The sequence below is a fragment of the Ahaetulla prasina genome, chromosome 5, assembly GCF_028640845.1.
Source record: "Ahaetulla prasina isolate Xishuangbanna chromosome 5, ASM2864084v1, whole genome shotgun sequence".
In the NCBI taxonomy this organism is placed as follows: domain Eukaryota; kingdom Metazoa; phylum Chordata; class Lepidosauria; order Squamata; family Colubridae; genus Ahaetulla; species Ahaetulla prasina.
In genome coordinates this window covers 95,613,198-95,871,180 of record NC_080543.1, presented here as the reverse complement: position 1 = coordinate 95,871,180, position 257,983 = coordinate 95,613,198, and the positions used below count along the sequence as shown (strand labels likewise).

The 257,983-nt window shown below is 38.5% G+C and overlaps 4 protein-coding genes across 16 annotated transcripts; 3 read left to right on the top strand and 1 right to left on the bottom strand.

Moving 5' to 3' along the window:
- Positions 1–23,813: 23,813 nt before the first annotated feature.
- MGAT4A (alpha-1,3-mannosyl-glycoprotein 4-beta-N-acetylglucosaminyltransferase A) lies at positions 23,814–98,244 on the top strand. The gene is made up of 16 exons (XM_058186429.1): positions 23,814–24,304; positions 32,493–32,798; positions 56,468–56,635; positions 60,989–61,129; positions 64,448–64,581; positions 68,275–68,321; positions 70,774–70,887; positions 73,445–73,520; positions 81,682–81,796; positions 83,259–83,389; positions 85,997–86,104; positions 86,929–87,122; positions 88,892–88,970; positions 90,862–90,928; positions 91,597–91,709; positions 92,885–98,244. Exons 2-16 carry the CDS (start codon positions 32,705–32,707, stop codon positions 92,909–92,911), a joined length of 1,608 nt encoding a protein of 535 aa, XP_058042412.1. The 5' UTR covers positions 23,814–24,304; positions 32,493–32,704; the 3' UTR covers positions 92,912–98,244.
- On the bottom strand, positions 94,369–106,102 carry UNC50 (unc-50 inner nuclear membrane RNA binding protein). 8 transcript variants are annotated; one of them, XM_058186437.1, is made up of 8 exons: positions 105,802–106,102; positions 104,888–104,947; positions 103,697–103,769; positions 102,109–102,392; positions 101,147–101,267; positions 100,335–100,474; positions 100,150–100,251; positions 94,369–94,511 (listed from the first exon to the last, which is right to left on the bottom strand). In XM_058186437.1, exons 4-8 carry the CDS (start codon positions 102,386–102,388, stop codon positions 94,408–94,410), a joined length of 747 nt encoding a protein of 248 aa, XP_058042420.1. In that variant the 5' UTR covers positions 102,389–102,392; positions 103,697–103,769; positions 104,888–104,947; positions 105,802–106,102; the 3' UTR covers positions 94,369–94,407. The 8 variants fall into 8 exon arrangements, with proteins under 8 accessions (XP_058042420.1, XP_058042413.1, XP_058042415.1 ...); XM_058186430.1 differs by lacking the exon at positions 94,369–94,511 and adding an exon at positions 99,182–99,545 and having other exon boundaries at positions 105,802–106,093; XM_058186432.1 differs by lacking the exon at positions 94,369–94,511 and adding an exon at positions 99,182–99,545 and having other exon boundaries at positions 103,697–103,771; positions 104,910–104,947; positions 105,802–106,093.
- Positions 106,103–107,477: 1,375 nt separating this feature from the next.
- Positions 107,478–115,374, top strand: LOC131200074 (cytochrome c oxidase assembly factor 5). The gene is made up of 3 exons (XM_058186439.1): positions 107,478–107,670; positions 112,829–112,912; positions 115,142–115,374. Exons 1-3 carry the CDS (start codon positions 107,569–107,571, stop codon positions 115,181–115,183), a joined length of 228 nt encoding a protein of 75 aa, XP_058042422.1. The 5' UTR covers positions 107,478–107,568; the 3' UTR covers positions 115,184–115,374.
- A 6,600-nt stretch (positions 115,375–121,974) lies between these two features.
- Positions 121,975–256,741, top strand: INPP4A (inositol polyphosphate-4-phosphatase type I A). 6 transcript variants are annotated; one of them, XM_058186425.1, is made up of 28 exons: positions 121,975–122,343; positions 133,243–133,464; positions 174,817–174,990; positions 187,425–187,493; positions 188,230–188,427; positions 190,128–190,172; positions 190,880–190,998; positions 191,108–191,224; positions 193,434–193,513; positions 195,980–196,091; positions 196,601–196,691; positions 198,151–198,298; positions 203,242–203,372; positions 208,639–208,743; positions 211,439–211,547; positions 216,272–216,289; positions 218,843–219,026; positions 219,447–219,665; positions 220,850–221,114; positions 228,961–228,993; positions 230,332–230,504; positions 232,067–232,190; positions 233,214–233,340; positions 239,641–239,781; positions 240,858–240,955; positions 243,508–243,620; positions 246,103–246,257; positions 252,109–256,741. In XM_058186425.1, the coding sequence occupies exons 5-28, from the start codon at positions 188,322–188,324 to the stop codon at positions 252,239–252,241; spliced, it is 2,946 nt and encodes a 981-aa protein (XP_058042408.1). In that variant the 5' UTR covers positions 121,975–122,343; positions 133,243–133,464; positions 174,817–174,990; positions 187,425–187,493; positions 188,230–188,321; the 3' UTR covers positions 252,242–256,741. The 6 variants fall into 6 exon arrangements, with proteins under 6 accessions (XP_058042408.1, XP_058042407.1, XP_058042406.1 ...); XM_058186424.1 differs by lacking the exon at positions 133,243–133,464 and having other exon boundaries at positions 121,975–122,231; XM_058186423.1 differs by lacking the exon at positions 133,243–133,464.
- The last annotated feature ends 1,242 nt before the right edge of the window (positions 256,742–257,983 follow it).

Genomic DNA, 257,983 nt, shown 5'->3' with positions numbered 1-257,983 from the left:
ACTGAGTTATTAAAAATGTGAGAGAAGGAATTTCTGAATGACTTTTCAGAACAGTTAGCCCTTATATAAGAAGATTGGAATGTTCTTCCGCCATTGCTCTCTCTTCTGTTTTCAAATTAAAAGATACAAAGCAAATGCCAAACATGAGAGAGGGAAGTGCTTTGATGTTAAATAGTACTTTGATGTTAAATTTAAAAACATACATCATTCCAGTGACCATAGCTACCATCCAGTGTTCAGAACATGAGACTACCACTCCATTTCACTGTACACGAAGTGCACAAGAGAGATTATAGAGACTGCTGGTAAATTTCATCTCTCTCAATTGACCCACTTTAATAGGAACTTAACTTGGATAAGACACCTGTGAGAGAAGTCAGTAGCATGAACTTATTTCTATAGTTATCTTTAAACCAGTCAAATGCCCTTCATTGGTATATTCCTCTGCTTTTATATAGGCACACAAGGACTATAGTAGGAAACGTACATAAATGCTGGAAAGAGGGTTTTTTTGCATGAGAGAAAACAAAAATATATTTTACTGCATTTGCCATTGGATCCTGCTTCCCATTTGCAAATGTCATGTTCTAGGTAGCCATTCTGTCAAACATGGAACATCTGACTTGTAATGATGAAGGTCAGATCAGCTCAAGATGAGAATTACATGGAAGGGAGGAATTTGTGATATATTTCACAACATTGTTCACTGTTTGAATCTGAGTATGTTGTTTCTACATAACTCCCTCTTATTTGTAAAATGTCACTGCACCAAGAAGAATGCTATTTCAGATACATCTTCTGCATATTGACTTAAAGCAGCTCACTCATACTTGCTTCTAAGTAAATATGTGTAGAATTGTAAATAAATCTGGGGCTTGAATTTATATCCATGAAATAACTTTAAGCCTTAGCATGTCTACTGAGAAACAACAGCGTTGTATTCAGTGAGCCACCATCAATACAAATGTTCATAAGAATGCAGGCTTATCACTGAAATATAAGCTCATGTGTGCAAATTTATGTGATTACTATAGTATGAACTTCAAATATTTTAAGTAAACAGTTTAAAGCCTCATATATTTACCCCTGTAAAAACTATTCATGTATGCATGTATTCTAAAGCATCTTTACTCTACAGTCTTATTTGCCTACTATGAAATAGTTTATTTGGATTTTCCATTCCGTTGCATACATTGGCAATCTTCCCAGAACACCTATGAATGAATCGCTCTAAAACAGCTTAAAGGGAGGTCAACCAGGAAAACGCTAGTCTATTTTGTCTTCTTAAAAGCAGTGATATAAATAAGCATTGCTTCAGTAAGTTAGTGTTGTGTCTTGCCCGCCCTCAGAGCAGCCGGGGCCTTCTTACCTGCTCCCGCACACTGAGGAATGTATGCCTCCCGGTCCCAGTCCTGGCTCCATGCCCACACAAACTGCAGAAGGAGAATCTCCCTGCCCCAGCCCTGACTCCATGCCCAGGCAAACGGAGCAGCTAGACCCCTCCCCCTCCTCCACAGCAGGTGAGCCTGAGGAGGGTTTACTCCCAAGAACAGCTGATTGGTGTGACCCTCGCATCAGAAGATTGGAGAGGCGGAGGCTACAGAGGGAAGGGAGGGGCAGGCCTTAATGAGTGCTGAGTCATGGTGCCACACCCCATGGCCTATATAAAGGAGCTACTTTCTGGCAGTCTCTGAGTCAGGCAAAAAGTCAAACTTATCTTGCTGAAGTCACTTACTGGTCTCCTGCCTGCTCTGAGGACTTTGCTAGGACTTTGGACAGAGCTGCAGAGGCACGCCTGATTCGGATTTCCCGGACCCAGCCGTCAGCGGAGGAGTGGGACACGACAGTTAGGTGGATACTTTGGGGGGATATACTGTATATCACCGACACTAGTGTTTGCAGTTACTTGATTTTTCCTTTTGTTTCACAGATCTAGCATGGTGTGGTGGTTAAAATATTGTAGTTGGATTGGGAAATTCAAGTTCAGGTTCCTTAAACATAAGTGTTGTCTGGGGGATAAAATTAAACCATGTAAGCCACTTCGAGCTCCTGGAAAAGAGTCTGAATATCAATCAATAAAGAAATAATATTCTATATCCACTTGCTACCAAATAACACACAAACATTTTAGAGCAAAAATATTCTATCCTGTTCACTTGGGAATTCCTGAGATCAAGAAAAAAAATCCATGGGCCTATCCTTAAACAGACCTATTTCCTTCTAAATGTTCTGCCATCAAACCACCGGTAGCTTTTATAAATGCTGACTGGCATCTTTACATCCACTGGTGCAGCATATTGTCACAGCTTCCAAGGTTTTGAACCTGATTCCATCTCAGCCTGCTCAACTTGTTCTTGTTATTCCTTGGTTACTGACAAACAATACACAGCAAGGAAGTCAACTGTCTAAACATTTTCCTCTTTAAAACTAAAATCTAGAATAATTTTAAAGACTCAGTCTAGTGACATCATGTATTCCCATGCTCTCTGAAATCATTAAATAAGTTTTTCAAGTGGATCAGAGAATCTAGAATTCCCCTGTATTTACTGACATACAGCTTTTTATCTCTCCTATTAATTCCACTAACAATTTTTTCCACCTCAACTTTCGATTCTTGCTCTTTTCCCTCTTTCTTTTTCAGCTCACTAGTACCACAGACTCCTAAATCAATGTTTCTGCCAACCTCCTTACTGACCTTCTGAAATAACGATGATCAAGCAATCATTGAACAGGGACTTCATTTGTCAATCATGCCTTCCAACTAGCATCTAAATTAATGTTTTTTCACTACAAAAAGTTGTTAAAAGATGACAATTGAAAGCTTCAAGCTGTTAGGTAAAGGTAAAGATTCCCCTCGCACATATATGCTAGTCGTTCCCGACTCAAGGGGGTGGTGTTCATCTCCGTTTCTAAACCAAAGAGTCAGCACTGTCCGAGACGTCTCCGTGGTCATGTGGTCATGACTAACTGCCGAAGGCGCATGGAACGCTGTTACCTTCCCACCAAGTCGGTCCCTAGTTTTCTATTTACATTTTTACATGTTTTTGAACTGCTAGGTTGGCAGTTCAAAAAGTAATGGGAGCTCACTTCATTATGTGGCACTAGGGATTCGAACCACTGAACTGATTGACAAGCTCAGTCTTAGCCACTGAGCCATTTTATATATATTGAAATAAAAAATATAGCTAGGAAAGAATTCAGATTCTACAAAAACAGAAGAGAGTTAAAACAGGATCACATCATGATAAAATGGGTTTTGATTCCATATTCTGGAAATTGTAATCAGCTGATTAATATGTATTGCATATTAAAATGTCTGTCTACACATATATACATACATCCCATTTATTTGCTGCTGGTGACCTCTCTGGTTTCTAATGTTTTGCTGATAGGAAAAAGGGAAACAACTTTAATCAATCCTCAGTTCTGGGACTGAGCATATTTTAGCACAGAGGTCCTCAAACTTTTTGACTAGGGGGCTGATTCATGGTCCCTCAGACTCTTTGGGGTCTGGATCAGCTGGATGGGCATGGCTAGGTGGTCATGTGACTGGGTGGGCATGGCCAATTTAGCAGTCCATTTTGCCTTCGTGTTTGCTGTATTTGTTCAACCCAAGGAATCTATTTACATAAGACTGCACCCCTCCCCTCAAAGGGAAAAAGAGTGCAAACTTTCTTGCCACTTGCCTAACTTCCTTACAACCGCAGCTTCAGGCTCCTTAAAATAGGCCATTAAAAAAAGAATAAAATGAACAGGATTTCCTTCAAAATAACTCCTGATCATATGTTTCAGATGACCTGTGAGAGCCTGCCAGCAGGGGAGGCCGCCAGGGAAGGGATAGGAGACCAGACTTCTTTTTTGAATTATTTGGGATTACAGGGCTAAAGGTCTCTTAAGCCTGGAGGAGAATTCACAAACTGATTTGCTTTTTGCCACACTTGTGCATGTTTATACACACACGAATATCTACCAAAATTGTTCAGCAATCTATTTGGTGGATGTACTTTATATATGGCAAGAATCAAAGCAGTGGGTGAATTCTCCTTCAAGTATTATACTGCTGTTGCATTTGAATTAGTGTTAGCCAACTTCAGCTGATTTTGAAAAAGCTAGGAGACATGGAGACATGTCCCCCACCCACCCACTTTTAAAGCGCTACTTTAAAAGCAGCCCCTCCCCTACTCACCCACCAGCCCTGGATCACATGGTTGTGAAAAACACCTTGAAAGGCTGTTTTAAAAGCGTTTTTAAAGCACTACTTTACAAGCTGGCAGCTGCTTTTCAAGCCAGCAGCAACTCCTCCCCTACTCATCCACCCTGCCATTTTGGTCCTTTACCATGTCCATCTTTGCATGAAATATCGCCAATTTTCTTGAAGAGATCTCTGGTCCTCCCTATTCTATTGTTTTCTTCTATTTCTTTGTACTGTTCATTTAAGAAGGCATTTTTATCTCTTCTAGCTATTCTCTGAAATTCTGCATTCAATTGGGTGTATCTTTCTCTTTCTTCCTTGCCTTTCACTTCCCTTCTTTCCTCAGCTATTTGTAAAGCTTCCTCAGACAGCCATTTTGCTTTCTTGCATTTCTTTCTCTTTGGGATGGTTTTAGTTGCTACTCTTGTACAATGTTGTGAACCACCATCCATAGTTCTTCAGGCATTCTGTATATCAGATCTAATTCCTTAAATCTATTTGTCACCTCTGCTGTATATTCATCAGGGATATGATTTAGTTCATACCTGAGTGGCCTAGTGCTTTTTTCTTCAATTTAAGCCTAAATTTTGCAACAAAAAGCTCATGATCTGAGCCACAGTCAAGATTTTGGGGGATGTTGATGTCAATGTTCAGTCTTGTCATCTCTTGTTTGACCACATCCAGCTTGCCTTGATTCATGGATCTTACATTCCAGGTTCCTACAGAGTATAGATCTTTACAGCATCGGACTTTCCTTTCACCACCAGATACATCCACAGCTGAGTGTCTTTTTGGGTTTGACCAGTCACTTCACTCTTCTGGCGCTACTAGTACTAGCCCTCTGCTCTTCCCCAGTAGCATCTTGGACACCTTCTGACCTGAGGGGCTCATCTTCCAGTGTCATATCTTTCTTCCTTTTGGTACTGTCGATGGGGTTCTCATGGCAAAGATACTGGAGTGGGTTGCCATTTCCTTCTCCAGTGGATCACATTTTGTCAAAGTTCTCTGCTATGACCTGTCCATCTTCAGAGGCCCTGCAAGCTCCTTCGCCATGACAAGGCAGTAATCCATGAAGGGGATCTATTATATAATGCTTCCTTGTTGCTGATATTTATTATTTTTGATGTTGACATTTTGATGTTGACATTTCCTGTAAATGCCAAGGAAATTGGGTGATTTTATGCAATCTCTTCCTGCAGAGTTCCTCTGAGTTCAGTACAGCATATTATTTTGTGTCTACTCAGACTTTTATCTTATGTGGTCCTTTACTGCTTTTTGGTGGGAAGATTCTCTTAAACTGCTGTCTGTAATTTAAGCAGCTCTATATTTCTGTTTCCTCCACATTGTAAATTTTGCATGTTACTATTTAAAGATAAAAGAGAATGTTTACTTTCCCCATTTAACGGTTTGAATATATAAAGCACATACTGAAAATTAAGAGTGACAGATGGTACAAAGTATAAAGCATAAGCTGTTCTTATAAATGTCACTAATCTTAGTTTCCATTTGTTTATTGATTAATTCAATCTATCATATGCATATCACTATTTGCTTCTGGAAAATAGTCCAAGGTGAATGTGTAGCAGGATGGGAAGAACTGCCACACAACTTGTATATGGAGTCCCGTCACCCTCTCTATTTGAAGAAAGAAGGCATCCAGTTCTCTGATTGGTTGCCTCCTAAATCTTCCTGACAGAATCTTCCTTTGCATGGAATAAGTATCTACTTATTTATTAGATTTTTATCTTGCCCTTTTATTTTGATAGATAACTCAAAGCAGCAAACATATCAAATACTCCCTCATCCTATTTTCCCCACAACAAACTTGTGAGGTGAGGTGGGCAAAGACAGAGTGACTGGCCCAACGTCACCCCAACCAGCTTTCAAACCTAAACTGGGACTTGAACTCATAATCTCCTGGTTTCTAGTCTGATTCCTTAATCACTAGACCAAACTGGTCTCTGTATAGCATCCATTTATGTCTAAATGTGCCTTCTGTCCATTCATAAGCTGATCAGCATATTTTCTGTAACTTAGTTTGAGTCTTTATAGAAGATCCTGCATGACTTCCTTGCATAACTTGATCATTTTGACTTTACTCTGTTTTTGTGGGAAACTTTATTATTTCTATGAGTTTCTTATTTTTGTTTCAACACACTTTCTCATATTACCTTGAGGCAATATTGTGTTGACATTCCTTTAATCACTCTCCAGTTTATTGACATCCTTTGACCTTAGTGAACATCTTGTCCAGTCTGCTTATCTGCGGACTAATCTTTGTTATTTGATTCTACTGTTTCTGTATCTTTCTAAATATCTCCCAGTCTGACTTAAGCATCTTTAAAAATTTCCATTCTTTTTTACTCATTCACTAAAATGTTTGAGAGACAGTTTGGTATAGTGGCACTAGGCTAGAAACTGGGAAACCGGGAGTTCTAGTTCTTAGGCACTAAGCCAGCTGGGTGACCCTTGGCTAGTTCTTCTCTCTCAGACCTATGAAAGAGGCAATAGAAAACTGCTCCTAAATTCTGCCTTGTCCGAGCAATCTCCAGAACCAAGAGTAACTTAAAAGCACAATAAATAAAAATTAAAATGGTTGCATACAAAGCAGTGCATTTTATGATAATCACAATATACATAACTGTATATTATGTAAGTGTATATAATTGTATATTGTACATCATTGTGAATAATTATATGGCTTGTTGTGGCACAACCCAAATAGGCACCAGCTAATTAAACTTTGTACTATGTACACATACCTTCATGTATACTTTTTAATTCATCGGATAGAAATATTTATACTCTATTCAGAATAAAAGTTTCCCATGTACTCTCTAATTATCTCCTACAGTATTTCCCAAACGTATAAGGAAATATAAAAATGCAATAAAAATATACTCTTGTGTTGGAGACAATTATAAAACAATTTTGTGAGTCATTTTTGAAACTTAAAACATACACCCAGAATCAGGAAATGGGCAATTTCTAAATATAATAAACAAATAAACACACATAAAAAATGTCTGCCACAAGAAAAACAGAGCTAGTGACATGCTCTATGTGCAGTATTTTTGGAGATATAAAATGCGTTTATAGGTCAAAATATGCACATGCATTGTGAGGCAAAAGTGGTTGCCAAAAATGCACACATTAAGAAATAAATATTTTTTTAAAAAACAAGTACCGTATATACTCGAGTATAAGCCGAGTTTTTCAGCACGTTTTTTGTGCTGAAAAACGTCCCCTCGGCTTATACTCGGGTCTATACGGCTTATACTCGAGTTTTTGTTTTTTTTTAAGCCCCTCGGCTTATACTCGAGTATATACGGCTTATACTCGAGTTTTTTTTTTTTTTCTTTTTTTCACATTTTACCGGACGGAAGCCCTGCCGGTGCAGTGAGAGGGCGGGGCGGGGGAGCCGCCAGCCTTCTCAGCTGAGGGAGGGAGGCTTTCCCCAACCGGTAGGTGCCTCATTTCCCACCCTCGGCTTATACTCGAGTCCCCAGTTTACCCCAGTTTTTGGGGTAAAATTGGGGACCTCGGCTTATACTCGGATCGGCTTATATTCGAGTATATACGGTAATAGATTTTGTAAACTAAAATGTGAAAAAATAATGCATAAGGATTCACACTGAACCCTTCTATTGTTGAATTTATATTGTTGGTGTGAAAGCATAAATTTAAAACAAAGTTATATTTGTTAACAAAGTTATGTTTATTAAAAATAATTCATGTGAAAAAATTGTTAGTTTCATTCTATGAAAATGAGGAAATCTAGTAAGATCTAGCAAAATCACAAAAGACAAAATAGCTGCTACTGAATAGCTGCTACTGATGTATATGATTCTTTGCCTAAGAATGCTGAGGGGAAAAAAAGTATTAGATCCCGTGAACTTCGTTCAGAGCTCAAACGACGACTAGAAGAAGGAGAAACCAACCTTTATATTGACTACCATGCAGACTGCATAAAAAGAAAATCCTTCAATCAAAACCCCATCACCCAACCCATCACCCAAACTATCACCCAATCTTACTCCAATCAAAACATTCAACCATCCACCAAACAAAGCATCCATCCATCTATAAATCAAAACACCCATTCACCCGTTGATCAACCTACAAATCCTCAACCATCCATTCAAAAACTCCAATCATCCAACGATCAACCACTCATTACTCAACCAACCTATCATCTACCACCTGTTACAAAAAACCCTCAATCAACTACCAATCAAAACTAGGTATGCACGCCCCTTACCTCTCCTACACTTAATTCTACAGGTCTCAAATGTAAATTATTAAATGCAAGAAGTATTGTAAACAAATTACCTGAATTTATCCTCTTATTAAACAATGGTTCATTTGACATCATATTTGTTTGTGAAACATGGCTAAACTCATCCTTCACTGACTCCATTATTTCAAACAAAGAATACCAAGTCCTTCGATCAGATCGTGATCACCGCAGAGGTGGTGGAGTAGCTATTTTTTACAAAAAATTACTGAACTTAAAAAATATTCAAGTTGCACATAAACTCTCTCTACCTGAAACTATTGTATGTGACCTGACCACCAATACCACACTAAGATTCATACTATGCTACAGAGCCCCTGACTATGACATCGCTCATGCAAATATGTTAACCTCACTACTAACATGGGCTACCTCTTGCCCATATCCTCTCATCTTTCTGGGAAACCTAAATCTACCTTCTATAAACTGGATAACAAATGAATGTACAACCGAACCAATCCATACTACACTATACAATGCAGTTACAAACCTAGGCCTTGAACAACTAGTAACTAACAATACTAGACTCATGAACTGCCTCGACCTCATCTTTTGTAATAACGCAAACTCAATTTATGGACTACAAGTAAAAGAACCCTTTTCCAACAGTGACCACTGCATGATAGACTTTTATCTAAACATACGCCCTCGCATAAATCGTCTGAACAATAGTACTCCAAACTACAATTTTAAAAAAGCCAACTATGACCTTATAAACAATGATCTCTCATTTCTTGACTGGCAAAATCTGTTCTCAACCTGTATCACTACAGAAGACTACTATAAAGTATTCCTACTTGAAATCAATAAAATCATCAAAATATATGTACCACAAATCATCACCAAAATCAAAAGGAAAAGCAAATTTCCCATATCAATAAAAAAGCTGCAATCCAAAAAAAAATCCCTCTGGAAAAAAAACAAAAAGGGTTATGTAGCAAACTTCAAAACCGCTACAAAAATATTTGCAACCAAATAAAAACAGAAAGTAACACTTACCACACTAAACAAGAAGACCTTCTACGCACCAATTCCAGTCGTGCTTTTTATAATTTTGTGAATAATAAACTTAAAGAAACAAGATCCATTCCACCACTAAAAGAACCTAACGGCAAAGAATGTACTGATGAAACAGTTAAAGCAAACCATGGCTTAGGGCCTGGGTACTTACGGGACCGCCTGCTGTTACCACATGCCTCCCACCGACCCGTACGCTCTCACAGAGAGGGACTTCTCAGGGTGCCGTCTGCCAAGCAATGTCGGCTGGCGGCCCCCAGGGGAAGGTCCTTCTCTGTGGGGGCTCCCACACTCTGGAACGAACTTCCCCCGGGTTTATGCCAAATACCTGACCTTCGGACCTTTCGCCGCGAACTGAAGACACATCTTTTCATTCGCGCGGGGCTGGCTTAAATTTTATGGATTTTATAGTTTTTATCATTAATTTTAAATGGGGTTTTAGTTTCTATATATTCTAAATTTTTAGGCAAATTATAATAAGTTTTTTAATCTTGTATTTTATATAATATTGTCTTGTCTGTTTTTATTTGCCTGTACACCGCCCTGAGTCCTTCGGGAGAAGGGCGGTATAAAAATCAAATAAATAAATAAATAAATAAATAAATAAATAAATAAATAAACCTCTTTAACACATTCTTCAGCTCCGTCTTGTAAACAGTGATGGCTCATATCCAACATTCCTCAATCGTACCAAAAATGTTAACAACGACTTAACACATATAGATTCCACAGAAGATAACAACGACCTAACACATATAGACTTCACAGAAGATAATGTTGAAAAAGCCCTTCGCAACCTGAAACCATCATTACCTATTGGACCAGATGGACTATGTGCATACTTTTTAAAAAAACTTTCAATTAATATAGCTGAACCCCTAAGCATAATCTTTAATAAAGCCTTCAAAACTTGTTCCCTTCCAAAACTCTGGTCTCTAGCCACAGTCATCCCTATCTTCAAAAAAAGAGATCCAAGCCTTGTTGAAAATTACAGACCTATCTCTCTATGTTGTGTCTCATGCAAAGTAATGGAATCCATCATAAACCAATCCATTACACTCCATCTCGAAACAAACAACAAGTGGTCAAAATTGGCAACGCTATATCAAATCCTGTTCCTGTCAAAAGTGGCATTCCCCAAGGTAGTGTTCTTGGACCAACACTCTTCATACTGTACATAAATGATCTCTGTGACCTCATCTCAAATTATTGTGTTCTCTTTGCTGACGATGTCAAACTATTTAATACCACTAATAATACTTCTACCCTTCAAGAGGATCTCGACTTAATTTCCAATTGGTCTAAAACTTGGCAACTCCAAATCTCAACCAGCAAATGCTCAGTCTTACATATTGGAAAAAAGAACCCTAACATCAAGTACAAACTTGATGGATATTACCTAACTGACGATCCCCACCCTGTCAAAGATCTTGGAGTTCTCATATCAAATGACCTTAATGCCAAAGCCCACTGCAACTACATAGCAAAAAAGGCCCCAAGAGTTGTAAACCTAATTTTACGCAGCTTCTTTTCTAAATCTCTACACTACTAACTAAGCATACAAATCATTTGCCAGACCTATTCTTGAATACAGCTCATCCATCTGGAACCCATACCACATCTCTGACATAAATACAATAGAACGAATCCAGAAATATTTTACTAGAAGAGTTCTTCACTCCTCCGAAAACAACAAAATACCTTATACCAACAGACTTGAAATCCTGGGATTAGAAAACTTACAACTCCGTCGACTTTGACATGACCTGTGTTTAACACACAAAATCATCTATTGCAATATCCTTCCTATAAAAGACTACTTCAGCTTCAATCGCAATATTACAAGAGCAAAAAATAGATTCAAGCTAAATGTCAACCGCTTCAAACTTGATTGCAGAAAATATGACTTCTGTAACAGAGTTGTTAATGCTTGGAACTCATTACCTGACTCCATAGTCTCTACTCAAAATCCCAAAATCTTCAACCAAAAACTGTCTACTATTGACCTCACCCCATTCCTAAGAGGGCTATAAGGGACGTGCATAAGAGCACAAAAGTGCCTACCGTTCCTGTCCTATTGTTCCCTTCATCATATCAAATTGATATAGTTGATGCATATTTTTTTACTTATATATATATTTTTTTTCTTCTTCAAGATATGTTGTTTTATCTATGACAATTGTTTGTGTATACTGTTGTGACAAAAAGAAATAAAAAAAAATTCAACAAGTAGCCACTCTTATTATCTACTGTAGTTCTCGAGTCTAAGAGCTTGAAGGAAATGGAGGGAAAAACTTCTACTGGCAGAGAGATGAGGAAATTAGGGATGTTTTGTGAAAGTTTAGATTAATCAAAATAGAAGGAACTTATGTATGAAACAAACCCCATGTACTATTTCATTTTAGTATTTTAAGTAATAGTTCGCTAATTATAACAGATAACAGATTAATCTTTGTTAGTCCAGCACATGTGGATTTATGCCAGATCTTCTTGTGGAAGATAAGGTCTCTATTCTACAACTATCTACCTAGTACTCCAGATGGCTTTTGCAATATGTCTCTTCATCCATAGAGTCAATGATCACAGTTGTAGGAAAATGGAAGTTCTAATCCAATCTCTGCAGAATATCTCCATTTGGAAAGACTATTCTAGTTTGACTGCTGTGAGACTAAATGCTTATTTATATATCATTGAACTGTAGCTTAACCCACTTACCTTTTTAAAAAAAAAAAAATATTTATCAAATTTCCAAACATTAAAATACACAGTACAAAAAGAAACATAATACATAAAAAATATAAACAAACCAAGACAGACGCCTCAAAATTACAATACTAGTAGCAACTTTTCTATGTCGGTATCTCTATCCTATTTAACCTCTTTACACAAATTCTACTTCTAAATATCTCCATCTTAAACTTACATCCTTGTTTAAATTATCTTAACTTCTATTCACAATTCGATCTCATAACAAAAATATCCCTTAAGTTTTATATTTACTCTCCAGCCAGGAATACCATCTATTCCATATTAAATATATCCGGTGTCTTCCCTCTCCTTCATTTTCATAGATAATCTGTCCATTTCTGCACATTCATATATATTTTTTATTATAATTTGGTCCGGGGGGATATCTGGTTGTTTCCAATTCTGTGCTATCATGATTCTACTCACCGTTAGTATATGTAATATGATATATTGTATATTTTTTTCCATTTTCCCTTCCAGAATACCCAGGAGAAATAATTCCGGTTTTCTTTCTATCTTCTGCCCTGTTATTTCATCCAGCCATTTTTTTATCTTACCCCAAAATTTCCTAATCTTAGGGCAGATCCACCCCACGTGGTAGAATGTCCCTTGTTTGTGACCACACCTCCAACAATTCGTGGACCTGTTCAAGAATATCCTGAACAATCTTGCTGGTGGCAGGTGCCATCGGTAAAACATTTTGTAAAGGTTTTCTTTATAAGCAGCTGACATCGTTAGCTTGTAGTTTCTCTCCCGCAATCTATCCCATTGATCCAAATAAATATTATGTCCAAAATTTCTTGTTCAACTAATCGTTGTTTCTTTGATGGCTTCTTCTTCCATTTTAAATTTTAACAAAAATTATACATTTTTAAATCATTTTTCCCCAGATTCTAGTAATATCTTATCAAGTTCCAATTGTTCTCTATATATGTCAAATTGTTCCTTGTCTTTTTTATATTTTGTTCTGATCTGTAAGTATGGCCACCAGTCAATTTTTATTCCTTGTTTTATTAGATCCTGTTCTGACTTTAAATTTCCAAGTTCATCTAATAGGTCCGAATATCTTACTATTTTATTTAAGTCTAATACATTGGGATAGATTATGGCCTCCATTGTTGATATCCAACCTGGAACTTTCATATAGTAATTTTTCTTTATAATATCCCAAATATTGATCAAAATATTTTGCACTAGATGTCCCTGGAACTATGTAAGCATCTTAATTTTCCCCTCCCAAAGGAACGCATGCCATCCCAATTGGAGGTCATGGCCTTCCAGTATTAATATTCTCTTGTTTCTTAATTGAACCCAATCTTTTAACCAAGTTATTGTGGCCGCCTGATAATATAGTTCCCAATCGGGTAGGCCGAAGCCTCCTTTGGTTCTGGAGTCCTGCAGAAGTTTGCATTTTATTCAGGCTTTTTTCCCCAGCCAAATAAATTTACCTATTTAGATGTTCAAAAAATGGTTTCCCTAGTCTAATTGGTATTGACTGAAATAAATATAACAATTTAGGTAATACATTCATCTTTATTATAGCTATTCTACCTATTAAAGATAGCTGTAATTTAGCCCAGATAACTAAATCTTTTTGTATTTGTTAGTTTATCATAATTGTCTTCTTTTATTGTAGAACATTTTGCCGTAAGCCAAATTCCTAAATTTTTATCAGTTTGAATTTTTTTGTTTGTTTCTGAATAGCCGCCTTCATTTCTGACATAGTAATTCTATTATTTAACATTGCTTTCATTTCCTCTGATACTATCGGAAGGTTTCTAACTTTCAAATATTTCTTTATATCCTCCTCCTCTACCTTCTCTTGGCTATAGAATATTTCAAAATAATTGTGGGCTATTCTCTTTTTTTCATCTAACCCAGTGGTAGTCAACCTGGTCCCTACCGCCCACTAGTGGGCGTTCTAGCTTTCATGGTGGGCGGTAGGGGTTTTGTCCGATACTGAAGCACTTTCCTTTTTTTAAATTTGACTTTTTAAACAAATTTCATAGTATTATTTAAAAACATTTTCATTAGGTTTTCATAAAATTCCCTGTGACAATTTAAATTTCTGAAAATATATTATTTGTATCGCCCGTGTGTAAGTTTAGTTCACGTTATGTAAGTGAAACTAAATGGCACTATAGTGCGACCGCAAACAAAAGAGCCTCATCCCAGAATAGCTCATGCACACCACCCAGCTGTAACAGACAAGCAGAGCTGGTAGCCAGCACCCCCCCCCCCTCACAAACCCAATCCACGATGCACAAGAGGCATGCGCAGATGACAATACACGGCTCATTACTGTGGAACTGGTGGGCGGTTAGAAAATCTTACTATTAACAGAGATATAAAAGTGGGCGGTAGGTATAAAAAGGTTGACTACCCCTGATCTAACCGATGGTGAATGTTCCCCTCCTCGTCCTGTAATTCTAATCGTTTTTCCTTATCCTTTTTTAATTTGTAGGCCAGCCAACTCCTCGGCTTATTAGCATGTTCAAAATGTATCTGCTTTGTTGTTTTAAGCTTTTGGGCCATTTCCTCCTGGGAAAGCAAATTTATTTTATATTTAGTCAGATCTTTTTCCTCTCTAGTTTTCCTATCTGGGGAGGTCTGCATTTTACATTCTAATTCTTCCAATTTCTCTTGCAGTTCCAATTGTTGTTTCCTATTTTCTCTATTTCTCCTTGGACCGTATGTGATCATTAGGCTTCTGACATAAGCCTTGGTTGTATCCCAAAGGTTCTGTAAAGTTGTGTCCTTGTTTGAATTTTCCCACTTACCTTTTAAAAAGATGATATTTGCACATCACTTAGTTACTATGGTTTCCTTAAAGCTCTATTATTATTTGTCTTTTCCTATGAATTCTGGGCCAAGAACATACCTGAAGTACTAACATCAGTGAATGGGAGAAAGTATTGTTCTGTTCCTTCTAGGGTTTCAGGAACAGAAAAACATTCATCATGAAATAAACAATGTTGGCAACACAGCTTTTGTTCTTATCAGATTTGTTGTTGCTGGAACTTTACAAATCTCAGACATGGTTTGTTAATTGTTTTGTAACTCTACCTGTCAATTATATTTAACTTGTCTGGTCTAGGTCCTCTTTCAGCAATATGAATGGGGTGGCCTTATAGGTGCTAAGATCCTTGCATTCTTGAATAGGTACTTAAAACACACCCAACCGTCTGTTTCTAATATTAGTCCTAGTATCCCTCCCCCAGACCAAAAATTGTCAGCACAGAGTATCTGGGTCTAGCTATTATCTTTCTTTCCCAGAACATGCTGCTGATAACAGCATCCCTTCCTTGTAGGACATTAAAATACAGAAGTCGAAATCACCCAATGTAACAATGTTCATAGCATTGTTATCAGTTCAGCCTGAGAGGTTCAGCCAAAAGTGTTTCAAAGACATCCATGGAGATATGTGACATCCTAACAATGAAATACTATTGAAATGGCAGTTTCATTACTAAATTGTCTGGAATGGAACCAAAGTTTTTCTAACCAGTGGTGAAATACAGTATTTCATAAGGAAATACAATGTTGCAAATCCACGGAGAAAATGCTGTGTAGATATTACATATTTAACAATGGTTAGCTTTTCAGATTATATGGTAAATTGCACAACCTTTTTAATACAATTAGTAATCAGTTTTTCCCTGCTGTACATTAGATTTGGAGAGTGGAGTCCTTCCAGTTTAAATGTTTGAAGGTTTTGAATGCCCAAATTTAATATGCCCATAGTCAGTAAAATTGAAGCAAAAAACCAAGCCTATCAACCACAGTCACAGAATAAGGTGCCACTTAATTTCTAAATTAACTTATCTTTGGAAAACCTGAAGGACCATGTTAGAGCTGATCATTAAGGAGGAAATCTATGTGGTTGCTAACAATCCACACTGACTTCATGGCACATAATCAGTTACTACTAAATCCACTTACAGTATTGATGTAGAAGAGTTTCTCCAACTGGCTTTCCTACATATTTTTGCAAAGATCTCACTCTGCAAGGCAAACCACTCCAAGGGTCAAGATGCAATACATTTGCCATTGAGCTTGGAGATGATGACACCATAATTCTCCTGGCGTTCTCCTGGATGCACGGCTGTCTTTAGAAGACCACTTGACAGCCATCGCCAGGGGAGCTTTTCATCAGGTTCGCCTGATTCGCCAATTGCGCCCTTTCTTGGACTGGGACGCGTTATGCACGGTCACTCATGCCCTCGTCACTTCCCGTCTGGATTACTGCAATACTCTCTACATGGGGCTCCCCTTGAGGAGCACCCGGAGGCTCCAACTGGTGCAGAATGCGGCCGCGCGGGGGATTGAGGGAGCTCCTCGTAGCTCCCATGTAACACCTCTCCTGCGCAGGCTGCATTGGTTGCCGGTGGTCTTCCGGGTGCGCTTCAAGGTGTTGGTTATCACCTTTAAAGCGCTCCATGGCTCCATGGACCGGGATATTTACAGGACCACCTGTTGCCGACATTTACCTCCCATTGTCCGATACGTCCAGTGCGCACCCACAGGGAGAGTCTTCTTAGGGTGCCGTCGGCTAGTTAATGTCGGCTGGCGGCCCCCAGGGTAAGGGCGTTCTCTGTGGGGGCCCCGGCTTTATGGAATGAGCTGCCGGTGGGACTCCGTCTCCTCCCTGATTTCCGGACCTTTAAGCGCGAGCTCAAGACTTTCTTTTTTCACCAAGTGGGGCTGGCCTGACTGATTTTAGTATGGGGGTTTTAGTGGGTTTTAATAGGGTTTTTACCAAGGTTTTAGTTTTGATAAATTTTAGCTAATATTTTAAGTTACAGCAATTGAATCAGTTTTTTAAATTTGATAGTGTATTTTAAATTTGTTGGGATTTTTTGTCGTTTTATTGGCTGTACACCGCCCTGAGTCTTCGGAGAAGGGCGGTATAAAAATACGAATAAATAAATAAATAAATAAATAAATAATAATTCACTGGTGGGTTTCTACTGGTTCGCACTGATTCGGGCGAACCAGTAGTGGTAATTTGGCCTGGGTCACCGAACCGGTAGCGACCGCTGGCTGGCCATGCCCCCGAACTGGTTGCCCGGTCGCCTGCACAATTGCTGGGAAGCAGCTGGCAAAGAGGAGGAGGCTGGGAGGCATTCCATTGCCTGCTGCGTCAGTCTGAGTGCGATGCAGCAGGCAACGGGATGCACAAGCATGGCTGGCACAAAGAACAGGGCAGTGATGGCAGCGGCTTTTTCGGCAACCTCTGGTAGTTTTCATCAGTCTGCAGCCAGCCGCCACAGCCACAGAAGGAGGCTTTTTCTTTTTTGATGCGACTGTGAGAAGCCTCTCAGCCGCTGCCTCTTTGCCAGCCACTTCCCAGCAGCAGCAGCTGGCTGGAGCCTGTTGAAAACTACTGGAGGTCAGCTTGCCTCCCAGACTCCAGACCAGCCACCGTGGGAGGAAGGTAAGCAGCCTGAAAAAAGAGGTGGTGGTGGGGGAGGAAGCAGGGCTAGGGCCGCTTAAGGAGGGGAAATTGAATGACACATGTGACTGATGAAGGGAGGGCGGGGCGGCATGCAGGAGAAGGCGTTTGATAGATTAGGCCAAGCCTGGGCAGAAAATAAGGTAGAAATTCAAAAAGATTTCCTACCCTTTTCTGTGGGCTGGCTAGGTGGGATGGTCATGTGACTGAGTGGCCAGGGCCGTGAGGGATGTCAAGTTGGCGATGCCCACTCAGTCACAGGACCAACCCACCATTGAAACCCACCATTTCATAAAGGATCTAGGAATGGTACCTTTATTTAAAATTCTATAACTTGTATAGAGGTAGTCCTTGACTTATGACCACAATTGAGCTCAGTTTTTTTATTGCAGTTGTTAAGTGAGTTTTGCCCCATTTTATGATCCTTTTTTGCTACAGTTGTTAAGTGAATCATGCAGTCGTTAAGTGAATCTGGCTTCCTCCATTAACTTGGCTTGTCAGAAGCCTGTTCGGAAGGTTACAAATAGTGAGCACATGACCCTGGGACAATCCAACTGTCATAAATACATGTCAGTTGCCAAGTGCCTAAATTTTAATCATGTGACCATGAGGATGCTGCAATGGTTGTAAGTGTGAAAACCGGTCATATGTTACTTTTTTCCGTACCATTGTAATTTTGAAAAGTCACTAAACAAATTACTGTAAGTCTAGGACTTCCTGTAGCACACCTCTAGAAAGCCAGGGGGAAACAGGCAAGTATGTGGTAATTTTATCTTGATTTCTATGGCTATTAGAGCCATGGTGGTACAGTGGTGAGAATGCAGTACTGCAGGGCTAACTCACTCCAGGAGTTCGATTCTGAGCTCAACCTTCCATCCTTCCAAAGTGGGTAAAATGAGGACAGATTGTTGGGGGCAATATGCTGACTCTGTAAATTGCTTAGAAAAGGCTGTAAAAGCGCTGTGAAGTGGTATATAAGTTTGGAACTAAAAGCCTTTCACCTTTATTTACAATTGTTCATATTACAAAGCTGTTATTGTGTTGTTTAGGAGTTTAGATTTAGGAAACAAAGCCTCTTCATTTAATGGCATCTAGATCTGGCATGAAGCAGGAGGAGGAAAGAAAATCACAAGCATAACAATGTAGAAATTACAGAAGATTATGTTATTTCAGTCTATCATCCCCCTTCATTGAGATTTCTGAATTATTTTCTTTTGGTAGGCTTCTCAATTCTCCGAGAACTGAACTTTAATAAAACTTGTTTTCTTTTCTTTCTTTTTCCTTTCTCTTCTATAGGATAATTCTGTTTTGCACTCCTACAAAAATTGATGCTTTCTTTAATATGTCACTGCTCTCATGTAGCTGCTTAATCTAATTACATTTATAATAATTTCAATATTTTTCTTCTCTTTCTCTTTAGGCTAAGAGTTGGTTGTCTTTTGTTGTTTATTTTGTTTACTGCCTCATTCTTTTCCTTTTCTTTCTTCTAGACCTCTCCCACTTTCCAATTTTTTTTCTTTCTTGACTTGAATGGTTCAGAAATCCTTATTCACTTTCAGTTAAACGATGAGTCTGAATCTACTTTGTTGGCATTCAAAGAGACTGGCAGTTGCAGTGGGCAGAAAAGCTTGGGTGGCTGCAATGGTCTCCTGCAACCCTCTGCTAGCGAAAATGGAGCTCGCATACAGCTCTTCGGCAGGAAGCCGTCGCAGCCACCCAAGCTCCGTTTTTGCTGGCAGAGCACTCGGGCCACCAGTGACACGAGTGAAGTCAAGATGGCCATGCCCCCTGCGGCCACACCCACCCATCCCCCAAGGTTAAACACAACCTTGATGCGGCCCTCAATGAAATCGACTTTGACACCCCTGATATATATCATTAGGCCACAGCCATCCAGCCATTTTATTTTTATTTATTCGATTTGTTTGTCCCATGTTTATTAATTTTATAAATAACTCAAACAGACCTAATACTCTTTTCTCCTCCTATTTTCCCCACAATAGTAACTTGGTGGGGTGAGATGGGCTGAAAGAGACTGACTGGTCCAAAGTCACATAGCCGGTTTTTCATTGCTAAGGTGGGACTTGAATGGTTTCCTAGTTTCTAGGCCTCTGTAAGATTGTAAATCTAATTACAGCCCACTTCAAAATAACTCCTACTGAAATCAAGTATACTTGTATCTAAAAAATATATTTTAGGAAAAAAGCCAGAGCTGGTCATACAAACAGTTCTGAATCTTGAGACAGGATGCTTATCAGTAAAGTACAAATAATTGTCCTCTTTCACAATATTTCACAAAGAAGTCTAGAAAAGGAAGTGCAAGACTTATTTCACAGACAAAAGCCAGGAAAAGCTCCAGGCTCAGACAAGATAACTCCTTCTTGCTTAAAAGTATTTGCTGACCAATTGCCCCCCATCTTTACTGGAATCTTCAATAAATCGCTAGAGATGTGCTATGTTCCTTCTTGCTTCAAATGCTCTACTATCATCCCAGTGCCGAAGAGAACTCAAACACCATCAAAGAACTGAATGATTACAGACCAGTTGCTCTAACATCTGTAGTCATGAAAACTTTGAAAGGCTAATGCTGTCTCACCTGAAAACCATCACGGATCAGCTGTTAGACCCCTTGCAATTTGCATACCAAGCAAACAGATCAACAGATGATGCTGTTAATATGGCTCTGCACTACATCCTACAACAACTTGAATCTCCAAAGACCTACGCAAGGGTCCTCTTAGTAGACTTTTGTTCAACATTCAATACCATCATTCCAGACACTCTTCTAACTAAGCTAAATCAGCTAGAGGTCCTGAACACACTTGTAAGTGGATCATAAGCTTTCTAACAAACAGGAAGCAGCAGGTGAAGCTAAGCAGAATCACATCAGATATCTGTACAATTAGCACAGCCACCCGCCCCCCCCCCCAAGGCTGTGTGCTTTCCCCACTTCTCTTTCCTCAATATACCAATGACTGCATCTCTAACGATCCATCTTCAGTTACCTGCTGAAATTTGCAGATGACACAATAGTGATCGATCTCATTCGAGACAATGATGAATCCGGATACAGATGGGAAGTTGAATAACTAGCTTCGTGGTGTGACCGGAACAATCTGGAACTGAACACACTGAAAATGTAGAAATGGTGGTAGACTTTAGGAGAAACCCTTCCGTACTTCCACCCCTTACAATAGTAGACAACACAGTATCAACAGTAGAGACTTCAAATTTCTAGGTTCTACCATATTGCAAGATCTAAAATGGACACCTAACATCAAAAACTTCATCAAAAAAGCACAAAAAAGAATGTTCTTTCTGCACCAACTCAGAAAGCTCAAAGTGCCGAAGGCGCTGCTGATACAGTTCTACAGAGGAATTACTGAGTCTGTTATCTGCTCCTCTATAATTGTCTGGTTTGGTTCTGCAACCCAACAAGACAGACACAAACTTAAGAGGGTAATTATTTCTTTTTTATTTATTTTTGTCACACAGTATATATAAGCATAAGCATGAAATAACTATAGAATATATAAGCATATATATTGTTGTGGCTCCCGCCCCCAAACCTGGCCCCATACCCGAAAGTGCCTTGGAGCTGGGCCTGCTGCCAGAAAGTGACTCGGAGCCGGGCCTGCTGCCAGAAAGTGACTTGGATAGTGAGGGGGAAGGGCCATCAGGACTTACCTCGGAAGCACCGGCCTCCCTGGATCAGCTCCAGGAGCCAGAAGCAGGCCAAGTGAAAGAGATAATGAGGCCTCCTTCCCCTGACTCTTCCCCCCACCCAGGCCACGCCTGCAGACCCAGCGGACAGCAATCAGGCTTGGCTCAATCCCAGGTTTCATAGGCAGGAGAGAAGGGAACAACAGAAGCAGGGGAGGGGCAGGCCTAGGAAGTGCTGAGTCATGGAGCCACACCCCACAGGATATAAAAGGCAGCAAGAGCTGGTGTCTCTCTTTGTATCAGGCAAATCCACGCATTGACTAGAGCTGAAGGTTGTGACTCACCAGCGTCTTAAGTGTTATACCTTGATGAAGGTATCTTTTCTTTTATCTACACTGAGAGCATATGCACCAAGACAAATTCCTTGTGTGTCTAGTCACACTTGGCCAATAAAATCCTATTCTGTTCTAAAGTGCTGCCCATTTCTCCCTTAGTTACCATAAAACAATGTTGACATAAAAGTTGTTCCCATTGCTACTCCCTGTCCTACCTCTGTTGCATTCATTCCAAGCCATTGCCAAGTGGTATCATCTTGACAGGCTTGTCTGCTTCTCTCTTTCTCCTTTGATCTTATCTCTTGCACATCACTGTTAGCAGCAAGAACATGGAACAGAACAGTACAAATGGTGTAAGACTGATTTCAGGACACTCTAGATCAATATATCTGTTCCTCGCAAATAGCCATTGACTGTCTTTCCAAATTAAAATAGTGTAAAAGAAACACAGGAGGATATCAAAACAGAAATAGCTTCAGAGTAGGGAAGGGGAGCGGGCAATGACTCAGCAATCAGGTAATATCTATAGGGTAGGATTTCTGGAACTGACTAGATCCTGGGCCGCTATACACCTGAATTTTAAAGGATTGGCAAATTCCTCATTAATGTCTAGCGACTGCAATAAGGAAAGGTAGAACAACTGCAACTAAAGATAGACAGTTTGGGATCCCTGCCCTAGGGGATGAGTCTAGACAATATCCTGTAACTAAGGGGCAAGATGGAGGCTGTTTGGCCATGATGCTGCTGCTGTATGGTAGAAATAGGGACAGGGAGAATAGAATAGAATAGAATAGAATAGAATAGAATAGAATAGAATAGAATAGAATAGAATAGAATAGAATAGAATTTTTTATTGGCCAAGTGTGATTGGACACACAAGGAATTTATGTTGGTGCATATGCTTTCAGTGTACATACTGTAAGCTGCCCTGAGTCTTCGGAGAAGGGCGGGATATAAATGTAAATGTAAATAATAAAAATAATAAAAGAAAAGATACATTCATCAAGAATCATAAGGTACAATGTGTAATGATAGTCATAGGCTACAAATAAGCAATCAGGAAACAGTATCAGTATAAATAGTAAGGGCACAAGCAACAAAGTTCCAGTCATAAGTGGAAGGAGATGGGTGATAGGAACAATGAGAAGATTAAAGTAGTGCAGATTTAATAAATAGTTTGACAGTGTTGAGGGAATTATTTGTTTAGAAGAGTGATGGCGTTCGGGAAAAAACTGTTCTTGTGTCTAGTTGTTCTGGTGTGCAGTGCTCTATAGCGTCATTTTGAGGGTAGGAGTTGAAACAGTTTATGTCCAGGATATGAGGGATCTGTAAATATTTTCAGAGCCCTCTTTTTGATTCATGCAGTATACAGATCCTCAATGGAAGGTAGGTTGGTAGCAATTGTTTTTTCTGCAGTTCTAATTATCCTCTGAAGTTTAATAGGGAAAGGTTCAGTAGTGTCTTCTGCTCCTAATCTTTCCACTTTTCCTTTGGCTTCTGTACAGACAGAACTTTTTTAAAAAATTAAGAAATGCTTATAAGAATAGCTATGTGTGCCTTTAGGCAATATAGAAGCTATAAATTGGCTAAAGAAAAGTTTTAAACAGTATGTCATCAAGTTGTTTTCGACTTCTAGCAACCACATAGATTTTCTTCACAATGAGCTAATGCTAATCTGATATTCCAGGTCTTCCAATGTTGCACTCATCCCCACCATCACTGAATCCATCCAAGTGGCTGCTGGTCGTCCCCTTTTCTGTCCTTCCACCTGTCCAGTATTAGAGCCTTTTCCAAGGAGCTTAGTTTTTTTTATTGTTGTTGTAAGATAAAATCTTTATTATACGATTTTCTTACATTCTATTTCTATTCATTATTTTAGATTCAAACAGGTTTTTCAAACAACCCGTTTACCAGAACTAATCGCCCGCTACCGGTATTTGGCCCAGAGAACTTGAAAGCAGAAGTGTCGGGTTTTTTCCCGTCTTTCTTGGGTAAGATTACAATTTTTTTCAACACAGAGGTCAAAGTATTGGGTAAGGACGGATGAAAAAGAGAAAGCAACCCGCAGTTCAGATAAGATCAAGGATGTTCAGCCGTCCTTACTAGCAGCTATCCGATTGCTATCGCTGTGATCTGCTGGAAACAGTACCGTCTTAGGCACCTTTACGTGAGAGCAACAGCAAGCGAACGCAGCACTCATCACTCGCACAGCCACTTATTTTCTACAACCCCGCACCTCCACCGAAAGGAAAACAAAGCTCGCGAGACTTGTATATAAGGCCCGAGTAGGGGACTGACACCTTCGCAGACCATCGGTTGCAAAGGACCATTCAAGCAAAGATTGTTAATTGGTGACTTATGCGGCTCGTCTTGGCCAATGGCAGTGCGAGTAAGTGAAGGGAGGCGGGTACTCCCAGCCTAGCCGGGGAGGCTCGTGGTGCCCGAAGTCAACTATTGCCCTGGGAGGGGTTTTTTTATCTTCTGCACGGCATCCAGAAGGCAACCTCACTCGGGTGACGGCGGCGTTAACGGCGAGCTGGGGTTCCGTCGCAACTGCGTGCAAGAGCGGTGCAGGAGCGGCGATTCTGCAGTCCAAGGTGAGCGTCGTGAAGGAGAGGACGGAGTAGCGTCCCGATGTAGCTGTTTCTACTCCGGGCTCTGATCTGGGGTGGGGGGGGAGGAAGAGACGCATTCACCTGAGGGAGGGAGGGGGGGAAGAGATGCTGTCTACCGAGGCCTTGGAATGATTTTGGCGGAGGTCGGAGAGAAGCTTGCCGGGCATCTGCCCCGAATGACAGCCTCGAGTGATGGTTGCAATCGGGGCGGGTGGCAGATAGGAGGGACCGAGAGAAAGAGGGGCGGGGGTGGGGGCTACAGGCCGGGTGGTACTCCCGGCCGCCGCAGCGTCTTCGGGCACGCCGTGAGAACGTCCGCGGGTCGGTTTTGGGAGTAAATGGACCGCTCACTGCGGCAGCTCGGATTTTTTTTTTTATTATTATTATTTCTTTCACGCGTTCGGATAGATACAGGTAGGAAAGAGAAGAAGACGGGAAGAAAGTGGTGGGAGGACGGTCGGAGGTTATAAGTGGGAGCTGCGTGCCTGTGCTGGCCGGTGAGGGCGCGCGGGAAACTTGCGTGTCGTGGGACTGTTGTCCTCCCCATAGCTGTGCCTCGGAGAAAAGGCGGACGGGCGCCGAGCCTGCCGCGTTTCCGACGCTGTGACATTTGGGACTTCACCCTCCACCCCCCAAAGGTGGGTGGTTGTGGGGAGATATTTTTGTGGCATCGCATGGGTGGAGGGTGTGTAGGCTGGGAAACGGCAGTCGGTCTGTGGGCTGTCACTCCCTTCCCCTTTACACACAAGCAGAGGATGTTGCTGTGGAACTGTATAAAATTTGTGGAAAGTGTGGAAAATCGAAATGGATTTACACGCAAAAAAGCGGCTATATTAAGTTCTTGGGTACGGAAAGACGTGAAGAAATAGGTGTGGTTAAGAGAGTCACTTTCTGTAAGTTGTAAGAGAGAAAAACTTCAAATCAGTGTAAAGAGAGTAAAGCCATTTAATGGAAAAATATTTGAGTATTATGTGCCCAGGATTTATTTTGGATTATTTTTGCTCTGCATTTTCATCTAAAACAAAGTAGCTAAAAGGATTTATTTAAAACAAGACTTAAGCTATTCATTGCTTTTCTTGATTACACTGTCTGAAAATGTTAGTTGTCCATCTCACTGTGCTAAAGCTCTCTATTTCTTGCATTTAATTATATATCCTGGATAATTAGCTCAGTTACCCTGTAAATTTTGTAAGTCCCCAATCCTAATAGACCACACTGGCAATTTTTTATAGGTATGTCTGTATAATTTTTCTAGTGCTTATGTTGTATTCATTTTATTTAATTTAACTTATTAAATTAACCACAACTTTATTCTACTATTATTACTTTAATAATAGTAACAGAAAGAGGTAGATAGTGGCATAAACAATTTGAATAGCAATATGGTCTCTTTGTCAAAGGCCAGTATTCCTAGGCATGTAGTGATGTCACAAAAATTTCAAAACTAGGTCATTTGTGTGATATTGTGAAGTGCGCAATGTCACTTGCTCCTCTATTCCCCTTTAGATACCATATCTTTTTATTTATATACACAGAGTGACACTTTTACATACAGTGCATTCAGAAAGTATTCAGACCCCCTTCACTTTTGTCAATTTTGTTGTGCTGCAGCCCGATTCTACAGATGTTGAAATTCATTTTTTCTCATTAATCTACACTCACTACCCCCATAATGACAAAGTGAAAACTGAATTTTAGAAATGTCTGTAAATTTATTAAAAAGAAAACAACTGAAATATCACATTGGCATAAGTATTCAGGCCCTTCATTCAGTACCTTGTTGAAGCACCTTTGGCAGCAATTACAGCTTCAAATCTTTTGGGGTATGACGCAACAAGCTTTGCACACCTGGATTGGGGGAATTTTCTGCCATTCTTCTTTGTAAATCCAATCAAGCTCAGTCAGGTTGGATGGCGACCATCGGTGGACAACCATTTTCAGGTCCCTCCAGAGATGTTCAACAGGATTCAAGTCAGGGCTCTGGCTGGGCCATTTTAGGACATTCACAGAGTTATACCTAAGCCACCCATGTGTTGTCTTGGCTGTGTGCTTAGGATTGTTGTCGTGTTGGAAAGTGAACTTTCGGCTCAGTCTGAGGTTCTGAGCGCTGTGGAATAAGTTTTCACTGAGGGTAACCCTGTACTTTGCTCCATTCAGTTTTCCCTCAATCCTGATCAGTCTCCCAGTCCCTGCTGTTGAAACCCCCCGCCCCCCAGCATGATGCTGCCACCACCATGCTTCACTATTGGGAGGATATTGGGCAGGTTATAAAGTGTCTGGTTTCCTCCAGACATAATGTTTAGAATTGAGGCAAAACTGTTCAATCTTGGTTTCATCAAACCAGAGAATCTTGTTCCTCACAGTCTGAGAGTCCTTTGGGTGCTTTTTTTTGCAAACTCCAAGTGGGCTTTTGTGTATTTTGCACTGAGGAGAGGTTTCTGTCTAGCTACTGTGCCATAAAGCCCAGATCAGTGGAGAGCTGCAGTGATGGTTATCCTTCTGGATCTCTGTCCCATCTCCACATAGGATCTCTGGAGCTCAGCCAGAGTGAGCATTGGGTTCTTGGTCACCTCTCTTACTAAGGCCCTTCTCCCACAGTTGCTCATTTTGACTGGGTGACCAGCTCTTGGAAGAGTCCTGGTTGTGTCAAACTTCTTCCATTTGAGAATTATGGAGGCCACTGTGCTCTTAGAAACCTTCAGTGCAGTAGAAATTTTATTGTAACCTTCCCCAGATCTGTGCTTTGCAATAATTATGTCTTTGAGCTCTGCAGGCAGTTCCTTTAACCTCATGGATTTTGCTCTGCTACAGTATGCATTTTCAGCTGTGAGACCTTCTATAGAAAGGTGCGTACCTTTCCAAATCATGTCCAATCAGTTTAATTTACGACATGTCAATTCCAATCAAGATGTTGAAACATTCAACAACGATCAAGAGAACTGGGAGGCACCTGAGCTAAATTTCATGTGTTGTTGCAAAGCGTCTGAATACTTATGCCAGTGTAATATTTCAGTTTTTTCTTTTTAATAAATTTACAGACATTTCTAAAATTCTGTTTTCACTTTGTTATTATGGGTTACTGAATGTAGATTAATGAAAAAAATGATTTTCAACAACTATAGAATGGTAGAACAGGCGGCAGCATAACAAAATTGACAAAAGTGAATGGGGTCTGAATGCACTATATATAAAATAGTTACTGATGTCTATATTGTATTAACGTTCTTTTTTTAAAAAAAAGATTTTTATTTTATAAACAAACAAACATTTAATAGATCAGTCATTTCTTCTGTGTGACATCTCGGTGTTTTCTTCATGGCTCCATCTTTTTGTTGTTTTTTCTTTCTTCGTTTCAATTTAATCTACTACCATTTTTTCACAAGTACAGTTTTCTAATTATATCATTTTCTTACATAATTGTCAATTATCTATATCATTTTTCTAACCAATGGTAAAATTGATCCCATATCTTAAAATATTCTGAATCCTCTCTTTGATCATCAAGGTTTTGTATTAACTTTCTTGTAGGAGTATGCAGTTTATTAAAGTATAAATTTATTCTGACATTATATATAACAGACACACACATACCTATGAATAAAGATATGAGCAGTATCAGGTTTTTTAAAGACACTTTAAAGACTGGCTATATATTGATATGTAAAAAGAGGAAAGCCACCAGAATTGGGGCTGTTTGCATTTGAGAATCCAACACATTCCTTCCTGGTAGCTCTAGTGGAGATGTAACCACAAAACGCTCAGTCAGAATGGCTTGTCTTGCAGTAAGGATATTAAACGCAAGTCTCTGTTACATTGTTCTCGTGCTACACTTTCCATTCCACTCAAATGCTACTTTAGACGGCAGTTCTAAACTTTATTTGGACCCTATTGAATTCAGTAGTCTTACTAAATTATCCTGAATAATTGGATCTTGTTTACATAAAAACTCTTGTGCATTATATGTATTTGGAATACTTTTAGTCTTTATAATAGGATAAGATAACCTTTATTGTCATTTTTTTTCTATGAACACACTGGCACACATTAAAAAAATGAAATTCTGATGCCGACTCTGAAAAAAAAATCTGGTATATTATTTTCAGGGTGGTGATGGTGGAGAGGGTTTGTAGGAAGAGGGAGAAAAGCTTAAATACATGAAAGACAAACTTCAGCACTACTGACCTTCTAAGAAGACAGCGATAGTGGTAAAAAAAAAATCAGGATTCTGGTAGCACTTTTTTTGACTAAGTTTTGTTAAAAGGCATACATTATTGAACAGATGGAGTTGCAGTTCTTGAAAGCATATGTCTTTCGATAAAATTTGGTAATCAGAAAAATTGCTATCAGACTCCTTTGAATTTTTTCCAATACTATTAACACCATTGAGTTAAAATATTATGCATCTCTTGCTATGTGGCTAGATATGTATTTATGGAAAAATATATTCCTTGCCCTGTAAATATTACAGTCAGAATTTTAAAAAAGATATATTAAAACTAGTGTTTGCTTAATAACTCCCTGCATGTTTGCTGTATATACCCATTTAATTATATTTAAGGGACAAATAAAATAACTAGAGAAGTTTAAAAACAAAGCAAAAATACAATTACTATAAATCGCCTAATTGAACTGTAAGAGTAAAATCTAGTTGGAGGAAAAAAAACAGTTCATCCTTTATTTTGCCAACCATAAGTGTAATAGTTATGCCCCAACCAGGACTAGATTTGCAGCCTCTATTGGTCATAGACATTTATTTAATGGTTTAATAATCTTGATAGTTTATTTTCCCTGGAGCTGGTTTGTATTTTATTCAATTTTATTGTCAGTTTTTGACATACTCAAGCTCACATTCTTTGCAGATTATTTATTATGTTCTATTTAAGGATTTTGAAGTACAAAAAAAATGGACAGAGCAACTTAAGTATGAATCATTCTGGCATAAATGATGTTACCAGCATTAGAGCTACATTAACTTCCTCCCGCACTCATTTTGTTTCCTTCTTTGCTTATTAAAAAAGACAGCTTTTCAAACCTGTAAATGAAATTAGAACTGAAATAGGTTGCAGGCACAGCCTAGAGAATGTTGAAGGAATTGATGGTAGGGGGAGGCAGTTTAGAAAAATGGCTGCTCAAGTGCTGAAAATGACTTGGACCATGGTCTTCTCCATCTGCAACTACAAAGAGGAACTGCTCCATGGAAGAACTGGGATTTCCAGAAGAAGACCATCTTGATTTGCTGGTGGGATGGGTGATGGCTCTCAAAATTCTGCAAGGTCCTTGGTGCTCTCTGAGCTTGGTTGTTTTCTTGCAGGTGTTTCATTACCCAAATAGGTAACATCATCAATGCTGCACTGCAAGGAGGCAAGGAGAGCAGAAAGGACCCCTTTTTTCAACCCTGAGCTACAAATATTTTGCTTTATTGGTTTCCAAATTCTAGCTCCTAGTGAGAGTTAAGCTATCAATTCCATTTTTGCCATTTAAATGATTTTTAAACCTTCTGTATTAATGCAGAAATAGTTTTACGAGGCAACAAAAATACAGTTCTGGGAAAACCACTATAAAATCAAACGTTTTCTGGGAGAAGCTCCCAGTAGTGAAAAGCTCCTAGTAGAACCTAATTGTGCTAAGCCTTATTAGGGTTATACTTTTCATTAATGTCATAGTATTTACTGATGCACCTTCATGGTGGAGAGGTGTAACACTGCAAAGGATCATCCCTAGTTTGTGAGAAATAGCATGTTTTCAAAACTGGTGATGTTATTTTTTACTGTAGTGTCATAAATAGTGATGTTATTAATATATGCTCCTTGGAACCATCTGGCATTTCTTTTTTGTTACTGTTACTGACAAATTCTGTTTTTGTTTGGCAAAAATGATGTTTTACTATACCTCTGTACAGTCACATAGCAGAATCAACTAGACCACATCTTTTGATAATTACAATAATAAACACCTTCTTCAAATAAAGTAATGCCAGTATGGATGAATCGCAGTTGGCTTAGAATTGCTGAGGAGATTCATAACAGAAAACAGATATTTGAATAAGCTAACTGCTCATTACATAGACACAGATTTTATTCCTGGAATATATCAATATATCTGGAGTTTTTGTATATCTTTTTCTTCAAGCTTTTAAAATTAGGCTGCAAGTTAATCTTAGACCTTTCCTAATCTTTTTTGCATTTGGCTAGGTCCTTATGTTTATTTTTATTTTTTGTAGGCTACACTCGGTAGGGAACTGGCCTAGACGATTTGCAGATTGGATCCTGATTAATTATGGATGATATGGGAGCAAATGCAGTGTGAATTAAATATTATTCTATTAACTTCAATAGGAGCTAACTTTAATTATTTTTGCATTGAGTCAGTCTAATATTATTTTCTGAAAATCTTCTTTTCTTTAAGAACGTTTCCAAATATTCCCTGGCCCTTTTCTATATTAGCACAAAAAGGAAATACGTTATGGATATCTTCCTGTAACATTACTGATTTCCTTTCATGTGTGTGAGCTTGCGTGTATACCAATGGGCAGACGCCACTGTGATTTTTCCAAAACTGGCCTACCTGTAAAACTCTGTGTCCTCCCTTTGTACTCTTGCTATTTGGAAGACTTTAAAAAGACTTAAGAAGATAGCAAGGGCAGTTTCTACTCGCACAACCAATTTCTCATCCACGGAAATAAAATGAAAGCTAAGGGTTTCTGTCCTTTCCCTCTCAGTCCTCTATAAGCACAACATAAACCATTTGTAACCAGAGCAGCCTGGCTGAATGCTGGGAAATGATAATTCATGGCCCTTCTCAGTCTAAAAGAAATGAGTGGGTAGGAGAAATTTGGCTGGCTGCAGGATATGGCAATTTGACTTCATGAAAAGTAGAAATGAAACAGTGAAAAAGTTAACGGAAAGCTTGAACTGATTGGATCTCATCTATAGAAGGATTGTCCTCTAGGAGAGAATAGAAGCCACCTGAGTTTTTCAAGGGTTCTTCAAATGAAACATTTCCTTGGGATGGGGGTAAGGAATGTCCCCCCACAAAGTGCAAAATAGTGTAACATAGGAGTATTAAGCAATAGGTTGGGAACTGTGTCATGAGGAAGGCATGTATATTTGTGTTTACTGAAGCCCTTCATTACCACATTAATGCACTTGGACAGAAAATATGTTAGTTACTTTACCTGTACTGGACTCTCATGTTCATTTTATTTTTCATGACTGTTTCCCCATAGCCCTATTTAAAATTGAAATTAATAACTTATTAGGAGGTCTCAATATTGTGTTTACATAACAAATTTTGCTCTGAATAGCTGGCAAAATGCTAAAGCATCATAGTCATACTTAAATGAACATTTAAACAACAATTTAGACTGCAGAAGTGTGAATGTTTACAAAATAATGAAATTCACAATTTAGATACTATCCCTTTCTGAGTAAAATGCAAGTGTTCAAAGTGGTTTATTTACTTTGCCATATTAAAATCTAAAACTTACCATTAAGAAATAATTCAGACCCTTAGGAAAAGGGGGAAAAATGCAGTCTTCAGGATAAGAGAAAATATTATGTTTGAGGATATCCAAGTGATGTTAAGATTAGATCATGGGGCATAAGTTCTGGGGCGATTCCCCCCAAACGTATTTCTGCAGCTGTTCTGTTGATGATCTGGCTATTCATTGCATATTCAAAAAAACCAAACCAACCTTTAAAAAACCCTTGTCAGTAAGCTGGTCCAATCAGATGTTGCCTCAAGTGATCATGGAGACTTGCCTCCTAAAATGCAGCTGTGCATCATGCAGTTAACAAAAAAACCCTCTTTTGTTATGCTAGTAGCAAGCTGGCCCAATCAGATGCTGCCTCTGAACATAAAGCCAATGTAAGTACTAGTGTGGTAAAAGGGACTGAGACTCAGTGCCCTCCAGTCTCCATGATCACTTGAGGCAACATCTGAGGCATTGTGTGAGGAGAATAGTGAGGATTATAACTTTAATGGATACTACTGGCATTTACTACTGCCAACATATACTGATATGAGCAATTGAGTAAATTTTTGGCAGGACCAAGAATCCAAATAGGTGATTATTCAGAGTTTGGTCTCTTAAAAGTAATATACTGCATTTGATTTACTATTGATATCTCACGTATGGCCTCACTCTGAAATTACTGTTGTTTGTTCACAGAACATAACAGATTGAACAGATTAAAGAACTCCATTCTACAACAACAAAATCTTCAGTAATACAATGTCGTTGCCAGCTTTACAATGATTAGGAGTGACTGGGCAACTATCTACTACTGGCTAAGCAACATTCATTGGAATATCTGGTCTTTAAGCCACAACATTTGAATGTGGAACCTTGGTCAAATCTAAACAGTGTGATGTTGAAATGAGATGAGGCTCCGAAATGGAACTGTGGCCACTGCATTGATTTTCATCACATCTTTCCTCAGTTTATCATGGTATACAGCATGGCAGAATGGAAAAGGTAAGTCATATCTTTTATGAAAAGAGAAGGAAAAAAGGGAAACCAATATAAATACATTTGAAAAGTTCTTCTCAGATGTTTAGACTAAAAGAAGCACCACAATCACATTTTTTCAGAGAACAGGGTTACTTAAAGTTCAACGCTCAGCAGAAAATACAGTACAGGTACAGTGCTTGCTTGCATCTAACAAAAATAAAATCTAAAATTTAAATTTAGAAGGATCCTTGCAGATCCATAGCTTAGAGTTTTCTTCAGACATATGGCAATAGCAATAGTGCTTGGACTTATATACCATTCCACAGTGCTTTACAGCACTCGCTGAGCAGTTTACAATGTCATCATCGTGCCCCAATCTGGGTCCTCATTTTATTGACCTCAGAAGGATAGAAGGCTGAGTCAACCATGACTCAGTCAGGATTGAACTCCTGGTTGTGGGCAGAGTTAGCCTGCAATACTGCATTCTAACCATTGTTCCACATGGCTCCTATCAATGTTTGGCAAAAAAAAGGGCAAAAGACTACAAAAAATTGTAAGAAAGTATTACTATATGAATTATGCTCAAGAAGTTCTGATAAGTATTAATGGAAATATATCAATTTCTGTTTTAGCTCTTATTCTACACCAGGGATGTCAAACTCACGTTGTCACGTGACATATCGTGACTTCCCCCCCTTCACTAAACTGGGGGTGGGCATGGCCAACGTGTGTTGCATCTGGCTCACAGTCTGCGAGTTTGACACTTCTGTTCTACACCATAGCGTTGCACAATTTTTTTAAAAATTCACATAGGATTGTAATACTGAATTCCAGCCTGAACTACAATGAGTGTTCAAAGAATGTAGGAGAATATTGTTATGATCTATTTTCTTCTTTCTTTAATATGAGTTAATAGCTACAAAGATGATAGACAGTATTCTTTTTTTAAAAAATTGGTTGGTTTTTTTAATTATCAATATTGACCAATTCATAAAGAAAAGTTTAATATTTTTATGACAATTATACATGCTGTTGACTGAATCAATTATTCCAGAATCTTATTTATAGAAGAGTTTATAAGAATGACCATTACAATAATCTAACATGTTCAAAGTAGTGTTGTAAATGCGGCTCTAATGCATTGTATTATTAACTTGCCATGCAAATCTTCAGAGATAAATAAGATTTGTGTAATTCATCTATGGGAATTTTGCATTTTGGGATATCAGTACAACATTTGCAAATAAATATAAAACATCACAAGAAATTATGGCAACAATGTCTTTGAGGAACTTCTTTAGTACAAATAAGGAATCTATGCAATTCATTTTTGGTTGATGGCTTAAGTGGTAATAAAAATAGGAACAGAAAAAATTGTGTGGGTTTTGTTAGAAAACAGTAGTGCAATTACTTGTTGTCTTTTTCACTGTAACTATTTTTTGAAAATGATTTTGTTTCCTCCAAGTTTTTGCAATTCCAGAATTTAGCCAGATGGCATATTTGACATGTTAATTATATATGTTAAATATCTAACCTGGATTGATGGATACAAAAACAGAAAAATTGGGAGATTGTAAACTCTGCCTTTTTATTAATGGTTATCACTCTTATTTTATTTCTTTTTAATGTTACAATTTCCAGAAAGTAGGAAATCTATTTTGACCAATTTTAGAGATGTCAGATATCTTCACTTTCCCTACACTATAAGTATAAAGCAAGAAAAAATAATAATCTCTCTGACTATTTTTCAGTTAGCTGAAAATTCATAGGAGGCATATCAAGGGAAGGCTGGTTGCCATTGGTGACATGGTTTCAGGAGTCTTGTTTCAAAATTTTTCATTATGACTTATCGCCTAACCTTGTGTAACAAGCAAGCCTCACTGAGTTCAAGGTTATTTATAAACAAATGTATATAGGGCTGCAGCTTTCATTCATCTTCTTTGTGTTTCCTACTGTAGAATGCTATTTCTTCTGAAAGTACTATGTTGAATGGTTGAAAGTGAAATAGTTTTTTTCTTAAACTTTGTTAGATGTGACTAGAACTGTGAAAGAAGTAGGGCTCACTGATTTTTTTATTGTACAGTAAATTTTAGTTTAAGCCAGGCTTCCCACATTGTGTATCTGAATTATAGAGAGAGAGGGAGTGAAGAAATTTATCACAGTGCTTCAAGCAGAGCATTTAAATTAGGAACATATTGTATCACTCTCTCAGGAGTAGCTGGGAGAGATGCTTTCCTTTTCACAAAACTGGGTCCCTTAAAAAATGGATTAAACTGCAAAGACCAATATAACAAATATTACCTACCCTCCTATAAACCCACCTTGCTTCAGAATGTATCGTACTTCCCCTGTTTACAGATAGTCCTCAGGTTATGACCATTTCTTCAGTGACCAAAGTTACAATAGAACTGCACAAGTGGTACTTACGACCAGTCCTTGAAGTTTTGACCATCGCTGCATGTTCTGAATTGCTGATGTAATCCAAAAGTTACCTGTATCTTTATTCTTTTTTTGTCTTATAAGGACACTTAGAAGGCAACGAGTTCAGCATCTGTAATAAAATGGAAGGACCCTACTTGATTTCCATAGAGAATCTTGGCAGTAAAATATTGGAGACTAGAGTTTATCAATATGGCAGCCTCCTCTTTATTTCCTTTTAAATTAACAGATGTTTTAAATATGCTAAAAGCATGGTGAAGATGAAGATTTGCAGTTACTATTAATTGCATGCATCTTCCCCTTTTGTTAGAGATCTCAGTGGATTATACAGGTTGTTCTCTATTTGCAACCACAATTGAGTCCAAAATTTCTATTGCTAAACACAGGACAGTTGTTAATGTGAGTTTTGCTCCATTTTATAACCTATTCTTCCACAGTTGCTAAGGGAATCACTGCAGTTGTTAAGTTAGTAATATGGTGATGAATTTGGTTAAGTGAATCTGTTTCCCCCACTGATTTTGATGATCACATGATTTTAAATACTACAACCATCATGTGATCATGGGGGATTCTGCAATAGTTGTAAGTATGAAAAACAGTCATAAATCACTTTTTCTGTGATGTTGTATCTTCACTAAATGAATGGTTGCAAGTCGAGGACTACCTGTATAAAGTTCTCTTCAACTTCCACCCAAGTCTTTTGATCCAAATCTTGCTCTTCAGCCATGATAACACTCTATATTACAACAGGTCTGTGTGAGCAGTTTGTCTTGAAAAGCATCATAATTAACTAGAACCAATGTCAGGTATGGAAATGAATTAAAGAGAGCTCAGTTAAAATATATTTTTTAACTTTTTAAAACCTTTATGTATTTACAGTGATAGAAGTTTGGGTTCTACGTTTTATTTTGCATATATCTATTAGACTAAAGGCAAAGCAGACAAAACAAATCACACAGATAAAAAAAGGAATTGTTTAAAAATAGATGTCCTTGATGTCTAGCAGAACTTTCCTAAGCTTTAGCAAGCAGAAAGAAGAGAGAATTTGTTTTATCCTGGATTTTTTTTGACAGAATAACTACATAATATATTAGACATAGTATGTCTTTATATTTCAAAATACATGGCTCATTTTAATCATGCAAGTAAGGAAATATAATATACATTTTACACATCAGTGCTGTACTACAAAATTCCCCAACCTTTCTGGCTTTGTGGATTGGGGGAGGGGAAAAGAGGCAATAGTTTCATGTGAGCGGTGGGTATGCATGCCTGCCACTCACACAAATGGAATGTGCACATGCACTTTGCCCATTGTGCTCAGGTGCACACTCAACTGCCACTTCTACAGCCCAGTTCTGAACAGCTCAAGGCCTGGGAGTGGACCACAGCCCAGGGATTAGGAACTTCTGCTCTACTTCTACTGATCAACTGTGGGATGAGATATAACACCAAATAAAGACCAACCAGCCAATTTATAGTGAAGCACACATGCTTTTTAGGCAATGTGTGTGTGTGTGTGTGTGTGTGTGTGTGTGTGTGTGTGTGTGTTGAGGTTTTCGCGGGTGTTTGTATGTAGGTCTTTGGTTATTCGGGTTTTCTCCCGCGTCAAATTGGAAGTGTCTTGGTGACGTTTCAACGAAGTCTCATTCGTCATCTTCAAGCTAGTGTTATCAGCTTCGTGCTTTTAGGAGCAATGTGTGATTGCAGCTGTTTCTTCCTTTTAACTGCTAGTGGGGTTTGAACTGATTGGTTGGGGGTTTGGCTGTGCTCTGATTGGATGGTGGGGTTGGCTGTGCTCTGATTGGATGGGGGTGTGTTCTGTTTGGGGGGCTTGGTTGTGTTCAGGTTAGTCTGAGTTGCAGGGGGATTTGAGTTGGTGAGCTGCATTGCTGTTGTTTGGCTTTGCGTTCGTGGTTGTGCTACATCTTCATGGTGGGTGTCAGTCTGCTGCATGTATAGATTGGAGGGGTTTGAAATGACTAATGATGCAGCTGTGGTCTGGCTTCTGGTCCATGGTCGTGCTTCATCATCGGTGTGGGTTTGAGTCTGCTTTCTGCATGGATGTGTGGTGGTGACATGCTGTGTGGCACTCGTGAGTGTGGGTCTTACGTCATTCTTCATGTTAGGGACTCATTTGTCGATAAGGGCAGGTTTCTGAATGGCTGGTAAGCGGGAGGTATCATCTCGTTTATTCATGTTGTGTGGGCGTTTTTCTATCTCGATGGCTTCTCTGATTATTCTGTTGTTAAAGTGTTCAGTTTTGGCGATAGTTCTGGTATTTTTAAAGTCAATTTTATGTCCTGTGGCTTTAAGGTGTTGGACCAGGGAAGAAGTTGGTTCCTCTTTTCTGACTGAGTTCTTATGTTCTTCAATGCGTGCACTTATTCTTCTGTTGGTTTATCCGATGTATGTGGTGCTGCAGGCGGTGCATGGGATTTCATATACTCCTTGGTTTTCTAACTCAATTTTGTTTTTGGGGTTTCTTAGGATGGTGGATATTTTTCGGTTTGTGCAGAATGCTGTCTTGATGTTGTGTTTGTGGAGGATCTTGCTGATTCTGTCTGTGGTGCCTTTTATATATGGGAGGAAAGCTTTGCTGTTTTCTTGTTCTCTGTCTTGGATTTTAGTGAGGGTTTCTTTATGGTTTAGTTTGGTAATCTTATTTCTTTGGAATCCATTGGATGTTAGTATGTTAGTGAGAGTGTGTAGTTCGGTTTTTAGGTGTTGTTTGTCAGCTAAGCATTTTGTTCTGGAGATGAGTGTCTTAGCTATGGAGTTGATCTGTGCTGGATGGTGGTGTGAGAGTGCATGCAGATAGAGGTTTGTGTGTGTTTTCTTCTGGTAGATGATGTGTCCTAGGGAGCCATTGGATTTCCTGTAGACTAAGACATCCAGGAAGGGAAGTTATACTTGACTTAATATGTTGAATATGTCTAATAATCTAAGAGCTATATTCTTCTGTTCTCTATGCCAGTGATGGCTAACCTTTTTGCCATCATGTGCCAAAAGCGGGGGGAGCACGGGTGTGTGTGTGTTTGTCGTGTGTGTGCCCACACCCATAATTATATGCTTCCTGCTCCCCTTGCATGCGTGTGCAACCCACCCACCCTCCGCACTTCACCCACTTTTGGCACGTGGTGACATGGTGGTCCCGGTAGGCCCATTTTTTGCTCTCCCCAGGCTACAGAGCCTCTCTAGGAGCCTGGGGAGGGTAAAAACGGCCTTCCCCACCCCCCTGGAGGCCGGAAACAGCCCGTTTGCTGACTTCTGGTCCCCCTGGAGCTGAACTTGCGTGCCCACCAATATGGCTCTGCGTGCCACCTGTGGCACGCGTCCCATAGGTTTGCCATCTTGGTTCTATGCAATTTAATATGATGTGCTTTTTGGAATGATTATCTTTCTGAAACCTGCTGAAGGTCTTATCCAACTTTTCTGAAACCTCCTGAAGTTCTTCTACAACTTGGTGACTACACACTAATTATGCTGGGTAAAATTATAGTGCGTCACTATAGAATGGTCTTCTGACCATTTGAGTAGGATAGCATTGTGAAATGTACTCTCTTTTTAAAACCTTTCCTAGATGGATGAGAGGGTGTAGTTTGAAAAGATTAATTATCTCATTTGAAATCTTCGATTTTCCTTGAGAAACTCATTGAAAACTTCATATTCTTTTGTGAGCATAGACTGGATGGATATATAAGGAGCAAAAGAGGATAAACTGTTTGACGTAGAAAAACAACCTGTGTGTTATTTTTAGTTAATGGCCTTCCCACATGACATTTTTAGTGCTACGAATCAGTATTTGTTATATATATTCCACAGATCCTTATTTTAAGGTATATTTGAGTACAAGTAAACAAATATTAGCTGTCCAAGAAAAATAGCTCATTCATTAGGTTTGATTGTTTCTTTTATGCAACTGGTAGCAAACAACACAACTATCCCATAAAATAGCTGTGACAACAGCTTTCTGCCATAGTACAGGTAGTCCTCAACTTACAATCATTCATTTAGTGACTGTTTGAAGTTACAATTGGCACTTAAAAAAGTAACTTATGACTGTTTTTCACATTTACGACCATTGCTGCATCCCCTAATCATGTGGTTAAAATTCAGACACCTGCCAACTGGCTCATATTTATGACAGTCCCAGAGTCATATGATATTCTTTTGCGACCTTCTTATAAGCAAAATCGGTGGGGAAACCAGATTCACTTAACAACCTTGTTACTAACTTAACAACTGCAGTGATTCACTTAACAACTGTGGCAACAAAGATCATAAATTGAGACAAAACTCACTTATTTATTATTTATTTATTTATTTCTTCATATGTTTATACCGCCCTATCTCCCTAGGGACTCAGGGCGGTTCACAGCCAGATAAAAATATACATATAAATACAAAATAAAACCTCAATTAAAAAACTTATTACAAATGGCCGAATAATTAAAATAGCAATATACATAATAAAACCCATTAAAACCAATTAAAATTTTAAAATCTAGTCCAGTCCTGCGCAAATAAATAGATGTGTTTTAAGCTCATGGCGAAAGGTTCGGAGGTCAGGAAGCTGACGAAGTCCTGGGGGGAGTTCGTTCCAGAGGGTGGAGGCCCCCACAGAGAAGGCCCTTCCCCGGGTATCGCCAGCCGGCACTTCCTAGCCGACGGCACCCTGAGGAGTCCCTCTCTGTGAGAGCGCACGGGTCGGTGAGAGGTATTCGGTAGCAGCAGGCGGTCCTGTAAATAACCCGGCCCTATGCCATGGAGCGCTTTGAAGATACCTGGCTTAACAAATACCTGGCTTAGCAACAGAAATATTGGGCTCAATTGTGGTCATAAGTTGAGGATTATCTGTACAAGCTTCAGTTTTGCAGCCATTGCTCTCTTGAGACATGGGAAGCACCTATTATGTTCTACCAGTATTAAGACTGTCTCATTCACAGAACACACAATATGTGCTGTAACCTCCTCCTGGTGACATTATACTTCAAAAAGTATATAACGATAAGCCTTCTATAACAACAGCTTCCATACATTATAGACTACCAAGTGTTTCATTGTGTAGTGTTATTTGATTTACGTGTAGGATGTGGCAAGGAAAGTTTATACTACTTATATAAACAGGGGAAATCACACTTGCCAATTTTCTACAGGCATTGTGAAACTGAGGTTATGAAATTGACTAGATTGGATTCTCTGGTTAGATCAGATTGCAAGTTATACTAAGGGAACATTGGAATGGAAGAAGATGTATCTGATTCCTGAAAGTAGAAAGGATTGTTTCATGATACACGCACACAAAATCCCTATAGCAGATGATGCATGAAGAAAAAATTATTCACACCTGTGCACCTTCATAGACAAGAAATTGAACTCCAACAAATCAACACAGCAGCAACTTGAGCCTAGAGTTTTTATTGATTTTGTTGGATTCCTATTTGTGAAGCTATGGTGTTTGTGCTTCATACTTGCTTTCTAAGCAGTGATATCTGCAGGAAGGAGGGTAAGACGATTGTGTCTGCAGCATTGACTCAGTTGTTGTCTGTTTTCATGTAGATTGTGATGTCATATAGATGCCCAGAAGGAGTAATTTATGTGCTGTAATATTGCAGTGCTCTCTATTTCATTGGGCAAAAGGGGTGGACTCCTGGAGATATCACTATTTCTAAGTGTAGGAGTTGTTGGACATACTTGCTATGTGTCTAGTGAGCAGCAGTTGTATTTTGGAAAATTATTATTACCATAGTAGCTTAAAAAGGGCTTTGGGATAGATTCTGCCATCTCTGGGGGAGACAGGCAGTTTAGAAATAGGAAATATAAACAAATAATAAACAAACAAACTTTCCATGTCTTTTTTTTGTTGCTGCATTGGACTGCCCCAGTCCTATTGACTAATTCCGAAGTAATTTGGAGCCACGGAGATTACTTTACAGAAACTATGAAGAAATGGTTATATAACAAAAGGATGAAAAGCATGAGAAAGCAGTTCATGCTGTCTCAACCCTCATTGATAGATAGGATAAGAGGGAGAAAATGAAAAACATGGACTCTATTTTAGTCATAGATCAAATTGATTGAGTCATCTTTTAAGATTGTGTTATTATAATCTAGATCAGTAAATAATGGTTCCAGTCAAATGTATGGAGTCTAGTTCCTGACCTGATCTGGAATGTGGTAAGTTCGCCCCTGGAGTTTCCTCAAATGAAGTTCTTGGGTTTTTCTCCTACCATCCCTACTACTGAACATCCCACATTCTGGGGAGTACATGCCTGAAAAGCTATCCCACATGCTCTTTTACAGGAAAAAAAAATCCTCTCTGTACCTATTGGCCTTCTGGACAGACCAGATAGGAAACATGACCAGAGGAGCTAATTCTACTTTATTGTAAAGCTGCATTTATAGAATCATGCAGATCTGAAATATATTTCTTCCACTTACCTATCTCCTTACAGCCCCAAAAACTAAGGAAGGGTCTCTTTTAAACCTTGACTGGTTGTTTAAATCAAGGACTAACTGTATTTCTGTAGCTATTCACATTTGTTGTTGTTAATTGCAAAATCATGTCTGACCCATTGCGATCCCATGGACAACGTTCCTCCAGACCTTCCTGTCCTCTACCATCCCCCGAAGACCATTTAAACTCACGTGACTGCTTCAGTGACTCCATCCAACCACCTCATTCTCTGTCGTCCTATTCTTCTTTTGCCCTTAATCTTTCCCAGCATTAGGCTCTTCTCCATTGAGTCTTTCCTTCTCATTAGGTGGCCAAAGTATTTGAGTTTCATCTTCAGGATCTGGCCTTCTAGAGAGCAGTCAGGGTTGATCTCCTCTAGGACTGACCGGTTTGATCGCCTTGCAGTTCAAGGGACTTGCAGGAGTCTTCTCCAGCACCATAGTTCAAAGGCCTCAATTCTTTGGTGCTCAGCCTTCCTTATGGTCCAACTTTCACAGCCATACATTGCAACTGGGAAAACCATAGCCTTGACTATACACACTTTTGTTTGCAGGTTGATGTCTCTGCTTTTTAGTATGCTGTCTAGATTTGCCATAGCTTTCCTCCCCAGGAGCAAGTGCCTTTTAATTTCTTGGCTGCAGTCCCCATCTGCAGTGATCTTGGAGCTCAGGAAAATAAAATCTGTCACTATCTCCATTTCTTCCCCATCTATTTGCCAAAGCTATTCACATACACTAATTTATTTATCTAGTTGTTTTTTGAAAAAGCAACAAGGGAGAAATTTAACATTATCAGTTAAGAGACTTCTTTTTTTCTCTATCACCATCTTTTTCCCAATTGTTAAAAGTTATACTATTTTTTTTAAGTTGGGTCTTCCTATAAAATCAATTTAGTATGGAAAATAGGTCAAATCTTCTTTTATTAAACCTTTCATTTCAATATTTTTTAACTAATGTAATTGTTTCCAGAGATACTAGAGTTCCAGTGCATTTTGATCCTAATACTATTCATCCAACAAAGGTTCCATATATTCCAAGGTTGCTGAAATCAAATTAATACTAACTGCTGGTTTCCAACTGCCACCTCTCTTTCTTGCAGACCCCCCTGCTTAGGAAGCAACTACGAAGCACAAACATTATACAGCTGAGGTGGCACAGTGGTTAGAGTGCAGTACTGCAGGCTACTTCAGCTGACTGCTAGCTGCAGTTCAGCAATTCAAATCTCACTGACTCAGCCTTCCATCCTTCCAAGGTCGGTAAAATGAGGACCCAGATTGTTGGGGGCAAAATGCTGACTCTGTAAACCGCTTAGAGAGAGCTGTAAAAGCACTATGAAACGGTATATAAGTGCTATTGCCATTGCTATTATAGGAACCCAGCAAAATCAGTAAAAGCCCTAGGTTCCAGTTGCTGCTGTGTTGATTTGAACTGTGTTGATTGGAATCCAGTTTCTTATCTATAAAGATACACAGGTGTGCTGGTCCACTATTTAATACTTGACAATAGGTAAGCATAATGCTCCAGATTCAGAAAACTGAATCCACCCTTATTAATTGCTAGTTGCATTTTAAACATATTCTCAGAATTGAAAAAAATCATAGTTCAACTTAAAGTTGAACTTTAAGATCACATCTGCTGTTAAGATACAGTATACAATCATCCAGTATCCATTAGGCATGATGTGACTTTTTCTGAGCACATGAGAAAGTTTAGTGACGAAAGCTCTGTGGAGTAAGGATCGGTATGTACAGGAAGAAATGATGATCTTTTGTGGGAAATGAGTCACATTTTTCTCCAAAATCAGAGTCTTCAAAGAACTTTCTTCAGTTCCTGAGTTTAATTGAATACATTTGATTATTATTTCTTGTAAAAGAGCATAGTTCCAGTTTGCATTTCATTAAATGTTCTAATATAGCTTTTTGTTTGAAATTACCAAAATCTACATTAAATGCATATCTTTAGGAGAAAATGAAAATACTTTTCTGAAAACATGCTTTTATTCAACTTCTTTAGCATAGTAGTGGCAATGTTTATAGAAAGTTTTGTTACCTTTTGGAATTCCATTAATGTGATGTACGTACTATAAGTGCCAAATTAGGGCTTGAGATTTTCCAGTGCTAAATTATTTACCACCAAAACTTGTGGTTGAAATTATTTTTTACACTATGCCAAATTAAAACTGTGCCAATTACATTGATAATTTAAACATCTGTTGTCCTCTTGAATTGTGCTCCCTTAAATAAGTATGCTAGTGTAATTAAATCCTTTCATCCAAAATATACTGTTGATGATTTATTTGGTAAAGTAACAAAGTGATGGTTGATAAAAAATTTAAATAATTTAAGTAATTGCTTTTCAGAAATAAATTCTTAGAAGTAAGAAAAACTTTGTTGCATCAGATTAAAGGCAACACCCAGTAATTTGTTCTTGTGAAACTCTTAAGCAGCACATAAGAGTCTTTCCCACTTTTGTTAATAGAGTAATAGAATAACAGAGTTGGAAGGGATCTTGGAGGTCTTCTAGTCCAACCCCCCTATACCATTTCAGGCAAATGGTTGTCCAATTTCTTCTTAAAAACTTCCAGCATTGTAACACCCACAAGTTCTGGAGGCACATTGTTCCACTGATTAATTGTTCTAATTGTCAGGAAATTTCTCCTTAGTTCTAGCTTGCTTCTTCCCTTGATTAGTTTCCAACCATTGCTTCTTGTCCTGCCTTCAGGTTTTTTGGAGAATAGGCTAACTCACTCTTCTCTGTGACAACCCCTTAGATTTTGGAATGCTGCTATCATGTCACCCAGTCCTTCTTTTCATTAAACTCCCAATTTCTGCATGCCCAGTTCCTGCAACCGTTCTTCGTATGTTTCAGCCTCCAGTCCCCTAATCATCTTTGTTGACCTTCTCTGTACTCTAGAGTCTCAACATCTTTTTAATATTGTGTCAATCAAAACTGGATACAGTATTCCAAGTGTGGTCTTACCAAGGCATTATAAAGCAGTATTAACACTTACGTGATCTTGATTCTATGGCTCTATTAATGCAGCCTAGGACAGTGTTGGTTTTTTTGGCAACTGCAGCACACTGCTGGCTCATATTTAAAGTGATTGTCCACTAGGTCTCCAGGATCTCTCTCACAGTTTCTATTGTTGAGCCAAGTACCACCTATTGTATACTTGTGAATTTGGTTTTTCTTGTCTAAATGTAGAACCTTACTTTTTTCACAATTGAATTTCATTTTATTAAATAGGGCCCAATGTTCAAGTCTGTCAAGATCCTTCTGTACCTTAAGCCTATCTTATAGAGTATTGGCTATTCCTGCCAGTTTGGTGTCATCTACAAATTTGATGAGTTCCCTATCTATTCCCTCATCTAAATCATTGATGAAGATATTGAAGAGTACTGGGCCTAAGACAATACTCCATGTAGATGCAGTTCTAATAAGGACTTCATGTTGAATACAGTTGGTCAGCCAGTTATGAATCCATTTGGTAGTGATGGTGTCTAACTAACATTTTTCTATCTTATCAAATATAGGTTGTGTAAGTAAGTATACTTTATCAAATACCTTACTGAAATCCAAGTAAATTATATCGACAGCATTCCTCTGGTCCACTAATTTACTTTGTCAAAGAATGCAATAAGATTTGTCTGGCATGATCTGTTTTCAACAAATCCATGTTGGCTTCTGGTTATAACTTTATTTGCCTCCAGGTGTTTTCAGATTCATTGTTTGAATATCTTTTCCAGAATATTCCCAGGTATTGATGTCAGACTGATTGGTCTGTATTTCCTAGTTCCATTTTTTTTCTTTTTTGAAGATGCTTTCCAGCTTTATGTTACTTATGGTCCAAGGTATTGTATGGTCATTAGAGTTACAAGACATCAGCTTAAAAAATTTTTTTTGCCCCGATATATTTTATTGCAATTCTTCTTTTATAGCACAAAGAACATACTTATCTCAGAAATACCAAGATAATTTATTTTTGCAGTTTCATAGTAGAAAAGATAGATCTGCAATAGCCTAGTAGTGATTTATTTTATTTGTGATGGTGATCAAATATTTAAGAAAAACATTTCCTGAGATATATGTGTTTTTATCATTATTTTTCTAACCAGATCCAACTCTCCTTACTGACTTTAATCTGAATATTTTCCACTGCAGAAGCAGCAAAGTATGTAGCTAGAAATTAATTGTAGTCCACACTCAATTATTATTATTATTTTTATTATTATCTTTGTATGTTGTTGCTACAGCTGGCCTAGTCCTTCCAAAAATCATTGGTCATAGCACCAAGTTATACATAGCTACTGTACATTCTAAACATGAAAGCCTGGGGGATAAATTAGTTGGATGAACTTTAAAAATGTAAACTCACATTTTACTCACTAGGGAGTAATTCCTTAATACTGAGCCTTTGTGAACAACAAATCTTTCAGTCATGAATATGGACTTAATTTTTCTTATTGTTAAAAAACAATGTCTAGAGAAACTTAGGGTCTGGTCTGCATCAATTTTTATCACAAGCAAAACAATTGATATTAGCTGCAGTTTGATATTAGATGAGTAACTAAAACATAATAATTACATTTTTTCCTGTTTTTTAACTAACAGGTTTTTAAAAAGGCAGAAAGACATAACTTAGATAGCTACTGGGGAAAGATGCATTTTTAATTTGTGGCATATTATTGTAAGTCATACTTAATACATTACTTTGATACAGTGCTATTTATACACGATTGACTAGAGATTATTATATGAAAACTAATGTTTAGATAATAAGACTGTAAAGGTCTTATCAACTATGATTTGGAATGTTAATAGTAAATTTGAATTACACTTAATTAAATATTAAAACCATGCAGCTCTGAAGCTGCATGCTGTGCTGTAGTTCAGAGTTCTCTTTGCGCACCATGGTTGTGTGGCTGCCTGAAGCTCCTGACCCACAGCTATCCAGAGAAGCCTCGCTGGCCCAGCCTGGTCTAGCACTGCAGTGCGAAGTTGAAGTCATTCAGGAAGGCTCATCCAACCCAGTTTGGCCCAGTATTATAATGTGAAGATGCAGTTTGCCCATTTCATCATATAGTCTCTCACTTGTTTTCTTCCTTTTCCAATTTCAACAAGTATTTATACATTTTTAGTAAGTACATGTTCATCATTTGTGCTTAGTCCAAATTCTGTCTTCTGCCACTCAATTCTAAATATATGATAATCTACTTTAAATCTTTCTCTTAATTGTGCATACAAAATCATTGAAAACTAAATCCTTCTGCACTCAATTGCTGTTTTGATTTCATCATATGTTCTCCAGGTTCTTTTTCTAACTACTCTTAGTAAGTTAACAATTTTTCTTTACCTACTGTTTTTCTTTCCTGTATAATTTCCAAAGTTGCTTGTTGAGGTCACTGGTTATAGAAATCAAATCACTAAATAAAGTGCTTCTTGTGCTGAGACCAATAGCGCATGTACACTGATTGATTTATGTACCATCAGGTTGTGTCAACTCCACATAATTTTTCTCCACGAACTACATGATAAAATGTATATGTGTACATGACATGTATGTAAAAATTATTGATGTTTGCTTTTAAAAATAAACCTTTCACCATCTGAATTGATTAGTGCCATTGATTATTGACTTGATCACCATGGAACTGAGATATGTGAGCAAGCAGTTTCTTGTTGAATGGTTTGTAACAGAAGTTAACATAGTTCAGAAGGGGAAGTCAATTTTTCAGCCTCATCAGGTCATCTCCATCAGTCAAAATTATTATATTATTAAAGTTTTATTAAAAGGGTTTGCCTGTAGAACTTTGCAATGTTTGGATTCTTTTTTTGAAATTTTAATTTAATTTGGGGTGATTGTGGGTATTGTTTTAGCAGTAAATTGGCACTATGTACTAATCTCACATTAAAACTCACCCATAATTTTACAGGCATTTTAAATGTCTGTAATCCAGAGCAGTGTGTCTCAGTTATAATATGAGATACGCTCTTGATATAAACTACTTTCCTGCTTGTTAAGATAAGATCTATTTTCTTGATAAGCGGGAAAGTAGTTTAGTTGATAGATTAATTCACTGAACAACCATATTGATAGACAACTGGCTAAACAGGCACGGCTTTTTAAAATAAATCCATATTGTATTTCTTTGAGAGAAAGAAGATATGGAAGTCTATTTTCAACATGCTAAAAGATTAAGAGTCTTTAGGTGACTTTTTAATCTTCACTGTTTGAACAACCTACTTCTAATTTAGTCTTGTAAAATAAGATGAACCTTGATCGGTACTTTGTTTCCTTATTTATATTGTCTTTGGCTTGTGTATGTATTTATATCCCACCTCCTAATTTTGCTGCACCACTCCAGGGAGTTAATGCAGTATGAGTTAGAATCAATAAAAAACCTGAATAATTAATAGAATCTATAATAATAGAACAAAAATAAATTTGAAGTCCATCTACCTTGAAGTGGCCAAGGTTGAGAAACACTGATTTAGATGATAGTGACTTTGATGCAGGGGTTAAGGGTTAGAAACCAAGAGAAACACAAAACCAGCTTGGTGATTTTATTTATTTATTTATTTATTTATTTATTTATTTATTTATTTATTTATTTATTTATTTATTTATTTATTTATTTATTTATTTATTTAGTTTGTCGAACATGTAAAAGATAACAGATACCGTGTTTCCACGAAAATAGGACATGTCCCAAAAATAAGGCCAAGATTGCTGTTACGGTACCATTGGGGCGCGTGGAGCTGTCTTACCTCCCTTGTAGTGCCGTCGTGTGTCTCACCGTTGTCTGCAGGCAAACACATTGTAGGGTAAAAAAAGCCTCGCGAGTTCAATCAAGCTTCTTGAACTTGTGAGAAGTTTGGTTTTACCCTACAACGTGTTTGCCTGCAGGCAACGGCGAGACATGTGACAGAGCTGCAAGGCAACTAAGATGTGTGTCTCCCCAGCCCCTGGTGAGGGAGGAGTAGAAGAGATGGCAAGAGGAGCGAGCCCCTTCTCACTCCACACGTCTTGCTTCTCCCCGCCCCACATGCCACCCCCCTCAGGTGCTGTGGAAAAGGGAGCCGGGCGGGCGCAGGCTTTGGGCATCTGGGGCTGCTGGGGGTCGCCCAGTGGAGAGGCAGGAGTGGGATGGGAATTTGGAGGCGAGGGGGATGGATGGATGGGAGGCGGGCAAGTGCCAAGAATGCCGGGAAGATTCCCATCTTTGGTTGCCCCAGTGAACAGATGACAAGTGGCTGTGTTGCGCTGCTATAGCAGCGCAACCCAGCAGCAGCCATGAGGTGGCCACGCTTGCCGCCTCCTGCACCCGCAAAATAATAAGTCCCCCCCCCCCCGATAATAAGGCCAAGCCCTTATTTTGGGTTAAAAAAAATAAGACGGGGTTTTATTTTCGGGGAAACATAGTATAAGTATAAACATAAATATGAACAAGGAAGAAGGCAATGGCATTTTACTTCCAAAAACAGGAAAACTACCAAGTAAACTGCCAGGACTTGTCAGGAGTTGACTCAAAAGAGATTTATGTGTGTGCATACATACACACAGATAAATGGGGATGGGGGGATATTACTGATGTTTAAAGTTGCCTTTTCACCATCTAAAACTCCAACTTCCCCCAAAATACACCCTGGCTGAACAGGGCAAGTCTCTCTCTAAGTGAAAGGGCGGATATTTTTTTAGAAGCTTGGGATTTATTTAATTTTTAGAGGCCAAGGTTGGTGAGGTGGTGATGGTAGAAGAATGGAATCTTTCTTTTTTTAATTGTTGTTTGTAATTTTTCTTTGAACCTTTTTAGTCATATCTTTTAGGATTTATGCTCTATGATTTTTGTGGCTTTTGCCCCACGATGTTTTGAAAAAGTATTGTAATGCTTGGCAATTATGACACTATTATTTGGTGAATCAGGTGGTTGGAGTGTTACTGCGACTACACAAAGGCGGATCCGAGAGTTGTAGGTTGCCCAACCCTGAATTATGGGTTGAAAAGAGACTGGCAAAATGGAGGCCAAGTGAGATAAGGTTTTAATACAGAAAGAAAATGGTCATATAAGACTAACAACAGAAATTAATATAATTTTGCATCCAAGAAGTGTCTAAGCCATATAGAGTTCCCCTAACAAAAGCTGACTGTGGAGAGGGATCTTAGTGACTGACAGCTTTAGTAACATTTTAAACATAATATAGAGCAACATACCAGTATGTAGTCACAGGTTTATCAGTGTCATAAAAAAGATAGGAATAGGAACAATACTTCTTCACTAATTTTGATGCAATATTAACAGCTGCCTGGAGTTGCCTCTAGATAAGACGGGTGGCACAAAATACAGCACACAAATCAAATGAAATCAATCGATTAATAAAAATAAAACTTAATATTATTTCCATAAAATAGTACCAAATCATAGAATAGTCTGTAATATCATTGCCAGGGTCACATGGAGAGAACGGCTTATCCACACAAGTAATTTATAGCATAATGCAGCCATCACTATAGTGAAACATCACCGATGTTTGATAGCTTTTATATCCCTACAGCGATGACTGGATGATAGTATAAATCACAAGTGTAAATGGGCTCTATGTCAGTGTGATCTGATGCATTTACAAGAAATGAATGATTGATTGATTGATATATACACACGGATAGCATTCCACATTCATACTAGTAGCAGTGAGATGGCTGAGGTGTCCTGTGAAGCCACTTGCTGCCCCAAATACCGTTGAAATAACTTTATCATATATAACTGAAATGTTCCATTGGAACAGGAATATTGCTACTGTGAATACATTTCTCTCTGTCAGTTCTGGATATATGCCAGAATGGACCTTAAGCCTCAGGAAATCTTGGTACATTTTCCATTGTCAGGCATGAGTGAACAGGAAATCAAGCTCTCAGTTTGGTACAACATCCCTTCTTTAGTACAAACTGGCGCTTACAAGAGAACCTAGGATTATGTTGACATTTCAAAGGAATATAAACCAAAGAATGGCTTGGCTAGTCAATGCATGTGTTTAAGTGTCGCTTGTAGAAAGTATTGTGAAACAAAACTAAAAGGAAGTACAGGCAGAATTAAATAATTTTATATGAAATAAACCAGTTAAAATACATTTAATTCCTAACGTGCTCTGGATTAGACACTGATTTTACCATCTCCTGAAAAATTCCTTGAGACAAAGGTAGCTTTGGATATCTATGCTGTACCTCTCTTCAGTCCATGAATCCATATGTGCTTTTCTTTAAATGTTAAATGTTCTTAATATCTGTGGGGAAAATCTGATATAGATATAAAATATTATGAACTTTAAAATTTTAATAGTATACAAAATGGATTGTAATAGAAGCAGGATATTGCTATTAAACTAGTTATAACTAGTCTTTACATTTTTTAAAAAAAAATACACATGGAGCCTTTATTCATTTTTATGAACTACTCAGTGATGGCAAAGAAAACATGCACAGATCACTATCGTAACTATAGATAGTCACTAAGCAAGGACTATCTGCATGTTGTTCTAAAGGTCTTGAAATATTTCTGAAGTATAACTTCTTAGTGTTTGGAGAGAAATTAGGAGGGGAAAAAATCTATGAAGCAAATGTTCAGAATGCCTATGAGGTAACAGTAGAATCATATATTGAGTGATCTTCAACGTACTTTCTGAATGCTAAAATGTGAAAAATTTACATGACCTCTTAGAAGGATTATCTAGGACGGAAGACATTAGTTTTTGACTATTGAAATCTTTTGGCAGTTAAAATGGAAATGAATTGTTTTTGTAATAAACTATTTGACCCTTAAAAATATGACACCAAACAGGAAACTCCACTGCTTGTGAGTCACTTCAGTAACTTTTTTTAGAAGTAACAAAATGGATATGAAACAATTTAACTATCACATGATCAATCTATGCTTCCTGATATTCTCTCCTTTAATTAAAATCTAGTGCTTGTGTAATAACTGTATCCCTACTTCATTCAAGTTCATAATCTTTGCTGGGCTTCAATTTTGATTAATTTTAGAATTGAAGAATCTAAAAGGAGATTTTTTGCATTAGTGAAATGAAATTACAGCAACATGACTAAGCCTGTGGGGTGAAGTGTTGGTCGTTTCAAGTATCTTCTCTTCCAAAAGCTCTACAAACCCTTGATGTTTAAACACTCTGCATCCTACCTTAATGTAATGGGTTGGTAAGTCTCCTGCTACTACCTGTCTTCTAGGAGGATGCCTTACAGTAGCTGCTGCCATACTTACTATGTTCTTTGAGACAAATAAGGCCTCTACATCCTATCTTTCTTACTGACATGGGAGCAGAAAGAGGAAATAATTTATTTAGATTTATAGCATTGAAACCCAAGGTTAGGGAAATCTCTGTGGAGCTCAAAAGAGAGAAATAGAATCAAAATTTACATTTTAAAGAGAAAAAAAAGAATATAGAAATTCCTTTTTAACTGTAAGTAGTTACAAACAAAACTCTCAGTAGTGGACACATAAAATTACAGAGCTCCTCGAACCTCATCCTAAGAGAAACTCTAGTAAAATATACATAGTCAAAGATAACACTCTAAGTGAACCACAAGATAAGATGGCATGCTCCTATTAAGAGACAGTCAGGTGCAAAAAGGATGCAAGTTGCATAAAAAGACTGATTTTACATACAGTCAATGGATTCCAGAGACAATAACATTTAAATCAGTGGTGGGATTCAAATTTTTTTACTACTGGTTCTGTGGGTGTGGCTTGGTGGGCGTGGCATTGCTTGGTGGGCGTGGCTTGGTGGGTGTGGCAGGGGAAGGATACTGTAAAATCTCCATTCCCTCCCCACTCCAGGGGAAGGTTACTGCAAAATCCCCATTTCCTCTTGATCAGCTGGGACTCGGGAGGCAGAGAATAAATGGTGGTGGGGCCAGTCAGAAGTGGTATTTACTGGTTCTCTGAACTACTCAAAATTTCCACTACTGGTTCTCCAGAACTGGTCAGAACCTGCTAAATACTACCTCTGATTTAAATGGTATATACATTTCAAAATAAAAAGCAATCTGTTACAATATTGCTAAGTAAACCATCACTGCCACCAATGTTTCTTGTCTACTTCCCTGGATTTTCCAGATTTTTGCATATTATAATCTTAAATCAGAGGTTTAAGAAAGCAGTTGTTACTCAGTACCTGAAGGTAACCTCAGCTAACTTATTTTAAAAGGACCAAAATCTTTTCTCTCTAAAGAAAGGGGAGGAGCTGGAGGGAGCCTATCTTTTGCTGCATACTCAATTTTCATGTTGATTGCAAACGTCTGCTGTCTGCCTGGCATGCAGCTGACAGTCTGTGAAAGCAGACTGGAGTGGTTTCACAATGAAAACCTACTCTATTTAGACAGTATAATATTTTGCATGTATAATAAAAATACGCAAGTGAGCAGTTAATTTGGTAGTTAATGGTTGAGGCCGTCAGAAGAGCAAGAAGCTGTAAAAGCAATTCCTGTACAGACGATGCACAAGTACAGTAACCGTTCTTATAGTTCCTAAAGTCCTAAATCAGTTCAAAGGTTTTGACCAGGTCAACCTCTTCACTGTTATCTACTGCTTTTCTCAAAGATCCTATTTGTTTTAATGTTCCTCCAGAAATACATACAGTATGTGTAAAAGAAGCAAAATACAGAATGTTCATATGTAAAAAAATCCTAAGGTATATGGTCTATCTGTATTCTCTATTAAGTAAGTAATAGTCCTCATTTAACAATAACAAATTTTGGACATAGGTTATTGCAGTCGTCATGACCTGACTCAATTTTATGATTATTTTTGTGCCTGACTAGTCATGTGACTATGGGGTGGGGGGTAGGGCAGCAGTCATAAGTTTAAGGATAGATTTTAAGTAACTAATTTGAGGTCCACTGTAAAGTGACTGGTTAAGCAACTGGTTATTAACCAAGGATTACCTGTATTGTTTATAGTTTGAATCAAAAAGTTGTTCCATGGGTGGCTTTTATTTTCATAACTATGCTTCGAGGAAAGAAGATATATACTTCCTCATAATTTCTAGAATTTCAGTTAGCAGTAGATCATTTTGATACAGAATTATAAACTATATATATAGAATTCCTAGTGTTTCTAATGACAAAAGCAGGACAATTTGAAAAACAAAAATGATTGTAACGTTGTACATAGTAGACAGCAACACAACATTGTTGCTGTTATGTTATCTTCACAAAGGAGTCTTCCAATTCCCAGAATAGCAATGTCTGCTATTATTTTTGTGTTGATTTAATATATGAACAGAGAAGTGTGTAATATGAGCAGAGAAGTATGAAAACTTACTGATACAACAGTAGATGAAAAACCTCTTATGCAGTTCTAATTTATGTCATACAAACTAGGGATTCTGCAAAAAATGTTTGAGATTTATTGAATACAATTAGCTTTATTCCATATAATTTTTTCATTTGAACTGTCTCACATTTATGTATTTTGTTGCATGCTCTTGATTGAAACAATAATTAGACATGCGTTATCTATCATGCTTTTCTGCCAAGCAAGCATATGTGATCCTCCTCTTCAACTTTCATGATATTGGAGTGAAAGTGTGATAGCTCTTAGCCCCGAGAAATAGGAACTCAGTTATATGAATAGACTTCAGTGTTCAAAAAGAGTTGAATGAAATCCAGTTTGGTTCAGCTCTAGGAAAATAAGAAGGTGCTTTGGATCAGGGGTCTCCAACCTTAGCAACTTTAAGACTTTTGGACTCCAACTCCCAGAATTCCTCAGCCAGCTTTGCTGGTTAAAAAATTCTGGGAGTTGAAGTCCACAAGTCTTAAAATTGACAAGATTGGAGACCCCTTCTTTGGATCATTCTGTTTAAAACCCTATATGTGACAAACTTTGTGCCAGTCTTAAAAACAAGTAAATTAAAACTTGCTCTATTAAAAGCAGTGTATGGTGAAACCGAGTTTGCAGCGAAAAAAGAAGTAATAAATGTGCAGAATTCAAAGTAAAATACTCTAACTGAACTATATAATTGTACTAATTATGTTTTTGAAAAAGTCATGGGATTCAGGAGATATTCATACTGAGGATGACTGAAGATGAAGCAATTGTTTTTTTCTGCCTGGCTGTTCTTAAGCAAGCTGTCCTTCCTTTTTGTCTTTTTTTTTAAAAAAAGATCAAAGTCAATTGTTTAAGAGCTTGATGTTATCTATTTACAAATCACTATCCTGTTCCTTTCCATTAAAGTATTATATTTTAATTGCCTATGGGTTGTTTTTAGTAGGTATGAGTCTTCTTTCTGTCCATTAAAATGATTTGTGTTGAAAAGGAAGTATTATTTATGTTATTTAGAGCCTCCGAAATTGGTTCTTCACCCTTTGTGTTCTCATTATTTCAGAGCCTTCCAGGACCTCTTCTGTTAAGTCACTTAACTTCCAATTTGTTTGAGGGGGAAGAGAAAATAATGGCTGTTAATAATAGAACTATAAAGTTTCTGACCAGCAGTAATTATTGCTTTGACCTGTTCCATGGATGTTTAACTCTTGTGTCTCCTTACTGAGCAATTCAACACTATTAAACAAAGTGTTTACAGTTCACAACACTTCTTTTAGTGACCGTTCAAAATTACAATGGCACTGAAAAAAGTGACTTATGACCATTTTTCACAGTTATGACCTTTGAATCCCATGATGGAGCAACCAGAATTCAAATGCTTGACAGCTAGTTCATATTTATGACCTTTGCTGTGTCCCAAACATGTGGCCAGCTTTTGTGACTTTTTCACAAGCAAAGTCAATGGGGAAGCCAGATTCACTTAGTAATCAGGTTACCAATTTACCATCTGCATTGATTCACTTAACAACTGTTAACAACAGAAAAGTTGAAAAATGGGACAAAACTCACTTAACAAATGTCTCACATTTGTTTTGGAAATTTTGGATTCTATTGTAGTCATAAGTCGATTACTACCTGTAACAACACCTAGATTGGAGAGTGACAATTTTTATATTGCTCCCCTCCATTGTTCGTTTGGAGGAACTCTGGAAAGCTTATCCAGTATTGGACATTCCAAAAATGGTAATCATGGCCACACTTAAAAGACACTGAAAAATGTTTAGGAGATTTTGAATTCTAAATTGTCTTTGCATAGGAAAAACAACAACAGCTAAACTGATGAAATTAAAATAGGTTGTATAACAAATGCTTGAGTAAATATTAATATCAGCATAATCACTAAGCTGTCTATGCTTTTAAAGCGCATTTTATTGTCTTAATTGTAATTCCCCAAAATATATTACACAAAAAATTATTCTATCTATTAAATAAAAAGGTGGATGACTTTTCAATTACACACACACACACACACACACACACACACACACACACACACACATATTTTCTATCTATTAAATAAAAAGGTGGATGACTTTTCAATTACACACACACACACACACACACACACACACACACACACATATTTTCAATATTTTAAGCAAAGTAATAATTGATAACATTTCTTTTGGTAAAATATAATTGTATGTCTTTTATAGATAAGTTTTAGACTCAAGCATCAAAATTGTTTCAAAATTTTATATTAAGTTTTAGAACCTTGTGACATTTCTTTTGGTTATTGGAATTCAATTAAAAAAAAACCTGTGTAGAATAAGCATTGTAACAGTTCATTCTGTAACAATGAATGGCAATCAATTGTGCAGAAACAGCTAAAGTTGGACTTTGATTTTTGTTAGGAAATGTTATTTTATTTTTGACAGAAAGTAACTTGAACTTTTTAATTCCTAGAAAAGCTCATTGCTTATCAAAGAGAGTTTCATGCTTTGAAGGAACGCCTTCGCATAGCTGAGCACAGAACCCTGCAACGTTCTTCTGAATTAAATACCATCTTGGAGCAGTTCAGACAGGCAGTAGCAGAAACAAATGGAAGTAAGGATGCATTGAGCAGCGTTTCAGGTACAGATTGATGAATTTGAAGATTATGTATATATACTTTATTAAACTTTTTTACATTAAAAGCATTAAAAAAAGGGAAAAAAAGGCTTATATCATTTAACAGCTTATTTGTGGTGTTTTTCATCTAAGAATAATCCATGCAATAATGACAAACATTAAATTATACATATTTGTGTTCTTATTTTATCTATTGATTATGCTTAGTAACTAAATATTCCTATCTCCTTTCCATCCATCCATACCACCGTTCCCATATACCATAAAATACTGATGTCTCCTTATCCTTCAGACTCAAAGTTAGTTTGTCCATTTCTGCGCAATTCATAATCTTTTGTACAATAAGTCTCTCTGTGGGCACACATGGCTGTTTCCAACATTGAGCAAAGGCCATCCTAGCAGCAGTTAATATATGTAGTATTAAATATTTTATACTCTTCACATATTTTTTTTTAAAGATCCCCAATAAAAAAAGTTCGGGTTCTAGATCCAATTGTTCATTCGTGATTTCTTGTAGCCACTTTTTAATTTTTAACCAATATTTACGTGCTTCGGGGCAAGACCACCACATATGGTAATATGTTCCCTCTTTATTTTTACATTTCCAGCATATGGGAGACATTTTAGGATGTCTTCGCTAAAGGATACATATGGGGATACAATGTATGTATGTAGGATACATTTTCGCTAATCTCGAAGGGGGCAGGTGCCACCTATAGAACATTTTATATGCATTTTCTTTGTATGCTGCTGATTTGGTTAGTTTATAATTTCTGTTCCATATTTTCTCCCAATCTGATAAATTTATATTATGTCCAATATTTTGACCCCATGCGATCATACATCCTTTCACTACTTCTTCTTCCAATTCTACTTCTAGCAAATATTTATAAATTTGGGTAATATTTTTTTTGTCTGGCCCTAGTAAAATTTTATCTAATTGCTGTGGTTTAAGATATATTCCATATTCTTTTATATCTTGTTTGTATCGATTTTGTAACTGAAGATAGGCCCACCAGTCAACCCGTAGTCCTTGTTCTTGGAGGTCCTGTAGTGTTTTTAATTTTCCATGAATATCTAATAGATCTTTATATTTTAGCATTTTATTCAAATCTAAATTATTTGGGTGAATCATTGCTTCCATTGTGGATAGCCAGATTGGGATTTTTATATAGTGTTTCTTTTTAACTTTAATCCAATTGTTTATTAGGGAATCTCTAATCAAATGTCTGTGGAAATACTTTTGTTTCATATGGCCTGTTTCCCACAGAAAGGCATGCCACCTCTCTGTAGGTCGTGGCCTTCTATAGTTAGTATTCTTTTATTCTTTAAATTGATCCAGTCTTTTAACCAAACTAGTGTTGCTGCACTATAATATAATTCCCAATTTGGTAATCCAATCCTCCTCTGCTCTTCATATCTTGTAAATATTTCATTTTATTCTAGGTTTTTTCCCCTGCCAAATAAATTTTCCAATTGTTTTATTAAGGTCATTAAAAAAGGTCTTTTCTAATTTGACTGGAACAGTCTGAAACAAATATAGGAATTTTGGTAGTATAGACATCTTTACGGCTGCTATTCTTCCTAATAGTGACAGCTGCATCTTCTTCCACAATTCTAAATCTTTTTGTTTCTTGTAATAATTTGTTGTAATTATTCTCCTTTATTGCTTTGCAATGTGCTGACAACCATATCCCTAAGTATTTGATTTTTCTTGTTGTTTGAAGTCCAAGTGATCTTTCCAGTTCTATTGTTTGTGGTTCTGTTAAATTTTTTGGTAGAAGTTTTGTTTTCTGTCTATTAATTTTCAGCCCTGCTACAGTTCCATATCTTTCTAATTCCTTAATTAGTGCTTGTCCTCTCTCTAGTGGTTCTTCAATGATAAAAGCCAAATCATCTGCAAATGCTTGCAGTTTATATTCTTCACTTCTGATTTTCAATCCTTTTATTTCTGGATTTTGTCTAATTCGTTCTAGTAATACTTCTAATGAAAGTATGAAGAGCAGAGGGGATAGGGGGCAGCCTTGTCGAACTCCTTTTTCTATATTTAAAGTTTGTAGCCCTTGTTTTCTTGGACGCCCAAAAAGCATTTGGCAATCTCAATTGGCAATTTATGATTCAACAAATATATGATATGAATTTTGGCACCAAATTTGAGAATATTATAACAGCAATATATTCGATACAAAAAGCAAAAATTATAATCAATGGAGAATTTGAAGATTATTAGGCTTGCTATTCTCATTAGGTCTCTCCTGCTTTCCATAAATCATAGAATACAAAACCTCTCTTCAGGGGTGAAATGTAAAATTTGTTACTACCGGTTCTGTGGGCATAGCTTGCTGGTGGTGGGTAATGTGACTGGTTGGGTGTGGCCAACTTTTTTTTTTTAACTTTTAAAAACATTTTTTCTTTTAAAAAGGCTTTTAAAAGTTTTTAAAAGCCTGAGATGAGCAGGCAGCTCAGCTGGGATCACCAGAGGAAAAAAAGCTTTTAAAGGGTTCTGACGATCCCAGCTGAAGTGCCCGATTGCCAGAACCTTTTAAAAGAATTTTTTTACAACTTCTTCTGCCGAAGAGGTTGTAGAAAAAAATGCTGTTAAAGGGTTCTGACATCCCGGCTGAGCCGTGCGATCATCAGAGGCTTTTTTTTTTAACTTTTAAAAGCATTTTTTCAGCCGAAGAAAAAATGCTTTTAAAAGTTAAAAAAAACAACCTCTGATGATCACGCAGCTCATCTGGGGAGGGGGGGGGGCAGGGATTTTTGCTACCGGTTCTCTGAACCACCTGCCGCCATCGCTACTGGATCAGGCGATCTGGTCAAAACTGGGAGCATTTCACCCCTGCCTCTCTTACATTATTATTTCTTGCTTTCATATGCAATTGAACAGAAAATACTAGTTTTATTTATGACTTCTCTTTATTACTGTTGCCTTTCTTTTGAGATTGTTGGTTCTGTCATGAGATTTAGTAAATATTAATGTTAGGCATGTATTCACTAAACTTATTCAGACTCTTCTCCAAGTCATACACACATACATACCTGCTTTTTACTGTGCTCTCTGCTTCCTTCTCCGTCTATACATAAACAAGGGAGATCTGTGACTTATTTACTTGACGATCAGAGCAACAGAAATGCATTTAAAGAAGATAGTATTGCTCATAGGCTTAACTCAGGTCTCAGCCATTTGTTTTTCCTTTTCCAACCAGAAAATCTTGAGAGATATAACCTCCAGAAACCCAGAGACCACTCTATAATAGCAAAGTGATATAAAAAACTCTAACCCTTGCAACTATCCAGTGGTTGGCTTATTTGGTTGATATGGTTTTGTAGTCCAGGCTCCAGGAGAGGGGATAGAAGCAGAGAAGAAAGACAATAGAATCCCCCAAAGGATGGAGGAGGATCAAGGGCAAACTTTCAAAAACCTGGCTGCTTTGATAGATTTGACAGATAAATTCCAAACATCTGGCCACCTTAAATGGAAATGTTGCTTCTGTTCGTAAACAGAAGTGGTTGAATAATATGAAGTATGAGAGGTTGCTTCCATTTTTTTTGCACCATTGGACTATCTAATTAGAAAGTTTTTATTATTTGGTGCTCTAGTCTGTATGTTATATTTGGTCCATTGCATTAAGCCGTAGTGTAAATTTTATTAATAGACTCTGCAATTTATGACTTGTTGGGTCTTCGTTTGTCAGTGTTTACTTACCTAAGGACATAAATAGAATGATTGGGGGGGGGCCCCAGAAAAAAGCAGTGTGAGAGTAACTTCCAACTTCCTGCCAGCTTCCCTATTGACTTTGCTTGTGGGAATCTGGCAGGGAGTGTTAGAAATAAAAATCCAGTGACAGTGGCTGACCACAGTCACACTCTAATAGCATAATTTGGCAAATAAAACTCATGTGTGAAGATCTTTGAAATTTCAATTACATGGGGGTAAGAGATCCTGGATTTTCTATGCATTCTTTGAGTTAGAGGATTTGAAGTTCTTTGATTAAAAATTGTTGCCTTACGATGCACTGTTTTGGTTAACTGGATGTTAAAAGGAAACCATGCTCTGAAAAGGATGTGGTGTGCTTACTGCCACCTATCAGCTGCCCCTTTAAACAGATGTCCCTTTTCCTGGGCTTGCCTGGATGCATAGTCCCAGAAAGATATTCACTTGAATATTCATTGACATTAAAGAGGCTTGAAGAGTATATAAAGATCTTTTTGCAACGTCCCTAACTCAAGTGCATGTTTTCCTGGGACTTGTTGGAATTACCTGAATTTAGGAAAAGATGCAACTTTTTCAGAGTGCCAGAAGTGAATACATCCATTACTCTTATGCAAATGTTACCCTTGTGTTGCTTTCAGATGAAACATTGAAGTTGTTAAATGAACTGACAAGCAGAAGGTCTCTTCAAGTGCCAAATATATATTACCACTTGCCTCATTTGTTGAAAAATGAAGGAAGCCTTCGACCTTCTGTACATGTTGGCCTTGGACGAACAGGAGGTAAACTAGCAAAATCTATACGATTGATAGTGTGATACGCTTAAAGATGTACTTAAAACTCTGTTTTAGCTAGAGTCAGTATGACTCCTGAGAAGAAGAAAATGAAATTTTCTTTTCTTTGTTGTGTTATCTCTTAGATCTCAAGTTGAATTAATTTTTTTAAAAGTTTGTTTTCAACCTTTTTGCTTATTGTTTTATACAGATCCTACTATTTTGATGCTAAGGTATAAGAAAAATAATGGATTTGAAACAGCATGTATTTGCCTTAATTAAAAAAAATGCATGAAATTTTGAGATCATAATTTAGCAAATATGGATGCTGTGCAGCTTTTATAAAACTTTAAAAGTAAAATAAATAATTGGATTAGTTTATCTTTTTGAGTTTTCACAACTATTTCAATAGAGTCGGTAGCTTTAATAATATGTCATATTTACCCTGTTCATCATCTTATTCATATTGATTTGTCTTTGTTTAAATAATGTGTACAAATGACTCCAGACTAATTAGAATGGGCATTGAACATATTGTAGGAAAAGATGCACATTATATCAGACTTCAGATTATCATAGTAAATGTATATTTTCTGTACAGAATTTATAGTCCTAAACAAATAATGTGCCTGAGAAAAATTACGGCTCTTGATTAGCATTTTAGAAGTTTGCAAGGCAGTATTTCCCCATGTATAATGTTTATATATTTACATGTAATCCTTGTTTAGTGACCTGCTGAAATAAGATCATAAACATAGTTGCAATTTTGTTTAACCACGCAGTTGCTGGTTCCAATGGTAGTCACTAATTAAGGACTACCAGTATTTAAAAGATTTATAAGGCCATCCCTCCTAACAACTCACGATTCTGGGTGTTGTAAAAACATCAACAGTAAAAATAAATATAAAAATCAACCAAACACCCCCCCCCAAAAAAACCTCAAAGGTATGATCAACACACAATTGAGATGGCTATGAAAACATATCCAAGCAACACAGATAAGCTTATCCACCACCTACATAGATAAAAACCAGGTGTTCACAGCTTGTGGCAATTTGAACATCAGGGGGAACTCATTCCAAAGAGCAGGGGCAGGAATAGAATGTGCCCATTTCCTAGGTCCTATTAGGTGACATTGTTTCAGAGAGGGAAACTGTAGTTGTGCCCATTCTGCACAACCTTGTTTTGTCAATATGATATTGGGTTGTTGTGCTTATACTACCAATTTTGTACACTGGGTGTGATGTTTTCCTTATCTAATTTTGGATGGCTTATTTTTTATAGAGCAATCAGCTTTAGTGGGAAATTGCATTTTGCAGGCTTTACATGCTTTTGAGGCAACAAGTTTTCTTTGTTCTAATGCATGTCAGGCATGAAAGACACAAGGTCACTCATTAAGATTTATAGCAATCTTTGTGTATGCATGCAGACTGTATTAAAGATAGGCTAAGTTATCTATGTTTCTCATGTGCTTGCTGGATAACAAGTTAATTTTAAAATCTTGCTCTAGTAGACTGGGCGTTACAAAAATCATTGTCACATCCAGTGAAATTTGGATCTAAATGTTTTATATTAAAATATGTTTTTATTTTATGGAATCTTATATTTTATAGGTTTTAGATTTAGTCTTGCATTAAGCATTTAAATGCACTTTCTAGGAAGAAAAGTATAGAAAGAAAAATCAACGAATCCTGGGTAATTTCAGGCCGCCAACTTATTCTAATCTCTTACACATTCTGTATAATTTTCTACATTTGCCATGCAAAGAATTTCACATGGAACATGGGTACTAAGCTGGCCAATCATTACAAATTTCAGCATGCACTGATAAGTGTGAAAGCTTGATTATGTGCCATCAAGTCATTATTGACTGCTAGTGACCAAATAGATATTCTTCCTGACAATCTGTCCCTAACTGTTGTTTAAAAGCATGCTGCTCTCCCTGAATTATGAATTGTGGGAGGAAGGATAACTTAATTAGATCATGTGAAGAATAAATGGGATTGTGATACTAATGATTTTCAATTGTTTAACTGACAATGGATTGTGTAAAACGGGAGCAGCCAACCTTTTCTTGTGTGAGAATTGCACTTGGTCTTGAAGGACATACAGAAAATGAATGTTGGGACAAAATCAAGGGTGAAATGCTCCCGGTTCGGACCGGATTGCCCGATCTGGTAGCAATGGCAGTGGGTGGCTTGGAGAACCAGTAGCAAAAATCCCTGCCCCCACAGCTGAGCTGCGCGATCATTAGAGGTTTGTTTTTTTACTTTTAAAAGCATTTTTTCTTCAGCCGAAAAAATGCTTTTAAAAGTTTAAAAAAAAGCCTCTGATGATTGCGCAGCTCAGCTGGGATCATCAGAACCCTTTAAAAGCTTTTTTTCCTCTGGTGATCCCAGCTGAATTGCCTGATCATCACAGGCTTTTAAAAGCATTTTTTTTACAACCTCTTCGGCTGAAGAGGTTGTAGAAAAAATGCTTTTAAAAGTAAAAAAAAAAAAAGTTGGCCGTGCCCACCCAGTCACATTCCCCCCCCACCAAGCCATGCCCATAGAACCAGTAGTAACAAATTTTACATTTCACCCCTGGACAAAACTGATCTTGGTTTAAGTTAATTTTTCTCTCCTTTTAACACATTAAAATTGACAAAACAGTGAGAATTTTTGGTTGAGTTCTGGGGCCACATATGGCTAAAGGTTCATAACTCAAAACACGCATCTTCACCTCTGTCTCTACCTTTGCAAGCCATTGCACATATTTGGAATATTATGAGAACTCTAAGTACTCTTACAAAATGGTTGTCATGGAGGACTGTAAATTTATAAGGATGCTTCATGCTGTCACATAAACATGAAGGATAGTCCTCACTGTAACCTCATGTTCTTCTGACTATTTTTTGCCATGCCACCTATTTTAATTGTTTTTTCTAATTTAAATTTCTGAGGAAATCAAATGGGGCATTGTAGAAGTAGCAAAGGAGATGTCTGCAGAGACTGTAAATCTCATAAATGCTTTTTTTGGATGCTCAAATTTAAAATTTGAGGACCTAGCAGTAAAACTCCAGCTTCAAGTTCCTAAAGAATATTATTTTCTCTGGCCAAGCAGAGACTAAAGCATTGAGGTGTTAACTGCTACTTCTTCCTCAAAGTATCATTTTAAGTGCTCTTTTTATGCAACCTGTTTTCAGGATACCTAGTAGAAATGCATATTAAGAGTCCAGAAAACAAAGCAGAATAACCTAAAAGGCAATCAATAGTATATTTAAAAACTGCAAAATAAGCAATTTCTTTTGTATTCAGAGAAACTGATTTATCTATTTGTTTTTAGTTTCTATAGTAATGGGTATTCCAACTGTCAAGAGAAAAGTAAAATCTTACCTTACTGAAACTCTTCACTCGCTGATTGATAAGCTGTCACCTGAAGAAAAATTGGATTGTGTTTTGATTGTATTCATAGGAGAGGTAATTCAAATATTGTTTGTTTAATTTATATAACTGTCTGTTTCTCATACATTACTCTGGGAGGCTTACAATGAAATAGTTAAAAAATAAAACACATATTTAAAATTAAACACATACTGTAGCAGATGGGCATCATAAAATAACTGTCAACAAAACCAGGAGATGGGCTCTACCACACTTCAGAAGTCTCACTTCCCAGCACAAGACCCAAGTTTTAGAAGGCCAGCAAGGTCAAGGTATAACCTAATCTCAGGTGGAATAGTGTCCACAGGATGATTGCCACAACACAAATGGATTGGAGCTCTTCCTAGGCTCTATCAGCTGACAACTCCTTAGCATGCCCCTCCTGCCAGACTTGGAGGGATAGGTAGAAACAATTGGTGAGGGATGGTCCCATAAGTACTCCAGACTCAAGCCATGAAAAACTTCAAAAATAACTACCAGTGTCTACTTAACATAGATACCTCACTTCTTTGAGCAGAAGCTGTGAATCCAGGAGGACCTTCAGATTGTGCATGAGGTCTGTCTGCACTGTGCCATCCACCCAGAACCAAAGATGGAAGGTCCCCCAAACCAGAAGGTCCAAAAACACAAAGCCACTTGGCCTTGCCAAGTTGAACCCCATCCGGATTCCCATTACTTCCAGGCACTGAGAGAAAATCTCCATAGCATCACACAACCAAGTGGAGATGTAAAGCTGCGTATCATCAGCATACTGGTGATACCTTACTTTAAAGCTTCACGCTATGGCTTCCTGTAAATATTAAACATTTTTTAAAAATTCAAAATTAGAAGATATTTTTTTCAGTCTGTTCTAAGGTTTATCTCTTAGATATAATGTGGGGTTGGGTGGGGGGCTTGGTAGAAGGCAGATTAAGATTTTACCTGTAGATCTTGGATTATCTGAACCAGATAGAAAAACTTCTTGTTTCCATTTTATATACAATGGATACAACAGAATCATCAGTAGCATGATACTAAACACTCATCAGTTAAGACTAGAGAAAGTAAAGTGATCCAGTTAGTTCAAGAGGCCTTGTTTCACATATAAGAATACACAGATCATATCCTAAGCATCTCTTTTTGCATGGTATCCAAACAAAACTAATGTTTTCTTTTCATCTGCATATTACAGAGGAGATGTGCTTGAAACAATTGAGATAATGGGCCATTAGTATCAAACCTTCATTAGGTGAGGCATAAGATTTGTGGGAATTCATTCAAAAACTGAAAACAACCTCAGATCTGTTTCTATTGTTGAAGTATATAGTAAGGCTTTTTAATGGCCACCAGGTAAATTCTAGACAAACTGCACAAATTCATTGCTTTTTGGTGTGGAATGAATTGGCACGGTAGAGAGTCATAACTGTCATAAGGGAAATTGCTGAAGCAAATTTCATTAAAATATACACGTGCTTCTTTGTGAAAGGACTTGAATTGCACAAAATGAGCACTGTTGAGTGTTTTACTGTTAAGAGAAAATTCTGTTTGCTAAAGGCAGTCAGTTCAGCAAAAACAAGTCTGGGCTGTTATAATAATTTATGTTTGTTTAATATTGGAAGCTATTATGGCATTGAGCCTGGAGCAGCATTGAACTTAATTCAGGAATTATGTAGCTTGTGCAGTCTGCTTCTGCACTACATATAAAAAAGGTTAGAGTTCTACATGCATAAGATTAAGAGCCCAGCAATCCTGTGTCTACTTCTAAAGTGTTTTTTCCCTTTGTCCTTTGTGTTTCTGAAACAACATTTTGATGAGGTTTTTGTTTTGGCAGGGAGAGAAGGGGCAGGAAAATTCATTTCTGTCTGTTTTTTTCTGGATCTAGTTCATGCTTTTTATGGAAACTTATGGAGTTGTTGCTGGAGGTTTCAAACTTTTCTGGCTGGACCAAGAAACCAAAATAATATCAAATGAGTTGTGGACTATAAAATATTTGCTGTTTATGAATTCTTTAGAACAGTGTTTCTCAACACAGGCTGAGAATTGGAGTCCATACTTTAAGAAGTCACTTTAAGAAGTCACTAAGGTTAAGAAACACTGCCTTAGACCAAATACGTTGGATTATTGGTTTTTAAAATCTCTTTTAATTAAGCCAGTTTCCATAAATGGGGAGTTATATTTCAGTTGGAGTAGATAAAAGTTTTATAGGATACATATAACTAAGATCATATCCACCTGGCATAATTTTCATTATTTTTATGTCCCTGATCTCTTACAAATCAATCCAAAGTTGATTTTTCTAGCATTTTTTACTATTTGCTGCCCTTGAAACATTGAGAACAAGCAAGATATACAATCACTGAATAGTTCTCCCTGAAATTATCCCAAGTTCAAAAGATGGTTTTGAGAAGGTATCCTATTTCATCCACTGCTGGCATCATAGACTACAAAACTCCATTGCTCCACTCCATGCAATAGAAAAAGAAACAAACAACCATCAGTTCCCCTATTTATATTTGCAGTATATGTTCCATGTATGTTAATCAATCTTGTGTGAAGGGAGAGCTATCTTCTGTTTCTTTTTAAAAATCTAAGCTGCCTGAGATGCTGAAAAGATCACTTAATGCCATTATTACAGTCTGGTGCTATAGTTTTTCTTAACCTTATCTACTTAAAGATGCATGGACTTCAATTTTTAGAATTCCACTTTGCTGGCTGTGGCATTCTGGGAGTTGAAGTTCATGCATCATAAAGTTGCCAAGTTTGAGAAATGCTATTTTTCACAGAAGTTCCAGCCATGATTCCTGATTGCAGCATAGAACTTCTGGGTGTACATGATGGTGGAGAAAGGAATGGCTATCCTGAACCCAGACACTGGAATTGGATGAGGCAATGATATGCTACTTACGTATGGCAAAGAAATCACGCTGTGCTGATTTTTTTTAGAAAGGTTACAAGGCTAATTAGAAGGATTTTAATTGGGCCACCTCAATTCTTAACATAATTAAAATGCAGTGGATGCTTTGCTTGTGCGTAGAAGTTGGAAGGCACAATTGGGCAATAACAACACAGATCACTAATAAGTTCTACCATTGCAATTCCCGTCTCCAGTTTGCTCTAGTTGCAGAATAGAGCCAGAGATAAGCCATCTCATAATCAAAGTAAGCAGATATCATGGGGAAGGACAATTCAGAACTTGAAGTAGCAGAGATTGTACATGTGGAATGGTCTTTTTTCAATGCTTTTCTGGGTTCAGATTCAGGTACAGTGCCCAAAATATACATGCCTATTGTGTATATGTGAATAAGGAACCTATATTTAAACTGCTGCTTTTCTCAATCAAACATATGTATCAGAGGAAAAAATCATTTTCCAACTATCCTGCTTTTGATTTTGCCAACAAAAACTGCTTTAAATAGCTGTGTCATTTACAATAGAGACAAAGCAGAGGTATTATATTACCATTCAGATGCTGTTTGACCTCAGGCCTCTAACACTGGAATTGCTTAATTAAAAGTAAACATGCTTAAATTTAGCATGCTAAAGTTGAATTGAACTGAATGTTCTGCTGGCCATTATCTGTGACAAGAAAACAATCTTTTTGCATGGCATTTGTTGATGAATGAATACATTTGGGAGGTTAATGTCATGTTAGCCTACTTGAAGAGCAAAAAAGGGTATACAAACTATGAAGTTGTCAAACCAATTATCCATACTATGTATAAATATGTTGTTTTTCTTTTTTTTTTCTAGACAGAACTTGACTATGTAAATGGTGTTGTGGCAAACCTTGAAAAAGAGTAAGTTTAATTTATACACGTTACCACTGAAATATTTTGGATTATCCACTTTTTAGTCCACAGTTTAGAATCCAAAAGTGACATTTCTAAATAGGTTTGTGTAATACACTATAGTTAAATACAGTGATGTGATTCAAGTAATTTAACAACCGGTTCTCCCTAATGACTGCCTGGATAGGCATGGCTGTGGGGGGGATTGTCATGTGACTGTGATAACTTTCCTTCTAAAACAGCAAATAGTATCACAGTATAATATCCAGGCAATAGGGCTCAGTGGCTAAAGAAGCTGATCTTGTCGATCGAAAGGTTGGCAGTTCAGCGGTTCAAATCCCTAGTGCTGCCGCGTAACAGGGTAAGCTCCCGTTACTTGTCCCAGCTTCTGCCAACCTAGCAGTTCGAAAGCACATAAAAAATGCAAGTAGAAAAAATAAGGACCACCTTTGGTGGGAAGGTAACAGTATTCTGTTCGCCATCATGGATCTAGGGCTTAAGAAGTTAATATTGGTTGCTTCTGTAAAATACATACATATTTACAGAAGGTTGCGAAGGTTGTAGAGAGTGCTGTGGCGCGGCAGCTACCCCAATACCTGGATGAAGCTGTCTATCTAGACCCGTTCCAGTCCGGCTTCCGACCCGGATACAGCACGGAGACAGCTTTGGTCGCGTTGGTGATGATCTCTGAAGGGCCAGAGACAGGGGTCATTCCTCTGCCCTGGTTCTGTTAGATCTCTCAGCGGCTTTTGATACCATCGACCATGGTATCTTGCTGCGCCGGTTGGGGGGATTGGGAGTGAGAGGCACCGTTTATTGGTGGTTCTCCTCCTATCTCTCTGACCGGTCGCAGACGGTGTTGACGGGGCAAAGGTCAGCCGTGAGGCGCCTTACTTGTGGGGTGCCGCAGGGGTCGATTCTCTCTTGTTCAACATCTATATGAAGCCGCTGGGTGAGATCATCAGTGGCTTCGGGGTGAGATACCAGCTGTACGCTGATGATACTCAGCTGTACTTTTCTACCCCGGGCCACCCCAACGAAGCTGTTGAAGTGCTGTCCCGGTGTTTGGAAGCCGTACAGGTCTGGATGGGGAGGAACAGGCTCAAGCTCAATCCCTCCAAGACAGAGTGGCTGTGGATGCCGGCACCCCGATACAGTCAGCTGCAGCCACAGCTGACTGTTGGGGGCGAGTTATTGGCCCCTAGGGAAAGGGTGCGCAACTTGGGTGTTCTCCTGGATGAATGCCTGTCGTTTGAAGATCATTTGACGGCCGTCTCCAGGAGGGCTTTTTACCAGGTTCGCCTGGTTTACCAGTTGCGCCCCTTCCTTGATCGGGATGCCTTATGCACAGTCACTCATGCTCTTGTTACCTCTCGCTTGGATTATTGCAATGCTCTCTACATGGGGCTCCCCTTGAAGTGCACTCGGAGGCTTCAGTTAGTCCAGAATGCAGCTGCGCGGGTGATAGAGGGAGCTCCACGTAGCTCCCATGTAACACCACTCCTGCGCAGACTGCACTGGCTGCCTGTGGTCTTTCGGGTGCACTTTAAGGTTTTGGTTACTACCTTTAAAGCGCTCCATGGCTTAGGGCCTGGGTACTTACGGGACCGCCTACTGTTACCTCATGCCTCCCACCGACCCGTACGCTCACACAGAGAGGAACTTCTCAGGGTGCCGTCCGCTAAACAATGTCGGCTGGTGGCCCCCAGGGGAAGATCCTTCTCTGTGGGGGCTCCTACCCTCTGGAACGAACTTCCCCCTGGTTTACGCCAAATACCTGACCTTCGGACCTTTCGCCGCGAATTGAAAACGTATTTATTTACTCACGCGGGGCTGGCCTAAGTTTTTGTCATATTTTAAATTCTAAATTTTATATTTCTAAATTTTATATGAATTTTAACGGGTTTTTAGATTTTAAATGTTTTAAAGTTTCGGCCAACTGTATAATAAGTTTTTTAATTTTGTTCTTAATTGTATATTGTTTGTGTTTTTTATTCTGGCTGTACACCGCCCTGAGTCCTTCGGGAGAAGGGCGGTATAGAAATCTAATAAATAATAATAATAATAATAATAATAATAATAATAATAATAATAATAATAATAATAATAATAATAATAATAATAATAATAATTTACCTGTATAAACTATTCCATTGATAATTGCAAGTAGTTTGAGTCAATATGCTGCATTGATTTTATAAATGTAGAAATTTCAACCTCAGAAACTACCAAAGGCTTGGTGAACCCAGAAGCCTTTTCAGTCTAGCGTGGCCCCAGGTGACAAAACTATAGTTTTACATGTAGGTTAAAATCAGCAGTTGGCTTCCAATTTATTAACTTGCTCAGTGCCCTACATTTTGTTTCATAGCTGAATTAAAAAAATCAAACCAAATTGATCACAGATGTCTGAAATACAGCTTCCTTGAATATAAAATAACAAAGCTGACTTTTCTGACCCCAGATTTTCTACAGAAATTCGTTCTGGTTTAGTGGAAATAATAGCTCCTCCTGCATTTTACTATCCAGACATGAAAAATCTAAAAGAAACATTTGGAGATTCAAAAGAAAGAGTCAGGTAAGGACTTTTTTTCTTACAGGTCTTGGTCATCACAGTAGATCTTAACAGGGATAGTCTAGGATACTGTTAACTTACATATTGCTTTTGAGAATACAGGGTAAACTAGGCCCAGAATTAGGCTGCAAAATCTATTGCATGTTTTGTATCGAGGAATCTTTCCTAATTTGGTGCCCTTTAGATATGCAGGAACTATAGTTTTCACAGTCCTCAGCCATTAGCCATGTTGGTTATAGAATGTGAAACTACCAATATACAGCAGTTGAGGAAGGATAGCTTCCATTATTCTTACTATTCTTCAGGAATATTCATTTTTAAACATGACCAGACGTGAGTCTTGGGGAAAGGGTTTTTCCAATCTAAATCTTATCCTTTAGCTTTCTCATCATAATGTCAGTTTTCCTGTTGCAGACTTCTTTTGATCCGCAAATGCTTAGCTTGGCACTTTGTTTATGTCATCGGCTTTGGAACTTTTTTGAGCTGCTACTATGGTATTTGGTGACAAAGCAGATAAAGCGGAAATATAGTTTGGTTTAAATAATGGCTAGAAAAACATTCTATAATGTTTTTATTCTAATTCTATAATGGCTATTGTTTCTGCAATCCTAGCACCAGAAGTACAATAGAATAGAATAGAATAGAATAGAATAGAATAGAATAGAATAGAATAGAACAGAATTTTTTTTATTGGCCAAGTGTGATTGGACACACAAGGAATTTGTCTTGGTGCATATGCTCTCAGTGTGCATAAAAGAAAAGATACTTTCATCAAGAATCATAAGGTACAACTCTTAATGATAGTCATAGGCTGCAAAATCTATTGCATGTTTTGTATCGAGGAATCTTTCCTAATTTGGTGCCCTTTAGATATGCAGGAACTATAGTTTTCACAGTCCTCAGCCATTAGCCATGTTGGTTATAGAATGTGAACTGCCAATATACAGCAGTTGAGGAAGGATAGCTTCCATTATTCTTACTATTCTTCAGGAATATTCATTTTTAAACATGACCAGACATGAGTCTTGGGGAAAGGGTTTTTCCAATCTAAATCTTATCCTTTAGCTTTCTCATCATAATGTCAGTTTTCCTGTTGCAGACTTCTTTTGATCTGCAAATGCTTAGCTTGGCATTTTGATTATGTCATCGGCTTTGGAACTTTTTTGAGCTGCTACTATGGTATTTGGTGACAAAGCAGATAAAGCGGAAATATAGTTTGGTTTAAATAATGGCTAGAAAAACATTCTATAATGTTTTTATTCTAATTCTATAATGCCTATTGTTTCTGCAATCCTAGCACCAGAAGTACAATAGAATAGAATAGAATAGAATAGAATAGAATAGAATAGAATAGAATTTAATTTTTTTTTATTGGCCAAGTGTGATTGGACACACTAGGAATTTGTCTTGGTGCATATGCTCTCAGTGTGCATAAAAGAAAAGATACTTTCATCAAGAATCATAAGGTACAACTCTTAATGATAGTCATAGGCTGCAAATAAGCAATCAGGAAATAATCAATATCAATATAAATCGTAAGGATTCAAGCAACAAAGTTACAGTCATACAGTCATAAGTAGAAGGAGATGGGTGATGGGAACTATGAGAAGATTAATAGTAGTGCAGATTTAGTCAATAGTTTGACAGTGTTGAGGGAATTTTTTGTTTAGCAGAGTGATGGCCTTCGGTAAAAAACTGTTCTTGTGTCTAGTTGTTCTGGTGTGCAGTGCTCTATAGCGTTGTTTTGAGGATAGGCGTTGAAAATTTTATGTCCAGGATGTGAGGGGTCTGTAAATATTTTCACAGCCCTCTTTTTGACTCGTGCAGTATACAGGTCCTCAATGGAAGGCGTGTTGGTACAATTGTTTTTTCTGCAGTTCTAATTATCCTCTGAAGTCTGTGTCTGTCTTGTTGGATTGCAGAACCAAACCAGACAGTTATAGAGGTGCGGATGACAGACAGACAACAAACAGTACATGTTTCTTTGGTAATGTCTGCTAGGACTTGGGGCAGAACCAAGGTGCTCCCAATTAGAACATGGGAGTATTTTTTTGTGATATTAGATACACATCAAACAAAAGTAAATATGACACAGGAAAACCATGAACAGGATCTACAAGACTTTTGAAGGACATCATTCAAACTTCCTTTCCAGTGGCAAAGGAAACTGAAGACCAACAAAGACTCGTATGCTAGAGGAAGGAGGGTAGGGAACAACTTGTCACAGAAGAAATTGGGTGGAGAGTCCCCCAATGCAGCAGAGCAGATTTTCAAGAGCAAAAGATTGTAGGAACCTGCATAAGGAAAGGACATTCAATTTCTTTTGTCCACTGATAGACTTCCTGTGATGGGCCTCTTCAGAGTTTCCAGTGAAATGGTGGATGGTGATATTTGGGAATCAGTGGGGGTGTGGGAGGGAGACAGAGAGATTACTTGTGTTCATTCATTATTAAAATAATAACTAAAAGCCATGTTTATGTTTCAAGCATAAGGTTTTCAAGCCTATGTTTTGTCTACCTGCTCACATGCAAAGTCAATAACATTAAATATTTAATTTTAGATGGAGGACAAAGCAAAATCTGGATTACTGTTTTCTTATGATGTATGCACAGAAAAAAGGTGTATACTACATTCAGGTAAATTGTTTTTATATTTTGAATGTAAAAATGAATATTCAAAATATTTTTAAAATGTGTAATAGTGAACATGGCATAGTGAATATTCCAAAACACAGATATTTATCAAATGGCCCTTTAGACCTGATAAAGTTTATTTATCATAATACCAATTATGTATAATATATTATTTTACAAAAATTATATACATACATATATATGTGCGTGTGTGTGTGTATGCATGTATATAGAGAGAGGGAGAGAGATATTAGTGAAACATTTCAATAAAATAGTGGAGAATTTAAATTACAATGAATTTAAAATTTCAATTTAAAATTAAAACTGCCTTTTCATGATTATTTGAAATTTTAAAAGGCTTGTAGGATTCTTAAACATGAAAACTTAATTAGCATCTGTTATTGTCAAAGTTGCATTTTGTAAATTTGGTTCAGCTTACCAGGCATCAGTGTGCAATAAAGCCATAGGCAAAGAGAGTTACACGTTTAGATTTTTAGCCTCAAAGCATCTAATTAATTAGTAATTAAGCAAAACTAATTTTGCCCTGGAAAAGGACACAGATTGATATAGTTAAAGTGCAAAGAGCACCTCTTTTTGTATGCTCTGATTTGTCTTTGAATCCGAAGTGTTGCATAACTGTAAAGCTGGCTCAGACATGTAAACACCCTATGTTTAGTGACTACCTTGCTTAGCAACCATTTGCAAATACAACAGTAATAAAAATATTCATTTCCTGACCAATGTGCTCATTTTTATTCAAAATTTTGTACATATGACATTAGTGGCACACTTGAGTAAGAGTGACACTGGTGTAGCTGTACAAGAACCTTTTCTGAATGACATGGTATTAATCAGTGATCTTCATAACTTCTCTCTTTCTCTCTCATTTGCTTAATGATCTGATAGTTGGAATGGAACATGGTTGTTAAATGAGGAGTGGGCGTAGTCTGTATGTAAAGCACAGAATTGTATGGAGTATGTATATGTGTGTGTATATATATATATATATATATATATATGTATGTATGTATGTATGTATGTATGTATGTGTATGTATGTATGTATGTATGTATGTATGTATATATATATATATATATATATATATATATATATATATATATATATATATATATATATATATATATATATATATATATATATAAAATTAATGATCTGGTCCCACAAGATTGCATTATATTGGTGCCTTTGGTCTAACTCTGCAGATGCTCCTGGGCACATAAATGCGAAAGCAAGATTCTCCATAGGTTTTTTTCCTTTTCTTTGTCCAGAATACCTTTGCGTTTACCCAGGCTTAAAAACATCTGAGAAGAGGAGTGGAACAGAACCACATTCTGGGAATCAGCACTTTCCTTTCCTATGTTCTGACTCAATTTAAAAAGAAGGAAGGAAATTTTAAAAAAGTTTCTCTTAAAATAATGATTGGCTTCTGAATAGGATTCTACATCATGTTTACGGTTGGATGGAGAAGTTTGTTCATGTTGCTAAGCATTTGGATGTGGAATTTCTGTGGGTCATTTCCAGCTTAGTTTTCATACATCAGACTCCCAGTCAATCTCTCTATTGAGATGAGAGCAAGTACACACATCACTCGGTTCAGCTAACAAGAGTAACCTTTTTTAAACATCAGCAAATATTAAAAAAATTGGCAGAAAGGGACAAAAAGTTGGCAAAGAATAGAGGACACAAATGACTGGTAACTATTTAGATTTATAAAGGTAAAGGTAAAGGTTCCCCTCACACATACGTGCTAGTCGTTCCCGACTCTAGGGGGCGGTGCTCATCTCTACTTCAAAGCCGAAGAGCCAACGCTGTTCGAAGATGTCTCCGTGGTCATGTGGCCGGCGTGACTCAACGCCAAAGGCGCAGAGCGCTGTTACCTTCCCACCAAAGGTGGTCCCTATTTTTTCTACTTGCATTTTTTATGTGCTTTCGAACTGCTAGGTTGGCAGAAGCTGGGACAAGTAACAGGAGCTCACCCCATTACATGATAGCACTAGGGATTTGAACCGCTGAACTGCCGACCTTTCGATCGACAAGCTCAGCATCCTAGCCCCTGAGCCACCGCATCCCTTTTTTAGATTTTAGATTTAGATTTATATATCTGCCTAAATATCAAAAGGCACAAGCCTTCCAGAGCCACTGTAAACCATACTAATGATCATGGAGAGTCCCGAAGGACGTGGCCTTTGGTTCTTCCATCTTTAAACCTTTTGTTTATATAGGATATGAAGTGATCCAGCCCTTATTCTGCAACATGAAAGAAACAGTTTTGTAGAGTGGAATGGTGCATCCAACAGTAGGTGCATTTTTGGAGAGAATTGTATGTGTGTGTTTGGCACTACTTGAGTATCTTCTGTGAAGTGAGAATTGTTGCCAGGGATGATTTAGGGTGTTGTCTTTACCATTAGTGGCTTGTTGTTTTGGCTTTTAGAAAATTGGAGGATGACATGCACATGGTTATCAGAGTTATCTGAGAGTTTGATGTATATATTTACCTGAGCAGCACTGGAAAATATTTTGTTGTGGGAAATGGATGTTTTGGGGTTTAAGAAGTCTATAGAAGTCTATCTTGGTCATAGTTTCTTTGGTAAGTTAATTACAATGGCTGATGTTGATTCATTTGCAGTTCCACTTGTTAAAAAACTGTGGTAGATGCCTTCCCAACCCTATATAAATGATGGCCCCACGCACATGGGGGGGAGGCACACTGGACCTGATTTATATCTCTGGTCAGTGGTTAAATGATCTGGAATTAGATGATTTAGTAACAGAACCGATGTCATGGTCCGATCATTTTCTCCTTCGACTAGACTTCCGAACCGCCATCCACCATCGCAGGGAGACGGAACCTATACGGTGGTTCCGTCCCAGGCGCCTGATGGACCCTGAGAGGTTCCGGACGGAGCTTGGGCCATTCCCTGAGGATCTGGCCCACGGCACGACTGAGGAACTAGTTGCGGCCTGGAAGCGGGCCGCGGCTGGGGCCTTGGACCGTGTCGTGCCTTTGCGACCTCTGACCCGGCGTAGATCTCGTTTGGCCCCTTGGTTCTCCGAGGGGCTGAGGGAGATGAAACGCCGGAGAAGATGTCTAGAGAGCACCTGGAGGTCCAGCCGTTCCGAAGCTGATCGGACACTAGTTAGGTCCTATTCTAGGACCTACCTAGTGGCAATGAGGGAGGCGAGGCGCTCATATGCCTCCACCCTCATTGCGTCGGCAGATAACCGCCCGGCCGCCCTGTTTCGGGTGACCCGCTCCCTCCTTCATCAGGAGGTGCGGGATGACCCGTTGCAGGGACGTGCTGAGGAGTTTAGTGGTTATCTATACGATAAAATCGCTCAGCTCCGGGATGGTCTGGACCGAAATTGGGATGATCCAAGCGAGGGAGAGGAGACACGTCTTGTTGAGTCCATTTGGGATGAGTTTGACCCTGTGGCTCCGAGGACGTGGACAGGTTGTTGGGGAGACTTCACGCCACTACATGTTTACTGGACCCGTGTCCTTCCTGGCTGGTACTGGCCACTCAGGAGGTGACACGAGGCTGGCTCCAGGAGATTATCAACGCTTCTTTGTTGGAAGGGGTTTTCCCTGCCGCCTTGAAAGAGGCGGTGGTGAGACCCCTCCTCAAGAAGCCCTCCCTGGACCCAGCTATTTTGGGTAATTATCGCCCAGTCTCCAACCTTCGCTTTGTTGCGAAGGTTGTAGAGAGTGCTGTGGCGCGACAGCTACCCCAATACCTGGATGAAGCCGTCTATCTAGACCCGTTCCAGTCCGGCTTCCGACCCGGGTACAGCACGGAGACAGCTTTGGTCGCATTGGTGGATGATCTCTGGAGGGCCAGGGACAGGGGTTATTCCTCTGCCCTGGTCCTATTAGATCTCTCAGCGGCTTTTGATACCATCGACCATGGTATCCTGCTGCGCCGGTTGGGGGGATTGGGAGTGGGAGGCACCGTGTATCGGTGGTTCTCCTCCTATCTCTCTGACCGGTCGCAGACGGTGTTGACAGGGGGGCAGAGGTCGACCGCGAGGGACCTCACTTGTGGGGTGCCGCAGGGGTCGATTCTCTCGCCCCTTCTGTTCAACATCTATATGAAGCCGTTGGGGGGATTGGGAGTGGGAGGCACCGTGTATCGGTGGTTCTCCTCCTATCTCTCTGACCGGTCGCAGACGGTGTTGACAGGGGGGCAGAGGTCGACCGCGAGGGACCTCACTTGTGGGGTGCCGCAGGGGTCGATTCTCTCGCCCCTTCTGTTCAACATCTATATGAAGCCGTTGGGTGAGATCATCAGTGGCTTTGGGGTGAGATACCAGCTGTACGCTGATGACACCCAGCTGTACTTCTCCACCCCAGGCCACCCCAATGAAGCTGTTGAAGTGCTGTCCCGGTGTGTGGAAGCCGTACGGGTCTGGATGGGGAGAAACAGGCTCAAGCTTAATCCCTCCAAGACGGAGTGGCTGTGGATGCCGGCACCCCGATTCAGTCAGCTGCAGCCGCGGCTGACTGTTGGAGGCGAGTTATTGGCCCCAAAGGATAGGGTGCGCAACTTAGGTGTCCTCCTGGATGAACGGCTGTCGTTTGAAGATCATTTGACGGCCGTCTCCAGGGGGGCCTTCCACCAGGTTCGCCTGGTTCGGCAGTTGCGCCCCTTCCTTGATCGGGATGCCTTGTGCACGGTCACTCATGCGCTCGTTACCTCTCGCTTGGATTATTGTAATGCTCTCTACATGGGGCTCCCCTTGAAGTGCACTCGGAGGCTTCAGTTAGTCCAGAATGCAGCTGCGCGGGTGATAGAAGGAGCTCGCGTAGCTCCCATATAACACCGCTCCTGCGCAGACTGCACTGGCTACCTGTGGCCTTCGAGTGCACTTTAAGGTGTTGGTTACTACCTTTAAAGCGCTCCATGGCTTAGGGCCTGGGTACTTACGGGACCGCCTGCTGTTACCACATGCCTCCCACCGACCCGTGCGCTCTCACAGAGGGACTTCTCAGGGTGCTGTCCGCCAAGCAATGTCGGCTGGCGGCCCCAGGAAGGTCCTTCTCTGTGGGGCTCCACACTCTGGAACGAACTTCCCCGGGTTTCGCCAAATACCTGACCTTCGGACATTCCGCGAACTGAAGACACATCTTTTTATTCGCGCGGGGCTGGCTTAAATTGATTTTAACAAATTTTTAAATTCTTAGTAATTAATTTTAAATGGGGTTTTTTAGCTTATTATATATTTTACTTCTCAGGCCAATTTTAAAATAAGTTTTTTAACTACATTTTAAATTTGTATATTGTACCGTCTGTTTTATTCTTGCCTGTACACCGCCCTGAGTCCTTCGGGAGAAGGGCGGTATAGAAATCAAATAAATAAATAAATAATAATAAATAAATAAATATTTTACCTAGGGACACCCCCTTTAAAAACCTTAAAGGCTGTACTGTTGAAAAAATATTTGGCCATTGAATTTCATGAATCTCAATGGAATGCCTTATGTGAAAATTCTTATAAAACAATTTCATCAAGTTATCAAGAAATTGTATAGAAGAAATTCCTAAATAACATCGTAATTCATTAAAATTATATGACATCCACCTTAATTTTTCCAAATTGTGCTGGAAATAATAATATATTTATTATTTTGTTACTATGTCCTGTTATCCAAAGAAGGGAGTAAATTATACCATAATTCGGTGCATATTTAATGTGAAAACAATAAAAAAAGTTTTCAAAATGGTTAGAGATGCCTACTTTAAAGATCTACAAGGGTTTCTTGCACTCTTTAATTTGGAAGTATACTAATTTGAAGTAATGATGTAATAATAGTTTGAAGTTAAAATTACATTATGATCTTTTTGATCACTGGCTGCCAGTGACAAATCCCATCTTGTGTGACCAGAAGTCTCTTCACAGAGGGCTCTTTGTGCTCTGTTCTTGTTACACTAGCCCACATTCCATTCTTACCAAATTTTGCTCAAGAATATTCCCCAACTTTGTAAAACAGATTTTGAGAATGTTTCAGAATGGGACTAGGGAAGGAAGGAGAGATGTTTGTTTACCATGAAGAGAGAGACAGGCCAACCCTTCTTATCAGGTGCCAACCCAAGACTGAGTAATAACCACAGATGTATTATTACAGTCGAGATGCCAAGACAGATACTTGTCACATCCTCCTCTATTTTTCTTTCTGATTAAATACATGGATTAAGAGCATCAACCTTTATGTACCTCCTTAAAATTAAGTCTCATTTAGCGTAGCAGGACTTAATTAATTTTCTTTCAAAGTTGCAGCCTAAATTATGACAATGCTGCTACTTCTTTTTAATGTAAGGCTTGCTAAGGCTTTTGTAGCAATGAACCTGGGGAACCAGATGTGTGGCAAAGCCTGCAATGTGGTTGGATTGATTTGTTTGTTAGTGTTTTGGTTGCTTACCTTGGTTGCCAATTATGCATATATCAGAATAACAGAGTTGGAAGGGATCTTGTAGGTCATCTAGCTCAACCCCCTGCCCAAGCAAGAGACCCTATACCATTTCTGACAGATTGCAGTCCAATATTGTTGTGTTTGTTATATTTATTTATTTATTTATTTATTTATTAGATTTTTATACCGCCCTTTTCCCGAAGGACTCAGAGCGGTGTACAGCCAAGGATAAAACTCAATATATATACAATTAAAACCAGAATTTAAAACAAAGCAAATTACAAAAAGGCCGACATTAAAATTTGAAAATTTAAATAAGGAAAATTTAAAACCCTAAAACAATAAAAACCCAATTTAAAATAATAAAACTATTATGCCAGTCCCGCTTGAATAAATAAGTGTGTTTTTAGCTCATGGCGAAAGGTCCGAAGATCAGGCACTTGGCGTAAACCAGGGGGAAGTTCGTTCCAGAGCGTCGGGGCTCCAACAGAGAAGGCCCTGCTCCTGGGGGCCGCCAGCCGACATTGTTTGGCGGACGGCACCCTGAGAAGACCCTCTCTGTGAGAGCGTACGGGTCAGTAGGAGGCATAAGGTAACAGCAGGCGGTCTCGTAAGTACCCGGGTCCTAAGCCATGGAGCGCTTTAAAGGTGGTAACCAAAATCTTGAAGCGCACCCGAAAGACCACAGGAAGCCAGTGCAGACTGCGCAGCAGTGATGTTATGTGGGAGCCACGGGTGGCTCCCGTTACTACTCGCGCAGCCGCATTCTGGACTAACTGCAGCCTCCGGGTGCACCTCAAGGGCAGCCCCATGTAGAGAGCATTGCAATATGGTGTTTTTAACTGCTATTAACTGCCCAGAATCATGGATTTGGGATGGGCCACCATAAATCAAGATAATAAATAATAGAGAAACTACCTGTGGAAGAAAGGGCCCCTCCTTATAAATCCAGATAGTGCTCGACTTATGACCACAATTGAGCCCAAAATTTCTGATGCTAAATGAAACATATGTTGTGAATTTTGCCCCATCTTATGACTTTTCTTGTCACAATTGTTAAGTGAATCATTGCAGTTGTTAATTTAGTAACCCAGTTGTTAAGTGAATCTGGTTTTCCTATGGACTTTGCTGGTGAGAAGGTCACAAAAGGGGATCACATAACTGCAACTGTCATAAATATGAATCAGTTGCCAACCATCTGAATTTTGATTACATGACTATAGAGATGCTGCAGTATTGTAAGTGTGAAAAATACTCCCTTTTTTCAGCATCATTGTAACTTCTAACAGTTACTAAAGAAACTGTTGTAAGTCGAGGAATACCTTTATGTTCTTTCCTCTGCTAGGTCACATGATATTTCCTTCATCACACCCACAGCCTAATAGTGAGACAGCCGTTAAAGAAGTATTTCCCCCTTATTATTATACTCTCCAAGGGCAATCCTTGTCTGCTTTTTCCTTGGGAGAAATTCAGGTGATTATATTGGTTTGAATCAGAATAAGCATTAGCAGTAGGGATAGCAAATTTCTTATCAGGATAGGTTTCTGTTGATTCAGGGATGGGCAGAGAACATTTTAAGTCATCAGTAGGAAAAGACCCAATGATGGCTGAATTTACATGTATGTTTGAATCTGAAATCTGCTTAGTTTAGTGCCGCCCCCATACAACTTCATTCCTCATTTCATTTCTTCTATTTTGCTTGCTTGCTTACTTGCTTGTGCTTGGCTCCCTTAGCTTGAGGATGACATCGTTGTCAAGCAGAATTATTTCAGCACAATAAAAAATTTTGCACTTCAGTTGTCATCAGAAGACTGGATGATACTAGAATTCTCTCAGCTGGGATTCATTGGTAAGAAAAAAAAATCCCTTACATAATTTTTAAAAAAGGGAAGGATAGAAAAGCGCTGTAAAATCTGGGAAAGTAGTTTAACAACCCCCCTCCCACATACAAAAACAACTTTACCGTTTTTCATAATATGAAAATATTAGTTGTAAAATTTCTCATATTAGATTATGTGTGGATAGCATTTAACAAGTAACAAAACGCATGTTGTAGAAAAGGGAATAATGTTATAATGTCTGCAGTTCTTAAATAATTTTTTAAAAATTGAAGTATAAGCCTTAAATGGACTTCAGTCATCTAAACAAGTTCATTTATAGATTAAGACAAATGAAAAGCAATGTTTTAAAAGCTTTCTTAATGTCTTGTTTCTGCCTCTATCAAGGCCAGCAATTCAATATTTGCGTCTGAATACATATTTGAAGAGTGATTCTACTTTCCTCGTATGTTAACATTAGCCTGATACAAGTTTTTGAAGATAGTGGGTTTCTTTAAAAAAGAGCATGACTTCTCTAATTCTTCACTAACCCTGTTTCCCCCAAATAAGACATTCCCTGATAATAAGCCCCATTGGGCATTTGAGTACATGGCAATAAGGCCAAGCACTTATTTCAGGGTTCAAAAAAATATAAAAGAGGGTTTTATTTTTGGGGAAACACGGTAGTATGGCATTATAATTTCTAGCATTTGGTATACTATGTGCAACTAACAGCCTCCTTTAAACTGAGTAATGGAAACAAACGTCTAATCTCCCATTCAGTAAAGGGGGGAAAAGGAGTAATGACAAAAGCAATGTTGCACCGTGATGCAAACTTTCCCTTTTGTACGGGAGTTGGCAGAACTTTTGTCAAAGTGGTTTGATGCTGCATTTGGCATTTGACAAAAAGGGTGATTGCTGTTGGTACCTTTGCTTTGACATCTGCTGAAATGAATGGAACAGTTCTTGTGAATTGAGGAAGACCACCTTTGCCCAAGAAACCCTGCACAGACAGGGAATGCCTTAATCAGAGTGCAAGACATCTCATAAGAATGTTTAGTTCTGGAAGAAAAATGTAGCTTAAAATAGAAAATATGGATTATAGATGCCAGTTTTTAAGAATTTTTATCTCTAAAGGGACAGTTTAGAGCATTAATTGTTAATAAATGAGAAGGTACAGAAAAATGAAATTTAATATACATTAGTTTTAATTTTATGTTTGAAAGTGAGTTCATCTAGGTAGCAGTTCCATGCCCTTGTGTCTTCAGCCTTTCTTTTTACCTAAACGAATCTATTACCCTAAATTATTCTGGTGCAAATTTATACTGATAGTGCTACGTTATATAAAAAGAGTAACTTGCAGTAATTTGCTGGTTCAGATTCTAAACATCAGAGTTTTGGGTTCATACTCTTTAATGGAACACTGCATTTATAACTCAAAGTGCTAAATTATTGTTGATACATTGTTATTTACAGGTAAATTATTATTTACAGGTAAAATGTTCCAGTCTCCAGATATTACACTCATTGTAGAGTTCATACTTATGTTTTATAAAGAGAAACCAATTGACTGGCTCTTGGATCACATTCTTTGGGTGAAAGTATGCAATCCAGAGAAAGATGCAGTAAGTTGGTTTGAGAGTTTAATGTTTCTGAAAAGTCTACCTATATGACAAGATTGTAAGAAAATATGTTAAGAAACCTAGTCAAAGTTTTTATAGCTCTTTTCTAAATTATAGTTTCTTGTAGCTAAACTGTTTAGTGTATTATGAAATGATTAAGCAGATACGATTAATGGTTGAGACATTACCAGAAATAAATCATTTGAAACTGTGCAAAGCTTTTGGATGGAGCATTTTGAAAAGCATGATTAATATAACTGAATGTCTTGAAGTGTTAAAGAAGTACATTTTCTAGACGGTTTGGTAACGCGGTTTCAAAAACTATCTTTGGCTGTGTGCATGTGCATACACAGACAGCAATTCTCTGAAACCGCCAGAAAAACAAGGCAACTCTGTGTGCAAGTATCTATAGTCACAACCATGAACCGTTTTGAAGCAATCACACCAAACTTTGCAGAAGACCTAAGGCAAAGAGAGAATGCTTTACTTATGCTAGCATACTGTATTTTTCAAAAAAACCAAAAACACCTTTGCACAGTCCTACTATACACACACTGCAGAGGCCAAGTACTATAAAGATTGGATTATATCCTAAAAAAAATTCAATTTCTCCAACTGTCCCCCAGCAGATAGCATGCTTTCTGCAGGTGGCCAGCAGACAATATCCTGCCTGAAGTTTGAACACCCATGGCCTGCCATCTGGTAGGCCAAACAGATTGCTGGGGGAGGAGAGGGAGAGAATCTACCTGAATTTACTTAGGGATAAACATGCATTTGTGTGAAGGTATTCCATCCCTTTTTTCCAAATGTAGATTCCTTCCTACCACCATGTTTCCTGGCCTATGGATTGAAAGTTGCAATAGCTGAAGTGCTTACCCTGTGTTGAGAATGCCTAATTAACAGAATACTTTGCCTAGGGCAGGATCTATGTAACTCAGGGGTAGAGAAGGATGGTCCTTTTATGACTTGTGGACTTCAACTCCCAGAATTCCTTGAAGTCCACAAGTCATAAAAGGGCCATCGTTCCCCACCCCTGATGTAACAGAAAAAACTAATAATTTGTTGCAATTATGAGAATTGTGCCAGTCTCTGAATAAGAAATCAGAGACTGCCACAATTGTCATAATTGCAATAATAACTATGCTTTGCATGGGCTAGGTAATTCTCTTCAAAATGGCGTAGACTTCTTCCCTACCTTTCAGGCAAAGTATGCTACTCTTCTTTTATTTGTCTTTCATGGAAGGGAGGAAATGTTTGGAAAACCACTTCCTCATAGTGCTCCTCCTGTTGTGTCTTACAAGGCTGATAGATCAAATTGACCTGGTGTGGAGCTGTGGTTAGCTGCTACTGATGCTGTTGAAGTGAGGAGCAGGGAAGGACAGACAGTTCTTCTCTGCCGAACTCTCTCTGCTAGCCTTGGAGATGCACTGCTTCCCTTGTTCCTTCCCTTGCCTGCACTTTTGTAGGAAAGGGCTGATCTTTCAGCAACAGTAGAAAGGGGTTAGGGGCATGAAGCAGAAGTCTTCCCAAGTCTATTTCTGCAAAAATCAAGCCAGAATTCTTTTTAAATGATCCAGGGAGCAATTCAGACTCAGAAGCTAGAAGAAGTAGTGAAGCAAAAGTCCCCTTCAATGGGAAAAAGGTTACTTATAAACTCTGCAGAACTTTTCCACTGCAAAGAGCAGAAGAGTTGCTTCTGCAATGTGAGGCATGTACAGATAAGGGATACAATTGCCCTTATGTTGAACTCAACTGCTAGAGACTTCCATTAAATTCATACTATTTTTTCTTAGCCATAGTACAATTTGCCATTGTCTTTTTGTGTGTGTGCTGCTTTTCAACCCAAAATAGATATGTTCAGCTGTCAAACGTAAGCAGTGTGGTGAGGCCTTGGAAAACAGGAGTGGTTTTTGAATGGCTGCAAAGTTTCTGCGTGGAAATATTGGCTGTACACCTTGCTTGGCTAGAACCTAAGTCTTACAATGAATTTTATTTCATGGCCTTTGAAAAGAAATGATTTCTCTGATGAAAAGGAGATAAAATGTGGAAGCAAATCATATATATTGCTTCCACATTTCACATATATATCAATATGAGAAAATTATTGAAAGGAGAAAACAATAAGTAGTTTATACTGTAAGTAGTTTATACTATACTAAGGCCAAAGTAGTTTATACTAAAATCAGAAATATGAATTGATTTGTCCAATTATAGTTTTCAGATCAAATCATAACAGTACAAATGATGTCTGATACATTATATTATTAGGTGTGACATTTTAATTTTTTTATTTTAATTGAGTGCATTTCAAATCAGAGTGACATAGGATGCAGAAGTAAAAGCTGCAGTTGAACAATATATTTTTCTCAGAAATGGCATTTAGAAATCCTAGCAGCTGTCAGAGATGAATGATAAACTATTAATTACTTCCTATAAAATCACTTACTAAAGTTCTGATGACTGAATTTTTGTAGTGGTGTGAATATGTTATTTTAATATGCTAAATACAAGCAAGGTAAGAATGCAATAAATGGCCCAGATAGCCAGTTTTTAAGCCATGTATAATGATGATTGTCTTAGACTAAAAATATTTCCACCATTTTGTTAAAGAAACATTGTGATCGCCAGAAATCAAATCTCAGAATACGGTTCAGGCCTTCACTTTTTCAGCATGTGGGACTACACTCTTCCCTAGAAGGAAAGATTCAAAAACTCACAGTGAGTACTGATAGAAAGCAACATATACATATAATTTTTGGAAACTTGTTCATTAATCTGAATTAAGAACTACATATTTTTAAATATATATTTCTTAACTATATACTGAATTTAAATGCAGTTGCAAAAAATCTAAGTATAATTCACTTGTTAAGTGAGACATTACATGACCATGACTTTACTTCTTCATTGCCTATTAACTCTGTTTGCCACAAGTCAGTTGGGAAGAACTGGATGTATGTTTGTGTGGTTCTTGTGCTTACAGGCACTTTTGGCTGTAAGTGCTAATAGGTTGCCAGACATCCATATCATGATCACATGACTGCATCTAGTAATCCCTAAAGTCCGTCCTTCCTTCCTTCCCTCCGCTTTCTGGCAGTCTTGGTCAAGTCAGTGATTTGATTTATATTGATCAGTTTATAATTCTGTTAGAGTGGGTGTTAACTAGAATCTGCAAATCTGAATCAGAGACTCATAGTGCTTGGCTATGGGTCATGATGGGGAGATGATATTATTTCAAGATTACCCTTGTTAGGTAAGGAAAGTTCAGAAGCTCTTCTAATGCCATAGTCACTCTAGCTGACCACCTTATATGTTGACCTGAACATTACACCACATGCAGTGGGACAAAAGACAGGGAACATCTGTCAGGTCTATCTTATCTAAATGAAGAGACAGTGTCATTGGTAAATGATCACAGTCAGAAGTGTCAACTGTTGTATGGTCTCTTAGGAAATTCACAAGTCCTCAGGCACAGGAGATATATTTATTGCCCTAGACATCTATACTTCATTGTTGTTGTTGTTCCACACTTTTTTTTGTAGGATAAAGACTTCTTGAAACCATTACTGCACAAAATTCACGTGAATCCACCAGCAGAGGTTTCTACAACATTAAAAGTCTATCAAGGGCATGCTCTTGAAAAAGCCTACATGGGTGAAGACTTTTTTTGGGCTATTACACCAGTTGCTGGAGATTATATCTTGTTTAAATTTGACAAGCCAGCTAATCTAGAAAGGTAACTATTTTGTTTTCATTTTCATGTGAAACATCTCCTGAGGTGAAGAGGTTAATATTTCCTGGTAGTAAATTAAACAGTGAAGACACTACCGGTAGTCCTAGACCACCACACTGGGACCCACATTTCCTGGGAGGTGAAGTCCTCCAAGCTTAAAGTTGCCAAGGTTGGAGACCCCTGCTTCAAAGCACCTGAAGGCAGGATAAGAAGCAATGACTGGAAACTAATAAAGGAGAAAAACAACCTAGAACTCAGGAGAAATTTCCTGAGAGTTAGAACAATTAATCTGTGGCAGGACTTGCCTCTAAAAGTTGTGAACGCTCCAACACTGGAAGTTTTAAAGAAGATATTGGATAACCATTTGCGATAGTTGCAGTGTCTCTGGCTCATGATCACCTTTTGGGACCTTCTGACAAGCAGTCAATGGGGAAACCAGGTTCACTTAACAACTGTGTTGCCAACTTAACAACTGCAGTGCTTCACTTAAGAACTGTGGAAGACAGGTTGCAAAATAGGGCAAAACTCACTTAAACAGAAATTTGGGATTCAGTTGTGGTTGTAAGTCAAGGATTACCTGTATGCTATGGGAAGGTAAGAAGCAGCAGGAATCCCTAAAATCAGTGAGGCATCTTCCCTGAATGGAAGGATTTGCATTGAGAGATCTGTTTAATTCTAGGAATTTTTCATCTCTCTCAACCAATATGTAGAGTCCCTCACTGAGTTAATATTATGTATGCATTCACATGACATCATTATTATTATGCTTACAAAATGTCATGTTCAGTTTGATGAGGAATAAGGATCTATAATTCTGCAAATATCTTATGAAACATGACTACCATCAATTTTCTGTTGTTTGGAAATGATTTGACTGACATTTTGTGTTAGCTGCTATTATGAAAAGATGGCATAATCTGTTTCACAGAAGGACCATCTCAATTGCTGCTTTGTTCTCCCACAGTAACTTGGTTGGAATAATAAAGTGGCTGCTTTAAGCAAATATTAAATACTAATATGAATGAAGGAGAATTTTCAAATTGGAAAATCCTGTTTGTTTAATTTCTATAGCTGCCCATTTCTGTCAATTACTCTGGATGGCTTACAATTCAATACCTATTGTTATTTTTGTGCATCAACTTATTCTGAGAAACTATCTCATGATTCTTACTATCTTTCTTGGTCTGATGGAGTGCATTTGGATACTAATTTTTTGTACATGAGTGAAAGAAAACGGTCATTTTGAACTCAAATGATTTTAACAGTGCAACACTTCCTGTGAAATGGGAACTGTCCATTTTCAATTTAAAACAGCTGTTTGGATTTAAAACATCTAATGATTGTAACATTTTGCACAATTCTGGTAAATATGCTCCTTATCTGAAGATTGTCAGATAACAATTTTGTTACTCTGATGTCATCTAAACTGAGTTTGAGTTAGAAAAACATCCTTCAAGTTCTTCATATGAAATCTCATGAATGCCAAAATTGTCTTTAATTAGATTCTCAGCAAAGAGAGAGCAAAAAGTCTTCTGCGCTTGTGTTGTTATAACTGAAATTCTGCTAGTTATCTTGTTCACCTATTTGAAACTATCCATAATGAATTGTTTGCAAGATCAGTTTTGAACATTATGGTTTATTCTTCGTCCTTGATAGCAATTCTTTGCATATTACCTGAAAGTAAACTCTTTCAATAGATAAAATTGGAAACATATGGGTGATTTTTGATTGTTTTTCCAATTTGTTTTGCTTTATTGTTTTCCATGATATAGATTCCTGTTCCATAGTGGCAATCCAGAACATCCAGGGGATATATTGGTCAACACAACTGTGGAAGTATTACCTCTTAGGGTATGATAATAAAGTCTATTTCTTCTTTCTTTCTATGAGTGTAGCAGAAATACAAATATTTAGCAACCACAGTTGGGACCAGAACTTGATTGCTAAATGGTACAGTCCCTAAATTGGAAAATCATATGACCATGACTGTGCTTATGATTTTATTTCAGCTTTCCTTTTCTCCTACTCCCAAGCTGAATGCTTACTGCAACACTGGATAATTAGCAAGAACAGAATTAATTTTTGTGTTACATTCACTGTAGACTAGAGAAAGGGATTACAAGAGAGTAAGCAGGATACACTTTTATTAATACTGGGGATTACACTGGCTGTTTGCTTTGCGTGCTCAAGCTGAGAATTTAAAGATAATCACTTCCTTCTCGGCATTTCCCCCCCCCTCCCAACAGTAAATATTTATAGAGCATCACAATAAACCTGAATTTAGTTGCTATACTAAAGCTTCCTGTATTTCTTTCAGCACAGGCCATGCTGCAAATTTTGTAATTCAGCCACAGCTGAAAGAATGTTGAGCAATGGTAGAACCAAGGAGGGAAGATGTATTGGATTGCAGGCCTTACAGATGATTAAAAATAATATTTAAATTATCTACTTATAAATTATTATTAACTTGTAAAACTTCAATTCTGTGTTGTCTTGGGGCTTATTTATTAGTAAATATTTTTAGTATTGGACTACAGCAACTTTTTATAGGTTTCAAAGAGGAATATAAGCTGATCAGTACATAAATACCATTACTAAAAACTTCAGAGATGAGAGAAAGGACAAAATCACATCATGCATATTATGTTAAAATAGGTTGTATATATGTAAATAAAAGGAGGCAGCATATCATTTATCTTTTAGGAATAGTGTTTCACTTCCTGGTATCAACCAGAGGTGGGTTTCAGCAGGTTCTGACCAGTTCTGAAGAACTGGTAGCGGAAATTTTGACTAGTTTGGAGAAGCGGTAGTTAAAATTCTGACTGGCCCAGGGAATTGAGAGTGTGACTAAGTGTGGTGTGACTAGAGATTATAATTTAGGAATTATTTTGGATTATGATTATTGGTTTTGATACCCTGCATTTTGTTCTGGGAAGTCGGGATGGGGGGTGGGGGGTAAGGGGAGGGAACTGGGGGTTTGGTAGAGATGGAGTGATGGTTAATGTACAGGGATTATTGAAGAAATATAATTAATGTAGGATCGGGTCTGCATAGTTACCATTTTAGAACGGTGAGGAGGGAGAAAAGAGAGAGTAGGAGGTAGGAAAGAGGAGAAGAGGAAGGAAGAGGGATAGTAGAGGGAGAAGGAAGGTGTAGGGTGGAGGGAGGAGCGGATGTAGATAAGAGAAGGAGAGGAAGGTTTGGAAAGTAAAAGAAGGTAGAAGAGGGAAGAGTGTTAAAAAGAGGGGTGGTGACTGGGCAAGCCCGACTAATTGTATACAACTGTACATTGGATGAATTATTTGATATGATTGTAAAAATAAAACTTTTTATGAAAAAAAAAAAAAATTCTGACTGGCCCCACCCCCATCAATTGTCTGCCTCCCAAGTCCCAGCTGAACAGGAGGAAATGGGGATTTTGCAGTATCCTTCCCCTGGATTAGAGAGGGAATGGAGATTTTACAGTATCTTTCCCCTGCCATGCCCACCAAGCCATGCCATCTCCACCAAGCCACACCCACAGAACCGGTAGTAAAAAAATTTGAAACCCACCACTGGTATCAACCAACCATGGCCTCTTCTGGGAGGGCCCAGTTGAGTCTTGTTGGATTCAATGGTATTATGAAGTGGGGATGAGGGGGAAAATTATGGATTTGTTATTCATTAGCGTATTGGTGTTTGTTAAACAATTAATTAAATCCTTTATCAGTTTGATGATGACAATTTATATCTCATTTTTCAGAATAAAGAGCTGGTATTAAGCAAAGAAACCAAAGAGAAACGGTTAGAAGATGGTTATTTCAGAATAGGTAATTAAATAATACTACAGTTCTGTTTTATAGACATTTGAATACAAAATCTAAGTAACTCAAGTTATGGCTCATTTTGCATTATTATTGATCTAGCAGCATACTAATCAAGTTTAGGTGACAGAATTTCATGAACCAGGTATCTGAGCAGTGATTCAGTATTGGCATTAGCACAAAATAAGAAGGTGTGCTGTGACATACGGGAACTGTGAAATCTAGAGAAAAAATGCAACCATCTAATTATGGATTCTGAAGTCTGCATCACTTAAATGTTGTTATGGTAGAGTTGCGATTCAGAATTTATTTCAAAATATCAGAATTGATATTTTGGAATGCATACGGGTGCATATTTAGTTCTTCTTAAAGCAGCCATCTGACTTTACGAAAATACCCCGCAGCAGCATTAAAGAATTTGAGTCAAGTGCTATTTGCATTTTTCATGTTCTCTGAAGGGCTTCTTTGAAATTGTTCATATTCCAGCTAAATGAAGTGGTCATACTATTTTCATTTGATAGAATAAATAAGTAGAAAAAAACCAATCGATCGTGCTATATTGGAGATAATTTTTTTTTACTTTTTCATATTATTCATAAAAATCCAGGTTTTGTGTAAGTGATTTGTATTTGCTGAGTGTATACTTATTTAGAATGATTATTTTGCTTTTGAAGGCAAATTTGAAAATGGCATAGCAGAAGGAATAGTCAATCCTAATCTAAATCCAATTACAGCTGTCCGGCTGTTCATCATACAAAATTCATCTGTCTGGGCAATTATAAATGAGGTAAGAGTTAAACAAAGGGTGCTTAATAACTAGAGTATTTGCCTTCAAACATTTAATTCTTAAGTTTCTTAAATTAAATATCATGATATCTTGAATCTTTGGGACTATTCTGAATCTTTCTCTTTTATAAAAGTAGCTGCTGTACAGTAAAGAGGAATATTAATGCTAAACTGGATGCAAAATTCAGAATAGTTTGACTTTTTTGCATTTTACAGCACTTGTATAGTCTTGACTTCTGAAATAGACTAGATATTCTAATGATATGAATTGACTTAGATCCAGATTTGTCCTATTTGTTGAAAGGTCCTTTGTCCCCCTTTTTCAATTTCCCCAGCTACAATACTACCCATGCTATTCAGAAGGTTCTCCAGTTCCTGAGATCTGATTTAAGAATAGGAGAGAAAGGAAATTCATCTCTTCTGTTACCAAATGTCAAAGTGCTTTCTGTCAATATATTCTGCTTATAGGGTCTTTGAGCTAGTCTGTTGTAATAGACAGTTCAGAAAACCTTTTACAGTAACCAAGCATGTCAAGTATGTCAGTTTGCAGGAGTCTCAATAACTTAGATCAGACTTGCCAAATCTGGTGGTCTGTCATATAAGTTCTATACATCTGAAATGTCATGTTGGGAAAAACTCTTTTAGATTAACTGAGAAATCGTGGCTAGTAGTAATATAACAAAGAACTATACCTTATAATAGAAAAGAGGAAGCTTCTGTTTCTCCTTTATCTTTCAGTAGTAATGACCATAGAGATGTACTGAACAATAGCTCCCAGCAACCACTTTCATCATGTCTTCTGTTAAATTTTGATCTGGCACAGGCGTGTCAAACTCGTGTTGTCACAGTGGCATCACATGATTTATCAGGACTTATTTTCCCTTCACTAAACCGGGCCTGGGCGTGGCCAGTGTGTGACACATCTGGCCCACAAGCTGCTGATTAGTGTGACAGCCCTGATCTAGCAGTTCACCCCATCTCTGATTAACAGTCATTCTTGTTCAAAACACATGCAGAAGCACATTCCAAAAAGGTGATTTTTGTTGTGCTCCCAAGCATTTGTAAAATGTTGTGAAAACTTGATTACATCACACTGAAAAGCATATGAACTATGTTTGCTTAAGTGTTTGACTATTTATTGGGGTCTATCAGACATTTTTCAATTCTGCATTACAGATTCATATTAAAAAACTCCCCAACTGATCAATATTAAAGAAGAAAGAAGACAGATTTTGAACACTTTTGCAAAATCGTCCAAACTGCAGAAGGAAGATATTGAGTATGCACCTTAATTCAACTCAATTTTCTCACTGAAACACTACCTCCCGTGAATGCTACTGTAATTGAGAATAAAGACTCAGCAAGAAGGATCGATTACAACATAGAAACTGATATTCACCTGGCATTCTTTATCTAGATTCATAATTTGAACATGAGTTTGGTTGACTAGGGAGCACATAAATTCTCCTTGGTCTATCCAGTGGTGATGAGTTAAGTACATAAAAGGTGTACATATTGTTACATTCCTTGGAAATGAGAAAAAGGTGTTAAAATGCATTTTATGAAGAGGGTACTTTTTGAAAGTCCATTTATTTTGTTATTGAAAACCCTCTTTTATAGATTATCAGGGATATATATTCAAAAATTTTAGGGTATTTAATTTATTAAATAATTTGAAAAGTACATATTTTTATGCCAATAATAACTTGATTAAGTTTTTTTAATGTATTATCTTACTTCTTGAGTTAACTGTACATTTTACTTGGTTAATGATCATATTTTGTAATATATTGCCATGGTTAGAAGAGTTAAACTGAATTTGCCAATGAAGCACTTTTGTACCAGACCAGATTCTCCTGCACAAATCCCACCGAAATAAGAAGGGTTTCCACAGAAGAACATCTTCGTGAGAGGTTCATAGAATCACAGATATGGTGTTCAAAGATACAGACATGGCGTGCAAGGACTTTGAAGAACATTACCTATGATTTTCATAGCCCTGGAATTAAGGAATTTTATATTTCAATAGAGTGAATGAAGTCTGCAGCAATTTAAAGTTTGAATCATTCCCCATTAAAGGGGTACTTTGATAACAGGTTGTTCTTTTTTAATCTTTGTAAAGTTTTCTTCAATGCAATCAGCCAAGTTGCTCCTTTGGATAGCAATGCCTTCTGAAATCAACTTTTTTTTGGTTTTGCATCCCCTTTTCAATGAACTCTGCTCAGTGCTTTTGAATGATTTAATTTAGCATTATGTTAGGGATAATGGAACAGATACACAGTAACCTCAGCTGAGCTTTTATAATTATAACTTTGTCAGTCCTTAAATGTGGAAGTGATTTCTATTTCTTAAGATCCAGCTTCTGCTTAAAAGCATTGCACTCCAATTGACTGAAGCAAAACTCCTGTGATCCAAATGCTTGTTGTCTTTTGTATTTCAAAGAAAAAAGATGTTTGCTTGGTCAGTAGCCTTGAAGAGAGGCAATTCAAGCACTTTGTGCTCCGCAGCACAGAAAACATGCAATAGTAAAGTAATAATAGTAACAAAAAAAATTATTATCTAACTCCAGCCAAGTTATGAAAAGCAAGGCTTTTTTTTAGTCCTATGACTCACACAGGTAAATCTTCAATAGTGATAGCTTGTATTGTGAGTTAATTCTTAGATATTTCTGTGTCTCGGATGTAAGTTTTTGCCAAAAATCAGTGTCTCTCTTGCCTTCTATTGAATATAGAAATGATTTGTAATGTATTGAGTGGATTGGATATCTGTTTTCTATTTGAGTCTATGAAGAGTCCAACGGCTTCTAAAGGAAAAAAAGATCACAGTGTGAAAAAAAATACTTGAATTGTTTCAAATTATTTAAGATTTGAGATTGCTTGGATTTTAATTAGATGGGACCTTATATTTATGAAATAGTTTTGCTGAAATTCTTTGTTGGTTGGGGATGTATGCATACAGAAGTGCTTGTATGACATACTAGCTAAGTTATGAATTTGAATATTACTACTTCTATGGATGGCCTGTACCAATTCCAAAATGGAAGGAATAGTAATAATGGCCTATTTTACAGACATATGTTAAACTAATGAAGAACTCTGATTCCTAAATGTTCTATAAATCTTAAATCTTAAAATTATTTTTAGATAACCTGTAATACCTGTAATACTGAACACTAATTGAATGTGTATTTAATATTGACATGCCACGTTGAGATGAGTGGGTGGGGTATGGAGTATTTATGATAAACTTAATAATGATAATCAAGAATAACATTTTCCTACCTAAAAATAAGGTTGTGTAGGAAAAACACAGAGAATTGGTGATAAACTGTTCAAAATATATACCTTTTCTTTATATGGAAAAGGGAATAATGTGTAATGAAAATATTCATTTCCGTATTTTAAGTTTGCTATGAACAAGTTGTAAAGCTATATAATCACTTGTATTAGGTCAAGCTAACATAGCAGATCAGTAATATATGAGTCTCTGCCTCATAAATGTGAGATTTTCTATCCCCAGTAGCTTATTCCATTGCAGTTTGTGTAGGTTTATTAACCTTTTGTATTTAATTTAAAACTTAGTCTGAATCATAGCTCTAAATGTAATTTGCTGTTCTCTTCCAAAGACCACTTCCTCCCATTGAATGTATGGTCTTGGGGGAAAGTTTTGCTCTCCAAAATCAGTAGCCAATTGATTTAACAGTAACCCAGAAATCAAGTGATGTCCTCCAATGCAACTTTAGGCATACTTAGTCAGATGCAATATTTCCTGTATTCAGTAGTATTCTGCTTTGCAGTATTACAGTTGAAATGTTTTAATCCTTAACTTTAAACCACTACAAATAGACACCTGTCTTAGGTATAAACCATTCCATGTAACAGATAAGGAGGTACACTAGCAAAATGTTCCTGTATTGCTAACTGGAAATGAGAATAAGTAATGAATGTCAATTCTTTATACTGCCAGCTTTAAAGATCCAACAGGCTAAGGATAAATCAGGTAATAATGCCCATCCCCCAAAGCAATTGGCCAGTTGTATAAGGCTATCTAAATGGACCAATAAATTTCTATGTGGATTAATGCTCTAATGAAGAAAACAGCTTGCGTACAATTATCCACCACTTGAGCTATAGTAACAGAATTGTCTTAATGGTATTGTTTTAGCATCATTCTAAGTACATTCATTTAATCTGATGCTGTGGTAGAGATTATTAAAAATAATTTCAAATACTTTATTTTCTAGTGGAAGATTTAGATTATTGTTTTGTAAGTATAACAGTGAGAGAGGCAATGTAATGATTAAGGCATTAGACTAGAAACTGGGAGACCCCGAATTCTAATTCTGCCTTATGCATGAAGCCAGATGAGTGACTTTGGGCCAGTCTCCCCCCCTCTCATTCTAGGAAGGAGGCAATAGCAATCCATTTCTGAAATCTTGCCAAGAAAACTGCAAAGGCTTGTCTAGGCAATCACCAGAAGTCAGTATAATACTGGCTTGAAGGCCAAATGCAAAAAACAACAACAAAAAACCAGTATGCATTGAGTTGGTGCTTAGAATAATCTCACTGAATGGAATATGCAAAAAGCTTATTGCTTTCCAGTAACTCATCAGGACATGAGTGCAACTATAATATATTAGATAGTCCTCAGTGTAAAATCACAACTGGGACCAGAATTTCTATGGCTAAAAAAGGCAGCGGTAAAGTCGGTCCTGCCCAATTTTATACTTTTTTTTTTTGGCCACTTTAAGCAAATCACTGCAGTTGTAAAGTGAATCTGGCTTCTCCCATTGACTTTACTTGTCAGAAGCCGGCTGGGAAGGTTGCAAATGGTGATCACATGACCCCAGGGTTCTGCAACCATTGTAAATACATGCCTGTTGCTAAGCACCCAGGCTTTGATCAGTGAATACGTGGATGCTGCAATGGTTGTAAGTGTGAGGACCAATTATAAGGCATTTTTTTCACTGCCATTGTAACTTCAAACAGTTGCTAAATTGGTTGTAATTCAAGAATTACTTATCTGTCACTAGGTTGTTAGAAAATAGGTTCAGTAGAAAATTCGCAGTTGGTGACTTAACAAAAAAGTATATCCTGATAGTTTGGAGTAGATAATAACTTGTGGAATACATCCTATACCATCTGCTCAACCAGTTTGGTTTTTTTTAAAAATTCAAAATTTCTAAAATGGGAATCTAATACATGGCACTAGGCTTATTTTTAGTTCAAAAAATAGTTCCTAAGTTATCCAATAAAATGTGTGGTAACTGCCCAGAATTTTGTTTAGAAGAGTGCCTGGAAAATAGCATTTTGGTGAATTAGTTATAGGTTTCCTCATAGTAGCCATTTTGAGAGTAGGCTAGTGCTCTGCCCAGATTTCATTGTGCTTAGGTTCTCATGCATTCTCAGCTTTCTAAATATATCAATCATCCCAAAGCATCATCCCAAACCCAATATAATTAACTTTTCTTATATTTTCTACTGACATTCATATTTTTTAAAAATAAATGCAGCTGAACTAAATGTTCAAGTTTTGGCATTCTTTATTTTACTAAAATATTAAATCTTAGCAGTTGATAATTAAGAATAGTTATTTTTAAAATATAAATAGGTGTCTGGATATTTCTGGTGCTTAAAACATCCCTGTTTTTTAAAAGAGCTTTTGAATGTTTTTTCCCCCTAAAGCTTTTGAAATTCTTCCTGCAAAAGTACAAATATTACTTCATGCCCCTTCTTGTCTATTAGGTCTCAAATTCAGACTACTTCCTACTTTTGGAGAAAGGAACAGCTTGTATATTACTTGAATTATGGTGTTTTGAAGATGCTATTTTGATTGTCAGTAGAAACCAATTTATTGGTTAAAAACATTTAGAGTTGCCCTACTCCTTTTTTGACTCTGTCAGTTTTCTAGTTGTGCTTCTGTTCTTGTGCTTGTGAAATGTGAATCATTATCCTACAGCCAGATTTCTTGGCATTCTCCATATAAGCATTTTCATTACTTGTAAAACTTTTTTAGAGCTAGATTTTGATATTGTTAATCTTGCTGCTACATTTGAAAATCTAACTGGGTCATGTTAATTGTGCCTTTCATCAATGCGCTATGTGCCACGAGCTGCCCATGTACTATTTGAAATAAATATTTTTAAAAACTGCCTTCTGGAGTTTTAACTAGAAAAAAATGGAAAGTTTTGCAGAAGGGCTGAAAGTATTTGTATTAGATAAATACAACTGGAAAACGTGTACATAAAACTAAACAAAAATTCTTTTTATATGCAATAGTTTTAAGATATAGATATACAGCATAATTCCAGCTGGCATAGAATGGCTATTTTAGAAGTGTTTTCTTTTTAATTTTCTGAGGTGGGATAATGATTAGCGAGAGAAGATGGGAAAGTAAATCAAAATGACACAATACTTTTCCTGCAGAAACTTCTTGTGAGGTTATATGCAGTAATAGCCCTATATATTTTTCTCCTGTCCAGTTGCTTTTTGAGACGGGTAGCTATGCAAATTTGATCAATAAACATTCTTTATTCAGTTTTCCATTTCTCTCATTTTATTTCCCCCTCCTGCAAACTATTATATATGATTTGTATATACCATATTCTTCCTCATGTCCTTCTAAGAGTGTTGTCACATACCAATTTACTAACCACTTAGTAGAGTTTACATATTAATGTGACTAGAGTATTACTCTACATATTAATCATTAAAGTTTACTTTATTAATCTGTTGGATAGTGGGATTGGAAAGACTGAATGTATAACAGGCATCCTGAATAATTCACACTGCATTAAGAACTACTGAAAAGCTGTAGTTATCTGCAGCAATTTTGCTCCTACATCACAGAACTAAACTTAAAAGCACATTTTCTGTGGCATGACTGTAGTTTTGTAGTACATGAATAGCAAAAAGTATGGACATTTTAGCAAGTTAAGGATAAAGAAGTGCAATTTTAAAAATCTATACACTATATATAAAATTTATCAGACTTTTTATATATCCTGGAAAATTTATGGGCACAACAATGTTATGCTTTTCCTGATGCCCTAGAATTGTGTAAATGTGTATGTGTTAGAAGCTCCCAGACTAACACAAGAATGGTTGGACTATCTTCCAGAATATATAACCACAAAGTAGGTTGGATAGTGTTTCCCATCTTAAGTGATAGCTACTACCTGATGCTAACCAACCATGTTTTTAATAATCTTACTTGGAATGCATAGCAGTAAAAGCTCAGCTTCTTTGAGGCCAACAGATTCACACAGAACATTCTTACTATGTTTTTACCCACTTTTTTTATATGGGTGACAAGATGGCAAACATTTAAGTATTGTCTTTAAAACACACTAGGCATTTATAAGTAAAATAAAATCAGTCCCCATTACTGAAACTTGTCTAATCTTGAATTTTGTAATATCTTATTGAATGTCTTAATTATAAAAAGTGTATTAAGAAATCTACTTAAAAGCAATTGAATTTTAAAAAGAATCTTTATTACAGAGATATACAACTCTTCCACAAAGGAGGGATATAGAAGGCTTATTGTCAGAAGGCTGTCAGTGCTTTTTTTTTAAAAAAAACCCCAAACATTTTGTATACACTGATCTACAGTGAGGAGTTATTTACAGGAATGTACAAGAGTATCTTCATTTCACCTGGTTTGACATTTGTACAAGGTGTTATTTATTGGAGATGAGTTTATTTTACTCTGTAGGTGTAGAAAACGCAAAGTGCTTTAGTAAAGTTCCATCCAATGGCTAAAGAGACCACGTACAGCAAGATGAGAAGCGCAAATGGATACAGAAGGATCACTGTGTTCTTCAGGAATGGCAGTGCTGGAAGGGAGCAGAGCTTCAGTAGAAACCAAGACTGCATCTCTTTGTCTCAAGGATAAAAAAGAGCAGGAAGGGCTCCCCCTTGTGTGCGAGAAAGCTAATAACACTTTCACTAAAAAACACCTCCCCCAAAGCAATTGCTAATACTTGGAAATATGAAGCTTCCTAAAACAAAAACAAACCACTGAAAGAAATGGCAGAGTTTTCACTTCAGGGACTCACGTAAGTAATTGATTATACTCCAAGGGAGGGTATGGCAAGACAACCATGGAGGTTTTATGCTAAGGAGCAAAAGTAAAGACTTTGAACTGAGCTTCTCTGTGATTACAGATAGTCCTTGACTTATGGCTGGTTGCTTAATGACCATTCAAAGTTACAATGGCCTACCCCTCCACCCCCACCCCGGTACTTATAACCCAGTTCTGAAGATCATCTCCTCCCTGGCGGTTATATAACCGGATTCAGGCACTGAGCAGCTGGCCTGCGAAAATGGCTGTTTGACAGATAATGATACAACATTTATGCACGCTTGTTTAATGCTAATAAAACTGTTCCTTCTCATCTGCCATACTAATTTCTTGCTGAAAGCTTTACAGTTACTTACCACTGTACCCCAGAAATGTCACATAGATGTAATAGCTAATTGCAACCAGCCAGAAAGTATTTCCAACAAAATAGCCAATAGACGATGCTGATAAAATTACATCTGCAAGAGATAACTCAGCCTCAGTATATGACATAAAAGAAAGCAAGACAATAAAAATGCTTCAATTAAAAAAAAATACTTACAATGAATGAAAAACAACTGGATAAAATGCAGGATAACAAGAAGTGGGTAGAAAGCGTTCAGATGAACATCAAAGGCATATCCCCATTCCACATCATAGTCCCTGTTCGGATGCTTTAGCAAAAATTTATTGGAGATAAACCTTTGTGGGGGGAAATTCAAAACCTATGTATTAAAATGTGCAATGCTTTATTATTTCAATATAGCATGAAATAACTCTTAACTCTCTTTCCTTCTGTGTAGCATTTACTCTTCATGTTTTGTAGTACTTTCAAATCCAAATGGGTTTTTGATCTAGAAATCCAAAATAAATTTTACAAGTTCTTTTAAGAAATATTATGAAAGCAAAAAATAGTTTTGATTCCTTAGTAGAATATTAAAAATACAAATATATACTTCAGTAATTTTTCCACCCTCCTCTTCTCAAATTAGGACAAGGGGGGAAAAAAGGTTTTCCACTCTTTCTAATACAGTATTTGCCTATTACGTGCCAGAGAATCCTAAACATATTTTTCTAATCATTTTCTAATCCAGATGGTTTCCATAAACTCTACTGCATACATAAATGTCAAGTAACGGTGATATGGTAATAAGTGAACTCAGAATTAATTTTAATTTTCTATGACCCTCTCCAGAAAGTAAATCCAATATGCGAGTATCACTTATGCTTCATTGTTCAAAATATTCTAGTCTTTCCTTTTAACCAAATCTTGAGCTGATAGTGGAGTACACTATTAATTTTAAATTCTCTGTTGGAACTTGCAATTTTTAAATTCAGAAATCTGCATTTTACAATTATTTTAAATATACTTACCACATTAAAGTTGCAATTAGAAGGCCAACTCCTACACAGTCTATAAACACGACCCACAGCAGCAGCTTTATCATTTCAACAAATCCCAAGCCTAACACAAAGCCAAATCCTATAGTGGATACTGGAGGAGGAAGATGAAGAGCAGTGACATATATGATTAATTCAAAGTATACAAGATGCTCTAACTTTGGATAGTGATGTGCTCCCCAAATTTAATACTGCTTAAAGAAGACTCATTCAGTAATATGCCTCCAACTCCAATGAAGTTAGTTACTTATATAGTTTCATCTTTCCAAGCAAATACTTCATATTCTCTTGTTGTCAATACTGCTAGTCTGAAAACTAAGACACATATACGTAAAGTGCTTTTCTACTTACATGTTTCTAAGTTGATGAAGTAAGTTATAGATAATGGTGTATTTTTTAAGACTAGGGATGAAATAGCTCAGCAGGTTAGCCTGCTTACCAACAGATAATTACTGGACATTGATGTTCCTAGAGTTCAGACACAATTCTGAATTCCTTCACAAATACTGTGACTCTGACTCGACCAGCAGGTGTTCGGTCTTTGGGAATGTACAGGCATGGTACTTCTAGCTCTCAATTCTGTATTCGTTTACTCTAGTTGAGCACTATGTAAAACACCAATATTTATTTTATTTATATCCCACCTTTACTGTTTTTATAAATAACTCAAGGCTGCAAACACACACAATACTCTTTCCTATTTTTCCCCACAAACACTCTAAGAGGCAAAGTTGGGCAGGCAGAGTGTGACTGGCCCAAAATCACCTAACCAGCTTTCAAGCCTAAAACTCACAGTCTCCTGGCTTCTAGTCTGATGCCCTTAACCACCAAAACAAATTGGTTATTTGTTTCTGAGGACTCATTACTGCCAATATTTCAAGGCCCCAAGCTAGAAACACTAATTTCAATAGATAGGGAAGTTCTCAGCTACTCACCACACAGCCAGATACTCAGCAACACAAGGAAAGCAGGGTCATCTCTAGCCCACTGGTCTTTTGTTTGCTTCCTATACTGAAAATTTCTGTATACCTTCTGTGGTGAAGTGAACAGATACAACATCTGCCACAGAGCAAACTCAAAGTCCATGTGACGAAAATGAAGGAGTCTTCTCAAGTATTTATAGCGTTTTGCCCCAGCTGTGTGTCTTGCTGATGCTCTAGTATTTAAAGATCCATTGCCCTGATCGCGGGGATTAATTGATGTGGTAGGCAACATCTTGCTAAAGAGAGGGAAAATAACCACAATTTTTAAAAGGAAATATATCTGAGCTAAAACTTCAAAGCAGGCACCATTTCCATGCTGAAATTATAAACCATCTCCTCCCACTTCTAGATAGTAAGTCCTTGGCTCTGTTTTATATAGGCATGTATTAGATCCTGTTATTAAACATAATAGTAGTAGAAAGTCAATCCTCACACTATCTGTTAAGTATACTCAGAGTTTTAACGTACTAGATACACTTGCAAAAATTATTTCTCAAAAGATTCCAAATGAAAAAGATCACAAACGAATGGGAAAATGTTCTACTTCATCCATTTGGCATCACTATTCTTGAATAAGCAGAGAGGTTAATGTTAATACCTTGGCTAAAGTCATCGTTTTATACGATTCCCTGGTTCTGGCAATGATGTGATTCAGTACAAAGAACTCAATACATAAATAGCTGTGAAACAGTTTTACCTATTTCTTGTAAGATTTTTGGTAGAAATAATGCTTGCTTAAAAAAAACCCCACGCTGCTTCCAAGAAATTTGGGAGAATTTCAAGATATATATAGCAAGTGTGGCAGGAATTTGCCATTCCAAAATATTGACAAGCAGAGAAAGCAACAAACAATCACTGGCAGCGATTTTTCTCTCTCATTGCCACTCCCCACTCCCCAAAGTTTCATTCAGGTACTATAACAAGCCATAACTATATGCATGGACCTCAGGCTTCTGCAAACTCCTCTTCCCCTCTTGTACCAGAGAGCTATGTGGTTGATATAGTTCAGACCAGAGGTGGTATTCAGCTGGTTTGGACCGGTTCATGTGAACCGGTAGTGGAAATTGTGGGTGGAACTGCCCCCCCTTGGCACTACGCCATCCTATTTAGGCACGTTTTTGAGGCCAGGAGCATGCACGGAAGGGGCACATGTGAGCAAAGCGCATGTGCGGAAGGCTGGGCACATACGTCAAAGGCAGATGCACGCGTGCACGGAGCAAGCGTGCACATGCGGGGCGAACTGGTAGTAGCATAATGTGAAACCCACCGCTGGTTCAGACCATTATCTTCTCGCACAGGCCAAATTAGGATAAATACATACTGACTTTGTGAAACATCTCTAAATGATCCAAAGCTTTATTAATTTCATAAGATCATTGAGTTGTACAAATGGAAAACTAAATTATTTTTCTTTCCCGCGTAGTAAGGGAGACTGTGCTGCAAGTATGAAGTATGTATGGAGACTGTAGAAAATGACAGCAAACAGATAAAGTTCTTAAATTATCTTTGACAAAAACAGGCAACAACTGAGCTTTTATACCTTTTGATTCAGTGTAGTAAATCTCAAATGGCTAGAAAGGTTTAGGGACAAGAAAACCATTCAGCAAACATAACTGTGGAAGAACAGAAATAAAAGTAAATCAATACTTTAAAGGGAATGAAAAGCCAGTTGCAGAAAATATAGGTAGTCCTCAACTTAACAACCACAACTGAGCCCAAATTGTCGCATAGCGAGACATTTGTTGAGTTTTCTCCATTTTACTACCTTTCTTGTCACATTTGTTAAGTGAATCACTCTAATTGTTAGTATTGTACTATGGTTATTAAGGTTATCTGGTTTCTCCATTGACTTTTCTTGTCAGAAGGTCATAGAAGTTAATCACTTGACCCCAGGACACTGTAACTGTCATAAATTTGAGTCAGTTGCCAAGCAACTACATTTTGATCATGTGACTGTGGGGATGCTACAATAATCATGTGAAAATGGTCATAAGTCATTTTATTCAGTGATGATGTAACTATGAATGGTCACTAAACAAACGGTTGTAAATCGAGGACTATCTGTACATGTTTGCAAAAGTTGTTTTTCTAAGGATAGGCCAAGTGTGCAATAAAGTAGAGCAGGCTGTGTCTTTGCTGCTAAAGTTTGAAGGGGAAGAATGAAGGTAAAAGTAATCACAGGCCGTGATAGCTCAGGCTGTAAGAAGCCTGTTATTAGAACACAGCAGCCTGCAATTACTGCAGGTTCAAGCCCGGCCCAAGGTTGACTCAGCCTTCCATCCTTTATAAGGTAGGTAAAATGAGGACCCAGATTGTTGGGGGGGCAATAAGTTGACTTTGTAAAAATATACAAATAGAATGAGATTATTGCCTTATACACTGTAAGCCGCCCTGAGTCTTCGGAGAAGGGCGGGATATAAATGTAAACAAAAAAAAAATCAAGAACAGGAATTAGACAATGAAAGAAGTTCCTAGAAAAAGAACCCCCAAAATCAAACCTGGAAGAAAGCATCAGCCAAATACTTTCGTTCTCTTGTCAAGAAAAATATATGGGCATAGAAGAGATCAAACATTTAGCTAATCTAAATTAAATCTCAACAATCAGGACAATGCCAGCCACAGCCTATGGAACAGCCTACAAAACATATGGATTAAATTCAGAAAGTTAAATTCAGCAAGCTAGTAATATTTGTTCTGCAGGACACAGTCAGAGCATAAAATCAACACATACCATAGAGACATTATACTTAACTTCTAAAAGGAGAACCCAACAGGAAGAGACAGAGGCATTCTGAAAATAGAAGCAAAAAAATATTCCTAAATGTCCAAAGAAGAAAAGATATAAGTGGCTTTGGCTTCAAGAACAGATAAAGAGGGGCCAGTCTGTTGAAGAAATACTGTGTTTCCCCAAAAATAAGATCCTGTCTTATATTTTTTTGATCCCTGAAATAAGCGCTTGGCCTTACTGCCGTGCGCTCAAAAGCCCGATTGGGCTTATTATCAGGGGATGCCTTATTTTGGAGGAAACAGGGTAGTGAAGAATTAGAGAAGTCATACACTTTTTTAAAGAAATCCAGAATCTTCAAAAACTTGTATCAGGCTAATATTAACATATGAGGAAAGTAGAATCTCTCTTCCAATATGGATTCAGAAGTAAATAAAAAAAATAAAAAGCCCGATTAGACTTATTATCAGGGGATGTCTTATTTTGGGGAAAACAGGGTAAAGAGAATATTAATCCTACAGAGGAAAACCATGACAGATTCAGAAAAACTCATAAAATAGGCAACTGCATTTCTGCACCAATAAAAAATAATAAAAATAAATAAAAATAAAAATAATAAAAAAACCACCACCAGCAGAGTTATTAAAGCAACGTTTTGTCTGCGATGGTACTCGACAAATGGAAGGGAACAGAGGAAGTAGGAAACAAAACACCAGTGGATAAGAATCGGGAATACCGTCGGAATATCCCTGGAGATGTGATCTGATGGAGGGCATTCATTCGCCTGCTTTTGATTCCCTGGATTCGGGCACTTCAGTTATGACAGATGACAGATTATTGGACAAGCCATCGGTTTATAGTAGCCAGAGGCGGGCTCGGAGAGCAGCGGGAGGGAGAAGGTGGGGAAAGGCCGCAGGTACCTTTTAAGGCAGGAACGATCGAGGCGGTAGAAAACGCGGACTGAAAGCTCGCAGGCGGAGAAGGGAGGAAAAGGGGGCGTGGCTCTGTTCGGATTCCCACCGTTCCAGAACCCCAGGAACGTTCCAACCACTTTCACCTTCCGCGAGCGGTGACTGCCAACCCCGCCTCTTCTTGTCTGGTTGCTGTGCCAGGGAGGGAGGGAGGGGGGGAACTAAAGACGCTCCCCAGAGGAAAACACCCCCACCCCGCAAATTCTGCTTGACTGCCGCCTCCCCCACCACTCAGACCCTAAGTTGCAGACTCTTCCGTAACTTCCAGCCCGAAAGTGCCATAGCGCATGCGTACGCAAGGGGTACAGGCTGACAGTGAGATGTTGGCTCGGCCACGGAGTATTTAAGCGCAGGATGATGACGTACACGGACTTTTAAAAAAAGGGTAGAGGGCTCAGTCATCGAACAGGAGTACGTTATAGTGAGTTACGTTGCAAGTTTCTTTCTCTCAGTACTATAAAGAGATACTGCTAGGCTTTTTAATGCTGATTCTCCAATGTTAAACCGACTCACCCTTGTATTTTTATTTAAAACGTGCGTTTGTATATAATATACAAATGGATGAGACTATTGCCTTACACAATGTAAGCCGCCCTGAGTCTTCGGAGAAGGGCGGGATATAAATTAAAAAAAAAATGTTCAATCTCACTGTTCCCTTTCGAAGTAAACAATATCGGGCAACGGGCAGAAATAAATATCCATACATTTTTATAATTAAAGCATCAAACGTAATACGAGTATGTGCTACTCTACTGTGGGAAAGAGTTCCGAGCTGCAAAAATCGACGGATATTAAGATTGCGGAGGCAAAGATTTACGCAACTCCCTATCGCTTTGCTGGTCATCTATTTATGTCTCTCTCTTTTTTTGTTATTTGGGGTCAACGCAGTGCATAGTTTACCATTTTGCACACAGCCTTATGCAAGGGTGATACTAGATTTTCAATAGCAGAGCTATTTTTCATACTAAAAAGGGAAAGGCACAGTTATGCGATACACTAAGCCAAAGGTCTCCAACCTTGGCAACTTTAAGACTTGTGGACTTCAACTCCCAGAGTTCCTCAGCCAGGAAAGTTCTGAGAGTTGAAGTCCACAAGTCTGAAAGGTTGCCAAGGTTGGAAACCCCTGCACTAAACCATAATTAATCCTAGATTACACAACAGACTGTGTGCACTATAATTAACAAACGATTTCTGATATATCATGGCACACACACACTATATTTTAGCTTAAGAGGTTCACATGAATCCAGCCAATGCATCGATGCGTATCAAACACAAGTCGAACAACCTTATAATAAGATCGCCTCCAAACCCATAAACTCCTATCAAATAACGCCTACATCTAAATCAGGGATCTCCAACCTTGGCAACTTTAAGACTTGTGGACTTTGCTGGCTGAGGGATTCTGGGAGTTGAAGTCCACAAGTCTTAAAGTTGCCAAGGTTGGAGACCCCTGATTTAAATATTGGGTTCCTCCACTGAAGTCTACGGACCGCTGTCTCGCCCGCGGAAGAAGCACGTAAGTATAGCTTCCAATTGAAAAACGAAGCTCCCCACGAAGCAAGGCGCGTTTTCTATACTTTTCGTAACTCCTTCACGAAAGGTGAAAGGTGAGCGAAGAATGAGGGCTCTCGGGAAGCGTAGTTCTTGCGGCTGAGGAAGTCGTGGATCTGCGGGTGGACTCCGTGGGTGACGGACGCCGAAAGCCTCGCAGCCATGCCGAAATACTACGAAGGGAAAGAGGAGGACAGGCGGGCCTGCTCCGGGGTACGCGAGGACCTGAAGTCCTGCCTGCTGGAGTGTCCCTGCGTCATCAAGGTAGCTGGGAGGCTGCGGGAAGATGGAGCTCGGGGCGTCGCTTGGGCCCTTCAGAAGGCAACTGGGTCGTCGTTCTTTGCTTGATTTCAAGACGTTTCGCTTCGCATCTAAGCAGCTTCTTCCGTTCGGACGGAATGGTGAAAAATGTGTAACAATAACAGAGTTGGAAGGGACTTTGGAGGTCATCTAGCCCAACCCCCTGCTCACGCAGGAGATCTATACTAGGGATTCGAACCGCCGACCTTTCTGACCGACAAGTTCAGTGTCTTAGCCACTGAGCCACCTAGTCAGGGTCAAATGGACAGATTTATACTCCCTTGCAGGTCGTTAGCGCTGCCTCTTGAGAGTGTCCAGTTGCCTTTTGAAAAAGCATCTTTGGGACAACCGCCACCTGGATGACTGAGACTCTCCCATAGGCATTTACATTCCATTCTTTTCCAAAAGAAGAGGAGCCAACCTGGACGGGTGACTTGGACTGTGAAAGGCTGCCGTCTCCAACCTTGGGCAACTTTAAACCTGGTGGACTTCAACTCCCAGAATTCAAAGCTGGTCAAAGCTGGGTGAGGATTTCTGGGAGTTGAAGTCCACCAGGCTTAAAGTTGCCCAAGGTTGGAGACCCCGGCCTTAAAGGGCTGTCCCGTCAAATAAAAGTATTGGCTTCGGCATTAAAATGTAGCCTTTTTGATCAAGAGGGCCACTGCTTTCATGGCAGAGATGAAGGAGTTTCTTTCTGGGAGCGTTTGGCTCCTAGTAATCCAGATTTACTGCCATCATTATTATACATTATACACAACAGTGAGAAATTTGGATTTCAATCAACTCTTTTCCAAAACATCTATACTAGTGGTCACCAACTGGTGGTCCGTGAGAAAATTTTGGTGGTCCGCAGAAAAATTATTTGCATTTTTAATATTGCACTAAATACTATTTATCTTTAAAAATTCATATTAGTGGTCCGCGGGATTTAAAATTATAAATTTAGTGCTCCCTGAGGTCCGAAAGGTTGATGACCTCAGATCTAAATCCTAATTCAGTGCATGTTCTTACCAAAACCTTGAACTTCGCAGAAATTACATTTGATTATATCTTGTAAGAAGAAAAGTAGTTTTCAAGTATTGATTCTTAATAACCTATTGCAGTTTATTTTTTTAATGTGTTTAGTTTTATGGTTTCAGTGTGGTTTTATATGTTGCTTTAACTTTTGATTGGGAGCCATCCAGAGTTGGTTAGAAGATGGGTGGTTATATAAATGTTTTAAATAAATATTTTAAGATATTCATGTGAAATAAGAAGAAGAGGAGGAGAAGCCAGGAGAAGAGAAACATTTTGTGTGAAAGGGTTTTCACATTAATAGAAACAGCTGTTTTCTTGTGTGTTAGACATACATACATTGGTTTTCCTTTCCATTTTACAGCTAATATGATGTACTTATTTCCTTACACTACTCTTCCTGAAGGGGTCTCCTTCCTGCTTTGTTTTTAAGTTACTTAATGTGTAATCCTTTCTGAGAAGGCTATTAGGCTGCATACAGTGAGGCAAAAAAGTATTTAGTCAGCCACCAATTGTGCAAGTTCTCCCACTGAAAAAGATGAGAGAGGCTTGTAATTGTCATCATAGGTATACCTCAACTAGGAGAGACAACATGAGAAAACAAATCCAGAAAATCATATTGTCTGATTTGTAACAAATTTATTTGCAAATTATGGTGGAAAATAAGTATTTGGTCACCAACAAACAAGCAAGATTTCTGGCTCTCACAGACCTGTAACTTCTACTTTAAGAGGCTCCTCTGTTCTCCACTCATTACCTGTATTAATGGTACCTGTTTGAACTTGTTATCAGTATAAAAGACACCAGTCCACAACCTCAAACAGTCACACTCCAAACTCCACTATGGTGAAGACCAAAGAGCTGTCGAAGGACACCAGAAACAAAATTGTAGACCTGCACCAGGCTGGGAAGACTGAATCTGCAATAGGCAAGCAGCTTGGTGTGAAGAAATCAACTGTGGGAGGAATAATTAGAAAATGGAAGACATACAAGACCACTGATAATCTCCCTCGATCTGGGGCTCCATGCAAGATCTCACCCCGTGGGGTCAAAATGATCACAAGAACGGTGAGCAAATATCCCAGAACCACACGGGGGGACCTAGTGAATGACCTGCAGAGAGCTGGGACCAACGTAACAAAGGCTACCATTAGTAACACACTACACCGCCAGGGACTCAATTCCTGCAGTGCCACACGTGTCTTCCTGCTTAAGCCAGTACATGTCCGCGCCCGTCTGAAGTTTGCTAGAGAGCATTTGGATGATCCAGAAGAGGATTGGGAGAATGTCATATGGTCAGATGAAACCAAAGTAGAACTGTTTGGTAGAAACTTAACTCCTCGTGTTTGGAGGAGAGAGAATGCTGAGTTGCATCCAAAGAACACCATATCTACTGTGAAGCATGGGAGTGGCAACATCATGCTGTGGGGCTGTTTCTCTGCAAAGGGACCAGGAAGACTGATCGTGTAAAGGAAAGAATGAACGGGGCCATGTCTCGTGAGATTTTGAGTGCAAACCTCCTTCCATCAGCAAGGGCATTGAAGATGAAACGTGGCTGGATCTTTCAGCATGACAATGATCCTAAACACACCGCCTGGGCAACGAAGGAGTGGCTCCGTAAGAAGCATTTCAAGGTCCTGGAGTGGCCTAGCCAGTCACCAGATCTCAACCCCATAGAAAACCTTTGGAGGGAGTTGAAAGTCTGTGTTGCCCAGCGACAGCCCCAAAACATCACTGCTCTAGAGGAGATCTGCATGGAGGAATGGGCCAATATACCAGCAACAGTGTGTGAAAACCTTGTGAAGATGTACAGAAAACGTTTGCCAACAAAGGATATATAACAAAGTATTGAGATGAACTTTTGATATTGACCAAATACTTATTTTCCACCATAATTTGCAAATAAATTCATTACAAATCAGACAATGTGATTTTCTCATGTTGTCTCTCCTAGTTGAGGTATACCTATGATGACAATTACAGGCCTCTCTCATCTTTTTCAGTGGGAGAACTTGCACAACTGGTGGCTGACTAAATACTTTTTTGCCCCACTGTATATGGAGAAGAGAAATATTAAAGTCAGTAAATTTTGAGCAATCATTTCTGATTCTGATAACAAATTATTTCAGCTAGAGAGCTTTTGTTTTTAAAAGGTGCATACACTTTATGAGGGTCTACAGTAAAAAAGTATGCAGTGATCTTGTTTGATAAGAATGTACCTTATAAAACCATAAGAGAACATTGAAAGAAGACTATCTACTAAAATAATGTCTTTTCTGTCCTCTCAATTTAAAAAAAATGATAAACATAGGTAAACAGTCTTCCAGGACCAAGGTCGCTTTTAGAATGGTACGATATGTTATGAATACAAATAAAAATACAAATAGCTACTTCAGTGATTGACCAATCACAAAACATTTATTTACTAGAGAACAGTTCCCTGCCCCAAGTATCTTCATGTTCTCTGTGGGTCAAAGGTATTGCTGGAAATAAATATGACTCTAAAAGTGGGACCTTATTTTGCATTATGCCGATGTTTATATAGGTTTTCTTGTTAAAAGAAAGTTTAAAAACTCATTAAATAGATCTGGTGTGTAGTAAAATAAGTGCTTGACAGCACATTATGAAAGGTGTGTGTTTATTGCCTATTGCTGAATGGGAGCAAAGAATATTAATGTTTTATCATACAGCAAATTATATACTGTTAGTTTCAGTATGAATCCAATACAGAGTGCCCATAGGAAAAAGCCCAGCCTTGGGAATGGTTTTTGAAATGTAAGTCCAGCCAGCTTTTGTTAATATCGAACCTGGAAACTATTGAGACAGTCTTTCATAATTTTATTCTTTTGAAACTTGTTCTCTGGGCCTTCTACACATCTTGAGGAAGGCTACCATGTTTCCCTGAAAATAAGACATGTCCGGATAATAAGCCCAATTGGGCTTTTCAGCGCATGCTATAATATAAGCCACTCCTGCAAAATAAGCCCCCCCCCAACTACTTACACGCATGCGCAGCTGGTCCTGCCATTTCCTCTGGTTGCTTGCCACACAACCAAAATGAGTTGAGGCAAGGCTGGGGTGGGGAGGGGGGATGTGCCCTCCCTTCCCTCTTTGAACTGGCCGAGCGGCTGATCACTTCCCACCCCACACCAATGGCAACAGCAGCCTGGCTGCTTCCCTTCCCCGCCGTCTCTTTATCGATAGGGGTGGCAAATGGGGCAGGGGAGAAGCAAGATACGTGGTCCCCTTGCTGTCTCTTCTCCCCTCCCCTCGCCAGGCATGGCAGAGCTCCTGCCACTTGCTTAGCCACCCGCCCCCGTTAGGGATGCAATTGGGGATGGCAGGTGGAGTGGGTGAGAAGTGGGATGCAGGTCTTACCTTTCAAGCTCCATCATTTTCTTGCCATTGTGTCCAGGCAAACATGCTGTAAAAGAAAACCTTGCGACTTCGAGAAGTTTGATTGAACTCACGGGAAGGTTTTCTTTTACAGCGTGTTTCCCTGGACACAATGGTGAGGAATGCAACAGAGCTGGAAATGTAAGTCCTGCTTCTCACCTGCCGTACCTGCCACCTCCAAATTGCATCCCTAAAGGGGGCAGGTGGCTAGGCGAGGGGCAGGAGTCCTGTCATGCCCGGCGAGGGGGGGAGACGGCAAGGGGAGCCATGTCTTGCTTCTCCCCCGCCCCACCTGCCACCCCTCTCAATAAAGAGACGGGGAAGGGAAGCAGCTGTTGCCATTGGGTGGGGTGGGATGTGTTGGGTCGCTCAGCCAGTGTGAAGAACAGAGAGGGGAGGCAACGGGACATCCAGTCCCATGCTCACCACCTCCTGCATCTCCAAAATAATAAGACCCCCTGATAATAAGGCCAAGCCCTTATTTGGGGGGTGAAAAGAAAATAAGACCCTGTCTTATTTTCGGGAAAACATGGTATATGAAGACAGTTTTGTTTTTCATGCAATGATTTTTTTTAGCAAGTTTTACTTTTTGGTCATTCTTTGCTTTTGCTTATGTTGGAAAAAATATTGTGAAAGTTTATGTATAATATAAATTTTTGCTAACACCTAAATGAATATATTGAATCTTTTATTTGGGTTTCTTTTATATCAGGAAGGGAAGAGCGCCAAACAGTGTTTGAAGGAAGGACATTGCAGAAGTTTGCTAATTTCCATGTTTGAATGCAGAAGATCATTGGTAAGTTTGTAAGAGGAACCCCTTAAGAAAAATGCAAAAATGTGAGAGGCTGCTGCTGAGCTTGCTTTTTTGATTTACATAAATCACTACCTCCTCTCTGCAAAGTGAGATGTACTTGTAGAAAGCAGACAAAATATGTATATTTCATCAGACTAAGGTGATTATTTGTTCAAGACCTTTTCCTGTGTTCTGAATTGCAACCTGCTAATTTTATTCTCTGTAATTTAGTGGAAGTCATTAGAAGCTCAGCCCATCCCTGGGTATGTGAGTGGAGTCACACACTATTATCTTAGGAGAACCCTAGAGAACCCTCTATTGTTTGTTAATTCAAGGTATTGGTCATCACCTTTAAAGCCCTTTATGCATGGAGCCAGGATATCTGAGGAACCGTATCACCCCAATAAGACTAGCCCAACTCACTGGTTCCAGCAGAAAGGGCCTACTTCGGATCCCATCTGCCAAAGAATTTCAGTTGGTGGGGTCCAGGAGAAGAGCCTCTGGAATATTCTCCTGTTGGAAGTGAGGTCCGCCTCCCACATATTTGGCCTTCCAGAAGAGCCTGAAAACTTGTCTCTGCTGCTTAGCCTGGGGCCCATTACATTGGGGGTGGCTGAGTGGGTAGAGAAGATCTCCATCCCCAGACTTTCACTATGGAATATAAAGCCATCAGTACAGGCAACCTTTCTTAGTTTTTCAACCTAGGTTTTTATTTATTTAATAAGTTTATATTGTTATCAAACTCTTATACATGATTTTGAGCAACTAACAATTAAAACAAAATAAATACAAGATGAAACAGCCAAAATTTAAAAACACCATAATAGCATAAAAATAGTTGCAGAGAACATCACTATGATGTTTGCTTATTAATCATATAATTTACAGGGTATGACATTCTTAATCAACAGTAGTTTTAGAAATCCCAGATAAAGCAAAGACAGGAATATATCAAATGGGTTCTAAAAAAAAGTGCATTTGTTTATTTTTGAATTTACAAGACTGATTCAAGATAGTAATATTTATTTTTTTACATCCTGCCAACTTGGACAATATAGATTTAATATTGTTTCTCCATAGAAATCCCAACACTCACTAAGAACTTGAAGTCAGACTGTATTTTAATTCTATAACATAAAATTCTGAAAAAAATTACTGTAGAAGATCCAGTGAATTATGCCTGGATGTGAAGACCATTACAAGGATGACTTTTCAAAAAAGCTGTTCAAATTTGAATAGCTTTAAGTGCTTATTGTATAACTGCTGAACATATTCCTTTTGTTGGCATTTTTTAAAATGTTGAATTTACTTTTAATCTATATATATAAAAGCGAAAACAACTCATGCCATAATCACGAAATCTCCAGAACCGTAAAGTCTACAAACTTGAAATTTGCCACGTATGTTCCTCTTGGCTTCTAGGCGCTCACTAAGAAAGGATTTTTTTGAAATGGCCATCAGAGCATTAGCATTTCCTATATTATTATTAAAAGGCTCTGATGCTAAGAAGTTCTACTCACCTTCCCCACCTGGAAAGAAATCTGTTCCAAATGCAAAACACAAGCAGAGGAGAGAAATTTGACTTTCAGTTTTAATTTCACAGCAGGAATCAGTTTTACTACAGAATAGTTGAGCTAAGCTATGGTCAGGCTCCTTCCTGTCTCCTTCTTGCTCACACAGCAAATACTGTTTCACTTTCCAAACAGCCCTCTGCTGCTAAGGAGTTCTACTCCCCCTCCCCACCTGGAAAGAAATCTCTTTCAGATTCTGATGCTAAGAAGTTCTACTCCCACTCCCCACCTAAAAAGAAATCTGTTCCAAATGCAAACACAAGCAGAGGAGAGGAGTTTCACTTTCACAGCAGCAACCAGGGCATAGGATAGGGGAGGCTTCTGTGGGGCAAGGCTGAGGGAGAGAAGGAGAGAGGAGAGCTTCATCGTAACTACTCATTAATTTTCAAGCTGTAAATGTCTATTTATCAAGCCCAATCACATAGCAGAGCATGGGTATTCAGCTAGTCTAAACTATTTTAAACTCAGTAAAATTTTTACCCATTTAGAATTCCTCCTAGGAAATTTCCTTCCAGGAAATACAATCTGGACTATATGCTAAATATTGCCATATTTTCTTATAAGTCTTATAAGTTTCTTAACATAAAACAACTAATTATAGGAAGTTTTATATAATAAAAAGTTAGTAGTTTTTACTTACATTTATTTTTCTCCTTTAAAGTTGGATAACAGAACAAGATTCAGAGGAATAAAAGGATATTGAAGCTGCATTTTAAGAAGCAATCTTGGGGATATTTTTGGCAGATGGAAAGACCATAATTCTCTGGGTTTCCTTCAAAGCTATTCCTGGATGTGATATCATGAAATGATTGGCACTCTGAATATTGAATTGAAAATCAAGTCTGGCAGTTTTGTGGCTATCATATTGTAAATAAAATCTTTAATTTCAACTGATCTCTTTAATCTTGAGTATTATTTTTCTAGGAACTGAATTATTATATAGGTTGATTCATTTTATAATAGTAATGTTTCAATATGTAATATTATTGTACTTATATTTTTTTGTCTTTTAGCAAGTGTTCCGGAAAAATGCCAAATTAATTAGACAGCTTATTCTCATAAGAAAGTATTGTTCTAGTTCTGGAAAAGAAGTGTGGAGTCATATAATATAATGTAAGCTGGTATCCACTGAAGTAGATAAATGTATTTACTACAAACATTCGTGAATATCCAGATCCAGCAAATGAGATGGAACTCATTTTCTGTAAACACTGCAATTTCAGAAAACAAGCTCTAAAACTCATTTGAAAATGGTTAAAATTTGTGGCCTTCAGGTGGAAATGTCTAAAAGCTAAGGTGCCAACACATCTTAAGAACAGCAGATTGGAAAAAGCTAGCTGGTTTTATTTTTTCTCCAAAACATTGCTGCTTATTAAGAATGAATATTCTACAGGAATATTCTTCCTGCACTCCATCATTTTGCTATTTGTACCTAAACCTCTAATCAATTTTTATATGTGATTTCTGTGATGGAATTACAGGCAACCAACTATGGTAGAAATTGACAACACATTACTCATAACTACGAGGATATCTGTTGTATTTTCCAAGAAGTGCCTATGCTTCTCCAATAAAATTTTGGGTATCGTTCTAGTGTTCACCACACCCAAGAACTATTCTCAAAAGCATGCCCTGTTCTCATGAGATTTTTGGAGACTGTGGAGACCATGCAAGACTAGGATGTCTCTCGCACAACTTTGGACCCTCTGGAAGTCAAGTGAGAGGGCCATGCTCATGTGCCTCCAGACTCTCAGAAAATGAGTTTGTTTTATTCGTATTTCATTTTTATAATCATTTCATGTTTCTTTATATGATATATAGCACCACACATGATTAGACTGTATTTTTAAAAAATAAATTTATATGTAAATAATTGTTTCTCCTTTCATTTTTTCTGGGGAGTGGGGGGAGGAACATACCAGCAGAATCAATTAGGCATTTTCTGAATGTTTGACATGCCGAGATCAAAATCACACGAAGTGTTAGTAGCACTTTATAATGCGTTAGTAAGACCATACTTGGAATATTGCATCCAGTTTTGGTCACCACGATGTAAAAATATGTTAAGACTCTAGAAAGAATCCAGAGAAGAGCAGCAAAGAATATTAGGGGGGCTGGAGACTATAACAGGAAGAACAGATGCTGGAATAGGGTATGTTTAGTTTAATGAAAAGAAGGACTAGGGGTGACATAATAGTATTCCAATATCTAAAAGGTTGCCATTACAAAGAGGGAGTCACCTATTCTCCAAAGCACCTGAAGGCAGGACAAGAAGCAATGGATGTAAACTAATCAAGGAGAGAACTAACCTAGAACTAAGGAAATTTTTTCCTGACACTGAGACCAAGGACTTGCCTTCAGAAGTTGTAGGTGCTCCAACACGAGATTTTAAAGAAAACTTGGACAACAACTTTTTTGAAATAGTATAGGATTTCTTGAGCAAGGGGTTGATCTAGAAGACCTCCAAGGTCCCTTCCAACTCTGTTATTTTGTTATCTAGAAGGCAAGGTACTGTATGCCAGTGAATAAATAAATACTGTATTGGAACTAGATTCCCCGTTTGCCTTTTGTTAAAAGACTTTGCAGTAAAAATGCAGTATTCCCCATACAGGTACAATCACAATAGAGGCCAAAATTTCCATTGCTAATTAAGCTGTTGTTAAGTTAGTTGTTCCCCATTTTATGACCTTCTTGCTGCAGTTGTTAAGTGAATCATTGCAGTTGTTAAATGAATCTGGCTTCCCCCATTGACTTTGCTTGCCAGAAGCTGGCTGGGAAGGTTACAAATGGTGATTCCATGACCTCGGGAAAATGCAACTGTCATTAATATATTCCAGTTGTCAAGCACCTGAATTTTGATCACAGGACTGCAGGGATGCTGCAGTGGTCATAAGTGTGAAAACCAGTCATAGGTCTCCAAAATTGGGACCAGCATCTCCATTGCTAAGCAACACAGTTGTACACTGAAACATCACATCATCACACCAGACTTATACTATCTGTTCTGATGCTGTTCCTAAGTGAATCAGCCAGGTCTTCAATCATGACATCACATGACCTCAACTTGATATTTCCTATTGCATACTGATAGCATGTATATTATTTTCAATTTCATGCATAATCTTGATTGCTCTTAATATGAAATAAAAGGAATTATTTTCCTGTTTCAAAATATCCCCTGGGGAACCAACTACCCACTGATTTTAAAGAAAACTTTTTCAATTTTTTGCATTTAAAAGAGGTTATATACCAGGGATACGGTGGCTCAGTGGCTGACCTTGTTGATCCAAAAGGTTGGCAGTTCAGCGGTTCGAATCCCTAATGCTGCATAACAGAGTGAGCTCCCGTTACTTGTCCCAGCTTCTGCCAACCTAGCAGTTCAAAAGCATGTAAAAATATGTTAAGACTCTAGAAAGAATCCAGAGAAGAGCAGCAAAGAATATTAGGGGGGCTGGAGACTATAACAGGAAGAACAGATGCTGGAATAGGGTATGTTTAGTTTAATGAAAAGAAGGACTAGGGGTGACATAATAGTATTCCAATATCTAAAAGGTTGCCATTACAAAGAGGGAGTCACCTATTCTCCAAAGCACCTGAAGGCAGGACAAGAAGCAATGGATGTAAACTAATCAAGGAGAGAACTAACCTAGAACTAAGGAAATTTTTTCCTGACACTGAGACCAAGGACTTGCCTTCAGAAGTTGTAGGTGCTCCAACACGAGATTTTAAAGAAAACTTGGACAACAACTTTTTTGAAATAGTATAGGATTTCTTGAGCAAGGGGTTGATCTAGAAGACCTCAAGGTCCTTCCAACTCTGTTATTTTGTTATCTAGAAGGCAAGGTACTGTATGCCAGTGAATAAATAAATACTGTATTGGAACTAGATTCCCCGTTTGCCTTTTGTTAAAAGACTTTGCAGTAAAAATGCAGTATTCCCCATACAGGTACAATCACAATAGAGGCCAAAATTTCCATTGCTAATTAAGCTGTTGTTAAGTTAGTTGTTCCCCATTTTATGACCTTCTTGCTGCAGTTGTTAAGTGAATCATTGCAGTTGTTAAATGAATCTGGCTTCCCCCATTGACTTTGCTTGCCAGAAGCTGGCTGGGAAGGTTACAAATGGTGATTCCATGACCTCGGGAAAATGCAACTGTCATTAATATATTCCAGTTGTCAAGCACCTGAATTTTGATCACAGGACTGCAGGGATGCTGCAGTGGTCATAAGTGTGAAAACCAGTCATAGCTCTCCAAAATTGGGACCAGCATCTCCATTGCTAAGCAACACAGTTGTACACTGAAACATCACATCATCACACCAGACTTATACTATCTGTTCTGATGCTGTTCCTAAGTGAATCAGCCAGGTCTTCAATCATGACATCACATGACCTCAACTTGATATTTCCTATTGCATACTGATAGCATGTATATTATTTTCAATTTCATGCATAATCTTGATTGCTCTTAATATGAAATAAAAGGAATTATTTTCCTGTTTCAAAATATCCCCTGGGGAACCAACTACCCACTGATTTTAAAGAAAACTTTTTCAATTTTTTGCATTTAAAAGAGGTTATATACCAGGGATACGGTGGCTCAGTGGCTGACCTTGTTGATCCAAAAGGTTGGCAGTTCAGCGGTTCGAATCCCTAATGCTGCATAACAGAGTGAGCTCCCGTTACTTGTCCCAGCTTCTGCCAACCTAGCAGTTCAAAAGCATGTAAAAAATTCAGGTAGAAAATTAGGGATCACCTTTGGTGGAAAGGCAACAGTGTTCCATGTGCCTTTGGCATTTACTTATACCGGCCACATGACCACGGAGACGTCTTTGGACAGCACTGGCTCTTCAGCTTTGAAACAGAGATGAGCACACACCCCCTTGAGTTAGGAACAAATAGCACATATGTGTGAGGGGAACTTTTACCTTTTATTCAGAAAAAGAATCATTTTGAAGTGACTAGGTGGAAAGATTATCAGGAACAGCTTTGGAAGTGGTTGAATGGATCTTATTGAGAGTTGAGCATTGTACAAATTTAACAAATAATCTGAAAAAAAGATCATTTTAATGATTCAAGGCGGGATGCTTCCTTTGTGCTCATGCATGTCATGAAGTATCTTTTGCAAATATTTTTATCCAAAGTAGCTTATGAATTATATATTTTCCATAATTTTGTTATTTTTGCAAATAATTGATACACAATTCAACTTGCACAATTTCCTGGTCAGATAGTGTACTACGTATTTGTATACTTCGCTCCAATTTCTAAAAAGCGCTGTGTACTCTATATGTGTGGGTGTGAAATTTCTGAGATGACGAGTATAAAACATCCTGTCCATTAGCTGGATTTAGCTATTTCCAAAACAAATTGTACAAAAGTAGCAACACATGCCTTTTAACTTTTTTTTTTCATGTTTATTTTCATTGTATACTCATTTTTAGTCTTCTAGGGAAATAGGAAAGACTAGAATGACTCACAAAATTTGAAATGCAGTTTGTTTATTTGTTAAACCATTTTGAAGCTTTTCAGTGAAAGGAGCCTAAACTCATCACAGGAGAGCTATAATTATTGCCTATTCTTAGATAAGTTAAGAGAGTAACTTTTACAGTGCTTTTTCCCTTTGTTTTGTGTATGATGAGTTGCTTCTTTTTGTTTTATGTTTTTTGAAAATTGATTAGTAAAAACTATTTGTTGACTGCAAAGGAGAAGAGGAGGAAGAGAACCATGGAGATTAATAATGAAACTAATAAATTGCAAAATCAAAATCAAAATATTCTGTTTGGTCACTGTGTCTACTACCTGGGGAATTCTGGGAATTGAACACCACATGTCTTAAATTTTCCAATTCAACAAATACTGCTTTAGCCCATTCTAAATAGAATAGAACCGTGATGGCAAACCTATGGCACGCGTGCCCAAAGTGGCATGCGGAGTCATGTCACCTGTCACGCGTGGCCTTGCCTGTTTCTGGCGCACATACACATGTGACAATAAGCTGTCCTTTGCTTGTGCAGCAGTGCTAAAACCCGGTGTGCGCAAGCGCGTCAGCCAGCTGATCATCGGGGCACATGTGCACCAAAACCCAAAAGTTCGGCTTTTCTAGAGCGTGATCCCTTCGTGTGCGGGGCAGTGCTAAAAACTGGCCTGCATGCTAGGACCCTGAAGTTCAGCTTTTCTGGAGCGTGGTCCCAACAAGCGCGCGTGCGTGCATTTCTGTACCTTTTCAGCACTCGGTGCCGAAAAGGTTTGCTTTTTTACATCGCAAAAAAGGCCTTAAGAGTTGTAAACCTAATCTTGCATAGCTTCTTCTCCAAAAACACTACACTACTAACCAGAGCATATAAAACATTTGCTAGATCAATTCTTGAATACAGCTTGACTGTTTGGAACCCATACCTCATTTCTGACATCAATAAAATTGAACGTGTCCAGAAATATTTTACAAGAAGAGTTCTCCATCCTCTGAATACAACAAAATACCCTATGCCACCAGACTTGAAATCCTGGGTTTAGAAAATTTAGAACTACGCCGCCTTCGACATGACCTGAGTTTAACTCATAGAATCATCTATTACAATGTCCTTCCTGTCGAAGACTACTTCAGCTTCAATTGCAACAATACACCAGCACACAATAGATTTAAGCTTAATGTTAACCGCTACAATCTTGACTGCAGAAAATATGACTTCAGTAACAGTTACAGTTTGGAATACACTACCTGACTCTGTGGTTTCTTCCCAAAATCCCAAAAGCTTTAACCAAAAACTGTCTACTATTGACCTCACCCCATTTCTAAGAAGTCAGTAAGGGGCGTGCATAAGAGCACAAACGTGCCTACCGTTCCTGTCCTATTATTTCCTTTCGTTATATCCAATTAATATAGTTATTACATACTTAACTCATATATATGCTTATATATTGTATAGTTATTTCATGCTTATGCTTATATATACTGTGTGACAAAATAAATAAATAAAATAAATCACTGGAATAGAATATGGTTATCCGATCTCTTCTTAAAAACTTCCAGCGTTGGAGCATTAATCTGGTGGTGATGCCACCTAACCCACATTTTTCTATCTTATCAGGTAGTAGGTTGTTGTCTACTTTATCAAATGCCTTATTGAAGTCCCAAGTAAATTATATCCACAGCATTTCTCTGGTGCACTAATTTTGTCACTTTATCAAGGAATGTAATAAGATTTGTGATCAAATGATCAAACTAGGGCAGTTTGATTTTAAGAGTACAGTATATATAACTAAAATGAGAACTTGATAATGGTGCTCAGATTCATACGAGCAGGCATTTCCTGTGCTTACGCACTATTCATTCAAAATGTGCCTCAAGGAGGGGGAAATCTGCCTTAATATTACATTGCTGAGAGGTGCCTAGGCGACCGCAGCTGCGCGGTAAAAGATCAAACCACCACTAGATGGCGCTCACCAGGAGTTACGAAATCTCTCCCTCTCTCGCCTGCCGCCTCGAGCTCATCGGGATTCCCGCAGCTGAGGCTCGCGAACCCCAGACCCCGAAATTGCAGGGAGAGCGATCGGGCGAGCTAAGCGCTGCCCCGAGGGCAGAGAAGCGGCGGGCGGCGCAAGCGCTGAAGAACGGGAGACGGAGGAGGAGCCTGGTTGGATTATGGCGTCATAGCTGCCTGGGTGTATGCGCGCTAGGGAACCCGGGTTGCTGCAGTAGCAGAAGAAGCTGCCGTAGGACGCGAAGAAGAGCCACATCCGACGGGAAGGTGAGGTTGCGGCCGCAGCTCCTCGGACTTCGGAAGGGCCACGAGCCAGTCCAGCATGTTGCGCAAGGCTTGCTGAGGAAGCTGCGGCTCCTCTAGTCCGAGCGGGCGCGAGGTAAGACGGGCGCCCTTGCAAAACGGGTCCTTCTCCCCGCTGCTGCGGGTTGCCCTCCCGCGCTCTCGGTTGCAAACGCTGCTTCCCTGAGGGGCGGAGGAGGACGGGGGGGGGGGGAGGTGAAAGCTCTGCAGCAAGAGTCCCAGGCAAAGAGGGTGAGGGGCGGCGAGGCAGGGGTAAAGGCGGCGGCTCAGCGCCGCGTCCTCTTCCCTCGCCTGCTTTGCGAGGAGCTGTCAAATAAACACGAAGGAGGGCGGGGGAGATTCGGCGCTGCCCCGCTTCTGCTCAGAAGGGGCGGCTTTTTTTGTGTGTGTGTGTGTACCCCATTGTTCGGTTTTGTTTGGACAACTTGGGGCGGGGGGAGACCGGCGCGTGACGGGCTCTGCTTTGCCTCGGCCCGCCGATGCCGTGGGGAGGACATATTTAACAACCACGGATGTGCATGTCTCGTAGTAGGAGGGATGCTGGATGTCTTTCTCTGGCGCTGCTGCGCGATCCGATAGCTGCATTTGTCTGATGCAAACCGGAGGGCGTGCGTCGGACAGGATTTAATTAAAAAAAAAAGGGAGGAAGAGAAGATGATTGTACATTGGCAGGTTCAGGGCTTTTCTTTTCTAGGACATAATCCAGGGTTATGTCTTGCGGAATGGGTTCCCAGGAGTTTTTGCCCCGGAGCCAGGCTTTTCCTTCCTTAATCTGGTTTCTTGTAACGGCCTTTTTTACGTAGACGATTACATTATAGGTTCCTGATTCATCTGTGAATTGATGAGACCTTTAAAGGGATCAACTTGATACTTTCCCGAAATAATCCTAAATCTTATGATAAAAGACATTTATTAAAACTATTTCACACAGATCACACGTTTCTTGTAGAGTGCTAGTCATCCAGGAACTGTTGCAAAGACGCTTAATTTTAGGCTTGGGTTACTAATTTTAAACGACTGCCCACACAGTCTACTTTATAGGGTGCCTCAGCAACAAGACCCATAGTGTTGCTCATCTCTGGCCAGTCTCAGATGAGAAGGTGCTGTTGCTAGAACAGTTCCTTCTCTTTTACTGGAGTCTTCTGGGGCTTGGGGTTATCTAAAACCTTTCTTGAATTGTTGGTTTATTTTTGAACCTCAATCAGATCCCTTTTTAAGTGACACCAAAGCTCCAGCTGATTTACAATACCTCATCCTATCTTGCTTTGGCCTGGTGCTTGATGTTAATTTCATTTGTCCGTTTCAGATGTTTCTGCTTTTTAGGATTATGGTAGGATTTTTAGGATTATGGTAGGATTTTTAGGATTACAGTATTTCTATTTGTCAATGGGAATATCGGCATTTGATTTTACATTATATTGAAATTGCTGTGTTTGAACTTAAGGGGGAAAAAAGAAAATAGCTATGCAAGGGAAGTGTCTGGTCTCTTTGGCAGCCCAGCATAAATGGAACTGCAGGCACAGAGCCCAGTAGTTTGATGGGAGAGGCTGGTCCACCTGGAACCCGGCAGTTCGCTGACCTCTGGAGGCCCATCCTCCAAGTGCCATGGATTGTCCATGTGAAAAGTCTTTGCAGTTGCTGGGAAGATGCTTCCATTCTTCAAAAGCACTTTAAATCAGCTTCATCTTAATCCTGCCTTAGCAATAGGTTGACCACAAGATGGAGGTTATAGTAATGGGGGCAGGTTCATAGTACAGCAAACAGAACAGGCAGCTGAACTTTTGTCATACATGTAGAAGATCTACAGATATCAATGGGGGATAAACAGCTCAATTTGAGTTGATTTGGTAGGTCTGAGTATGCTTTGCGTAGGCTTCAACCCATGATCATTAAAAAGAATATATATTTATGCTGGAAAATAGAATACAAATGCTATTGGTGCTCACTGAAACAACTGAGCTTTAAAAACAATGTTAGCCAAACTTTTAATGAAACCATCCTGCAATAGTTTTGAATAGATTTACTGAAGTGTTTGCAATTTATCTTTTTAAATTTTATTTTGTTAAAGACACAGCTATACAAACACACACACACACACACACACACACAAAAACAGTAATTGTGTAAAATAACACAACTATCGATATGTAACTGTACAAGAAGTTACTCTTTGCTACAACATGCCATTTGTTCATGATTATACAAAAAACTGAAGGTTAGATATTCTCAGCTTCTTGCTTAATATGTACCAGAAACCTAGATTGTATTGAAGAAAATTTTTTTCTGTAATTAATGTTTCTGCTTAACCTCTCCTACTTGATTACATTTTCAGCTAAGGCTACATTCCATAGTGTCTGGCTGTTTAAATATCCTGCTTCATTCTTCATAAATAAAGTACAATATAGCTTTTCAGGAGCCAATAGCTCTTTATTTCATGCTTCTACATGCAAGGTATTATATGGCGATAATAGAGTCAATAAGCGGGAAGGGGATAATGTTTCTGAATAATCCTGCAAAACAGATAAATAGAGAGATAGATGGATAGATAGATATAGATATAGTTATATAGATAGATAGATTTTTTTTTAAATGAATAAGCTTTGCCACCATATATGAAAGTAAGCGCCAACCTATCAGTTTCTCCTCAGACATAAATTATACTTTTTTATAGATGCATTACAATCTCACTGAGAGGAAGGGCAGGGAGAACACTAACTATGAATTATTTTGAGATATATTCTGTTTTTGGCAGATACAGTTTGGGTGGGGTTTTTTTGGATGAAATATACAGTCAACTGTTCCAAATAGTTTCATCAGTAGGTTCTAATATTATTCTCCCAGATATTTTTAATGCTAGGAATTTATATACTTATAGATCCTTAAGACCAAAACTTCTGCATTTTTATCATATTGTAAAATTAATTTCTGTGTGATCATTAATTGTTTTTTTTACTTCTGATTTAACCCTGGAGTTATAAATAAAAAATATTCATATTATTATGTAAAGCCATTAATATTAGCTTGTTTTAGATCTTTAATTAACTGCTTTCCTGTTTGGGATTGTCCTTTACTATATAGACCCCTTAATCAGTAGAGACCTGCTAAATTACATTGTTTATGATCAAAGGTTGTCTGATGAAATAGATTCACTATTTTATTCTTTGCCTAGTTTAGCTTTAAATTTAACAGTGACAGTACTTTTACAAGTTCTGTATCACATTTCTTGTCATAATTATGGTCACTGTTTGTCTACCATTTTAAAAAGCCATTTTAAATTAGGCACAGATAGCATCCTTATGTTTATAGATAACAGACTTCTGTGCTTGTTTTTTTGCTTCCATATATATGATTTGATATATGATGTCATTTGATAACTCTTGGAATTGCTATCTCAATCTAAGGAGGATATTCATTTTAATTGCAGATCTTTTCCCAACCAGAAGTATTGTAATCTAGGTTACTTATCTCTCATCCTGATAGAAATAAATCCTGATGTAATTAGTTGTGTTTATCCTAGAACCCTTTTTTTTCCAGCTGCAAGACTGCCACCCACATTCTTTAATCCTGGTGTGCTAAAGGGTTTATTTATGCATCGTGTGTTTTCTCCTATTTATGCTAAACTTTATATAATTGGATTCTTTGCAAAATGCAAACATGGTAGTACATGTTTGCTTGTAAAAATGTTAATCTTATATTCCCTGGTAGCTGATATCAGCTTCAGGAGATGTTTCATACAGTAGAAATACTAATCTGTGAAATGCCAAATAAAGCTATTCCTGCCTGCTGCTCTTACCTTAAGTGCTAAATTCTCTGCCATTGTTTTTTCTGTTTACTCATCTGTTGAAAACGTTAAGATAACATTTCTAAGAAAAGTTTTGAATTAATTTAGAACTACCATACCTTAAACAGATGAGAAATTTAACTTTTTTTTACCACCAACAGCACTGGAATATATAATCTGTGGTTTTCTCGAATTAAACCATTTCCATTCCAGAAAAATGGAATTAGGTCCATATTTTTTTATGGATTATGAAATAATTATAGTGGTCCTGAAAGATCCCTTGACACCCAAAGTGGTAAAAGAGGAAGTAAAGAAGAAAAAGATCCTGAAAGAAATACATCAGGAAAAATCGATAGCATGTAATTGCAAATGTACATTCAGAATAAAATAAACATTTATTTAATATCTTATTTATGTTTGTTTTTGTAAGGCCTGAGTAGACTTATCAGTAATGTTTATGCCGGTTTAGCTCACGCTGGTAAAGCCTGTTATTAAGAACACAGTAGCCTGCAATTACTGCAGGTTCCAGCCCGGCCCAAGGTTGACTCAGCCTTCCATCCTTTATTATAAGGTAGGTAAAATGAGGACCCAGATTGTTGGGGGGGCAATAAGTTGACTTTGTAAAAATATACAAATAGAATGAGATATACAAATATAAAATATACAAATAGAATGAGACTAATGGCTTATACACTGTAAGCCGCCCTGAGTCTTTGGAGAAGGGCGGGGTATAAATGTAAACAAACAAACAAAAAAAAAAGTACTTGTATAACTCAAAAAATATAGTATATATGTGCTTTGGCTGCCTGTCAGAAGTATAGGTGAAAAGCACTTAACGATGCCAATGACCATCATCCAATTTAGCCTATCTTTTTTTTATAGGCAGTCCCAACCTCCCTCAGCCAAATCATGCATTCTAGTTGCCTATGTTGGACAGGCCTATGATGCACAAAGGAAGTGGCAATTATCATAATTGGGTAACTGAGGAAGTATTGCCATGTCACCTGCTGCCCCAGACTCTGCAAATATCTCTTCCAGAGAATATACTCGGTAAATGAATTTGTATGATTGCTTCCTAGGAGAGAGCATGATATATTTACTCTGCTATTTGCCTATTTAGGTGCCATTAGTTGTGAAGAAGGAAACGTATCCATGCATATGGAAAACTAGTACTGCGTCACAGTTGTGCTTGTTAGGACTTTTGTCTGTACCATTTTTTTGAACACTGTGAGGGAATATTTGCTTTTCTACACAGAAAGATGTTTTCCATTGTTTGAATGAAACCAGACTCTGTGTCTTTTGTATCTGTTGAGACTGAAGAAATGTGTATAATTTGGTTCAGTCATTGTGAAGTGAGATGAAAACATTTGGCATAAGAGCTTCTAACCAGCTAAGTTTAATAGTTTGGCTCTGCTTTTGCCTAATATTGTAGCTCTGTAATAGCAAAGTGCTATTATTTTCCCTTTCCTTCTGTTCTTGTGAGAAAAGGATTAAAAATAAGGAAAGTATAATATTTTACATTGAGAATTTGTCATGTTAAAGGTAATACAAAGTGGTTTTAATAATGACAAAGGAAAATCAAATGATAAAATATATTTTTTAAAGTAGTATTTCTACTTTGCACTTCTGCAGTGAAACACTTGTTGCAGCATTCATGGGAATACTTATGGTGAAATTCAGTTCACATACATGCTCTGATCAGGACTCTAGACCTCTTTACAAGTAGTCCTTAATTTATGACCAAAACTGGGACTAGAATTTCCGTTGCTTAAGCAAGGTAGTTGTCAAGTTAGTCAAGATGGATTTTACAACCTTTTTGTCAGGTGGTTAAATGAATCACTGCAGTTAAATGAATCACACAATTATTAAGCAATTCTAGCTTCCCCCATTAACTTTGCTTCTTGGAAGCTGGCTGGGACGGTCACAAATGATGATTGTGTGACCCGAGGACATGTCAATCATTGTAAATACATGTGGGTTTCTAAGCACCTGAATTTTGATCACATGACCATGGAGATACTGCAGTGGTCATTAAGTCTGAAGACGGTTATAAGTCACCCTTTTTCAGTGCTGGTGAAATTTCAGTGGTCACTAAACAAATGGTTGTAAATCAAGGACTACCAGTAACTCCTTTTTTCGAATGAGCAAGTACTGGATCATAGCAAATACTCCCGCAAAATTTAGTATTCTTGTACAAAATTTATAGTGATTAACGATTTGCATTTCAAGAAAGTATGTTTGAACACAGTGGGTCTGAATTGGTAATCACATTGCCCTGAATAGTTCCAGAGATAATGACTTCTGTTTGCAATGCCGTTTATCTATTTAATCAATGTTAACTATAGAGTAAAGACATTATTCCGGTTTGAAATATTGAACTTTCAATTAATTGGTAATTTTGATGGCTAGGAACTGTTCACAAAACAGAACGGCAAAGAAGATTATTAGAACCTCAGCAGAAGTATGAGGTGTCTGTTCTCTGATTTCCTCATTATTTTGAAAGATTGTTTTCTTGTTGGGAAATCAGACTGATGTGTTTAGTAAATGTCTAACTATGAGACATTCATTTTTTATTACGGTACTTCAATGACGATCTCTTTGGGTAGATTAGTAGAAAACAAGATTGTGCAATTCTGTACCAAGGTATGATTATTGTCTTATTTTTGTGCAGTTTTAGTTCAAATGAGACAACTTGTCACCTTTTGGGTCATAGTTTCGGAGATACTTCCTTACCAGATTCTTCAATGCTTTCAGTAGTGGCAGAACTTCTAATGTACTTAAAAGTTTAAGGTTCTTAAAAATTCATGGGGGTATTCAGAGATGTATCTGTCTTGAAAGTAATTCACGTTGAACTATATAGCACAGTCAAATATCAGAGCTGATCAAAAAAAATGTTTTATGACATTTTATATTATGTCACAATAATACATGATAATTTTATGTCATAAAATATTTTATAAAATTTGCCAAATTTCAATTCCAGGAGAGTCATGGGTCTGATTTGGATTGCATTCTGTAAGTTAGTCCTTTTGAGATACCTTCGTTAAAAAAGTTTTGGCTTATGATGCACCATTTCACTCAGTTAAAGTTTGGAGACACAATAATTTTAATAGTATATAGATACCTTTCATTTTTCATAACCATGCCTGTTATTGTGGCTAAGTTGCTATTGCAATTATATTTGCTGTTTTGCAAGAAATTTTAGCTATAAATTTGACTATAATTTCTAGAATGCTCTTATCTAAAGCAAAAATAGTCCTTCCTTCCTTCCTTCCTTCCTTCCTTCCTTCCTTCCTTCCTTCCTTCCTTCCTTCCTTCCTTCCTTCCTTCCTTCCTTCCCACTCTCCCTCCCTCCATCCCTCCCTCGCTTTCCAGTGGAAAAGAACAGTGGGAGCTTTTGTAGCTTGGATGTTGCTGAAGTACCCTTGGTATTTCATATTTGTGTGCCCAAACCTCTGTTAAATATCTTAAAATAATCAGGTGGGCATGCTCATATTGTATAACAGCTCACCTTCAAACCATCTTTCCAATTTTAGCAGAGCAAGCAGTAATACAGTCAGATGAATTTAGGCCCCGGATTTAATGTACTCGCTGGTGAGATGATAAACCATATATATTGTTCTTTGGAAATGTGAGTCATTTGGAAAAAAATAACACATCGAGTTCTTTTAAGTATGTACATGTCCCTTTGACTTTCCCCTAATTAGAATGTGGTTTCAAATAGAAGGGGGAAAAAGATACTTCAGAGAATAATATCATTCCCATCAGTTTTGGTTTGTTCTAAGCCCAGAAATTGATCAACAACATGTCAAAGGGTATTTATAAACATGTTGATGATGTCACTGGAAGTAAATAAGCCAAATCATTTAGGAAGCCTTCCTCCAGTGCTGAATATCTGCATAAGAGGGTAGAGACTCTCAGCTACAAGTTATCCATATCCTCAAATGCCTATGTATATGGGAGTTGAGTAGGAGGTGAAATATATGCTTAGCGCATTTGCTAACTTCCTTCTCTTAGTTCATCAAAGCCTGTATTGTCAACAGTGATAAGTAGATATTCCATGCAAAAATTATCTACAGCACTTTTTTTTTGGAGATTCATGGGCTTGAATCTCAGACTTTCTTGCATGGAAAACATATATCTGTTTTGCTAATAAGTGTTGTAAATTCATTGTTTCTAACATGCGTGTAATATATGAATTTTGTGACTTCCTTTTAATAAACACAGATATTTCTTCCATGTTTTAAAATGAATGGTGGCTATGGTACTGTTGCATATTTATAAATCATATTCAAATGTTATTTCTGGTTTTGGATAAACTAAGAGAACCATTTATGGAAGCCTGGAGCCATGGAGATGATAGCATTTGAAAAAAGTAATTTTTCTGGGGTATTGTGTTAAGCAATATAGCCACAAAGTCCCTTAAATTATTTCATTGTGACTTCCAAGTTTATTTTGTTTCTAAATTAATTTTAAAAAACCCATAGTTGAAGCAAATATTTTAAAGGCGTAGTGTGACGCAAAAAAGTCTGGATAAATTGTTTTCTTTTTAAGATTAATCAACTAAATGAATTAGTGCTTATTTTAAACTCTGTCCTTCTTGAATAAGTTGTATATACTTGGGAAAATATGAGAATTATTCTTAGTTCATTTCCTAGATGCATCGCACTGAGCTTACAAATGTGACATGGACCAGGTTTACGCTTCCACTTTACATAATCTTGCTGGATTCCAGCCCTTAATCCCATAGAGAAATGTAAAGGATTCAAGATCCTAGAAGAATCTTCTTAAGAAGAGAAGGAGAAGGAATTTTATTCTACATTTAATCTAAAAGTGGTGGTAGTTTTCACAGTATTTTTGTAGATATGACTAATAGCTTTTGATAGGCCTGTGTGCCACAAATTTAATTTTTTTCTTAAAAATTCATTTAACTAGTTGCCATCTCCATGGGCACTGGATTTGTAATGTTTTTCTGCCTTTAATTTTGTTGTGTGAAGTGTTTCTATTGGTTGTGTTGTATTTAGTAATGCTGAATTGAATTGAATATCTTAAAAACAGCAATGGTTTCTGACAAGGAACGCCTATTTCATAAAGATCTTGAAATTACGTAAACTTGTAATTTTGAAAAGCTTTTGATAGTTTCCTTTCTGTCATTGATGAGTAATGTTAAGAGTCAAGAAATAAGAATTTAGGTCCTTTTTTGGATTAGTTAGGAGCTAGTTAAAACAGGAAGCAAAAGTCAAAATAAATACTCTATATAATTAACATAATCATTTCTTAAAGTAGTTAAATGTCAAGTATAATTATTGTATGTATCAAGTGATAAGCCCTGAAGGAAAAATCCCTAACTTCCGGAATAGCTCATTAGCATATTGAGTTGACACAGTCTAATTAGAAAATACTGTATATATTGGTTTGCTTATATATTTTTTTACTAGAAAGTTATGAAAATAATAACTGTTATTATTTCCTACTAGTTACGTTTTCATGTGCTTTTTCATATGGCATTCATCCATATCTGGATCTCTGTACTTAGTACAGAGTTGTACTAAGTTGTCTCTTTATGGAGATAGATGAACCTGAAGAAAGAGCATTTGGGCCTGCTGGAGAAGGACACAACTGAGATTTCTAAAATTATGAGGTCTACATAAATTCCGCACTTCTCCAGAATAATTTGGGCTATTAAGTGAAATGGGTAGTAAAAATATTAGAAGAAAATACAGCCCTTAATTTAGGGAAGTGGCTGCCTCAAGGTATGGTTTAAAAGCTGGCTTTTAAAGTTATTAGACCATCTTTACAAATGATGGTCATGACAGAAATCTAAATTTAGTACTGTAGGTGTCCTCACTGCAACTTCTGGAAGAGTAGAGATGAATCAGATGGGTCAATTGCTTTGATGTTGGCCTTGGGGAATTTGCAGAAGATGAACTAACCTAGAAGAGCTACTCCTGTGAGACATTACCATCTGAGATAAATTAGTTCTGTAGCATAACTATTAGATGGGTTTTTTTTATATAATGCCTCCTCTCTAGTACTAAAATGTTTTAAAATTTCAGTTTCCTGGCAGTTTCATCCTGTGAGCAGCTCATTTGCTTAGCACACCAACCAGTTATTATAATATATTATGTGGCACTCCCTGCCTACAATTCTGGGGAAATGAATTAATATAAATACTTGAAACGTGTGAACAGTCATTGAACTATCCAATGACATAGGCCTAAAAAACAGAACTTGCTTTACTTATTTGATTCTTAGTCCATTCATTCAAATGGGTGACTTCTGATAAGGTCAGCTCTTAATTTCTTCACTTTAAGAAGAGGGAAGGCACAAGCAAGTTCTTAAAGTGAAAAGATCACTCAACCCTGAGAGGAGATTTGAAAATGAAACTCAGAATACCCCCGCCTTGGTATTGTATAGTAGAATAAGATGGAATGAGAAAAATCACCTGGCTTTCAAGTTACTTTATTCCATACTACAATAAAGAGCATTCCTATCATGCCTGATTCTTGACCTTGCCTGCCAGCCTCTGAATGAGTGACAAACAAGATCTGACTTTGCCTTTGAAAAGTGCTACCATCTACCATGGCTTTTGTGAGGGTGGCAGTGTCAGGGTTCCAAGTAACACCCCCAACAAAAGAAAACCCTGAGGTTTTGCTGCATTAGCCTTCCCAATTTTGATGTGATTGGTGGGCTTTTTTAAAAATGAACTAGTAGAACCAGTAAGAGTAGGAGAGTAAGGTGACATACCAAATGTTGAAGTCCTGAACCATAATGGCATTTGATCTGATTCACAAATTTTCTTTTCTACTTCCCATTTTATTTATCCATTAAAAAAAAAAATTGGAACTAAATTATGTTGTAAGCAAGATGCTCTATGGATACTGAACAAAGCAGAACAAAATTTGGAATGGTAGGAGAAGTCAACCAAAGAAAGATCCAGTTAGAGAATGGACTAGATCAGTCTAGGAGGTTACAGAGAAAAACATTCCAGGAAAAAAGTCCCACCAGTGCATCCCTCTGGGAGAGGTAGTTGGGCTGTGGTGTTGAATGCTGCCCAAAACTCCATTCTTAGCTCCTCCTGGTCACATACTATATACATTCCCATCATGTGCTTCCTAATCCACACATAGCAATAGCTCTTAGACTTACATACCACTTCATAGTGCTTTATAGCCCTCTCTAATCTGTTTACAGAGTCAGCACGTTGCCCACAACAATCTGGGTCTTCATTTTACTGACCTCAGAAGGATGGAAGGCTGAGTCAACCTTGAGCCGTCATGTTCAAATTCCTGGCAGTGGAATGCAGAGTTAGCCTGCAATGCTGCATTTTAACCACTGCGCCACCACGGCTTCTATCCACATATCCACAAACATATAAGATGCATCCCAAGGAGTCCACATTTAAATACACAGATAGTAAGTAATATGAAAGGGCACTCTGCATTTTCATTTTTTAAAAGATGACCTGTCATTCTTGTTGGCTTTTCCTTGAGTGGAGAAAAATATATCCTTTGGGGAGAAAATGATTTACAACAATTTCATTCTTGGATAAACAGTTGAGTGGAAGATCAATTCAAATACTGCATATGCATAACTCTCCTTTGCTTGAATTTGGAATATGTCTCTTGCAAAATAGTCATTTAAAAAAAGAGTAGATATTTTTGGAGAAAGGAAAATTTCCAACTTGAAACAGAAGCATTGAGCTTCAGGCATTTTTATGTGACTCTTAATCACCAGTGTACTTTTACCCCTACAGCAGTGATAATACATCGAAAGCATGGCCTAATAATATTAGGCCTAATATTGGCCTAATATTCTGGATCTACTATCTAAAAGTCATACATTAGTCACATATTAGAAAATACATGTAAGTATGTACCATATTTTTCAGAGTATAAGACGCACTTTTTCCCCTAAAAAGAGGGTGAAAATCTGGATGCCTCTTATACTCAGAATGTAGCCCCGCCCAGCTTCTCAAACAGAGCTTTCAGAGACTGAAAAAAGCATCAGAAACGAAGCTTCAGAAATGAAACCCCCAAACAGAGTTTCAAAAAAGAAGCTCCCACACAGAGCTTCAGAGGCTATTTTCTGAAGCTCTGTTTCGGAGGCTTCTGGAGGCAGAAAAAAGTTTTTTCTGAAACAGAGTTTCAGAGGCCAAAAAAAAAAAAAAAAAAAGCAAAAAAAAAGCAAGGCACAGAGCTCACAATGAAGGAACCTGTTGCTAAAATTCACCTCTGGGAACAGCTGATTGGGAGTATTCCCGGAGGCCAATCCACCTGCCAATCAGCTTTTTTCTTATTTTCCTCCCCATAAAATAGGGTGTGTCTTATACTCCGGTGTGTCTTATACTACGAAAAATACAGTATATTTGGGAACGATTGAGGACAAAAGAAGAAGGGGACGACAGAGAATGAAGTGGCTAGATGGAGTCACTGAAACAGTCTGCGTGAGCTTAAATGGACTCCGGGGGATGGTAAAGGACAGGAACGCCTGGAGGAACGTTGTCCATGGGGTCGCAATGGGTTGGACACGACTTCACAACTAACAACAACAATGCATAATTGTATACAGTATTAAGGATAGTAAAGTCAAACAAAATTTAGGAATTTTAAATTTAAAAACAATTATAACAAATGAACAGATAAACAATACAACACAATACATTTGACCAGTAAAATTTGACCTAGTAATTCAAGTACTGTGTTTCCCCGAAAAAAAGACCCTGTCTTATATTTTTTTTGAACCCTGAAATAAGCGCTTGGCCTTATTGCCATGCGCTCAAAAGCCAGATTGGGTTTATTATCAGGGGATATCTTATTTGGGGGGGAAACAGGGTATCAGCCAGAAAAAAAACAATATAGTTATGGGAAAAGGGGAAAAAAAACAGGGATCTACATAAACAAGGTATTGTATTTTATTTTCCTTGTTGAGACATGAAGAGAAATCTTAGTGGCATAGAAAGAACAGCTTTTATTGGCCAACCCAAAAAAGTAGGCAGCATACAAATAAAATTAGTAAATCACTAACCCTCGACATTTTCTCTTTTATTCAGCCTGCCTCTCTTTATTTCTGTTGAATTTGAATCCCTTTGACTTCCTGAATCTAAAAGAAAGCTTTTAGTGGTGATTTCTAGTACCTGAAATCTAGTAATTGTGTCTGGAAACAGCCTGGCAATTAGTGCAACTTGAGAAGAATCAACATGATGTGCTGACTAAGCACTCATTAATGGCTTCACATCTGGTATCTGGCAACTTTCACAATGCAATCGCAGTTAGAGTACACAGCTATAAGCCCATCTGGATGTAAGTAAGAAATGCATGTGTGTTCTTTTTTTTTTTAAAAAAAATTCAACTTCTTTATTTGTTTATCAAATGTATATAGGTGCCCATCTCATGAAAGTGACTTTGGGCATTGAAAGTTTTTGAAAATCCTTAGCCTTTATTTTGATGTTTTAGTTTAGTTTTCTTGAATAGAAGAATTCCAGTGGCTCTTGCTACTAAAATAATGTGTTGATGTTGGATGGGATTATGGAATTAGGTTCCAACCAACATGGAGATCACCAGTGGAGAGAAAGTTTAGTTTAGATATGAATGGCTTCCAATTTACCTAATTAAATTGCCCTTCAGTGTTGGAAATATACTTGATGTAACATCTATGTTGTGTGAAGGGAAATACTGTGTGGATAGAAGTTCTGATGGCTGTTCTGTATACAAAAGTGACTTTGGACTTTCATTTCCTTCATTCTCTGCTATTGGGCTCAATCCTTTCCTTTGCTCTCGTGATTTTTTGGCAACAGCACTTCAGTTTCTCCTATGGCTGCCTGGCCTTTACATCAGTGGAAACCAACTTCATATTTTTGTGATTATAAGAAGAGGCAGCTAAAGTTATCAAACTAGTTAGAGAAGTTTAACTTGGCAAGATGTCTTTTTATTAGCAATTAGCTGTTGAATGTTAGTATCAATGTTTGGCAAATATATGAATAGATGAATGAAGAATGCAGCTTGACAGATTCATAAGTGTGAAAGGAACAAGGCTGACAGATCTGGTTTTCTCCTAGAATCAGTAGGAGTTTTGCATTTGGAATATTGATCGGCAAACTGATTGTGTTCAGTTTGTATGCTTGGAATTAACCCCCACCTTCCCAAATATTATAGGACACTTTTGAATTGATTTCAAAGAAAATCAGGTTAGGATTAGTTTACAAAATCAGGACTGTTCTGATTTTTGAATCGTGTTGTGACCCAGGCCCAAGTAGGTAGTAGTAAACTCAGTCAGTTTAAAAACAAACAAACTTTATTAGAACAATGGCAAAAGTTCAAGAACAGAAGACGCCAATAAGAAACAAATACAGCAAGACAAAGCTATCAACGTTGCTTTCCAGCAAAGAGCCCAAATGCCATTGCTGGTCTTTTAAGCCTTATGGGAGGGGGCAATCATCTCTAGGCCCTACTCCTGAGTCATCCTCTTTGCTTTAGCTGCTCTTGCCTTCTGGCAGCTCTTCTCATGTGTGCATTAGGAACAAGCTCCTCCTGTTCCTCTGCCTCACTACTATCAGCCTTTGGAGGCTCTGGAGTCCGCACATCACTCCCCAGTGGCCCTGGCCCCACCTTTGCCTCTGACACAGAGCCCTCATCCGGGCCTTCCCCAGCCTCCAGGACTGGCCCATGTTCTTCCTCAGCCTCATCGCTGTCTGACTCCATTGCCAGCTCCACAGGCTGCTGGCGGACCACAACAGATCATAGGCAATATAATGCTAAAAATGATTAAAAAGCCTGTTACAAAGGCTTCTGAAAACTCCTTTCTAGAAACTAAAATGGTTTCTACAAATTCCAGGTATGCCATTAAAATTGCTGGACAGTGTGCTTTTAAATTGGGTTTGTTGTTTTTCCCAATACTCCAGTCCGTTTTATTATAATATTTCATTATTTGAATGATATACTATATTTCTAACAGCAAAAATAGAATGGTTTAAGTTCATGCAGCTACATGGGTATTTTGAATGCCCAACAAGGATTTCTTGTCTTGTTTTATATATATCTATATATCTGTCTCTCTATCTGTCTATCTCCAAGGTGCTTTTGTGGTTTGTGGTTTGTTTCAAAGCAATATAGAAGTATTGCATTGCCTCAGAACTTAATGCACATTGATAAAATGCTGTGTCTGGTACCACTTGTGCTTGCATGGTGATCACTGTGGATCGAAGTAAGTACCTTTTTTTCTCTAGAAAAGTTTTAATTTATATAGAGTGCTGTGGACTAAAATGTAACTATCGAACTTTTACCTATATACAACTTTGAATGTAGTCATAGTTCAGAAGCCTGCATCAGTTGCTTTGAGGTTATGTGGCACTGCCTATGCAACATGGTGTCAAAAATGTAATACATTATTGTGAAGTCTCTTCAGAAGTTAACCTATTTTTGTTACAATTTTGGTTTGTTGGGTTACCTTTTCTTCTACTGATTGCTTTTCTAGTTTCCTTCCTCTTTATAATGGTTACATTAACCTGTGATAGCCTCCCTGGCTTCTAAGTCTCTACCTTTTATAACTTTTACTCCTCTTAATGTGAAATCTGCTATCCAGTATGAGCCATAGGAATGGCTCAATAATAAGAGGATGAGCTTCCTGAATGTAAGAGTAGAAGTACCTTGGACGCTATGTTAGAGTTATGTAGATAATTGCAAATACTTTTGAACATTCTATTCTAGAATATATGATGATTTCTACAAATTCTAGGTGTGTCTTAACTTCATGCTTCTAAATTTAAAAGCTGGTGGCTTTTGGTTTCATTATATCATTGGTTTCCTTCTTGTTAAACTCCTTGAAGTATTTTTGTCCATGTTTAAGCATTTTAAAAACTTCTTGAAAACACCAGGTGTCTGAAGAATGTTGCATGTTTGATTTAAAAAATGACTATAGATAGCTGCATTTTATAATTTTCTCTGCAAGCCTTTCAAAAATAAATTCTGCCCAAAGATTACTAAATTTGTTTTCAGTGGTAACAAAAATAGAATTAATGTTCTCTAGAAATACATGTATGAATTCATATCTAAGTTACAAATAAAATGTCAATTATATGGGTGGCATATAGTAAAGTGGCAGCATGTGGTCAGCATGTGCTTATTTTATTTTGGTGGTTGTTTTTCATAAAAATAGACCACGTTTTTGGTGAAATATAAACATCAAAAATATCTGGAACCTGAACAACATTGACATTGACAAAATCACCACTGGTCAACTTGCAAAAGGCAGTTTTACTTGGAACAGCTTACATCCTGTGAAAATACTCTTAATGCCACCCAACAAGCAATATCTGCCTATCCTAGATGCCTGGAGAGGATTCGATAAGTGGATAAGAATGCCAAAATCAGTCTAAACATCTGACTGATTGTGCCATGAACCATAACAAAACAAAAACAAAATGCACCGGTACCGTATATGTGGTACCTTGCTCAATAGTAGTACCTGTGAGAGGGATCTTGGAGTCCTAGTGGATAACCATTTAGATATGAGCCAGCAGTGTGCAGCAGCTGCTAAAAAAGCCAACACAGTTCTGGGCTGCATAAACAGAGGGATAGAATCAAGATCACGTGAAGTGTTAGTACCACTTTATAATGCCTTGGTAAGGCCACACTTGGAATATTGCATCCAGTTTTGGTCTCCACGATGTAAAAAAGATGTTGAGACTCTAGAAAGAGTGCAGAGAAGAGCAACAAAGATGATTAGAGGACTGGAGGCTAAAACATATGAAGAACGGTTGCAGGAACTGGGTATGTCTAGTTTAATAAAAAGAAGGACTAGGGGAGACATGATAGCTGTGTTCCAATATCTCAGGGGCTGCCACAAAGAAGAGGGAGTCGGGCTGTTCTCCAAAGCACCTGAGGGTAGAACAAGAAGCAATGGGTGGAAACTGATCAAAGAAAGAAGCAACTTAGAACTAAGGAGAAATTTCCTGACAGTTAGAACAATTAATAAGTGGAACGACTTGCCTGCAGAAGTTGTGAATGCTCCAACACTGGAAATTTTTAAGAAAATGTTGGATAACCATCTGACTGAGATGGTGTAGGTTCCTGCCTAGGCAGGGGGTTGGACTAGAAGGCCTCCAAGGTCCCTTCCAACTCTGTTGTTATGTTATGTTATAATAATGTGATTGTGCCACCAAAATGGAATTCATGTGTAGTAATGATTATGTGAATAACAATAGACGGTGACAATATTAAGAGAAAATATGGCATTGTTTTATGTTAACAAAGGAAAGGTAAATAACTGACAAATAACTGTCTGTGTCTAAAATCAGCATCTTTGTCATCTAAAATCAGGCCACAACACCACGCTTCAAGTAAAAACTTTTAACAATTGGAAGGAAGGAGAGTTTTTGCCCCTTCCTGGCTTCTATCACAATAGTTCTTGATTGCAGCAAATAATTTGGGCTTTTTTTTCAGTGAAATTTACCCAAGAAAAACACAATTCTACTATTCCATACCTGCCTAGTAATAATGAAAAGAGAAGGAGTAAATTAAGTCAAAATTAGCTTAAGTCACTAGTGTGCCATATACCTGTAGGTGTAACCTAGTTTTAACATTTGTCCTAAATTTGGGATGAAGGCTAAATGAATTCATTATGAGACACTTGATGGCATGAAGAGAAGTCTATAAATGGTGACTGCTTTTATTCCTGCAATTTCCTACTGTATATAAACAAGTACAAAAATATAATGATTCATTAATGTCCATTTGAAGAAAATCTAAAAAATTTAGAGACAGAAATACTTTATATCAGGGCTATCGAACTCAAGGCCTGGGGGCTGGATCCGGCCCACAGGCTGCTTAGATCTGGCCTGCGGGGCCACCCTGGAAACAACAAAGGATCGGCCCATGGTGCCTCTGCCAGCGAAAACAGAGCTCAGGAGCCCGTTTTTGCTTGGGCCGCCACAGACACCCCCAAAATGAGTAATTTTGAGCTGGCCGCACCCACCCCTACATGCCCACCCCTCATCCCCCAAGGTCAAACACAACCCTGATGCGGACCTCAATGAAATGAGTTTGACAGTCCTGCTTTATATCCAGTGAAGACAGGGGGCAAAATCTTTTTAGAACAGCATCCCTCTGAGGAGCAGAAAACCTCAATACTGCCATCCTTGGAGAGCATTTCTTCATGGATGATGTTTATATTAATAATCGGCTAATAATATTTTTCTTGCTTGATATGGTAATCTTTTAATGAGTGATTTTTAAATACTTTTTAAATCCACTTACCGTATATACTCGAATATAAGCCGATCCGAGTATAAGCCGAGGTCCCCAATTTTACCCCAAAAAACTGGGGTAAACTGGGGACTCGAGTATAAGCCGAGGGTGGGAAATGAGGCAGCTACCGGTCGGGGAAACCCTCCCTCCCTCAGCCGAGAAGGCTGGGGGCTCCCCCGCCCCGCCCTCTCACTGCACCGGCAGGGCTTCCCCGCGCTAATGCAAAAGCCCGCCAAGTTTGCGCCATCCGGTATAATGTGAAAAAAAGAAGAAAAAAAAACTGAGTATAAGCCGAGAGGACGTTTTCAGCACAAAAACGTGCTGAAAACTCGGCTTATACTCGAGTATAAGCCGAGAGGACGTTTTTCAGCACAAAAAACGTGCTGAAAAACTCGGCTTATACTCGAGTATATACGGTACTTGTAAGCCACCCAGAATACCGGCAAGCGTGTGGTTCTCAAAATTTCAGAAATAAATAAAATGTGCTGTGTTCTCTCTTTTGAAATCCAGGCATTTGTGTCCATCCGGTTGAAAGCTCAGAACATTCCCCTCTCCCTAAAAAATGTCATAAAATGTAGTTTTATATTAAGGCATATTGCTAAACAGCAGTTTAGGTGACTGAAAAAGATGGCAGAATCATAAATTGTAGTTTTGTTTAAAAACTTGTAGCCGTGACATATAAAAAGAGAACCTTCATTTTTAGTGGAACATATTTTATTTTTTTATTGAATCTGTACCCTATATTTCTTATGCCTTTGTTGTGAGCTTTCCAGTAACTTCTGTAGTAGTTGCACTTAGGTTTCATCTCCAAAAAGATAGCTTCCATGAAAGAAACTTTGCATATTATTTTGCTTTGTTTTTTACTTTGTCTGGGACAATGTACAACACTTTAAAAATTTTGATTTAACAATTCTGGGATATACAGTTTTAAATTTACGCATTTAAAGATGTATATTCTTGGATAGTTTTATTTTCTAAAGTTGTTTATTTTTAGTTTAATTTAAATAACGAGCTTCCAGGCTAGGGGAATCTTTCCTGGAAGTTAAATAAGCAGCTGATTCAAAGCTGAATTTCTGAGGAATTATCAATATCTGTAGAATTTGGTGATATGAAACAATGCAGTGACTCTGCAGCCCATTGGCAGTCAAAGAGTAGCATTTCTGGAAGATGTGCGGCATTTTTCTTTTGACCTGGCCTAGTTTTTGAGAAATCTCCCCAAAGGTGTAAAGTCAATTTAAATTTGATTGTCAAACTTAATTTGCTTTTTTATTTCTTTGCAGAAATGTAGGTCAGTATATTTTCCTTTTAAAATTAATCTCTGCTTTTGAAGATAAAGACATGGACATCATTCTGTTGAAGTCACTGTGTTCGTTGATCAGGCTTCCATATCTGAGGGTCCATAGATCCTATCATCCCAGATTGGGTTGGCTAGTGCAGTCTAGGAATAAACTCTCTCATTTTAGGCAACATGTTTTGGAAGAGTAAATTTATTCTTCAACTGTCCTAGATTGCCTGGCTTTGTCACAAATAGATTGCAATAATTTTTGCAGAAAAATACATGAATATTGGCTTGCTTGCTGTTTATACATTAGAATTGAGTTACTTCTGACAGCTGCACTTTCTTTTCTCTTTAATTAGCAGGAACAGCTCTGTCTTTCAATAAAAGGCTCTTTTAAGAGCTGAAGTTGATGAGAATCAGCACTTCTCTGGCTGGACTTAATTGGAATGGAAATACTGTGCAGGTGTTCCCAGTCTAGGGCCAGAAAAAGACCTGTTTCCATGGTCTCAGACCATGGTCTCAGAAAAGTTGGAGGAAAAGGCCTAGAATAGGGGTGTCGGACTCTGGCAACTTTTTAAGACTAGTGGACTTCAGTTCCCAGAATTCCCCAGTCAGCCATGCTAGACATACCTGGTCTGGAATTTAAACTGTGAAGCTTTAACTTTTGGCTTTGATTCTGTGTTCTATAATAGGTATGCCTTTTCTATTTATAAGGCTTCTACCTTGTCTGCAATAAAGCATCTGGCCATGCTGCATCAGTCAGTTTATGCAGCAACCAAGTTCCTAAATATGGCTGACGTTTCTGCAACAATCAAGATTTATTGCTTATGCTGGGCATAAAATCTGATAACTGAAAGAGAAGGAATAAGTACAGACTTGATAAGATGAAAGAGAAATAATAGATAAAGAGAACTCCCATAATAATGTTTTATAGAAAAGCATTATCTTTAAGTGAAATGTTAAGATTATGTCAGACTTTATCCAAAGTCTATGTTTGTATGATATGAGATATAATAATAATAATAATAATAACAACAGAGTTGGAAGGGACCTTGGAGGCCTTCTAGTCCAACCCCTTGCCCAGGCAGGAAACCCTACACTATCTCAGACAGATGGTTATCCAACATTTTCTTAAAAATTTCCAGTGTTGGAGCATTCACAACTTATGCAGGCAAGTCGTTCCACTTATTAATTGTTCTGTCAGGAAATTTCTCCTTAGTTCTAAGTTGCTTCTTTCCTTGATCAGTTTCCACCCATTGCTTCTTGTTCTATCCTCAGGTGTTTGGAGAACAGCCCGACTCCCTCTTCTTTGTGGCAAACCCCTGAGATATTAGAACACTGCTATCATGTCTCCCCTAGTCCTTCTTTTTATTAAACTAGACATGCCCAGTTCCTGCAACCATTCTTCATATGTTTTAGCCTCCAGTCCCCTAATCATCTTTGTTGCTCTTCTCTGTACTCTTTCTAGAGTCTCAGCAACTTTTTTACATCGCGGCGACCAAAACTGAATGCAGTAGTCCAAGTGTGGCTTTACCAAGGCATTATAAAGTGGCACTAACATTTCACGTGATCTTGATTCTATCCCTCTGTTTATGCAGCCCAGAACTGTGTTGGCTTTTTTAGCAGCAGCTGCACACTGCTGGCTCATATCTAAATGGTTGTACACTAGGACTCCAAGATCCCTCTCACAGGTACTACTATTGAGCAAGGTACCACATATACCGTAACTGTGCATTTTGGGTTTTTTTGCCTAGAACCTTACTTTTTCACTGTTGAATTTCATTTTGTTAGCGCCTAATGTTCGAGTCTTTCAAGATCCTTCTGTAACCTGAGCCTATCTTCTGGAGTGTTGGCTATTCCTGCCAGCTTGGTGTCATCTGCAAATTTGATGAGTTCCCCATCTATCCCCTCGTCCAAGTCATTGATGAAGATGTTGAAGAGTACTGGGCCTAAAACAGAGCCTTGGGGTACTCCACTGCATACTTCCCTCCATGTGGATGTAGTTCCATTGAGGACTACATGTTGAGCACGCTTGGTCAGCCAGTTACGAATCCATGTGGTGGTGGTGTCTAACCCACATTTTTCTACTTTATCTAGTAGTAGGTTATGGTCTACTTTATCAAATGCTTTACTGAAGTCCAAGTAAATTATGTCAAGTAAATTTACTAAAGTCCAAGATAAATTTACTTATGTCCAAGTAAATTTACTAAAGTCCAAGATATGAATACTGGGTTAAAACATTTATTTTATGTTATTTTGTTTTAATGTAAAAGATTGTTCCATAGTTAGGGCCTAGCTAATACATTTTTTATAGTGAAAAAGTATGCATTTTTCTTTCAGTAATGAAAATTATTTGACTTGGTAAAGCCATTGTTTGTGAATTGTTTGATTTAATGAGTCATTTTCCAGTCCTTTTTTCTGGATATGCATATCTTTGAAAATATGTATGAAAGATATGCATATCTTTGAAAATATGTAACCCAATTCCTACCTCTCCTGAAAAAGTCTGCAATCTATCATATTATCAGTGACATGTGAAAATGTACACAACATACCATTCATTGCTTTAAATAAAGTAACAGCAATTCTCAGTAGAAAATGTATATCTGAAATCTCCAGAGTGATGGCCATCGTTAGGTTCCTTACCCCCTAAGCATTTTTGATTTTTTAAAAATAAAGTTAGCAGCTTCCACTGTTACCATTATTTCAAAAAGTAGTTGGGTCCCAGGTGGCCTCATAAGCTTTCTGGAAGATAAGAGATTATTGACAGTTGGGAGCCATGTTATATTTGGACATGGATCTGTCTCTCTAGAAAAAGGCAAAGAGAAAAAGAGACAATAAGTCATGTTTTACGGGAAGAAATAGAGGAACCGATAGGAAACATTCTGATAAATTCACCGCTGTTATGGATTGGATCCTTATAGCCAGCATGTTACAAAAAACCAAGTACCCATGCACTGATACTGTATGAGTACCCACAACATCTTCTCATACTCCAAAAAGACCTTGGTCAGCATTTTACACAATAGATATTTACATGCAAGGATTTAGAATTAAGATCAGGGGTGAAATCCAGCCGGTTCTAATAGGTCCTGGAGAACCGGTAGCGGAAATTTTGAGTAGTTCAGAGAACTGGCAAATACCACCTGGCTGGCCCCAGAGTGGGGTGGGAATAGAGATTTTGCAATATCCTTCCCCTGCCACGCCCATCAAGCCATGCCCACAGAACCAGTAGGAGAAAATTTTGAATTTCACCCCGATTTAGATCCTTCATTTTATTTGTAATTTTATACAGCATGCAAATAAACAAATCTATTACTGAGAATATTACAGTTGCTGAATTCAAGTTAGTCTTACAGAAGACAGTGCAGCAAAACCATGAATGAATAGAACATTGGACAAGTGCATAATTATTCCACAATATATCATTTTAGAATTTTGTTTTAAGAGAAGACAATAGTGTGTAATTAGCATATCACTTACATATACTTAATTGGATCTTAGTTTTTCTTTCACTATTGTGCAGACATACAATGGCCTGGTTCAGATGTGGTGTCTAAAGCAATTGTACAATTACATCAGCAATAAGAAAGCTAATGAGCAATTGTTCAAGCTGCAAAGAGCACTCTATGGGGTATATATCCATACTATATCCTAGGGAATAGAATCAGTTGAGAAATCAGGAAAGGGGTAATTTTGTAATCATACTTATATTTGGTGCAGAGAAAATTGGAAGCTTCTTGTTCCTATTCTTTTTTATTTTTTTTCACTGCATTTTTCTTTTTCATTTTTCCTACGCTGTTTCTTTCTTGTTCTCTCCATTTGGTATATTACTTTGTATTTTATGGTCTCTTTAAAGCAGGTATGTGCAACCCACAACCACAAGCTTCATGCAGCCCTGGACAACTAGTAATGTGGCCTCATAAGATTGTATATTTGTTATTTTTATACATTAAAATATATTGTACACTTTATATTTAATCTGAGACAATTCTTCTTTACTCAGTGGACCCCAGGCAAGTTAAAAGTTTGAACACCCATGCTTTAATACTTTTAATAACATTTAAAAAAAAAAAAGAGATCAGGAATTGAAGGTGACTGCCTAGGACCGGGTTATCAAACTCGTAGCCTGCGGGCCAGATGCGTCACATGCTGGCCACAGCTACCCCTGTTTTAGTGAAGGGAAAAAAAGTTGCAATATGTCATGTGACGACAACATGTTGTCATGAGTTTGACACCCCTGGCCTAGGAAGTAATTAATGTGTTAAAAGAAGAGTCAGGATCTTTTGAATAAAAAACTTTTTCTGAATTAATATGGTGTGGAATGTTCCCAATGGATAGTGTACAGTACCAGGATTTTGCATGGATTGGAGTGGCTTATAATTATGGTTAAATCAATAAATGCACTTGCCAGATGGCTTAGTATGCATAAATGAATTATATCAGATGTAGGTGTTTTCTACACAGGGCATTGCAAATGATGAAAACAAGGATATATGAGAACTGATTGTATTTGATCAGTGATGAAAGAGAAGATAATTTGCCAGATGTTTCACATCTAAAAGATATACACTAAATATCTGGTTCGTGAACTAAGGCTTGATAGGCTCACTTCCAATGAACTGGAGATTTCCCCAAGCCAAAAAATGTACAAAACATCTTTCTTAGCAACTACACTCCCAAGCTCCTTTCTGAAAAGGCCAGAAATGGACATTGGGATTGATATGGCAACCCTGAGTTCTACTTATGCCTTAGCCACCAAGCCAGTTGTGTGACTTTAATTTTATTTATTTATTTATCAAACACAACAGTATATATAAGTATAAGCATGAAATAACCATATGAATTGGATACAATCAAAGGGAACATTAGGACAGGAACAGTAGGCACGCTGGTGTTCTTATGCACGCCCCTTACAGACCTCTTAGGAATGGGGTGAGGTCAATAGTAGATAGTCTTTGGTTAAAGCTTTGGGGATTTTGGGAAGAGACCACAGAGTCAGGTAGTGCATTCCAGGCTTTAACAACTCTGTTACAGAAGTCATATTTTCTACAATCAAGATTGGAGCGGTTCACATTAAGTTTAAATCTATTGTGTGCTCGTGTATTGTGATTGAAGCTGAAGTAGTCTTCGACAGGAAGGACATTGTAGCAGATGATTTTATGAGTTATACTCAGGTCATGCCGAAGGCGGCGGAGTTCTAAATTTTCTAAACCCAGGATTTCAAGTCTGGTGGCATAAGGTATTTTGTTGTGATCAGAGAAGTGGAGAACTCTTCTTGTAAAATATTTCTGGACACGCTCAATTGTATTAATGTCCTCAATGAGGTGTGGGTCCACCCCTCTCTCACAGCTCTAGGAAGAAGGAGGCAAGGGCAAAACAATTCAGAAAATGCTGTTATGAAAATTTCAGGGACTTCTCCAGACATTCTCCGGGAATGAAGGTTTTTTTTTAAAGTCAGCAGGAAAAGCAAAAGCAAAATATGTGCTCTACCAGTCAGAACTGAACAAATAATTTTATCGACTGAGGGATTAAGCACTTCTCTCAGTATATATTTCCCATATAGAAACAGGCTGAATTAGAAATGAATGTTCCTTATTGAACTATTTGGTTTGGCCTTTTGGAATGCAACTACAACAGGATTATACCTGCAAAATACAGTATGTGCACAAACAGGGAGTTATTTTATGTAGGAGCTATTTTTGCAGGAGGCCTTTTACAAGAAAAACATGTATTATGCAACCACTAAATGTTGACAATAAAGACCACTTCAGGCAAAATGTAGCTAAGTCAAAAGCTGTAAGGTTTAAATAGCAGAAAGTTGCAGGTATCCATTTAGAACATAGCTATTTTAGAATGAGCTGGCAAAGGATGATTAAAGTATCCTAAAATAATTATTTTCACTTTAGCTATTTATATGGGTAAATCATATAAAAACTTTAATTACTACTAAAGGTGGAACTGGAACAGAGTTCTTTGGGTTTTTAAATAACATTTTAATAATGTTATTAAACATAACAGTAAAAAATGAGCACCAATACAAATTAAAAAGAAATAAAAGAATATAAAGAAAAAAATAGAAAGTGCTGAAAAGAAAGAAAAGCAATTAGAATATAGTAGAGAAAAAGAAATATATAAGTATATAGAAATGAGTTCCCCCCTTAATAACAGGCTTAGATATGTTTAATAACTTACCACCTTCTCTTAAAATACAATACATTATCTCTTCTTCCTGTACATCATCTTTAACCTATAAAATCAATAAAGCCTTGTCATTCAGTCCTGCTCAGCAAAAATCCATTAACGGTTAGCAGAGTTAACAACATACCTATTATGACCTTGATCAAATAAACCAACTTTATATTTTTTCTTTTGACTCTCTTGATTGCTGTTGAACTAAATTTACTGATTATGCCTTGGTCAGGGTAGAACCTTAAGTAATTGTATTACATTCAATAGCATAAGTGTAGTTTATTTTCATTACAATCCTTACTGAGAAGCTGCCTTCTGTGAAGGGGCAGCCACATTTCTCTTGGTTTCTTCTTTTGAAATGGAATCATATTCCTTGTGAAACATGGTGCATTGCTGCAATATAGTGATTTGGGCTTTTTCATACTTTGTTTTGATATACATTTCTGGAATATAGTTGATGAAGATCTGTAACGTAGCCTTTTCTGTTTGAAGGGCACTTTCTTTCCAAAATCTAGTTATTGCTCAGTAGGTAAATAACAAACAGTGTGGTACAATATATGTGATATTTATAGCAGCTTGTTACTGTGGGAGAAATAGGAAGTGCTAGAAAGGTCCCCTCTTTTGATCAATCAGCAGTGCTGCTGTTAGAGGAATTTGTTGCTGCAATGCATATTAATTTAATTACTGACAGATTTATATACTCACATGCTCCTAGGAAAACAGTCTGAAATGCTTTATAATATAACGGTCTGAAGTGCTTTTAACCAAGTAATATCAGTTACTTAAAACCAAGCAGTGAGGCCATTCCACAAACCTGGTATTGCCCCACACCTAGTTGGTTGTAGCAGACCTACTTTCTGAATGGCATTCATAACAGACCAGAAGAAGATAAATTGAGATTTGGCTGGTGATCTGGGCAAATCATTCCTTTAAAGAGGCAGGACCCAAGCTATAAAGGTATTTATGTATTAAAACAAGCACTTTGAAATTGGTTGAGAAAGCAGTATCCTTCACTGATACCAACCACAACAAGGGAAGAACAAAACCATGACAACGCCATGTCTCCAACCCCCAACTTTTTCAGATGGTCTTGGAGGGTATTGTGATTGATGATATCAAAAGCATTTGATATATGCAGGAATATTAGTAAAGATTTTGTTTATTTATTATTACACTTATATGCTGATCAGTGATGGGTTTCAAAAAATTTTACTACCGGTTCTGCGGGTGTGGCTTAGTGGGCATGGCGTGGCTTGGTGGGCGTGGCTTGGTGGCCGTGGCAGGGGAAGAATACTGTAAAATCTCCATTCCCTCCCCAATCCAGGGGAAGGTTATTGCAAAATCCCCATTTCCTCCTGATCAGCTGGGACTCGGGAGGCAGAGAATAGATGGGGCGGGGCCAGTCAGAATTTTTACTACCGGTTCTCCGAACTGCTCAAAATTTCTGCTACCATTTCTCCAGAACTGGTCAGAACCTGCTGAAACCCACCTCTGAGGCTGATACATATACTCCCCTGTCCTGCTTCCTCAAGAGAATGTCCAACAAGGCAACCAAAGAGATCTCTGTGCAATGAACAGCATTGGAACAGATCTAGATAATCAAAATTATTTAGAAGTGCCTTAAGTTGCCAGCCACCATCTGCTCAACTGTAGGTCATTATAGTCTAAAAATAGAGGAACTAGAGGGAGGGATAGACTACCATTCTCTTTAGAGAAAACAGCATCACCCTCTAGAAAGAGGCATTAATGATAGCACTAGCATCTTTCTGATATGAGTGAGTGAGTGACTGAAGAGAAAAAATTGGTTAAGCTCTCAGGTTCACTGCTGAGAACGTGAGGAAGCTTTCTACAAGCTTTACAAAGGAGAAAACCCCATTTCCCTCTATTTCAAAGCCACTTATAGCCATGCCACTATGTTCTCAGTGGAGGTAAATTGTATCTGTTTTGAGACATCTGCTTTCTTACTTCACAGCCCACAGTTCTTTGACAGATCAACAGGATCTGTGAGCTCAAGGAGTGGGCAATTATCATGTGGTAGTCCATGATCTGAGGTGGCTCAATATTTCAGTCTACTATCAAAGGCTCAACTGAAAGATTTAGTGCCACAGCAAACTATACTTAAGCATATTGTGGCATGTCACTAGTACCTGTGAATAGGTTCTCACAATTGACCTGTGCTCTACAACAGGGGTCCCCAACCCACGGATTGTGGACTGGTACTGGTATGTGGCCTTGTCGTGTCCCACTCCTCCGCTGACGGCTGGGTCCGGGAAATCCGAATCAGGCTTGCCTCTGCAGCTCTGCCCAAAGTCCTAGCAAAGTCCTCAGAGCAGGCAGGAGACCAGTAAGTGACTTCAGCAAGATAAGTTTGACTTTTGCCTGACTCAGAGACTGCCAGAAAGTAGATCCTTTATATAGGCCATGGGGTGTGGCTCCATGACTCAGCACTCATTAAGGCCTGCCCCTCCCTTCCCTCTGTAGCCTCCGCCCCTCCAATCTTCTGATGCGAGGGTCACACCAATCAGCTGTTGGTAATAAACCCTCCTCAGGCTCACCTGCTGTGGAGGAGGGGGAGGGGTCTAGCTGCTCCGTTTGCCTGGGCATGGAGTCAGGGCTGGGGCAGGGAGATTCTCCTTCTGCAGTTTGTGTGGGCATGGAGCCAGGACTGGGACCGGGAGGCATACATTCCTCAGTGTTCGGGAGCAGGTAAGAAGGCCCCGGCTGCTCTGAGGGCGGGCAAGACACAACACTATCCCTCACCGCAGGGCCCTTCCCCCGGGGCTGACGATCGGGATGCGGTCGGGCCGGGTTCTGCTCGTGGAAGGCCCGCACCAGGTCCGGGGCGTGGACGTCGGAGGCATTGACCCAGGTGAACTCGGTCCCGTACCCTTGCCACGCCACCAGGTATTGGAAGCGCCCCTTCAGCCAGCGGGAGTCGCGTATGCTGTGCCCCCCGTCCCCCCCCGCCCCGCCCTCGCCGACAGCGACGGGTGGCGCCGGGCGCCGGAGGGGAGACGGCGGGGCCTCAGGGACCAGCAAGGACCGATGGAAGACGGGATGGATCCGCATGGAACGCGGCAGGGTCAATCGGTAGGCCACCGGATTGATGACCGCCGACGGGAACGGACCGATGAACCGTGGTCCAGTTTCTTCGCCGCCGGTCGGACGGGAGATGCTTTGTGGAGAGCCACACGCGGTCTCCGACCACCAGCGGGGGTGTTGCCCGTCGGGAACGATCGGCGACCCGCTTGTAGTCCTCCTTCGCCCGATTCAGCTGCCGACGCACCATCTGCTGGACCGCGTGCAACTCGGAGAGAAAGGACTGTGTCTCGGGAACCGGGGAGTCCGGGGGCGCCAGAGGGAAGAGCCGCGGATGGTACCCCAAGTTGGCCAGGAACGGGGTGGTCTGGGTGGAGGTGTGTTGGGAGTTGTTGAATGCGAACTCCGCCAGGGACAGGTAATCGGCCCAGTTGTCCTGCTGTTGGTTTACGGCACCGGAGGTACTGCTCCAGGACGCCAATGATCTTCTCCGTCGCCGTCGGTCTCCGGATGGTGCGCCGACGACAGGCACACCTGCACCTCCAATGCGCCATCAGGCTCTTCCAAAGCGGGCCGTGAACTGCACCCCACGGTCCGACACCACCCTGTCCGCAGGCCGTGGAGGCGGAAGACGTGCTGCAAGAAGAGACGGGCCGTCTTGGTGGCGGTGGGCAGCCCGCGGCATGGGATGAAGTGTGCCATCTTGGTGAGCATGTCCACCACCACCAGCACTGTGGTGAACCCCGAGGACGGCGGCAGGTCCGGCAGGAAGTCCATGGAAATCGCCCCCAGGGTCTGTCAGGAGTCGGCAAGGGCTGGAGGAGACCGAGGCCCCCTGGCCTTGGCTTGCCGGCACGGCACGCAGGACGCCACATAGGCATGGACATCATGCCGCACCCGGGCCACCAGAAGGTCCGCTACCAGGTTGAGAGTCTTGAAAACCCGAAATGGCCCGCGCAGGGTTGTCGTGGCACTGGGTCAGGACGAGGGACCGAGCGGCCCGTGGCACATACAACCGCCCGGAACTTGAGTACGCCGCCTTCCAATGTCCACGGAGACGTGGGGCCCGCCTCGCCGCCGCTGCTGAGACCAGGCGCCTTGGCGCTGCGCCTCGCACCCGGGCCCGTAAGTCCACCGTTCCCGGCGGCGCCAAGGCTTCCGCCGCAGTACAGTCCGTGGAGGAAGAGGGTCTTGGGCGCCAGGTACTCCGCTTACGGGACAGGGCGCCCGCCTCCGGTTGTGGCCACTGGGGATATAGGTGACGCGGAAGTTGAACCGGCAAAGAACAGCGACCACCGGATCTGCCGCTGGTTCAACTTCCGAGCCGTGGTGAGATGTTCGAGGTTCCGATGGTCCGCTCGACCTCCACCTGATGCCGGGCCCTCCAGGTGGTGCCGCCACGCCGAACGCCGCCTTGATAGCCAGCAACCCTTTTCCCAGATGGTATAGTTGCGCCGGAAGGGTTGAGCTTCCGCGAGTAGTACGCGCAGGGAAAAAGAGTGCCGCCATCCGCCGGGCCTGTAGCAGCACCGCTCCGAGGCGGCGTTGGGCGTCCGTCTCCACCACGAAGGCCGGTGCGGGTCGGGATGTCGCAGGATGGGCTCCGTGACGAAAGCCTTCCTGAGAGCCGTGAAGGCTTCCTCCTGGGGACCCCACCGAACGGGACCTTCTTCTGAAGGAGCTGGGTGAGCGGAGCCGCCAGCGTGGCGAAGCCCGGATGAAGGTCCGATAGTAATTGGCGGCCCAGCAGCCGCTGGACATCCTTCACCCGACGCGGGCTTCCCAGCTGCTCAGGGCCTCCACCTTGCGCTGGTCCATGGCGATCCTCGGGTGAGAGGATGTGCCCGAGGAACTCAATGGACGACCGGAGGAAAAACACTTCTCCAGCTTGGCGAGAGCTGGTGCTCCGCAGGCGCTGCAGGACCAGGCGGAGGTGCTGGAGGTGACTTTCCTGGACCGAGTAGACCAGGATGTCGCCCAGGTAGATCACCACGAACCGATCCAACATGTCCCGGAACACATCGCTCATAAAATGTTGGAAGACGGCGGGGCGTTGGTCAGCCCGCACGGCATGACCGTGTACTCGTAGTGTCCATACCGGGTGCCGACCGCCGCCTTCCACTCGCCCCCTTCACGCATCCGCACCAGGTTGTAGGCCCCCCGGAGGTCGAGCTTGGTAAAGATGGAGGCCTCCCGCAGCCGGTCCATCAGCCCGGATGAGCGGCAGGGGTAGCGATTCCGCACCGTGATGGCGTTCAGCCGGCGGTAGTCGCAACACAGGCGCAAATCCCGTCTTCTTTTTACGAAGAGGACCGGGCCGACAGAGGGACTTGAAGGCCGGATGAACCTCGGGCCAGATTTTTGTCCAGAAAGTCCCTGAGGGCGCCAACTCGGCTCGGACATGGAATACAGGCGCCCGTGGGCAGCGGGCGCCGGGTTGCAGGTCCACGGGCAGTCGAGGGCCGGTGCGGGGTAAGCGGTCCGCCTCCTTTCGCTGAAGACGCCAGCGAAGTCCTGCAGCTCCGGGGCACGGCGACGGCCGGGTGAAGACGTCCTGGCCGGGCGAGGTGTGGCGGATGTGGTCGACACACTGCAGGCTGGGAACGAGATGGCGTTCGCGACCAGGCCACCTGAGGGTCGTGCGTCCGCAGCCAGGCCAGTCCGAGGATCACTGGGAAGTGGAGGTCCGCCGTCACGTAGAAGCGAATCGCCTCCTCGTGGTCCCCGATGGCGGCGCAAGGGCTGCGTGGCGGTTAATGGGTCCGCCACCAGCTCCCTCCCGCCGATGGTCTCGACGCCATCGGAGGGTCTACCGGAACCAAGGGGACACCAAATGGTCCACGAAGGCCCGGTCCATAAAGTTCGTGGTGGCCCCGAATCTACCAGCGTGTGCCGATCCTTCCGCCGGTCACCCACCCACACCCGGTGTCCAAAATCAGGTGCCGAGGGGCCCGGTCCACGCCGCCATGTCTGGCGGGGCTTGGTCCGTGCCCGCCTAGGGTTTCTGCCGGGCCTGCCCCGCTTCCCGACTGGCCAGGCCGGGATTCGGGACGGGCGTGTCGCTCCGCCGCTTCCTGGGGCATGCGGCGAAATGGCCGGGCTCCCACAGTACAAGCACAGCCCCTTGGCGCCCGGCTCCGCTCCTGGGCCGTCAGGCGAGGCCTGGCCGCCCTAACTCCATGGGCCTCGGCGCGGCCACGGCGCGGGTGGCCCGGGACGGGTCGGCACGGGTCGAGGGAGGGCGACGGTCTTGACGGTTGCGGGCGGCGACAGGACGGGCGTTGCTGGAGACGGGTGTCGAGGCGCAGGCAGAGGGGCACCAGGTCAACGAGGGTCCGCGGCGCCCACCCGAGCCAGCTCGCCCTGGAGCTCTTCCGAAGGCCCTCTTGAACGCGTCCGCTAGTGCCGTGTCGCTCCAGTCCGAATCATGGCACAGCAACCGGAATTCCGCGATGTACTCCCGGAGGGGCGGGCCCTTGTTGGATCTCTCCGAGGCGCCAGGCAGCCGCCTGGGCCCGCACAGGGTCTTCATACATCAGGCGAGTTGCCCCAGAACCCCTGGTAGTCCGCCAGCAAGGGGCTGTCCCTGAGCACCAAGGGCGTGGCCCACCGCGCAGCCTGGCCAGACAACAGGTTCATCACGAAGGCCACCCTGGCCCGGTCATCTGGAAAGTCCCCGCCGCATTGCCATGTAGGTCTGGCACTGGGCCATGAAGGCCGGGAACATCTCCATCCGCCCTGAGAACTTCTCCGCACCGTACCGGGCTGTGGCGCTGAGGAGGAGGAGGAGGAGGAGGTTGGACTGCTGGGCCCTTCCCAGCAGCCAGTTGAGCAGTCAGCTGGGCGACTTGCTGTTGCAGTTGCTGGTTGTCTGTTTGTAGCTGCTGCACAATCAGCGCCAGCTGTTGCTGATCCATCTTGTAGATGTGTCAGGAGTCAGGCAAGATGTCGTGTCCCACTCCTCCGCTGACGGCTGGGTCCGGGAACCGAATCAGGCTTGCCTCTGCAGCTCTGCCCAAAGTCCTAGCAAAGTCCTCAGAGCAGGCAGGAGACCAGTAAGTGACTTCAGCAAGATAAGTTTGACTTTTGCCTGACTCAGAGACTGCCAGAAAGTAGATCCTTTATATAGGCCATGGGGTGTGGGTCCATGAGTCAGCACTCATTAAGGCCTGCCCTCCTTCCTCTGTAGCCTCCGCCTCCAATCTTCTGATGCGAGGGTCACACCAATCAGCTGTTAGTAATAAACCCTCCTCAGGCTCACCTGCTGTGGAGGAGGGGGAGGGGTCTAGCTGCTCCGTTTGCCTGGGCATGGAGTCAGGGCTGGGGCAGGGAGATTCTCCTTCTGCAGTTTGTGTGGGCATGGAGCCAGGACTGGGACCGGGAGGCATACATTCCTCAGTGTGCGGGAGCAGGTAAGAAGGCCCCGGCTGCTCTGAGGGCGGGCAAGACACAACAGGCCTATTGGGAACTGGGCCATGTAATTGAGCAAAGCTTCATCTGTGCATGAGCGGGATCTAACTACCATGCAAAATCATGCTCCTCCCAGTCCATGGATTTTTTTTCCCCCCCTGTAGAACCGGTCCCTGGTGCCCAAAAGGTTGGGGGATGCTGCTCTATATGGAAGGACAGATTCAGTAGATGCACCTTAACCATAAAAAATGCTACTGCTAGGGCACAAAGAATCAGGATCATTCATAAAGTTGCATCATAGATGATTTATTCAAATCTATACATACGAATCTGGTTAACTAAATTGGCACTAGATAAGAGTCAACAAAATTCAAGGGGAGTGGGGCTGGACATGGATCTCTTGTGGCAACATGACGACTCTAAACTGATGACATGTTTAACTCTGTCCCCACCAACTCTGTCTGTTCTCCTACAACTATCTCTGACTTTCCTCCCACAGAACATTAAAAACCCAAATCCAAGGTGTTTCCAGCTTGATGAGCAGTAACAGATTTAAACTTTTAAGTCATAACAGAGATGAACTATTTCAGCTGATCCCCAAAGGCTGGCCTGTGCATAGATGTTGAGGATCCCAAGCACCAATAAGCAAGGATTTCTCAGCATCAAATATAAGGCCAGTTCTGCCAACTCATATAAGGATGTTACTGGGCAGTGCAGTGCCTGGCAATCTTCATCTTGTGTTTGTTGTGCTTGAGAAACATACACTAGGTTTCTGTGATCTCTTGCTTTTTGGACCTGGAAAGAGAAATGAAAACTTTTGTAGTAATAACAACACCTTCCCTTTGGTTTATTTAATGCCTCTGCTCTAGAACATGGAAAACATTTTTGAGAATCTGGATTCAAATGACATTGCCCAATGTCCATTGTATACGGATAACTACATTGAAACCATGCCATCCCCTCCAAGTGGTGAGGCAAGACTCACTATTGGTGACGGTAAACATAGCAGACAAGCATGCAATTGTGGTAAAGCTGCATTGATGACAATGGTGGCAGTAATGTTGTTGCAGGCATCAGAATATTGGATCACTAGACATCATATTTCAGAATGTCAAATGTAGCAGACCAAATGGAAGAACTCCTTTCTCCAACAAATTAATCTTCATTTTTTTCCCCAAAGCTGTTGTTTCACACTTCACATTGTTCCAACACTAGACTTTCCTCTTTCCATTTTCACTTTCCTACACTTTTGTCTTCTCTGTCTCTCAACTCTTCAAAACCCTATAACCAAAATCCAAAACAGTTGTTCTACTCCTGTGATGGTGAACCTATGGCACGGGTGCCACAGGTGGCCTGCAGAGCCGTCTTTGTGGGCACACGAGCCGTTGCCCTAGGTCAGCATCACCGAGCATACGTGTGCGCCTCCCTCCGGCCAGCTGAGTTTTGGGTCTCTGCCAGGTATGTGAGAGATATACACGTATGCACGTGGGGCAGCACCCCCCCCTGCCGTGGCCCATTTTTGGTCCCAGGAGACTTCAGGGAAGCCTGCTAGGCCCAAAACGGGGCGTGGGGGGGCCTCACATGCGCATGCAGGCAGGGTAGCACGGGGTGTGTGGCACACACATAGGCAGGGGGGTGGGGCACATTTTGCTCTTCCATCATTCTTTGTTTCTAACACTTTCAATTTCTGACTCTTCTTCCTTTGATTTTCTAGACCCCTTTTTCCATATATCCAGTGTAAATTCAGTTATTCATTTATTTCTTACTAATCATCCAAAGATATTAACAGAAGGAAAATTTTAAGGCCCAGTTCCTTCAGTGTTTCCTCATAAAACTTAATTTCGAATTCCTTGAACATCCTGATTGTTTTCCTCTGCATTATTCCAGTTTTCTCAGAATCTATCTTTAAATATACTCAGAACTGAACATTGTACTGAAAATGAGGTCTGGCCATGCAGAGTATAATGTATCTGTTGCTTCCAGTTACTTGTAAATTCGATTTCTCTTGAAGCAGCTTAAAATTGCATTTGCTTTTTTAGCAGTCATGCTGACTCATATTCAATTTGTGATTAGTTATTATTCCAATATCTTTTCTACTTTCATTTTTCACCTACCCTATTCCTATACAAAACTTACTTTTTTTCATGTGAAGAACTTTGCATTTGTGTTGATGCATTTTATAATACTTTCAGTCCAACTTTAATATATCAAATTAGACTTAAATTTGTTTTTGTCTTCTAGAGTAGAGGTAGTCCTTGACTTACAACATTTAGTTTAGTGGCCATTTGAAGTTACAACAGCACTGAAAAAAGTGATGTATTACCATTTTTCATACTTATGACATTGTAGCATCCCCACGTGATCAAAATTCCATCATTTGGCAACTGACTCATATTTATGATGGTTGCAATGTCCTGGGGTCATGACCTTATTACCTTTTCTGACCTTCTGACAAGCAAATTCAATGAGGAAGCCAGATTCACTTAACAACATGTTACAGAGATTCTTACCCACGGCACGACTGAAGAACTGGTTGCGGCCTGGGAACGGGCCGCGGCTGGGGCTTTGGACCGTGTCGTGCCTTTGCGGCCTCTGACCCGGTGTAGATCTCAATTGGCTCCCTGGTTTTCCGAGGAGCTGAGAGAGATGAAACGCCGGAGAAGACGCCTAGAGAGTACTTGGAGGTCTAGCTGTTCCGAGGCTGATCGGACACTAGTGAGGTCCTTTACTAGGACCTACCTAGTGGCAATGAGGGAGGCGGTTGCCCACGCTTCCACCCTCATTGCATCGGCAGATAACCGCCCGCCGCCCCAGCCTGGGTGACCCGCCCTCCTCTATCAAGAGGGACGGATGACCTTACAGGGACGAGCTGAGGAGTTTAACGGTTATCTATACGATAAAATCGTTCAGCTTCGGGATAGTTTGGACCAAGATTGCGATGATCCAGCTGGGATGACAGAGTCGCGTCTTGTTGAGGTTATGTGGGATGAGTTTGATTCTGTGGCTCCCGAGGACATGGACAGGTTGCTGGGGAGGTTACATGCAACTACATGTTTACTGGACCCGTGCCCTTCCTGGTTAGTGCTGGCTGCTCAGGAAGTGACACGAGGCTGGCTCCAGGGGATTATAAATGCTTCTTTGATGGAAGGGGTTTTCCCCGCCGCCTTGAAGGAGGCGGTGGTGAGACCTCTCCTCAAGAAGCCTTCCTGGACCCAGCTATTTTGGGTAATTATCGTCAGTTCCAACCTTCGCTTTGTGGTGATATAGCTGCAAACGGCCTTATGTAAGCCGCCCTGAGTCTTCGGAGAAGGGCGGGATATAAATTCAAATAATTTAAAAAAAATGACTGCCGCGGCACTTCAAAGGGCTGCACTATAGCTGATCAGTGCTGTAGGCAACTAGTAGACCAGTGCTCTATTTTTAAAGAAGGTAGACCGGTGCCTGCTAAAAAAAGGCACTTGATAGACCGGTGCCTCTCAGTAAAAGGCAATTGGTAGACCGGGGTCTCTATTTTTAAAGAAGGTAGACCGGTGCCTCTCAGTAAAACGCAATTGGTAGACTGAAGCCTCTATTTTTAAAGAAGGTAAACCGGTGCCTCCTAAGTTTTTTATATTTTATTATTTTTATTATTTATTATTATTGACCATGTCCATTCAGTCACCTGACCACCAAGCCACACCCACCAATTAAGCCACGCCCACTAGGGAAAATGTTTAGATTTCACCCCTGGTCAAGGACTACCTATATTGGCTATCTTAATTTGATGTCATCTGCAAATTAAATTTCCTTTGCTACTAAGTCATTAATAAAAATGCTGAAGAGTATTGGGTCCTTTGGCATTCTGCTTGATACCAGTCTTCATTTTAGTGAGCTATTGATGAATACTCTTGTTTTTAAGAATGTATTTTAAATCAGTTCTGGATCCTCCTATAAGAAATGGATTGGTAACCTGGGCATTCTCATTTAATGGAAACTTGCATTCAATAATGAATCCACATCCTAATGTCTATTGTATGCAGAATGTGTAGAAATTCTCAATATAGTAATTTAAAAATCCTATTTCAACATTACTTCCACGACCAGCTCCCTTCCCAGACTTTGGTCACTAGCCACGGTCATCCCTGTCTTCAAAAAAGGAGACCCCAGCCTAGTTGAAAATTACAGACCAATCTCTCTATGCTGCGTCACCTGCAAGGTAATGGAATCAACCAATCCATTATCCTCCACCTAGAAACAAACAACCTACTCTCTAATAAACAATTTGGTTTCAGAAAAAAATTATCATGTAATTTAGAACTTCTTCACACTGCAAAAACATATGGACTACAAATCTTGATCAAGGCAAAGCAATAGATGCAATTTACATAGACTTCTGTAAAGTTTTTGACTCAGTGGTACATGATAAACTTCTCCTAAAACTAAAATCCTACGGCATCTCAGGACCCCACCACAATTGGATAACAGCTTTCCTGTCAAACAGACAACAAGTGGTCAAAATTGGCACTGCTCTATCAAATCCCGTTTCTGTCAAAAGCGGCGTTCCTCAAGGCAGCGTTCTTGGACCAACACTCTTCATATTATACATTAATAATCTCTGTGACCATATTATAAGTAATTGTGTTCTCTTTGCTGACAATGTCAAACTATTTAACACCACAGACAATACAGCTACCCTTCAAAAAGACTTTGACTTTGTGTCAGAATGGTCAAAAACTTGGCAACTCCAAATCTTAACCAGCAAATGCTCTTGTCTTACACACTGGAAAAAAGAATCTGAACATTAAATACAAACTCGATGGACATTACCTTGTAGATGACTCCCACCCTGTTAAAGACCTTGGAGTTTTCATATCAAATGATCTAAGTGCCAAAGCCCACTGCAACTACATCGCAAAAAAGGCTTTAAGAGTTGTAAACGTAATCTTGCGTAGCTGTTTCTCCAGAAATACTACACTACTAACCAGAGCATATAAAACATTTGCTAGACCAATTCTTGAATACAACTCGCCTGTCTGGAACCCATACCTTATTTCAGACATCAGTACAATTGAACGTGTCCAGAAATATTTTACCAGAAGAGTTCTCCACTCCTCTGATTATAACAAAATTCCTTATGCCACCAGACTTGAAATCCTGGGTTTAGAAAACTTAGAACTCTGCCGCCTTTGACATGACCTGAGTTTAACTCATAGAATCATCTATTACAATGTCCTTCCTGTTGAAGACTACTTCAGCTTCAATCACAACAATACATGAGCACACAATAGATTTAAACTTAATGTGAACCGCTCCAATCTTGATTGCAGAAAATATGACTTCAGTAACAGAGTTGTTAATACTTGGAATACACTACCAGACTCTGTGGTCTCTTCCCAAAATCCCCAAAGCTTTAACCAAAGACTATCTACTATTGACCTCACCCCATTCCTAAGAGGTCTGTAAGGGGTGTGCATAAGAGCACAAGCGTGCCTACCGTTCCTGTCCTAATGTTCCCTTTCATTATATCCAATTAATATAGTTATTACATACTTATGCTTATATATATGCTTATATATTGTATAGTTATTTCATGCTTATGCTTATATATATTGTTGTGACAAATAAATAAAATAATAAAAAAAAAATACTTGGGGTCTAATTTCTTAACCATAGCCAAGAGAACTCTTATCTCACACAGATTCCTTTTTCAGTTTTGTAATTAATTGGTAACTATAATTTTCAGAAAAAAAGGCATGAGTACCACCATGTTAGTTTTTGAATAGATTGTTTAAAAAACATGTTAGGTGTTATTAGATTTTTAATCTTTGTATGTAAAGTTGAGTTCAGGTGTCCAATGTGCTGTTTCATTGCTATTACAAAACCACTCATATTATTGAAATCCCAGGAGTTTAGGTGCTTTAATTGGCTCTTCTATTTTTGAACAAAGTCTTGCAGTTTCATTTGTGCAATGTATGAAATTTAGACACATTGGCACCGAGGCTACTGATTTGGAGTCTAATTAAAAGAGTGGATCAAAGAATAATATAATGAAGTCTTGGGTTATAATATAAGTGATTGGTCTCATTTGAGACAATGACGAATCCGCATATAGACGAGAGGTCGAATGACTAGCCTTGTGGTGCGACCGAAACAATCTGGAACTGAACACACTCAAAACCGTAGAAATAGTGGTAGACTTTAGGAGAAACCCTTCCATACTTCCACCTCTCACAATACTAGACAACACAGTATCAACAGTAGAAACCTTTAAATTTCTAGGTTCTATCATATCGCAAGATCTAAAATGGATAACTAACATCAAAAACATCATCAAAAAAGGACAACAAAGAATGTTCTTTCTGCGCCAACTCAGTAAGCTCAAACTGCCCAAGGAGCTGCTGATTCAGTTCTACAGAGGAATTATTGAGTCTTTCATTTGCACCTCTATAACTGTCTGGTTCGGTTCTGCAACCCAACAAGAAAGACACAGACTTCAGAGGATAATTATAATAAAGCCCCCCTGATTTGTGATCTTATTCAGGGGGAGTCCGCGGACCTTATGGGCATTACGGAGACCTGGTTGGGTCCGGAGGGGGGGGTTCCCCTCGTTGAGCTGTGCCCTCCAGGTTTTCAAGCATTTCATCAGCCGAGGGCCCAAGGTAGGAGTGGGGGGGTGGCGGTTGTCATTAAGGAAGATCTAGAGCCGAGGGAGGCCACTGTTCCTCAGATTGCCGGTTGTGAATCCCTCTATGTGAGGTGGGGCTATAGGAATCAGTTGGGCTTGTTGATCGCGTACCTGGCTCCTTGCTGCGTGACCACAGCCCTGCCCGAGCTGTTGGAGGTACTTGCCTCCGTGGCGGTTGAGACCCCCAGACTTATAGTCATGGGGGATTTCAACTTGCCATCGGTTGGCTTGTCATCGACTGCAGCTCGGGAGTTCCAGGCTTCCATGACGGCCTTGGACCTGATTCGGGTAAATGATGGCCCCACGCACATGGGGGGAGGCACACTGGACCTGATTTATATCTGGACAGTGGTTAAATGATTTGGAATTAGATGATTTAGTAACCGAACCGATGTCATGGTCCGATCATTTCCTCCTTCGACTAGACTTCCGAACCGCCATCCAACATCGCAGGGAGACGGAACCTATATGGTGGTTCCGTCCCAGGCGCCTGACGGACCCTGAGAGGTTCCTGACGGAGCTTGGGCCATTCCCTGAGGATCTGGCCCACGGCACGACTGAGGAACTAGTTGCAGCCTGGGAGCGGGCCGTGGCTGGGGCCTTGGACCGTGTCGTGCCTTTGCGACCTCTGACCCGGCACAGATCTCGTTTGGCCCCTTGGTTCTCCGAGGGGCTGAGGGAGATGAAACGCCGGAGAAGACGTCTAGAGAGCACTTGGAGGTCCAGCCGTTCCGAAGCTGATCGGACACTAGTTAGGTCCTATTCTAGAACCTACCTAGTGGCAATGAGGGAGGCGAGGCGCTCATATACCTCCACCCTCATTGCGTCGGCAGATAACCGCCCGGCCGCCCTGTTTCGGGTGGCCCGCCCCCTTCATCAGGAGGTGCGGGATGACCTTGCAGGGACGTGCTGAGGAGTTTAGTGGTTATCTATACGATAAAATCGCTCAGCTCCGGGATGGTCTGGACCAAATTGGGATGATCCAAGCGAGGAGAGGAGACACGCCTTGTTGAGACCATTTGGGATGAGTTTGACCCTGTGGCTCCCGAGGACGTGGACAGGCTGTTGGGGAGGCTTCACGCCACTACATGTTTACTGGACCCGTGTCCTTCCTGGCTGGTACTGGCCACTCAGGAGGTGACACGAGGCTGGCTCCAGGAGATTATCAACGCTTCTTTGTTGGAAGGGGTTTTCCCTGCCGCCTTGAAAGGGGGGGTGGTGGGACCCTCCTCAAGAAGCCCTCCTGGACCCAGCTATTTTGGGTAATTATCGTCAGTCTCCAACCTTCGCTTTGTTGCGAAGGTTGTAGAGAGTGCTGTGGCGACAGCTACCCCAATACCTGGATGAAGCCGTCTATCTAGACCCGTTCCAGTCCGGCTTCCGACCCGGTACAGCACGGAGACAGCTTTGGTCGCATTGGTGGATGATCTCTGAGGGCCAGGGACAGGGTTATTCCTCTGCCCTGGTCCTATTAGACCTCTCAGCGGCTTTTGATACCATCGACCATGGTATCCTGCTGCGCCCGGGTTGGGGGATTGGGAGTGGGAGGCACCGTATCGGTGGTTCTCCTCCTATCTCTCTGACCGGTCGCAGACGGTGTTGACAGGGGGCAGAGGTCGCAGGTGCCTCACTTGTGGGGTGCCGCAGGGCCCATTCTCTCGCCTTCTGTTCAACATCTATATGAAGCCGCTGGGTGAGATCATCAGTGGCTTTGGGGTGAGATACCAGCTGTACGCTGATGACACCCAGCTGTACTTCTCTACCCCAGGCCACCCCAATGAAGCTGTTGAAGTGCTGTCCCGGTGTGGAAGCCAGACGGGTCTGGATGGGGAGAAACAGGCTCAAGCTTAATCCTCCAAGACGGAGTGGCTGTGGATGCCGGCACCCGATTCAGTCAGCTGCAGCCGCTGACTGTTGGAGGCGAGTTATTGGCCCCAAAGGATAGGGTGCGCAACTTAGGTGTCCTCCTGGATGAACGGCTGTCGCTTGAAGATCATTTGACGCCGTCTCCAGGGGGCCTTCCACCAGGTTCGCCTGGTTCGCCAGTTGCGCCCTTCCTTGATCGGGATGCCTTGTGCACGGTCACTCATGCGCCTGCTACCTCGCTTGGATTATTGTAATGCTCTCTACATGGGGCTCCCTTGAAGTGCACTCGGAGGCTTCAGTTAGTCCAGAATGCAGCTGCGCTGGTGATAGAGGGAGCTCGCGAGCTCCCATATAACACCGCCTCCGCAGACTGCACTGGCTGCCTTTTGAGTGCACTTTAAGGTGCTGGTTACGACCTTTAAAGCGCCCATGGCTTAGGGCCTGGGTACTTACGGGACCGCCTGCTGTTACCACATGCCTCCCACCGACCCGCACGCCTCACAGAGAGGGACTTCTCAGGTGCCGCCTGAATGTCGGCTGGCGGCCCCAGGGAAGGTCCTTCTGTGGGGCTCCCACACTCTGGAACGAACTTCCCGGTTTACGCCAAATACCTGACCTTCGGACATTTCGCCGTGAACTGAAAACACATCTTTTTATTCGCGCGGGGCTGTCTTAAATTGAATTTCATCAAATTTTTAAAATTCTTATTAACTAATTTTAATTGGGGTTTTAGCTCACTGTATATTTTAATTTTCAGGCCAATTTTAAAATAAGTTTTTTAATTGCATTTTAAATTATATATTGTATAGTTATTTCATGCTTATGCTTATATATTGTATAGTTATTTCATGCTTATGCTTATATATATTGTTGTGACAAATAAATAAATAAATAAATAAATAAATAGAACTGCGGAAAAAATGATCGCTACCAACCTGCCTTCCATTGAGGACCTGTATACTGCACGAACCAAGAAGGGGGCTGTGAAAATATTTACAGATCCCTCACATCCTGATAAACTGTTTCAACTCCTACCCTCAAAACGATGCTATAGAGCACTGCACACCAGGACAACTAGACACAAGAACAGTTTTTTCCCGAAGGCCATCACTCTGCTAAACAAATAATTCCCTCAACACTGTCAAACTATTTACTAAATCTGCACTACTATTAATCTTCTCATCGTTCCCAACACCAATCTCTTTCCACTTATGACTGTATGACTGTAACTTTGTTGCTGGTAATCCTTATGATTTATTTATTTATTTATTTATTTAATTAATTTTGTCATAACAATATACACAAGGATAACAAGCATAACACAAAAGATTATATAACATATAAACATATATATGGGGAGAAACAAGGTAGTATAAGCATAAATATATATAGGGGAAGAAACAATAGGACAGGAACGGTAGGCACGTTTGTGCTCTTATGCACGCCCCTTAAGAGTCCTCTTAGAAATGTGGTGAGCTCAACAGTGGATAGATTTTTAATAAAACTTTTGGGGTTATGAGATGAGACCACAAAGTCAGGTAATGCATTCCAAGCATAGATAATTCTGTTACAGAAATCGTGTTTTCTGCAATCTAAACTGGTGCGGTTGATGTTAAGTTTAAATTTGTTGGTAGCTCTTGTGTTGTTATAGTTGAAACTGAAGTATTCATTGGCAGGAAGGACATTACAACGGATGATTCTATAAGCTAAACCCAGGTCCTGTCGAAGGCGACGAAGTTCCAAGTTTTCTAGGCCCAGGATATCAAGTCTGGTGGAATAAGGTATTTTATTGGTTTCGGAGGAGTGAAGAACTCTTCTCGTAAAATACCTTTGGACACACTCAACTGTATTGAAATCGGATATATGGTATGGGTACCAGACAGGCGAGCAGTAATCAAGAATTAGCCTAGCAAAAGTTTTATATGCTCTGGTCAGTAGCGTGGTGTTTTTGGAAAAGAAGCTACGTAGAATTAAGTTAACAACTTTTAGAGCCTTTTTAACTATATAGTTACAGTGGGCTTTGGCACTTAGATCATTAGATATAAAAACTCCAAGGTCTTTAACTGGGTGGGGGTCATCAGTGAGGTAATGTCCATCAAGCATGTACTTAGTGATTGGGTTCTTTCTTCCAATATGTAGGACTGAGCATTTGCTGGTTGAGATTCATAATTGCCAAATTTTAGACCAAGCGGTTAGATGATCGAGGTCTTTTTGAATTGTAGATGTATTGTGAGTGGTGTTAAATATTTATATTGATATATTGACCATCAATTGTGTTGTAAATGTTGTACCTTGATGAACGTATCTTTTCTTTTATGTACACTGAGAGCATATGCACCAAGACAAATTCCTTGTGTGTCCAATCGCACTTGGCCAATAAAAAATTCTATTCTATTCTATTCTATTATATATGTACATACACATATGCATGTTTGAGATAATCATCATTATGCAAAGTACAGAAAAGGAATAAGAAATACTAAGCCAGAAGAATTAAAGACATATAACGAGAGAAAGAGAAAACTCAGCTAAAACTACTTTACATGAACACAATTCATTATACATCTCCATGTAGTTCTTTTCTTATGAACTTTGTTGCTTTTATTTTTCCATGTATCATGCCATATATTATATAATTTTTTAAAGCTTTTTATTTAACTTTTTTTGAAAATTTCATCACCCCATCCAACCACAATTTCTTGATCTTTCCTTCTCCTCAGTCCATTCTTCATGATATATTGATTTGCAATTCAATTCTTTCATACTCTGATATGACCAAGTGCCTCAATGTACTTAATATTCCTACTTGTATTTATCATCTTCCCTTCATAAGATCAATATGCATAACTTCACTCAGACCTATTATGCCCTTCCCTTTCTTCTAGATTCATATACTGTACACATAATGTATTTATCCTCCTTTTATTCATTTCATGTGTTTATTCATGCTCCTCACCATTTATTCCTCTTATAGTCCATGTCAGAAGCTACATGGCATTTTGGAACATATTGATTACTCTGCCGAAAGTATTCTCATAATCCAGTTTAGCCAAAATCATGGTGCACTATTCTACACGAACTTGGTCTCTAATTTAAAAATTTTCTTTCAAGCCAACTTTCCTTTTTGCTACTATATTTGTTTATACTGTGAAATACATTACATTGAATGGCACTTACGTTTGAGTATAGCCATTTTTACCTCTTGTACTAGCATGAATATACTGAAAGAATAGGGACTCTCATTTACAACTCATCTGAAAATTCAGAAATACACTTACAGGTTGGTTTCATTTTCCTGATACCATGATGAAAAGAGCTGTCCCTAATATAATGCTTCAGGAAGTGCCAATATAACAGTTTGCTTTCCAAGTGTCTCCAAAGCCAGTGCAACAGGAATATGCTTTCCACTTCACTTGGGAAATGGAAGATTTTTTTTTTAATTTTAGAATTTTATCCCACCCTTTTTTCATATACAACTCAAGGGGGCAAACATATCAACAGCCCTTTCTCCTCCTATTTATCCCACAACAACAAATCTGTGAGGTGGGTTGGACAGAGTCAAAGTCACCCAGCTGATTTTTCATCCCTAATCTAATGTAGGATTAAAAATAGAACAAGAACAAACTGGGCTTTGTCTTCCTAGTTATGCAAACTCCTGCTTCAAAAATATTTACAATTTAGGAAGGTTCCTTGACTTGCAACTGGAGGAAAGGGTTACATCTGAACTCTGAAAGTTCCTTGAAGATGGCTCAAAAAGTTATGGGATTCCCTTTCTATCTTTTTAGTACAAACTAGATAATCTATGACCTGTTGGGTCATTATTCCTGTTTAATTTTTTTTAAAAATCTCTAATTAATGAAATGACCATGGGTGGGCAAAAAAGCAATGGGAGTGGGAATGACTTCTGACTTCCTGCCATCTTCCCCATCGACTTTGCTTGGAAGAAGCTGGCAGGGAACATTGGAAATGATAATGATGCGACTGTGGCTGATTATGGCAGCACCGAAACAGCCACAATTTCCCCAAATTTCAATTCTATGGGAATCACGGGTCCTGGATTTTGGATGTATTCTGTAAGTTAGCCCATTTTAAGGTACATTGATTAAAAAATTGTTAACTTATGATACACCCTTTCACCCAACAGAAAGTTATAAACAATCATATTGTTTATATTGTGGATATGAGAGTTTTACTACCAGTAGTATATAAATGTTGATTGTTTTACATAAGCAACCAAAGTGTATGAAGGCTTGTAATACCACAAGGTTCACCTTTTTTCTTTGTGAATATTGTTCACAATATAATATTGTTATAGCAAGTTAGGTGGTTGAGGGTTTTTTACAATTGCATCCCCTAATTTGTGGCACTCCTTTTTTGCGCTTAGTAAATGATTTGCTCATATTCATATTGCAAAAATGAGATGATTTCCTTTTTTTGACCTCTTCATACCATTAGGGATAAATACATTTCTGTTTTTAGATGGCCAGTTGTTGAAGTGTTGAACTGTAATGGCATCAAATAATATTAAAATAGAATACTACATAACATACATTATATTCATCAATAAATAATTATTAGATATGGGACGTCCGGTTGGCAACGCAGTCTTCGTGGACGTTCCTTTGGGATCATCTGCCCTGGGTTTCGTCAAACCGTCCCTGACAGCGTAAATGGGCTGTCAAACGGTTTGGAATTCTCTCCCCCGGGAGAAGGGGGAGAGAAGAGTGGTCAGGTTTGGGTAGAGCTCCCCGGGAGCCCCTGGAATTTAACCAGGGGATCGAAGGGTGAGAGCTCCCCCTTCAGCCTGACGAACCTCTGTGCCCAGGGTGCTTCTGTTTATACAGAACGAGAAGCTGCAACCATCTCTGTGCCGAGATTTATTTTTAAAGAGAACTCAACACAGACAGAACAAAGCAGGAGGACTAGCAAGAATTTGCAAGTAATAAATCTTAACTTCGGCTCTTAAATAGCTTTCCTTTGAACTAACTTTCAACCTGAGTGGATTTAAAATGGCGTTTGCAATATACAAAGGAAAGTGAAAAGGATAAAGGAAGAGATTTTAAGACTGTGGTTGCAGAGAAATTTAAAAGGATTTTTTATTAATTTTAATTTCAAGAAATAAAGTTTAAAAGAAGATGGCAATTAAGCAATTAAAAACAACTGCTTTTAAAAGTGTTGGAGTGTGCTGGCATTTGCTTGTAAGAAGATTTTAGCAAATGGCGTTTTGGAAGTGAAAGCTAAGGAAATGCTTATAACTGCTGGCGTGGAACCTATAAGAAGAACATAATAAGCTTTTTTTTAAAAATGGAATGAATAAGAATTGTTAATGATTTTTTTTCTTTTTACCTTTTTCTTTATCATAATGTTTAAGAAGAAAAGTTTATTGAATTTTCTTTTTTTCTCTTTTTGGTAGATTTTACAGTTTAAAAATGGCTCTTAAGCAAACAGAACTAACTACTAAAATCTTGGAAACTTCTTCAGTTCAAATATGGAAAAAAAATTTATAGGATCTTTTGGAGGCTTATCTTTTCTTAATAAGTTTTTAAACAAGAGATTTTTACACCAATATATTAAAGATTGGAAATTCTTTATTGTTAGATGTTAAGTTGATTGGTGAGTAGATGGTGGAAAATGTGTAATAGAAGATAAGGGGAAGGAGAATGCTTAAGATGTGATTTTGATGGTATTTTTAAAAATATATATATATATATATATAAATTTTTATAACTGATCTATTTTGGGTATAAGGTGTTACTATTTGATATATGTGAGGTATAAAGGAATGGGAAGATGGAATATTGTTTAATTTTGGAGGACAGATAGAAAAATTTATGAATTTGGATTATGGATGTAATGTTGGTATTTGATTAAATAGAATTTAATTGTTATAATTGATATATTTTGGATATAAGTTATAGGTATAATTTTAATAATGTTATTTGACGTATGTAAGGTAAATTGAAGAAATATTAATATTAGCAATGTTATTTGATTTATGTATGTGATATTAAAGATATGAGAAGGTAGAATATTGTTTATTTTTGGAGATTGGATAAAAATTTAAGAATTTAAGTTGGAAATATGAATTATATTTGGGAGACTGTTTAAGGAAGAAAGGTATATTATAAAAGAATTTCTGATGAATACTGGAAGATGGAATATCGTCTTGGTTTTGATCTATGAAGATTGGATATTAAACACTATAAGATTCTGAAGACTTCAGGAGTGGAATGGATTGATATATATTTGGTCTTAATCGATGAGGATTGGATATTAAAAACTATGTATTTTATTGATGAACTGGAAATACTAATTTAATTGGAAGATTCTGAAGATTTTAGGAGTGGAATGGACTGATATATAATGGACTGGAAGAAGAATGTATTTTTTTGTTTCTGGAAGGGGAGTTAAGGTCTTAGAGAGAGGAGTGACTATGGATTATGACTTATGTTGTATTTTAATTTATGATTGTTAATTTTATACCCTGTACTTTGTTCTGGAAAGTCTTGGGGGATGGGAGGGGGGAGGGAGGGGAATGGGGGAGAGGGGGGGAGATGAAGAATCAATGTAAAGGAATGATTGAAGATATGTAATTAAGAAATAGAAATAATTTGAAATGAAATCGGGGCTGCTCAGCTGCCATTTTTGAAGAGAATGGAAAGGGAGAGGAGAGAGTGAAGGAAGAAAGTAGGTAGGAAAGAGGGAGGTAGAAGAGGGGGAAAGGAGAAGAAGAAGAAAGGGGAAAGAGAGAGGGTTAGAAAGGGTGGAAGAGAAGAGTGGGGAAGGAGGAGAGGAAGTAGAAAAGCGAAGGAGAGGAAGGATGAAGAAAGTAGAAGAAAGTAGAGAAGGGAGGAGGAAAGGTTGTGTTAAGGAAGGAAGTGGTAGCTGGGCAGGTCCGAATAAGTAATGAATGAAAGTTAATGACTAATGTTGAATAAGAGATTGTATATTGAATAGGTTGTTGGAAAATGGAAATAAAACTTTTGTATTAAAAAAATAAAAATAAATAATTATTAGATATGAAAGAAATGCAGCAAAAACAGCATTAACAAAATCCATAGACTGTCTCCAGAATTTATACAGTTAACACCAGATTTTAACTAATTAGTTAAAAATTAATTGGTAAATTAATCCTTCTAAGGTATACTGTTATAATTAGTTATCAGTAGCACTGTTTTTAAGAAAATCTGTACTGCAGCATTGCAAATATATCTGAATGTTTGGGCAGGAAAGGATTGAAGCTTATTTCTTCGTAGTATTAGACATAGAATAGACATATAAAAGCTTTTATTTAAAACAGACCTTACAGCAGGTGTGTCCAATCCACGGCCCATGCACGGACAGTTAGTAAAGTGGCCCCACAAGATAATAAAAAATAAAGGAAGTTTGTTATTTGTATACATTAAATATATATTTTGTGTGCAGCTCAAGACAATTCATTTTCACTCAGTGCAGTCCAAGCAAGTCTAAAGGTTGGAAAACCATGTGTTACTCAGGGACACAGAAAAAATAGAATAAGCTTCCTGCTGAAGTAATGGAGAAACATAATAATTTCTGTATCCATCATATTTAGATATTGGCTAAGACTAAGTGATACTTTGGACATGTGGAAGATATTGCATAAATACAATATAAACATTGAATTGATGTTTGCTTCTGTGTATTTTGCAGTGTTAAAAATAGGTATTTGAATAAACAAGATTAGATATCATTAAGAGTATTGCTAATATATATTGTTTCCCTTTTTATTTGTTATAGTCCAATTCATTTGGGCAAGGAGCTCAGGAAATCTTCCTATAACAAAATATATCATACTGTTACCCAATGCCTTCTTTTTTTTTTATTACAAAACACTTTTAGGAGCAATGCTTTAACAAAGAGAGAGTGAGATAGGAGAGAGAGAGAGAGAGGGGGGATAACAAATCTTAGTGCTTTTTTTAGATAACTGCTTTTCCCTGCAATATGCCATCCCTTGACTTTCCCAGCCCTCTCTTATTTGGAATTCAGTTATTTTGCAGAAGGGAAATGCTGCTGGTGAATGTTTTGGAAAGAAGGAAGTGGCTAAGAAGGAAAAGCCACTCAATTCCGCTTTTCTTTCATGCAGAACACTTTCAATTATCATGTGTGACTGCAGCGTTTCATAAAATTTGGCCTTTGGGGGAATCATCTGTGTTGTTGTATCCACTGTAATAAATACTGATTTTATCTAAAATCAGGTATTGACCATTATGCAATAGTCTGGATTAAAAATGTATAATTCAGGATCAAGTCCACTCAATATAGTTGCTATAGGAAGGGCAAATTTATTATATATTTATCAGCTATGGTGAGGACCATCATATATTTCTGCATGCTTATAAGCAGCATAGTGTAGGTGTTACGACAAGATTATAACAACTATAAAGCTTGCATGGAAAGTGCAGTGGATTAATCCATAGACAGGTAGACCTTGAGTTACAATCACAATTGAGCCCAAAATTTATATTGCTAAGTGAAACATTTGTTAAGTGAGTTTGTCCCATTTTGAGATTTTTCTTGTCACAGTAATTAAGTGAATCATTGAATTTGTGAAGTTAGTAACACAATTGTTAAGTGAATCTGGATTCCCTATTGACTTTGCTCTTAAGAAGTTTGCAAAAGGGGATCACATGACCCCAGGACACTACAATGGTCATAAATATGAACTAATTACCAAACATTCAAATTTGGCCATGGGAATGCTACAATGGTTGTGTGAAAAATGGTCATAAATCACTTTTTTAGTACCGTTGTAAATTTGAATGGTCATTAAATGAACGGTTGTAAATTAAGGACTACTTATACAAAGTTCCTTTAGTTCAATGTTGTCAGACTCAGCACTTTTTTAAGATGCATGGAATTCAACCCAATGTTGGCTGGAGAATTCTTGGAGCTTTAGTTGATTTATCCTAGCAGATGGTCATTTAAAGTCAGGATGCAAATTATTCAAAAAAATGTTTTCTTGGATAAAACTTGAGAAGTGGCATCTTTTTTTCTTTTAGAAAGAAAAAGGTATCACTTCCTCTGTGGATTGTGTTGTAAGAGGCTTCCTTCAAAGGGGATTTCCATAATTTGTATTTTTATTTATTTGTATGTTTTAATCCCACCTTTATTACTTTTACAAATAATTCAAGTTGGTGAACATATCCAACAGATATTCGTCCTCCTATTTTTTTCCACAACAACCACCCTGTGAAAGAGGTTGAACTGAGAAAGTGATTAGCCCAAAATCACCCAGCTGGCTTTCGTGGCTAAGGTGGGAATTTGAATTCATGGTCTCCCACTTTCTAGCCTGATGCCTTAATCACTAGATCAAACTGGCTGTCTATTTGGTGCTGGCAAAAGACTATTACTGTACATTTATTCAAATGTATTCTATACGATATTCTAGCTAGATGGATAAGTCTTTGTAGTTTAAACAGTTGTGTTTGTGGTAAGCAATATAGGTTTCAGTCAAATGATAGGAAAGAATGATATTCAGTAAGTCATTCTTTAGAATTGTATCTTGAGTCTGTGCAACAAATAAGTGGTTGTTTTATACATAACTCCCTGGATGTGGCAATTTTCATTTTGATTTAAGATAATCAGAAAAAAATCGCAATGTGTTAAAAAGCAGGTTTCTTTTTAGTTATAAAAATCTGATATTCCTGTTTCTATGATTGGGATGTTTATGAGAGTTTGTACTACTGTGCCATATCCATTGAAGAACTCTTTTTTGGTTTGGATTTTTGAGTTTGTGTAGTTTCAACCATCATTAAGACCATGCATACACAAGATCCTTTTCTGTGTGTTCATAAATTTTACACACAGCTGTTGTATTTGAAAGTGTGTGGTTTAGTTTCAAATGTTTTGCAAACGGGAAATAAACTGCTTCTTTGTACCGAAAATCTTCCAGCTGTGCTAGTTTTGATTCTTTTTTTTTTAATGGGGGGAAGAATGAGGAAGCATGCATGCCTTATTTCTGATTATTATCAATTTGATTCTGCTGAATTTCTTTTATTGTGAGCTGCAAATTTGGCCCATTTTTTTTCAAATTTGGCAGAAAAAAGTTGCGCAAATTGCTGCCTGTAGTTTTGTATACCCTCTTTTCTAGTGCATTTGTTTTAATGCATCATCTGTATTTTTTTTTTATTTGCATTTATATCCCGCCCTTCTCCGAAGACTCAGGGCGGCTTACACTATGTTAAGCAATAGTCTTCATCCATTTGTATATTATATACAAAGTCAATTTATTGCCCCCAACAATCTGGGTCCTCATTTTACCTACCTTTTATGGTTTACAAAGATTTTTTTTTAAATAGGACAATGTGGTTTTGAATGTACTTTACCTTCTAGGTGTAATTTGAGATGAGAATCTTGCAAATCACTGAACCAAATTGCAAAAGAGTTCTCAAAAGTCTGAGGGACCTGGTTTCTCACCTTTCCTTGCAGCTAACTTCCAATTTTTTAGAAATAAAAGTGGCAAACTTGGATGCCAATCTTGGAGGACCCAGATTGTTGGGGCCAATATGTTGACTCTGTAAACCACTTAGAGAGGGCTGTAAAAGCACTATGAAGCGGTATATAAGTCTAAGTGCTATTGTTATTGCTATGCTAATATAGTATGCAGCTGAAATGGATTATATGCCTAAACTTGCAGTGGCAATTTTATATTCTATTATTTATCCTGTATATTTTTAATTAGTACATATGCCATTAACCATCTTGTTCTGCAAGGTTTCGACTTCCTCCTAAGGCAATGGCTGTGAAAACTCCTGCCACAATAGTTGTTCAGGGAAGCTGCTGCTATGACTTTCAGAAGTAACATTTTTGGAACCATAGAAGTTCTGACCTGTAATTAAATTTTAAATTCTTTTTCTATTGCAGAATATCTTGGCCTAAAGAGAACTTTTTTCCCATTAATATTCATTAATTTGATCAAATATTTATTAATACATGGGGATACTTTTAAGTAATAACAGTGAGATATTGAATGACATGCTTTGAACTTTGTTTTGATCAGACTATTCTGCAAATAGTTAAACAATAACCAAACAGTCTCTTTGCTTGTATTTCAGATTTCATGTAAAAGCATCAGAAAGATTAGCAGCCGGATTGATGTGGTATCTGTGGAAAATGAATTAAAGCAACATGACTAAGGCTTATTTCTCATTCTTCAATCATACTGAACAAGTGCTAAATTGGCTCTAGTTACTTTGTGATTTTCAGCTTTTCCTTGACAAACCAGAAAGGTAACCTTTTAATTTATTATCATAGCTTAGGCATAGCTCAGGGATAAGGCGCTTTCTACCAAGCATCTATAATATTCGTGTTGAACTGGTTTTGATTCAGAGTAGGATTCCAATCCAGTCTTGCAAATGTCCCCCCAAAAAAGGCTCTACTCTTCCATTGCTAGCAGAAATAAGTCCTTGTAGATCGTATGGCTTTGTTTTTTTCCCTTTGAAAACTTCCTTATTTGGTTTTTGTTTATGTTTATATTTGGTTATGTTTCTGTATTTTATTTTATTTTTATTCAAAAAGTTTTACAGAAAATTTTCCCCCCTTTCCCCCCACCTCCCCTCCCCCCTCCCTTCACAACCCCCCTCCTCCCCCGACTTCCCGGAACGAGCACAAGGTATAGTTAAAAATAAAACAAACATATGCTAACAAATTTTCGTCCCAACTTAATTATACCCCTACAATCATCAATTCCTAACTTCCCCCGAAAACAATCAAAAATAATACATCATAATCATTCAAAAACAGTCTGATAACTCTTAGTCTGATATCTACTTTGAATATAGTCAATCCATTTTTTCCATTCCTTTAAGTATCTTTCTTGCGTGTTTCTGTATTTTTTTAAGTACAGAATATGGCACTTAGTTTTAATAAAAGTGATTACAACATGATATTTTAGAGTGCTAAAAGCCTTGGAAAATAAAAGATTGTGCTGTCAAAACTCTGATGTACTGTTTACTGCAGCAGTTTTTAAAGAAAGACCAAAGATCCCTGGAAGATTATCAAAAGTTTCTAAATGAAAAAAAATCTATTACATCCAATCACTTTTCCTGAAGGATTTGCAGTAATTATGAGTAGTGAGCCAGCATAGGAGAATATGCCTTTTAGTGATCATTTCAAGTTTTCAGGGAGTCAAGGTGAAACCCAACATGCTTAGTTAAAGTTACATGTAAGTTGAAGATATTAAAGATCTCCATGTATTTTTATATCATGTGGTAGAGTAGCAGAGTTTATAATTGCTTTTCTGAAAGATTTTTTTCCAGAGTACAGTACAGTATTTCCTGTTCGTTTTGTTCCTCTTGTGTTCAAAATGAAACAGATGTTAAAAATTGATGCTGCCTGAAAGGTCCAGGAAATAAACTGAAGAAAGGAGTAGCACATTTTAAATCAGGCTTGGACCTAGGATGTATTTATTTATTTTTCTATGTGAAGGGCTTTAGCACCAGGATGAAACAAAATATTATTGTATGTTGTTGCAATTGTAATTTGTTTTGAATGCCTTCTTTATTAAGAGTTTGACTCATTTCTTTGGTTTTGGTATTATGATTATTTTAATATGATTTGGTTTGTTCTGTTTTTCTGTGTATTGTTTATCAGCTGGGCATAGTTATTCGTTTAAAATAGATGCCCATATACTTTTAGAAAAATAAAATAAGATTAAATTCACACCTGCAGCCAGAGTGGGAGACCCCTAGTGGAAGGTAAAAGAAATATTTGTTAAAAGAATTAAAAGAACCCACTATCACTGCAGGTTAATATAGTCAGTATATCATTATAGAAAGAGGTATTTGGATGTAAGTATGTAATACGGGCAGTATTGATTTGTATTAGGTACTTTTATTAAGTATTTGTTCCAGTAGGGCTTAGCACCTTGCCGATACTTTTTTAAAGCATACTTTATTTAATTTTATTTAAAAACATTAATCATTTATCATTCTTTATGTAATCAAACAGCAATATAACTATACAACTATATTACTATTGTATAAAAGACTATAAAAAAGAAACCTAATCTATTATATGGAAAAATATAAAGTGGGTGGGGAGGGGAAAACCATCATATATTAAACCATCGAGGAGAAAAGAGAAAATAAAAAATGACACCTGCCCTGAAAAAAATCAAAACAAAACAAAATTAAAACGAGAAGAGAAAAATCCCACATCTAAATTACATTTTAATTCTAATTCTTTATATAGAAAAAAAGGTTGTATCAGTTAATTAAAATTATATAACTTGCTTTAATTTTAACATTAAGACTCAGTTTTTTTAAATACTAAGTTAAACCTTGTCTGTACAGCACTATATTGTCTAGTCTTGCTTCCCCATCTGTTCAGATCCAAGTCCAGCGTAGTTAAGTTAATTTACTTTCTTTGGATTTGGCTTCTGAGCAGGATTGGTCTTTGGTGCTTGGATAGGAGATGACCTCAGAAGACCAGGATTATGGGCTAGGACAGGGGTCTGCAAACTTAAACACTCAAAGCGCCATTTGGACCCATTTCCCACAGAAAAACACACACCGGGACTCACAAAACTTGGGTGGGCATGGTCAACTCGATGTCACTCACTCCCACCCAGTCACATGACCCCCTAGCCACACCTACCCAGCCACAAAACCATTCTCTCTCTCTCTATTTCTCTCCCTCCCTCTCCCCTCCCTCCCCCCCCCTTTCTGTATATTTCTGTCCCTCTTCCTATCTTCCCCTCTCTGTGTATCACTGTGTGTGTCTCTCTGTCTTTCTCCCCCTGTGTATTACTCTGCATGTGTGTCTGTATGTCTCTCTCTCACTCCCACTCTGTGTATAACTCTGTGTGTGTCTCTCTATGTCTCTCTCCCCTCCCCCCTCTCTCTGTATGTGTCTCTCTCTCTCTTGAAAATCCACGGCTGGGCCAAGCCAGCAAACTCTTCTTGGGGTGCTTTGCTACTCCTTTTATTTCTTCTGTTTGGAAATCCGGGTTGGCTGAGGAAAGATTGCCAGCAGCAGTGGAGACTTCCCTTCAGGTGACCGTCCTCCTCCTACCACCCCATTTCTCCTCTCGCAACCCCCTGGCCAGCTGTGGTTGAGCTGGGAGCGTGCACACGCATGGGGAGACCCTCCAAAACCGAGTGCCAAAGTGCAGCAAAGGCACACATGCTTAAGGAGGGTCTTAACAGGATGCATCTTCTCTCCTGCACTTAGGCTCTGGCCATCACCTTGCCGTGTCGTCCCCACCCCCGGCAGCTCTTTGGCTGAGCGTGGAGGGCGCAAACTCCAGCCCGAAGCATCAGGAAGCGAAGGCTGCCTTACATGCGAATGTGGCGCAAAGGCAGGTACAAGGCTGTGGCTGAGCCGGGAGTGTGCGCATACATGAGAGACCCTCCTTAAGCGAGCAGCTGCCCGCCTTGCGTGTGCCTTTCCTGAGCTTTGGCACTCGTTTGAGGAGAGTCTCCCCACGGGTATGCACACTCCCAGCTCAGCCAAAACTTGCCGAAGGGTCACAGGAGGAGGTGGGTCACCTGAAAAGAAGCCTCCCTTGCGACTGGCAATCGTTCCTCAGCCAGCCTGGATTTCCAAAAATATTCAAAAAAGAAAAAAGGGGCAGGGGGCGAGGACAACCAATGATGGGACAGGGAACCACAGCAGAGGGCCCGAAGAGCCAGATGTGTCTCCAGAGCCGTGGGTTGCCGACACCCGGGCTAGGAATTCAAAAAGAACATTCTAGAAGCCAGTGGCAAACCACTTTTGCATTACTGCCCATATTCCTATGAAGCCCAGAGGAGTCAGTATGACTTAAAAGAGATTCAACTTTTGCTGTATGATGAAACAGTGTTACATACAGATGCTTAATAAATTTATGGTTTATTTTATAAATTGTTATCTGTTTTATATTAACTCGAAGAAAGGATTGTGAGTGATTTCACCTCTGATCTTTGGTGTCTACTATGCAATGTTACCAGAAAAATTAAAAGCATTTGAAATAACTGTCATTGTGGTCCTAGTAGGGTTAGAAATTTCAAAATATTTGAATCGGCCATCTACAATCTGTGAGTCTTTTGATATCTCAGATTATCTTTAGAAATGTAGATTAAAATTATCCTAAATTCTTGCCACCAAGAGACCTTATTGTGATGCTGGTAGGCATGATGGAAATTGTTGCTTGGTTGATTTAACAAGCTGAATCCTTTAAAACAGGATAGTGTTTTTTTTTTCTTTGCTGAAGAAGCTTCTGCTCTTCATGCTACTTTCTAAACATTTCTCTTGGGGTCAATTATTAGAGCAAACACTAGTGTGTCAGGATGACATCTTAGCTTGCCAGAAAAATAACCAAGAAATCAAAATAATTCCAAAGAAGAGAGTTGTGTTTCTGAAGAAAAGGTTTCTTTGTACTGTAAAAGATTAATATTAACCAATAATAAACATCCTTGCATTAAAAGGCTGTATGAAGGCATTGTCTAACCAGGGAGACCAGCTTAGAACACAGAGTCCCTTCACAGGCTGAAAGATTATACAACTTGGGTGGGAAGGTGAGGGGATAAATATGTTTACACCACACCATCTGAGGGTACTATTTAATTTTGGGGTGGGACACACTGAATGTTTTCATCTCGCTTTGTTTGTGTGTTTGTGCATGTGTGAAAGTGTGAGTGAAACTTGCTAATTTTAGCAGCTCGGGGATACAAGAGATCGTTTTGTTAGTCAGATACCATAATATGTGCGTCACAAAAGCCTTGCTTGCTTCCACTAAAAATGGATGTAGGAGCACCTTCTCTGAGTAAAGTTTTAAATAAGGGACAAAATGGTCAGGAAAAAAAAATGTTGTTTGACAAGGGCTTTTCAATATTTTAAGCAAAGCTTCAGTAGCACTCCTATATATGGTATATGGTGGGGATCAGGAAAAAAAAAGACAAATATTTAAAAAGTTCCCAAAATAGCACAGGCTTGGGAATAAGGAGCATATTGCTCATTACAACACTCATTGGCATTGCTCAGAAGGTGCCCCAGGGGGGAAAAAAAGGAGGGATTAGCCCTAAAACTAGGGAGGGATTGTAAAGTGCCAGTTAAAAATATTTTGAAACAATGTTCCCTTGTCAAGAGGGTTCTAAAAATAAATTAATACAGAAAAATCCACCAGTAAATATGCAGCAAATATACAAAACACATTATGTGTTACCAATCTTACATTCACACTTAAAAATTCATATGAAAGCAAACTTTTAAGTTGCTTCTTATACTTTCCAGTTTGGAAGTAAGCCATAGGATCATGTGTTAGAGAGAGAGAGAACATGGTAGCTATATCTGCGAAGAATGATAAACTAACATTCTTCTTGTCATATTCACAAACTGTACAATCGTGTAGAAGAACCTTTCCTAATCTCTTTGGATGGAACTGACCCAAGCAATATTGAATCTGTCATCTGAAGTTGGACCTCTGCCTTGGTGTGTTGCTTGGAAGTCAGGCATCTTAAACTAAGCAAGCAAACTGTCTTAGGCAGAAGACATATCTATTCTCACAGCAAGTAAAATAAAATGGGATCAAAAGGGCTGTATATATGACCACATGACTTGTGAAAAATAAATGATAAACCCAGTTTCTTCAGATTTCTGAAGTTTATTTTTCTTGTGTGAACAAAGCCAGACTATTTCTATTAAAGGATTTCAAATCACAGTATCTTTTTACTAGGATCTCTCCCCAAAATCTAAAAATATCCCAATAGCTTATTTAAAATGCTGTAGCCAAGACAGTATCTGTTGAAACCTAAAAGGGATGAATAAGAAAAACATAATCTGCCAGGCAGTACTAATTTTCTTAAGGATTCTATTTATGGCTGAAATTAACTTGAGTTGAATCATTTTTATATATATGGATTCCCAGAGGGAGCATTAATCTCTGAAACTAGATAGATGAATTTATATATAATACACACACACACACACACACACACACACACATTGTGGTAATAAACAAGGATCAGGAGACAGTAGTAGTGATAGGTGTAGCCACGCCAAGTGGAAGCAACATCACTTGGAATATTAAAGGAGAAATATTAAAAGCTGCAGAAATACTAGGGGCCTGAAGGAGGAACTAGAGAGAAAGTGGTCCCAAGTGGTAGTAGGATCACTTGAAGCTGTGACTCCTAAACTGGGAGAATGGCTTCAATAGATCCCAGGAACAACATCAAAGCTCTCTGTCCAGAAAAGTGCAGTACTAGGAACAGCTCAGATACTTTGCAAAACCCTCAAGCTCCCTAGAATAGCAAATGTCATGACTGTATAGTTTTCATCCCTCTTGAGGATGGGTGAATAGCATAAATTGGCACTGATAGTTTTGCTAGTGAAGGAAGACCCTGTGGAACAGAGATGTCACTGTTTTAAATCTGTTGGTGCTCATAGTGAATACTACATGTCGACTGTCTTGTCTCTTGGCTAACTTTGAGAAGATAAATAGGTTGGATCCAGCTAAGTAGAGATAGAAAGGACCATTAGGAAGTCATATACTGGATGGTCAAATCAAGAAGGCAGTAGCAACTAATTTTCATTATTTCCAAGAAAACTACATGGTTGTGTCCATGATACCAGCAGGAGTCAAGATAGATTTGAAAAGAGAGTTTATTTTTGCAATCTGCTGACAATGAATAAATGTTGTTTTTGAAAAGGATAGTATTATACATTGTAAACTAATTTACAGTAGTATATTTGTTTATTTATTTATTTTATTTTATTTATTTTATTTTATTTAATTTGATTTTTATACCGCCCTTCTCCCGAAGGACTCAGGGCGGTGTACAGGCAAAATAAAACCAACAATACAAATATACACAATTTAAATACCCTTAAAAAACTTATTCAAAATTAGCCTGATGTTAAAAATCATCGTCAATTAAAACCCCATTTAAAATTGGTAAAATTCCCTTTTAAAATCCAATTAAGCCAGCCCCGCGCGAATAAAAAGATGGGTCTTCAGTTCGCGACGGAATGTCCGAAGGTCAGGTATTTGACGTAAACCAGGGGGAAGCTCGTTCCAGAGAGTGGGAGCCCCCACAGAGAAGGCCCTTCCCCTGGGGGCCGCCAGCCGACATTGTTTGGCGGACGGCACCCTGAGAAGTCCCTCTCTATGGGAGCGTACGGGTCGGTGGGAGGCATGTGGTAACAGCAGGCGGTCCCGAAAGTCCCCAGCTCCTAAGCCATGGAGCGCTTTAAAGGTCGTAACCAACACCTTAAAGTGCACTCGAAAGGCCACAGGCAGCCAGTGCAGTCTGCGCAGGAGCGGTGTTACATGGGAGCTACGCGTAGCTCCTCTATCACCCGCGCAGCTGCATTCTGACTAACTGAAGCCTCCGAGTGCACTTCAAGGGGAGCCCCATGTAGAGAGCATTACAGTAATCCAAGCGAGAGGTAACGAGGGCATGAGTGACTGTGCATAAGGCATCCCGATCAAGGAAGGCGCAACTGCGGACCAGGCGAACCTGGTAGAAGGCCCTCCTGAGACGGCCACAAATGATCTTCAAGCGACAGCCGATCATCCAGGAGGACGCCTAAGTTGCGCACCCTATCCTTTGGGGCCAATAACTCGCCTCCGACAGCCAGCTGCGGCTGCAGCTGACTGAATCGGGATGCCGGCATCCACAGCCACTCCGTCTTGGAGGATTAAGCTTGAGCCTGTTTCTCCCCATCCAGACCCGTCGGCTTCCAAACACCGGGACAGCACTTCAACAACTTCATTGGGGTGGCCGGGGTGGAAAAATACAGCTGAGTATCATCAGCGTACTGCTGGTATCTCACCCGAAACCACTGATGATCTCACCCAGCGGCTTCATGTAGATGTTGAACAGCAGGCGAGAGAATCGACCCCTGCGGGACCCCACAAGTGAGGCCCTCGCGGTCGACCTCTGCCCCCGTCAACACCGTCTGCGTCCGGTCGAGAGATAGGAGGAGAACCACCGATATCGGTGCCTCCCACTCCCAATCCCCAGCCGGGCGCAGCAAGATACCATGGTCGATGGTATCGAGCCGCCGAGAGGTCTAATAGGACCAGGGCAGAGGAATAACCCCTGTCCCTGGCCCTCCAGAGATCATCCACCAATGCGACCAAAGCTGTCTCCGTGCTGTATCCGGGACAGAAGCCGGACTGGAACGGGTCTAGATAGACATCTTCATCCAGGTATGGGGGTAGCTGCCGCGCCACGCCACTCTCTACACCCTTCGCAACAAAGCGAAGGTTGGAGACTGGACGATAATTACCTAAAATAGCTGGGTCCAGGAGGGCTTCTTAAGGAGGGTCTCACCACCGCCTCTTTCAAGGCGGCAGGAAAACCCTTCCAATAAAGAAGCGTTGATAATCCTCTGAGCCAGCCTCGTGTCACCGCCTGAGTGGCCAGTACCAGCCAGGAAGGGCACGGGTCCAGTAAACATGTCGTGCCGCAGCCTCCCCAACAACCTGTCGGCGTCCTCGGGAGCCACAGGGTCAAACTCATCCCAAATGGACTCAACAAGACGTGCCTCCTCTCCTCGCTTGATCATCCCAATTTCGGTCCAGACCGCCCTCAGCTGAGCGATTTTATCGTATAGATAACCACTAAACTCCTCGGCTCGTCCTGCAACGGGTCATCCCGCACCTCCTGATGTAGGAGAGCGGGTCACCCAAACAGGGCGGCCGGGCGGTTATCTGCCGACGCAATGAGGGTGGAGGCGAGAAACGCCTCGCTTCCTCATTGCCACTAGGTAGGTCCTAGAATAGGACCCAACTAGTGTCCGATCAGCTCGGAGCGACTGACCTCCAGGTGCTCTCCAGGCGTCTTCTCCGGCGTTTCATCTCCCTCAGCCCCTCGGAGTACCAAGGGGCCGGTCGAGATCTCCGCCGGGTCAGAGGTCGCAAAGGCACGACACGGGCCAAGGCCCGCCGCGCCTGTTCCCAGGCCACGACCAGTTCCTCAGTCGTGCCGTGGGCCAGTTCCTCAGGGAACGGCCCAAGCCCCGTCAGGAACCTCTCTGGGTCCATCAGACGCCTGGGATGGAACCACCGTAGGTTCCGTCTCCCTGCGGTGGTGAATGGCGGTTCGGAAGTCTAGGCGAAGGAGAAATGATCCGACCATGACATTGGTTCTGTTACTAAATCATCTAACACCAGATCATTAAGCCACTGCCCAGAGATATAAATCAGATCCAGCGTGCCTCCCCGTGCGAGGGGCCATCATTTACTCGAATCAGGTCCAAGGCCGTCATGGAAGCCTGAACTCCCGAGCTGCCGATGACAAGCCAACTGATGGCAGGTTAAAATCCCCATGACTATAAGTCTGGGGTTTCAACCGCCACAGCAGCAGTACCTCCAACAGCTTAGGCAGGGCTGTGGTCACGCAGCAAGGAGCCAGGTACGCGATCACCAAGCCCAACTGATTCCTATAGCCCCACCGCACATAGAGGGATTCACAGCCGGCAATCTGAGGAACAGTGGTCTCCCTCGGCTCTAGATCCTCCTTAATAACAACCACCACCCCCCCACCCCCACCTTGGACCCTCGGCTGATGGAATGCTCGGAAACCTGGCGGGCACATCTCGACAAGGGGGACCCCCCCTCTGGGCCCAACCAGGTTTCCGTAATACCCATAAGGTCCGCGGACTCCCCCTGAATAAAATCACAAATCAGGGGGGGCTTATTAACCACGGACCGAGCATTACATAACATCAGCCGAAGATCCAAGCTCTGAGGATCATGGCCACCCGAGGCAGGTCGGGACTGAGGGGCCGGAGCACGCGATCGCTCTCAAACATCGAACGCGTGCTCCCTCAACACGATCGGCCCTCCCCGCCATATCTGCCTCTCCCACTTACCGCAGATTGAACAACCCTCTAAACCTGGAACGCCCTCCCCTGCCTTCAGACAAGATGGAATAGTGTCGCGAACTAGCACAGGGGCTGGATCCTCCCAGCGGGTTCTGACCCCACCCGCCAAATCCTCCCCTTAAAAACCCTTATTTAAAAAACTATTTAAAAAACCCCACAACTTCTTCTTGGCCGCATGCCACCTCTCTGGGTCCCAAGACCCTTCGTTAAGGTAGGCCCTTGATAGTTTGGAGGGCCATTCCTGCGAGGCGGGGGAACCTCGCAGTCGTCGTAGTTCGGCGAACGAGTATCTCATGGGAAATAGTCAGTTAACAGCGACAAGATGTCCATTCCTGACCGGCGAAGATGTTCTGGTCGTACCTGTAGATCGTCAAACCCGATATTAGGCATATTACTGGCCACTCGGGCAGAGATATTGATCATAGTCCGTAGAAAGTCCAAAAGGGTCCAGAGACAACCAAGGCCGAAAATCCGGTTCCGATCTAATAACCTCCCTCTCGGAGATTGGCATAATAGCCTCCCCTTGGTTGTTTCCTCGGCTACAAAGATGGAAAAGTCAGTAGCCGGGATAGTATCCCTTGGGTTCCCGGCAGCGTACCATCACGGGACAAACCCGTGTGGTACGCTAATCAGGACGAAATTATGTCGCCAGTACCGTCAGTGCCGTCAGTGCCGTCCAGCACAGTGCCGCTGTTGTAAATGACCAGGCCAAGCCACCTCTCAGTCGCCGATGGAAAAAACGACCTAAGATGTAAGCCGTAGGTAAAATTACGGCATTCTAGGCAGGCCATGGTAAAAGTCAGCAGTGGGGGGGAAGAACGATGTTCCGGGCCATGGAGAGAAGGGTAGGGGGAGGGGCAATAATCATGCCCGTGCAGGCCCCACTCCAGCCACCGATGTTACCTGCGGTCCAACACCCAAGACTCAGCATACCGCATACCAGCATACCGCCGTCGATGGTTGGCCCGCTCCCCAGCCGATTGATTACATCCGCGGCCGAAACGGCCGACAAACAGCTGAGTCAGGCTGGGCGTCTTCTCGCGCCCCCCCCAACATGGCCGCCGCCATCCGCTGCTGTAAAGGACTTCGGCTCCGTACTCAGCAGCCGAGAGCTCAATGAGGTCCAAAGACCTCGCTCTCGGCTGCCGGAAGGATCGCATACCCGGAGCCGAGGACCATGTAGCCAGGCAGCCCACAGAACGGCATTGCGGCCTGAGGACTCTCAGCCGCCGTCTCCACGAAGCCTCAGAACGCCGCCATAACGCGCATGCACATTATTATATTTAACAATATGTACCTTCTAAATTTAAACTATTCTGGGCTAATATCATAAACTATTGCAACAAAATCAAAATCAATTACATCAATTAAAATGATGCCCACAATTCCTCACTAAAGAGCAAAGTCTGCTGAAACAAAAATGTTTTTAGTACTCATGAAAAGCCAAGAGGGTTAGATCTGGATGTTCCACAGAGGCAGTATGTTCCTTAAAGAGGGCACCATTACTGAGAAGGCCTCCCTGTCAGCCTTCCTTCCCACTTTCACTCCCTAGATAGGATAGACAGGATCATGTGCATCATGGCAGCTCCTAATATATTCTACTTCAACAACATATAAAGCTTTATAGATAATATCCATACTTTGAAATGGGCTGGGAAGCCTGCAGTTAATCAGTTTTCCATAACAGATTTGGATTTCCTAAATGCAGGTTGTCACAGAACTATAATAATGTGGTGCCAAGTGAAGAGGGCGGGAAGGCTGAAACGGATGTCTACATAAAGAACTTAATTTACATTAGCACATTCCCTCATCCTTCTCATTTATATTGAAGATCTGTAATATCAATAAAATTGGATTTTCAAATTTTAAAGACATTTTTCAGAATTTTCTTTACAATCTGACAACAATTCAAAAAGTGTATAATTGAAATTATGCAGATTGCTTTTGTAAAATTAATAATTTATTTTCTTAAACTAATTCAGAACAGTTAGGATATGATTTCCATAAACTTTAGTTCATAACTTGCATAATGTAATTAGTTGCTTTTTTTCTGTCTTAACACACATTTGGAGTAAAGTTGGTAAATTCTAAACACAAGACTGCTGATGACATCCATCTGAAACTGAAAGACCTGCAATAGTTAGCATCCCAGTAAAAGAGGCTAAAGATTTTTATTTTATTTTATTTTTTATTATTTGTTATTATTTTTTAACAAAAAAGAACAACAATACATAACAAACATTGACATAAAGCATATATTCCTTCTTTACATCAGCTTCGTTTCCTTATTCTTCTCATATTTGCATCCTTATTCCCCCTGTCATTTCTTTTAATTGTACTTTTCTTTTTTGTCCCATTCTCTCTTGTTTCTTTTTGTCTTCTATCCTATCTATCCTTCTAACTAATCATTTTCTTTTCTACATTGCCATTTTATATACACATATATATATATATAGAAGTTTTTCAACTTTTTTTCATCATCTTAGTATTTCTAGTCTCTAGCCAATTATACAATTTGTTCCATACTGTGCAATATTCCGACTTTTCTTTTTCTTTTAACTCCTTGTTGGTTTGTCCATCTTAGCACATTCCAAAATTTTGTTTATCACCTCTTCCTCCGTTGGTATATTCTCGTTTTTCCACTTCTGTGCATAAGCTATTCTGGCTGCTGTTATTATATGTAGAATTAGGTATCCTATTTCTTTACCATATTTTGTGTTGAATATTCCCAACAGGAAGGTCTCTGGTCGGGGCTAAAGATTTTTTAAAAGGTCAAAGAAAAATGTGGATTTTAAAATCAATATCCATTTTGCATACTTTATCGAATAACTAAATATGGACTTTTTTTCAGATGGGAAAATAAATTGGCCTTTAACAAATGCAATACCATGCTCATATCGAAGAGGATAATAGCCCTCCTGTAAGTATGACATACATAAACATGGTGTACAAAGTCACATATACTATATGGAACAGCATGCTCTGAAACTCTGGAAACATTTCTTTATGTACCATATCAAACCAGATCATCTTGATAGGTTTTAATATTCAAAATTCCAGTTGTGGAGGATTTTGTTTGCTTGCTTTAACATTTTGAGCCGAAGTCTTACTGCAGGTGTTATTTTTCCAGCTGTCACAAATAATAGATTAAATGCAAAGTCATGGAGACATTACACATAGTTTTGAATTAGCTTAGTTCTGGCATCAAAATAAAATGCAATTTATGATTGGGAAAGCAAGGTAATCTTGTGTGTTTCCCTTTTCTTCTCCTGTGATCACTTTCATTAGATTGGTCTCAGTTTGTCATGGCACCTAAATTCAAACAGACTGTGGTTAGTCTTACCTTTGGTTGCAAAAAGAGATAAAGTTTAAGTTGTTTAGGATTCCTGTCACAGAGCTCAGTTGGCTCAATATAATGACTAGGGTACTTATGTTTGTGATATAGCAACTTTGATTCATGTTTTACTTCTCGTGTTTGCTTTCTTTATTGACTTAAAAGTTAATGTCTACTAAAGCTAAGGAAATACTGTTAACATCACCAACAAAGTATTAATGTTATCATTAATTATTTAATTCATTGACTGGTAAAATGAGCATTAAAATAATTGTCGTGTTAAATCAAATTTCATTTGGGCTTTTCTTCTTTTTAATTTTAGCATGCTAACATCATAAGGGCTGCAAAAAGACCAAATCTCTGTTCTCTTCGGATGCTTCAAATAGTATAAAGAAGTGGCTTCCTCATGACAACATGTCAGTGAAAGATCTCAGCCCCCGACATAGTTCAAAATCCCGTGCAGTGCAGCGGGCCTCTACTGTTGATGTTGCCTCTGATATGTCAGGTTTATCCTTAACAGGTGATTATCTGTTCCCTACCTGTGCTTTCCTCTAACGCTAACACTCTGTCTTAGGCCCAGTACAATATATTCATAAACGATTTAGATGAGGGGATAGAAAGGGAACTCATCAAATATGTGAATGTTACCAAGCTAGCATGAATAGCCAACACTCCAAAAGATGGGCTTAAGATACAGAAGAATCTTGACAGACTTGAACATTGGGCCCTATCATCAAAATGAAATTCAATGGTGAAAAAAAGTAAGGTTCTACATTTAGGCAATAAACAGGTATAGTAAATAAACTATAAACATGTATAGTATAGATGGCACCTGGCTCAATAGTAGTAATTGTGAGAAGGATCTTGGAGTCCTAGTGGACAATCACTTAACTATGAGCCAGCAGTATGCTGCAGCTGCCAAAAAAGCCAACACAGTCCTATGATGTATTACAGGAGAGAGAGAATCAAGATCACATGAAATGTTAGTACCACTTTATAATGCCTTGGTACGACCACACTTGGAATACTGCATCCAATTTTGGTTGCCACAAAGTAAATAAGATATTGAAACTCTAGAATATAGAGAAGTGCAATAAAGATGATTAGGGGACTGAAGACTAAAACATATAAAAACAGTTGCTGGAATTAGCTATGTCTAGTTTAATGAAAACAAGGACTAGGGGTGACATGATAGCAGTGTTCCAATATCTAAGAGGTTGCCATTAAGAATCACTTGAAAACACTTGAAGGCAGGACAAGAAGCGATGGATGGACATTAAACAAGGAGAGGAGCAACCTAGAACTAAGGAGAAATTCCAATCAGTGGAACGACTTGCCTCCAGAAGCTGTGAATGCTCCAACACTGGAAGTTTTTAAGAACAGAATTAGACAACCATTTGTCTGAAATGGTAAAGGGATTGGTCTAGAACAAGGGTCTCCAACCTTGGTCCCTTTAAGACTTGTTGACTTCAACTCCCAGAGTTCCTCAGCCAGCTTTGCTGACTGAGGGACTCTGGGAGTTGAAGTCCATAAGTCTTAAAGGGACCAAGGTTGGAGACCCCTGGTCTAGAAGACCTCCCAGGTTCCTCCCAACTCTGTTATTCTACGTTCTATGTTATTTCTCCATTTTGTTATTGCGGAGCAAAGAAAAACATCAAAACCCCTCCCCCCAAAAGGAGTTAAATGAAAAATTCTTTTTATTTTGCTTTAATATTTTAAAATGCAATTCTTATACACAGATCTTTTTTTTCCATTGGATGGTGATAATAAAAAAATTGAAAGGTCGTGAAAAAGTAGTTTGTGTCTCCTTCCTACCATTGTGTGATTTATTTTTTGTCAATTTGTATGAAAATGGCACATATTTCTAGATTCATAACCTGCAAAATCTCAGAATATTAAGAGCAGAGATTAGAGAGTTATGATGAATGTATGGTTTTTGTCTTCTGCTCCCCTAATATATAGCAAATACAATGTAATAGAGATGTTTGATGAATATTTAAAAGGATACTGTAGAGTGACAAAGATAAGTAAAATTAGAGATAAAATAATTCTGAAAGTGACTCCAGAAGCTAATTCCATAATTTATGAATCATGATCAATTTATTTATTTCTTTAAATTCTATTGGGTCTTTTGAGTCTTTCTGAAAAAGCATGACGGCTAATAAGAATTTGAGTTTCCCAAAAGCAACACAAAATTTTGCTAACGTTTGTGCTTTACAGGAAACATCCAAGATCCAGATGAGCCAATCTTAGAATTTAGTTTAGGTAAGTAATTTCATAATATGTTTTTCCTCATTCATTTTAAATTATTACCTTTATACTTGCTGCTTATATAGGAATTAGTTTATGTACCGGTTTAATGGTTGGTTATAGCAAAACACATTTCACAAAATCCTATGACGCTTAGAGCTACTTTCCTCAGCACTTTGTGATTTATCATTTTGCATTCATTTTGGTAATGTATTATAAATATATCACCTTTCTAGGAAAACAGCCTATTAAAACCTTAAATAACCTAGCAAGAGCAGTGTAAAATGTATGTCAAAAATGTATCAAAATTAATACAAACTGGGCAGCTTGTTATTCTAATAATCTGTTTCTGAACACTACTGTACCTCTTTTGATCTATCTTCCATTCTACCTTTTGCGTGAAATACGGCATCTGAATATACAGCTGGCATCAATTCTCTTTTTCTAATCCTTGAAAATTATCAAATTTTAAGTTCTAATTAAACTTTTTTCACATTATTTTTTTCCGTACTCAGTATCTTCTATTTTTCTCTCTTTTCTTTATTTCAGATAGTAGCCCAGTTTTGTGTGGTATAACATGTATATCAATCAGAATGACAGCAATTATGACCTGTTCAGTCATTGTTTTGTATTTAACAAGTGAAAAATTTTCATTTCTTGTAATCTATTTGTGAAATTCAGTTCCTTCAGTGTGTACAAACAGTGCTGTTGATTTTCCACAGCTTGCAGTGAACTGTTAACTCCATCACTAGATAGGAAGCCAAACTGTTTTGTTGCAGTGAGTGTAACGACACCACCTCAGGCATTTTGGACAAAGCATGCTCAAACAGAAATTATTGAGGTAGGTTATATGTGTTTGCTGCATCAGTAATCTGATTAAATTCAGCTGGTACCAATTTGTCTGTACTAATTTTTGATTTTGTTTGTTTGCTTTTTTGTTTCCATTACAGGGCACAAATAATCCCATCTTTTTAAGCAGCATTGCCTTTTTTCAAGACTCTCTTATTAATCAGATGACACAAATTAAACTTTCTATATACGATGTAAAAGATAGATCTCAGGGAACTGTAAGTTAAAAATGTCTTGTTGTTGCACTTCTGAACCAAAGCTTGCATGCTTTTGATCCTGGAGGCCCTGTTTAGGTTCTTTAAAGGCTGGCATTATTATAGTTGTTATTATAAATATAAAAGTCTGAGCCTGTTTTTGAAGATTATATTAAATATTAAATATATTACATTCCTTTGCTCAGAAATACATACAAATTTAATCAAGAACCATATATTTGAATTAAGTGAAAATCACCCTGGCTGCATTGTTGAGGATGCTCATTCTTATTTATAATGCTGGGATGGCATTTTCTTTGGGAATTGCAGGTGTGAAAGGAAATCTGCAACCTTACCTTGCTAATGAATCTTAAATACCCCTGCTTATTATCATTATTGAGTAAAAAAGGATGGTAATATGCTGTATAATTACAGACAGTATATAGTTGGTGGATTATTTTAAGATGGAACCAAAGATTTCTTTGCTGTGGCAGGGAGGAAACGAATCTTTGGATCTGAATTCTAAAGAATAATTATAATGGACATTTAGTAGTTCTTTCCTCTTCTCATTTTCATAAATTATCCCCATAAAGAAAAGGAAAAAGCAGTTATTTCTCTCTCATGTATATATACAGTAGATCAGGGATGTCAAACTGGCGGCCCGTGGGCCAGATGTGTCAGGTGCAGGCCACACCCACCCCAGGGGAAAAACATTGCAATACATCATGTGACGGCAATGTAACGCCGCCAGTTTGACACCCGTGATATACATAAACAATGTTTACATTGTTTATAGATGTATAATCTTAATGCAGAGGCAATCAAAAACAATCCATTTTAAATGTGAGTTGATATAATTTGCATTGGTTAGCAACATATAAACAAGAGGTAACTGGATTATGGAGTCATGTATTTATTATAAAAATAGAAAATGAAAGCGTAGTAGGTATTATTTGGTATAGATACCTATTACATACAACATTTCATACCTATTAGCTATGTTAAATGCTTGGGCCCTCAACTCATCATTTAGATTCTGAATTATGATTACTGGGTTCTACCCAGTAATCCACCCCAATGAAGCTATCGAAGTGTTGTCTCGGTGTCTGAAGGCTGTGCGGGTCTGGATGGGGAGAAACAGGCTCAAGCTCAACCCCTCCAAGACTGAGTGGCTGTGGATGCCGGCATCCCGGTACAGTCAGCTGAGTCCTTGGCTGACTGTTGGGGGCGAGTCACTGGCCCTGATGGAGAGGGTGCGCAATCTGGGCGTTCTCCTGGATGAACGGCTGTCTTTTGAATATCATTTGACGGCCGTCTCCAGGAGAGCTTTCCACCAGGTTCGCCTGGTGCGCCAGTTGCGCCCCTTTCTAGACCGGGATGCCTTATGCACGGTCACTCACGCCCTCGTGACGTCTCGCCTGGATTATTGCAATGCTCTCACATGGGGCTCCCTTGAGGGGCATCCGGAGGCTCAGTTAGTCCAGAATGCAGCTGCGCTGGTGATAGAGGAGCCCTCGTGGCTCCCGTGTTACACCTATCCTGCGCAGACTGCACTGGCTACCTGTGGCCTTCCGGGTGCGCTTCAAGGTGCTGGTGACAATCTTTAAAGCGCTCCATGGCATAGGGCCGGGCTATTTACGGGACCGCCTACTGCTACCAAATACCTCTCACCGACCAGGCGCTCTCACAGAGAGGGACTCCTCAGGGTGCCGTCAGCTAGGCAGTGCCGTCTGGCGACACCAGGGAAGGGCCTTCTGTGGGGCTCCCACCCTCTGGAACGAACTCCCTCCAGGACTTCGTCAACTTCCGGACCTCCGAACCTTTCGTCGCGAGCTTAAAACACACTTATTTATCTGCGCGGGACTGGCTTAGATTTTAAAGTCATGGGTTTTAAGGGGTTTTTATTATTTATACTATTTTAAATTTGGGCAATAGAATAAGTTTTTTAATTGTTGTTTTTTAATCTGTATTTATATGTATTTTAACTGCCTGTGAACCGCCCTGAGTCCTTAGGGAGATAGGGTGGTATATAAATTTGAAAAATAAAAAATAAATAAATAAATAAATATGATTTGGCATGATTTCTGAATTGAGGGAGAGAGAAAGTGATTCCTCCATCAAATTATTGACTTAGTTTTACATGAAATATTAAAGCCAAAGAAATGGCCTTTCAAAACCGGAATTAAAAATGATAATAATTTATAACTGAAATGTTTTTGTTTTTTTTCTTTAGATGTATTTATTGGGTTCTGTGATATTCACTGTACAGGATCTACTTAAGGAGAAAAGTCATAGGTTGCACTTAACACTAAGGTTAGTCTTGTTTCATATGAAAATAATTGGTATGCTAATTGAAGAAAGCCAGGCTTTTTAATTACATGGTAGTTTGGTTTAATTCATTTTAAGATCAAAACCAAAGGGTTCCTCCTTAAGATAGTTGCCTCTGTGTAGCAGCACTAACCTTCTGGAACAACCTTTCACTAGAGTTTGAGTTAGCTTTGGAAACAGACGAAAAGGAAGCTCTCTGAATATTGTGAATATTCTCTTCCCAAAAATTGATTGACCTATTTTCTAAATCACTGAATTTACCAAATCCCAATCTTCCTGTAATTCTAGGTTTCTCTATTTTTCCCAACTTTTAGACTTAATCATCCATTATTAATCTTACATTTCCCCCCATAGATTAACCTCTTTAGTTTGTTATACAATATTTGTCTTCCACCATGATGTCTGTAATATATAAATATTCATCCTCATTCTTAAGCAAGGTTGGGAAACAATGGCCCCTTTCTGCCTCAGGAATTCTGGGAGTTGGAAGTCCACAAGTCATAAAAGGGCCATCATACCTGACCCCTGTTCTAAAGGATACAGGATACAATCCCGTAATTTATTGGTTATATCTGACACACTGCCTTTCTTTTTTGAGTGTGAAGATACTTTGTTCCTTTAAAATTATCTTAATTTTACTTTTTGTTTGAAAAAGGCCAATTTTGTTCTATTTATTCCTAAAACTTTCACTTAGAGTGTTTTATTTCCATATTAAAAATTGCAAGCTTTTCTTGATTCATACTTCTCATATTTTATATTCCAAATGTGTATGTCCTTTCAGTAACCCGCCCCCACCCACCCCCAGGTTTCTTATCTTGTGCTCATCAACTTCTGCCTGACCTCATCTTCTGTTAACCAGATTCATCCCAACATCAGCCATTTCCATATACTTTTTAACAAAAATATAAAAGAGATTTGTCATAATTTTACAATCCCTTCTCTAGGTCGGTTGACCAGCCTCAAGCCTTCAGAGCGCCATCTGCTGTGATCTGTCTTTTGGTTTACCCTTTGCTTCATCATTCCCCTTTGACCTTACCAGGAAGGATAGCCCTAATAGAAACTGCTGTTCCAGCCATCGCTCTCAGAATTATGGAAGTTATTAAATTTTGTACCAAATCTAGATGGGTGTCCCTGATTCAGGCCTGAATATTTCATGGGACAGTGTAGGCCCAGATGAAATACACACACCAAAAAAACTTGGAGCAATTTTTCTCCATCTGTTATTTCTACCAGAAGAAGCCGGAATTTCAGTGCCTATCAGGTGTTCTCTAAGCAAAGAGTCCTTCATCCCCCAATCAAAATAATTATTCTCCTGTATGCATGCAGTTAATTCCATGTTTTGTCATTCACTATGATAGATATGGACATTATGGTTTTAATGGCCCCATTCAAAAGTATGATTCTGTGAAAACCTACATAATTCACAGGAACCATTATTATGAACATGTATGACTCTTAAACAAGGCAAAGGTCTCCAAAAACTTGTACTGGACAGTGTATCCTATTTTAGATAATACAGCTTCATCTTTGTAAGGGCTTAAAGTTTCTCATTTATTTGTTTCATTAACTGGGAGCACAGCTGTAGGCCTTAGTCTGCCACTTTCTGTCCAGCAGCTGGATAAAATCTAATAAGATCAATTTGCTATAGTTTTCTTCTCTAGCCCTCTCTAGTTGATAATTCAGTTATTTCCTCAGTTTCTTTCCTTTCAGTTTTCCTTCAGAATCGCCAAAGAAATATTCTTTGGGGATTTTGTCTTGCAGCTTTTCAAAGCCAAGTGTTCCACTCCAAGCATGTTAAAGAAGAACAGGTCGCTGAAGTCCACAAGCCACAATACTAATTTATGTAACAATGGAAATGGTCATTTTTCAGTGAAAGTCTGTAACTAAGAGCATGAACATTGCAGGTAGAATCAGAATTCATCTCAAATGTTCCTCTAAAAACAAATGTCATGTCATCTAGAAGAGCAAACATAATGTAGCTATATTATTATTAGAGATACTGCTATTACTTTCATTATGATTACTGCATATATTTCTTGGGTGTTATCACAGACTTTAAAGGTACAGCAAAGCCTTAATTACTTTCAAATCACTGCTCAGAATTTCACTCAATCTTTCTTGATAAGCTTTATAATGAGCAATTTTTCAGAAATACTGTTTATTTCCAAAAGATATTGCATGGCTTAGACTGAAGAATAAAAGGGTGCATGCTCAACATTTTTTAATATGTTTTACCACTGAAAATTATGAGTCTGAAATTTGGGATTAGACTTGTTTTAACTGAGGATAAAATCCCATTTAAGAAATGGCGTTTTTATAAACAACAGAATTTGGATGCCAAAGTGAGTCCAATTTTGCCATTTTGCATAATTGTATCTTTCTTAATGAAAGGGGCATCATTGTATCTCATAGACCCTGATTGATTTATCCCAAGTAATTTGTACATTGTAGATCTGCTGAAAATGACCGTGTCGGGAACATTACAGCCATAGGATGGCAGATGGAAGAAAACACAGATGAAAGGCCTCCTGTGACCAGATCTCCTGATACTATTAATGGAAGGGTGAGTTGGTTGTCTTTCTGCCATATATCTAACTCTTCTTATTCTCCTCCAACCCCATTCCTCAGTGTCATTTTTTTTTTCCTAAAGCAGTTCAGCCTTTGTTGGATAAAAATATTTTGTTATGTATCTAAAAGGAAGAGACCGGTATAAGCTATCATCTCAACTCCAAAATTGAAAATGAGAAAAAGAGCTTACTTGCTTTCTTTGTTGTGTTCTCAATAAATCTAAGACAACTTTTTCATGCTAAAGGTAACTTATTGATGATTTTTTTAAAAAAAAGAACTGTTGTTTTCTTCTCGGGCAAATACAATTTATCTTAGGAACTGAGGAGTCTTGATTGGGACGCTTTGCAATTCTGCTTATAAGAATTCGTTGTTTGTCAAGTTTCTGAACTTCTAGGTTGCACCTTCAGTTGGAGAACCTGGCTTAAATATAAACCTTACAAATGATGATGTTGGTTACTCTGTATTTGTAATTAATATATTTTTCTTTTCTTTTCTTTTTTTCAGACTGTGCTACCAGTTGATGAAAGTTTGACAGAGTCCTTAGGAATCCGATCCAAATATGCTTCATTACGAAAAGATGCACTATTAAAATCTGGTAAACAGCTTCTTGAATGGATGAGTATTCTGCATCTGAATTTGGCTTTTTCCAGTCCATTATCATGCCTGTTCTTCCATATATTATGTCAGTGTTTATGTAATCAGATTGACCAGACAAAGGATTCTTCCATTTGGCTTTGTGGAGAGAAGAAATCCAGTGAATATTAATGTCATCAGTATTTGAGGGACTGATCAGAGCTGACTTAATGGAATAGAGTGAATAAATACTGAAGAGGAAAAGATCCAAGTTGCATTATTTTATGGTTTTCAAGTCTTTAAAAGTGTGCTACACCACAGATTTAACTATATAAAAGCATTTAGACACATCTACATTGCATTATGGTCATTCAGTTCATCTACGTGCAGAAATAATTAAATCAGTGTTCACATGCAGACTTTTATTCTAAGTAATAATATTTTTCCAGGATTTCACTGCAATCTCTTAGATTAAGGGTGGGGGAGGACAGCAGAGTTCACTTCATCAGAAGTAGTTGGCCTAGATTGCAATCCAGATGAAAATACGGCATTGATCTACAATACATCTGTCTATGAATAAGAGATCTGTGGGGATTTTTTTCAGAGGGAGGGGGGAGTTGGCTGCAAGCTTTGTGCTGTTTTGAATCTAAGCCATGATTTTTAGGAGGCCATGAAGATGCAAAAGAAATTGCAAGCTGAAAGAAACTGATCAGAAGCCTCTAATATGCTTGTAGGGCTATTTAATAGAATAGAATAGAATTCTTTATTGGCCAAATGTGATTGGACACACAAGGAATTTCTATTTGGTGCATATGCTCTCAGTGTACATAAAAGGAAAAAAAGAGGAAAAAATACATTCATCAGCTTAGCATCACTGATGTTTCTGTCTTAAATATTATGTAATTAAAAAGGCATTCACATGTTGTGAATGCACATTAGTCTGTGTTCTCTTTACATAATAACAACTGTTTCCAGCATAGGTTTTGATTTTAGTTGTTGAACCTTTACTTTCTGTTGTGTCTTCCTTTTAAGTTGAAACATACAGAGCCTGTGGTATCAAAGGCAAGTGCATGGATGGCAGAGCAGAATGAAAAGAACTGTTCTTCAAACAAGAACAGTCCATAAATCTATCTTTTGTCTCATCACTAAATGCACTACGCTGAGAAACTAGGAAGGCCTGAATATCGTAGTCTAAATATTCATTTGTATGGTCATACAATACTTAACAATCTTTTCAATGTCAAACTTTTATGCATATTGTATGAAAACTCAACTTTCCGTTTCTGCTTTTTGTTGAGAGGAGCGTACCTTATAAGCTGTGGTTTTAATATGCTTGGATGTGCTAAGTAGGTTTTAGCATTTCAAGGTTAATAGGGTTTCTAGCCTCTCTAATTTAGCTTTGTTAAATTAATGTGTTAGGGGAATGGAGCTTGCATGGCCTATTGCAATGAAGTACTTATTTAAGTGTTTTAATATTTTAGTGTTTGGAGGTGCCATTTGTCGGATGTATCGTTTTCCTACCACTGATGGCAACCATCTGAGGATTTTGGAGCAAATGGGAGAGAGTGTGCTCTCTTTACACATTCCCAGGCAATTTGTGAAATTGCTGCTAGAGGAAGATGCTGCAAGGTAAAAGTTACTGCAATAAAGTTTTAACTGTTGATGCTAATGAGGAAATACAATATTAAGGCAAACAGTTCAGCTTTGCACAATGCTTACAGTGATTAGCTGACACCTTTCTTTTATTTCTTTTCCTGATCATGTCTATAAATATTTAATCATGTCTGTAAATAATTGGTAGGCTGGAAAATAATCAGCATAATTACTTGTTTGTTCTATAGTGTTACAGGGTAGAAAAGGCATTGATCACTCTGGTTGATTTACATTTGACGGAACTTTGTTGGGAATAGTATTGGACCTTTTCATGGTGTTTAATACCATTGATATCATTGACCTTGGTATCCTTCGGATAGTTTTCAGGATTGTAAATTGGGAGCACCATTCTATGATAGTTCCATTCCTACCTCAATGGTGATTAACAATCCATAGTCATGGGAATCACTTTTTGAGTCCTTGTAAACTCTAGTGTTGAGTATTTTAGTTTTCTTATTTCTCCATGTTAATTAATATATACATGAGAATGACTGGGGAAATGTTATGATTCAGAGTTCAGAGTTATGATCCAGGCCATCAATGTGGAGATGATACCCAGTTTTATATTATCCCATCAAGCTGAGCCAAAGAAGCTGTGAAACTGGTACCTGGAGTTAGTGAGAATGTGGATGGGAAAAACAAGACTGGATTAAATCTCACCAAGTCATCATTAATGCTGCTTTTTGAAAATTGTTTGATTTGTTATGTGCCTCCCAATCAGTGTCCTCTGGAATAACCATGCTGTAAAATGTTGTGAAATAAACGGGGGGGAAAAAGATGTGTGTTGCATTCTTCTAGACTTTGCAGCAGCAGCAGCTGCTATTGTTTAGGCAAATACCGGTATTGTTGTTTCAGTTAACATAGGTACACACTGGCATTTGTAGAAGACAATTTGTCCTACATTTAGCTACTTACTTAGTTTTTCCTGCTTGAGCTCTGGTTTAAGGCTGATTTAAGAAAACTATAGGAAAAAAATCAGTATATAAAAAGACTATTAGCAATTATTTTTGTGTAATGGCTTCATGGAAAAAGCATATAATTCTTGTTTGCCTTCAGTTTCCTCTGATACCTGCTTTGAGTGCTTTGAAATTACTCCATCACCCCAAAATACTTGATCTAAAGGGTTTTTTTTATTTATAAGTTTACTTATTGTTTTATTATACGATCAAATTCTAAAACAAAGCAAATATTTCTTGGCTGATTTTCACTTTGTGAAAATAATAATTGTTAATATAAATAAATAATTTTAAATAAAAAGCAAATCAGATACTGGTGAAGGCAGGAGAAGTGTCCAAAACATCCCAGCCTCATCAAAGTTCTATAGTACTGTACAGTAACATCCCACAGGATTTGTTTTATGTTATGTATTAGAGCATTCCAAAGAGCAGTTCTGCAGAATGCACTGATGCACCTTGAAATGATGAAGCAACTGCTTGGTATTGCTACTTTGGAGACTTTCCCTGGGTTTCCCATGAGCCACTTCACAGAGCTGCTTTGTTCTGTGTGCCGTCCCAGCAGAGGTGTTCCCTGTGCATGCACATGTATGCAGAGATAGCTGGGAACAGCTTTCAGAGCAACTACACTGAGTCTCCTGGAAGATGTGGCTCCTGGCTGGACTCCTTGCTAAGAGTACCCTGATACCCAGACAGTTTCGTATACTGAAATATTAGTTTATAGAAATATGAGAAGAACTCTGCTGGATTGGATTAACAGCCTATGAAGTCCAGCATGCTGTGTAACACAGTGACCAATCAAAAGTATTCAGAAGTTTCACTAACATGGATAGGATAGATGATTTCACATCTTCTCTTCTTTCAGGATAATTCTAAAGAATAGGAGGGTAATACTTAATTGATACTTTAATTTAGCAACTGCTGACACTGGTAATATAATTTTCAACACTTTTGCAAGCATATAGTCTGCTGATTTCTGTCATTGGGTATATATTTTAGTTAGGGTTCATTTTATTTTTCATCATAATTTACTTTGAATCCAGGTTTAATTGGCCTAACAGTAGAAGTAAGGTAATGATAATATCTGTCCTAGATTATTTTCAGTATTGTAAATAAACTGATACGAAAGGATCCCATCTAACTCTTACCATGGAAGGAATCTTTGACATTCTCATGCCAGTGCTTGGTCCAATCTGGGGCCTACAATTGCCACTAGACGAGGGGTCTGCAAACTTGGCTCTTTTAAGACTTATGGACTTCAACTCCCAGAGTTCCTCAGCCAGCTTTGCAGACCCCTGCACTAGACAATTGATTTTGAAGTTGGGATTGGATGACATCACATGTCATGTCACATGTATCTGAAGGACACTAGATTGGGGAAAGCTGGAATGAGTAATTTGTTGATTAATTGTCATTCCTGCTACTTTCATTGGCTATAAGGGGAATCTGACACATCACTGTCATCATGGTGTTGTAAGAATGAGTATACAGGATAAATTATATAATTGCTGTTATATTATACTGGAGCTGTAGAAAAAGCAGCTTCAAGCTATGAGATAAAATTTTAATGAGAAATTACTCAGTTTTCTGCGGTCTTTCTTTTTTTCTCAGAATCCTGGCATTATGCGCCTTAGTTGAAAAATTACCTTTTTGTATTTTAAACTATGGTGTCTGTAAATGGCATCTGCTTCTGTGATTCATTATTGCAGTGTAATTTATGCAGTGATTAGAAAGTTTTCACCTTCTAATGGAGATCTGGGAATATCCAGTTCCTTTCCAGTAATTTGTATTCAATCAGAAGTTTTTAAATTAGGCCTTGCCAAGATTAGAACTTCCCAATAGAGCAGTTTCACGATAAAATTAGCAGATATACATAGATAGGTCAATGTAGAACATACATATATACATAGAGGAATCTGTGTGGGTATTACAGGAAACCGGGTTTTCATGTGCTATATACCATTATTATTTTTCTCTTACTTATGATTAACCATCAAATGCTTAATTTTATAGATCATCGCTACTATAAATTGGACAAATAATGCTTCTTGGTGTATTTATTTAACATTTTCCATCCTTGCCACTTTTTCTAATTCAGCATTTCCCAACCTAATATCTACCCAGACATGTGTGACTTCAGTTCCCCAAATTCTCAACCAGCATGGACTTTGGTTAGACTAAGCTAGGAATGATTGACTGAGTCAATTAGATTGAGCTGAAAGAAATCTAAGCTCTGCTCACCCAATAAGAGCCATGAATGAATTGGATGTCTAATCCACTACTGTTGGTAAAGCATATGTATTTATGTTATATGAGTAATCTCAGCACTATTTAGTTTTATTCTATAGTGAGTTGAAGTACTAATATAATTTTCCAAATGCTAAAAGTATGGATATAAATTCCAGGAACTGGAGTGACCCAATACAGCTTTTTCTGGAAATAAGAATGATGTAATAAAAATATGTTATAAAATCTTTCATATTTGGTGTATCTTATTCTAATTGAATAAGTTTTTTAACCAGTATTTTTATCTTGTATTTATATTGTTGCTTGTTTTTATTTGGCTGTAAACCGCCTTGAGTCCCTCGGGAGAAGGGCGGTATAAAAAAATCTAAATAAATAAATAAATAAATAAATAAATAAATAAATAAATCTTATATGTACAAATTGATATATTTTGAAAGAAAAAAATTAAACGGGGGAGATTAGTTTGAAAAGAAGAAAATGGTTGAACTTAATTGAAATCACATCAGTAAAAAGTAATATTTTTCAATACTGTACATAGAGTTTGTATTCTCAATCCACAGAGCTCTGGATTTGGAATTAGTAGCAAACAATTTCCACTGAATTCCTGAGTTTTAGAAATTGCAATCATATAGCAATCTGTTGGATTCACAAACCATTTCAAATGTTTATTTGACCCACATTGCCACTAGAGTGTCTTCCAGACATGGTAATCATGGCTGTGGATCTTCTTCCTAATAGTTGCTGCCCGGTGGAAAAACATTGCTTAGGTAGAAGTAGAAATGAGCTATATGCATTAATTCTGAGCGAGAAGTTTTGAGAGGATGGGATGGGTCAAGGCAAAGTTGGTTACTAATTTCTCCTGGTAAAAGAACCGAAATAGGAAGGTGGGTTGGGAGATTTAAAAAAAGGTTTTGAAGAAGCTGGCCAAGAGTTTTGAGAAATAGGACCATCATTATCTTGTGCTTTTCTGGTGGTGTAATGGACTGTATTAGTTCATTATGTCAGTGCAGAGCTATAAATTGTGGTATGATGTCAGAACTACAATTCTCCATTTGGCCCTGTATACTTATAGCTAGCAATTTATACATGAGCTGTCAGTTAGTAATTTGGTGATATATTTGGCAGAAGTGTTTTAAAATAAGCAAACAGAATACTATGTAATCAGGATATAAGAATTATAGAGACCTTAATAGTGAATGTATTACACTAGTGGAATAAATAGGATGGGGAAAATCCATTTGATTTTTATTTTTGTATGAAGCTGTTCAATTTGAGCTTTTCAAACCTGGAGTGCACTTGTGTTTCGAAATCCTGACTTTTCAGAATTTTGCAATATGGTGCAACAGAGATATGTGAGATGGCAGCCATATGGTAGCCATAAAATATGATAAGTAAATAAATACAAGCAGAAACCACGTATTATATTAAGTCCCACTTTATACTGGAAAAATTGAATAATTAAACAGTTAGGATATGAATGTGGTTAATATTTGACCTTTCTCCATGTTGGCATAAAGTAATTTTTGAAAAAAATATGAGAATAACAAGACTTATCATATGCCTCAAAAATGCTCAAAATGTATTCTAATTAAAATAAAATATTTAAGTAGTCCATGAGTAGGCTTGAATAGATAGTCTTAAAAGGTGAGGAGGTTATATTGTTTTTCATTTAATATATAACTGATCTAATAGTTTCATTGTTTTTGGATGTGTTGGTAGGATTTGTGAACTTGAAGAACTGGGAGAGCTGTCTCCCTGCTGGGAAAGTCTTCGTCGGCAAATAGTCACTCAGTACCAAACAATTATTCTGACTTATCAGGACAACCTGACAAATCTTCATCAGTATAAAGGTAGATGCTTCAGATATAATTTTTATGATGGTTTCGAAATCACCAGCTGTAGATTTTGTTGTTTTTTTCATTAGAAGAAGATTGCTGTCTAACTATTCAATTGTGTCTTCATACTTTGCAATTGTGTCTTCATACAGACACAATTGCACAGATTCATAGTAATTGTTCTGTTTGCTTATGTCATTTGGTTTCACCAGGATGGATATAGGAAGGAATGTGGAATCTTGTATACTATCCATACTAGCTTTCTTTGTTTAGGAAGATTGGAAATGGATCTAGAAGAAGAATTCTATAAATATAACGACAGCTTATGCATTCAGTACAAATAAAAGGCAATAGAACCACAAAGTAAAATAGTAATGGATTTAGTTGTTACAAAAAAAATCACTAAAACATTTTGAAATGCCATTAAAAGCAAAAGAACAGCAGATATCTTTGTGTCCAAAATAGATCAGAAATGAGTCTGTGTATATATATATATATATATATATATATATATATATATATATATATATATATATATATATTTGTTTTCTGAGGTTTTCACGGGTGTTTGTATATAGGTCTTTGGTTGTTGGGTTTTCTCCGTGTAAAATTGGAAGTGTCTTGGCGACGTTTCGACGAAGTCTCATTCGTCATCTTCAGGCTTCAACCGTGCTTCTGGGAGCAATGTGTGATCGCAGCTGTTTCTTCCTTTTAACTGCTAGTGGGGGTTTGAACTGATTGGGTGGGAGCTTGGCTGTGCTCTGATTGGATGGGGGTTTTTCTGTGCTCTGATTGGCTGGGGGTGTGTCCTGTGTTGGTGGGGGCTTGGTTGTGCTCAGTCTAGTCTGTGCTGCAGGGGGATTTGAGCTGGTGAGCTGCACTGCTGCTGTTTGGCTTCGTGGTCGTGGTCATGCTACATCTTCATAGTGGGTGTCTGTCTGCTGCATGTATGGATTGGAGGGGTTTGAAATGGCTAATGTTGCAGCTGCGGTCTGGCTTCTGGTCCTTGGTCGTGCTTCCTGATCAGTGTGGGTTTGGGTCTGCTTTCTGGGTGGATGTGTGGTGGTGACATCCTGTGTGGACCTCGTGAGTGTGGGTCTGGTGTCATTCCTCGTGTTAGGGACACGTTTGTCAATAAGGCAGGTTTCCAAATGGCTGGTAGGCGGGAGGTATCATCTCGTTTGTTCATGCTGTGTGGGCGTTTTCTATCTCGATGGCTTCTCTGATTATTCTGTTGTTAAAGTGTTCAGTTTTGGCGATAGTTCTGGTCTTTTAAAGTCAATATCGTGTCCTGTGACTTTAAAGTGTTGGACCAGGGAAGAAGTTAGTTCCTCTTTTTGAATGAGTTCTTGTGTTCTTCAATGCGTGCACTTATTCTTCTGTTGGTTTGTCCAATGTATGTGGTGGGGCAGGCGGTGCATGGGATTTCATATACTCCTTGATTTTCTAACTCAATTTTGTCTTTGGGGTTTCTTAGGATGGTGGATATTTTTTGGTTTGTGCAGAATGCTGTCTTGATGTTATGTTTGTGGAGGATCTTGCTGATTCTGTCTGTGGTGCCTTTTATATATGGGAGGAGGGCTGTGCCATTTTCTTGCTCTCTGTCTTGGGTTTTAGTGGGGGGTTCTTTTTGGATTAGTTTGGTAATCTTATTTCTCTGGAATCCATTGGATGTTAGTACGTTTGTGAGAGTGTGTAGTTCGGTTTTTAGGTGTTGTTCATCAGCTAAGCATTTTGTTCTAGAGATGAGTGTCTTGGCTCGGAGTTGATGTGTGCTGGGTGGTGGTGTGAGAGTGCATGCAGTTAGGGGTTTGTGTGTGTTTTCTTCTGGTAGATGGTGTGTCCTAGGGAGCCATTGGGTTTCTTGTAGACTAAGACATCACAGGACACACCCCCAGGACACACCCCCAGCCAATCAGAGCACAGAAAAACCCCCAGCCAATCAGAGCACAGCCAAGCTCCCACCCAATCAGTTCAAACCCCCACTAGCAGTTAAAAGGAAGAAATAGCTGCGATCACACATTGCTCCCAGAAGCACGGTTGAAGCCTGAAGATGACGAATGAGACTTCGTCAAACGTCGCCAAGACACTTCCAATTTTACACGGAGAAAACCCGAACAACCAAAGACCTATATATATATATATATATATATATATATATATATATATATATATATATATATATATATATATATATATATATATATATATATATATATATATATATGTTAAGGTGGAAGAAGAACAGAAAGAGTGCTATGAATCATACTGGGATTTGTAGCTTACAAAAATTGTGCCTTTTAAAAAAAATAAATGAACAATTTGTCTTTTTTAAATTACATTTTTTAATTTGGGTTTTTGCATGGAATTTTAGTCTTTAAACAACAACCTCTTTCTGCTAAACTAGATAGAGCAGGAACAGCTACATGAATATCTTTACAATATTGGATTTCTTCAATTTTACTTTAAAAAGAAAAGAGTAAGGGATGCTGAGCATTATAATGAAGTCTACTACATTTCACTCTACTGGCAGTTTTTAAGCACACTTTGCCCATTGAGGCCACTTCCTGTATTGGACTACAGTTGAAGAAGAAATGGTTGGACGAAATACTGTAACTGTGACAAGTGATCTGGACTTGCCATTGATGTGACTCTCTTGCCATTGCAATAAAAGTCGAGATTTTAAAAAGTCAGGTTTCTGTATATTGGGACAATGTTTTTTGGCATTCAGCTTCTGTACCTCATCACATTGAATTTCAAATGAAACATTCAAGACGTCAATGAAGTGAAGACTTTGAAATTCAATGTGATGAGGTACAGAAGCTGAATGCCAAAAAACATTGTCCCAATATACAGAACACAACACAACTGACTCACACACAATGTAAAAGCAGCTGCACTTCACCCAAAATGGCCCCTTCAACAAGCAGGAACCTCACACTTTCACACTTTACACACACACAACACAACACAACACAACACAACACAACTCTCTCTCTCTCTCTCTTTCTCACACACACACACACACACACACACACACACACACACACACAATGCCACATACAGCTTTGTGAGATTTTGTATGTTTGTGTAGTTAGAGTGAAACACTACAGAAACACACCAAATCTCAGAAAGCTGCACAAATATTTTATTTTATTTTATTATTTTATTTTTTTAGATCAGGGGTCTCCAACCTTAATAACTTTAAGGTTTGTAGACTTCAACTCCCAGAGTTCCTCAGCCAGCAAAGCAGGCAGATTGAGTTGCTCACAAGGAGATGGATTTTAGGCAGGCAGAGTCAGTTGCTAGCTGATGCAACTGATTATAGTAGCTGAAGTAAAGCATGGCTTTGCCAGCCCGAAAGGAGCAGTAATTATAGGTAAGTGAGGAGGAGGGACTGGGTGGGCATGGGTGGGGATTGTTGTAAGAGGTTGTTAAGAAATGATTTTAAAAGCTTGTGATGATCAGGAAACTCATCTGGGATCGCCAGAGGAAAAAAAGATTTTAAAAGGCTCCTCTGACGATCCCAGCTGAAGTTCCCTCATCAGCCCAGAACCTTTTAAAAGGATTTTTTCTACAAGCTCTTCGGCTGAAGAAAGAAAAAGAGTTTAAAGGCTCTGATGATCCCAGCTGAGCTGCGGGATCATCAAAGGCTTTTTTTTTTAATTTTAAAGGCATGTTTTTGGCTGAAGAAAAGCTGCTTTTAAAAGTAAAAAAAACCAAAACCCTCTGATGATGGTGCAGCTCAGGAGGGGCAGGGGATGGGACCAGGGATTTTTGCCACCGGTTCTCCGAACCACTAGCCGCCATCGCTACCGGATTGGGCGAGCCGGTCCAAACCAGGAGCATTTCACCCCTGGTGGTAGGTACAACTCGGGGGAAAATGCATCATATGACTTAAAACAATTTAAAATAAGTAAAAGAATACAAAATAAATACATATGGCACCAAGTAAAAACTATTACTATCAATGTGAATACAGCTGGAACCTTACCATACTCAGGGCCCTAGATCCCGGATTTACAACCAAGTCTTCATGACCTTATGAAAAACCAAGAGGGTTAGGGTCATCCTGATATCTGAAGGGAGAATATAGGGGCAGGGGCTGCGGCAGAGAAGGCACATCTCCAGAATGCTAGCTTTTGCCAGGTTGATGAAAACATTTATGCTAAAATAAAGGGAAAGCAGCAATAACAAAGGAAAATCAAGAGATGGAAAGGCTTTGCAGAATGAAGCTTAAAGCAGCACATAAAAGATGGATGAGTATTGTGACAAAGAAATGCTTTGTTTGCATAAGCTTTAATCCTTTAAGCAAAATCCTAGAACCAACATTTTATAATGTTAACATTTCCAAATAAATGACAATAAAATGGTATGTCCAGTTATAGAATTAGAAGGAGTCACAGCAAAAGAGCATTATCTTTTTTATGTGTGTGTCCTTTATTAGTCAGCATTCAAAATTTTTCACATTGCTTTTAAAGGACTAAGTCAAAATTACGAAATTTGACAGATCTTTCCATTTATCCTCTAAATATTTAAGCCTTTAAGATGTAGCATTGCTATTATGTCCTGTGCATTTTTTAAAAAAGTCTTACAGTATTCTAAATTTATCTTCATGTTTTTACAATCAGTTTTACAAAAATATTCTGCATGTATGTAGTCCAAAATGTTCTATAGACACACTAAAACAGTATCTTAATAGCATATTTTCTCTATTTACTTTCTTGAAAGCAACATATCAGCTACATTTATTTTTCCATCAAAAAAGTATATTGGAAACCCTTGGATAGTTGCTTAATCCAAAAAGAAGCACAAGCCATATTCCTGTTACATTTCAAGCTTGAAAAACATCAGAGAATGAACTAAAATTGCAATGAACAATTTGGTGAATACAAGCATAATCACTAGCACTGATGATGTTATTTAGTTTTGGTAAACTAAACAACCAAGTTCAGAAACCATCAAAGTCTCCATAATTCAACTTTCTTTTCTATTGGAAACATAATTATGTAATGTGAGAGACTGTAATGGTGGTTTATTAGCTACAACATCCGAAAGGAAGTCTACCGTCTTTTAAACAAGTGACACCCTAACAGTTTCCCATGGGGATTGGAATTGGAAGCATGACTCTTCATTCTGACTTGTGATTAAATATAGGAAATACAATTGCTGATCTATTTATCATTTTGTTATTGTTCTTGATGTCATTGTTCTTTTCTGTTCATTAATTATTATATTTCTGTGGAGTGAATATATATAAATTGATCTTTTTCAATTCCAGGACCATCTTTCAAAGCAAGTAGTCTAAAAGGTGATAAAAAGCTTGAATTCATGCCCACAAATTTACATATACAACGAATGAGAGTCCAGGATGATGCGGGATCAGGTATTCTTATGCTTCTTAATACATTTTATAAATATATTATTAGCAAGCTCAGTTCTCCATGTATGAATCTTTATGTTCATTAACAACATGCTACACATAAGTTTTCAGAAGAAGAAAACTCTTTAAGGTGCTGGTTACCTTAACAGTGCTGGTTACCACCTTTAAAGCGCTCCATGGCTTAGGACCGGGATATCTTCGGGACCGCCTTCTGTTACCACATGCCTCCCACCGACCGGTGCGCTCCCATAGAGAGGGTCTCCTCAGGGTGCCGTCAGCCAAACAGTGTCGGCTGGCGACCCCCAGGGTGAGAGCCTTCTCTGTGGGGGCACCTACCCTCTGGAATGAGCTTCCCCCAGGACTTCGACAACTTCCTGACCTCCAGACCTTTCGCCGTGAGCTGAAGACGTATTTATTCTTCCGAGCAGGACTGGCATAAAATGGGTTTTTAAATTGGATTTTAAATGGGGTTTTATATTATATTATGTATTTTTATAATTTATTTATAGGCCATATCGAATAAGTTTTTTAAATAGTGATTTTTATTGTATTGTATTGTACTGTATTTTATTTGGCTGTTCACCGCCCTGAGTCCTTCGGGAGAAGGGTGGTATAAAAATTAAAATATGATTATGATTATGATTATGATTATTATTTAGAGCCTAATGAAAATTCAGCTTGTCTGGTATATTTCTGAAATTGAAGAGTTAGGAAATGGAATATTCTTGACGGACTAAATCCCTGAGTAGGAATACTCTGTGCTGTGGCAGAGCCCACTTGTTTCTTTCTTTTAAACAAAACATTTTTTTCTGGTCTTGGGCTTCTTTTGCTCATGTGAGTTAGGTGCCCTTTGTTCTTAATTCTCTTTCTTTACCTAGCTTAGGGTAAAGAAAATGAGAGAGTTGGAAAAAGTTATGTATTTTGTTTCCTGAATAAAGAGGTTGGAAATATATTGGATATTTGCTAGTTAGAACAAGTGGCTTGTGCTGAAAACAGATGAAGAAGATTGCAAAAAGTTTTAAATAGCAAGGAATGGACGCCTGTACAAGTAATCCTCAAGTTACAATAGTGACTGTTTGAAGTTACATGATAATACCTCCCAAATGTTTACGATTCAGTCCTGAAATTACAAATGTTGCAGCACCACAGCAGGTATTCACTCTTACGAATGACTGCAGAAGCACTGCAACATTCACCCTACCTACTCCCCACCCCAACGGGTCTCCACAATTGTTTCCCCATCCTGCCATGCCGGACTCACTTAGCTTGCAAAACTCTGTCTCCTCTCTGCCATGGTTTCTTTGAGAGCGGGACAATTTCGTTTCCAGCATTCAATTGGCTTGCAAATGTTTTGCATGAAGACTAGAAACTTCTGGCACTGTGATCTCATGGGACTTCAGGCCATGAGATCATGGCACCCAGAAATCTCCAGTCTCCATGCAAAATGTTTGCAAGCTGATGGGATGCTTTGAGGCAGTGTGATTTCGCTCCCTCAAAGTGTCCCGCAGCTGAGAGGATAGAGAGGAGACAGCTCGCTAGATGTTTGCTAGGTAAGTGACCTCGTATAGCAGGATGCGGGGTGGGGGGAACAATTGTGGGGAGCATGAGGTATTTCACTGGGTCAGGGAGGCCTTTAGGCAGGGGGCCTGTTCTATCAGGCGGCCCTCCATGGCTTTCCCCGCCCTGAAATGCCTCATGCTTTAACGAGCCTCACATTTGATTAGCGAATGTGTGGATGAAAGGAGGGAGCGATCCCGTTCAAGGTACGAGATTCACTCCCACGAATCCTTGGGTTATGAATGGAATGGGCAAGCTCCATTACATTCGTAACTTGAGTACTACCTGTACACGACAGGAAATCTTGGAATTTTAATTGTGAGATATTGATACTACTTAGCTTTTTCCTAAGCAGTGATACTAACTGTGGCTTTCTGTGGCCTTTGCCATTTACAAATTATATTATTCTGCTTTTCATTGGGGGTAAATGGAATATCCCAGATAAATTTAACTTGTCTTTTTATTCAAGTGATAAGAATCCCTGGTTTAAACTGCACTCTTTTAACCCATCTTTTTACAATATAACAAAATTGAATTTTTTACTAGGGTAGGCCTGTTCAAAATTTTGCATACTTTCCAATGGAAGAAAATGACCATCTTTACAAGAAATGTTCACATGTAGCCATCTTCTCCATTGAGCACCTTACAGAGAAATATAAGTTGATTTAGAATGCCTATCCTTAGCTGCTGACTTTCTTCATGAAATAATATATATTTCTCTTAGGTAATTGTAAGGCCAAATGAACAATGTTCTAATAGTTACATTCTTGGCAGGTATTATCTACATGACTAGGCATAACTCACTAATCAGTTCTCACATCCTATGGTTGAGTATTTCCAGTGATATCCTGTGGCCTATAACAAAAATGCAAGAAATAGCATGCCGTTTAATAGAATGCAAAGTCTTACAGTTCATATATTTATTGGATCCTGACATAATTATGCAGAAATGTCACTTTGTATTAGATTTAAAGATATCTTAATGCAATTCTCAGAATTTTTAAAGAGTTTATAAACTTTATAAAGAGTGTTGTTGGTTCTTTAAAATATGATTGTTGTTGGTTTCTTTGCATATTTGCATTCTAAGACAGGCTGTCAGGAATTCTCATGTTGTCTTTTTCCTGTCATTTGTAATGTTTAGATGAGAATTATGATATTGTAACTATAGGAGCACCAGCAGCTCACTGCCAGGCCTTTAAATCTGGAGGACTGCGGAAAAAGCTACATAAATTTGAAGATGCAAAGAAACAGTAAGTGGTATTTTGAATGCACACCATTTTTGTGACTCTAGTTTTGTAAAAAAACAAAATGCCATTCCTTCTTTTCTCTTTTATCCACACATAGAAAGTTTCAACCAAGTAGCATATAGAGATAGCTTATGTGAAGAATTTAGAAGAACGATTTCCCTTTTTAAATTGATCAATGTATTTCAACTTTTAGCAGATTTTCCTATTTAACCACATATAAAAGCTGATTAATCATGCATTGGTTAGAGACTGCCCTTGAAATTTTGTGCAAGATTTTTTGATCAAAGTAGCTGAATTTTCAAAGGGATACTTCCTTCCAGATCCCCCTCTGTTTCTGGTGCTGTTGTTTTTTACACACACACACACACAGCCCATTTGAAGTTCTTTTGGGTCACCACCTCAAGAGGGGGAAGCATCTTGTTGATCTTATCTGAATTTAGAAATAAGGAGAGTTGGCTTTTTAGTACTTGGATGAGAGAATGGCCAGAAAATATCAGACTGTAAGCTAGACTGGCAATTTTTTTAAGAGAAATTTTTTTGAAGAAAGCAAAGTTTAAACAATTTCTTCTGTGTACAAGTAAATTACATGGATTACAACCCAAGTCAGTAACATTGTTTTTTACTATGTTATTTATTCAAGAGCAGACAGAACACTTCCCCGTTTTTTTGCTGTTGAGATGAATGATTCCATGTTTATTTCTTTTGTTTTTGCAATTTGGAGGTCTGATGATTCTGGGTGGCTTACAATTAAAAAAGAAAGAACACACTAAAAAGAAAAGCAGGTTCATGTTCGTTTTGTTTGCACCGTTCTGATCCTGTGACCTGCTCCCGATAGAAACTATAGAGTAAAAACAGAAACAATGTATGGAAAGAGAGGTATGGGGTCAAGTGTTATGAGATGTATAAAGCATTCCTATGTTACCCAGTGGTGGTGGCTTAGTAGTCAAAGCCATAGAAGGAAAAGGAGGTCAAGTGGATAACCTTAATAGTTGGGAAGCTTTCATAAATGATTTTCATAAAAGAAATTATTTGAAACTTGAAAACACTCTTATGCAATTTCCCTACTTTCTAGATGAAAAGGAGTTTAAAAGATACATCAATGGGTCCAAAACAGGTCACATAATCATCATCATCATCATCATCATCATCATTATTATTATTTAATTTTTATACCTTCTCCCGAAGGACTCAGGGCGGTTAACAGCCAGATAAAATACAATACAGTACAGTACACAATAAAACCCAATTAAAAAACTTATTCGATGTGGCTAATAATTTAAAATTATAAAATACATAGTATAAAACCCCATTTAAAATCCAATTTAAAACCCAATTTTATGCCAGTCCTGCTCGAAAGAATAAATAGGTCTTCAGCTCGCGGCGAAAGGTCCAGAGGTCAGGAAGTTGACAGAGTCCAGGGGAAAGCTCATTCCAGAGGGTAGGTGCCCCCACAAAGAAGGCTTTCCCCCTGGGGGTCGCCATCCGACATTGTTTGGCCGACGGCACCCTGAGGAGACCCTCTCTATGGGAGCGCACCGGTTGGTGGGAGGCATATGGTAACAGAAGGCGGTCCCGAAGATATCCAGGTCCTATGCCATGGAGCGCTTTAAAGGTGATAACCAGCACCTTGAAGTGCACCCGGAAGACTACAGGCAGCCAGTGCAGCTTGCGCAGGAGAGGTGTTATATGGGAGCCACGAGTGGCTCCCTCTATCACCCGCGCAGCTGCATTCTGGATCAACTGGAGCCTCCGGGTGCTCCTCAAGGGAAGCCCCATGTAGAGAGCACTGCAGTAGTCCAGGCGAGAAGTGACGAGGGCATGAGTGACCGTGCATACGGAATCCCGATCTAGAAAGGGGCGCAACTGGCGAACCAGGCGTACCTGGTAAAAAGCTCTCCTGGAAACGGTCATCAAATGATCTTCGAAAGACAACCATCCATCCAGGAGAACGCCTAGATTGCGCACCCTCTCCATTGGGGCCAGTGATTCGCCCCCAACAGTCGGCAGCGGTTGTAGCTGACTTTACCGGGATGCCGGCATCCACAGCCACTCAGTCTTGGAGGGGTTGAGCTTGAGCCTGTTTCTCCCCATCCAGACCCGCACAGCCTTCAGACACCGAGACAACACTTCGACAGCTTCATTGGGGTGGTCATGGATATACTAGATCTTTCAAGATTTAAAATAAATTCTAGTTCTGCTGTTGCTGTGAGCAGAGGAATTAATTTATCCTTTAATTTTATCTTTTTGGATATCAGAGATTTTAACCAGAAATGAGAACATGCAAACACTGGAACCACTAAGCTTGTCAGACATTCTATAACTCGCAGATTCTGTTAAAGTTCAGGGTATCTTGGCTAAAGAAGGTTGAAGAAAAATATCCTGGAAGATTCTTACAAGCTTAAATGTCCTATTGTATCATTAATATATCATTTTCTATTATTTTCAGGAGTACAGTAATTCTGCCTTAGCTATATTGCCTTTATATTCTTAATTTAAAAAGAGGAATTTGCAGGAACAAAATAGTTGGATACTTCTAGATAGATGTTTTGTTGCTTTAAATGCTACCAAATCAGATACAATTTTCCATCCACAAAACGTGGCCAATAAAACAATAATATTCTAAAGTTAGTAAGTCAGAATTAAATTTAGGCTGACACTTCCTATCTGCACTTTATTTTAGTTTTATATCTTAAATCACTGCTTATTTTAGTCTGTGTTACTTGCATAACTTTTAATAATAGCTACAGAAAAAATATGTCATCTACCAGGCAGTCAATCCATGGGTAAATTTCCCTTTAGAAGAACCATATTTAGAAAAATCACAATCTGCGTATTATTTGATGTTTCTTCAAGTAACTTGGTTGCCATATTAATTACTTCTATTAAAAATAATTAATATAGCTTTTTAGATAAGCTATATCTAACGATCTGTCTGCATATTTTGTCTTTTTGACATCTTGTAATATATGTCATGTTTGTATTCCTGTGTTTACATTAGTAGGAGTGTGACCATTTTTCATATCCAGTGAAACTCTGTTCTGAGATCAATTAGTTCTTTATTATGGTCAATGATCAGAATTCAATTTAAAAAGCTAAAAATTTAAAATTTAAAAATAAAAGTAGATATAACTATAGCTAAATAATTAGTAAGATTCATTACAGCAGGATTTATAAAAAAGTAAAAATGTGACTATATCCAAAGAAACTTAATCATATTGATAGGCTATAACAATTGTACAAAATATAATTCTGAACATTTGTTTGAGATGGCAGCAATCAACCAAGGTGGAGGTTACATGTTTACTGTTAATTTTATATTTGTTCTTTTATCTTTTTATTTTTGTCTTGTGTGAAATTGTTGTTTTGTTGGTTTTTTTTTTATTCCGTAGTTTATATTTTATCTTTGGGAAAAATACAAAAAAATAAAAAATAAAACTCTGAAAAAACTAGTTATTTGGCTAATAAGGAGGATATAAAATGTTCCTCTTAAATGACCATGACCATGCATTTTTATGAAATAGGGATTCTGAAATTATATTTAACTGATTATGGTAATGGCTTTTGACTATTGTGCACTACTGTTTATTTGATTTGTTGCAATATATGCACTACTGGAATGCAGCGTGCTTTTAATACTAAACACACTCTGTTGGTGTAAATAGTTTGTCTCAACTTTGGCAGCTTTAAGATCTGTGGACTTCAATTCCCAGAATTCCTCAGCCAGCCTGGGGAATTCTAGGAGGTTGAAGTTCACCCATCTCAAAACTGCTAGGGATGAGAAACACTGGTGCAGAGTTTGTGCTTTACCATTATAGACATCTCTTACAGTCTCTTTTTGAGTCCTACAAATTGCCCATACATTACTGAAATATCAAGGTTTACATTAAAAAATATTTACTATAAAACAGATACTCTTTTATGTTTCAGACATACCATTTTTGAATGGCAATAAGAATAAGATAAGAATAAGAATAAGAATGGCAATAAGAAATGCCATTAACTAGAACACATGCCAACATTTTACTCCGGTTGACATGTTCTGAGTTTAACTAGATAGTAATTGGGTGGGTTGGACCTACCAGTACCATTCCTTTAACATTGGCAACTGAACTATTTTATCTTTGGAAGATAATCTTGATAGTTTGACACAGGACTGGGATCTCCATATTATCTTAAATTTTAAAACTTGTAGGCACAGTTAGATCATTGGTGGTAGCCAGTGGTGGATTTCAAATTTTTTTACTACCGGTTCTGTAGGCGTGGCTTGGTGGGCGTAGCTTGCCTTGGTAGGCATGGCTTGGTGGGCGTGGCAGGGGAAGGATACTGCAAAATCCCCATTTCCTCCTGATCAGCTGGGACTTGGGAGGCAGAGAATAGATGTGGGCGGGGCCAGTTAGGTCTTTACTACCGGTTCTTTGAACTACTCAAAATTTCCGCTACCGGTTCTCCAGAACTGATCGGAACCTGCTGAAACCACCTCTGGTGGTAACATTACCATTTATTGATTGGAAAATGAGACTAAGAATCATTTCTTAGGATGAAGGAATGGCAGAAGGGCAGTCAGGGAGGGGCTTGAATTCATTAGGGTATGTGCTGAATGTCTGATAAAAATAGCTATGTGTTCTATTAAGAAGTATTAAAGCAGTTAACATTTATGTAACATCATTTGGCTTTTGACATTTGCTAACATATTAAAGGCTAATTTTCTTTTGGTTTCTTTTTTTTAGCAGTTTTGAGGAAAGTTGGTGAGTTTTCTATTTCTGAGCTTAGTTGCACAGCTTTCTTCCTTTTCTAAAGCAGACCATGTATTAACAGGGTATATTTTATGGTTATATCCTGATTTTACTAATTTGCTTCATTAAATAAATGTTTATTGAGGTATTTCATAGGCATGAATTTGTTATCTTCACCTGCATTATTTGCTTTATCAATGAACAGCTAACATTTAAAAACAAACTTTGGATTATACAAGATAATTTAAGAGAGAATTGGAAATATTAAATGTATAACTGCTCATCATTAAAAAACTAAAATAATCAAATACTGTTTGAATACTTTTCCTTTTAGGAGAAAGAGAAAATGTTTTGATTGGGCTTAGTTTTAAGGAGTGTTTATCTGAAAAGGAGATAGTAGACACCAAGCTCATTTAGTTAAAAATTGCAGTGCTGAGAATCAAAATGCCTTCATATTATCTAATCTAGCCTAGAAGCCATTACCCTTATCATTCAGATATTTTTAGGTCAGTGGTATGATGTTGCTAAAACATTTAACCACATTACCAAGTGAGCTTAGACATTAAAGGAAATTCTATCAGCTCTGTTTAGACTCTGGTGATTAGATATTTCTACTGTTTGTCCTAGGGATGTGGCAAAGAGGCTTGTTGCAGTTTATGTGAATATATGACTCTCCAAAGACTGGTTTATTCATTTTGTGCACACAAAGTGGATCATTTTTAAGAACAACTTTTATACAAAAAATTTACATAGATTTGGATCAAATATGAACTAAAACTTTAATCCATGCACATGAATTGACAGTTATACTTCCAAGCATTAGATAATTGGCCTATGTATCCATGGAACTATACTGTTATGTTTGTAAGATTGTGACCTTGGGCCTTCAATAGCAAAAGTTGGACTGCTTTAGTCTACTTAATCCTAAATTTAAAAAAAAATAAAATTTTATATTTGGTGGGGAGATGGATAAAATTCTGTTTTCCATTTAAAAGTCAGTGAAGGATGATAGCTGTTCATTTGGGACAGGGGTCTCCAACCTTGGTCCCTTTAAGACTTGTGGACTTCAACTCCCAGAGTTCCTCAGCCAACAAAGCTCAGTAAAGCTGACTGAGGAACTCTGGGAATTGAAGTCCACAAGTCTTAAAGGAACCAAGGTTGGAGACCCCTGATTTGGGAGAATGGTCATGAGAAGCTAATTGAATTATTTCCTTTGATTCTAGCAAAAGATTTTCTTTGCTTCTTTTTTCAGAATGAGTCTAACACAAATAATGCGGCATGTAGTTTGCTACTGCATATAGATTGATTCTGCATGATGTCTCTCTTTCAAATAAGATGCATATATTGCTATAATGGTTGATAAAAATATTTAAAAGCCTGAGCCTTTTAGATCTGTCCTTAAAATAAACAATCTGTTTCACTTTTTAAAGAAAACTCCTATAATAATTTTGAAATCCTTTTAAAAATAAAAAAACATACTTTTTCTGTTTTTTTTCCTTTTTTTATTACAGTCTAAATCCTTTCTTCTAAAAATGTATTTTTCCAGATAGCTGAACAAAACTCTGGTTAATAGCTTTTAAAGTATTAGCTAGATTCTTTCAAAGATAGATTTGAAGTTTGTTAAAGGAAGAGATGTTGTTTCAAGATTCATACTATCAAAAACATTTTTGGACAAGTCTCTGCTTCAATTTTACATTGGAAGCTGATTCTGAAAACTTGTATTGTTTTGGAAGCATTGTCTTATGTTAAATGAAAGCATTCTGTTAAATAAATCTGTTTTGCTGTGAATGTATCAGGTAATTGATAATCTGAAATTTGCAGTGGGACATGGAAGGAAGCTATCTGCCAAGAGAAAGGAATTAGACTTCCATTTTTACTTTTCCAGGTACATTGTGTGAACTACTAACTAAACTGATGGCTCTCCAGCAACAATAGATGGTAGACCATATATCTGGATTTAAAAAACAAATCCAGATATAAGGAAGGGAAGGGAAATCAAATAGCTAGGTCTTAAATCTATAAATCCATCTTGAGTTACATTTGGCTTAGCTAGTCTTCTAAAATAGAGCAAATCTGAGTTTATTAAGCAGGATTCTGACATTGGCAAGGGGGTTAAAAATAGAGCCATATGAAACTTCAGTCATCTTGAGCAATTACACGGTTGTGGAAAGGATAATATAGCAGTAGTATTTTCTAAGATGAATCTGGAAATCTTTGAAGGCAAATGGATCAGTCATCCACTTGAATGAATAAATTGTGCTTAGCCAAGGAATCAGATTAACAGGAATAATTCTGTTAATTCTGTATAATTCTGTTATTGCTGCATTGTTTCATTGGCAGTTTCCTGTTCCTCGTGTGGCTTATGAGTAATCACATGGCATGTTTGATAAATACATCTTGTTCAAATGCTTTCATCATGTGCATCTCAAGATATTTTGAATAAGATGATTACAATATAGTAGATTGTCAGTCTTTGTACTTGGTGGCTTGATAGTTAGAACAAGATCCCAAACCAAAATCTTCCACTGTTTTTAAAAAAATACTCTTTTTTTCCCTTGTTGTCAGCACTGCAACCAATTCTCAGTCTATAATATACATACCGCAGGATATTATTCGAGCAAAGGAGATTATTGCACAGATCAATACCCTGAAAACTCAAGTTAGTTACTATGCAGAAAGACTTTCCAGAGCTGCCAAGGATAAATCAGCGAATGGACTTGAGAGAACACTTGCCATTTTGGCAGATAAGGTAGGAGATTTATTCACCCTCCTCTATGTACCATTGAGATCCCTCTTTAATTTAATATTAACTGAATATTCTTATACTGTAATAATAACAAAACATTTCTCAGTTTTGAATTGCCTTCTCTGTAGACATGCCAAAATCTGAGAATTCTGAAAGGACTATAAGAATTTACGTTTATTTGATCTGTATTTAATGGTCAGTAATGAGCCCCAAACCTCTCTGACCTCAGCATATAAGATAATATTGTATTTTATTACACTTGATCTAATACATCCCATCCTGCTTTAAGTCCTACTGCTACTTGAATTGTTACTGGGTTTATTTACTGTACTTTAGTAGTGTTGGGATTGGACAGTAATAAAGAATGGTGCTATAAAATAGTCATTGTTTGCAAATATTGTGTGTCATCTTTATCCTTTCTAGACCCGGCAGCTTGTCACTGTCTGTGACTGCAAGCTATTGGCAAATTCAATTCATGCCCTGAATGCTGCAAGACCAGATTATATAGCTTCAAAAGCTTCTCCAACATCTACAGAAGGAGAACAAGTGGTGCTAAGAAATGACCAAGATACTTTGGTGGCCAGGTGGGCAGGAAGAAATAGCCGTTCTTCTCTACAGGTGGATTGGCATGAAGAAGAGTGGGTAGGCTGTTACCTTAAAATTCCATTCTTATACTACAGTGAATCTTAATTCAGACAATTCCTTTTTGTAAAATTACACCTGCCAGGTATTTGATGTTTTGTGGGTTAGAGACTATGTTTAAAATGTTTTGAATGAGCAAAAGGCATGGTGGGTGTTAATCAGTAATGCACAGTGAAAGTAACATGGATTTTTGCATTTTTTTTTCTTTGTGCTATAAATACAGTGACCATATTTTCTTGGAAAAAAGGAAAGACAAATCTGAAAAAGAGACAACTCTGAAAGAAGTTCTCAAGGATAAGAGAAATAAATATTTAGGTTTATAATTTTGCTTTACAAAGGAAATTTCAAGAGCAAAACCAAGAAAATAATCATTAAATAAATCTAAAGGACAGTTTTCTGAAATAAAGGACTGTCCCTTATAAGAAAGGATTATGATCACTGTAGTTATAAATGATGTTAAGCCTGTTTTAGAGCCTGTGTTCCAATTATGTTTCTATTAAAAAAAATTGGTAAAAATCCATGCACCCAGTTGTGGCAATCATTTTTGGAAGGTGCTTTGATGCTTCTGGGGCCCTTTGTTTATTAATTCCAGCAGACTCTCTACATATTACATTAAGTCATTATCTGACTTAAGTATAGTTTGTGGAATAAGTAGCTGGGTTCATATATAGTGAACCTAGGAACCACAACAGCTGAGGTCATGCAACTCTTGCAATAAACAAATGACATGGTGATTTAAAGCAATCTGTGAACCCAGACATTGGGAGTTCATTTCTTTTTCTCTACTTCTATTTCTATTTTTTGAGTTGCCAGTAAAAATGGAGCAGCTAAATTTATTTATTTGTTAAATTTATTTGCCGCCTATCTTGCTATGGAGTTAATTCTAGGTATCTTGGAGATGTGATGATTTCCCAATTATTAATTGAAAAGTAATAAATGAACTGATAGCCTTTGCAGTTTTGTCCAGAAGAAAATAATATTATATTACCCTGTTGCCCAATTAGATGCAAATGGTTAGTATATTTCTTTATTTCCTTTCAATCGATGTGTATGCTTTCTACGAATTAATGAAAGTAATGAAAATAGTGTTTTCAAAATATTATTTCTATATACATCTTTCTTTCTTTGCATTATATTGGGCACACCACAATGTCATTGATCCCTTTCTGTTTGTTCCTTCCCAGGAAAAAGTCTGGGTGAATGTTGATAAAAGTCTTGAATGCATTATCCAGAGGGTAGACAAGCTTCTCCAGAAAGAACGATTACAAAGCGATAGCTGTGAAGATGTTTTCCTGTGTGAAGTCAGCTGCTCTAGCAAGAAAGGTAAACAAGATACCCGTGCATACTGGATAAAGCCAGAGACCTTAAATGAAATCATCTCATCTTCATCATCCCCACCATCATCTTCATCCATTTCATCCTCTGCATGCCATTTTCCCAGAATCACAAGTGCGTATGACAGCCATGGCTTTTTGCTGTTGCCATTTTGTTCTGCTTCGTTGCATTTCTTAGCTCTTCCTTAATCATGATCCATATATTGTAAGCATTTCTTGGTATACTAGGAACCTTCATTTAACAGAAAGGTCCCAGGAATGAGAGAACCATGGTCTTTTTGTTGTATTTCCATTTTGAATTTTCAGACCATTTCCTAAAAAGGATTAAATAGGGAGTGCTTCTAATCATTCTCCAAAAAGCTATAGTAGAAGTTTGATTTTCTATGCAGATTCTTAATAATCCAGGTCATGGTTGTCCCAAAGATGCTTTTTCCAAAAGGCAACAGAATTTTCTTGTTTTTTTTTTCTTTAAAAACATTTTACTTCTCATTCAAGAAGCTTCTTCAGTTCAGAAGTTCAGAACTGAAGAAGCTTCTTGGATGAGAAGTGAAATGTTTTCAAAGAAAAAAAAAACAAGAAAATCCAGTTGCCTTTTGGAAAAAGTATCTTTGGGAGTAAAAGCTAGCTAGATTATTTTATCAGAAGTACATTAACGTGATGCTAGTAGGCATCACTGTGCCTGTAGACATCAATCTTCACCTACCAAGTTCCATTCCATGCCTTAATTAATTTTCTTTATATTCTTGAAATTTAAAAAATAAAGAACTCCAGACTCTAGTTTCGGTATTTATAAAAATGTCTGACGGCCCTGCATATACCTGAAGATAGAAAAATTACCCAGTGATATTTTCAGAAGTAAGTTTATCTCCTAATTAAGAAATCAACTGATGATTTCAAATTGGTTGATATTTTAGGATACTTTCATATGATTATATTATGTGGCATGCTTTCTATGGGCAAATAATCTAAAATAAAATAAATAAATAAATAAATAAATAAATAATAAAAGGTAGGCTGGTATTTCGTTCCCTCTATTGCGGATGGAAGTAAGACACTGAGGCGGGAACATGGCTTGCTTCAAGCCACCTAGTAAATATTTGGCTAAATTGAAGACCTTTAGTGTTGCAATATGTTTCATAGACCAGAGATATTCATGCTGTACAACATATTTGTGTGTGTGTGTGTGTGTGTATATATATATATATATATATATATGTATGTATGTATTACTATATCTTTTCAGCAAGATGACCAAAGCAACATAAAAGAAGTAAAAGACATAAAGGACTTTAAAATATACATAGAAATATAAATTGTGCATGAAAGGAATAATGTGTTTCTTCTGTGCATAGAACAAAGACATTGTGGCTTGGAAATTGAGCTAGACCATTCTGGGACAGAGCTTTGCAGTCTGGAAAAACAAAAACCTGGTGATCCAGGGTTTGAACTGAACTCCAGAGCAGGGGTCTCCAACCTTTTGGACCTCAGGGACCACCAAATTCACAATTTTAAATCCCGTGGACCACTGGGGGGGGGGGAAGCTCAGCTGCCTTTCAGGCCTTCCTATCTGTTTCTGCAAGGCCTTCAGGTGGGAGGCCTGAGAGAAAGCGCCTGGTCCAGGCACACAGCCTGGAAACCTCTTTTGTGTTCCTTCTCTCAAGAAGCTTGGTCAATCTGAGTGAAGAAAAATGAAGACAGGCAGACTGACAGTGGCTTGCTGACATTGGGGGGAAATTCAGTCCCATATTTCAGACCTGTGGTAGTCACAGGACTAGCCCTTTGGTCATCCTGGAGCAGCTCCTCCACCTGGGTGCACTAGCCTGGAGAGGAGTTGCCTGCTCCCCAGCAGGCCACTGCATCTGGGTGGAGGAGCTGCTCCAGGATGACCAAAGGGCTAGTCCTGTGACTACCACAGTTCTGGAATATGGAACTGGGCCATGGTGGGGCTGAAAATCTCCACCATAGGAGGTGGCACGTGCAATGTGCAACTTTGCAGGTGGTGCAACTTGCAAAGAGGAGCACAGCCCTTGCTGGCCAGAATGAGATAATGGTGCTGTTACAGAGGGGGCGGGGAGCCCAAGCAGCTTTTTTCCATTTTATCATTTCTTCCCTACATTACAGTACACAGTTCATAACTGTCCTATTTTTAATTTAATCAGCATCAACCTAGAATCTTAACCGGTGCACCATTATTATTTTTTCCACAACATAATCAAGGCAATGCAGCAAAGAAAGCAAAGCTAACAAATCTCAGTTCCCCTGCTTCATGCTAATTTTTTTTTAAAGAATTTCTACTCATTCCCATTTTAAATGTATAGGCATATTCATGCCTGGGATTTATCCACCAATCCAATACAAAGGAAAGTCTTTAAAGCCTGATGTTCCTAAATCTTTGTTTTTAAATCTCACAGGCAAAAAAAAGCAGGTTGGAAGCAAATGGAGGACTTGGGAAAGTAATAGTTGGGGGTGGGATCAATGAGAAAAACGGAGATGTCCGGAAAGGAACGGCTGATGTAAATAATTATAATTTTAAAAAATCACAATCAAAGGGGATTTGGGCAGCTAACACTGGAAAAGCCAGCTTTGGAAAGCGCCAGCTGGGTACAAAAAAAGGAAAGGGTCTTTTTTCCCCAGAAAGAGCCACAGGGAAAGAAGGGGAAAGAGCCAGTCAGCTTTGTGCAGAAAACTCAGGCAAAGATACCTCAAAGATATCTCCAGCAGGAGGAAGGGGAGAGGGTTTCCTCCTCCTCTTCCTGAAACTGCTGCTGCTCTTCTTCCTTTTCTTCCTGTCCGTAGCCACCCAACCTCTGAAAATCCAGTATTTCCACCTCATCCAAAAGGCTGGTTGGGGGCAGAAGGATGGAAGGGATGGCAAGGGCTTTGTGAGATCCCCCTAATGGGGGATGGCTTGAAGTAGACGAAGGGCTCAGCTTGGCATACAAAAGTCAATGCTGGGCTCGACTTGCCAGCTGGAGGGGAGCTGCTGTGGGGGACTGATGAGGGGGCGCTTGGGGCTTGGAGTGCTTAGGGCTTGGAGTGATAAACCGCGTCCAGGAAGCACTACAGCAGAGAGAAGCAGCCAGAGTAAACCCTGGCTTTGCTGTCCATTGCAGACGTTAGATCGGCCCCCTGCAAACTCACATCTCTTGAGGAGCCTGGCCAAAGTTTCCCATGCCGCTTCAGCCAGCATTCCTCAAGAAACGAGTTTGCAGGGGGCTGATCTAGCGTCTGCAACGGACAGCAAAGACTGCTTCTCTCTGCTAACAGCTAACTGCCTGAAGGACCCATCCTGTCTCTGGGAGTCAAAGCGCTGAAGTGCGAGTGGCACAGGAAACCTTGGCTGGGTTCCTCGAGAGAAATGCAACAATTTTTCTGCGGACCACCAAAATTTTCTTGCAGACCACCAGTGGTCCACGGACCACCGGTTGGTGACCATTGCTCTAGAGGAGTCTTAAAGTGCAAGTAGGGCAAGGCTGGTGCACCTTGCTTCTCTCTCCCCTCCCTTTCCATGTGGCCTAGACATCTGTCCCCTCCAGTGATATTATCACTCCTTCCTTCCCCTACCTCCATTTAGCTGTGTGCCGCCAGTAACCCCACCGTGCTTTAGATCAGGGGTCTCCAACCATGGCAACTTTAAGACTTGTGGACTTCAACTTTGCTGGCTAAGGAATTCTGGGAGTTGAAGTCCACAAGTCTTAAAGTTGCCAAAGTTGGAGACCCCTGCTTTAGATGACTCCAACTGGCTATGCTTCCCCGACCTCCCATCTTCCTGCACCTTCTTTTCACTTGTCTCCCACTGCTATCTACACAGCACCATCATCACATTGCATTACAAAATCAACCACCCCAACTGCCCTTTCCCATCTCTCCACACCTTGTTGTATAACCCCTTCTTCATCATTGTGAATGATCCATTTGTCCATCCTTTCCTATCATATATCTATGCTTTTCTTTCTTCTATCTCCTTTTGACTGCTGCTACCACCTAAGGCTTTCCCTTTCTTCATTCTCCCCACCCTAGAACACTTCTGCCTGCAACACATGTGTTTTAGGTGCCTGTAGAACTCAAAATATGCAGGGTCTGTATGTATACCAAGATGAAATAAATATTTTGTTCATTGGATGGTTTATCCACATAATGTATTGGTCATCCATCATAAAAATTACAGTAACATGAAAACATTTTAAAAATTTGGTTGCAGTAATTCTACAGATCTCCAAGGAGCCCAAACAAATTCATAGTGGGAAAAGTAATTCTTTCCAATTATAGTAACTTCAGGCCTGTTATAGGCCAAAATTAAAAAGTGAGCTTGGAAAGCAAATGGGAAGCCCTATAGGTATTTCAAATACCTGTAGGTATTTGCCCTTTGTGGACATGTAAAGGATATGAATGTATTCTTCTCACATTTGAAAGAGGAACATTTTTGCAGTCCACAGGGCAGGATTTGTATGTGAGTGTTATGACTCTAATCTTACTCAGGACTCATTCTAGAGTGAAAGCTGCCGTCTAAACATTTCTTTAATTAATTTGATTCTTTAAGTGAGCCGTTCTTGAAATGTGCAGACAAACTTCTGTAATTCTTCCATCAAACATGGCTCTTGGATCTACAAGTATTTGCTGGGTGTTATGGGACTTGAAATTTAAGATAACTAGAGGGCACCACTTTGGGAAAGACTGTTTTAGGCCAATACTATGTGTAGCAGTTCCAGATATAGGTATCATGCAAATACAGATTGTTGTATCCAAAGTTTAGGAATCCCTGATCAAAAATATTGATCTGGAACTCTGAGACTTTGAAAATGTTTTGAAAACCGATGGGAAGATCTCCAAATACAACACATGCAAGGAGACTTAAGAATATTGCTGAGCTATAAGAGTATTGCAAGGGAGAATAGGGAAAATCCAAAGAGAAACAAATGAGCATAAAAACTAAATATATACTTAAATCTGCAGAAATATGCCATTTCTAATTTTGCACTGGGTAGGTAGAGGGTATATCAACTTTTGCTTACTTAGAGATTCTCTGAAACATACAATTTGCTCAGAGGTATTTAACCTTTTGCATACAAATCTATCTGGGAAACCTGATTAAATAATATTTTAAACACAGTTAAAGATTCATCAATTAATAGCACTTACATGTTTGTTACAAAATCACTAGTATAATTCTAAAGTGGTGATAATCTGCAAATCTACTTTCCTAATTGCTGGTCATGTTCTATAAGTAGTGCAAAATATGTTCATATTGGAATATGAATAATACATAACATTATATATAAATATATAATGTTTCAGAATGTAGACTAAGAAAGTATTGTATTCCATGTGCTTGCTTGACATTTCAAAATATTTTTTACAACACCTATAGTCTTATATTGTTTCTTCATTATGTTTCCTTACAACAGTTTTTTATGTTTGTGATTTCACAATAAATTATTATTTAAAATAGTAAAATCACATTATTATCTGAAATAACTGAGATGCCTCTTTTAATTTATTAATATAGAACAGGACATGTACGGTTTGTTCAGAATTCTAGTTACTACTTTAAGTTTATATATGTTAAGCACTAGCAGAGTGGAAGAATGAATAATATATTATGTATTGAATAGTGTATTAATGTGAAAATAGCTATTATGTTAAAATTTTAATACACATTCTGATTTTATTGTGAAGCCGAACCTTTATGCAATCACTTCATTAAAAACCAAACAAAAAAATCTCTTATGAGAGAAGATGATAAGATGCTGACCTTCAGGTTTTTCCATCATATAAAGTTCCAGCCTGAATTTTTGCACTTATCCTCACCTCCATTCTCCATCCATAGAATAACACAAAGGAACTTGTCATATAATATGTAGATATCTAGGTGTCTATCTATCTATCATGGTATAGAGTAATGAAATAGTTAAAAGTGCTGGAGTAGGAGTAGGGAAGCCCAGGTCCTATCCTCCTTAGGCACAGAAGCTGGCTAGGCCAGTCACTCAGCCTTGGACCCAGAAGTTTAAAAAGATTGCTTTACCAACCTACACTGGACCAGCATGATAGATTGAGATCCATTACCATCTACTTCTGTGGATTGATTCTGGTGGATTATTACCACTTAAACTTTAGGCTTTTATTTTCTTGGTGTAAACTAATTTCAGACCTTTGGAATCATAGTTTAAGGGAACAGAAGAGGAGGCAGGGAAGTATATAATGGGCAAGTAAATTCTGCTGGACTTAAGTTCTTCTGTCATTTGTGACAGCGTTGTTTACTATTGTTGTTAGTCGCGAAGTTGTGTCCGACCCATTGCAACCCCATGGACAACGTTCCCCCAGGCCTTCCTATCCTCTACCATCCCCCGGAGTCCATTTAAGGTCACACCAACTGCTTCAGTGACTCCATCCGGCCATCTCATTCTCTGTCGTCCCTTTCTTCTTTTGCCCTCAATTGTTCCCAGCATTAGGCTTCTCCAGTGAGTCCTTCCTTCTCATTTGAGTTTCATCTTCAGGACCTGGCCTTCTAAAGAGCAGTCAGGATTGATCTTTTCTAGGACTGACCGGTTTGATCGCCTTGCAGTCCAAGGGACTTGCAGGAGTTTTCTCCAGCACCATAGTTCAAAGGCCTCAATTCTTTGTTGTCAGCCTTCCTTATGGTCCAATTTTCACAGTGACAGAGTTTGGGTCCTATTACTGGTAATTGCCCTAAAAACACCCACATTTTGAGACAAAAAATTCAGCAAACTATAAACTCAAAAATCATTCAAATCTTCATAGTTAGAGTTGCCCTGTGTTAGAATGATTTAATTGCCCTGTGATTTGACCACATACTAAACTTATAAAAAGTTAGAAATTTTAAAAGCAGGTAGGGAAGAAAATGGAATAATAGTATTTTTTATGAATGTACTTTAAGCACAGATTCTAGTTTGTCTAGTTTAATCCATCAATAAACTTGGTGTAGTGAGATTAAATATTATTTAAAAATTTAAAGAACAGGCAATAAAATCAATTAAATTGTATTAATAAATTTCCATAAATATTTTTTTGCTGAAAGTTGTAAATAGTTTTTTAACATTGGAGAAGAGGGTAAAGCATACATTAAAGGTGGAAAAAATGATGTGATGAGTTGCCTGTTGTACTGTTCAAAAGAGCCTGAATGAAGGCTATTTAAAATGAAATGGAATTTGTCACTGCCAAGAAAGTTTGCTTTAAATCTATTTTTTTCTGGTGAATTTTCTTCACAAACACACCATATTTATTCTTTACATTTTTAACTGTACACATTAAATATTTCAGGCCCACACCTTTAAAATGTCTTTGTGTTATTAGGTACACCCCAAATAGTTGGTATTCTGCTACTCTATTTAGTAGCTTCTAATGCAAGCCATGAAGCTGATGGCTCAAACTCTGTAGGCTGTACTAGATAAGGCCCAAAATGATACACCTATATTTTTCCTAATTTCTAGGTGCTTCCGTGAATTGGTAGCACAGGGATTTTGGTCCTCCTATCAGCAGGTGTAGTGTGTTTTAAGCAGAAAAGAGGATCTTGAAAGAGGCTACAGCAGGAAGAAGCAACCATGTGTTTTCTTTCATTGCAAACACTTTATAGGAGGCTGCATGTCAGTGATGAATGAGCTTATTCAAAGGACACGACTAGAAGCAACATGAGTTGAATCACTTGTTTGTCATTTTTCTCACAACCCATTTTTTTCCTCTCTATGCTAATTCTCTCCTTCTCCTTGCCTTTCCCTACAGACCAGTTGTGATATAATGTTCTTACTTGGATTTTTTGCAGAAAGCTTTTGAAAAAAGTTTCAGGACACGTGCATCCCTACAGCCATAGATGGCCCACTCCAATAAAAATTGATATCCCCTCCAAAAAATATTTGAGACTGCTTGTGCTAAGCATTTCAGTTGCTTATCTTTAAAATGTGTTGCTGCCCCTTAATCATGCATGTTACACCTCCATTTTTATGCAGATTGCAGTCCTACTCCTGAAGAATCCAACCCAGGTATGTATATTTTCCCCCTCCATTCATCGTATTTGTACTTGAAAAACTTGGGGGGGGGCAGGGAATGATTCTCTTAATTTAATACTAACATATTTTGCTGATTGTAAATTTTCTACTGTATTGATTTTTGAGGGAGGGAGAGAGAGGGAGAGAGAGAGAGACTATCCCTCTTTCTCACAAAATAAACTATGGATAATAGTATCTTGAGTTGATGATCACTCAATCTAAATTATATCTATATCTATCTATCTATCTATCTATCTATCTATCTATCTATCTATCTATCTATCTATCTATCTATCTATCTATCTACCTACCTACCTACCTACCTACCTACCTACCTACCTACCTACCTACCTATCTATCTATTAATCAATCAATCTATCTATCTATCTATCTATCTATCTATCTATCTATCTATCTATCTATCTATCTATCTATCTATCTATCTATCTATCTATCTACCTACCTACCTACCTACCTACCTACCTACCTACCTACCTATCTATCTATCTATCTATCTACCTACCTACCTACCTACCTACCTACCTACCTACCTACCTATCTATCTATCTATCTATCTATCTATCTATCTATCTATCTATCTATCTATCTATCTATCTATCTATGATGTTTGAACCAGTGGTGAAATGTAAAATTTGTTACTACCGGTTCTGTGGGTGTGGCTTGTGGTGGTGGTGGGTAATGTGACTGGGTGGGCGTGGCCAACTTTTTTTTTTTAACTTTTAAAAGCATTTTTAAAACCTCTTCTGCAGAAGAGGCTGTAGAAAAAATGCTTTTAAAAGACTCCTCTGATGATCCCAGCTGAGTTGCCTGATCGTCAGAGGTTTTTCTTTTCTTTTAAAAGTTTTTTTTTTTTGCCTTTAAAAGAAAAAAAAGCCTCTGACAATTCGGCCTCTTTGGCTGAAGAGGTTGTAGAAAAAATACTTTTAAAAGGCTCTAACGATCCCAGCTGAGCCGCACGATCATCAGAGGCTTTTTTTTTCTTTTAAAAGCATTTTTTCGGCCGAAGAAAAAATGCTTTTAAAAGTAAAAAAAAAAAAAAGCTCTGATGATTGTGCGGCTTAGCTGGGCATGGGAGGGGGGGGGAGGGATTTTTGCTACCAGTTCTCCGAACCACCCACCGCCATCGCTACCGAATCGGACGATCCAGTCCAAACCGGGAGCATTTCACCCCTGGTTTGAACGCAACTAATAGATCATGACTGAGACTGAGATATGTGCAGTCTTGGGATTCTTAGATGCCTTCAAGTGATTTTAAATTGTACTTAAAGCAAAATACAGAAGTGCCTTGCTCTTCTCTTTTCTGACCTGTAGGTGAATGGAGTGAGGCTCTTTATCCTCTGCTAACAACGCTTACGGACTGTGTGGCCATGATGAGTGACAAAGCAAAGAAAGCAATGGTCTTTCTTTTAATGCAGGACAGTGCCCCCACCATAGCTCTTTGCTTAAGCCTTCAGTACCGGAGAGATGTGGTCTTTTGCCAAACTGTAAGCAAGAACATGGAATGTATGTTTTGGACGTTGGGGATTTGTTCTTGGAGGATTAACAGTTTGAAAACAATGATTGCACTCAAAAGGGGATAGTGATCGTGTAGGGCACTTTAGCAATTTTGGAACCAGATAACATAATCACAGATTTCTCTTCTGCAGTGATAAACTTTTGGAATATTTAGAGTGCCCATGTGCCCTTTATTATAAAGGACAGAACTTTATAAAAAAGCTTTACTTTAGACTTATTTTTTAAAAACTCACTTTTGTCTTTTATAGCAATAGCACTTAGACTTATATATTGCTCCATAGTGCTTTACAAGCATACTCTGAGTGGTTTACAGTATCAGCATATTGCCCCCAGCAACCTGGGTCTTCATTTTACCTACCTCAGAAGGATGGAAGTCTGAGTCACCTTGAGCTGATCAAGATCAAATTCCAAGCTGTGCCAGAGTTTGCCTGCAATACTGCATCTAACCACTATGCCATCGCTTTATTTTGCTCATTTAACTTTTACTGTATAAATGGTACCACTTAGTGCACAGTCTTTCATATTCATGTGAAAAATATGGCAATTGAATTGTATCTTTAAAATAAATATATAGTGTTTAATTTGAGATGTTTTTATTAGAATATTCATTTTTGTAAAAAAAAAATTTGGTTTTGCTACTGCATTTTCCTTTGTAAAACAAAGTTATAAAAATAAACATTTTTATCTTTACAAACTTCTTTCATATTTGCCCCCTTTTCAGATTTCTCCTTTATTGTTTCCCAAAAAATATGGCCATAGTGCGGATATCACACATTGGCCTACTTTTGAAACTTTTCTGAAGTCTTGGTGCAAGATGATTACATGCACTATTAATTGGCACCAAATATATAGAACTAACCAGCAAATCTTAAAATAATGGCACTGAGTTCTTATCTGCTTCCAAGCAGAACTTGAAGTGATGGCATGGGCATATGGGAATTATATACCTAAAGGGCTGCTAAGTCATCTGGATTTTAATAAGTCCTCCAAGACTTTTCCTTGGGGTTATCCTTTTAGAAAAAGTTAATTTAGGATTCCAGTACTGAATGGTCACATCCTACCTATAGAATATCCTATTACTTCCTGATATCCATTTACCATTTTGGCAAAGTTGACCAAATGCTGAGAGTATTCAGTCAGTTTTCAGTAATAAGAAGTTTTAGGTGGACAACCTTTTAATAGTCATTTACAGATCCATTAAAACATAATTTAATAAAATGATGCCAGCTGCAAAGGTTGGATAAGCATTTGTGCTGAGTTTCAAATGGTTGCACAGGTGAATTGAATCTCCCACTTCTGAATCTCCCATAGCAGTTACTAGAGGTACTGATGGATGAACATAACAAAAAGTGCAATAAAACTGATAGCGTGAAAAACAATCGCAATTCTGTCTTCAGATTGCAGTGGAAGTCTAATGACCTTTATGATTCATCCATTCAGAAGCAATCTGCCATATTAGCATTGGCTGAGTAAGTTTGAGAAACCTTGACAAGTATCTTCAATTATTTTCTTTTTGTATTCTTTCATGCAGCTTACAGCCCTGATCTGTGGTTTCATTATCAAGCTGAGGAATTGCCTGCATGATAATGGATTCCTGAGGCAGCTGTATACCATTGGTCTGCTGGCCCAGTTTGAAAGCCTTTTAAGTACTTACGGTAAAGAGCATTGCATGGGGGAAAGCATGCAGATTTAATAATTCCTTGAAGCGTTATGAAATATGTGTAGATAATGTAGGTCGTTTTATTCAAAAACAAAAAGGTAGGAAATTAATTTTATTTTGATTGTGTTATCTTAAACAATGGCGACTCTTTCTAGCTGAAAGCCTTGGCAAAATGGAGACATTAAAGGTGAAATGTCAATCCAAACTTGCAAGTTACCTTGGAAATTGGGTTTATTTATTAATTTATTAAATTTATATGCCACTGATCACACTACCTGAAGTGATTTTTGGTGGCTTAGTTTCTGCTTATGGTGCTGGCACAAATTGCAAGTCTCTGCAAGTCTGCAGGGGAATGCCTCCATGTTAGCTATTAGTGCATCTTTGACATCTTTATCATGTTTATTTATTTATTAAATATATATGCCACTCATCTCATTATTGATGCAACTTGGAACTCATATTAGTATGAAGATATGATGTTGGACCCAGAAACATGGCTAGTTCCTGTTACACTGTAGGAGTGTTATATTGCAATTACAGTGTGAATAGTAGTCATAGCTCATCCTTATTCAGAAGCTAAGCAGTTCAAACTTAGTTAGTGCTTGGAGAGATATTTTAGGGCTGTGGCCCCCAACCTTTTGGCCATTAGGGACTGGTTCCATGGAGACAGGTTTTTCTGCGGACCTGGGGGGGTTGTCACAGTTTCGTGTGCTGCCTGCAGTGTGCGGATGGGGCTTCGCTTGTTTGCACGGCCTGGTTTTTGGCATGCCGTGGACCGATGCCAGTTCCTGGACCGGGCTTTGGGGATCCCTGCTTTAGTGAATTTCAGAGATACAAGTTAACCAAGAAATTGAAAAGTAAATCCCAGACATTATCTCATGTTTTCAAGAAAACTAAACAAACTTACTCAGAATCACTGGGGCTTCAGCTTGCCTCAAAGACTATTTTATAATAGTTGGCAATAAATGTAAAAATATTTTTTTATCATATTAATATTGTCTTCATTTTTTTCATTTAGGAGAAGAACTGGCTATGCTAGAAGATATGAGTGTGGGAATAATGGACTTGAGAAATGTAACGTTTAAAGTAACTCAGGCCACTTCCATGGCTTCTGCTGATATGCTGCCAGTCATTACAGGAAATAGGTAAAAAATTGGAGTGGGAATGGAGAAGACAGGTTGGGGAAGGGAAAGAAAGGAGAAATGTATTCCCTAATAAAGAACATTTTAGAACATGTGCTAATTAGCAGATTGTTTATACCAATGTGTTACTCTTGTGCAACATGTAAACATAAATTGACCATCTGTTATACTTAAGATAAAAATGCAAGCCACATTATCATTTTTAAAATTATGAATGAAGCTCTTGGATAAGGATTTGTAGAAGGAATAAATAACAACATTTATTGGTACTGTATGCAAGAAGAGAAAAAGTGTGGTTTCTTCAGTATTCTGAGGAGGAAATGTAGTCTTCTCACATACATGCATACACACACACACACACACACACACACACACATACACATACACACACACACGTATTTGTGATAAAATATAGGCCTTCATTATTTAGTTTTTCAACATTTTAGCCCCACAAATTCCAATGACAATAACAATATCATTAAAACATACCTAATGTCACCACCTTTCAACATCTAATCTTTATATCTAGCTATGACTTTTAGTATATTATATAAAAATATGCATAGTAATATTCCCCCTATTTCTTGTTTCTACGTCTCTTCTAGTGTTCTGATCTAGGCTTTCTTAGAAAATATAAGAACAATCTTAATCCTGGCAAAACCTCTTTTATTTACACGGCTGTGAATTATTGTCACTCACAGTCCACAAGGCTTCACAAACAGTCTTTCAGGGGAATGTTTATAAACACCCACCTCATCTCCCTTGGAGTGCTGCCAGAGAACTAATTGCCAAACGCAGGGCAAGGCCAAACTTGGCACAGAGTCAAACAGAACTTTTCAAAGCTTGAACCGACCAGATAAACTAATTGCTTTCTGCAAAAGCTCATGTCCCGTTCGCTCCTCTTTATGTCTTATGGGAGGGGCCAATCATCTCTAAGCCTTACTCCCAAGTCGACCCTGTTTTCTTAATTGTTCTTGTCTTCTGGCAGTTCTGTGCATGCACACACTGGAAACAGGCTTCCACTGTTCTTCTGCCTCGCTGATGTCAGACTCCGAAGGCTCTGGAGGCAGCATATAACTATCAGATGGCCTTGGCCCCCTCTCTGCCTCCAATGCAGAGCCCTCGTCCGAGTTTTCCCCAGCACCCAGGACTGGCCCAAGTTCCTCCCCAACCTCATCACTGTCCGACTCTGCAGCGAGCTCCACTGGCCGATGGCAGGCCACAACATCTAGCTCCTGATAACGCCAATCCTGTGTTATATAACATTTTCTTTATCCATCATCTCTTGCCCATTTTAATATTTCAAACCTTACTCATTTTTTAACTTCCCTCCCAAATTCCTGCCTTGAGTCTTCATCTCTATCTACATCTTTCCTGATTAGCTTTTCTTCCATTTCTACTATCTTTTGCTGCCAAGCCTCCAAAGGATCTGCCCAAATTTCTATTTTCTTTTCAAAGATATCTTCCTGTTTATCCAGTATCATTTTTTGGTCTTTTATCATGTATTTTCCCAGAATTGCTTCATACGTTTTTATTGTTTTCTCTTTCTTATCTTCTTGTTTTATCTGTTGATTTGTCCATTCTGTTTTTTCCCCTGGTCTCTCTATTATCTCCTCTGTTTCCTGGGCTTTTTGATCATTATTCATTATCCCTTGTGGAGCACTTTCTAGCTTCCCATTTATGTTATTCATTAAATCCATTATCTCCCCTGTGATTCCTTGTCATGATATCATAAATGTTTTGAAACTTTGACACCATTTGTTTTTGAAACCCACTTATTTCCCCCTGCTGAAACATCTTGTCTTCTTTTAATAAGTCCCAGTATAGCTCAATAGTCTTGTCAGTGGTCCATCACTGTCCCAGAGTCTCAATTATCTTTGATCTCAGAAAGTTGATCTGAAAACCATTTACTATGTCCAGACATTGCTCCTCAGGGAATACAGTAATATAGTTCTTTATGTCCTACAGTTAGTCAATTTAGCTCTTTTTAAGTAATCCAGGAAGATTTCCAAATGTCTCCTTAAATCCACTCTATAAGTTCAATCATAACTCTTGATGTTTGAAAGTCACTTTAATTAGATGTCTTTCATGTTTTCACCATTAGAACTCCAGTAGTCTTGGAGCAAATAAGTTTAGAACAATAGATAGCACAACAATCCTTCAGGTGTTATTTCTATTTTCTCCTCTGTCTTATAGGTATTTTTCCCAGAGTTGTAGGAGTATACTGTCTATTTCATTCACCAGTAGATGGCCCCACAGCTTAACTTCAAAGTTGCACAACTTCTAACAGGTTCCATTTGTATTTATTCAAACAGATAATAAAAATTCTGACAGGCAATTCCAGCATTTTAAAATGCCTTATTGCCAGTAAAAATTAGAGATCCAGTCTTTCAAAGTTTTTAAAGGTTTTGCGCTCTCTTCTTAAAATCTTTTCTTCTGGGTCTGTAATTTTTCTCTCTGTAATTGTTTGCCGCTTAAACAAATGTTTCAAAAAATATCTTTTCCAGAGTTCATTTTCTTTGGGATAGGTTTTAGGTAAAAAAAAGTAACCTCATCCAGTTCCAGTCACTTGTTTATCCACACCGCTCCAGCACATTCTTTGTTTCTTTGGCTGCCCCAGCTTCATGGCAGCTTCACGGCAGTCACTCCTCTTTGTTGTCGGCTGAGAGGGAATTAGCCCTGGATCAAGCAGGAGAGCTGCCACGCTCCGCAACCTGCAGGACACTCCTCCACTCTTCATCACCCCTACAGGGTGACTTTAGCCCCTTATGGGGCCCTCCAACGAAGGGATTCGGTGCAATTTCACGGAGCCCCACTCTTTGTGTCCAATAGGGCTGCAATGTCAACCAGAAGTCTAGTTCAGAATTTCTTAACCTCAGCAACTCTAAGAGATCTACACTTCAAGAATTTCCCAGCCAGTATGATATAGCCTGTTCATTCCAGTTTTATGTTACTAACTTAACTAACCAGAAAGAGTTAGGAAATTCATATTATAATAATCAAAGGAGGACAAGAAATGAGTTTTCATGTAGATTTAAAGTTCGCCTGATTTGACCTTGTCTGGGCACATGTAACTATAATATTGTGGTAGTTAATGTATCCACTCACTATGAGCAAACTGCTAATTAATAGGTTGTTTATATCAATGTGCTTTTCTTGTGCTACATAGTTAGTTAAGCTTAGACTTCTGGTTTGGCACCGTAGGTGATGGCGGTGATCTTTACGATCACCAACCTCTGGATTATGTGGAATCGCTAGGACAGCTTAAATCTGCTGTCCAGCGGTTCGGAAAACCCCTTCTTCGGGAGAAGGAGAAGGTGGTGAGCTGAGGGCAGAGGTTGAATTTCCCTAAAGCCCCTGAGAAAAAAGGGGTTTGAAGGGTTAAGTTCCCTCCAGTAACCCGAAGTGCTCCAGATCCGAGGATTCTTCTGCTTTGGCGGAACCAATCACCACGACCAAACGCCGAGATTTATTTTGGACAATAAAGGATTATACCGGACAGAACGAAAGTGGGAGAACTTTATGCAAGTAGCCAAGCCGATTCCCCGATACTTTGTAACAAGCTTGAAAACAGTAAAAAAATGGAGGCGAATTGTTAACAAGTTAACGAGTGGAAAGCGAAAGTGATATTTTCAGCATTCCGTCTGCAGTTGGTAATTTGCATGTTACTTGCTGCTTTTACTCTTTAACTCTTTGCTGCCTGCTGATAGAATCTAGGGGAGATTTTTAAATACTGCTTTAAAAGACTGTGTTTTTTAGAGGTTAAGAAGATTTAAAGTGAATATTAAGTTGGAAATAAATAAATAAATAATTTTATAGAAGATGGCAGCCAAACAATTAAAGTCTACTGTAACAAAGAGCTCTGGAACTTTATCAGCTGGTGCCTCTCCAGCTCATACAGCAGAGACTAGAACATTGAATTTAGAGGCGTTACAAGAGAACTTAAAAGGCTTTATAGAAGAAAAATTTAAAGTAATAACTGATGAGATGTCTGAAATGAAAGAGCAGATATCAGAAATTCAAGTGGGAAATAAAGAAGTTAAAGAAGGATTTGTAATGGCAGTACGAAGTTTGGCAACGAATGTGATTTTATTGGAAGAGGAGGTTGAAGAAATTAAGCAACATAATTTAAAATTAGAAAATAAAATGGATGAATTTCAAAGTAAAATGGAAAAACAGAGGATGAAATAGTTTTGATACAATATAGAAATATGGAATTTGCTCTTAGAATTCGAGGTTTGAAAGAAAATAAGGAAGAGAATTTAAGGAAATTTTTCTGAAGTATTTGCTGAGATATTAGCAGCTCGTCCAGCAGATGTGGCTTATCAAATTGATAAAATATATCGTGTGAATTCTTGGATAGCAAGGCAAAAAAGTTGCCAAGGGATGTTGTTATTTATTTTACAAACAGAACAGTGAGAAATCAGATTTTGCAAGCTTCATATAAGGGGAGAAGATTCAGATTGCTGGTCAAGATATTTTGATATTAAAGGAAATTCCACCAAAATGTTAAGGGCTAGGAAGGAATTTGCCTTCCTGGTGAATGAACTTAAAAACATCAGATTGAATATAGATGGGATATTCCAACTGGTATAATAGTATATTATGCAGGAAAGTACATCGTTTCAATACGGTTGGAAAAGCAAGAGAATTTTATGTTGAGGTATTAAAGTTGGAAGTCTTCCCCATTGGAAGCTAGAAGAAGGAGGCTGAAGTGAAGGAAAGAGAAGTGAAGCAGGTACAAGAACAGATTGTGATGGAAGAAGATTTATTACAAGTGTTGGAAATACCTACGACGGGTTTAGATTCAAAAGAACAAAGGCTGACAAGAGCTGCTGCTAAACGCAAGGAACAAGAGATGAAGGCACAACAACAACTGGCAACTACTACAACGGAAACAGTGGGAGGAGCAAGGCCTAAAGTAAAATGTGATCTGCGGCTGGTGTTCCAAAAGTTTCCTATCTTGGAATGTTAATGGCCTGAACTCACCGTAGAAGAGAAGGAAAGTATTTCATTATTTGAAACAATTTAAAAATGACATTACCTGTTTACAAGAAACACATATTAGATCTTGCTAAATGTTGGAGATGCGATTGTGAAGATGCTACTTATTACCATATATGGTGGACTTGTAAAAAAGTTAAAGCATTTTGGATTAAAGTATGGTGGATCATGCAGAATATTTTGAAAAGAAGATTAAGTTTACTCCGCAGTTCTTTCTACTAGGAATAATTATGGACTATACAGCTATAGAGACTAAATTGATTTTGAACTTAATAACAGTCGCAAGACTTTTGATTGCTCAGTATTGGAAGAAAGAAGAATTACCTACAATCGAAGAATGGACACTCAAAGTATCAAATCTGGCAGAGATGACAAAATCTCCGCTTACTTGAAAGACTATACACTAGAAAAATATATTTTAGAATGGAAAATGTGGATTGATTATATTCAAAATAAGTATCAGATAAAAAAATATCGAATAGCATATGAGTAAATTTAGGAAATATTTTGTATTAGATATATTTTTGAAGGAGAGGGGAATTGAGAGTGTGACTAAGTGTGGTGTGACTAGAGATTATAATTTAGGAATTATTTTGGATTATGATTGTTAGTTTTGATACCCTGCATTTTGTTCTGGGAAGTCGGGATGGGGGTGGGGGTAAGGGGAGGGAATTGGGGGTTTGGTAGAGATGGAGTGATGGTTAATGTACAGGGATTATTGAAGAAATATAATTAATGTACGATCGGGTCTGCATAGTTACCATTTTAGAACGGTGAGGAGGGAGAAAAGAGAGAGTAGGAGGTAGGAAAGAGGAGAAGAGGAAGGAAGAGGGATAGTAGAGGGAGAAGGAAGGTGTAGGGTGGAGGGAGGAGCGGATGTAGATAAGAGAAGGAGAGGAAGGTTTGGAAAGTAAAAGAAGGTAGAAGAGGGAAGAGTGTTAAAAAGGGGGGTGGTGACTGGGCAAGCCCAACTAATTGTATATAACTGTACATTGGATGAATTATTTGATATGATTGTAAAAATAAAACTTTTTATGAGTAATAGTTAGTTAAGCTTAGACTCTTGGGCTGATATGACATTCAAGCCAGGCCTTTAGATTCTCCTGTTATACTGTATTTCCATTGCTTTCTGAAAACTGCCAAGAATGGAGATTCTTAGAGTGCTTAGAATTTTGATTTTAGTGACTGTTAGCAATCTCCTAGAAAGCAACATACTATATGCCTTAAATATTTTTTAAAGGGGCCTTTCTGAAAATAATACTATTGCTTGATTAGCTTCCACTTTCTTGTCTACATTAGGGATGGATTTAATGTGAGGATTCCACTACCAAGCACCTTGTTTGATGCCTTGCCTCGTGAAATTCAGAGTGGCATGTTGCTGAGAGTTCAACCAGTACTCTTCAACGTGGGAATCAATGAACAGCAGACTTTAGCAGAAAAGTACATATACCTACACATTCTCTTTTCTAATCTTCCATGTTTAACAGGCGACAGATGAATTGGTTTTCCTCCTCCTAGATATATACTGAATGAATTTCCAAGTGGTTATTTAAAGGATAGCTCAGGAAAAGTTGAATGACATGAAAACCTTTGTGGAATCAGTACTTATATGTCTACTACATAGATTACTACTCTATATAGTTTGCTGATATTACATTTAAGATTAGATGCATGTTTGGCTTCATGGGATATCTTGAGGCATTTACAACATTATCCAGTAGATCATGCAGTATCCATATTCAAAAGGCAACATGTGATTTGGAGCATGCATGGAGACAGTGGAGGACGGGGCGGCCTGATGTACTGTACTCCTTGGGATCGCAAGGAGTCGGGCACGCCTTAGCGACTGAACAAGAAATGGATGCCTATGTATTCTTTTGCCAAGATTGTTTCTCAGCTATAAAGGGCAACTATGCAATCCCAGGAAAGTCACAACTGCCTTGAAGTATTCCCATATATGTGCCAGACTCCTTTTGGCCTTTGAATCAGAAACCCTGAAGAGTTAATAGTTGGTGCTTGCCACTTCAAAAGAGCTACAGCAAAAACTAAGATAGGAGAATCCGTTGTATTGCTTTGATGGCTTTAATAATATCATGTCAGAGTCTGTATTTGGATCTCCTTATTTTAGGGAAACTCCGTATGTTAAGGAAACAGTAAACAAGCTATTAATGTTATTAGTAGAAATCAATCACAATATTTTTTCCTGATAAGCATGCAGAGTCGATGGCATTTGAAATTGAGTAATCTACTTAAGTATTTTTACTACTGAATTTTAGGGCAAAGTTCTCATAAAACTATAGAATAACTAAATATATAGTAATTAAAAATTAGTATCACAATAATTTCTAAAATCTATTTTAAAATACTTGTATAAATGACTAACCTTGTCTGTTCTATGTTTAAGGCAAGTGTTCAAATATTTATAACTGAAATGAAAAGAACAATTTGAAAGCTTGCATATATTCTCGCATTTTTATTTGGAAGCTCTATTAATAAGGCCCTTTAAATTTTTAAAGGTTTGGCGATACCTCCTTGCAGGAAATTATTAACATGGAAAGTTTAGTGCGGTTGAATTCCTACTTTGAACAGTTCAAAGAAGTTTTGCCTGAAGACTGTAAGTGTGAATTACAGATATTTGTATTCAACACAATGTAAATCAAGAAAAGATCTGCTTTTATATGATAATAAAATAATTAAAAATCAGTAGTTATATCTCCCGAATATATTGAGGTTTTTTTAATCTCAGTTAATATTTTGAGTTGGGTTTGGTAATATGGAACAATATCAACCTCCTGTGGACAATCCCCAAGCCCTGATACTGAAGTGTTTGTGTGGCCATAGACACATGTAGATGGCAAGAGTAATGAAAATACAATTCCAATTGAAGTTGATTGATATGCATCATCAACTCATTGCTTAGTGACCACATAAATATTTTCCATGACAATCTATCCCATGGATGTCAAACTCTGGGGTAGGCGTGGCCTGCGCATGACGCATCCAGCTGATGGGCTGCCAGTTTGACCCCCCAAAAGATTCTATCCCAAACCTGGTCTTTCAGTTTGTCTAGTGCTGCACTTATTGCCATAGTAATAGTGTCTACCTAACTCGCTGATGGTCATCCTTGCCTCTTTCCTTCACCTTTCCCAGCATTAGAGCCTTCTTCAGAAAGCTCTAATGTTTCTCATAATATCCAGTGTAGGATAATTTAAGCCTAATCAAATATGTCTTGAGTGAGAACTCAGGATTGATTTATTCAATAATCTGTTAGTTTGTTTTCTTGGTTGCCCATGATATTCTCAAGAGTCTTTACCAACACCAAATTTTAAAAGCATCAATCTTCTACTTCTTCATAGTCCAACTTTCACTTTTATGGTGAATACCATGGCCTGCATAATTCTGATATTTGTAGGTCACTTTGTCAGTCATGGCATTTAAATTTCTTTTTCAAGTCCGTCTACTTACTGAAATGAAAAAAATATAACTCTAGCTTTATTTGCTGCTGTTTTTGTTTTAAATACATGGCAGTCTGCTTCCTGCAATGATGATGCCAGCACATTCAGCACTAAATCAGTTCTGTGCTCAGTTGTGGATAAGAAAAGGGATATTCATATTAATTTTAGCAATATTGTTCAAGGAATTTACAGTTTAGAATACAAGACCTCTGTTCAGTATTGCTGCTTACCTTTTACCAAACCTCTTTTTCCTATATGCTCCCTCCAAAGGGAAGTGCAACCATTACAAAAGAGTGCTCATGGCCCTCATAGGCGGTCCCCAAAAATCTGAAGGAATCTAGTAGTACTTTTTCCAACTAATACATTTTATTAAAAAGTATAAATTTTCATGGAGCTCACCATATCAGATGCAACACATCAGTTGATGTGAGATGTGTATGAATGGCTTCTGAATTCCTATTATGTTCTAGTTCCTGAAGTACAGGATATTGTGTGATCTGTAGGTTTTATGTAATCTAGTTCAGATTTCCTAAATTTTATTTTATTTTATTTATTTATTTATTTTGTCATAACAATATATGTAGGTATCATACAAAAAGATTATATAATATATAAACACATATATGGGTAAATATAAGGAGGTATAAGCATATATGTATATAGGAAGAAGAAAAGAAAAACAATAGGACAGGAACGGTAGGCACGTTTGTGCGCTTATGCACGCCCCTTATGATCCTCTTAGGAATGGGGTGAGGTCAATAGTAGACAGTTTTTGGTTGAAGATTTTAGGATTATGGGAAGAGACCACAGAGTCAGGTAAAGTATTCCAAGCACTGATGATTCTGTTACAGAAGTCATATTTTCTGCAATCTAGATTAAAGCGGTTGACATTAAGTTTAAATCTATTGGTTGCTCTAGTATTATTGCAGTTGAAGCTGAAGTAGTCTTTAACAGGAAGGACATTACAATAGATGATTCTGTGAATTAAACTTAGGTCTTGTCATAGGCGACGGAGTTCCAGGTTTTCTAAGCCTAGGATTTCAAGTCTGGTGGGATAAGGTATTTTGTTGTTTTCAGAGGAATGGAGAACTCTTCTTGTAAAATATTTCTGGACACATTCAATTGTATTGATGTCAGAGATGTGGTGAGGGTTCCAAACAGGCAAGCTGTATTCTAGAATTGGTCTAGCAAATTCTACTGAATTTCTATGATTTTGCTAAAAACATAACTGTCAACTGTGCCACTCAGTCATCTGGCAAAGAAAGACTCATGACCATTTAGGTTTTTTTGCCAAGAGTATACTTTACTGAAGTTTACAGATATAGCATAAGCTGAATCTGAGGTTTTCCCATGCAAACAATACAAAGTGAATTTTCCTCTTTCCCCCACCAGCCATCGCCCGGTTATCTGTAAATGTTCAATTAGGTGCTTGTATATTGTTTAGGAAACAGGTTCTTGGTTCCCAGCTCTGTATACCAATAGTTGACCTGGGCTGGCTGAATCTTCTCACAAGTTTCCATCCCCCACTTCCTCCTTACATTCAAATATCCCCCCTCCCCCTCATTGCTAATGTCAAGCTGTCTGCTTACGTAGCTTGGATAGGAGAGATGCAGTCATGACAACAGCTCTCTGTTGCTAAACATAATCTATCCATTCTCAGATGGAAAAAATGCTATGGGCATTTGTTAAGGTGTTTGGCTTTTTTCTTCAGGTCTACCTCGATCTCGGAGTCAAACATGCCTGCCTGAACTGTTGAGATTCCTTGGACAGAATGTACATGCAAGAAAAAATAAGAATGTTGATATTCTTTGGCAAGCTGCTGAGGTAAGATTTAAGAAAGTTAACTTAGTATGTTGTCACTTATCTCCCATGACAACATTATGTCTTCAGAATCAGCAATAGTACAGAAAGCTGAAGATCCCTGCATGTTCTCTGCTGTTGTGCCATGTTGTTTCCTTGGCCAAAAAGATGCTGAGCATTATAGTAACCACCATTATCCTTCCAGTTTTCTGATTTTAAGGTAGGCAGAAATATGAATAAATGTTGACATTTGGTTCTATTGTGGCAGGGTTTCCTCCAGGATTAGCAAAATTTTAGGTTCTGGGCACTGTTGCGTACATTCAGTCTGGGCATCAGAAAATAGAATCAAATTAAAAATGGCTACAATCTTATAAGATTTTGACAGTTTTTAATATTTCTAACTCATCGGAATTCTGGAGATTATTTAAAGGGCTTCAGGATTATATATGATTTATGTGAAAAGGAAATAGAACAGGACTAAATTTGATGTGAGGAAGAAGCCAGTAAAAAGCAGGTTAAGTCTGAAAATGGACTAGGTAAGGTTGAGGCCTGCTGATGGGAACTCAGATGGGCAAAGCCTTGGAATGCTGATGACAGCTTCAGTCTAGGGCCCCTCCTTCCTGTCATGTGACTCATAGTGAAATGTATGCAGTTTGCTCTGTACTTTGCATTGCATACATGTGGTACACAAATCACAACACAATACAGAAGAAATATAGGAAAAGTAGAAACATGTTTAGACACTCACGTATATAGGAAATGCATATGCACAACCTTTGGAGAAAGATGTATATATACAGATGCAGATGCAACCCATTACTTTATTACACAAAGATGAAGGCAAAAGCACCAATGGTCACTGTTCATAAAGGAGGTGGGAAGAATTCCAGATGCCATGCTTTTTTTTACTTTGTTAATTTTTATGTTAAAAGTACATTTGTTTGATTATTATTGATAATTTATATCCAACTTTTATTAGTTTTACAAATAACTGAAGGTGGCGAACATATACAACACACCTTCCTCCTCCTATTTTCCCCATAACAACCCTGTGAGGTGGGTTGGGCTGAGAGTAACTGACCCAAAGTCATCCAGCTGGCTTTCATGGCTACGGCGGGACTAGAACTCACAGTCTCCTGCTTTCCATATATCTCTACATCAGTGGTGAGTTGCTACCAGTTCACCCCGGATCGGGTGAACCAGTAGCGGCGGTGGTGGGAAGCTCCATCCACCTGCCTGGATGTCTCTGCGTATGCGCAGAAGCTTCTGCTCATGCGCAGAAGCATTGTGCACGCACGCTCAAACCGGTCGCGACAGGATTTGAAACCCGCTACTGCTCTACATATATCATAATTGTGTAGCTTCTGAAGATATCTCAAGAAATGTTAGAAGTATCTCATTGGCAGGTCCTAATTTAAAAAGAAAATGCTGTTAAACTATTGACACTGTTGCCAGCTTGGCTTCCCTAGAAGAAGCCTGCCCATTTTCTACTGAGGGTGCTATTACCAGTTGCCTTGTTCTGCATAGAAATGGCAATGATGGGCACTGAGGGTTGCAATGTTATAGCTTGACCAGTGAGGTTCACAAGAGAGTTAAAAATTTACAAGAAACTGGGCATGGCATTGATTTATATAGAAAAGGGGTGGAGCATGCATCATGAAGTTATATCCACCATTCTATAGATTTTGACATTTGAAAACCCATATTCCATGGCTAAAGTAGGCAATCTGGGCTCTATCGATGGGTTGTTGTTTTTTTTTGTTGAGTGGCCCCAATAAATATGGCATGTATTGAAAATTGTCCTCCAATAACTGTAGAGCATATCTGTATCTAAACTAATGACAATAGGTGGAGGAGGAGGAAGAAGAGGAGGAGGAAGAAGAAGGAGAAGAAGAAAATATTGAAGTGATGGATAGCTTTTGCTTTTTAGGATCATCCATGAACAGTAAAGGAACAAGCAGATATGAAATATGCCTCAAACTGCCTCAGGATTTGGTAGAGTAGTCTTGAAAGGCTTAAAAATATACTCAAATGCTATCTTATGTCTATACCTACAAAGATCAGAGTCATGCAAGCCATGGTATTCTCTGTGTCACTCTGTGAAAGCAAAAGTTGAGATTTAAACAAAAAACATAGGTAGAGTATTGACACCCTTAAACTTTGATTTTGGAGAAGATTCCTGAGAATACTGTGGATAGCCAAGAACACAGATCAATGGGTTACTGAACAAATCATCTCAGAGTTCTCACTCTGAGGCACAAATGACCAGCACCAATTCTCTTACTTCAAACACATTCTGTGAAGTCCCAGCTTTCTGGAAGAGACCCTAATGCTGGGAAAGATGCAAGCAAAGAGAAGAGCAGGGCAACCACCAGCAAGGCATGATATGGGTCCCATCAGCCAAGATGTGTCATTTGGCAGGAAGTGTGCCTTTATATATATATATATAAATATATATATTTGTCCTGCGCTACGTGGAACTAATACCAAGCATTCTTTTTTCCAGATTTGCCGTAGACTAAATGGTGTTCGGTTTACAAGCTGTAAAAGTGCCAAGGATCGGACTGCCATGTCGGTGACCCTGGAGCAATGTCTCATACTGCAACATGAACATGGAATGGCTCCACAGGTCTTCACTCAGGCCCTGGAGTGCATGAGGAGGTAAGAAGACCTAGTTTGCTTGCGCTTACTTGTTTCTAATCCCGGAGCCCTGTAAACTGCAGATGAATATTCAATACTGTACGATTCAGCTTTTTCTTTACACATATAACTGTCATTGCTGAGTACTCTGAGATCCAGACTTTGAAATCATTTAAACCGTCTCCTTGGAATTGAGATACAAAGGAAGAAATTGCTAAGCATGTAGATATTTCTGCTTTACTGCTATGAAAGTTTCGTAACTAACATTGTCAAGGCTGCTGTTTTCCTTGGAAGTGAAAATGCAGCATTATCAACTGAATTAAGGAGAAACATCTGCAGGTTGCATTGGTTTCCTAAGCTTACTCCTCAGACAATAGTTTGCCCCTTCAGCGAATTGCCATTATGAATGTTTCATGATACAGCAAACAACTCCATCACAACCTGCTGTGTGGTCATATCAGTTTAATCTGCTTTCTGAAGCAGCTGACATCTTCACAGATTTCGGTTTCTGTTTTAAATAAAAATCCAGTACATTATTTCAAGCACTGCTGAAAAGCTCCAGTTTTACATATGAAGCAAGAAAGGATAAGAAATCCAGATATAGTGTTTAATCATAGTTTAACTTGGCTATAGAGTTCTGCTTTCAACATTCACTTTTGCTAAATGTAAATGTTCTGTGTCTTCTCACAAGCTCTCACAAATGTTCAATTCTCTTATCCTTTCTATATGTTTTTGCTATTTGACCCTTTCTAAACCTTCAATGGTTTATTATTTTTTAAAACCTACTTGCAATGTCATCTTACTTTGTCAAATGCTTTCTAATTCCATAAATTTTATCTAACAACTACATAATTCCATAAAGTACAATTGCAATTGTTTCACATTGAGCCAGCAGTTTAAGAATACACTGTATCTAATATAAGAGAAAGTATTTTCAAGTTAATTCTTATCATTTCATTAATTGTTCCTCTGATAACATTCACTACATAGTGATCTAATACGAATCACATCAAGGTCCAGTTGTATTAAACAAACATTTTTAGCTCATACCATCCTGAGAAAAAGTTATCATGTTGTGCTTTGAGCATTTAGGAAATAAAACTATAGAATTGATATGGATGATGCTACATAGTAGAACTAATAGTAGGAAATCTATTTTTATTTGCTTGTTACAAAATAATTGCTACATTTTGGCATTATTTTACAACAAAGCAATTTTTTCTGGCAATACAGACATTGTATTGATAATACAGAAATTAAAATCGAAGCAAGGGGATACTCTTGTTGAACTGAGTTTGAAAAAAGCTGTTTGGCAGTCAATATTTCTTCTGTAGAATTTCAATTTAAAATCTTTTAATAAAATGTTTTTAAAATAGATGCTAATTTTCTAAAACATTCATTGAAAACCTCAAAATAAATGCTTCATGTAGTTTATCTTGCCTAAGATATTTTTCTACAGACCTAATTCTTCAATTTTTTCCCCTGCCTTTTGGTACACATGATACCATATCTTTATTTCTGAAAACGTCAAATAACAAAGTGAATACAGTCAGAATCGGGGACCAAAGTGGATAGATTTACTTTTTTAAACTTTTAAGCTTTCCACCCATTCTTCAAGTATATTTTAGGCTGGGAAATAAGACATCTATGTGGTTTATTTTAGTTCTTAAGCCACTGAGCTAATGCCATGGATTTTAAGAAATAACTTTTACCTAGCTACTTCAGGGGACGATTTTCACTACATTAATAGTTGAATTACTTCAATATACCCGGCATTGAAGCATTCTTGAAAGGGTCAAATATCACAATGGTTATTCATGTTCAGTTTGCTTTTCAGAGTTCCCTTTCTTTGCAGCATGTGGAAAGCATGGCACAGCCGCATGGAACATTGCTTAGCCAAATGAGAAAAATGAACATGGAAAACCATTCTAGTTTGACATACATGTATTTATTTTCAGTAGACTACAGTATTCTTTCTTATTTTCTCTTTTTTATTCTCTTTCTCTCTCCTTTATTCTGTAATTGCGCCTTTTATTATTATTTTAAAAAATTGGCATATTTCCTTATTCTTTATCCTCACACATTCTACTTTCTGTTGTGAATTTTTCAAAGTTTATTTTTTTTCCTGTTCCTGAACCAATTTTTTTCTTTTTTCTTTTGCCATCTTGATTCTCTTTTTATCTTTTGATACATACATTGCATGTCTGTGGGTTTTTTTTTTCTGTTTCTTTTCTTTTCTCCCCAAATCTCTTCCTTTTCACAGTATTGGAACACGGGAGGTAGTCATCCAGAAGAACTTGTGTGGCCTGGTGCCCCTCCGGGATTTCAGGCTAGATCCCAGTCTTCTTTACTCTATTCCTTTATTAGCTCTAAGCCCCAATTTACTGATTGTGTGGCTGTTTCTGAGCATTGCATACTTGGTGGCTAAATTACGTTGCAAATGAAGTAAAACAAACCAAGCAAAAATCCAGTAAAGTGCCAGAATATATATTGCCACCTGGTACTGATTTGTCAAAAAACGTCTCATAGCATTGTTGCCAAGAATAATGATTAGTATGCCTTACAATTTTGTTTCTCTTGTACTAAACTTGTAAAATACACATCTGATTCTTTTATGAAAAGGAATTGTATTGAGTGCTTACACCGTCATTGAGCTTCCAGTGCTTGTAATGTAAGTCCAATAGCTGCCTGTTACCTCAGTGATTTAATCAACCTGAAGATTAGTTTCTGTATCATTTATTTTAGGCATTCAAATCCACCTCCCCTCCATTTATTTATAACTACATACAGCTTTGTTTCACATGTTTCTTGTTATCCAGAGAAAGAAAATATGTCTAACAAAAAAATCTAATGTTTTTGTATATCCTAAAAAAGTGTCAGTCTTGCTTTTCATATTTAAGTGGTAAGAGGGGAAAGGGGGGGCTTTGTAACATTATCTACACATCTGTCTAAGGCATCTTTCTACTTTGATTTTCAAGCATCACTTCTACAGTGTTACAATCATCAATACTTAAAACTGTGGAGTTAGTTTTCTCATAAATCTGTTGCAACACATTATGCCCTTTAAAATGAACTTGAAAGCAGTATGCTGCACACAATATATAGAGTCAGTATATTTATATATTTACTTTCTTACTGCATCAAAAAAGAAAGAATATATGGAAAGAGTAAGCTTAACAATCATCTAATTCCATTCAAATCATTGGAAAAGTATTTTTATAATCTGTGTGATACAGTGCTATCACATGTTAATTAATATTTACATTAAATATTGCCATAAAATGCACTAATAGCTCTTTTGGGTTAATGCTGAACTTTAAATCTTAAGGTATGTGAAAGATGCATATCATTTTAGTGATATCCTGAATCCTAATCATTCAATTTGTAATAGAATTAATTTAATTTCTATCATTATATTTATTCATCCAAAACAAAGATGTATATATTCCCATTCCGATAGCATTTATAAATAACATAAGTGTATGTTTTAAGAACATCTATAGATAGATAGGTAGACAGATAGACTGGTAGGTGGATGGAAGGATGGATGGATAGATAGACAGACAGACAGACAGACAGATGTAACTATTGGGTGTTAAAAAAAGCAGCTCCAAGGCTTATAAATAAAATTCTTTAATATTTGGTTGTACTACATCTTGTTTTTCTGATCTGTTGGATCACATCAATTGTATTGCAAAGATAAGATGTAGATGTGTTCTTGATTGGATTGATTTGGATCTTGACAGAGTAGCACAGTAGCTGCTTTTCTGGTACTTATATGATTCTGTTGCAGTGAAAGTTATAGGGCTCAATTATATAACATGTTTGTTTCTCTTGCCAGCAGCAGGGCAGATAATGAAAGTATGAGACACTTCCTATAGATGTCACACAATAATTTGTAAATTGAACCACAATTTTATTTTATTTTTTAAATTAAACCACAGTAGTTACATCTTGATAATTAACAAGTCCCTTGACAAATTTATTAACAATATATTGATCATTTTATGCCAAATCTAAGCATGCTCAATGGCATATTCACATCATAATCTTTTCCATATCACCATTTCCTTTGCTTATCCAACAAGATCACTTATTCCAAATGTAGGCTTTGACCACTGCATGCATCTGTGTGGCCTTGCAAATGAAAATAAGTAGCCTTTAAGTTCTCAATCACACCTATTTTCCCAAGACAATAGAATTCAGTACATGAATGCAGTCTTGGGTTTGAGGAAGTAATGCTGGGTTGACAAATAGCCAGCTCACCAAGGAAAACATCCAAGTAAGAATTTTTCTATGTAGGGAATGTCGTTCTTACTAAGGTGCACAAATTATTTCAATAAATGGGGGAATATATTTGGGGGGCTGGTTTGAAAAACTCAGCTACCCTGCCTTATATTGTGGCATTAAATATACTAGAGTGCTTTAGACTTAAAGTTGTATGTGACTTTATGTATAGGGGTGTGTACGTATGTATATATACATTTTATTTATTTATTTTTATTTTTTATTTTATTTGCATTTATATCCCGCCCTTCTCCAAAGACTCAGGGTGGCTTACACTATGTCAGGCAATAGTCTTCATCCATTTTGTATACTATATACAAAGTCAACTTATTGCCCCCCAACAATCTGGGTCCTCATTTTACCTACCTTATAAAGGATGGAAGGCTGAGTCAACCTTGGGCCTGGTGGGACTTGAACTTGCAATATTGCAAGCAGTTGCTGTTAATAACAGGCTGCATTAGCCTGTTGAGCCACCAGATGCAAACACATCACAAGTTATTAAATCAAGAAATGCATGAATCTTTATTTCATGCATTTCCTCTCAAGTCTGGAGAGTTTTGTTTAAAACATGCCTGGTGGTAGAAATAATGCTGATACCAAATATATAAATAGTTGTATACCTACACTAATAAACAATAACTACACCAAATAATCGACTATTTAACCCATACATTTAAAACATAATGAAATCAGTTAGACCTATTAATGTAAGAATATAAGTGTGACCTATTAAAGATCATGTAAATTAAAGTCTTTTATTTATATTTGTATAATAAGTATCAGCAAAACATACCCAGGAACTCAATACAATATTTTAAAATATTATTTGACTAGAATTTTCATTGTACTGATAATTGGACTAAGTTATTATAAATTGATATCCCAGTGCATATTGGAAACAAAACTGTTGTAGTTAATGCTCAGAGCATGTTCAATGTTGCTGTCCTTAGTTGTCAACTTACAAATAAATAATATCTCAGTCATGTTTGTATACTTTTGTCTTCTGCTTCTGTAGCTTTCATTTTCCTTTGTCATCTCCAGTTTAGAGAAACCAAAGAAGGAAACTTGGAAAGTATATTTTGAGAATTCAAATTACTTATGTAACTATGTATATGTATGTATATCTAATAATAATGGCTTTCGCAATAGAGTTCAGTCTTGCTGAATGAAAGTGTGCAATAGATTTTAGAGCCAAATTGAAAATGCTGCGATAAAACTCCTGCGGTAACATTTCTTCTCCTGTGCCAAAATCTTCCAGAAGTGATGTTATACTGTCAATATGTTCCCTGTGATTCAGAGAAGGAGCTGGCAGACTTGCCTACTCTATACTTTCTTTTCCTCAAAAAATAAAATAAGATAAAATGCATTGTTGCTTGCTTAGATTTGCAAATGTAGCTGTTAAGAGTCCATGTGGCACATATTTTTTATGTACACCATCAATGGCCCATTATTTAATTATGAATTCAAATATTTTACTGACATGAAATGGCTAACTCCTTTCATTTTAATTAAAATACTGGTAATTTTGTTTTTGTTTTACTGCTGTCATTTTTTTTTCCTTTTCTGTGCTTGTCTTTTTCCCCAGTGAGGGCTGTCGAAGAGAAAATACAATGAAGAATGTTGGATGTCGCAAATATGCATTTAATTCCTTGCAGCTGAAGGCTTTCCCCAAGTATTACAGGCCTCCTGAAGGAACTTATGGAAAAGTTGACTCATAGGATTACGGTGTCTTGTAATTAGTTGTTCCGTTAAAACATGTGAATACACTCAACTTTAGTATATGAACTTTGATGACAATGTCAGAAAAAATGTTTTTGTATGTTTCACTAGGAAATACTGAGCATGTAATTTTGTTAAACTGGATTCCATAGAAAGAAAACAATTACATGCTATATAATTATAACATGAAACTAATGTAATGATTGCCCAGTATAAGTTGCCTGCATATATTAGTTAATTAATTTCTTTGCCTAAAGAAAGATAATTCCTGGACTGTGGAGGATTTTATGAATTAGGCAGCTGTTTCCCTCATTTTTATACTGATTTTATTTAAAACTTTCATAATACTTTTTAAAACCTCAGTGCTGTAAATAGTAAATAAATTGGAAATGAGTTTTGACAAGTACAACAGGTATTACAAGTAGAAGAAAAGGCTCAGTTTTAAAAACCGAGCAGTGCATTAAAATATAAAGTTGGGAATTTAAATTTATTAAAACACTATTATATAAAAGAGTTATATAGAATCCAGGAACTGACACATAACCCTATTTGAATTGGTTTAGAAACTGGATTGAAAGGTGATAATTTCAGTTAAGGAAGAAACCTATTGCATTCCAACATCTAAAAATCCTTTAAAATACAAAGAAATGATAGTTACGCATCAGAAAATACTGTCTGCATCTAGTAAAGCATGACTTAGCCCTAAATAATGAATCCAAACAGAAGGTATGGTATCCATATCTATTTACAAAACAGAAGTGGATTTCTACCTGCAGTTTGAAGGACTTCATTGGGCTGAATCGTCTGTGTCTTCCACATCATAATAATTTTAATCACTATCACTTTACCCTACTTTGTTTGCTTGTGAGTTAGCTGATTCCACAGTGATATGTAGGGTAAACTAGCATGTACAGGTCAGATCTTCCGAGTTCCTTTTTTTAATGACAAGAATGATTTTAGGCAAACATATTTGCATATAGAAACTGTCCGATGCTGCATTTAAGAATTCTGCAAGTTCCTAAAATGCTTGCTTGTTAGATCCTATCCAGAATGTAGGTGCACTTTAGTTTACATAAATCAATGTTCCTTATTTTCCTGTTGAAACTCCTACTTTGAATATTGTTTTATATATCCAGTACCTATTACTAATTTTTGAAACTCAGTAATCTACGATTTGTTCCAGAACATCAGAGTTTGAATTTCAGGTTAATGAATTGACAGAGAAGGGGAATAATTTCCTACATTATTTAATAAGAGTTTTGCTTACTTAGGAATTGATCTGTAACAATACCCAAATTTCCATAACACTCTCCAGGTGTTGCTAAACTATAACTTATTCCTTTGTTCATTCTTGTAACAAATTCATATTGCAAAAGCAAGATGAACTACCACTTGAAAAATATAGTAGTACCAGTACATACTTACAGAAGAGTAGTATATTCATAAAATGACTATTAATATATAACAACTTTGGTTAATAGGTCACTGTATATGTTTTTATGGATGTGAATGTTTATCAGCTGAAATGCTACGGTTCAGTAGTAGTATTTGGATGGATTTTGGAAGCTACAGGCAAGTTGCGAAATCCTTCCAACTTTTCATTCTAACAATTTAACCCCAACATGTTAAATTCCATTGATACTTGAGGGATTTACTTACATTAGCATTATTGGCCCTTTAATGAAAAGAGGAAAATGGCACAATTTTCAAGAAAGAGTCTGGTATTCAAATATTTTACTTTATTCTGCCTTTTTTTTTTTTGCACTTTATATTTATTGAAGGTATGAATGTTCTGTTCAGACCCAAGAAATTTGTTTTAATGTTGCCTTTTAGTAGCTTGATGGTTTAATTCTTATATGTACTAAACAGTCTGGATTCCTCAGAATGCAGTAAATTAATTAATCATGCATTGTTTCTCAAACTTGGTAACTTGGAGATGTGCAGACAGTTCCCAAAATTCCCCAGGCAACATGCTGGCTGTGGAATTCTGGGAGTTGAAATCCACACATCTTCAAGTTACCAAATTTGGGAAACACTGCTTTCGTCTTAAACCCAACAGGCAAAGGAATAATCATATCTGTTGCTAATGGAATTCCCGGTAGTAGCTAAGATTAACAGGGCAAAGCAGTGAAGTCAACAAGAGTTGAGATTTGCAAGTAAAATTCCCTTGATCTAGAAAGTTAGTTGCAAAACAATTTAAAACAAAATATAAATCAGGCTGCCATGGAAAGTTGTTCCCCTCCAAACTGTACTTGGGCGGGACCTTGCATAGAAAATATTCCCTTCCTGAGGTCTCCTGGCACTGAACAATGCTGAACTGTTTCCAGTCTGCAAGTACCTAAAGGTATCTTTCTGCAGCTGAGAACATCTTTGGCCTTCCTCCAGAGGTAGCAGCTGCACAAGGGGCAAGGACGGGGAGGCCTGATGCCATCTCTCTACTCCTCCTAGGGCCAGGATGAATCTGCCTGGCCCTCTTTTCCCTCCTTTTCTTCTTCCCAGGATGATGCTTCAGCCAGGGGCAGGATTCTGATGAATTATATTTTATTACTCTTTTTTTCACTGCTTTTGGTGTTTGAATAATATATTGAATGGCGGAATTCTTTAAAATGGGTGGTTAAGTTTATATTTTCAGGAAAACTTGAAATGCAACAGAGAAACTCCTTTTGATTTATGCTAGTTTGTTTAATGTTTCTTCTCTGTTCACCCTCTCTCCACCCCTCTGTATGCAAAATGTATTTATATTTAAATGTTTAATATAATTCACCTTTTGGCAAGAAAGTCTATTAGATCTGAAACAATTGTTTTAACTTAAATTGTCTGACATTAAAACTTGTTGCCAGCAAAAATACCATATTTTTTGGAGTATAAGACGCACTTCCCCCCCCCCCAAAAGAGGCTGAAAATTTCAGTGCATCTTATATTCCGAATGTAGCTTTTTCGAAGCTTTTTTTCAGCCCTAACGAGGCCCTAGCTAGTGAAGCATATCTGTACTTTGTCTGTTCCCTCTGAGGCGCTAGTGAGTGAAGTGATCTCCGTGCTTTGCCTGCTTTTCTTATTGCTGCTCCCTTTCAGCTGTGCTTTAGAAGCTGTTTTTCAGCCCTAATGAGGCGCTAGCAGTGAAACATCTTCGTGCTTTGCCTGCTCCCTCCGAGGCGCTAGCGAGTGAAGTGATCTCCGTGCTTTGCCTGCTTTTCTCATTGCTGCTCCCTCTCAACGATTTTCGCCTGCTTTTCTCATTGCTTCTCTCTCCAAAAATCAGCTGTGCTTTAGAAGCTGTTTTTTTATCCCCAAGCAGAGGATAAAAAGCACACATGTGCACTCAAAACCAACAAACTAATGTGCTGAAGCTGACCAGACTAAGGACGCTAGCCAGGTGAATACCTGTTAGGCAGATTCCCCCACCCCATTTTCCTCCCCAAAAACTAAGCTGCATCTTATACTCCAGTATGTTTTAAACTCCAAAAAATACGGCAGTTAAGATTAATTACAGTGATTGCTTTCAGCACAGTGTATTATTCTCCTTCATTAGTCTTCTCCTGGAAGTAATTAGGTCCGTCCGTCCCTCTCCCCCACCTTACAATTTTGTAATGGGAAAAAGAAATTCTGTTCCACTGTTATTTCCATTACTGTGAACATATTTCCATTGGTGTAAACATAAAGCTCATATGCATTAGGAATCTATAGGTTTTTCAGGAAAGATAACTTTAAATCAGATCTGTCAGCACTGCAAAATGTATGCCATGGAAGATATTCACTACTTCCATTCTAAATTAGGTTAGATCTTTATTTTACATTCTGATTTACAGTACTATACTGACTTACAGCTGTGAAAAGCTAACATTGTACTACTTTTTAAAGCAGTTCCCAAATTCTCTGAATGAATAATTATTTCTCTTCTACCCTTTCTGAGAACAGGACTCCAGTGTACAATGCTGCATCACGTGTGACAAACCAATGCAAAATTTTGATTTCATTTCTTTTGCATAGATTTCCTTAAAGGAAAATAAATATAGCTCAATAAAAACATGGGAACTAAAGAAAGCATATATTTATATAGAAAACATCAAGTGAGCAGACTTTTCTAAAATATTTGTTTTGTTGCCATAGAAAACCCATTATTAGGGACTATTATTGTATGAACCTCATGCTAACCTTTTTGAGTACAATTCTTAGATGAAACATTAAAAGGATATACAGTTACTGCCAAGCTTATTCTGTACATGTTCTGTAAAAGCAGCTACACACTGCTGCCTTTGAGTTTTTCATTTATATACAATATGTATAGCTGTTGTAAAATAGAACATAGTTTTGTCCCAGCACAGTTGTATTTCTTAAAACATTTTGCATTTATTTTATTTTATTTATTTGTTTGGAACAGTATTGGCGTACCATAAACATATGGGTACTGTTTTGTATAGTCTTAATTCACCCAGTCCATGTATGCTGTAAATGTGCTAGTCTTTAGGGATTTAAAAAAAAATAAAGAACTGACAACCATGCTTAGATGACTATTTTTTAAAAAAAACAAACAATATAATTACAGGTTTAACCTCTATATTTGTTTGTACTTTCTGAAGTTTTCATGCCAATAAATTATCATGGTGGTAGCTCTGATCTATTTTAGAAAAAAAAAGTCAAATTTATTCTGGCATAAACATTTATAGACTACCTGCTGTACAGTTTCTGAAAGGTTATGCCAGAATATCTTTCTCTAGGTCTTGGAAAATGTTTATTTCTTTCTAAAAGTGTATTTATGTTCTTAACATTTTCTTAAAAACTGATGGCCGACTATAGTAGTACTTCTATGCCCTTATCAATAAGCAAGAAGAGCTGCATTTTTTTTTACAGTTTAGGTCAAATCACTGGGTACTTTACAATGAAAATAAATAATTTATGGATTTATTTGTGTTATTTATACTAAATTGGTAGTTTCCAATAAAAAATAAATCAAAATAAAATCAAACACTAAATGAATCATGAATCTAATAGCAAAAAATCAGACCAACACAAAGCTAATGGCAATCTGCAAAAGATGTAAATATCACTAACATCCCAGTATTCAACTGCAGAAATAGAAACAGACTTCAAGTACAAAATTTAAACTCTGTAGAATCAAAGAACTGGTTGTAAGCCTGGGAGGGCCCTATGATGTATTGTCAAACTTGTACTAGGGCAAAACCAGATTCTCATCAGTCCACAACCATGGAAAGCCACTGAGTGACTTTGGGCTCATGATTCTTTCTTAACCTAATCTACTTCCTAAGGTGGTTGTGATGACAGAGGAAAAGAGTTCACTGTGTTAAGGGTTACTGACTTTCAACCAAAAAAGAATGATGGAAGATGACAACAACTTTATAACAAGAGTTTGAAATGTGCATTTGAAAACACCCTAATGCCTATCTTATTCTATCCCACCTAACCCCATGAAAAGTGATAAGTTGTGTTTGAGGGACTTTCAGCATGCTTTATAATACCATGCTTTATAGTGTCGTTTGATGGCTTGTTATTCAAGGAGAGTCAAAGATAGGCAAAAATCATGTTCACACCTGTTTTTCTTCTTACAATATTTTATTATTTACTTATGTACAACTGTCAATGGTTTTGGGAACAAAGTGATAATCCATTCTCAAGATCATAATCTAATCTTCAATATAAGGAACACAAAAGGAAAACCGCATGACTATGAACAAAGAAATCATTATTCAATCACCATACTTTTATTAATTTGCTGACATCCAAGG

Coding starts and splice junctions, on each gene's coding strand:
- MGAT4A (XM_058186429.1), top strand. CDS start 32,705: ATGAGGCTCCGAAATGGAACTGTGGCCACTGCATTGATTTTCATCACA. Junction 70,888..73,444: donor GATTCAAAAGAAAGAGTCAG/GTAAGGACTTTT, acceptor ATTTAATTTTAG/ATGGAGGACAAAGCAAAATC. Junction 86,105..86,928: donor GAAAGATTCAAAAACTCACA/GTGAGTACTGAT, acceptor TTTTTTTTGTAG/GATAAAGACTTCTTGAAACC.
- UNC50 (XM_058186436.1), bottom strand. CDS start 102,388: ATGTTGCCTACCACATCAATTAATCCCCGCGATCAGGGCAATGGATCT. Junction 101,268..102,108: donor GCTGAGTATCTGGCTGTGTG/GTGAGTAGCTGA, acceptor TTCCTCCTCCAG/TATCCACTATAGGATTTGGC. Junction 100,475..101,146: donor CTAATTGCAACTTTAATGTG/GTAAGTATATTT, acceptor CCCCCCACAAAG/GTTTATCTCCAATAAATTTT.
- LOC131200074 (XM_058186439.1), top strand. CDS start 107,569: ATGCCGAAATACTACGAAGGGAAAGAGGAGGACAGGCGGGCCTGCTCC. Junction 107,671..112,828: donor AGTGTCCCTGCGTCATCAAG/GTAGCTGGGAGG, acceptor CTTTTATATCAG/GAAGGGAAGAGCGCCAAACA. Junction 112,913..115,141: donor TTGAATGCAGAAGATCATTG/GTAAGTTTGTAA, acceptor TCTCCTTTAAAG/TTGGATAACAGAACAAGATT.
- INPP4A (XM_058186424.1), top strand. CDS start 188,322: ATGTCAGTGAAAGATCTCAGCCCCCGACATAGTTCAAAATCCCGTGCA. Junction 188,428..190,127: donor GTCAGGTTTATCCTTAACAG/GTGATTATCTGT, acceptor TGTGCTTTACAG/GAAACATCCAAGATCCAGAT. Junction 230,505..232,066: donor ATGTGGTCTTTTGCCAAACT/GTAAGCAAGAAC, acceptor TCTTTCATGCAG/CTTACAGCCCTGATCTGTGG.